Source organism: Carassius auratus, chromosome 2 (assembly GCF_003368295.1).
Source record: "Carassius auratus strain Wakin chromosome 2, ASM336829v1, whole genome shotgun sequence".
NCBI classification, from domain to species: Eukaryota; Metazoa; Chordata; class Actinopteri; order Cypriniformes; family Cyprinidae; genus Carassius; species Carassius auratus.
This window is the reverse complement of record NC_039244.1, coordinates 27,815,429-28,042,490: the sequence shown is the minus strand read 5'-3', so window position 1 is coordinate 28,042,490 and position 227,062 is coordinate 27,815,429. Positions and strand designations below refer to the sequence as shown.

The 227,062-nt window shown below is 37.6% G+C and overlaps 5 protein-coding genes across 7 annotated transcripts; 2 read left to right on the top strand and 3 right to left on the bottom strand.

The window, feature by feature from the left end:
• Positions 1 to 3,517: 3,517 nt before the first annotated feature.
• LOC113039173 (GPI-anchor transamidase-like) lies at positions 3,518 to 41,809 on the bottom strand. The gene is made up of 11 exons (XM_026197068.1): positions 41,648 to 41,809; positions 39,574 to 39,627; positions 38,612 to 38,703; positions 38,191 to 38,326; positions 37,594 to 37,705; positions 37,415 to 37,511; positions 35,024 to 35,141; positions 33,140 to 33,250; positions 31,022 to 31,194; positions 15,831 to 15,906; positions 3,518 to 4,936 (listed from the first exon to the last, which is right to left on the bottom strand). The coding sequence occupies exons 1-11, from the start codon at positions 41,729 to 41,731 to the stop codon at positions 4,820 to 4,822; spliced, it is 1,170 nt and encodes a 389-aa protein (XP_026052853.1). The 5' UTR covers positions 41,732 to 41,809; the 3' UTR covers positions 3,518 to 4,819.
• Positions 41,810 to 42,764: 955 nt separating this feature from the next.
• Positions 42,765 to 135,267, top strand: LOC113039154 (adenylate kinase isoenzyme 5). 2 transcript variants are annotated; one of them, XM_026197062.1, is made up of 14 exons: positions 42,765 to 43,150; positions 44,190 to 44,343; positions 44,757 to 44,924; positions 47,422 to 47,594; positions 52,597 to 52,710; positions 76,477 to 76,668; positions 103,033 to 103,123; positions 110,445 to 110,521; positions 118,625 to 118,667; positions 119,875 to 119,919; positions 130,111 to 130,274; positions 131,214 to 131,330; positions 133,011 to 133,205; positions 134,587 to 135,267. In XM_026197062.1, the coding sequence occupies exons 1-14, from the start codon at positions 43,091 to 43,093 to the stop codon at positions 134,650 to 134,652; spliced, it is 1,659 nt and encodes a 552-aa protein (XP_026052847.1). In that variant the 5' UTR covers positions 42,765 to 43,090; the 3' UTR covers positions 134,653 to 135,267. The 2 variants fall into 2 exon arrangements, with proteins under 2 accessions (XP_026052847.1, XP_026052841.1); XM_026197056.1 differs by having other exon boundaries at positions 44,190 to 44,376.
• A 1,658-nt stretch (positions 135,268 to 136,925) lies between these two features.
• On the bottom strand, positions 136,926 to 177,495 carry LOC113039076 (ZZ-type zinc finger-containing protein 3-like). Of its 2 annotated transcripts, XM_026196976.1 has the most exons (12): positions 177,243 to 177,495; positions 166,612 to 168,073; positions 158,424 to 158,562; positions 158,170 to 158,317; positions 155,108 to 155,235; positions 147,963 to 148,034; positions 147,604 to 147,705; positions 147,238 to 147,333; positions 146,602 to 146,751; positions 145,141 to 145,275; positions 141,630 to 141,730; positions 136,926 to 138,499 (listed from the first exon to the last, which is right to left on the bottom strand). In XM_026196976.1, exons 2-12 carry the CDS (start codon positions 168,006 to 168,008, stop codon positions 138,355 to 138,357), a joined length of 2,613 nt encoding a protein of 870 aa, XP_026052761.1. In that variant the 5' UTR covers positions 168,009 to 168,073; positions 177,243 to 177,495; the 3' UTR covers positions 136,926 to 138,354. The 2 variants fall into 2 exon arrangements, with proteins under 2 accessions (XP_026052761.1, XP_026052768.1); XM_026196983.1 differs by lacking the exons at positions 166,612 to 168,073; positions 177,243 to 177,495 and adding an exon at positions 159,052 to 159,591.
• Positions 177,496 to 177,982: 487 nt separating this feature from the next.
• LOC113039068 (ubiquitin carboxyl-terminal hydrolase 33-like) lies at positions 177,983 to 214,805 on the bottom strand. Its single transcript, XM_026196964.1, has 24 exons — positions 214,521 to 214,805; positions 211,029 to 211,119; positions 208,234 to 208,287; positions 207,924 to 207,986; positions 205,649 to 205,798; positions 205,127 to 205,232; positions 204,968 to 205,037; positions 204,743 to 204,856; positions 204,574 to 204,652; positions 193,104 to 193,506; positions 192,799 to 192,936; positions 191,623 to 191,735; positions 188,946 to 189,118; positions 186,493 to 186,563; positions 186,290 to 186,323; positions 186,154 to 186,199; positions 185,416 to 185,596; positions 184,847 to 184,973; positions 182,781 to 182,950; positions 182,264 to 182,345; positions 182,083 to 182,191; positions 180,419 to 180,521; positions 180,156 to 180,224; positions 177,983 to 179,124 (listed from the first exon to the last, which is right to left on the bottom strand). Exons 2-24 carry the CDS (start codon positions 211,110 to 211,112, stop codon positions 178,967 to 178,969), a joined length of 2,697 nt encoding a protein of 898 aa, XP_026052749.1. The 5' UTR covers positions 211,113 to 211,119; positions 214,521 to 214,805; the 3' UTR covers positions 177,983 to 178,966.
• Positions 214,806 to 217,449: 2,644 nt separating this feature from the next.
• LOC113111193 (mitoguardin 1-like) lies at positions 217,450 to 220,565 on the top strand. Its single transcript, XM_026275722.1, has 4 exons — positions 217,450 to 217,553; positions 217,910 to 218,069; positions 220,051 to 220,219; positions 220,420 to 220,565. Exons 2-4 carry the CDS (start codon positions 217,968 to 217,970, stop codon positions 220,563 to 220,565), a joined length of 417 nt encoding a protein of 138 aa, XP_026131507.1. The 5' UTR covers positions 217,450 to 217,553; positions 217,910 to 217,967.
• The last annotated feature ends 6,497 nt before the right edge of the window (positions 220,566 to 227,062 follow it).

Sequence of the window (227,062 nt, the reverse complement as noted above, 5' to 3'; positions counted from 1 at the left end):
GCCGGCTTTTGTTTCTTTTGTTATTGTCCCCGCCCTCCTAGCGAAGCGTGGCTACTTAGTATGCAGCGCTCTGGCCGGCTGAAAATGGACGCCGCAAAGATGAACGCAGACGAGCTGAACTGTGCCTACAACGACAATGTTTCGAAGTACTTGTTCAACAAGCCGGATGCTTATAAACAAGCGCTCACTGATTCTGAAGACGATCTGAGCGACGTTGAAAGCGGCATAATAAGACTGTAATATCCCTAATCTACAACTGAGCGAAGATGATGACGAGGAAGAATGTATTGGACTGGCGTCAGACGAGTTGGACCTTAAGATATCAGAGGCATAATCGTTTCTTATGGGGTGATCCATAAACATCAAAAGTTTGTCGTTTTGTGTTCATTCTAAGAACACGTACACGTTATCTCATGTTTAGTCCATGTTTAGACCTTCCCATATCTACCTATTGTGATATCCTCATCGGATATCACAGAATCTTGTTAAAAAAGTCTTAATGCTACACAATGAAATCAATTCACCAAGTTTTATGTAGAAAACCAGCAAATAACAAATAAAATTAGCATTCAAATTTAGCGGCTGGATGGTTGGTTTCTCGATGCAGAGCGCGGCTCACAACCTTGTTCTGCCCCGGTTCCTTTTTCCCGGAGGTGCATGAAGAGGTGACGAAGTTGTGGACTGCCCCTTTCGTGGCCAGAAGCCGCTCGTCTCCCTTATCCATCCTCACCACCCTCGACTTTGCCCAGCAGTTCTCGGTGGTGGAAAAGCAGACTGAGGCCATCCAGCACATCTTGCCCCGACGTGATCCTCCGGTTGCCACCATTCCTTCGTGGGCAGCGCCTCAGCCTGCTCGTCGCCACCAGTTCCGCCCTGTGCTGAGAGTTCTTCGAGGCCGATGCGTCTAGCCCCGTGCAGGAGAGCGGCGCCCCCCCAACTTGGAAATTTCCCTTGAGAGCAGTTGTGCGATCACAGGGACTTGGTGCTCTGGCACCTCAGTCAGTTGGGGCTTCAGGTCAACCGAGAGAAAAGCAAGCTCTCCCCTGTGCAGAGAATCTCTTATCTAGGTATGAGTTAGACTCGGTGAGTATGACGGCATGGCTCACCAGTGAGCATGCCCAGTCAGTGCTAAACTGCCTGAGTTCCTTCAGAGGCAGGACAGTGGTACCACTGAAACACTTTCAGAGTCTCCTGGGGCATATGGCATCTGCAGCTGCAGTCAAGCCACTCAGGTTGCTCCATATGAGGCCACTTCAGCACTGGTTGTACTCCCGAGGCCCGAGATGGGCATGCGCCGCGGTACACATTGTGTCACCATCACACTGATATGTCACCGCTGATTCAGGGTGGCGTTTTCCTGGCCCCTTGTCAATCGCATGTAGTGACCGATGATAACACGGGTACGAACCCTCGTTCGCTGATGGAGGGAACGGAGACGTTATGTCCCCATGCCACAACCTTGAACCGGTCGCTGTGTCAGGACACGTTCTCGGCTCCTCAGCGTAAAACTAATGAGTGGATGCACCTGTTGCCCTATTTATACCCGTTGGCATGTGGAGTGGCTCAGGTATGTTAAATCCACTAGCCAATTTTCATTTTTGAAAAATGAGGCCGTCAGAATTAGCATAAACCATACCAAACTTTAGCATATTTTGCAAAAATCCTTAGATCTCTTTACCACTAGTGGCACTGTGTTCAAACTTCTCAGGTACCTTTGGAACATGAGCTGTGCATTCCAAACTGGATTTATATTGCCCTCAATTGGGCACTTCAGAGTGAAAACAATCATTGCCGCCATATTAAAGGAACACGCCAACGTTTTTCCATATTCCACTATGTTCTTCCCCAACATAAACGAGTTGATACGTACCTCTCCCGTCTCTGTAATCGCTGTAGGGTGCATCGCCACTATGCTAGCATTTAGCTTAGTACTATTCATTCCTTAACGATCTAAACAGCACACACCAAAACGCTTTCCCTTTCTACCAAACACTTTCCCTGTTTTCCGTTTTAAAGACGGTTACATGAGTAGTTACAAGAGTAAGTATGGTGGCACAAAATAAACCGTGGCGATATTCTAAGACGATAAAAAATTATAACTATATTGAATGGTGGAAGAGCACTTCGCAGCGCTTCAACCTCGATGCAGTAATATCATCACTGTGCATGTTCCCTCACAAAAAAAACAAACAAACATATATTTTAAATAAACCCCAAAAAACACAACCTGGGATAATTTCACACAGCTTTACAAAAATAGAAGCCCAAAATCGTGTATAACACGCAGACTTGTTCCTTGAATTCATCAGTTTTTGAACAAATCAAAGTGATCGAGTGATTCAAGTTGGACACTTTCCCTGCGTCCCAATGTGCATACTATCCACCTTATCTGCCCAAAATAGTAATATCACATAGAATTTAGGATTGAAAGTACACAATGCACATTGGAACACAGGTTTGTTTAATTTTTAATTGTATCAGCCGTTTTGAATGAATCGTTTGATTTGAACGATTTAATGAATTATTTACCAAAACAGGAGATTGCTTGCCACCTATTGCCGGTTTTATTGTTATCATTATTTATCCAGGACAGCCCTAAAACCAGCCAAGGTTTCCCCACTTACTTTCTTTTTTTCTTTTCTTTTAAAGTCCATATCAGATTCTAAGGCTATATTAATGGCGAGAATAAAGTGCAATCAATCAAAAGGTTTCACCACAAAAGCACATTTAGCAAAATATTATTTAATTATCAATATTGACCAATATTCATCCATTTCAAGCCGAAAAAGGAAAAAAGCAGCTTATAAATAAAAGTTAATTTAATAAGACTCATTCAATAAAAACCTTTAAAAAAAATGTTTAATCATTTAACATTAGCTACAGGACCCAGATACATAGATATAATTATTATATAATAATTTTAACCCTTATCAAAGAAAATATCTCAAAACATGGTCGCATCTGGTACTCACAAACAAAATTATGGGTGCACGTGCACCAGAAGAGGAACAAAATCCTGTTAAAGAACAAGAAAATCCACGTCCAGGCCCTCAAACACAATTAGAAAGTTAAAAAAGCCTTTATTATAAGACATGAACTTTCACCATGTATAATAGTGTTCCGATCAGTGCGTTTCCTACAGAGGTACAAAAATTCCCATGTGCAATGTGAAATTAGCATAATCAATAATAATTTATGAGTTGAGAGATCTGGCATCCTGTAATTTATATTTTAATAAGACTGTATTTCATAGCCTAATAAATATGTGTGAATATGTAATAGGTAGATATTTTAATACAACCTAACCAGCAACTGCTGGTGTTTAACTATTCACAGCTCCCTTATAACTCAACATTTTGTTATTAGAATTAATTTTCATAATGCTTCTCCATTGTAAAATGTGAGTTCGTTGTTCTTTCATTTCACACAGAAAAAGAGCTCCACTATTTTCTGCTGCTTTTCCACTTTATTACTTTCCTTCAAGTTTAAAAGGAACAGAACATGAAAAGCTTTCAGAGTCTTTTCACTCGAGGCTTTATTCAAAATGTCACCTTTAGCCAGTTTTATAATAGAAACATAAAGAAAAATGCTAGAGAACATAAATGGGAAAAAGACATAATGGCACTGTAGAAATTCTCATAATGCATTTACTCCGTGAGATCCAGTGAATATTTTGTGGGTTGCTGTCCTAAAGAATCATTGATGTCTTACCTACCAACAGTTAATGATGCATTAGACAGAGAGAATTGTTTTTTATTAAAGAGTGAAATTTGTCAATCTCTCATTCACACTTGCTGTGTCTGGGGCTGAACACAGTTCAAGTGCAGCAGAGACGCTAATGGACAGCTGTTGTGAGCTGATTGGTTGATGTACATTGAAATGTTGTTTGTTGTCCATTAATTCCACATATTTATTGTTGGGTCTTTCATGAAAACATCTAGGCAACAGAAGAAAAAACCCAAAGAGCTTAGGTGTTGCTTAAAAACAAAGCCTATTTTAGGACCAATGAGATATTTCATGACATGTTCTACTCACTTCATGTCAGTTAATTGTCAGCAGTTTAATGATGTGTGGAAAACAAGTGTTATATTATTTAAACTAAGGACAATATTGATATGTTATCATTTCTTGTACTTGATTTATGCGGATTTAAAAAGAAAGAAAAAACATCACTGTTTTACATTTACGACAAGAGATTTTTCTTTTCATTATGACAATTTGGGATTAAAATATGCTTGAAATACAAAAACAAAACATAATGATCCTAAAATAGGCTTTATTTTCTTTATGCAAAAAAGAACTCATTGTTTCAATCGTGGTAAAATGGGACCATACATTATTTGTGCTACACCCAAAAGTAGTTTCATTTTCCACTTCAAATAACCATTAAATAACAAAAATGCTAATTATAAAGTGCAATTGAAACAACAGATCAGCAATTGCATATACACATTTAGATAATCTCTTTAAAACAAATCTCATCCCACTGAGAACAAATGGAGAAATAAAGAACAAACAAACCAACAAACAAGCTTCTTCCCTGCAAGCTGTCTGTGTGTTTAGTTCAATAGAAAGTCCCTGTGTGAAATTCAAATGCTTTCCCCACTGAGCAACAAACAACAAAGAATGTTTCAACGTAAGAAGTCAGTGCATGTCACTTTCAAAAAAAATTATACACGGCAAAACCCAAAGAAAACAAACTTGCATCAAAAAATAAATAAAAACCTATTCCTGACCAAATCAATCATGAACAAAGTTAGGGTGGGCTCTTTTATGGAGCGATGGGTTCTTTGACCTCTGTGGTGCTGGGAGGGATGAATCAGAAGATGTGTTTGAGATGCTTGATGCCATAGGTCTGGAAGAACACCAGCAAGATCAGAGTCCAGAGCCCCAGAATGAAGCCATCAGGTGGGTGCCAGTCTTTCTGCTTGGGTTTCTGTGAAGAAAGGTCAGCAACAACTCAGAGAAGTCTGTTCCATGTGATGAACAACTGAATTTCATTGGCTCTTGATGTATGATGTAAAATTACGGTAAATTTTCAAACAATGTCCTCTCCAGTTCAAACGGGTTTTCTGAACACATCACAAGGTAACACTGGCTTTACAGAGAAGCTGTTACTGAAGGATAGGCAGGGCCGGCGCGTGCCTATAGGCGAACTAGGCAGCCGCCTGGGGCGGCAGCTCAGCCAGAGTGGCAAGAGAGAGAGAAGGCGAGAGAGAGAGAGAAGGAGAGAGAGAGCGAAAAGGCGAGAGAGAGAGAGAGAGAGAGAGAAGGCGAGAGAGAGAGAGATAATTATTAATTTATTTGTTTGTTTCACATAGGTTACAATTATGGCACTTAAACAGATTTTTTAATATCTATATAAAAAAATAAAAAAAACTTTACATTTCGGAAAAAAAATCCCGCCCGGCAGCGCCCTAATAGGTCTATATATGCATGCAAAATACTTTAATGTATATTCAAAAATGTCAAAACTAATAAAATTATCTGGTCATGAGTAATCGCCTCCATGGAAGAGCGCTTTTCGCTGCTTAGAGACCATGGCGCCCATGGTATTTGGATTTTTATATGACATCGCATCTCTCAAAGAAAAGGAGAATACAATAGTTCTTCAGGATTGCTTAGGACTGGAAAAGGCCCTGACTCATGGAGACTCGTGGGATGTTGATGGCATGAATTGTTTGATGAGCTGACTGCTTTGGGCAGACACCTGGTTGCTGGATCTAAACCACTGGATGCGCTTAAATTCATCTGTGAAAAAGGGATGGAAAACAATTTTCCAAATGTTTTGTAGCATTGAGAGTGCTTCTCACTCATAGATAAAAAAAAGTTTTTTACATGCATCTTAAGGATCCCTAATTGTGAATGTGAGGTGGGGGTGGCACGATTGTGCTCTGCCTAGAGCGGCATTTGAGCTTGCGCCGGCCCTGAGGATAGGGAAGCACAAAACTGCCAACAGGAAATATTATTACCAACCATAAACCTTTTCAACACTTTAGAAAGTGCTAACAGGAATGCACTGTGAAGAAACAGAATTTGGGCAAGAAAGTGAATCAAAAAAAGAGAAACAAGCAAGTAAAGAAAGAAAAAAGAAAAAGGGAAAACAAAAAGATGAAACCTGAAAATTTAAGAATTGATTCAAAGGAAAGAGAGACTGTTCAAACATGGACCAAAGAATGTGCGAATGAGCAAACGAGTCAAGAGAAAAAAATAATGAACAGAAAGAAAGAATGAAGGAAAGAAAGAAAGAATGAAAGAAAGAAATGGTCAGAGATGAAGGTAAGGATGATCAAGTAAACAAAGAACATGCAAGCAAATAAATAATTGAATGGAACATTGCACAAACTAAAAATTAGCAAAAAAACTGAATGAAATAAATAATCATTGAATTCAGAAAAAAATGTAAATAACAGAAAAACACAATAACGGAAGAGTAAAAAAAATCAAGAAAGAAAGAAAAAGACAAAGATAGATATGCATACTCGCGTATGCACAAACACACACTCATCCGCCTCACTCAGTGTTTGCACATTTATAGCTACATCATCACTATGTGTATGAATATTATACATTTAAATCAGCCACCATTAAACATGCATCACCAGACGTGCATTTATATGCTAATGCAGACTGAATATTTTACTGAGAAGAAAGATTTAATCTCTAAAAAGAAAGTGCTCATAACTTTTCCAACTCTAACAGAGGGGCTTGTGAAGGCCTGTGCTGCACTGTAGGTGAACACAAGTGTGTGTTTAACAGAAAACCCGAATACAGCTACAGCCTTTGGCCCGACTCAACAGTGACCTACAAATCAGACGGATGTTCCTATACAGCTGACCACATAACCTGACTCACGGATGCCTCCAACCACTGGAACACTGGAAAAAAGGTCTTTGCATTTCCCAGATGCATCGCTAGCTAATTATGGTTGCAAGTTCCATCGTTATCAGCATAGTTTAACTATGTCTGTGTATTTCATTTTTCAATTTTCGTTTAGTTTATAATAATAATAATAATAATAATAATAATAATAATAATAATAATAATAATAATAATAGTATATATATATATATATATATATATATATATATATATATATATATATATATCAATACTATTATTATTATTAACTTTCTTTCTTTATTTTTTTTTTAACCATTTCATTCTTTAAATGCGATTTTCTTTTTCATTATGACCTCAGGACAGCTGTACCTTGCTAATATTTTATTTACTTTTCACATATTTTTTTATGCTAAGCACATTCATATGGTGCAAGATGATGTCTCTTTCTGCACCGGATTGTAAGATAGCAATAATGAGTGGCTGTCATCTGCATAATACATTGCATCTGAGTGGAGGACAGCGGAAGAGACGTCCTGAGTGCTGAGGTAGTTAAACTCCACAGCTAAGAGGGACATGGGGGGTGACGACTTTACATAAGGGGGCTTCTCACATGGCTGAACACAGACTGATGGATTGACTCTGACGGGTTGCTCAGTCTACCCCCGGGAGCAGTCGAGGAACTGAGCTGCCGTTAACAGGAGCCACGCTAATGAGGAAGAGGAGATTATTCCGAGATTATTTGCAATCGAAAAGTCAGGCTGAAAATTGTTAAGATCATAATGTTGGCACGTTGGAAGGCAAAGTCTTTTGATAGTCAGACATTTTCACTTGACCAATGATGGAATGGGTGAACATTTTCAGACACTGCAGGAGGAATGCAAGAGATTAGAATAAGTCCCCAAGTCTTGGGGATGGACTCTTTTGATTTGTACAAGGAAGTAACCATACGGCCACCTCAGAACAACATGCTAAAATCACCTGAACGGCATAGCATCGGCCAGATGTCGGGCTAGACATTATTGCAAAATAAACCTGGAAAGCATAATTAATTTGTCAAAACTCTATTTCAGGTAACCCCAAACTTTTTTTGTGAATTGAACTGATTAGATGTAAAATATATCATTTACCCCATTGTAAGATTTTAAGTTAATATTTCAATAATTTACTGCCACTTTAGCATTTTCGTGAATCTCTGACATTGGTTAATCGTCAAATGCAATTAAATAGATATTTCAAAACATTTAATCTCTTTTTAGTAAATGCTTTAATTTATTATTGTTGTTGTAGTAACTTATTACAAAAATAAATACAGAAGTAAATGATTGCTGTAAATCACCACTGTGAACTAAACATGAATATTTGATAATTATAATAATTTTATTTTACAGAGTGACAATAATAATATTTGTATCTTAAATTCTTCACTTCAAACGTTCAAGCCCTCAAGCTCTGAATATTTCGATTCTTCATCCTTTTACTTTGGTGGAATACTGTGGAAATGCTGTAGACTTCTGTCCCCCCAAAAATGTGAAAATTATGCAAATGTGTAAATAAAGGGGACCTAGCGCATGTTGCATTCCCAAATACATGATAAACTTGCAACATTAGCAGCAATTTCTGTGAGCCGAGTACACCAGATTATCAGCTGCTTGCATGAACAAAGTACCGTATCAGACTGAGCAACTGTCTAATTCAATCACACTCTTTGATTTGATAATTGCACTAAGCTATATGGTGATTACTGTGCAATTATTGTGAAGTATTTCCAGATTTGGGCTGCATTTCAGCAGCTCCATTTTACTTTGCCAAATAATATCTGATATTTCAAAGAACTGTATACTCTACCACAGCTAAAGACACAAGAAAAACTATGATTTTAGCCAAGGCAAGCTCACAAACAACATAGAACCTTGTTGTCAGTAACACACCCTTCTGCTTAATCACATGCTCATATTATATTATGAATAATTCAATCATCTGTTGTCAATTATTTCACAGAGTGCAGCGGTTGACCAATTAGAATCGAGACTTGAGAACTGAGAATCAGAGACCTAAGGAATGTGAAGTGACTATTGCAAAAAATGCTAACATACTGCATAAGATTGGTAATATAATCTTTTTTTTTTTTAAACAACAAAATACAGCTGTTTGTTTCTGTAGCAGTATTTAAATGTTTTAATTTATACAAAAATATTCTACTTATTTCAATAACAAATAATCACTAATTATGCCAATCAATATGATGTGCTTGTTCTGAGGGCGAGGAAGACAATTTTCACCATTATATGTTCATATACTAGACTTCTAATCTATTAAGATTATTGTGACTACAACGTGAGATACATACTGGTTTCCATGGAGATTAAGACCTTTGTATCCATATCTGGGGAATCTTTATTTTACTTGAGGTCTGTTAAAACTGAATACTTTTTACTCTGTTGCAAATTTCATGTGAACTCCAAAGTACACTTTAACTATGACATCATAACTTTCCTCAATGATTTAAAAATATAAATTTTCTTTTTCTTAATCCTAATGTGACTAACAATCCAATTATTCAGGCTGACATATGTTCATTTTTGGGTGAACTAACAGACTTAAAACATGTTTTTACTATATATAACACACATACACACATATACATATACATATACATATATATATATATATATATATATATATATATATATATATATATATATATATATATATATATATATATATATATATATATATATACAAATGTTTATGATATCTAGATGTTAAGTAGAACACAATAGAAGCTTGAAAGTTTTGGATCATAAACAGAGGAAAAATTTAGAAAAAAACATATTTCGATGTAAGACAGAAAGTCATTCAAGGTTAGAATGCCATGAGGGTTTGTAAATTACACAATTTCTGGATGAACTATCACTTTAGGTTCTCTGATAAATCATACTTTTTGCAATGAAATTGCACTGCATTCTGTTGGAATGGAAAAATCTCAACTCATGCTATTCACTGAGGAAATTATTTTCAGTTCGACTGGTTCACAACCCAGCCAGAAAAGGACAAAAGGAGTACAGCCATGCATCCTCCTCCTTCAGCTTTGATTCCCTAAAGCCATAGCTCTGAAGCATCAAACTGTCAAGCCAACAAAAGCTGAAGACAAGCCTTCTCAGAGCAAAATCATCACAACAAGCAGAGTAATTGAGTCTGGAGAAAAGCACCTTCAGCGGAGTGCTCTGTGATTAGTCTCTGACATTTAAAGTCTGATTTAGAAGCAAGAACGATCATTGCACAAAGGGGATAACCTCATCCTCAGCCGGAGATACACGGCTTGACGCAGGAGACAGCACAACTAACAAGTGCTCTTGGAGGAAAAGACGAGGTTATGCTCCAGTGTTCCCACTGCTATGACCTCAGGCACTGACTAGATTTGTTAAATACATTAAACATGGGGGATTTCACTAAGAATTAATTGTGGCCGCTGATGGAACGGTTTATTTGCATTTGCAGTCTGCACTGTTTTAGCAGCCAATTCATGAAAATAATTACACTTATGGGGTTTGGAATAATCTTTTTTTTTTTTTTTTTTTTTAAGTCTTTTTTAAGAAGTCTGTTATGCCCACCAAGGCAAGTCACCAAGTTTGAGAATATATTTATAAATAAATATATATATATATATATTTATAAATATATATATATATATATATATATATATATATATATATACATATATTATATCATTACTCCAGTCTTCAGTGTCACTTGATTCTTCAGAAATTATTCTAATTTGCTGAGTTGTTGCTTGAAAACATTTCTTTTTATTGTCAATGTTGAAAACAGCATGGCTGCTTAATATTTTCATGGAAACCATAATACACTTAAAAGTTCAAAACTTCAAAAGTTTGGTGCAAAAAACAAAAAACAAAAAACATTTAAAACATTTAAAACATAATCAGCAAGGACACAATCAATTAATCAAAAGTGACACTAAAGACAATAATGCTACAAGATTACTTTTATTTTTATAAATATTATATTATATTATATTATAAATCCAAAAACAAACAAACAAAAAGAAACAAAACAAAACAAAAAAGCAGAAACAATGAAAATGGCTTAAATGAACTATGTCTGGTGAAATGTGTCCGTCTTAAGAGTTATTTAACTGAACTTTGATCATTAAACGTATTTTTATTTATTTTTTTTATCTAAGAAACGATCTTAAACTAATATAGGAAAGCTTTAAAACGATGTGGCTTGCAGAGAATTACTTTGAAGTATCAGACATCACATTTTAACTGATCTATAGCTACACTGCATCAAACATTGAAATCAGTTCTGATTTTTCTAGGTTAGAAAAATTATTTCCATTTCAGTCTACACAAAATGTGATGAATAACTGATCAGGGAAAGTACAAAACAATATCCCTTTGGCCAGCAGAAAGCATGATTAAAAATACCAATTAAAGAAATTAAATAACGTTTTAAATTGCAGTAATTAAGGTGAGACACTGCAGGCAAAAACACTTGTTTTTTCAAGCATCTGTCAATTTTGAGATTTTGGGCTTTTTGGTTTTTCATAAAGTGCTTTTTCAAACTAGTGGAAGGAAAACAGACACTGTTAAGTGTTTCTTTTATAGCACTTTATCTGTTTGTGTCAATAGATTTCAATTACAATACATATTTTTAAAGGCCGTTTTCTCAAAATGAGTTTTTTCTTCAACACTGACCCATAAATCTCCACTTCAGTAGCACTTACACACACCAAACTTGACATTTTTATTCCTGTCTATATTCTGAAGGTTTTCACTGAGGGATTTGTTAATATATATTTTCCTTGATTATATACAACATTTTATTCCCCCCAAAATTGTGAAAATATTTTGTTTTCTGGCTGTTCAAAGTATTTTCTGAATTATGGAGTGACAAAAAAAGATAACCAGAATTCCCTCTGTAAAAACATTTGACTCTAATATGTCAATAAAAATTAAAAAATTTTTTTGAAACTGACTTCATCTAGTGTTCAGATTTTTGTACTAGACATTTATGCTAATTAGCACATATTTCATTAAATAATGCCTCATTTGCATATTTAAACATAACATTTTTGAAAACTTGTAATACAAATTTTTTTTACAATAATCAATGTAATCAATCAACTGGTTAAGTAAGGTGATAACTATTAGTTATTTATTTTTTTGCCCTATTCACCTGCAGTGTCTCGCCTTAAGTGTTTCTAAATTTACATTAGCCAATAACTTTTTTTTTTCAAATAAGTAATTGTTTTATAATTATTTACAAATATAACTGAAAAACATCCCCATTTAAAGTAGTCATAGTGAGAGAAAAAAAAAAGTATTGTTATATTATGTTTAGAATTACTAAAATTCAACAATACTGTTTAAAGGTAACACTACCCATTAGTGGATGAATAAACTTTCAAGGGCTCTTGAAAGTCTTTATACCACGTGACACGAAGTAACGAGTCTTTGGCTTGATGAAAAAGATGTCCATTCAGCATGCTCCTAAAACACTAAAACACTTTCTCTCTGAAACAGAGCAAGAAAAACACCTTCATTATCTGTGACACGTGGCCACAAGAGAATCTGACCTGAAAACCACATGCTTATTTTTTGAGCATTACATTCTTTCACAAAACAGTCCCTGCATCACACCACAGCACATTTGCATTAAAATCTGCTATCATAGAGTCTCTATGACTTCCTGATCCCTATTAATGGCTTAGACTAAAACTGCTAAGTTAATGACAGATATCATGTCTTATCTGTAACAATGTAAATGTTGACAAAATGACAGCCAATCAAAAAATATTTAATGTTTAATATTCAATTGTGGGTCATGATTTTGAGTGATTCTCCTTATAAAAACAGCACATTCATTGATTTACCATGTTTTCCACCAAATCCATGTGTGATTTTAAGATTTTCACATAAGTGTCATTTTCATGTTAAAAATTCATGAAAATCATGTAGTTCTTTTGTAAAGGTGTACACACAACACCACAGAAACGAAGTAACAAAATGTACTGTTACTTGCTGTTTCTCACGGTTGCAGCTGGATAGGACAAAAAGTAGCTTATGTTGCATCATGCCTGGTTACAACACTGTGTTAGGTGTATGAGCACAGTGAGGTTTACCTTAGCCAGAATCACTAATAACATGTAACAGAGCAGAACTGGCCCAGAACTTTTTTAATTTAGTTTAAATTTTATACATTTTACATTTAAATATAGCTTGAATTGTACTATATCTGGCAACTCATAATACATAGCACCCTATGAAGGACTAAATTGCTTCCCCAGTTCAAGAATCTGCTGCACTATTTGAAAATTGTGGCAGAGAGTCAACATCCGACTGAAGCAAATCTGTCATGAAGAATGGGCCAAAATCACACCTGCACAGCTTTTTGTCTGCCTGATAAGAATACTGTGGATTTGGGTTAAAAAGCAAGCAGAGAAAATATAAGTGTTTGAACATAATGGGAATGGCAAATAACCAAACGCAATTCCTTTATTAAAATATGACTTCTGGACAAAATGTCCAAGCATTTGAAATTATCCCATCTGAAGACCAAAAGCAATGATCTCATATGAACCTACTGATTAAATACACACACACATATATATTTCAACAGTAGGTCACATGAGATCATTACGTTTGATCTTCAGATGGAATCATTTCAAATGCTTGGACATTTTGTCCAGAAGTCATATTTTAATAAAGGAATCAGTAAAGAGACTCTCAGCTCAACATTCTCGCTAACAGAAATGGATGAAGAGAAAGAAAGAGATGGATATAGAGAGATCAAAGGTTCTGATGTAGTCTGCATGAGTCCAGCACGCAGTGGGAGGGAATGTCCAATCATCAGATTCCAGACTGAACGAATGCTAGAGGAACGACTCCTCCAGTTCCATATCGCCTGCATTACCCCCCTGAATAGAGCATTCACATATTTATGAACATCATTAGCAAATCTCTGTTGTGACAGTTCGATATCATCAATCATGGCAGCCCTGAATCCATAGCAATATCCTGTAGTCCTCCAGATGATTTCTTAAACCCACTGGGGTTTGGACAGCAAAATCACTGTATCAAAAAGTGACAGGTGTTCCTTCAACCACATTTGGATATGACAATCCCTGGATCACACTCAGGAAAATATTCAGGAATATAAAAGAAATTCTGAAATATGTCTTAGATTTACACAGAAATTTAGGAGTCAGTGTCCACCTCTAACATTTGGTTCATTCCGAGGTAGTTTGCAAGGATTTGGGCTGATATGTAAATGCTGGAAATTAATTCGAAACCTCTCTAAGGCCAGAAACATGAAACAAATGCCAGAACAAGAATACGTTGATTAAATAAATCTTATGTTCTATGCAAATAACTCTAAAAAGTTAACTACAGTATAGTAGGCAGAGCACAGCAAATATCATTTTTGCATTCATATTTATTTCCATTCCTCTCTAATATATATATATATATAGAGAGAGAGAGAGAGAGAGAAAGAGAGAGAAAGAGAGAGAAAGAGAGAGAAAGAGAGAGAGAGAGAGAGAGAGAGAGAGAAAGAGAGAGATTATGGCAGCAGAAGTCAAAATTACACTCATTCCCTTTAAAGCTCTTATTAGAAACCACATTGCAGCTGTAGTTTCCTGTAATGTAATGCAAAGGTACAATAACACAAAAATAAAGTGATGTAAATATACATTCATACAAAAAAAGAAAGTTTCATTTGGATTATTTTACAAATTAAGTACTGCAGGTTTGTATAAATGAATATCTGTTCTCATAAAAATGACATGAGTAATTCAGTAGTGTTGCAGCAAACACATCTCTCTGGTGTCTATATTTCACCATTCTTAAAATGACTGACTACAGTAAAACAAGTTATCACTATTATTTCAATCTTCCGATTAGTTTTATTTAACAGCAACAAGAGCAACAACAACAACAACGACAACAAAAAGTAATTTAATGAAGAAATGTAATGTGAAAAACTGTTACTTAGGTGAGTCATTTGTTTAGGGCATGTTACAGTATAATAATAATTGTTCTTATGTGGATTTTAACAGTTACACACCAAAACAATTCACGGCATAAACATCTGTCCAAATGAAAGGAGCTCAGGAATAATGATTGAACTCTGGTCATTAACAAACCTTGATCACCCTGACCCTCTCTCAGATCCCATGTTTCCACTGCTTTGAGAGCTGTACAACACACAGCTGACTGTTACCAATTACGGTGCATTGCTGTCATTGTTTAAAAGTCTCAAAGTCATTGCACACCGAGTCCGAAAGTTTTGTCCTAAATTTTCAAACATAAAAACATAAATACGGCCTCACGTTATGTCAATCACATTTACACACTGCCTCCAAAATATTCGTCCATCATAAAAAAATTGGGATCGGGTTCGATTCCGTTTTTCACATTCGTAGCAGGCATTTTGAGCGGTGCTTTGGCAGTTCAGAGCCACCGTACAAGCAAACGCCAAAATCCAGAATGGCAATTGTTAAGTTCATCCACTTCGTCTCGCAGCACAAAGCACTGTACATAGATCCTTGCACACTGTGCTCACAGAAATTGATGGTCTTCTTTTTAATATGTGGCTCTAGTATCGCTAGCAAAAACATCAAACTGAGCCACTGACATCCTGAAGTAAACTCTGAATGCTCCTGAGGGGGAACTCTCCCTCCTCTCTATATCTCATGATTGGATGAACCCAATATTTCATTTCTTTTTCTTTTTTTTTTTAAAGAAGCGAATTTTCAGGTCTTATTTGTACAAGCCCTAAATGTTTCCTCTATGATGCTACATGAATCTTTGCAGTACAACAGTGCAAATTGGTGCACCTCCTTTGAATCAAATACATAGTTCAGCTGGTAATGGGTTTCAGTAAGAAAGCTGTTAAACCCTCAGCCTGCTGTTTTCCGAACATTTCCTTATTTACACTTTCCAGCAACATTGAACTGGTCTTACCTGATGAATAATTTCAGCCACTGGGAGTTGATCCGCATATGTCAACGATTCGATTTGTATATCACTGCTTACGGACCTGAGGAAAAAAAAAACATGAAGAGATAACAGTCTTTACAGCAGACAAATCAGGTCATTTTAAATGTAATGTTATCAAATTTTGCCTAAGGTGAAAACTAAAAAAAATTACTTGTTATGTGTTCTGTAACATTGAAGCACCTTCTAATCCAGCTACAATACTATGCAGTGGACAGAAGAACCAAATGTGCAGCCATCCCCCTCATGGCCCTTTGGCCCTCATGTAGACCAGTAAAGCTCAGGAAAAGACAAAAAGAGTCGGCTTCAGCCCGTCTGTCAGGGACTTCATACATGAGAGGCTGCTGAAAATAAATTCAGTATGCAGCTCTCAATACTGCACAATAACTGACTGAGATCGAGTGTGATCGGGAGTGGAAGGTATCAAAACAAAAACAATTTTCCTCGATTTCCTTGACGAAAAGAGGAAATGGTAGAGCTGTATGAAATGTATCTGTATATTTCGCTCAAGGAATACATGCATCCAGAGTTAGCTGGAGCAACACTATTACACAGCTTGTAGGACAAATAAAATGAATCAAGCAGTTTAAATATTCATTGGGTGACGTGGTGGTGGTGATTGACAGGTAATTTTAGAGGTGTCTTTGCAATTCACTGAACAAACAGCAAACAAACTGAAAAGTGTTTGCCTGAAGAATAATACTGGAGGTTAACAAAACGACTGTAGCACAGCTATGTGTTTGAGACCGGAGGCAATTGGTAATCTATAGTTGGGCACAGCATTTCACATGACAAAACATTCCTGTATTTCAATAAGTGGCCTGCGCAGCCAATTCACGGCCCACGGGGATGAGGCTTTTTCTGTTAGCTGACAAAATGGCCTGTCAGTCTAGCCATGTATAGCCTTGGTTTCAGTTCAAATGGCTAGACTGCTAGACTTGAATTACTGCAAAACGGAAAAGCAACAAGAACACAACTAGATTATTTACTGTCGGCTACAACATCTGCACTCGAGCAATGGAACAGCAATGAAAACACTGCAGTAGCAATGAAACAAATCGTTTTTCACTGTTTCATACTGACAAGTAGTAACAAACTAAATTTTTTTATTAACGTTTTCAGAAGAAATCGCACTCTCCACAAAACTCCACATTGCCAGCAATGAGCTTGCTAATATGTTCTGAATTGGTTGTATCATTTCTGCTATGTGGCAGATGGGATATTTTTGTTGGTTGTTTTGTAGTTTCTTGGCAAAGTCAAAAGAGCACACCTTTTTATATAATAATCTGATCCCATGATTTATATGCATCTCATATGGGGTGGTGTTAGCGCAGTGGATAAGACACATGCCTTTGGTGTGAGAGACCCAGTTCGAAACCACTGTGAGACACCATTGTGTCCCTGAACAAGACACTTAACCCCTAGTTGCTCCAGAGGCGTGCAACCTCTAACATATATAGCAAATGTAAGTCGCTTTGGATAAAAGCGCCAGCTAAATGAATAAATGTAAATGTAAATCCCAATATCTCACAATCAGCCTTCAAATCTTTGTTGAGAATCTCCTCTACAAGCTGCACAGTTCAAGGTTCAATTCATGTATGTAATACAAATGACACAGGAAAAGTAATGCAACAAAATTTAATACTTAAGCCTAATTACACAGACACCAATTAACATCACTGGAGGTGATCCGTTGGTTTTCTACTTGACTCCATTATCCGACTGTGATACTTCCATTGGTTGTTGCTACATTACACTGCATTTGCATAAAGGCCCAGACACATCAAACAGATAAAAAAAGAACATCACCTCACATTTCCTGCGTTTTGGTCAGAAGGTTGTGCTTTAACATACCGCAAAGACTACAGTCCTCGGCCAACAAGCACATATGTTTTTGGCCTGTGTGAGCGAAAATTACTATTTTACTAAATTACCGAATATATAGTATTGGAAAACAAATACCGGGATGACCTACTACTTCCACCTGGATTCTGAAGTGCACATGCGGTGGACACTTTACTATCCCATGAGGCCACGGCAGAGGTTTTTTGAATAACAGTGAATTGACACAACTGACACTGGTATAGGGCTGTAGCTATCAAATATTTTAGTAATCGAGTATTCTACCAAAATTCCATCGATTAATCGAGTAATCAGATAAAATTAGTTTTTGCTTAATTAAAGTGCAATATTAATTATGCAAGAGAAAATAAGACTCCAGGGTCTCTTAAAATGAACAACTTTTTCATTATTTTTTTTTTAAATGCATAGAATGCAATGCATACATCAAAAATAAGCATTTAATTATTACCCATTGTTTCTCTGTCTTTACTTGTACTGTGAACAATGACAATAAAGTTGACAGATGAATTAAGTACATTTAAGTGCCATTCAGTTGGGGTTTTAAATAAAGCATTTTCTGAGATGCACATTAAACACATAAAACATTAATTTATCTTTTAATTATTTAAAATTTACTTAACTTTTTGGTAAACAAAGGGGATTTACTATAAAAAATAAAACATGGAAGAAATGTTGTGTGATTAAAACTTAAAAAAAAAAAAGTAAGATTTTTTTTTTTTAGTAGTAGGCTATGTACATTCTGTTTTTATGACTGGATTCCGCGATTCCCTCCGCGTTTTCTGCATCGCGGAAATCATAGGGCCCTAGTTGTGGTATGCCAGCTCTATCTTGCAATGGACAGATGCCACGACAAACTTTAAGTTGGCTTGAGAAAGCCTGGCCAGAAATTTTAAAGTTTAAAATTACATTTTAAGTTAAGTTAAAAAGTTTGTTAATTGCTATGCAGTTGCTAGGGTACCCATAGTGGTTGCTATGGTGTTTCCATGCGGTTGCTAGGGTACCCAGAGTGGTTGCTAAGGTGTTGCTATGCGGTTGCTACAGATAGATAGATAGATAGATAGATAGATAGATAGATAGATAGATAGAAACAGTCAGAAGAAAGACAGATATAGATAGATAGGTAGGTAGGTAGGTAGGTAGGTAGATAGATAGATAGATAGATAGATAGATAGAGTCTGAATGAGTTTGAATTGGTTTGAATGGGTTAGTAATAGTACATAGAAGGTAAGTCTGACGTTCTCTTTACGTTTGCCCGCGCCCTCAAATCAAAACACTGCTGACTCCTTGCAGTATGCAACTCAAAGAGTATAGAAGTTACTTCTATTTAAAATAAATTAAAAGAGGCTTCGAGGCAGAGGAATTTGCCTTGATAATTTTTTGTAATCGAGTTACTCTAGGAATCGTTTCAGCCCTACACTGGTAGGTCATGTGATGTGTAACAGCATGGCGGATGTAGTACTGTACTGTAGAATTTAGTAGACTAAATCTACAGTAAATTCAGTCGGCTTAAATCGAATGTGCAGTGTAGTGCATTTATTAAGCATTTCTCTAAAATTTCTGAACTCATGATATATGTTTCATGTTAAGGTTTTATCATGATAGACACTGATTTAACTGCAGTGACACACAACATGCCTTTATGTTAAAATTAAATAAAACCACTTCTCATTAAGAACAAGAACATGGTCTTATTAATGAAATACCAATGGTTATATAGACTATTCATGCATTCTTTATAGCAACTTTTTCCATATTCTTTATTCTTTAAAGCAGACATACAGGCGCATCTCAGTAAATTAGAATGTTGCGCAAAAGTTCATTTATTTCAGTAAATCAACTCAAATTGTGAAACTTGTGTATTAAATAAATTCAGTGCACACAGACTGAAGTAGTTTAAGTCTTCGGTTCTTTTAATTGTGTTGATTTTGGCTCACATTAAACTAAAACCCAACAATTCACTATCTCAAAAAATTTGAATATGACGGCATGCCAATCAGCTAATCAACTTAAAACACCTACAAAGGTTTACTGAGCCTTCATAATGGTCTCTCAGTTTGGTTCAGTAGGCAACACAATCATGGGGAATACTGCTGATCTGGCAGTTGTCCAGAAGACAATCACTGACACCCTTCACAAGGAGGACACGCCATAAACATTCATTGCCAAAGAAGCTGGCTGTTCAAAGAGTCCTGTATCCAAGCATGTTAACAGAAAGTTGAGTGGAAGTAAAAGTGTAGAAGTAAAAGATGCACAAAAACCGAGAGAACCGCAGCCTTATGAGGATTGTCAAGCAAAATTGATGAAAGAATTTGAGTGAACTTCACAAGGAATGGACTGAGGGTGGGGTCAAGGCATACAGATGTGTCAAGGAATTGGTCTACAGTTGTCGTATTCCTCTTGTTAAGCCACTCCTAAACCACAAACAATGTCAGAGGCGTCTTACCTGGGCTAAGGAGAAGAAGAATTGGATGTTGCCCGGTGGTCCAAAGTCCTCTTTTCAGATGAGAGCAAGTTTTGTATTTCATTTGGAAACCAAGGTCCTAGAGTCTGGAGGAAGGGTGGAGGAAGCTCATAGTACAAGTTGCTTAAAGTTAAGTTTCCATAGTCTGTGATGATTTGTGGTGCAATGTCATCTGCTGGTGTTGGTCCATGCAAGCCACTACACCCGTTTACCAAGAACTCTTGGAGCACTTCATGCTTCCTTCTGCTGTCCAGCTTTCTGAGCATGCTGATTTTATTTTCCAGCAGGATTTGGCACCTGCCCACACTGCCAAAAGCACCAAAAGTTGGTTAAATGACCATGATGTTGGTGTGCTTGACTGGCCAGCAAACTCACCAGACCTGAACCCCAGAGAGAATCTATGGGCTATTGTCAAGAGGAAGATGAGAAACAAGAGACCAAACAATGCAGATGAGCTAAAGGCCACTGTCAAAGAAACCTTGACTTCCATACTACCTCAGCAGTGCCACAAACTGATCACCTCCATGCCATGCCGAATTGAGGGAGTAATTAAAGCAAAAGGAGCCCGTACCAAGTATTGAGTACATGCAGTAAATAAACATACTTTTCTAGCAGGCCAACAATTCACTAACACATTTTTTTTTATTGTTCTTATGAAGTATTATAATTTGTTGAGATTGAACAAATTAGCGGTTGAATTGGTGGGGTTTTGTTAAATGTGAGCCAAAATCATCACAATTAAAATAACCAAAGACTTAAATGTGTGTACTGAATTTATTTAGTACATAGTTTCACAAATTGAGTTGAGTAACTGAAATGAACTTTTCCAGGACATTCCAATTTATTGACCTGCACCTGTTTTTATTTCTATAAATAAATTTAGATGAATCTTTACGGCTACTAAAGTCAAGAGCAGTGAGTGATTTTCTTTTGTTGCTTAATTAACATCAATGACTCAATTGCAACTAAATGAGTCCCTTTAAACCGAATGCACAGTTGCAATGGATGCAATGTTCTGATACGTTCTCTCTACTGTTCATGTTCACTTAAGAAGTTATCAACTGTGTTTACATGAAGACTTGTCAAAAGAGACAATTCAACATAATTTTGTCTGTAATTCTTTATTCATCTGACACGAAAGAGGCCACTCCCACACTGTGAGTGTATTCTTTAGTGTCAGCGCCCTGAAAACTGGACCGAATTAAGTTCTCTCTTGAGTCGTCAGATTTATCCATATGTCTGCTCTTCTCTTACTCCCACATATTGGAATTTTTGACCATTTTATGAGACATGTAGCAAGCGTATTTTAGCTTATGTCCTGCCAGTTCAAATGTACGCATCTTAGCTCATAACTATGAAGTAGATTCCTTCTGAATGAATCCCTTTCCAAATCGTCCCTCCCTAACATTTTTGACTCTTTTTTTTTATTCTTTGATAAAAATGTCAATAGATTTTCATCATAGTTTTTGTCATTCAAAAGTAGTTTTGGTTCGTTATTGTCTTATTGATATGGGTGGGAAAAAAATGTAGTTGACAAAAATGATTCGCCAACGAAATGAACACAGCTTTTGCAAACACCACTAAGTCAGGAAATATGTCTCAATGCAGCAAATAAACCATTTAAAGAGACTCAAAATGATTCATCATTCATAACTGCAATTTCGCAGCTGTTATACAGGATAAACTTTTAATCTAAGAGTTATGGTAAATTCATAAGAAAAACCATCAGAAGGTTTCTAGAGAGGGTGAGTGTGTACTGAAAGTACACTTCCATTTCTTTTACGCCCACACCATACCTCCTGATTTATTTTTCATCTCGTAACATCACCTGACATTTAATTACTTTGAGACTTGAGATCTGCGCTAGGCAGTCAACATCATCACCCTCGGCAAACCTGAATCACAATATAGTCTGGTAAAGAGTGGGCATGTATTATAAAGACGAGTGGGGAATCTATTAAACCGTCCTCCTCTGTAAACTTAATTTACCTAATGGAAGCCCTCTGATAAAGCAGCAGTGAATGCGGAGGAAAAGAGGCAGAAAACAGGATGGCTAGAATGATTTAGTGTTGTAACACCTCTACTGTCATGCTCAGAGAGACATCTTATGGAGGGAGAGAATAAGAGCCGTGTTGTTTTAAACACACTAGAGAACATGATGTTCTGCTATGCTGGAAACCTAAAGGGGTAATTCACCCAAAAATGAATATTCATCATTTTCTCACCCTCATGTTGTTCCAATCTAGTAGGACCTTTTTTCATTTGAAAGAGTACACCTGCTATTTAACTAATTTGATGTGGGGGTTCAACTGAATTGACTGGAAATCAATAATGACACTATTGTCTTGTGTAGTTGAACTATAGTTGAACTGAACTTGTTTCACAATTGATGAACTCTGATGAACTCTTCACAACATTGACCCTGTTATTGAACTAAACTGAATCAGCACTGGACTAAATTGAGCTGAATGACACTATTGTCTTCCATAGAGCTGCTTTTCAGCTGAAACTGAATTGGTTCCATAATTTCCTGTTTTTTATACTGTGAAGTTGCTTTGAAACTATGTGTATCATATGAAACCCTTTATACAGTGTAGGGAAACACAGATACAACTTTTTCCAGTACTCACCTGATACCGATACTTTCATTTCTGGTACTTGCCGATACAGAGTACAGATAACAATATTTTTATTGCATTTGTACATTTTGAAAAAATTGGGTAAAGAAACCAAAAGAGTATTAATTTATTAAATAGATACAGTCAAACCAAAATGTATTCAGATGCCTTCAACATTTCACATAATCAAGGTTCATTGCTCCATTTCAGTGGCTTAGTGCTGTAATCATGCGCTTTGCTGTAATGATGCAGGGTACCACTCATTATACATTTTCTAACTGTGACATTTTCACAAATAGAAGTCGCTTTTTTTTTATCTGAAACTCGCTGCGATTTATATTCCAAAGCCACTCATATAATGCAGAAAAACTCAAGCGAGCAAAGCGCAAAACATCATGCATGTACGTATCTGCACTGGTGCTGGACAAGTATAACGCACTGCCTAGTGCATTACACGCAGCCTGCTAGATTCACTTTCACCAGACAGTCATGCATGCCTAAGGTTGAAAATAAATTATGTTTGTAGCGAATGTCCCTATAAATGGTCTTATTTTTACAATTTAGTTTTAATCTAAATGTGTTTGCTAAGTGAGTGAACATCAAAGATCACAGAAGTGCGCAAGCTCTCTCTCTCCCTCCCTCTCCCAACCTATAAGTAACTTGTTGCATTGTTTTACTTACTTGTTTTTTACCTATCCGACCAAACCACAAACTTTCCAGTGGTTAAATGTATTCACTCGACAAGCTCAAGCATCTCTGCCGCCGCACGCTCAATCGACTCAGCTCGCACATGTCAGATATACATGCGTTAATAATAACTCAATTCTCCTGTCTGTTGTTCTGTTGGCTATGTTTCTTTGTCTGAATGTGGCACTTACCACATTCTGTGTGGTATCGGCATTTGGTATCAGGGCATGTACGAGAACAGGTGCCCAGTATCTGTATCGGAGCATCCCTAATGGGGTACAGAAAATAATCACACCCCTTGATAATAATTATATTTTGTTGCACTACGAAGGACTGAAATGCTCCAGGAAAGCTCTTTTCATGCTGAGCCAATCAAAATGACACAGATGATCACAGTTGGAAGTCAAATGGCTTTGTGTGTCATTGAGAAGGTGATTAGATACACCTAACTGAGTTTACAAGTCATTTTTAGGAGGGGGTGATTATTTTCCCAACTCAGCGATTCTGTTTTTTTTTATTTCTTACATGTTGGTATATTTTTCACTTGAATGTTATAAGTTGCACTGAAATGCACCTGGATAAAAAACAAATGCTGTGTCCATCTTCATTTCAGGCTGATTGGGGTGATTATTTTCTATATCCACTGTAAATACCGTATTTTTCGGACTATGAGTCGCATCAGTCCAAAAATACATCATGATGAGGAAAAAAAACATATATAAGTCACACTGGACTATAAGTCGCATTTATTTAGAACCAAGAGAAAACATTACCGTCTACAGCCGCGAGAGGGCGCTCTATGTTTTCAGTGTATGCTACAAGAGCACTGAGCAGCACAGAGCGCCCTCTCGCGGCTGGAGACGGTAATGTTTTCTCTTGGTTAATTTCTCTTTGTTCATGTCAAATTAATTTTAATAAATAAATCACACCTGACTATAAGTCCCAGGACCAGCCAAACTATGAAAAAAAAAGTGTGACTTATAGTAATTGTGTAATTGTGACTTGACTATAAGAAGTGAACCTGTACATTTTTTTTTTTTTTATCTGAAGCCATACAATAGCTTTGTGTGAGGAAAAGACTGAAATTATCTATTAAGATATTATTAACACTTTACAATAAGGTTCAATAGTTAACATTAATCAATTACTCTAGTTAACATGAACTTAAAATGAACAATACTTCTACAGCATTTATTAATCTTAGTTCATGTTAATTTCAAAATAACACAAAACTGTTAAATATTTCAAATGTTTTTGAAAAGACTCTCATGCTCAACAAGACTTGATTTATTTTGTCAGAAATACAGTAAAACTTTAATATTGTGAAATATTATTTCAATTTACAATTAAAATTTAAAAGAACAGTTTTTGATTTGTATATATTTCAGAATTTAATTTATTCCTGTGATGCAAAGCTGATTTTTCAGCAACCATTTCATCACTTTAGTTTCACATTTTCCTTTAGAAATCAATAAAAAATTATGATTTGGTGTTCAGATCTTATCAATTATTATTGTTGCTTATTTATTAACAATGGCTCTTATTATCATCAATATTGAAAACAGTTTTTGCTGATTAATATTTTTTGTGGAAACTATGAAATGCTTTCAGGATACTTTGATGAACAGAAAGTTCAATGAACAGCATTTATTAGAAATAGAAATCTTTTGTAACATTATAAATGGCTTTACTGATTATCAATTTAATGCATTTTTTCTTCTTTTCCTTTTTTTTTCTTTTTTAACTTTCAAGTTATGACACTCTTTGGAAACCTGAAATCTGGGTTCCATAGAAGACAGAAAGTCAAAGCTGTTAACCAAAGAAGGTTAAGTGAAAGCTGTCCACCCCTAATGGCTTGTGGGCATGTTGTTTCCACATGACAGACATGTGTTGCTCCAGATGTGACACAACTAGTCCATAATGTCAGAGGCCCAGACAGAGTGAGCAAGGTGACCGGGCCTTTGAGACTGGACTCATGTCCTTGTCAAGGCAGTCTGATGGTAAAAGACAGCAGGGACATCAGCCATGCATGACAGCTGTAAGACAGCGAGAGACAGGGGACAGAGACCTCCCCTCAGGTGCATATGCTGCCGTTTCAGCCACAGATGTGCCAGTAAAGTGAGTCATGACAGCCTGTGACCGTGGGGAAAGAGAGAATACTTCCACTTCCCAAAGCAACAGTCACTGTTAGAAACTAGCACTGGTTGACAGCTTGTTCAGAGCATAGGCTGATGAACCGGTGACCTAACCTACTTCGGTATGCTTGAAATGTCAGTTATTAAGAACAAAACTAAAACGATCACCATCATTTAGTATTATTTTATTATTTTTTCTGTTATGATTGTGAACTTTTTTCATTTTCATTTCAATATACTCACCTGCCAATTTTTTTAGACCTGTGTGAATTTATTTGCTTTTGTTGAACAGAAAAGAAGATATTCTGAAGAATGTAAACGGTGGAATTCAATGCCTCCCATCATTCTTTAGAATATTTTCATTTGTACTCAACAGAAGAAAGACACTCAGTAAAAACTTTAGGGACCAGTTCTCACTATTAACCATTTGCTTATTAGCATGCAAAATAATAGCATATTGGCTGTTTAGATAATTACAAAGTACATATTAAAGGGACAGTTCACACAAAAATGAAAATTACCTCATGATTTACTTTCCCATTTCTGAAGCAAAGTATTCTGAAGCAAACCATTATTTGTATAAGAAAATATCCATATTTAAAACTTTATAAACAGTAATCTCTGGCTTCCGCTAACTGCCTACACATATTCACAAGAGTGGCATTCCGGACGAATGCAGACGACTTAGGACGTAGACGATTTAGGAAGTCTCACGAGAACCAAATTTGGTTTACAGCAAAGGAAAATCAGTCTACTGTACTCTTGGCTTATACTGGAATCCTCCGACATTTGTCTTTACAAATCCTCATTTTGTACTTCTAATTTGTGACCAGTGTATTTTGTTTTCTTACGGTACACCTACATCTACGTCATCCGCTGAAGCGCTACTCTCTCATGTACGTGTGTGTGACAGTGGATTATGGTTTACAAAGGTTTAAATATGGATATTTTTCTTACACAAACGCATAGCTTCACTTCAGATGGTCTTTATTAACCCCTTGGAGCCATGTGAGGCACATTTTATGATAGATGGATGCACTTTTTTGGGCTTTAAAATCTCGACCACTATTCACTGCCATCATAAAACCTGGAAGGGACAGGACATTTTTTTTTTTTTTTAAGTATGAAGTTATGTACACCTAGGATGGCTTGAAAGTGAGTAAATCATGGGGTAATTTATTTTATTTTTGGGTGAATCACTTCTTTAATGCCTTATTCTGCATGACCATATTTTAGATGATCCCTTATCATCAGATGGTCATTATTTTGTATATTTGGTGAAATTAAATGTGTATATGCAGTTTAAGGTATATATATATATATATAAAATGTATTTTCCACATACTGTACATTATTGTTTCTCCTCTATGCCCCTCCTTTCTGAAAGGTCTCGATTTTTACAAAGCTCATCAGTTTGAAAAGTGAAGTGTGCTCTGATTGGCCAGTTATCCAGTTTATTGTGATTAGCCTCAAGCCTCAAGCGTGTGACAGAAATGTTAAACCCCTTAACATACTGTGATGCATGCCCCAGTCAGAACACCGGCGCGACAAGACAATAACAATAAAACCCATTACAAACAAGCCATTTGTTGCATCCAGTGGGGACATAATTAAGGATTATAATGACCAGTTCTGCAATTGTGATTAGAGATCAGATTAGGGGGGCACGGACGAGTCTTGACTTTTATAAAGAATATCTCTTTGAGTTGAAAACTTTAGTCTTTGCAACTTTAGGGATTTAATCAATTCACAAACAGTGTGTAACATTTCAAAGAGAAAGGAAAATTTTAAATCGCATCATATGACTCCTTTAAACCTACTCCATACACTCTCAGGAAAAAGGTACAAAAGTTGTCACTGGAGTGGTACCTTTTCAAAAGGCACATCTTTGTACCTAAAGAGTCCATATTAGTCCTGTACCTTAAAGGTACATATTAAAGTGAACATGTTTGTACCTAAAATGTACAAATGTGTACCCTTTGAAAGGATACCACCCCATTGACAGCTTTTGTACATTTATTTCTGAGAGCGAACATTAACTTAACAACTACCTTTGCTGAGGGGAAACTGAATATACGTTCCCTAATGTGTTCCCTAATCCTAAATGATTACTGCAATATGCCTTTAATCATGTGATGTAGACAATAGGTACAGCCTCATTTGACTGGTTTATCCTAAAGAACTAAGAATCTAACTTCCATTAGATTTAGGAAAATTTTGTAGAATTCTTTTTTCCCCTTCCAGCCAAAAGAAAAAAATAAATGCAAAAAGGACACTGGATGGGATCCAAGAAATTCAGCTTCAAGATGATAAGGGACGTGTGTAATCACTTATCTAATTGTGTATGCCTGCAGCAGACTTAAATAAATAAACAAGATAATTCATTCATTTACGTGAACACTGCAGAATGCACTGAAATAGTATTATTATTATTCAAAAAGTTTCCATGGTCCATAGTTCAGTATAACTTGGTTTTCAATTAGAAATGTTTTTTTTTTTTTTTCAGTAACCAACAATATTAATAAAAAGAATAATAATAATAAATCAGAAAGCATGGAAGACTTAAACGATTTAGCTAAGTGAGCTGTACATGTTAATTAGTTATAAATTATCTTTGAAGATTAAAAAAAGGTATAATGTTGTTTACATAATCTGACTTTTAACCCTGAGTAAATAATGAAATAATGTAGTAATGCAAGCTTTCTGGTCAAAAGCACTGTAGTTTCAGATGAATTAGGATTCAGATAGGTCCAAATTTAATTTAATTTTAATGATATATGCTGCTATTCAAATACAGCTACAGTAAGTCAAATTAATTCACTACAAAATGATGCTAAGGAATCTAATATGTGATTATCTAGTCTTATCCACACACTGACTGCATTACAGAATAGTCTGACAGCAGAGAAAACCTGTAATATATATATATATATATATATATATATATATATATATATATATATATATATATATATGATTTTCTTTTCAGATTAGTAAACCAAGAAATACTACTGCCATCTTGTGGCCTACATGTTTCATGGCACAATGCTGCCAATGCTGTTAGTTTTTTAGTCTCTAGCACCCATTTATCATTACATGGATCACTTTTTTGAAACTCTTCTCACAGTAAGCTCAACAGCAGTCTTCACGGGTCAAACTGTGGCTCATTGCTTTGGCACAAAATGCATTTAATGACTCCATCAAACTGAATTATTTTCTCACTAAGACAACCACCACCAAAATTCCTACAAAATGTACATACATGCCATTTGCATGTTGGCATACACTTTTCAAAATGGATAAAAATTATGTTCAAAACTTAACATAATACAAAACTGAATAAGACTGTAATGTAAAATCACACATATTTGGAGTAACTTTTGTTACAGTACTGTAGCTGTGGTCATGCTCTCCAAACTTTCCTGCTCCTATTTGGATTTGATATTCTTTCCAGCCCCTTCACCAAAGGTCAACTGCAGTCGCACAGATCCCATCTGAGACTAGGCCTTCCTTCTTTTTGTCTTCCGCCCTCTTGGACATTTTCCTCTTGTTTTATTTGAGCACTTTGTTTTGACCTGAAGCCAAAGGACCCTTTTGTAGCTACTGTACTTTATTCACAGTAAGGTTCTGAATAATGGTGTTTAAATAATTCAGCTCGCTCAAGTTCACATAGCGAGGACTGTCTGCTAAATGTGTTTTGAAGAGAAGGTTTAACAGATCTTTCTATTAGAAAAGTCATATTTATCATACTGGATGCTTCTAATGCTTCATTAAATTAGACTGCTTGCTCTGGAACATTTCAAACGGGTTAATAAGGCCTGTCGCTCATTAAAAAAAAATTGGCTCAACGCCAAACACTCATTAAAAAAAAATATATTAATTAAGCCAGACCAAAGAAAATATATAAATATTATTATTACATATATTTTAAATTTTCACATTAAAAGGGACATTCAATTATGAAAGCCAGTTTCAGCCACAATATAAAAAAAAAAAAATCAATGAATGAATAAATGAAAGTGACTTTTTTCTAGCAATTCAGAGAAAATAAATTTATAAGAATAAAAATTGTGAGATATAAACAAAAAAAAATAAATAATGAGATAAAAAGCCAAGATTATTTTCATTATTTTTTTTTTAATCAGTGGTGGAAACAATCTTAAATATTAAATGGCCAGTCCACCCAAAAATACAATGTTGGTTACCAAAATTCATCCAAATATTTTATATTACGTTCCACAGAAGAAAGAAAATCATACGTTTTGAATATCATCCCTTTAAGAGCATGCCTATAAGCAGGGATGCACATCATTTTTTTCCGCCTGGTTCTCATAAGAGAACCTTGAGATTCCTCACACTGCATATAGCGTGACCCATTAAAGGCAACTATAAAAAATTAATTAATAATAGTTATTATACTTTATTTTTTTTATTTTTTTTATTAAATAATAGTAAATAAACTAAATAATAGTGTGTGATATTATTACAAATAAAAAGCAGTCCTAGTATTAAATACAAATGCATTTATTTTATAGTAAATAAACTTAAAAATAAAATGCTAATATTTCCTACTACATTGTTTGCCTCTTTAAGAAGAATCGCTTTATGTATTCCCCAATTTTAAGTCGCTTTGGATAATAGCGTCTAAAAATAAATAAATAAAAGCGTTTTCATCATATCCAAACTTAAAATCAGCAGGCTTTTATTTTGGCAGGTTGCCGCCAAGTAAGTATACGCGCTTCCGGATTTAGCACTGCTGCTGATTAAAGAGCGTCAGTGGATGCTAGAAAAAACTGCTAGAAAAAATGTCAGAATTGTGAGATAAGTCACTTTCATTTATTCATTCATTGATTTTTTTGTTATACTGTGGCTGAAACTGGCTTTCATAATTGAATGTCCATAAAGCGATATATACCGTATTTTTCGGACTATAAGTCGCACCTGAGTATAAGTCGAATCAGTCCAAAAATACATCATGATGAGGAAAAAACATATATAAGTCGCACTGGACTATAAGTCGCATTTATTTAGAACCAAGAACCAAGAGAAAACATTACCGTCTACAGCCGCGAGAGGGCGCTCTATGTCTTCAGTGTAGACTACAGGAGCACGGAGCGGCATAGAGCGCCCTCTCGCGGCTGGAGACGGTAATGTTTTCTCTTGGCTCATTTCTCTGGGTTCATGTCAAATTAATTTTGATAAATACGTCGCACCTGACTATAAGTCGCAGGACCAGCCAAACTTTGAAAAAAAGTGTGACTTATAGTCCGGAAAATACGGTACATATATATATAAACACCAAAAGGGCTAATTAACTCTATTTACTACAGAAGATTCACTGCATTTTCCAAGGAAAGTCAAGATCATTTAGAGACTAACAGCTTCTTTACTTGCCTCTTTATTGGCGGTTCTACAGGGGACGTCAGATTGATAGTATCCTTGGTGATCTCCACTTTGCGGACACTTCCGAAAAAGTCAGTGATGAGGACGCTCCCCGGATCCCTCTGGAACAGGTCAGTTCGGTGACCCGGAGTGGACACACACTGACTCTGCGGGCACACCTTAAACTGAAACAAACACACAACTATCAGTCAAATGAGACTGAGACACACAAACAAAGAGATTAATTATGGGTTGCCAAGTTCTAAGAGCGCATTCATTCCCAAATGGATTTGCAGTTTAATAGAACTGCAAGCTGTCAGAAATGAACACAAAAGAAAAAAGAACAAGAATTACCATTTAAATAACATCTGTTCCCACACATCCAGATATGGAAAGTGCAGGAAAGTGTCATTAAACTTGTGAATTCTTATGAAAACGGACTCTGAAAATTAATGAAAATCGGTTTGAAAATGAAACATGGACATGAAAATGTAATCAGTAACAGCTGTTTAAACTGGGATGATCATTCATAGAGGTTTTCAAAAAAACATGAAACCAATGAAATTAAAATGTTGCATACATTCCATCCTAAACAATTAAACATTTGTTTATTTATGTACAGAGTTACGGTTAGGTTTAGGTCATTATCTAAACATTTAATAAATCTAAATTTGGGACTTTTGACTCTTAATCCACCCTACGCTCTAAATCATCCTTTTTACTATGACCTCAGGATGCAATATTTTAAGAACCAATCCTGTCCAGCTGGAATGAGGTGTGTGTGGGGGGAAGGAGGGGGTCGACATTAAATTGCATTCACAGTTCATTTTTTTTTCTTCCCCAATGTGATATATTTCAATGAATATTCCAAAACTGAACATTGAATGAGATTCAATAATGTCTGATTTTATTCTCTGGGAAATGATTGGATTGTGAAAAGTGGACTTTCTGTATCAGAATGGATCCAGACTTGAATGCGGGTTTGCAGTTGATTGCGGAAAGAATGGACATTTTTTGACCTGCTGGGAGCTGAGATCATGACTGGGGAATGGAGACATATTTTCCCCCTCTGGAATAGAGTGAACATATGAATAATGCACAATAAGACCAATAATGTGGACTAAGATTTTTGATTTAACAGGAACATGTGCAGACGTATATCAGCTAACAATAACGACCGCAATATAAAATAATAGAAAACACAGAAATATAAAACAGTTTTAAAATGATACAAACCTACCTAATCAGGATCATTTAATACAATTAACAAAAACATCAAGAAGAGCTCGTTTGAAAATGTTTGATGAATGAAAGCATTTGAGAATAAAAGCAACAACTAAATGGTAATAAAAAAACAAAAAAAAAAACAACAACATTTGGATTAAAGACCAAGTAGTTTTGTAAATTACTGACTATTTGAATGTTAATGAAAAGAAAAAGCAGCTTTTAATGAAAACATCACCATCCAGCAATTCTAATTAACATCAACAGTTTAATAATATTAATAATAATGATAATAATGATAATAAAAACATAAACATTTAACATCTAACCCTTTAAAATTTAGTAGCACAGTGAAAGCCAGAAAGAAATTTCACAATCTCTCTGACGACAGTGAAAGAGAGATCATTCATGAGAGTTCAAGTGCTCCTTTTCCATCAACATTAAAACCTCTCTCTTTCTCCCGCGGGAAATCAATAATAACGTTGCTAATCCAGTAGAATGGAGAGAGAGCGAGAGAAGAGCATGGGGAACAAAACAGCACCAGAAAAAGAGGCTGTTGTTGGACCCGTTTGATCTAGGAAGCACTGTGCCAAGCAGAGAGGATGTGGAGGGCAGGAGAGATCAAAATGGATTGTGGGAGTTGGTGGGACTCCAACCACACAGATGAATGGAAGAGAAACTCAAGCTCAGCCAGGTCTTCAGAGAAAAGGTCTCCCTCCTGACTGTTTCAAAGCTGTCTGACCTACACCTGTATTAGCCACTCTGTTTAAAGTGACCTGTGGTCCACTAAGGCTGTTCTTTTCATCTGAGGCGACAGGACGTCTTTGTGATGGATGCTTTTTAAGTTCAGTTCGTACCAGTGGAATTATAAACAGGCACCAAACACACACACACACCCACTCTTACCAGATCGTTCATGTTGGCCTGGCTAGCGGGGTGGACTTCCTCCAGGAACTCCAGTAAGTAGAAGGTGTACTTGTCCATCAAATGCACTCCTATTCCCAAGTCTGGCTGATGCTGTATGGATAAAACAAAACAGGAGAACCAACTCCAATTTCATATCCTCTCCTAATAATTTAAAATCTTTATTAACTATAACAGTTCAGGGCTTTCAAGGGAGTCATGGTGTACAGATTTAGAGTCTAGTTAAGTGTACTGTAGCGTGTTCACCAAGTCCAATGTAACTAGATAAAACTATATAAAATATTTGCAATAAATTTTTTTAAATGTAATTTAAATGTATTTTAAATGTATATTTTGTCATTTTTATATACATACACAGTACAGACCAAAAGTTTGGAAACATTACTATTTTTAATGTTTTTGAAATAAGTTTCTTCTGCTCATCAAGCCTGCATTTATTTGATCAAAAATACAGAAAAAATAATTGTTTTTTTTTATTTATTATACTTTAAATTATCATTTATTTATGTGATGCAAAGCTGAATTTTTAGGATCATTATCACATGATCCTTTAGAAATTATTCTAATATGATGATTCATTGTCAAAGTTGGAAACAGTTCTGCTGCTTAATATGTTTTCAGAACGCGTGATACTTTCTTAGGATACTTTGATGAATAAAAAGTAAAAAAAAAAAAAGTTTTTAAAATATAAATATTTTGTAATAACAATATACACTACTTGTCAGTAATTTGGGGTCAGTAATTTTTTTTCTTGTTAATAAAATCAATACTTTTATTCAGCAAGGATGTGTTAAATTGATAAAACGTTTTTTTTTCTTTTTGAATAAATGCAGTTCTTTTTAACCTTTTATTCATCAAATATATTAGACAGCAGAACTGTTTCCAACACTCATAATGAATCAGAATATGATTGACACTGAAGGCTGGAGTAATGATGCGGAAAATGATGCTTTATATATTTATATATATATAATTTTATCTCGTCAAAGTTTATTCTTTTTCACATATTTTGTCAAATTTTGAAACATTCAAAAATGTGTAAACATGTATTAAAGCATGTATTAAACATAAATATGTATTAAAAAAAATACTGTACATATTGTTCTGCCTCATTTTATTACACTAGACCAAATAGTAATAAACCATTCAGAATAAGTTTTGACAAGATTAAGAATCCTTAACAAGATTATCAATGCTCACATAGCTGGTCAGATTAAACATTTTAGACACACTTCCATTCAAAGGTTTGAGGTCGGTAAAATTTGTATTTTTTTGTTTTTGAATGACTGCATTTATTTGAGCAAAAATACAGTAAAAACTGTAATATTGTGAAATATTACTACAATTTAATTTCATTCTAATTGACTTTAAATGTGATATCTTCCAGTCTTCAGTGACACATGATCCGTCAGAAATCATTCTGATCCTAATTCTAATATGTTGATTTGGTGATCAAGATACAGTTATTATTGTCAGTGCTGAAAAAGGCTGAGATGCTGAATATTTCTGTGGGAACGGAGATATTTTTTTCAGCATTCTTTGACAAACAAAAAGTTCAAAGGAACTGCATTTATTTTTTCTCCATTATAAATGCCTTTACAGTCACTTTTTATTAATTTAATGCATCCTTGCTTAACAAAAGTATTCATTCATTTATTTTATAAAGATCCTTAATTATTCAAAGCAGTCAGCACTCGTTACACATTATACTCGATGCTTGTTTGGTTTGTTCCCAGACCTCATCATGGTCTATTTAAACTCCAAAAACCTTGTTATCTATGATTTTTATGTCAATGATTTTCAAAGGTTTTGCAGAACAGCTTCAGCTAAATGTTAACTGTCAGGTGTGCAGAAGGTTAAACTCACAGAGAGCGAGTCCTCTCCCACTTGGCTGCTGGCCAGGGCCATGAGGTTGGGCGAGTAAAACCTCTCGTACATGGAGGCCCCCTGGCACGTGTCTATGATGAACAACAACTCGTTGTACCTGCAAAGAAAGGAGGCCGTTTTAGAGCCGGTGGATACTTGGCAGTTTGAAATGATTTTCCTTCTATAACATTGCAATCTAATGTTGTTTAGAATTAAAGCCGGTGGTGAAGTAAGAATAGCCAGATCTGACCTCCAGCACAGGGAACAAGGCTCTGTGAGCAACGTTCACTACACGACCAACACAGCGCTCACTGCAAGCCGTTGCCACGGTAACAAAGAACTCAAAGAATGCTCCATTCACAAAATAAAATATATAATAAAAAATAGAAACCATTTCTGGCCATCTCTGACTAGCGAGAGAGAGAGAGAATGAGAATGAGAAGGCTTGGAATCACACGAGAACATAAGATGTAATGAGGGGAGCAATCACGCACAATAGGGGCTTTACTAATTTATTGGATCAAGCCTGGAATTACCACATTGACAGGCACAAAACATCCTTTGCTGTAGTCCTCGACAGGAAGAGAAGAAGCTCTCATTGCACCTAACTCTAGCCTCCCACAATATTTACACAGTGCTCAAACCTAAACAGCTTATTAGAGCATTTATAACACACAATTAATACGTTAGGCAGCTGCAGCACTTCAGCCGTGTGCTGTACATCAACACTGTGTCCAGGAGCCACACGATGAAGGCGAAACTGCAGATTTTATGTTGTGCTTTGATGTCATTTGAAGTGCGTTTTGGGATTTGTTTTGGTCAGTTTCTGCAATGCGCTCTCTGCAGTAAGTAAGTATTAAACTGAATGAATACATTTGCTGATATGACAGGAACTGTGACATTGCTTATATTCAGCGGTTGAATAAGCATTCAATGAACATTTATACAGAGTAACTTAAGTACTTTTATTTTTCCTCCTCCAATGAAAAGAGTTTCAAATGAAACCAAGCCGCTACTAAATGAATCTGTCTGTTGAGTGCTAATAAAGATAGTTGTTGTTTTATTCCTGAATAAATCAGGGATGAACCTACAGTGCATGAGGATATAGGGAAAAATTCAAACTAGATCCTGTATGTGTGTGCGTGTGTGTGTGTGTGTATACAGTACAGACCAAAAGTTTGGAAACATTACTATTTTTAATGTTTTTGAAACAGGTTTCTTCTGTTCATCAAGCCTGCATTTATTTGATCAAAAATACGGAAAAACTGTAAAATTGTGAAATATTATTACAACTTAAAATAATAGTTTTCTATTTGAATATATTTGAGAAAAAAAAATTTATTCCTGTGATGCAAAGCTGAATTTTCAGCATCATTACTCCATTCAGTGTCACATGTAACATCCAGTCTATCACATGATCATTTAGAAATCATTCTAATATTCTGATTTATTATGAGTGTTGGAAACAGTTCTGTGGTCTAATATATTTGATGAATAAAAGGTTAAAAAGAACTGCATTTATTCAAAAAAAAAAAAATTCTAATAATATATTTTCTTTACTATCGCTTTTTATCAATTTAACACATCCTTGCTGAATAAAAGTATTGATTTTATTTAAAAAGAAGAAAGAAAAACAATTACTGATCCAAAATTACTGACCAGTAGTGTATATTGTTATTACAAAATATTTATATTTTAAAAACATAGCTTCTTTTTTTTTCACATGTTCTGAAAAAAAAAATTAAGCAGCAGAACTGTTTCAAACTTTGACAATGAATCATCATAGAATAATTTCTAAAGGATCATGTGATAATGATCCTAAAAATGTAGCTTTGCATTACAGAAATAAATGAAATATAATAAATTTAAAAACAATTATTTTAAATTGTAATAATATATCACAACATTAAAAAATGTTCTGTATTTTTGATCAAATAAATGCAGGCTTGATGAGCAGAAGAAACTTCTTTCAAAAACATAAAAAATAGTAATGTTTCCAAACTTTTGGTCTGTACTGTATATATATTATTATTATTTTATTTTTATTTTTTTTTACTAACTTAATTATTGTTATTGGTAATAATTTTTTAAAATCATACTAACAATTAATATTATTATTTAGTAATAATAACAACAACACATTTTCATCCAAATCATTTTACAGTACACTTGTTATAGTGGCAGTCTCCCTGTAACAACCCAAAGTTAAGTGGCTCTGTCAAGGGTATAACAGTGATATCGATGGATAGAGGGTGGGATTCAAACCTATAACCATTCGTTCACCAGGACAGATCTTTTACCACAACACTGAGATTGTCATAAATCAAACTTATGTGATAAATCATGATGCTACAGTTACTGTGTGTCCACTGCATCTCTTTCAATAATTACCTTCTCTTTTGCCACATCTGCTCAAAAGCATCAGCCAGCTCCATGTTGCTGATCTCCTCAGAGTCCTGAAACTTCAGGAAGCCGTTTCCACCGTGACCTGTGGAAACAGAGACCCACAGATTCAGAAAAAAGAAGAAGAAATGCAGAAAAGCCAGTAATGAGGCTGTTACCGGTCTGACCTGTCAGGTAGATGAGAATGTTGCTGCGGTCGTCGGAAAGCAGACGTTTGGATCGAGGGGTGCTGAGGGGGAGACGCCCTGTCAGGACTCGCAGGAAATTCTCTACTGTGACCTGGAAAACAAGAAGACATGCTTTTAAAATAAGACCTGCCACAGTAAGTGTATAGTCTTGATTTGGGTCTCAAAAATAATTCTGAATAAATAAATAATTCAGTAGTTCCTGTGGCTCAAGTGGTAGAGCGTTGCGTTTGCAGCGCAAGGTTGTTGGTTCGATTCCCAGGGAACAATGGTTAGGTACAAAATGTTAGCCTGAATGCACTGTAAGTCACTTTGGATAAAAGCGTCTGCTAAATGCATACATTTAAAAATGTGCAGGCATTAAGTGACTAATTGGTTCTTTAAAAAAAAAATAAGAAAACAATCATTCAGGACACATCACTATTGTGTGCTGCTCAGAGACAAGAAATCGTTGATTCTGCTTTGACTGCGTTTAGAAATATCTTAATTAAGTTGAAACTTTTTCTTGTGCTGAAACAGGACAAGCCTTACTAGCATCTAATATTAGTGATATTAGTTTAAAACCAAAAGCCGCTTCACCTCATATCCGCGGTAATCCACCTCCACGTCATCTCCATACACGTTCAGCTCCATGTTCTTATGACTGAACACAGTGGCTGGCTTGGGGTTTCTATAGTTACAGGCCATATCATCGGCTAGCATCAGCACAATGTGACTGGGAAAGAAGGGCAAACACATCTAATCAGAGCAGACAGGAACACAAATATCACTGCCTCGTTGAGACAAAAGAACAGCTATCTCTGGAGAAAACAGATATTTTCTCAATTTTTCTCCACATTTAAACAATATGTCACTGTGTAATGAGGATGCCAGGAGGAAAAAATTGTTGATATACAACAGTTTGGTCCAATGGTATATTATCATTCAACAGGCCACTGTTTTTTACAAGTGTCTAGAGAAGATGCTTTAGAGCATAATTGAAGTAAATGAGTAAGTTTACCTGTCTGGAATGCCTAGTCTCTTTACACTTCTGTAAACCGACAGCGTGTTCGCCACATGCCGATAATTAAACCAGAATCTAGACGTGCAGACCTAGACATGAACATGTTTATTAACTCCAAAAAACAGGGGGAAAGCAGCATTTAAGAAAACATGTTGGCAAGTTAGAATTCAAAAAACATTATGAAACCATGTTATACCTCTAAATTACCTTTTCTTCTTCTTTTCTATTATTGCTATTATATGCAAGTACAATATATATCTATATGTAACCTTAATTACATTAAAGCTAATCAGCAATAAATGCCTGCGTTAACTTAACAACTAAACAGCATTAACCAAACGTCTGAGCCGTACTCTTCTCCTATTTAGACTGAATCTATTTTTATTTTACCTTTTGTTTAGTAATAGTAGTAGTGATGTTATGACTTCAACTTTTACGTTTAAGTAAATTAATATAATGTGTATATTTTATTCAGCTTTATCTTAATTATCAAAAATAATAATATAGTTTTAATTAACAATGGCAATGCTGATTGCAACACAGTGGTTCTTAAACAGTGGGTTAGAGCCCACTAGGGGGCCTCAGCAAACTTCTAAGGGGGACACAAGATAAAATAAAACATGCATTTAAATAGGTGAAGAAGAAAAACTATACTCCTACTATAAACTATACAACTGTTTCAAATAAAAATGGAGTCTGATTTTAAAAATGTGATTTCTAAACCTGGAAAACTCATCATGTTTATGAATAAATTCACATATTTTTATACATTTTATAAAAATATGCTTCTTACTAGTTATGCCAAGCTCTACTTTAAAATGGATTCTACGTTGTCACAGGATAAATCTAGTTTACCATGTTGAGCATGTACCATGTCTTGTTATGTTTTAGCAACAAAAGTACACGTTTAGGAATTTATTCATTATGAATCCTTATAAATTCTCAAAATTCAAACTTACCAGGACTGCCCAGTTGTTGGTGTGGCCACTGCTGAAAAACTGTCCAGCTTTGCTCTAAAAAAAAAAAAAACACAATTCTATAATAATGGTGTACAAAAACCATTTGAAACATTTGATACCAATTCTATTTCAGACATTGTGGGTCCTTAATGCAGACTAATAATGCATTCATAATTTAATCAAACTCTCTAAAGAAGTACAAAATGTGAAAATTGTCTCTTTCAGATAAATCCATGGGCAAAAGAAAAGTAAATGGAGACCATACATTCAGTCTTTGTCCATTTTAGCTACCGTATGGAAGCTTATGAAAGCCACTTACATTAAGTAATATGATGGCAAAGTGTTAACAGCACAAATTGCCTTCACGTGTACTGAATGAATGCTGTATGCACTTTATAGAGAAAAATTACAAGTAATGAAATGACTGCTTTGAGATGCATTTGCACATAAAACTTCATGCCCAGGTTTTGAACCAGTGAAGCTTTAAAACTAGTTAGACAAAGAAAACAAAAATTAAAACATTAACATAAGAAAACATATAATTTTACATCCTTTAAAAAAAGAGTTCTTACTATGAAAATATTTAAAATAATATATCCAAGTGGGAAATTAATTTAACAATGAAATGTGTCATAGTTTAAATTGATATAAAATGTTAATAGTTGAACTTAAAGGGTTATTTCACCCAAAATTGGAAATTAGGCTGCGTTTTACTCACCCTCAAGTAATCCTAGGTGTACATGACTTTCTTCTTTCAGACGAATCCAGACGGAGTTATATTAAAAATTGTCTTCGATCTTTCAAGCTCTTTCATTGCAGTCAGCGGGTGTTGCATTGCTTCAGTCCAAAAGAAGTTAAATAAAAAACACCCTTTCATAAAAAAAAAAAGTGTCTCACTTGGCTCCGGGGAGTGAACAAAGGCCTCCTTTAGCTACTGCGTTTTTGTAAGAAAAATATCCATATTCAAAACGTAATTATCACATGAATCTAGTTTGCGCTCACTGTTGTAAACGAAGCACGTTTAGAAGTGACGCAAACAGAAACACAACAGAGAGATCAAAACAAAACAATGGTCACTAATTAGAAATACAAAACTAGGATTTATAAAGAAGAATGACGGAGGATTTCATTCCAAACAAGAGGAGACTGGTTTTCCCCTGCTAAAGTAAGGAAAAGCTTCTTTTGATGGAGCTTTGAATAGCCAGGACAATTTTTAATATAACTCCGACTGGATTCATCTGAAAGAAGGAAGTCATATACATCTAGGATGCCTCAGGGGTGAGCAAAACACAGCCTTATTTCCATTTTTGGGTATATTATTCCTTTAAGTCATTTCATAATTATTTCTACTGTCTCTGAAATGGGTTAAAGTGTACTGTTGTATCTATTGATGATTTACACATTTTACAGTATTTTACATATTATATCAATATATTTGTTTCAATTAAGAACATTTAAAATATATAATAAAGAATATACAGGTATGATAGCAGGAAATTGGCGAAACAGATTTGGTAAACGCCCCAGTGTATATTTGTGTTTCCGCTCTGGAGAACATCTCTGCAGACATCGCACTTTAACTCGATGTAAATTAGTGGTTCATTGATTACAAAGAAACTTTGTGAGTTCGCTATGAAGTAAGTGACAAATTATTGTAGATTATAATGGAAGGGCTTTATGTGCACTTTCTAGATGAAATATAATCTGTTCAGATTTCAAATAAAAGGTTTGTTTTCTCTTTTCATCTGAACAGAAAACTGTGAGACGAGATAATGAGTACTGAAAATGCCTAAAGAAATACATTTGATCTGATCACATGTGATGTTTAGAACATACTGGCCACCATAATGTAACACACAGGCTGTGATTCAAAAACCTAGCAAGCTCCCTAATGTTACTGTTTTTGGCCATCACAGGCGTTACATGTATGTGCGTGCTTATATATAAAAAATCGGAATGAACACAGCCATAAAATAACATAACAGACATTTTAACATCAGCTACTACTGAAAGCTTAATTCCATTCAATGAAACAAAGAAACGTTTTACAACAGCTATGAATAAAGACACTTACCTCAACATAATTACTGTATCCATGTGGTATGAAAACAAGCAAATTAATAAGTGCAAATACTGCAATTAAATTGTAATAATCCATTTTGTTTTGTCATCGGTTTAGTGACAGGCTAGATTTGCAACTGCAACCAGGAAGCGTTTAACTTCCGGTTTGATTAAAAGTCCCATTTTCCGAAATAAAAGTCATATCTCTGCTCAGATATTTACATGTAGCAAATAAAACGGAGGACATGAATATATGATGATGCATTACATTTTTATAAATAACTGTTTTCTCAGAAACCCATAAATTTATGGGTATCCAACAACTGTGGTACCGTTTACTGTTTTTTTTACTGAGTTATTATGAACTTTTAATAGGGAACAGACCTTAAGCAGATTGTTTTCTGTATTATTCTCTTTTCCCCTACCAACAAATTAATCAGATAAATTCCGTGAGTATTCCAACAAAGGCTTATGCAGATTAATCTGAAACTGGCTCTTTGTTTATATTTAAGACTTTTCAGATGGACAGATGGAAGGCTAAAAATGTCAAAATCCAGCATGAAACATTTGGTGCCTTTGTGACACTTACTGTGAAAATGATGTCAGGGGTTACTCCACACACACACTAGTTATATAGGCCAGTGTAGGTTTTTATTAGTCTCACTGATGAAATATTAAACTCATCAATGATTCATTAAATTATTATTACTATTTTATTTTTATTATTATTATTTTTTATCTGCAGTGAGCATATTTTGTCGTTATTTTTTTAAAAAGCATTGTATTTAGGACAATGATTATTTTTTCAGCTCTATTAATTCATTCATAAATTATTTTGATAATTAGATTTAAGATACTAGATTTAAGAGATTTTAATACAAAACGAATAATTAAAAGGCTGCAATTCCATTAGTAGTTTTTTGTTGTTGTTGTTGTTGTTGTATTAATTCATAATAAAATATTATTATCTGACAACATTTTGTCTTCCAAATCAATACATAGGATAACGTTACCAACATCTTATCTTGTTGTCATGTGGCAGTTGTAACATAAATCAGGAAATTATGTCATATAAATAATAAAATCGTTAATATAAATCGTTTCCTCCTGAACTCCAGAGACGCGCATCAGTCTTCTGGACGCGCGCATCCGCCGCACTAACACACACTTGAGTCACTCCATCAGCGCGCGGGCAGCGTACAGGTGTATCGCGCTGTGTTGGCGGTTTCAAACACTGAAGAGAGCTACTAGACCAAGACCAAAACTAGAGGAGAGCTTAGAAGCAGCATGTAACAGGCTCAGCAGTTTACTGAGAGCGTCGCTGTCTCCGTCCACCTAGTTTAGTAGGCACTTGGAGAATGCGTTAAGATCGCAACAACATCGCGGATTCGTGAAGCTGCAACAGAATACCTTCTACGCTCAACGCAAAAGGATCGATAGTTTTCCAAAAACAGATATGAACACCAACGATGCGAAGGAATATCTCTCCAGGAGAGAGATACCTCAACTGTTTGAGGTGAGCATTTGCGTGTGTGAACTTTTTGTTCGAGTGAATCCTAAAGAAGATGTTTCCACATCAGCTGTTACAAATGAAGAATAACATGAAGTTAGGCTACTTGCATAGAAACATAATCAGTAAACCAATGTTGGTTCGGTATATTTACAGTTATGAAAAGGTTATGGATATGATTAAAGTTGATTCATAATTAAAAAAAAAAGGTAATGATTCATTTAAAGGTACGTGTATGTGGGGTACTGAGGGTTGTAAATAATGCAAACTTGAGTTGCTGAGTGTTGCATCAGATTAGATTATATGGAAATGATCGAGGTTTATGTATGTGTTTATAGTCGGTAGTGTATGCGCGTCTTTACGCACAAAGCTGAAAATGACCGTCGATCGTGTCTGAAATGCGGGTCAACATTGCTGATTGTCCGTCGTTGTTTGTTATGGTAGGCGAGCTGTCAGTAACCTACACATGCTTATCAGAGTCAAGTCTGATAAGAAATAACAGGATATAATAAGATAATTTAATGACTGTTTTCAGTCACCTATATTATTGTTTCGTAAACAACATCATTTTGGAGTCAATACCTCTTTTTAAACTGTTGGTACTTATAGGAGCGCAATGGCAAAAATTCCCTTTTACTCAGAGTTTGGGCCGGCTTGGGTTGGAATATCCTGGGCATATGATGAGGGTAATGATTTCCAGTAGGGTATTTGCATTAAATATATAGGAAAGTGTATATTTTAGGTGCTTTCACTCTGCACAGTTTGTTTATAACCATTTTAATCACCCTTTGCCTTCTCTAGTTCATTTTAAACAACCCTTATGTGTAAAAAAAAAATGTTTTCAATGTGTAGTCGCTAAAGGGTGTCATGCATAACAATTATAAAATAATGAGCAAAAAATCTGTTAAAGCTTAAAAGTAATTTAAAATGGTTTCACACTGCAATATACCAGCTTCCCATTAAATGCTGGATTCATTTATTGCTACTATCGTAGTTATGTTATTCTACTGACTGATTCTATTCTGATTTGTCACTTGTTTCTCAGAGTCTGCTGACTGGTCTGATGTACTACCGACCGGATGACCCCGTAGACTACCTAGAGACCTGCCTTAAGAAGGTGAGGGAGCTCGGCGGGACTGACCAAGTTCGGTGGGACACGTTCGTTGGACAGGAGAAGAAGTCGTTACCGCCTCTCAATGGTGGGCAGTCACGTCGATCTTTTTTCCGCAATGGTGAGTAGGAGGTGTTGTCATCAGCCAGTGCAGCTCCAAATTGTAGGCAATGCTGAAATTCATGCAAACTAGAACAGGCCACTGCTGTGTAGTGGTGTATTGCACAGCAGGCTCATGATTCATTATTTGGGTGTTGTTAGAGCATGGCAACCATCGGTAGAGGTTTTCATTTCTTTGTGCTGGGCAACATTGTTCTACCCACCTCGAGGCAATACAAAAAGGCAAATGAATGCAAAGTACCTTTACAGTAAAACAATGAGTTTGTCATTTAATCAGAGCATGTTTTTTCAATGATATACTATCATGGGATTTCCTTTTGCAATATATTGTTGCGGATATCAGAAGCTCTTATGATTAACTATTTGCATTCTTCCATACAGTTCTCCCGGACAGTCCCAATTTCCCCTATCGGAGATATGAGCGCCTCCCACCCATCAACCAGTTTTCCATTGAGAGTGACTCAGACTTGTCTGAGACAGCTGAGCTCATAGAGGAATATGAAGTGTTTGACCCATCTAGACCCAGACCCAAAGTCATCCTCATTATAGGTAAGCCCAAAGACTGGGTACTTCATCACAGATGCCAGGCTAATGGAGAGGAACGGGCTGGTGTTTGTGTGCGTGCACTTTTTATGTTGGAATTTGTATGAAAATACACTGCCATTCAATATTTTTTTCCCTTCAAGTATTAAGCAATCAATGCTTTATTTCAGTAAGAATGCATTAAATTGATCAAAAGTAATAGAAAATTGTAATCTTAAAAAATGTATTTACATTTAAATAAATGCATTTTAATGAATGCTTCATTTAATGAATGATTCAAAGAATCCTAAAAGTTTTATAATTTTGATAATGCTAATAATAAGAGACCAAATATGCATATTAGGATGATTTCTGTTACTTTAAATTGTTATAACAATATTTTACAATATGACAGTTTTTACTGTACCTTTGATCAAATAAATGCAGCCTTCGTGAGCATAAGAGACTAAAAAAAAAATCTTACATTCCAATCTTTTGATTCTATAGTGTGTGATAAAACAATAGATGACAAAGTGACATAAGTAACTCCCACTCACTTGTTTATTATTATTATATAAAAAAAAATTGTGACTAAAAGAAGATGACCATCTGATCAGCCCAAAGTGGTTCAGTTATGCCATTTGCAGTGATCATGAATAAAGTGATACAAAAATTAATTGTCTATTAAATGTCCGATATTGTCTAAGAATATTTAATTATGCATGCTTACTTATATTTTTGCTTTTAGATTGCCATTTTCATTATTTTATTCTAACTTATAGTTGCAGTTAATAAAGTAGGATAAAGACAATACATTTTGAAAATCCAACTTTATTTAAATGTTATGCTTAAATTATCTTGTAAAGGTTACAAAGCTTTATTTATTTTTTTATTTTATTTTTTTGCCATTTTAATATTGGCCATAACATGAAATTACAATTTTAATATTATTAAACTAATATTCCACAGGTACAGCATTGGACTAAAGTAACTGAGTGTTCGTTTCAAATGGTTGTGTTTGTGGTTAAATTAAAATTCAAGTAAGGTATATTTAAGAGCAACACTATTGACTTTCCTGTTATGCATGCAGTAACACACTGATGTAATAAATGATGTTATCATGAAATCAGAGACCATCCCCTCATCAAAATCCAATTACATGTGTTCACTGGGGTTGTCTTTGAGATGGCTACCTGCTGTAAACAGGATCGCTGAGTGCTAGGGATGCTATAGTTCAGACAGAGCTATCGTTGTACACTTCCCTCCTGCCTTATCAGACTTCCCTGAACAGCATGCAAGTCTCTTTAAGTTGACTGATGTAATTTGTGAGGGAAACGTTATCTGTGCAGAATGTAACCAACAAGCAAATCTTATTGAGATATTGGCTCTAGCTCAGTAAATGTTTCCCAATGCTGCACGGCTTGCTATTTTGTTTACCGTATTTTCCGGACTATAAGTCACACTTTTTTCAAGGTTGGCTGTTCCTGCGACCTATAGTCAGGTGCGACCTATTTATAAAAATTAAATTAATTTTACATGAACAGAGAGAAATGAACCAATAGAAAACATTACCGTCTCCAGCCACGAGAGGGCGCTCTGTGCTTCTCAGTGCTCCTGTAGTCTACCACTGAAAACATAGAGTGCCCTCTGGCAGCTGTAGATGGTAATGTTTTCTCTTGGTGCTTGGTTCTAAATAAATGCGACTTATAGTCCAGTGTGACTTATATATGTTTTTTCCTCATCATGACGTATTTTTAGACTGATGCGACTTATACTTAGGTGTGACTTATAGTCCGAAAAATACGGTATGTGTTTTAATACTGTTTCTTATAGTGGTCAACTAATATTGATAACCAATGCCTGTAGTTTGTTGGGCATTCAGTCCATAATATGCATTGGTGTAGGTAGAATTTTTTTATTATGTGATGTTTATTAATATTATTTATTGTTGTACAGCAATTACTTCTATTCCTAGAATTTCCTGGTGTTTAGTCCAACAGCAATCGGGCTGCTTATTGTTTTGTTCACTCCGATTGTCTGTGTTGGAACAGACAGACCATCAGTCTGTATATTAGTGGTGTGGATGTTTCAGTGACTCTTTCTGCAGGGTACATTGTTTCGCCTATAGTAGCTGTCTATAAGTCAATGAATTATTCATTCAACAGATTTATGAAAACTTTGTTCAGAAGCAAAACAATGGACTGTCTGTATGAGGGAGTCATTGAATTATTCACTTAATCAATCCGTTTAAACCACTGATTCATTCTGGAGCATAACAAGTGGAAACTGTTTTCTTTGACAGAGCAAAAATAGATGAGCTGTCTAAAATTACTCAACATTAACTTCTTTACTGAAATGGTATATAAAAGCAATATGGAATTACGTTATGTGTCTGAATATCACAGCATCTTGCATATGGCTACATTTATTTAAAATATGCTTTTCTGGAGTGTCTGCATATATGTGGGTGTCTGTGAGTGAGTCAGTATGGGTTCATAAGTCTCATCACTATCTTCTCTAACAGGTGGCCCGGGCAGCGGTAAAGGTACACAGTGTCTGAAGATTGCTGAGCGTTACGGCTTTGAATATGTCTCAGTGGGTGAGCTGCTCAGGAAGAAGATGATCCATAATGCCACCAGCAACAGGAAATGGAGTCTGATTGCCAGGATCATTACCAATGGAGAACTGGCACCACAGGTATGTACATGAAGTCAGAATGTCAGAGAATATAAAGGTCAAAAACACATGCCAGTAATTAAATATGTCAATAAATAGGACGTAGCTGGACTAACACACACACACCTAGAATTTGGTTTACTAGAAATCAACAGTGGTCAAAATAGGAATTGTTGAACTGTCAAAACTAGAATGTTATGTTTCTAAGTTTGTTTCTAAGTTTGTTTGATTCTTATTTTTGAAGTCTTCCTATTTATCATTAACGCATCAAAGACTGACCCATTTTTAGAATCACAAATGCAAGTTTATCTATGCGAAGACAGTGATCAAATGCACATAACATTTATTTTTACTTTAACATTCAACACTGTGAAGAGTTGGGGGGGGGGGCTGTGGGAACGGAGCGAGGCCTGTGGAGTGATAGGGAAATGAGCAACACCTGCTCCACTCACCGGTCTCGAATCCCACGGAGGAGATTGGAAGGATACAAAAGAGGAGCGATGACAGTGAAGACAAAATAAAGCCCTCTGTCGTCGCTCCTCTTTTGTATCCTGGCTTGTAGCTCTTTTGACATGGCTCCCAACTAGCTATTTCCAGAGTTCATTTCTTACTTTTACGACTGAAGTGTCTGTTATTGAAGTGACAATCTCAGTTTGGTGAAAGTAACTCAAGGACTTGCTGCATTTCTTTGGTCTGTATATATTACCAGATCTAACAATAAGACCACTTCCTAACTTCCGTCTCTATAACAACATACCCACACTCCCTTTCCTGCGTATTAACTTTCCATTTGGGAACTGAGCACAGAAGTGTGGAGCTGGAAATGAGGGCACCACATTTAAGCGAGGAGGCTTTTGAAAGAGAAACAGAAGATAAGAGCTCCTACTGGGTGATGATTCCCAGAAGAACTCCACAAATACTTTGTACATTTCTAGGAGAGGCAGTGTATCTGCAAAGATTATTAACTAGAGGATAAAATGGTCAACCCTTGTCATTTAATCCTTAACTGCATTAAATACAGCATTGTACTGAGACAAAAGTCGAGTTGAGCTTCTGTCAGGGAAATAAAGCCACCTTCCACTAATGACTTCCTGGATTAGAGACGCAAAGGAGAGTAGGAGACTTTTCCCAGACTATAAAAGGGAATGTATAAGAGTAAATGTTTCAGTGTCATAAGATACACCTGTACAAATCAGACATGGATTGTATCATGAGAAATCTTTATTTCAAAACTCAAAATGTTCTCACTATTCCAAAACTTGGTTGAAAGTAAGGTACCGAATCATCTGACCAAAGACATTTACACAATGCCCATTCAGCGTTCAGCAACTTTGCCCATCCACTCTCAGTAAAGTAATAAGCAGGAAGCAATTATAGATGCTATCAGACGTTGCACTACAAATAATTCTCATCCATCATTTTGATGGACTGGGTTGTAAATTTTCTTTGACGTTGTATTTTTATTCGTCAGTGAAATATAATGTGTTGTTTATATCAGTCTTGCCAAGCACTGTGTCGCTGGTTCTTGCATGTTTTTTTTTTATTCTTCTCTCACATTGTGAATAAGACAACAATGACATGTCTCTCTAGGGCATTTATTTTCCACCCTTTTGTTCATTTCTATACACATCTCAGTAACACTTCTCAGTAAGATTGCATTAGTTGATGCAATAGTTAATATTTTACTGAATATGTCTAAACCAGAGAAAACAATATATCAGATATTGTATAGCTTCTTACAGAATAATAGAAAATGTTTTTGCATTTGCCTTTGTAAATTGACAGCTAACTTCAGCTAATTCAACTTTTTCAAACACTATACATTTTTGGTTCCCAGAAAAGACCAGGAACCTTTTTTATGTGAGTAAAATATTCCCTTCAGGTTTGGAGAATGTTTCCGTAATGTAAGAGTTAATTTAAGGTCATATAAATAAAACTTAAAAAAAAAAAAACTTAAAAAAAATGTTTCATATCAGTTATTAGTCTGTCACACAAAAATTAAGCTGAAGGTGGAAACTGTTGATCCTAATCAATATTAATGTTTTGGAACATGCTTGACTTAAACTATAAGTGTAAAAAGTATAATATAATCCATTTAAAGGTTTCAGATTTTAAATAATTACATTTGTCTTGATCTTTTGAGTAGAACCCCAACTCTATGCCATCATTGCGTTATAGGCCAGTTATGGATACATTTTAACATTCAGAGCAATTTGTGTAAATGGTGCATGTACAAAGCAGTAAATATACTGTATGTTTACCTTTGATGCCACACAGACTTACATTATGCACTTGAATGTTGATTGCTGATACATGTACACAACAGGCAGAATAGAAAACTTTGCCAGTCTAACTGATTTCTTGTGATGTAAATTAAACTTTTTGGAGATCCAACTCTTTTTGCCCATACATTAAAAGTCAGTGGGGTTAAAAATAGCAGTGGACAGCACTGACCTTCATTATATGAACAAATAACTCAAAGGCATTTTTCAAAATACTTCTTCATTCTCTCATCTCTTTGCATTCTAAAAACGTACTCTTCCTTGAACTGTGTCTGGATGACTTCAGATAGCGGTAAAAACAGTAAAAGAGCATTTGGTCATACAAATTATATAGTGGGCCACAAATTATGCCTGATGTAAGAGTTATTTTTAGAGCAATCTGGTACTGACGCTAGATCTCCTTTGTAAATGATGCCATCCACATCATTAGATTTGCTACGCTTGAATATATTCTCCCTCCAGCGGTTGGCAACATTGGCGCTGCGAAAATGCTGCTGCACTCCTCAATTACACCAGAAATCACCTATATGGAGTCAATTAGTGTGGGTTTTTAATTATACAGTATAGTTTAATTGTAATGTTCATTACAACTTCCATTAGAAAAAAAGAGTAATAATATGTTTTAAAAATAATTACCTGTACTGTCGTACAGATGCTTTAAGAAATTCATGGAATGTTCTGAAACGCTCTTGTGAATAATGGAATTATTTCCCTTGAAGTCCAACTCATCTGAGACATCATGTCACCAAATTTCATCCGAACCGATTCAGTATGCTTTTTAAAATAGTGCATAATTACGAAGCACATTTTATCCGCAGGTACTTGACCTATGAGGACCAAATTGCTACAAAAATTAGTTTCCTGTATTTGGAAAGCTGCTTGTTAAAAAAGCAGAGATGTCTGCAACTGCAATAATTAGAGGATGACTTGTATGTACTGATTTCATAATTGTGATCATAATTGTAATCTAAACCTACCTGTCTCCTCCTCCTGGATCCTACTTCACCCCTAAACCTACCCGTCTCCTCCCCCTGGATCCTACTTCACCCCTAAACCTACCCGTCTCCTCCCCCTGGATCCTACTTCACCCCTAAACCTACCCGTCTCCTCCCCCTGGATCCTACTTCACCCCTAAACCTACCCGTCTCCACCCCCTGGATCCTACTTCACCCCTAAACCTACCCATCTCCTCCCCCTGGATCCTACTTCACCCCTAAACCTACCTGTCTCCTCCCCCTGGATCCTACTTCACCCCTAAACCTACATGTCTCCACCCCCTGGATCCTACTTCACCCCTAAACCTACCCGTCTCCTCCCCCTGGATCCTACTTCACCCCTAAACCTACCCGTCTCCTCCCCCTGGATCCTACTTCACCCCTAAACCTACCCGTCTCCTCCCCCTGGATCCTACTTCACCCCTAAACCTACCCGTCTCCACCCCCTGGATCCTACTTCACCCCTAAACCTACCCGTCTCCTCCCCCTGGATCCTACTTCACCCCTAAACCTACCCGTCTCCTCCCCCTGGATCCTACTTCACCCCTAAACCTACATGTCTCCACCCCCTGGATCCTACTTCACCCCTAAACCTACCCGTCTCCTCCCCCTGGATCCTACTTCACCCCTAAATCTACCCGTCTCCTCCCCCTGGATCCTACTTCACCCCTAAACCTACCCGTCTCCACTCCCTGGATCCTACTTCACCCTTAAACCTACCCGTCTCCTCCCCCTGGATCCTACTTCACCCCTAAACCTACCCGTCTCCACTCCCTGGATCCTACTTCACCTCTAAATCTACCCGTCTCCTCCCCCTGGATCCTACTTCACCCCTAAACCTACCCGTCTCCACCCCCTGGATCCTACTTCACCCCTAAACCTACCCGTCTCCTCCCCCTGGATCCTACTTCACCCCTAAACCTACCCGTCTCCACTCCCTGGATCCTACTTCACCCCTAAATCTACCCGTCTCCTCCCCCTGGATCCTACTTCACCCCTAAACCTACATGTCTCCACCCCCTGGATCCTACTTCACCTCTAAATCTACCCGTCTCCTCCCCCTGGATCCTACTTCACCTCTAAATCTACCCGTCTCCTCCCCCTGGATCCTACTTCACCTCTAAATCTACCCGTCTCCTCCCCCTGGATCCTACTTCACCCCTAAACCTACCCGTCTCCACTCCCTGGATCCTACTTCACCTCTAAATCTACCCGTCTCCTCCCCCTGGATCCTACTTCACCTCTAAATCTAACCGTCTCCTCCCCCTGGATCCTACTTCACCTCTAAACCTACCCATCTCCACCCCCTGGCTCAAATGGTTCCATTTACTCTTATACATATTTTTGTTACAAAATGTAGTTAAATATTTCCTGTTACAAATTAGTACTTACACAAACCATCCTGAGGGTTCTTATGTATGTGTAGTTACAGAAATATTACAGCTGTGGATACTATGCACCAATGTACACTGTGGTTACATACTACATACACATTTAGTTACTATGCAAGTAAACAGGTATTAGGGACACTTAATATAAAGTGGGACTAAAAGAACAAATAATTTACAATTTACAGTAAAAAACACACACACACACACAAAATACTGATAATTGACATCTCAGATTTGAACGTTTTTTTTCAATGAAATCTTAGTTTCTTCTTACTAATGTACATTTGGGTGTTATGTTATTTCTTATGTTATATATCTCATATTTTGACCTGAATATGTCATCCATGCCCATTAGGAAACAACCATAACTGAGATCAAGCAGAAGATCATGAAGATTCCAGACGCCAGTGGTATAGTTATAGATGGCTTCCCTCGAGATGTGGGACAAGCACTTTCTTTTGAGGACCAGGTGAGTGCTTTATAATACTGGTTCTTGCCAGAACAAGACTGTTACCTTGTGGATCCTCAAATGTGAAAAAAAGCATACAGTTATAAACTTCAGCTATAGATCCGAATTGAATATAGTAGTATGCAATGCAATTATGTGACTGCTTTTGACAAACCTGTGAAATGCTTATGAGAACCTCACTGCCTTCACAGTATTGATTTGGCTTCCACCAGTTTTTTGCCTCCAATTTGCATGAAGTTGAACTTTTCTCACATTTTTGACACATTTGTGTCATCACTCTCCTTCACTGTCATTTCCACAATCCCTTGTGTGAGATCTGCTATTCAGTTTATCTCCAGTGCTGGGTAGATTACTTATACATGTTAGTCAATTACTGATTCCAAATTGTGTGACAAAAAATTGAGTTAGTAACATAATCCATTACATTAGATAATATAGTAAAATTACTTTTTGATTACTTTTAGATTACCTTTAACCTAAATCATCACATTGATTTAAATAGGATAGTCTTGTAACATATTGATATAAAATACAAAGTGAAAGAAAATATATTCCATTGCTTGTTATTAGCAATATGAAGTTTATTAAACATTGCATTACATCGAGGTTTCCCAAACCGGGGATTGTGAAGGGACTGCAAGAGGTTTGTGAGTTTGATGAAAAGCTAATATTTATCTTAATCAAAACATTTGAAAATAATAAAAAATAACCTAAATCAAAATAAAACACTTACTAAAAATATATATTTGTTTGTTTGACTGAATGTCATGTGACCATTAACCAATGCCAGAGAACAGTGAACATGCAAGTGTGTTACTTACCTTAAAATCTCAGGGGTACTTCAAGTGAATATAATAATGAATAATGAAAAAGGGTTCAGTTCACAAAAAAAGGAATCCCTGCATTACACGTAAATAAGAAATAACAAGAATTTTGACACAGTTGTTGGCAGGTTTATTTGGTGAATTTAAATATGAAATTTAATTGTAAGCTTAGTGAACAGTTTTGAAGAATTTGATTTTTCATTTATTCATTCATTTACATTTATTCATTTAGCAGACGCTTTTATCCAAAGCGACTTACAGATGAAGACAGTGGAAGCAATCAAAAGCAACAAAAAGAGCAATGATATATAAGTACTATAACAAGTCTCAGTTAGGTTAACACAGTACACGTAGGATGGGTTTTTAACTAATATAATAAATAAAAAGAAAACAGATAGAATAAAATAAAATAAAATAATAGAGCAAGCTAGTTAGAGGTCTTTACACATACACACACACACATACATATACAATTGCATAATAAATGAAAAGAAAATAGAATACAAAAAGATTAGAAAGGTAGTTAGATTTTTTAAAGAATAGAATTAGAATAGTGAGTGTTAAAGTTAGAGGGTCAAATAAAGATGGAAGAGATGTGTTTTAAGCCGATTCTTGAAGATGGCTAAGGAATCAGCTGCTCGGATTGAGTTGGGGAGTTCATTCCACCAGAAGGGAACATTTAATTTAAAAGTCCGTAAAAGTGACTTTGTGCTTCTTTGGGATGGCACAATCAAGCGACGTTCACTTGCAGAACGCAAGCTTCTAGAGGGCACATAAGTCTGAAGTAACGAATTTAGGTAAATGGGTGCAGAGCCAGTGGTAGTTTTGTAGGCAAACATCAATGCCTTGAATTTTATGCGAGCAGCTATTGGAAGCCAGTGCAAATTGATAAACAGAGGTGTGACGTGTATTCCTTTTGGCTCATTAAAAATGAATCTTGCTGCCACGTTCTGAATTAATTGTAAAGGTTTGATAGAATTGGCTGGAAGACCTGCCAAGAGGGCATTGCAATAGTCCAGCCTGGACAGAACAAGAGCTTGAACAAGGAGTTGTGCAGCATGTTCCGAAAGAAAGGGCTTTATCTTCTTGATGTTGAATAAAGCAAATCTGCAGGATTGGACAGTTTTATCAATATGGTCTGAGAAAGTCAGCTGATCATCGATCATAACTCCAAGGCTTCTAGCTGTTTTTGAAGGAGTTATGGTTGATGAGCCTAACTAGATGGTGAAATTGTGATGGAACGATGAGTTTGCTGGAATCACAAGCAGTTCTGTCTTGGCAAGGTTGAGTTGAAGGTGATGATCCATCATCCAGGAAGAAATGTCAGTTAGACAAGCTGAGATGCGAATAGCTACCGTCGGATCATCAGGATGGAATGAGAGGTAGAGTTGAGTGTCATCAGCATAGCAGTGGTATGAAAAGCCATGTTTTTGAAAGACAGAACCTAATGATGCCATGTAGACAGAAAAGAGAAGTGGTCCAAGAACTGAGCCCTGAGGCACCCCAGTAGTTAGATGTTGAGACTTGGACACCTCACCTCTCCAAGATACTTTGAAGGACCTATCTGATAGGTAAGACTCAAACCATTGAAGTGTTGTTCCTGAGATGCCTTTCGCCAGTAGCGTTCATAGGAGGATCTGGTGGTTAACCGTGTCAAAAGCAGCGGACAGATCAAGCAAGATAAGTACTGAAGATTTGGATTCTGCTCTTGCCAGTCTTAGAGCTTCAACAACTGAGAGCAAGGCCGTCTCAGTTGAATGTCCACTTCTGAAGCCAGATTGGTTGCTGTCAAGGAGATTGTTGTGTGTGAGAAATGTAGAGACTTGTTTGAACACAGCTCGTTCAAGTGTTTTTGCAATAAAAGGAAGAAGGGAAACTGGTCTGTAGTTCTCTAAAAGAGATGGGTTGAGGTTGGGTTTCTTAAGTAGTGGAGTTATACGTGCCTGTCTAAATGATGAGGGAAAAACACCAGTGTGGAGGGAAGTGTTGATGATGTGAGTGAGTGCAGGTACAACTTCAGGAGAAATGCCTTGAAGGAGATGAGATGGAATTGGATCAAGTGGGCAAGTTGTAGGGTGATTAGAAAGGATGAGTTTTGACACTTCTGCCTCAGAGAGTGAAGATAAGGATGTAAATGAGTGTAAGTTTGCTGGTGATATGAGCTTGACTGATTGTGGTGTGGAAAATTGTGCACTAATGTGTCTAATTTTATTAATGAAAAACGTTGCAAAGTCGTCAGCTATTAGAGATGAAGCAGGAGGAGGAGGAGGAGGACAAAGAAGTGAGGAAAATGTTTTAAAAAGCATGCGAGAGTTAGATGAATTGTTAATTTTGTTATGGTAGTATGTCCTTTTAGCAGAGGAGACATTAGCAGAGAAAGAAGATAGGAGTGACTGATACACAATAAGATCAGTAGTATTTTTGGACTTGCGCCACACCCTTTCAGAAGCTCTAAGCTTAGAACGGTGTTCGCGTAGAAAAAGATGTAAGAGTGGAGCAGAAAGTATCAGTAGCACTGTATGCATCTTTGGATAGGGGAAGGAAGTGAAGATGAAACCATTGCAGATAGCCGGGAGGGTGAAAGTGTGCGTAGTTTACGTCGAAAGATGACATGTGGAGGGGTAAGTGATGTGTCAGGGCTCATGTTGAGGTTAAGAGTGAGGAGGAAGTGATCCGACGTGTGCAGTGGAGTAACCAGAACATGATCAGTAGAGCAGTTTCGTGTATAAATAAGGTCCAGTTGGTTGCCTGATTTGTTAGTAGCAGTAGTTGACACTCGGTTGAGATCAAAAGAGGCAAGCAGAGTGTGGAAATCGGCAAATAGAGGTTTATCTAGATGAATGTTAAAATCTCCAAGAATAACTAGGGGAGTACCATCCTCAGAAAAGGTTGAGAGCAACACATCTAATTCATCCAAAAAGTTACCCAGTGGTCCTGGGGGTCGATAGACAACTAAAAAAATTATTTTAAAAGGGTAGGTAACAGTAACTGAATGAGATTCAAAGGAGCTGTTGATACCCAAAGATGGTAAAGGATTAAATTTCCAATCATTAGAGATGAGCAGACCAGTACCTCCACCTCTTCCAGTCAAACGGGGAGAGTGGGAAAATTAGAAATTATTGGAGAGTGCTGCAGGTGTAGCAGTGTCCTCTGGTTTGATCCAGGTCTATGTTAGGGCCATGAGATTAAGCTTTGAATGACTAATAATAGAAGTAATGAAATCGGCTTTGTTTACAGCAGACTGGCAATTCCAGAGACCAATAGGAAAAGAAAGTAGTGTATTAGCAGACATAGGCAAAGTATGCAGGTTGTTAAGATTGCGCTGTCTACATTGTTGCATGGTTGTGTGTTGCAGTGGTAATGATAGTAGGGATCTGGAAACACATAGTAAGATTTGGTTATAAACAAAAAACAACTGAAACAGAAATGAAACAAGGAAAAGGAAAAAGAGTAATCAAAAAAATACTTATATCCCCTGCCGGTGTCCTTGCCCGGTGGAGTCGCATGGTAGAGTCGATGGTCTTTACACTCTTTGGTCTTCACACGAGGAGGGCTTAACTGGAGGGCTGCCGCGGTATACTAATCTTTTTTTTTTTTTAACCCGACAAAACGGAAATTGAATTCAGCTGAACGTACTTTACTGTTTATCACAACAAAGGTCTAAGCAAGCGCACAACACTGACAACGTATGCGATAGAGTACGAGACCAAACGCAGCACGTCTCAACACAGTAAACAAACAAGTGTTTCCCAGCAACGACAACTGTTCTAAACACTAATGAGACAAGAAATAAATACACTTACGATCTGCTTTTAACTCCCGCTGATTTAACTGCTTCTCACAAAGGGTATTTCTTTACACTTTCTTGGCTGGTGCTTGAACACACTTTACTGTTTATCCCCATTCAAAGAGATAGGAGCTTCATTTGGATGCCCGAGAGGGGTTTTAAAGATGGCCGCCGAGTGACATGACTTGTCTTAAAATGACTTTGGCAGTATTTAGGTGACTGTGATCGCGTTGGATTGGGGATTGGGTCTGACGAAGCAGTTTTTTTCCATGACAGTGATTGGTCCTTGTGTGAATGTCCACAATAATGGAAGATTTTCTGAATGTATATAAGCTGAAGGCTATTAAGATGACAAAGAAGAATTTGTGAGAATCAATAAATTCTGAAAAAACTATTGGTATTGTGTGAATATGTAATCAAGTAATCAATAAAAAAATAACTGTAGTCTGATTACAAATATTTTTTTTAATGTAATATAATTAAATTACAAGTACTTAATATTTGGAATCAGAGTACGTAATCCAGATAACATGCAATCATTTACTTCTGAGCACTATCTCCACTTAAAGTTCACCCTTTTTAGTTCACCCAGATAGCAAAATTATGTAATTAATAACTTACCCTCATGTTGTTTCAAATCCGTGAGACCTCCGTTTATCTTTGGAACACAGTTTATGGTATTTCAGATTTAGTCCGAGAGCTCTCAGTCCCTCCATCGAAGCTTTGTGTACGGTATACTGTCCATGTCCAGAAAGGTATGAAAAACATCATCAAAGTAGTCCATGTGACATTAAAGGGTCAGACGACTTTATTCAGCATTGTCTTCTCTTCCGTGTCTGTTGTGAGAGAGAGTTCAAAACAGCAGTCTAGATATATGGTTCGAGAACGAATCATTCAGTTCACCAAATTGAACTGAATCGTTTTAAACGGTTCGCATCTCTAATACACATTGATCCACAAATGACTTAAGCTGTTAACTTTTTTAATGTGGCTGACACTCCCTCTGAGTTCAAACAAAACAATATCCCGGAGTAATTCATTTACTCAAACTGTACACTGACTGAACTGCTGTAAAGAGAGAACTGAAGATGAACACCGGGCCGAGCCAGATAACGAACAATAGACTGACTCGTTCACGAGTCAAGAACCGTTTCTGTCAGACGCGTCCGATTCGAGAACTGCGGAGCTGATGATACTGAGCATGTGTGATTCAGTGTGAAGCAGACTGACACACAGAGCGCCTGAACCGAACTGATTCTTTTGGTGATTGATTCTGAACTGATTCTGTGCTAGTGTTATGAGCGCGGGTAAACCGAAGGCTTGAATCAAGGGGCAGTCATCGCAAATGACGCCATTACGTCGAGCGCAAAAGAACCGGTGAAACCGTTTTCTTCAACCGGTTTATTGAACTACTGGTGATCCGAACACCGATGCGACCGGTTCTTCACTCGTGAACGAGTCAGTCTATTGTTCGTTATCTGGCTCGGCTCGGTGTTCATCTTCACAGCAGTTCAGTCAGTGTACTGTTTGAGTGCATGCATTACTCCGGGATATTGGTTTGTTTGAACTTAGAGGGAGTGTCAGCCACATTAAAAAAGTTAGGTCATTTGTGGATTAATGCGTATTAGAGATGCGAACCGTTTAAAACGATTCAGTTCGATTTGGTGAACTGAATGATTAGTTTGCGAACCGGATATCCAGACTGCTTTGTTTTGAACTCTCTCTCACAACAGACCGGAAGAGAAGACAATGCTGAATAAAGTCGTCGTTTTTGCTATCTTTGGATGTTGCTATTTGATGATGTTTTTCTTACCTTCCTGGACATGGACAGTATACCATACACACAGCTTCAATGGAGGGACTGAGATCTCTCGGACTAAATCTAAAATATCTTAAACTGTGTTCCAAAGATAAACAGAAGTTTTAAAGGTTTGAAACAACATGAGGGTAAGTTATCAATTACATAATTTTGCTATCTGGGTGAACTAACCCTTTAAGACTGAAATACATTACGTTGCCCCGAATTTCTGCCAATTTACTTTCTGGAGAAGTTGACGCTAATTGCCAAAAGTTAGAACCAATCTGCAGATTTGAGCTGACGGATATCATAAAAAAACATGTTGTCTATGATGGTCATGGTTTTAGCTTGAGACAATGATTCCTTCCAATCTGAAAATATCAAACATGTTTGTTATTTTCAGACAATTTTAGAACACACATTGTTTTTATTTATCATGTTTCTGCTAACAACAAGGCACACATTTCTGCTTGATTTTATTGTGATTGGAATGACTTTAAAGTCTTCTAGTGTACGATCCTCAGTCATTTAGTGTATGATGCCAAGTTTTTCCTTTGTGACCGTTTACAAAGTCGGTAAGTGTGTGATGTCTAGCATTTAAAATCTGTTCAGATTAAAAAAATTGTATAATGTATTCAGGGGCGTAGCACCAAATTTTGGGCCCTGGGTACAAACCATCTTGATGGGCCCCCGTACCAAATACCATAGTGATACCAATGGGTGGGATATTTTGAAGAAGGTCGGTAACCAAACGACTGATGGACCCCACTGACTTCCATAGTAGGAAAAAAAATACTATGGAAGTCAATGAGGACCAGCAACTGTTTAATTGCCAACCTTCTTTAAATTATCTTCTTTTGTGTTTAGCAGGAGAAAGGAAACCATACAGGTTTGGAACAACTTGAGGGAGAGTAAATGACATAATTTTCATTTTTGGGTGAACTGCCCCTTTAAAGTTTAAATGTGTACAAATTGCTTGTTTCCTCTTAACACTTAATTACTAATTAGTAAGTTTTAAAACAGGCAATTCCGCTAAAAGCTCACCTTGTCTCACTGTCACATCCACCTCACTGTCACTGCTTTCCCCTGGCCATGATGAGGGGCCTGCTGCTGTAGGGTCTGAAACTGAAATTATACTTCAATTGGTTGCTAAAATATCCTTTATTGGCATAATACCTTTTTTAAAGTGTAGGCTAAGTACAAGTTAATTGCTGATTATTTGTCCGTTTAAAATAAATGCAGACTATAGAATCACAGGGTACACTAACCACCAAACTAGACATTCAGTCTTTACGTTTTAAAATAAGTAATTTTCAATCATTAAGATGTGCATTAAACTGATAACAATCCTGAGCGTGCGCGAGCTAATTTGCATAACAATGCATTAAAACAGGCGCTAACGATCTGTGTTTTCGCGGGTGTTAGATTTTGACAATGGAGGGAAATATACAGTGTTTTCATGTAAACTTCTGACTCTGGGGAGAACTCCTCCAAGAGTAGATATTTATGTTAAAACAATGGCAAATCTTCGATTATGCATTTGGAGCTCACCTTTCTTTTAAAAAAACTGAGTGAGCAACTGCTTGCCCTCATTTGCCTTTCTCTCTTTAATCTTCGTTTCTTTTCGTTTTTGAGCCCCTGATTTTCCTTTCTTAAGGAAAGACATGACTCTTCCCTTGTCTTCCTAGTTCATATCACGGCCAACTCCAGCTCCCGTCTTATTTTACCGTCTATGCTCCTGTCCTGTCTCATTAAAGGGGGGGTGAAATGCTATTTCATGCATACTGAGTTTTTTACACTGTTAAAGAGTTGGATTTCGAGTATGGCTCTGTGTGACGTTAGATGGAGCGGAATTTCCTTATATGGGTCCTGAGGGCGCGTCTGCCGGAAGAGCGCTCGCTCCCGTATAGCAGAGCAGAGAGAGGCTGTGCACAGACAATCACTGATCATAGCGAGAGCGTCGCCAAATGTCACAAAAGGAGTGTGTTTTTGGTTGCCAGGGCAAGACAACCCTGCACAGATTACCTAAAGAGAAACAGCATTAAGGGACCAGTGGATGGAGTTTATTTTTACAGAGCATCAACGGAGTTGTGCAAGTGTTTGTGTTTGTTCCCTGCATTTCGAAGATGCAAAACAAACAAGGCCCAGTTTGACGCCGGATTTGCACATCGTTTATTTCTTAAGGATAATGCAGTCCCAACGAAAAAGGGTCACAATCGTGTGTTGGAACCGCAGGCGGTGAGTAAAACTGCTTCAAATATCTCTGTGTTGTTAACTTAGCTATCGGCGCGTAAGCACATCAAGTAAACAACATGCGATGTTGTCATCAAACTGCACTTTCCACATGTACAGCTTAAAAAAAAAACGACAAAATGGAACTTAATCATTTTCCAAAACCGCTAAGCAAATATATACAGATTCAGTACATACCACATAGAGCCGCTGTTGTTGCTGCTGCTCTTGTTAAATTTCAGCCTCTGGATCATAAATATACGCTGAATCTGACTGTTAGCCATGGTTTGTTTTTGGTTGGTTTTGTCCTCAAGCTTCCAAACGCTATCAGCGCAAAAGCCTACTGGCGCTCGTGATTCTTTAGCTCCGCCCACACGTCACGCCTACAGACGCTCGTGTTTTTCCGGAAAAAATCGGTACAGACTATCTTTCTCTTATGAATATAATAAAACTAAAGACTTTTTGGAGTTATGAAGGATGCAGTACTACTCTATAGGTACTCAAGATTAACAGGATATTGAGTGAAAATGAGCATTTCACCCCCCCTTTAACTGATTCCTCGCTGGTCCGCAGCTGAAGCACCTGAACTGCGGGTCGTACCATTTACATTGATTCGAGAGGGGTGGTGGGGCCCTGCACAGAATGAAAATGACTTTGTTATACCAAACCAGTGCCTAACTACAAGTTTAGTTTTGCACAGGAACTTTTTTATTTGTACATAAATGCTATACAAATGTTAGTGCATGTATATGTATGTATAGAAAACTGACTTTTAAGGCCCCCCCCCCTGCCTCGGGCCCTGGGTACTCGGTACCCTTTACCCCCCCAGTCCGACGCCCCTGAATGTATTCAAGCTTTTGCCCTGAGCGAGCAGACACATACGGTTATTATTGCTCATACCTGTTGTAGAGGATTTGAACAAACCCCTGAGGTGGCTTTCACCGCTTCTCTGAGAAATCACTTTTGAAGACTTGAGGTTTTGATGCCAGAAGATAGACTTTATTATCAAAAGATAATGAAGCCGAGAGACTCTGCCGAGGATCTCTTGAGTCTGTGCCTGCATAGTCTTTATATAGGTTTCCATAAACAATACATATCATTCAGGCCATCATGGCTAGTCTTAATACTAGTCATGACTGCATATTAGAAACAGAAAGAGGTCTTAGATGGTCACATGTTTTTTTTTATCTTAATAGCTCATCATATTTGAACACACACAGCCAAACACATGACTACAATAGTAGAATAAGAATATGCAAACAGCCATATTCACACTGACCACACCTGACACATCTTGACCTACAAAATCCTCTACACCACTAACCTTAAGTATTAAAGTTATGTGTGTAACTTGTCTTGTACCACTTGTGCTATGAATGATTCATGTAGTTTCTTTAGTTGTGGTGTTACTGTACTTCTCTAGATTTGTGCATCTTGCAGACCATAAAGTTACCACCAAAAAAAAAAAAAAAAAAATACAAAAAGCATACTTGCAGGAGAGACTAGGAACCAGGATATCACTGGACTTGAGCTCATTGGACTTGAAGCACTGTGGTCATAGTTTTGACTCTGCCTAGTGAAGTAATGCCTAGCAGCCACCTTGAACACCCTAGCATTGCCCAAGCAATCACCCATAACACCCTAGCAAAACACTATAAACCACTCATAATTCAGTAGCAATGCAGCAACCATTCAGAACTCCCTTACAATTGGCAAGTAAGTAGCGACCACTCTAGTAACTACCTAATACACCCTAGCGATGCCATGGCAACCACCCATAACATTCTAGCAATACTACAACATCCCCACAAAACACCCTAACAACACACTAGTGTTCACATTTGTCACTTTAGCAACTAACTATAAATCCCTACTCATGACACTACTACCATACTTATGTCACCAAGTCAGTGGCTACCTGTTTTTGAGAATAAAAAAATATCAACACAAAATAAATACCCATGGCTCATGGCAATATATTGAGGACTTATGCATAAAAATAGTAGAGTAGAGTACTTCACAGATCTACCCGAGCCCGAGTACTCGAGTCAACCCCAGTTAGGTACAGGCAAGAAGGCTACTAATGTAACATTAGGTAAGAAACAAAGTTCATTTTCACTATTTGTAAATTAATTTGTAAGTTTCTTCTGAAAATGTAAATGCATCCTAGAAATTAAAGCTTGGTCACATACTGTACTATATATAAATAAAAACACCTGAAACTTGATCTATGAGGACAAAATTGCTACAGAAATGATTTTCATCTATTTGGAAATGCGCTTGTTAAAAGAGAAACCAAGCAACCAATCGACTGCTATTGAAGTACATTAATCTTTGAAGGACTTGTATGTGCTGATTTTAATCATGGTATCAAACATACACACAATGTACAAAAAAAGTGTCATATTTTAAAAGTAAAGACTATAAAAAGCTGTTAATTTATTAACAATACAAAACCTGTATAGACCTAAGGGGACATTTAATATTTTATTACAAAATGCAGTTAAATGTAGATTTTTTGGGAAGTGAAAAGTCATCTTCATGTTAATTACAATTAAATAAATAATATTTATTGTTCAATTTGATATTATATTCAATAAATTTTTAACCCACCTAAGTAGGACTTCAGTCAATTCAAGTCACCTTTATTTGTATAGCACTTTGTACAATACTGATTGTGTCAAAGCAGCTTTACAGTGTCAAACAGGAAAATAGATTGTCAATAATGCAAGATGACAAAAACAAAGAGTCTTTTTTTCAGTTAAAGTCAGTTTATTGATGATTCAGTGATGTTTCAGTCAGCACACAGTGTCTGTGTAGTCAGCCAAGCATCCAAACCTAAGTAAGCCAAAGGCAACAGTTTTTTAATTAAGACCCATCTGTGACGAGTGGGGCGGGGCCGAGAGACGTGGAAACAAGGAGTGAGGCCAGGTGAAGTGATTGGAGATGAGCTACACCTGCGCCCCACCACCTGTCTCGAGTCCCACGTAGGAGATGGAAGGATATAAAACTGGAGCGACGACCATGAAGGATGAGAGAGAGGAACAGGCCTGGGCCATATTTTATGTGTGTGCTTTTTATTTATGCGCACCAGTCGTCCGTGAGGGGCAGGTGTGCTGTTTTGTGTTAATTTGTGATTATTAAAGTTTCATTTTTGATTGTGCGCCGATTCCCGCCTCCTTTTTCCTGATGACTACGCAGGATTTATCATTACACCATCTATTTGAAAGTTGGACCTGGACACATGAAGAACTGAGACATGTCATAAACCTACTACTCGGAACCGACCTGGACCCAGCCGGGAGACACAGACCCATATGGACCAGATCTGCACAGATTCTACATCTAATTACTATTTACAAGTTAATTTACAAATAGTGAAAATGAACTTTGTTTCTTACCTTATGTTACATTAGTAGCCTTCTTGCCTGTACTTAACTGTGATGCGGGGTTGACTCGAGTACTCTGGTTCGGGTGGATCTGTGTACTATAGTACTATACTCTGGATTACAGGTAATAAAGTTGTAAATAATGTTCCGTTTCTTGCACAGACTGACTATTTTGATGCAGAAGTCCTCAATATATTGCCATGATCCAGGGGTATTTATTTTGTGTTGATATTTTTTTTATTCTCAAAAACAGGAACACTAGTGTATTTCTAAGGTGTTTTGTGGGGATGCTGTAGTATTGCTAAAAATGTTATGGGTGGTTGCCATGGCATCGCTAGGGTGTATTAGGCAGTTACCAGAGTGGTCACTACTTACTTGCCAATTGTAAGGGAGTTCTGAATGGTTGCTGCATTGCTACTGTGTTATGAGTGGTTTATGGTGTTTTGCTAGGGTGTTATGGGTGATTGCTTGGGCAATGCTAGGGTGTTCAAGGTGGCTGCTAGGCATTACTTCACTAGGCAGAGTCAAAACTATGACCACAGTGCTTCAAGTCCAATGACCTCAAGTCCAGTGATATCCTGGTTCCTAGTCTCTCCTGCAAGTATGTTTTTATTTATTTATTTTTGGTAACTTTATGGTCTGCAAGATGCACATATCTAGAGAAGTACAGTAACACCACAACTAAATAAACTACATGAATTACAGTTGTGGGTTCAGTTCACCTCTGGCCTGATGAAACCAGCATGGTGTGGTTTAATTCCAGACTGCAACACAGGTATAGAGGACTTGTCTGGTTCCCATGGTCTTGTGCCGATGGTCTTCGAGGTGAAAAGGTCTCTGCAGGGGATCTGTCCCTAGGGCGCATCTAGTTGACCTTTAGGGCTGTAGAGGTCGTCTCTAGGTGCTAATCCACAATCTGGTTTGGATATAGGGCAGAAACGATTCCTCGAGTAACTCGATTGAAAAAAATTATCGAGGCAAATTCCTCTGCCTCGAAGCCTCTTTTAATTTATTTTAGATCTCACGTCAGGTTCTTTTGCAATTATTTTTTTTAAATGTGACACAACTCGTTTACATCACCCACAAAGCGGAAGGAGACACAAGTGCTGAGTCCGAAATCGCATACTGCAAGGAGTCAGCAGTGTTTTGTATGGAATGTTTTGATTTGAGGGCGCGGGCAAACGTAAAGAGAACGTTGTGGCGTGTGTCCATTGCAAGATAGAGCTGGCATACCACAACTAGGGCCTTATGTTTTCCGCGATGCAGGAAACGCAGAGGGAATCGCCGAATCCAGTCATAAAAACGGAATTTACATTTTAACGTGGAATGGCACGAAATTTGCCAAATTTCGAATGAATTAATTAAAAATAGGTAATTGCACTTACATGAAATCACGATATGGACTAATATCTGTAAATATTAAGCCGGAACAGTCTGTTTAAATATGAATCCTGCATGTTCTGTGTGTCTCTGTTAATGAATGGAGCAGAAGTGCAACTTCCTTTATTAACACACACTGAAGCGCGCATGACGCTCGCGGTGATTTCCGCTTCTGTCCTCTCACTAAGTAAGGATGTGAACACATGAACAACATCTCCGGAACTGCTCTGACAGTCACTTTAGGAGCATTTGACCATTTGATTTGAGTAAAACTAGCGTCACATCACATACACAGAACTGTAAAGGTACGTAAACCCGTCAAAATAAAAGTCCGGTTAAATATTATAGTTCAGCAGAATGTTAATAGCCTACTACTACTAAAAAAAAAAAAAAATCTAACTTTTTTTTTAAGGTTTAATCAAACAACATGTCTTCCATGTTCTATTTTTTTTTATAGTAAATCCCCTTTGTTTACCAAAAAGTTAAGTAAATTTTCAATAATTAAAAGATCAATTTATGTTTAATGTACATCTCAGAAAATGCTTTATTCACAACCCCAACTGAATGGCACTTAAATGAGCTTAATTCATGTGTCAACTTTATTGTCATTATTAACAGTACAAGTACAGACAGAGAAACAATGGGTAATAATTAAATGTTTATTTTTGATGTATGCACTGCATTCAATGCATTTAAAAAATAAAAATAAAACATTTTCTAAAAAAGGAAACTTAGTTGTTCATTTTAAGAGACCCAGGAGTCTTATTTTCTCTTGCATAATTAATATTGCACTTTAATTAAGAAAAAACACATTTTATCCGATTACTCGATTAATCGATGGAATTTTTGGTAGAATACTCTATTACTAAAATATTCGATAGCTACAGCCCTATCTGGATACAAATAATAATAATATTAGTGTTGATGCCATTCATCTTAGCGAGTACATTGGGTGTTTTTATGGGAAGTGTTCCTGGTTCCAGTTGACCTAATTAATGCAGCCTAAGAATAATTTAACAGATTTAAATTATAGAAATGCAATGATGTATTAAGTGTATGCCAAGTAAAAGAGACTAGGTATTTAATCTAGATTTAAACTGACAGTGTGGCTGCCTACCGAACAACACAAGTTAGATTTTTCCAGCGTTTGGTTGCTAAATAGGAAAAGAATCTGCCAGGCACTGTTGATTTTGATATTCTAGGTATTATCTAATTACCAGAGTTTTGAGATCGCAACGAACATGAAGGACTTTAATGTGTTATGAGCTCGCTCAAGTATTGAGGAGCTAACCTATTCAGGGCTTTATAAATAATTAGCAACATTTTAAAATGTATTCAATGTTCAATAAGGAGCCAGTGCAGAGTTGACAGAACCAGGCTAATATGGTCATACTTCCTGAGCTCTAGCTGCTGAATTTTGGACCAGCTGGAGATGCGCAGAGCAACCACCCAATAAAGCATTACAATAATCTAACCTTGAGGTCATGAACGCATACATTAACGTTTCTGCATTTAACTTCGAGAGTACAGATTGTAGTTTAGATATATATTTAAGATGGAAAAATGTGGTTTTACAAATGCTACAACATGGCTTTCAAAGGAAAGATTGCTATCAAAAAGCACACCTAGGTTTATAACTGATGACGAGGAATTAACAAAGCAACCATCAAGTGTTAGACAGTGTTTTAGGTTGTTACATGCAGAGTTTTTCCTTTTTCAGAATTATTTTCAAATTAAGATTACTTAAGTATACCTTTTAAAAATATATAATTACTACTGTTGTCTTTGAGATATGGTTGATTATGATTATTTTATATTATCACCAACAAAATAATGGTTTTAAGCCAGTTATTTATATATTTTGCTATAGTGTGTCAGTAAGAACTGTGGCAACATATCTAAGACACTTGAAAAAACATTCCTACAGAAAACCTATTTGTACAGTTGCTTTTTAGGAAATATGCTTTTAAGATTTGAAGTACCCTGCAAGTGTACATTCAATACAATTAAGCACACTTCTTTTCACAAGTGGTTGCTTTAATGGGGAATGATCAGACAAATCTATCTCTGACAAAACACTGAGACAGTTCTGGCAACCTGTGATAAGAAGAATGGGTTGTGAACTGATATCTTGCACCCTGTTGATTCACATCTGAATGAGTGACTTGTCTGTGTAATACACACCAGAATTCAAACCTATACTTGAAACTCTTTATTCCCTGTGTTTTTGACAGGAACCATTTGACTCACATGAGACTTATGCAATGGCAGGTGTATATTAATGTCCATAAATCTGTCTAAAAGGAGCTAATGTCAGCCTCACAATAAGAGGAAATCATGTGACATTTCTCAATTGCAGGTGTCAATGCACATTCATTTCTAAATGACAGCCTTTCCTTCAAGTTTCATCATGGCTAATTAGCTTACAGTATTCTCACACTTTTTTATATTTCCTGTAAGACAGCAGGTTAGGAATTAGTATGTTAGCTATTATGGATAACTCAAAGCTTGGCTGCCCCTTACCCTTCATCGCACTTGATGTTGGTCTCGAATTAAACTTTACGTTTTACATAAACACAATATTGCCAGTCTGGATCTGAAATTGGTAGAAGTCACCAGCTGCAAATGTCACATAGTGTGGTTCACAGGCTGTGAATGATGTGATCACCCAGTTCAGTCTGTCTACATAAGCAGTACAATGGATACCAATAATCAGGTATGCTTCTGTATCGCTCTCTGTCTCTTTCCATCCCTCACACTTGTTTCCAGCCTTCCTCATTTCACACCAGTTATCTTAGAGGTGCTTTAACATAGGCATAGAGCTGTGAGGAAAGCACTTGTTGATGCCAGAAAATAGATTTGCAACACTGTCTGCTTTTCTCAGAAATGAACTCATGATGTCACATTATCTGCTTGACTTTCGTTTACAGGTATGGCATGTAATGGCATGCAAGTATTTTTGTTCAGTGTTGGGTAATTTTGATTATGTACCAGTCACACTGGTGGACAAAATGTTACACCGTGTCCTAATCAAACTCGACTGCATCATTTTCACACTGACACATCACAATCACCAGCCTCTATCTATCTATCTGTCTTTCTGTCTGTCTGTCTGTCTGTCTGTGTGTGTGTGTGTGTGTGTGTGTGTGTGTGTATGTATGTGTACGTACGTATCCGCTGAGTTATTAGGTCATGTTTTCTCCCTTTTTTTCCACACAGCGACAAACCTCAATATCCTTTCTCTACAGAACACGTTATATCCGCTAAACCAATCACAGTGCACGATTCCACAAACTATAAACGGTAAACAACCAATCACAGTGCACCATTCCACACACTATAAACTGGTAACAACCAATCACAGTGCAACATTCTACGCACTGTAATCCTTATATTTAAGTTCATAATTACTTCTTTGTCTTTAAAATATGGTTACAGTGTACTGTCAAATATACTTTCATTTCTATTGAAAATATATTTCAATATATTTGTAATTACAAATTTGTAAAGATGAAGATGCAATTTAGTACAATTAAAATGAATGTTAAATGTAATATTAAACAACACGTTAAAATGTAAAGTAAATATTAAGAACTTAAAATGTGCGTTAGTATGTTAATCAACACATCGAAATAAGTGCACTTCTTCACAGCAATGGATAAGATGATTAAAACATAATTATTTAAAATGTACTTTCAAGTAAAACCTTTAATCTGACGTTATTACAATGAAATATTCACATACACACGCCCTCATTTAATGCATTCCAAGTGCACATTCCATACAGTTAAACACACTTTTATAAGCTGGACAGGTTTTTAGCTTCAAGACCGGAGCAAGTTAGCTTTTCTCCGATCATGTTCAGGGCTTGTCACAATGCTCTCATCTGTCCTGTGTTCAAAAGCAAAGCAGCACTGAAGACGCAATATAACATATCAGAATTGGCGTAGCTAATGGACTTGATTCCAACAGTCGAGTGGGTAATTACGCATATGGATGATACAGTTGCAAAGAAGTAGACATGCCTAGTCAAAAATATTTAATTTTACTGAATCAACCTGATTATGCTGGTTACACTATTGATTTTAATTTTAATAGGATTTGTTTCAGTCCAGTCAGATCAGGTAGAAATGGGTCCTTCAGCTAAAATTGCACAAATTTAAGTAATAAAATTATAAAATTCCAGGCTCTATAGCCACCATGGGTGTTGGTGATTGAGCTAATTTCTCATCCTTTTCAGAGAAGAAATTTCACCAAACCTTCGGATGCCCTCAAAAATCCAAGGTATGGGTGCACAAAATGCCCCTGTATGAAATCCTTTTTTTTTTTTCCATAAAATTTATAACATGATATAGTAGACAGTAAACAAGAAGTTAATATAACTTAGATTTAGACATTAAACATAGGCAACACACTAATGTTCTGTTACTGTATTATTATTTTTTGTTTTATTAATGTAAATGCATTAACTTCACCTCTGAACCGCATTTAACAGTCTTATTAAGTACAGACAAAATGCCACTTCAAATGCATCTTCTGTGTCTCTTCTGCAGTGCAAAGATAGATTTTGTATTTAATTTGACTGGTAAAAGTGCTGTAGTAATTGCATTTATTGATTCAGTTCAATAATTGCATGCATTTAATAGGGTTAGAATAAAACTACTCCTGGAAATCAATTTAAGTAGGGCAAATATCTCCCCTTAATGGAAAAGTTCATTTCTGTACTTGGCCATTTTATATTAAGATCCTGTATATTACAAAAGTAAACGTTCAGTGAGGGCTGGTTTTACTGTTGCATTAATTCGTTTACTTTCTGCCTGCTGGCTGTCACGGTTTAATGGGGACCCAGATTCAGGCACTGATTCCCTTATGTGCATCCTTATTCTCCCTACCTCCGCCTTTTCTGGAGGTGCCAGCACAGTCACTGAGAGGATTTATGAGTAAAGGCATGCCAGAAAAAAAAAATCCCAGCCTGCAACTTGCAGATCTTCTAGGGAGCAAACAGCAGTCGACCAGCACCACAGCCTTTCAGCTTTTCTCACCACCATGTTTAATTAAATAGGCTAATCATGTACTTCTTGTACTTTAATTAACTTTTTATTTAAAGCCACTTTAATATGAAAGAGTCTGCTTCACACATACAGTATGTTACACTATTGTACATTATTTTTAATAGTCAAATCGGGTCAAAAATTTCTGTAATCCTCTATGGCCCTCTTCCTCAAATCTTGCCCTGGAGGTCCAATGCACGGCAGAGTTTAGCTCCAACCCTGATCAAAGTCACCTGCCTGTGATTTTCTAATGATCCCAAAGACATTGGCTACTTCCGAAAACTTAGGCAGGTGACTTGCTGCCTTGCTGTCTTAACAGGCGGAGTAATGGTTTAATGATCTACAGCAAAATATAGAGAGCTTTGGTGATAACTAAGTGGATATTTCATTACTGCAATATTAACTTCTCGCTAGAAATGACATAAAATTGGAAAACGTTGTTCAGAAACATACATTTACACACAAACTGACCACCGACCGCAACTTTCAGACGCCATCTTTATTTTTTGGATTAACGGTCACAGAATGGAACGCACAGGATTGTGGGATATCAAAGGCAGCGAAGGATACATTTATGCTGCCTTCAAAAACCGACCAGATGAAGGCATCACAGGAGACAGGAAATTAAGCTGACATTGATTTCGGACGTGCCTTGATGTCTTCCTATCTTGGAATGCGTCCTCCAAAGGCAGCATTTTTCAGTTTTCGGATGCAGCCATTGATTGGCATTGATTAGCATGCTAAGGTGTGTTTGATTAGGGTTAGGAAAACTCTGCAGGAAAGTGGATCTCGAGGTCCAGATTTGAGGAACCCTGCTCTATGGTATAGTATCAAACGGCAGTGTCTATTTTTTACTTTCATGCTATTTGAGACCTAAAACAAAACAAATTGCAAAAATTAGAATGTCAGTCCTTAAAGAAACCAATAATGTGCTGGAATTCTGCTGTTACTTTGCCCTCAAATCATGCTATTAGATTATAAAATTTAGCTGGAGACGAAGAGTGTTGTTGAAGAGGATCTATAGCAGTAGTTTATTAAGAATGTAAAGCAAAAACAACAAACAAAACCAATACATCAGTACTAAAAACAAAGAAAAAGTACACACATAACTGTGTAGGAACACAGTAAATTGAGAAAATATGAATGTTTCCATATGGCAACTCTGCTCACTGTGGAACTTGGTACCACCATCAAAATAATGTATTTATTTAGAATTTAGTTAAAACAAAATGCACACAGTAACTGTGATGGGGTTTGACTGTAAAAGCGAGGATTGTTGAAAAAATAATAAAGATGTATGATAATGATTAACTTGTATTTGATGGTTAAATGGAATAGGTAAATTCTATCATTGTGTACGCATTTATGTTGTTCCAAACCTGAATGATTTTCTTCAGTGGAACACAAACAAAGATCTTTTTGAAAACCAATCCTTACAACACTGGACTTTCATTGCAGGGACATTTCGAAATATCAAGGTATCTTTTTTTTGTGTGACATATTTCTTTTTTGGATGAACTATTCCCTTAAGAAACCATCCAAATCTTGTTATTCCCAAGAAGCCCTCCACTGAACATATTAAAAAGAAAAATTAAAAAAGTGAAAGAAAAAAAGATTCTGATATGGCTGAAATCTTTAAAGAATACTTATAGAACAAATATGGAGAGTAGGAGATCAGCTTAGATGTAATGAAAGGAGTGGATACAATGAAACCTGATCAGTGAAGACGACAACACGCTTGCCAGTGCACTAGATGATATGAATAGCAATGTCTTTCTTATTATCTGTCTTTTTGTGGGATGGAGAAATGGTTGAACAGACCCTAAACTGCATGTTGTGTGACAGTGTGTTCGGTGACCAGGCAAACAATAATAGTGTCACCACAACTAACCTCAGTAACTGAATTAACTTTGACTCTCACAGAATAGAGATAAGCAGCAGCAATGAAGGGATTTAAAACCCAATTATGAGAGGAGCACAGAACGAGAGGTGATCAGAAGACAGCTTTAACAGCGATCATTTCAGGATTACCAAATACCTCCGCTCTGAGCAAAGCCGAGAGACACTGTCTCCCCAGCCTGTTCAAATGTCAGCTAAATATTATTCCAGTATGTCAGTCCCGGAGAAGGTGGCATGAGCTGACTCAGCGAAATTCATACATCCATTATCGTTATTGACTCACCATAAGTGGTGGACAAAATACATGATTCAAGTACTTGAGTAAAAGTACAGAAATCCTAATAACGTATTACTCCAGTAAAAGTACTTGTTTTGTTTATTTATTTTATACATTTTATAAAAAAGTAAAAAGTACTGTTCAACATACCATGCATATTTATTTTGAAATTTTATTTACTCCATCATACACTAATTAAAAAAAAAAAATCTGTGACTGGGGGCACCTTTTCAAAAGGCACACCTTTGTATTGTTTTTACCCCTAAAGGGTGCATTTTGGAATCTTAAAGATACATTTTAGAACCTAAAGTATACATATTGTTACCTTAATGGCATATCTTTGTACCTTTTAGAAGGGTTCCATCCCAGTGACTGATTTGATAGAACTGGCTGACAGAGGTGATAGAACTGGATTTGGTAAAGCTCAGTCTAACTTTATTAGGAGTTGTTATGAATTTTCAGCCAGAATGTGTTAATAAGAAAGATTAATGGATATTTAGATATTTAATATATATGGATCTTTTTTTTCAATAGTACAAATTCAGGCGTACTACATTTGCCATTGTGTCATCATCACATAACCTATCAGCATCAGTTGCATCACACACTGCTATTCACAAATCACCACATGCGCTAGTAAAGTATCTGTTGGATGCACACTTCAGATTGACGCCTGAAGAAGTAGGGCATCTGAGTGAATTAACATACCACTCTTTACACATACTGTTTTTCCCTTAACATATATGTTTTAGTGGCCTTTACTGTTAAATTAATAAAATATTGTGTCATCAAGCCATTTTCTTTGTGTAGTTAGCATGCAGCACTATGTAAGCCTGTTTCGTATACTGAATAAAAAATGAAACAAGGTAATTGTGACTTTTTATCTTTTTTTTTTTATAAAGTCAAAATTGCATGTTATAAAGACTTTTTTTCACAAAAATTTTGAGTTTATGTCTTGCAATTCTGATTTTATAACTTGAATTTTGACTTAATACTTGCAATTGTTAATTTATGTAATGCAATTATGACTTTATAACTCACAATTGCAATTATTAAAAAAAGTCAGAATTGCAAGATAAAAAGTCGCGATTAAATTGTATTATTTTTTATTTAACAATACAGTTCAGACCAAAATAAGTTTGGTCATGCTGAACTCCCCATCCCTGCCTTTTTTTAGGGAACTGTTCCTTTCAATAGGTGTATTTAACACAAAACTAAAAAAGGAAGGGAATTCACTGACTGGAATGATTGAGGTAACAAGTGGAAACTAAAAGATAAAAACAGAACACTATTAATAGATTTTGAAGATTATCATAAGGCAAATTCCACAGTGAGAAGAGTGGGACAGGAGCATTTCTCAGAGGGTTACCATCACGTTTAAGTAGATTGGCAATCTGTCATGTGTATTACACATGGGGAGGTAAAAATGGCAGGGCTCTGACAATCCTCTGAGGCACATTTATCCTCAATGCACGCCGTCCCACAGGAATTTATCCAGCATCTTTCTATTAAGCTTGCCCTTTAGCTTTATGCATTTCTTCAGGATGAAACGTGTGCTTCTATGGAAACCAGAACATCTGATCTTTTGTATAAAATTTGTATAAATATGTTTTGTACAAAGAGTTCACATGGTCAGTGTCACAAATGTACTTTTTGAAAAATGACCTAAAAATAGTGCAGAGTGTTAAATAATTCTCATTAATTTTAAAAGCCATAATAAGAATCGTGGCAGGATCGTTATTAGCTTTAGTTGTATGGAAAAGAACAACCTAGATGTTCTGCTACGAGGTTCCATGAAAGCAAACACAGTTTACCTGAATATTAACATATGATATAGCATAGCATTTTAGCTGTGATAACATAGCTTTTTTTATAAATTAAAATGTATTCTGTTTGATAAATACAAAACTCTTTAGAGATTGATTTGTATATAATATATATAATATATATATAATATATATTTTTTTTTTAGATATTGGACGAAAAAATACAGTTGCACCAGTAAATAATGTTAATTTATTTTTGTGATGTCAAAGTTGAATTTTCATCAGCCATTATTCTTCTGTGTCACTTGTGTAATACATATATACAGATAGATAGATAGATAGATAGATAGATAGATAGATAGATAGATAGATAGATAGATAGATAGATAGATAGATAGATAGATAGATAGATAGATAAGTAGAGGAAAGGATAGAGGAAAGTTTTCATACCTTTTGTTGATTTCAAAAACTATTGGGCAGTTTTCCCACCTTAGTTATCTTTGACTTTTCTAATGATTTTTCTTTCTATATCCAGATACAGTTTTACAGAGAAGTTTTGATGGAATGGCAGGATTCTATTCTAATTTCAGTGTTTTAGCTTCCACTGACAATTCACCTACAATGCTTCTGTGAAATAATCGGCCTGCTTTTCTGTTTTGTGACAGGCTTTCAGGCTTTTATGAACTGACATTTGTAGTCTTTTTTTTTTTTTTCTCCAACTAAGTGCACATTCCCAAAAAGCTTTCCAGCAGACAACTTGTTAAGAGGATGACAGTGCATTTCAGATCAAATATCTGTCCTTTGAGGTCATTATTTTGTTAGCACTTAATGCACATTATGTCACTTCAGGCCTTCTGCCAGTATGACAGATAGACAAAAGACAAAATCAGTGTATTGTATTTTAATGTTCCCACTTTTCAGTTAGTTAAACAACAAGCAAAGAATTAACAACACAGCTGACATGCTATTCGAGCAGATACAATTAAGACCTTTTACGTGTTGTGCTTGATAAAGAGGTTGCGACAGGCAAGCATTGTTGAAATGGCCAATATGTGTATTTTGAGTGCCAAAGCAGCTAGCTATGTTATTACACGTTACAAATAAGACAACTGATGTATGCTTGTTTGCCTTTGGTCCACATCCGATCTCATTCATTACAGTATGTCCAAAACTCATCTTAGACTGGCAAACTTACTCGAAGATGTGTTAGACATATAACCTCAGAGTGGTTCTCAATAGCTACATCTTCTCAGATCACTGAGACCACAAATCACTTTGATCTTGACTGCCAGAGGGTGACTATACCCATCAATATCAGCTTGAATTGACTACTAGTTAACAGACACTCCTTTTCTCTCTGTAGATCTGTACTCCAGACCTGGTGGTGTTTCTGGCCTGCTCTAACCAGCGTCTGAAGGAGCGTCTGGAAAAGCGTGCGGAGCAGCAGGGTCGCCCAGATGACAACCCTAAAGCTATCGACCGTCGCTTGACTAATTTCAAACAGAACACCATCCCTCTGGTCAAATACTTCCAGGAAAAAGGCCTCATCGTCACGGTGAGGAACATTTTTGAGTATATTGCTCATAAGTCAGTGCAACTTCAAATGGAAATAACAAATGGAAAACTTTTAATCAAGTAGTTCATAGAATTATTATTATTTTATTATTTATTTACTTGGAAGGAACCATGTCCAATATTAAATGTAAATTTTTACATTTAATGCAATGTACAACACAATCTCTTATGGAGGGTAATCTAGTGGATTTATTTAGTGGATTTATTTAGAATGAAAATTACCAAAATTCTGAAATACAGGAGGGTCCAGCCTATTTAAGTATATATATATATATATATATATATATATATATATATATATATATATATATATATATATATATTAAAGCTCAAGGAATTATGTTTCTTAAAAAAAAGAATCTATCATAAGACAAATGTAATTAAAGCAAGAGACTATGTCAATATTTTCACCATTAATAAAAGTCAACTCTGAAAGACTGAAATCAATAGGGATAGTTTACCCAAAAATTTTAATTCTGTCATCATTTTCTCAAACTTGTGTCTCAAACCCATAAGGTTTTAGTTCATATTTGGAACATAAATGAGGATCATTTTTAAAGAAACCGGAGAGATTTTTGTCCCTTTATTTCAAGTATTGTCCCTTTATTTCGAGTAATCCATGTGAATAAAGCGTTTTAATTAAAATCTTCTAAAAAGGGCCAGGTGCTTTATATAATGAATAGATTTAACTTAAATTCACATATTAACATTGATCAATCTTATGGGTTTGGAATAACATGAGGTTGAGTAATCGATGAAAGAAGATGGGATAGGATAGGATAGGATAGGATAGGATAGGATAGGATAGGATAGGATAGGATAGGATAGGAAAGGATAGGATAGGATCTGAACAACCAAACCTGTTTTTAACCAATTAAACTATTTTTCAATGAAGGATATACAAAGAAGTAACAGCAAATAAAGCTATAAATTATACCTTATAAACAGTAGACAACATTAAAAGTGGATTATATCAGGCTACAGTGTAGATAATGACATGCATCATGTGGATCTTGTGCATTTATCTTACATAATTAACTGGTATAATGTTCACACATTTATGATTAAAAGGTAAGTGGCAGTATATTACACCTGCGCTCATTTCAAGATTAATTTCTGGAAATCTCAACGGCATACACTGAGTGCTGGACTGGGCACTGACCAGGTGCACTTCCACCACACAGTCCCAGTGCTGTCAGTTTCATTAAAATATGCTCTTTATCACTCTGAGTAATTAATACAGACATATAGGGTGATCTAGGACAGCCGGAAATTAAAAGGCAGTTAAATCCAGCATGTGACAGGATCCCAGTGGAGCCACTTATTCAGCAAGCTAGAGAACTGTTTTCAATTACTAAACAAAGGTAATAAGGATATGTCATTAGAAACTGTGTACATTAATCAGAAGTTAAACCTGAAATTTACAGGAAACATACAATTTAAGAGACATCTATAAAAATACAAGGAGCAAGGGAATTTAGAAAGAAGAAAGCAATAAATGTCAAATCAAAGTTTACGATCCAAAGGTTAAATTGGGAAATACCAAGCACGGCATACTTCATTCTTCATTATTTTCTGTCTTAAACTGGTTGCAGTGTAAAGTTCTTGCAAAAAAAAAAAAAAAAAGGAAACCAAAATACTACATACAAAATGAAAATGGATAGGGACTGGGGCCGTCAAAGTCCAAAAAAAAAAAAAAAATGAGGCCTGTGTTGACAACATTGGTTGATCAATTTTAGTTGAATATTAATTTTGATGATTATGAACCAATATTGATTTTTAAATTCCAAGATCAATCTTTGTGTTTTCTGTTGATGCGCTAACAAAACATTAAATCATTTGTAGTGCACATCTCATGCAATAATTGAAATAAGCCTTGTATTGAATTACTTTTTATATGACTCAGATTCAGTCTATTTTATTATCAAATTCAAACAATACATTTTGCTCTTTAATGTGGCATGACTGCTGAAGTTGCCTCAACATGAAGCAGCAACATGAAGCACATTGAACTGATCATCTCTTCCTCTTTATTGCTAGTTATAGCATGAAAGAAATTTGAATGAACATCAGAAGGTTTTTTGAAAGAAACAGTCAAATTTACTGAAATGTATTATGTCTCATGTAATCGCTCAATCATTGTTACAACTACAGAAAGACATCAATAAAACAGCTGGTAACACTTCATTATAAGGACCAGTTCTCACTATTAACTAGTTGCTTATTAGCATGCCTATAATTTACACAGTGGCTGTTTATTAATACTTATAAAGCATTTACTGTACATGACCATATTCTAAATTCCTTATCTTACTCAATACCTAAATTAACGACAGCATGACCGGATCTGAACCACGTGTGTAATCAGTCTAATTGATGGGCAAGACGTCACGGGTGGGGTGACGTAGTGACCAGGAAGGTTAAATGCGGTGAAAACAGGCGTCAGCTTCTAAGAATGAAGCAAGTGCCTGCAGGGATGTTGGAAGTATGGCCCCAAGACACAGCATCTCATTCCCTTGAGGAACCATGGTTACATGCGTAACCTGAAACGTTCCTCTTCAGGAAATATAGCTGCGTTGGAGGATGCTTTGGAAACGAATATGCCCAGACTTTTAAATCTCTGCCTAGTGTGGAAGTGCACAGCTAAAGCAAGAGAAAGAGCCAGGAGCCAGACAAGTAATCAGGAATATCCCAATGGCCAACTTCAGACGGAGTGAATCTTGAGCTCCAAGAGAGTGGAGATCAGTAGACTTGAGTCTTTAGGATAGCATCCTGATCCACTGCTTAGCATAAGCTTCTTCTGGCCAGAGGCCTCAGCCTCAGTGCACCATGGAGGAAACATGTAACCAGAGGGTGTCTGCCCACTGACTAGCCACGAGAAGGGTGCAGTAGGCTGCAATGGCCACCATGTAGATCTTCAGGGTGAAGTGGGTCAACCTGCTCGGGGCCCACCAGGGTGGTAAAGGCCCTGTTGAATTTAAGCGGCAGAGAATCGAACTTCTGTGGCCTCTTACTACAATGTGCAGGACCCACTGAGACATGTTTGGCAGTAGTTTTCATGCTGCCAAATAATCTACTAAGGGAATCAGCCTCTCAAGACTGATCTCTGGTGTCATCAGAGGAGTTAGCTCGGGGCCCTGAAGCGACGCACTGGCAGGAGAAGGCCGAACTAGCCGCTCTGGTAACCTCAATGGAGGTCGCAAGCCTTTACTTAGCCTCTTAGTTTCTGGGCGGTAACTAAGAGAAGTGCTCGTCGGAGACCGCTGTGCCCTGGACCAATGGCAGGGTTGGCAGATCGATCTACTGAGAGCACTGTGGAGAGATGGCCTCCATGTAATGCGGTGTACACCGCTCTTCCCCAGAGGGGCCTGCCCTACGAGACCCTGAGCCACAGCATACACAGAACTCTCATAGCTGAAGTCTCCTATTAAAAACGACAGTCCTCAGACCCACTTCGTCTGCTAGGAAGACTAGACCAGTGCCTGCTCGGGGCAGGACCCAATTAAGCACACTTAACAGGGGCTCCCACACTGCCATGTTACCTCCGGGGAACTGATCTCCTGAGGGCACTGAGGAGAGATGGGCACCATTTAATGCAGTGTTCACCACTCTTCCCCAGAGGGAGCTAGCCTAAGCTTGGACTATCCAGTGAGAATGACGGTCTGCAGAACCACCTTCCGCTAGAAGCCTTCGACCTGGGAGTGCCACTCTGACTCTAGACTCTGTGGAATATGATAAGTGACACCCCCAGCATGAGGGGCTGGATCACAATAGGGTTGGGACTGCTCCCACCCAGCAGCCCTTGCTGACAGCTTCAACCTCCTCAGAGTAAAAGAGGTAAACACGTGCTGTACTCAACAAATTTTTATCCCAAGAGTCCCTGTATATCTAAATTCTCATAGTCAGATAAATATTTTATTTTTATTCCTCAGAATTGGAGTGAAGTGAAGTGACATTCAGCCAAGTATGGTGGTGAACCATACTCAGAATTTGTGCTCTGCATTTAACCCATCCGAAATGCACACACACAGAGCAGTGAACACACACACACACTGTGAGCACACACCCAGAGCAGTGGGCAGCCATTTATGCTGCGGTGCCCGGGGAGCAGTTGGGGGTTCGGTGCCTTGCTCAAGGGCACCTAAGTCGTGGTATTGAAGGTGGAGAGAGAGCTGTTCATGCACTACCCCCACCCACAATTCCGTCCGGCCCGAGACTAGAACTCACAACCCTTCGATCGGGAGTCCAACCCTCTAACCATTAGGCCACGACTTCCCCACAAAAGAATTAAATGTAGTCAATCCAACAGATGAGTAAGGGCAGCTGGCGGGTACGCCTAGGACGTGGGGAGAACACATCAGAGAATTGACCGACCAGATGTTGGAGCTCCGTCCTCTGGGCGGCCGACAGTTGGGGGCTGATGTCAACAACCACGGGAGAGTCCTCGTCCCCTCCCAGCACTTCAGGAGATTAATGTGGTATAGTTGACTTTCCTTCCTTCGTCCAGGCTGACGTACTCTGTAAGTCACGGGCTCCACTTTCTCGATATACGGGCCTTGCCATTTAGCGAGGAATTTACATGCTGCCGTTGGGACGAGGACTAAAACGTAATCACCTGGCTGGAATTCCCGTGGTTGGGCCGCCAGGTCGTATCGTCGACGTTGGGCTTCTTGAGCTGCTGCCAGGTGTTCCCGGACGAGGGGCATGACGCGGTCGATCCTTTCCCTCATCTCCCTCACGTGCTCAATTGTGGTCAAAGGGCACCTCGATGATGGGCAGCGGAATTAGCGTAGCTGGGGGAGGGGTATGTGGCGACGTCCGTTGGCAGTCCGGACAAGCCTGACAAAATCGTTTGATCTGCGGCTTCATGCCGGGCCAATGGAATCTGTCTTGGATCCGTTGGGTAGTATTCTGCGCCCCCAGGTGGCCACCCATCGGATGGGAATGGGCGAGCTCAATGACCATCTGTGTCCTTGTATGTGGGACTACCAGCAGTTTCACCTCCTCCCCTCTCCGCTGCGTGACACAGTACAGCAGGCCATTCTGGACCACGAAGTGTGGGGTTGGGTGCGGTGGTGGTTGGACCTCTTTCCCTCAACCACCCTTACTTGCTTCCAGCAGTTCTTCAGCCGATCGTCCCCGAGTTGCACAAATTTTCCCCCACCCCTTACCTGCTGGAAGACATCATAAAAAAGGTTAGAACTTTGGGGGGGGGGGGGAGCTCACCATCTCGGGCGCTGTCCGATGCTAGGAGGGCAGGGGACCGTCGGGGAGCTCGGCTGAGTGTTTTTTTCTACGGGCGGTTCCCGGCAGGGCTGACAGGCTGGGTAAGTCGGGTGAGTAGTTGGTCAAAGCATGGTCAGTCTTTCCCCAGCAGCACGGGTACAGGCAGGTCCTTGACCACACCCACTTCCAGGGGCAGGTGCTGGTTTTCGCGGAGATGGTCACCAGTCGGGTAGGTACGCTCTGGGTGTCACCATGGACGCATGTGATGGAAAGGCGGGCCTTGGTTCCCACCTGTGGGGGAAACATAGAAGACTGGACCAGGCTTACCGCGCTCCCGGAGTCCAACAGAGCTGTAAACGGACGGCCATTGATAAAAACCTCGGTCTGGGGTGCCCCTCGCTGCAGTTCCAGATGGACTGCACAGCCTGCCAGCCAGGCACGGGCTGGCAACCGACTGTTGTATTCCCATGTTCTGAACAATTGGGCCGCGGCGATGGGAGACAGACCAACGCGGGCCAGGATTTCCTTCCGTAGTTCGTTGTATCGTCGTGGTGCCAATGATTCTTCAGCAGTTTGCCCGCATTCTTCATCAGTTTCGTGGGCTGAAGAATCACACGACAGGCTGCATTGAAAGTTTAAAGCCCTGGAGGGTGTATTTATTTGGGGTTGTGACCGTGAGGGTGCCAATGGTGTCCGGTGCTCGTCCTCGGTGCTGCGTGATCCTGTTCGCCAGCCGGCTGAGTGCAAGGGAAATCGGTGTCCGGTGCTCAGGTGGCGGGCTGGTCGGTCAATCGCTTTCTGGAGGGACAAGGGACACAACATTAATTGGCTGTCTTCTGGAGAACTTTCTCACCCATGTCTTCTCGGGTACAGCTTTTGCAGTCCTCTCTTCAGCGTCTTCAGCTGGGAACGATCAGCCCCCGGTGATTGTGTGCAGGTGGATCTCTTTCGTTGCCAGGGGGACGGCTCAGCAACTAGCTCCCCATCTAAGAGGGTTTTTAGTTTCAGTAGGAACATAGTTTCATGCCACAGAGCTTCTCTTAACTCCGTTGACAGACTTGTGTTATTAGCTTAAAAAACTTGTAAAAAAAAAAAAAAAAAATAAATTAGGGCCGGGACTCGATTAAAAAAAATAATCTAATTAATTAGAGGCTTTGTAATTAATTAATCAAAATCGCATTTTAATCGCATATAAATATTTGACCTGAGAACAGTGAGAAGTAATTTTTTTTCACATGGATTTATAGTATACCATTGAATAATGACTGAATACATAAGCTTAAGCAACAAAATATTGTTTATCTTTGTTCAACCAAGTCTAGCAGACCAGTGCAATTTTTGCCATGAAGTGTAGCAATAGCATATTTAGAAACAATTTAGAAATAGTACATTTCAGAAATTCAGGAAGCTTATAGGTGCTGGAACCTTCTGTAAAGTGTTTTTTAAGGAAAACACAATACTGTCAATTAAATTCAGAACATTGGAAAGACTATTAGAAAACATCTCTCTGTTGCTACAGAGGCCATAACATACTACGTCCAACTCTCAATAACCTTGGCCAAAACAATAAAGAGTTCAATAAAGAATAATACATAGTTCAACATAAAGTGTAAAGTCCACGCTAGCTGCTATATGTTTTGCGTTGAGGTGATCCTTGAGGCTCAATGTGCTGCGGTGATATGCGAAGTTTGCGAACGCTAGTTGGTGCTCCAGTATAATCGGTCCGCTGAAACTCATCCAGTGAGAAACGTTCCGCGGTGCAAAAATAAGTTATAAAAAATGAGGGAATTTTCTTTTCCTGTAATTAATTAATCTTAGTTAACGTGTTATTTTTTTGTGTAATTAATTAATCTCAATTAACGCGTTAAAGTCCCGGCCCTAAAATGAATAAATAAAATACTTATCCCAGTTTAGTTATTTCTTCCAGTTGCATAGTTTAAATTGTGAATTGCATGCACTAAAAATGTTGACAGAATGTACTTTACGTACTTGTTTTGCTCTACTTCAGTTAGACATATGTGTTCATTTAATAAAAAGCAGTAAGTGATCACTTAGTCTAGATTATTGGTGGAGAGGAGACAGAGTGATGAACCCAATCAGTAGATATGGGGATTATTAGGAGGCTATGATGGTCAGAGGCCAATGGGCACATTTGGCCAGGGTGCCGAGGTCACACCTCTACTCTTTTTCAAAGGCCTGGGATTTTTAATGACCACAGAGGGACTTCGGTTTAACTTCTCAAACCCATGGAGGGTTTTTTTTTTTTTACAGTATGCTGGGGCACTTGGACCCACACAAATCCCCCTGCTTTCCTCACTAACACCTCTTCCAGCAGCCACCTAGTTTTCCCAGAAGGTCTCGCATCCAGGTACTGACAAGGCTCAACCCTGCTTAGCTTCAGTGGGCAACCATTCTTAGGCTACAGGGTGATATGGCTGCTAACCACGAACTACATAAAAACATGACGTGATAATCTTTGATCAGTTTAAAACATTTAGTTTAGTCTAAGCGTAAGAACTTTATTTTACCTTGTAAATAGCGTAAACATTTAATGAATACTGTATGTGGAGGCTGTCATGAGGTACATTTTTAATAAAATGTGTTATGTGTCTGGTGTAAAATGAGGAGGTTTGTGTTAAATCTGCTGGCATTATAATGGCTAGATGTGATTCAGACACGACGCAGGTGAGATGACTTAATTTAATCTCTCCCATCTGCGGCACACTAAACATGCACACTAAATAATCAGGTGGAATAAGCTGTACGCCATTTCTTATTAATGTGAATATATTCCCTCATCATCCAAGGAAAGCATAACAGTTAATATCCTAACAGTTTGGATAGTTCGGCTTTTTTATTCAACTCCCATGAGGCTTTAGACTTCAAGATTGAATATGAAATGGCACTGCCACCTTGGTGGAACGACACTATTATGGGGCTTCAGGGATGGTCATTTACTAGTTTCTGACAAAACAGAAGCTAAACATATAATTCACAAATATAAAAGAGGGCTTCCTCCTCTCCTCTCTGTCACAGTTTCACTATACATATGACATTTGCATTTTTTTATGTTCCAGTCACAAAGATGTACATCTGCAGTGGCATTGTTTCTGTGGTGTGATGTATAGCAACTTTTTTTTTTAAAAGATGTGGAATGGTGTTCTCATCAGTTCATGCATGAGCGTAAATGAGGATGTGTTGATTTCTACTTCGCTGAATGGGAGTAGAGGGGAGATACGTTTTTTCAAGATAGTGTGACGAGTCAGCTGCCTCCTCCCTGATTGTCACCGGCACCCCGTCCTAAATCGCCGCCCTTCACCAGGCTCCCGACTGGAGTGGGTGTGTGAGAGGAGGGGCGCTGGACGAGTCAGGGCTGGCGGCGTGTGATGGGGCACACCTGAAGGAAGTGGAGCCTCATTACCGCCGCTGTTTAAAAGCCCAACGCGCCTCTCCTCAGGAGACCGGTCTCTTCCCCGTGCATGCACACTGGTGTCCTCGTGGGTCCAGGAAGGGTGCGTTGAGGGACTCCCGCGCCACCAAGACGTGAGCTGCCGGACCCGCGATCCGGATGGGAACCGCACCCGTTTACACGGCCGACGGGCCAGGATGCCGGGCCGTCCATCCCCTACCAGCGCCGCGGCCAACGAGAGAGACGCGGCCGCTAGGAGAAGCCGCCGCCCCTCGCGCCCCGGACCTAGGAGGGGAGCGCGTGCGGCCGCCGGACTCCGCCCCTTGCCTGGACCCTTCCTTGATGAACACTGCCCGACCTACACAAATCCCGCAGCACGACGAGGACACCAGATCCCCTGTTATTTTGGACACTTTCCCCCTTTGGCCACTTTTATTCCCTTTGTTTTATGATTTCTGTTAATAAAAGCCTCTCCGAGGCCTGACGCCACGCCCACTGTGTCTGTCTTGTGCTCCTCCCGTGACACTGGTGGAGAATGCGGGCAGGCGGAGCCTAGACAGCGCAGTTGGGAAACGTCTGGTGACGTCACCCCCTCTCGCTTGCAAAACGTTCGTGAGAACCCAGACTGGGACGGAGGAAAACTGGGGACAGCCTCCCAGCCACACAAGGGGTAAGTGACTTTTCCATTGTCATTTTACCCTGTGGTTGGTTGAGGCTGTCACTAAAACCCGGTTTCTCTGTCCCTGTTCTGGTGCGCTGCGAGAGGGAGGACCGCCCGGAGAGGAAGCCCCGCCCACTCCGACCGTTTGGAGCCTGGTTGAGGATGGTAGCACTCCCGTGTGGGTGGCGCCCTGGGGACGGGGATGTCGCTTGGGAGGGGGAATGTGACGAGTCAGCTGCCTCCTCCCTGATTGTCACCGGCACCCCGTCCTAAATCGCCGCCCTTCACCAGGCTCCCGACTGGAGTGGGTGTGTGAGAGGAGGGGCGCTGGACGAGTCAGGGCTGGCGGCGTGTGATGGGGCACACCTGAAGGAAGTGGAGCCTCATTACCGCCGCTGTTTAAAAGCCCAACGCGCCTCTCCTCAGGAGACCGGTCTCTTCCCCGTGCATGCACACTGGTGTCCTCGTGGGTCCAGGAAGGGTGCGTTGAGGGACTCCCGCGCCACCAAGACGTGAGCTGCCGGACCCGCGATCCGGATGGGAACCGCACCCGTTTACACGGCCGACGGGCCAGGATGCCGGGCCGTCCATCCCCTACCAGCGCCGCGGCCAACGAGAGAGACGCGGCCGCTAGGAGAAGCCGCCGCCCCTCGCGCCCCGGACCTAGGAGGGGAGCGCGTGCGGCCGCCGGACTCCGCCCCTTGCCTGGACCCTTCCTTGATGAACACTGCCCGACCTACACAAATCCCGCAGCACGACGAGGACACCAGATCCCCTGTTATTTTGGACACTTTCCCCCTTTGGCCACTTTTATTCCCTTTGTTTTATGATTTCTGTTAATAAAAGCCTCTCCGAGGCCTGACGCCACGCCCACTGTGTCTGTCTTGTGCTCCTCCCGTGACAATAGATTTTCATGAAAATAAGTGTACTTCTTTAAAGCACAACAAGCTTATGAAAACATAATGATTTCAATTGTACTTTAAAGAAAAACTTTAAATTTGACTATTATAATGTGGCTGAAAATCAATTTTACAGTGAACAGTTAATTATTACAGCTGAATCTTCTTAAAAGCTTTGTACTTTTTTTAAATACTGGTGCCACCTGAAGACGGGATTCGAAAAGTTCCCTTTTCATTTCCCTCTATGTGAATATGCCAAAGGAAACTATTTTCGCATACCATGAGATAGAAAATCATATTTTAAGCAAGTAAGAAGTGAGAAAGTGACTTACCAGGTCATTGGCGTGTCAGACCATTAACCTCACATCAATCGTAGATGTCAGAGAACTGTACCATCAAAGCTCAGCCAAATTACATGGCAGCGGAGGACAAGAAGAAATCACACCAGGGCAGGAACACAGGGAAATAGAAGATGGCTAATGGAGTGTGTCATCCTCAACTCCAAGTGCTGTCAATTCAAACTGAGTTCACCCAAAAATAAAAATCTAAAAATCACCCTCATGTTGTTCCAGACCCATTAACAAATGTCTCAGTGTTTGTTTTTGGTTTTTCCATGGACAAAATACAGTTGAAAATGAAAACATTCTTCAGAATATCTTTTGTATTTTACAAAAGAAAGTTATGTGAGGGTGAGTAAAAATGACAGAATTTCCATTTCTGAGTAAACTCTTCTTTTGAACTCAAATGACAATTGTCATTTAAATGACATTTTCAGCTTTCTTTCCCTTCAGACTCTGACAAGTTAATATGTCACTGTAGAACAATCACATTTATTCTCATAAACATTCTCTTTGATGAAGACTCAAACACGCCTGTTCTTCTGTATAATTAGACTGTCAAAGTTAAAGGAATAGTTTGTCCAGAAAAAATCATGCCATAGTTTACTCATTCTCAAGCACATTTAAAAACAGAAGAAATTAACCAAAGCATAAATTCCAATCTTGGCATCTTTCTCGAATGAATAAATCAATAAATGGATGGATGGACAGTTTGGTTACCAACATGCTTCAAAGTATATTTTTTTGGAAAGAAAGAAAGAAAAGTTTGTCAGGCAGATATTTTTTTCGGGTGGACTATCTGAGTTGCATTACTGCAGGAGAAAATCTGATATATAATAGCTGGTTATTTCAGAATTTTAGAGTGACACCAAAAAAGCATGGTCACCCTCTGATTTTAATTTGATTTCAGCAAATAGCAGGTAAACATCTTTATAACAGCTAATATTAATATAATTTTAGCTGACATTTATGAAAAAAAAAACACTTTTGTGTTAAAATTTCATTATCATTAAAGGTCAGCATATCTGAAACATCACCGTCAAATAAAATACCATTATTGTGAAGGCCACTGGATATCTGCAACAAATAACAGCTTTGAATTATTTTTTTTTATTTTTTTTTGTTTCCTTATAAAAAGGGGAACTATTTAGAGTAAATCTCATTCTATTAACCTTAACAACAATAATAATATATAATAAAACATAAAACAGAAAGAAAGGGATGCGTGAGGTTTCCTCTGTTGTACGGTGTGGAAGGGAAAGCCGATCAGCTGACGTGGTTGACTGCCGCTGGTGTCACACAAAGGGAATTCATGTTACGCTCTCTTCTGAGAAGATATGTTTGCGTTTCAGTGATACTGGGCTGAGGCTGGCATCTCATGAAACACAACTGCCTGTGTTTCAGGTTGGATAAGCCGAAGATGTGAAATCTTTCCCCAGTCACCCCCACAGTTCCCATGGCGACGGGGTCCCTGTGGGTTCCAGGTGAAACTGATATAAATAATGTGGCCTCTTTTAGTTTCTTTGGTGCTTCCTGTATATGCAACAGGTTTAGAAACATACTTATTAATAATAATTATTAATAATAATAATTTGTTACATTTATATAGCGCTTTTCTAGACACTCAAAGCGCTTTACATTGTCAGGGGGTATCTCCTCATGCACCACCAATGTGCAGCATCCACCTGGATGATGCGACGGCAGCCATATTGCGCCAGAATGCCCACCACACACCAGCTTACTGGTGGAGAGGAGACGGAGTGATGAAGCCAATCAGCAGATATGGGGATTGTTAGGAGGCCATGATGGTCAGAGGCCAATGGGCGAATTGAGCCAGGATGCCGAGGTCACACCTCTACTCTTTTCGAAAGACATCCTGGGATTTTTAATGACCACAGAGAGTCAGGACCTCGGTTTAACGTCTCATCCGAAGGACGGTGCTTGTTGACAGTATAGTGTCCCCATCACTACACTGGGGCGCTAGGACCCACACAGACCACAGGGTGAGCACCCCCTGCTGGCCTCACTAGCACCTCTTCCAGCAGCAACCTAGTTTTCTCAGGTGGTCTCCCATCCAGGTACTGACCAGGCTCAGCCCTGCTTAGCTTCAGTGGGGATACTTCTGACTCATTCATTAGAAATGGGAAATTTAAACCAAATTCTAATGCATGCATGAAACTGACACATTCTGCTGGCACCACGAGTATGGAAGACTACTGAATTTGTTTGCAATTAATTGGTTTAGCAACCATCCTCTTGTCACTGGATGTTGCAAATACTGGTGATGTAACATTTTTAGAGATTTAGGAAAGTCATAATGTCATATATAGGAAATATTCAGTTATCCTGAGATTATTGAAGTGTGTCATTTATCTACTTAATGTCAGCCACATGCAGTAGAGTTTGTGCACTGGCTGTCAGAGGGATATCTTCAGCTTGTCAGTGCTACTCTAAACTTTGCTAGTTTGCTGCTTTAGGTTTCTTTCTTCCTGCAAGCACTTTTTATGGCTGAAATTGCTAACTAAACTTGTATAGCTAAAATTACCCTAGGATGTAGCTATACAAAGCCACATTTATTTCATCTAAACTGAGAGCCTGAGTCAAGTTAATAAAACTGATCTGAACAAGAACCACATACAGCACAAGTGAAAGCACTTTTCAGAGTGTTTGTCCAAATATTCATCTTCCTTGCCTTGTTAAGTCTTTTACTGTCACTTTTTTAAGATAAAACTGACTAAAATATTGGACCTTCTTCTTTAAAAGGGATAATTCACCCAAAAAATTAATATTCTGTCATATTTTACTCTCCTGCATGTTGTTCCAAATCTGTTTGGCATCTTCTGTGGAACACAATAGATGACATTTTTTAAAATGTCTGTGTTGAAATCATTAATTTATTAATCATTTCAGTGTCCTGTTAATAGGCATGACATTGTTCCATCTGGGATGCTTTCTTGCCTCGTCAGCTTAGTCAGCTGTTTTCAGTCCTAAAAAATCCTTGATTCAGGACAGGCTACATTTTCATGAACAGCGAAAGTAAGTTGAAAGTCTGTGTTTGTCTTTTGGAGATTCTTCACATTGATTAGAATGTGTGATTATGATTATGGCACCAGCTCATTAACCTGTAGGTTCTGAGACCCCCTCTAAAAAAGTGAAATATATTTGGATGGAAATTGCAATTGTTAAACTTCTCCAATAATAATCTCAATGAAAAAAAGGCTCATACCCAGTGCCTCTAACTATGTTTCTACAAAACTCAAAAACCATACCTATACATAAGAATCACTTGCAGTTTCCATTAGAAATTAACACTAGAGACAGTAAAACTCCCAACAACTTTTATTACTTTTCACACAAAGTTTCAATTAAGAAGGCCTATTTTTCGCACAGTTTTTTGCACAATATTATTTTATGACCTCAAAACATCTTTAAGCTGCTACAAGATTTGAAAACTGATCATTTTGAGCATTAGCATCACATATACAGCTTCACATGGATGGGGTTTCTAAAGCACAAGTGTTGCACTTGTGAAGTTAAAGGGATACTCCACCCCAAAATGAAAGTTTTGTCATTAATCGCATACCCCCATGTCGTTCCAAACCCGTAAAAGCTTTGTTCATCTTCAGAACACAATTTAAGATATTTTGGATGAAAAACGGGAGGCTTTTGACTGTCCCAGTAAATTATACTGTCAAGGTCAAGAAAAGTATGAAAGACATCGTCAGAATAGTCCATCTGCTAACAGTAGTTCAACCGTAATGTTATGAAGCGACGAGAATACTTTATGTATGCAAAGAAAACAAAAATAACAACTTTATTCAACAATTCATCTCCTCTGTGTCTCTCCGCATTGTTACGTCATTTTGGAGAACATTCGCTGAACACTAACCTTGTACGATATTATGTATCAGCCACCAGTGATGGAGTACTCGAGTCCTGGACTCGGACTCGAGTCCGACTCGAGTCACTATTCTTTGGACTCGAGTCCGACTCGAGACTCCATTCTCTGAACTCGTGACTCGACTTGGACTCGTGGACTGATGACTCGTACTTGGACTCGGACTCGGATTTGAGCATTCATCACGTTGTTTTTGACAAAAAATATTATAAAAAATGTTTCGTGCCCAAGACCGGCCGGGATCAGACACTGCTACCGCTCGCTCTCTTTGCTTGACAACACACTCACTGACGTCACTCACTTTGCTTTTTTTTCCAAAGCGCTCGGGCACTTGCGGGAAAGGATGAAGCTGATTGGTTAGTTCTTGTCACATGACCCGCGGTGCGCTTGTGGCATTCTGAAAAGTTGAGATGTTTTTAACTCGTTGCGCGTTGCGGACGCCCCTGGATGCTTCCATTATGAGCGCGCATACCGCGCGCCTACATTGGAAATAACGAACATGAGTGTAACACACACACACACATTCACTTTAACACATACAAACGCACTCACGCTAAATCACTCGTCAATGAGCGTGAGAGAGCGTTTGTGTGTGAGTGATCACTCACACACAAACGCGCTCTCTCTTTCTCTCTCTCTCACACACACACGCACACACACAATCATTGTAATATGCACGTTTCTTTTTTTCGCCGAGTGTATTTCTGTAATACAGTGTTAAAGGATTAGTTCACACAAAAATTTAAAATTTCCTAATCGTTTACTCCTCCCAATGCCATCCAGGATATCTATGGCGTTTTTTCTTAAATTATTTTTTTTAAGGAAAACATTTAATGATGTTTTCTTCATATAATGGACTTCAATGCCTACCAACTCAGTTGGTTGCTATTGTTTCCTCAAAAAACTAAACAAAAAAAAAATCCAATAAGGGACTCGAGACTCGACTCGGACTCGAACTCTGGTAATGGTGACTCGACTTGGACTCGACTCGGACTCTTCTTTGGTGACTCGGACTTGGACTCGGACTCGAACACTGGGACTCGAGACTCGACTTGGACTCGACAGTTGGTGACTCGACTACAACACTGTCAGCCACAAAACTGAAAATAGAGCGACAGCCCCTCACAGACGGCTGCCGCGCACAAAATATAAATGTATTATATTATATTATATTATATTATATTATATTATATTATATTATATTATATTATATTTAGCGGTGTAACGATACGCGTATTCGTATTAAACCGTTCGGTGCGAGGCTTTCGGTTCGGTACGCGGTACGCATTATGTATACCGAACGGTTCGTTGGACTAATTAATTCTATTTGAAAAAAAAAAGAGAAATATAATGATATGCGTTCAACAAGGTAGCCCAATAACCCAAACGACGTAACAGGCAACGCCCCTGACACTCCCGAAGAAGAAAAAAACACCAACTTATAGTTATATGTTTATGTTAGGCTACTCAGCAGGCGCTCGCTCACTCAGTACGTGCTGAAGGCTCATTGCAAAATGGCCAATGCGTTTAACAGACCAGAAATAGAAGATCCTCCAATAACCAACAGGTCTGGTGTTTGGGTGCACTTTGGATTCCCTTTAAGCTATAATGGTGATGGCAAGAGAGTGGTGGATAAAAAAACAACGGTCTGTCGCATCTGCTACATGACAATAGGGTACACCAGCGGGAATAAAAAAAATAAAAAAAACACCAGCTGGAATACTTGAAACATGTCATCTCATTTACGCCGACATCACCTTATTGTGTCAGTATCTGGGAAAAGAAGAAAAAAAAGGAGAAACATACACGCAAAAAACTATCCCTGCAGCATTTAGACACCGGTACACCATTATAGCTTACAGGGAATCCAAAGTGCACCCAAACACCAGACCTGTTGGTTATTGGAGGATCTTCTATTTCTGGTCTGTTAAATGCATTAGACATTTTGGAACGAGCCTTCAGCACGTGCTGAGTGAGCGAGCGCCTTAGGAGCCGTTCACATGTCGCGCCTAAAAACGCATGGAAAACGCTAGTCGCGCCGCTTTCTCCTCCTTTCCAAAGCGCTCGGGCAGAAGCGCTCATGAAGCGTCTGTCTTTGCTAAGCAACAATGACGTGCTCTCTCCATTCGACGCGGAAATTTCAGCAAAGAATAAATGGATTTGCAGCTCTAAAAATCGCTTGCAGTAGCTGTGCTACTAAATTTATTTCAAAATTGCAATCCATATACAACTATGATCAGCTGTTCCTTCATCTTGGCTGAGTTTTCAACGTTGTTACGGGAAAGGATGAAGCTGATTGGTTAGTTCTTGTCACATGACCCGCGGTGCGCTTGCGGCATTCTGAAAAGTTGAGATGTTTTTACATTTTGCTGTATCTAAAACGTACCAAACCAAACCGAACCATGACATCAGTGTATCGTATTGAACCAAACCGTGAATTTTGTGAACCGTTACACCCCTAATTATATTATATTATATCATATTATACTTCATGTTAGCAAAGATAAACTAACCATTTGCAGAAAAAATATAGACTAACTGATATGTGTTTGCTGAATGTTAAATAAATATTGTGTACTGTAAATAGATTAACACAATAATTTATTTAATATGAAACATGGATACTTGTTTAAACCATTTCACAAAAATAAAATGCAATTTTTATTATAAAAATAAATAAAAAGGGAAATGTAAATGCTCATAAAATTTACTTGTATAGTTTTAATAACTTTTGAATTTAGTAATTAATAGCAATTCTTGATTTATTACAGATACACTTAAGTATAATAACGTAATTTATCAGAATAGTTTTTTTTTAATTATGAACTCCAAACCTTACACAAACTATGGTGCAAAGTTGTAAATCATTTGTTGTGACTCACTTTGTCAGTATTTAATCGGCACTATAGGGTGGCATTCTGTTTCCAAGTCTTTATTAACTCTATAAATATTTATCTTTCTTTCTTTCTTTCATAAATTTGTCTCCGAAGCAGTTTAGCATGTTGCGTTTTGTGCTGAACAGCAGGGCACCATAGGTGCTGATAGTGGATGTGTATGTGGCAGAGTATGACACAATGTTAACCTGACTGAGCCCAATCTGTTAAGTTGGCTGGAAATTCGAATCCCTAATTTTTTTTTGACAAGCTCCTTGGGAGGGATGTTGCAGGTACAAATGTCATGTGGAGAAATTTCTACTGGAAAGCTTGTAATTACTTGTTTGTTGGAGTTTAAAGTAAGTTCTGGCTGTGGGTAACCCTCAGTGACGTTCATTTTAAAGGTTTGTGAAATGACAGCAATGTGAAGAATGACTCGGGAAATTATGTTTGGGATCCTTTTGTGTCTTCAGTGATTTCTTCCACTTGTTGCTATGGTGAAGCGACCTTCATTAGGCTGTTTGAAGGGGGAAGAAAGTAGCCTCTGCGATGAATACAGTATGTTATTATTAGTGCTGTTAACTATCTCATTACCCTGTGACAGGAAGATGTTAGCTTCACAAAAACATGATACATCAGTCTGTAGCCTTCGGTCAGATCAAGGGGGAGGTGAAGTGTTCAAGTGTTTCAACCTTTGTAGGATATCAACAATTAAACATTTGCAACTGGCCTGGCATTCATACTTTCATAAAACATTTATTAACACCTTTTTGCTTTATATAATTAATAATCAGAATGTCTCTGCCCAGTTTCAAGTGCTTATCTATTGAAGCTTATTTCCTATTTCAAATATAAAAATGTTTGAAGTGTCGTAATCGTAGCCTTTTTTTTTACTTTTCATATAATTATGACTTAGTATGTAAGTACAACAAAATCCTTTGATTTCAAATGTCAGAGACCTGAATGCATTGAACACTTGCATTTGCAAAAATGTCTGTTTTCATATCAGCAACTTGGTTGATCCAGTTACAGTAAGGCAATGAGCAGGGAAAAATATATATTCTACTATTCCAACATAAGGAAAGACAGACTGATGTTTATTTTACATTTTACATGTGATTAAGACGTTTATATAAATGTCTTAAAGGTGCAGGGTGGGGGGGGGTGCAAATGCTGATAAATTATTTGGTTAAAAATATATACACTATTATTGTGAATAAACTAATATTGTGGAATATTGTTACAATTTAAAATAACAGTTTTTTATTTTTATTTTAGTATGAATAGAAATTAAACCATTTGATATCTAAATAAATAAATGTGACATTATAAACATATTTAACTGTCACTTTTATCGATTAAATGTGTCATTGCTGAATAAAAGTATTAATTATAATAGTGACATTCGGAGTAGACTATGACATTGATCATGTCAGTTACATTAAATGTAAATGAGATGTTTACAAGACCTAAAATGAAGTTTCTCATTAAGTGTCTCAAATGATTCATGCAAACATTTTCAAAATCATTTATAGCCAGTTTCCTTTCCATTCTGCCAAAAATCAATAACTGGACCTGACAAATAAACCCCAGTGAACGGAAATGTACTCAGTATCTAGCTCAGCATCTGGCCTTTGTACAGCAACAAATTTTGATTGATGTCATTTGAGGTCAGTAATTACACAGACCTGACGTACATGCATAAGAGATAAAAATAAGTATCACACACAAACACACAAATTTAGAATCAAACTGCAACAATATTGTTTGTTTCCTGTGCCCTGGATCTCATATATGAGCAATTCCAGCAGAACGCTTTGATGACAGGCTCTGCGTTAACCTTTTTAAGTGTAACTGAAAGCGAGAGAGTATTGATTTATTGTGGATCTTTGATTGAAGTTCATCCCTTCATAGCAAAAAAAATAGACCCATTTAATTAGCTATCTATAATGCTTTGGCGGCGAGTCTCTTTGGTGTCGCCACATGGGGTTTGATGTCATTTCTTTAAAGTCAGAGCCTTTTAACCCCTCTCTGAAATGACCTCTGAACGAAAGCTGTGGTCATTTCAGAGTGGTTAATTTTAGTAAAAGTTAATTTACTAACTATTTTGATATACTTATGTTGAGGCTTGAGTGTATGCAAGATTAATGGTGGAGCACCCCATTTGGGGTGGTGAATATTTCATGTTTATTTTTCTTTTCTTTGTTGTTTATACAGATTTGACAGTAAAGCGCTAAGCTTGAGTTAAGATGCATACAAAACTGTAAAATTCTGACAAAATATGATTTCTTGATGAGTTTATATTTTATAATAGTGATTTTATTTCTAAATATATAGAAAAAGTAGAAATGAATAACTAATAAACCAATAAGTGCTCCTCTGGTGCTGTCTACTGGTTGTAATTGTTATTTGATGTATTTTTTATTTTTATTTTGCATAAGTGTTTGTTTACCATAACGTATATTTTGTTCAACCCATTAAAAATCAAATTAAAACTGGATCATTTTAGAGGTTTAAAGTATGGGAAATAGTTGTGTGAAATGCTTGAAAGTCATTGAAAAGTGCTTGAATTTCTCTCTCAAAAGGAAAGTACAAACCCTGAAATGAATTATGTAATGCAATCGACTATTTATACCACAACACCATGGTTACAGTTAGCATTAACATTTCTGGTTTCCTGATGTACTGTATGCCAGCGCTGTTTATAAAAGATATTTCTGTGCAGAGTTTGAATGATTGTCACTAGATCTTGCATTAAACTTTTAATTGTGTGGCGAATTCAAACGCTTCTCACTGGATCTCACAGCAATGTTGCATCTGTGCAGTAACAGTGTTGAGGAATCAATTTTGATTCCCCTTGAAAATTAGCACGGTTTAGTTTCACTTTAGTTTTGTTTGCTGTTTGATGTTTCCCAAATGCAACAGAAATGGCAACGCAAATGAGTTGGGCAGTGCGGGGATTGCACTAGTGTGACCGCTCACAAAAAATAGTTCCACCGGCAGAAAAAATGGTTTCAAAATGTCACAGTCACAGTCTGGAGCCCTTCATACATGTATATGTGTGTGTGTGTATATATATATATATATATATAGAGAGAGAGAGAGAGAGAGAGAATCAGAATTAGAATGAGCATTATTGCCAGTTATGTTTTCACATACGAGGAATTTGTTTTCATGACAGAAGCTTCCACAGAGCAACAGAATGAAAGCGACATAGCAAAAAGACAGATAATAAAATGCTAATAAAAATAAATAATATGTATATTGACAATTGTATTTTCAGGTATATTACAAAAAACAATTTTGTATATACAGGTATATTATGTGCAAATTTAATGGGTAAGTATGTGTGTTAGATAAACAAGTGTATAAGTGTATAAATAGTGTGTTATTGTCAAGTGTTCATGAAATGGATTGCCTGTGGGTTCCTGTGTCTGGCCGTTCTGGTGATCAGAGCTTTGTAGTGTCAACCAGATGGCAACAGTTCAAAGAGGGAGTGTGCTGATTTGAGGGGTCCAGAGTGATTTTGCTAGCCCTTTTCCTCACTCTGGATGAGAACAGTTCTTGAAGATAAATATATATATGCCTGCCTGCCATAGCGCCCCAGCCTGCTTCCGCACCACATTTGCAGCAGCCTTTAGCCAAGCAGTGCCTTGGAGCAGGGCATTGGCAGGCCAACCCGATTGTCCAGGTCCCCATCAAACCTGGTGGCAAGCGTCCCTGAGACAGGCGACCCAGAGATGAAGGGATCTGCTCTTTGGGAGATGTAAAACTCCCTCCCCCGGAGGAGGGCCAGGTGGAGAATATTTTGTTTTGTTTTACCCCTCCAAAATCTCGACAAAAGAACAGTTTTCTCTATCTCTGGGTCCCAGGAGAGCATGGAGAGTCGCGGATGGCCCTACTCACACACACTCTGCCAACCTGTGGAACCCGGTGCACACTCAGACCCCTCTTCGGTCTGCTCACAAGTTGGGTCCCTGTGTTCCACCTTGCTGCCCACTGCGGGTACGGCGGTGGTTCCATTGGTCCTACTTGCACTGTGTCTGGGTGCCTGGCTAGTGCTACCCATCCCATCTTGCTGGGTTCTGCGGACTGTCAGTGGCATCCACTTCATAACAGTGAAGACGGTCAATGTTCCTGTCTTGCTTGCAGAGATCACAGTTCTTTGTAAGGATGTGATAAAGCTGGTCCCTCCAGTCGATATGACGATGGTGTTTGACAGCCCTTGCTTCATTGAACCCAAGAAAGGTGGTGGGTTACGACCAATCTTGGACCTGTGTTACTTGAACTGGGCCCTTCACTGGTTACCATTCAAGATGTTGATGCAGAAATGCATCTTCGGGTGCATCCATCCCTGAGATTGGTTTCCAGTGATCAGTTTGAAGGAAGCTTACTTTTATGTGTTGATCCTTCCACGGCACAGATAATTTATGCGGTTTGCTTTTGAAGGACATGTATACCAGTATAAGGTCCCACCCTTCAAGCTGTCCCTTTCTCCCCATATCTTCATGAAAGTCTTGGAGGGGCCTCTTGTTTAGAGAGTAGGGTGTTCACATCCTCAACTATCTCGACGATATGTGCTTCTACTAGCACAGTCTCAAGATCAGTTATGGAAGTGTAGGGACCATGTGCTCCAGCAGCTTAGCCTGTTGGGTCTTCGGGTCAACTGGGAAAAGAGCAAACTGTCCCCGACACAGAGGATCTCTTTTCTCGGTATGGAGTTGGATTCGGTTGTGCAAACAGCACACCTCACAGAGGACCATGTGCCGACACTGAGCTGCTTGAATTCATTCAAGGGCAGGACAGCGTTCCCACTGTAACTATTTCAGAGGTTCCTGGGGCTTATGGCAGCTGCAGCGGCAGTTACACCGCTATGGGTATTGCATATGAGACCGCTTAAGCACTGGCTTCATGGCCGAATCCCGAGGTAGGCATGGCAGCACAGCACTCACCAGGTCCAAGTTACACCAGCCTCTCACCAAACCTTCACTGGCATATCAATTGCCTAGAGTTGTTAGCAGTACACCTTGCCTTGAACTGTCTTAAAGAGTGATTACGAGGCAATCACTTGCTGGTCAGAACAAGGTGGTTTGCACACCAGTCCCATGTCACAACTCGCCTGCACCTCCTCTTTTGGAGTCGAAAGGTTGTGAGGTCACTTTGTGCCATTCACATTCAGGGCCTGCTCAACCATACAGCAGATGAGCTGTCTCGAGCTACGTTACCGGGAGAGTGGCATCTCCATTCCCAGGCAGTCCAGCTGATTTGGAAACCTTTTGTAGCCTCTCAGGTAGACCTGTTTGCTTCACCAGAAACCTCTTATTGCCAGTTGTCCTACTCCCTGACAGAGGGAACACTCAGCATGGACACAATGGCACACAGCTGGCCATGGGGTCTGCGCAAGTATGAGTTTCCCCTAGTAAGCCTTCTGGCATGGACACAGTGCAAAGTCAGGGAGGACGAGGAGCAGGTTCTGCTTGTGGGGCCGCATTGGCCCACTCGGACCTGGTTCCTGGACTAGTGCTCCTCGCGACAGCCCCTCCCTGCCAGATTCCGCTGAGGAAGGATCTTTTCACTCAGAGACATGGCACCCTGTGGCGCCTGCGTCCAGACCTCTGGAAACATAATCTCCAGTCCCTGGACGGGACGCAGAGTTTCTTAGTGATCTACCCCTAAGAGTTAGTTGACATCATCACTTTTGACGAGAGCAAGAGCATTTCTATGAGACATGCTTATGCCTTGTAAGGAAACCTGTTCATTGAGTGGTGTTCTTCTTGTTGAGAAGACCCCCAGAAATGCCAGATCAGGGTCGTGCAGAATCCTTTTGCAGAAAGCTTTGGAGCAAAGGCTGTCTCTCTCCACTCTTAAAGTCTATGCCACTGCGATTGCTACTAACATGACCCAGTGGAAGGAAAGTCTTTAGATAAACATGACATGTTCATCCGGTTCCTTATGGGGGGAAGAAAATTAAATCCTCTATGGCCCCCCTCCATACTCTCTTGGGACCTGTCTCTAGTGCTTAAAACACTACAGCAGGGCCCATTTGAGACTTTGCAGTCAGTTGAGCTAAAGTTTCTTGCATTGAAAACTCCTGCTTGCACTGGCTTCAATCAAGAGGGTAGGGGACCTGCATGCATTTTCGACGATTTGTGCCCAGGGTTGGGCTGGGCAACCCCCAACACGTTCGCTAAATTCTATAGCCTTCGTGTGGAGCCAGTATCCTCTTGTGTTCTCACCTCAAATGGGAAGAGGCATTGAGTGGCCATGGTTTAGTGTTGACTTGCTAAAAACTGCACCAGAGTCTCCATACTGTAAGCCCTGTCAAGTTCCTTCATCCCCTCACCAGCCAGAAGTAGGCCATAACGTCCAATGCCAGGCCTTCACTTCACATAGAAAAATGTCAACATTCATCGGCTCAGCTCCTCAGCGAAAACCTGGTATGCATTGCACAGGCTGCCTTTTTATGCTCACTCTGTGATCAGAGGCAGCTGGATGTAATAATTGCATGCCGATGTGCATTGGCTAGTTTAATTACACTCGAAGTATGTAACTAAGGTTACATCGGCAACAAAGACGTTATCGTGACTGTGTTTCCTCTAGTTAGATTTATATCTTAAGCATATTTTTGGAAATAATAATAATTCCAAAATAATGGAATCAGATCAGACTGAATAAAGTTGTGACCCAATTTTAGATTTCATAATGCAAAATTAGAGTAAAATTTTTCTAATCCAATTTCTACTGCATGCATAGGAATGAAGAAAAAAATGCAATGCTTGCTCTGATGTTTACCATGGCATACCATGTTTTCTTAACTTGTACTATGGCAAAATACCAATTTTGTTTTCTTTAAGTACCAAATTTCAGACTGTAGATCTAAAAATAGAATGAGATAGATAAAAATAAATGTGCTTTGGCTAGACATACATTTTGGCTTGCAGTCTTTGAGTCAGAAAATAAAGAAAAAAAATGTAATTTCTAATTTCTTAATTTCCAATAATCAACATCTTTCTATGTGTCTAATGATAATATGACAGGTACACAGTCTTCTGAAGCTCGAGGGACACTCCCACACACTACATGCTACGCTGTGGCCCATTATAGTCTGTTGTCATGGAAACATTCAGACAGGTTGGAGGGGGTTGTTGCTTTGCCTCCCCATTTCTCAAGTAACAGTGCAGTACTTAGGCAAGGTTCCTGTGAAGTGTCTTTTAAATGTGTTTTGGTTCTTTGCATTTTAGTACTAAGCATTAGAACTTAGGTGTATAGGAACACATTCTGTTCCTATCCTTTTGCAATGTGGAAGAAGTGAATAGTACAGGAATAATGAGACTCTGATGAAGCCTGCTTTCATTGATGAATCACATCATGGTTCCAAACAAATCACTTTTTGCCCAAGACTTAAATTGATTTGCTCCTGTTGTCTGTAATCTTGCTTACATGACTGTGTTATGTAAAATATTTACAGAAAATATTATACTAAACCAAAATGTATTGTTTTGATTTCATTCTGAATATCTGTATTTTACAAATATATATTTTATAACGATGATAAGTGGTTGCATAAAATGTGTTTATTTATATATGTTTTAGATGTATTAGATGAACGTTTTCAATTGCAGCCTTCAACCAATCTTTAACCAGATTTCTTCCATGTTTAATATTTATGTTTTTTTAATAGGATGGACATCCTTTATTGAATTCCATTCCCGATTGTTCAGTAAGGGTGAAATATTGAGTATGAGCAATGTTTAGTTAGAAGGAACAATAACAGCATAGATAACACTAATCAGACATGAAAACAACTGCAACTCTTATTCTTTACCAACTGTCCTCATAAACCCCCATTCCTTGATTAAAGGGGTCATATGATGCTTTTTCAAAAATAATTATTTTGTGTATTAAACACATTATTTTTCAAATATCGTACATTATTGTAGATCCTCTATGCCTGGCCTTTCTCAAATGCGTCGTTTTCTACAAATTCCCTGTAACGCGCCTTTTCATAATCGAGAACTTCATCTTTCAAAATAAATGTAAAGACAGTTAATAATGTCCTTAGTCTTTCCATCAGTTCAAACCCAAAAGGGAAACAGAGTGGCGTGACAGTCACAGTGATGAAGCTCATATGTGTTTGACAGCTGACTTCACTGTGATGTGACTGTCTCTCTCTTTCTTTCTCTCTTTCTTTTTCTCTTTAACACACACACACACACACACGGTGCGCAAAATTCCGCATTTGAACAGTCAATAGCAAATACATAAACTAATAACAAAACATATTCACAGTAGCTGATTCAGAAGCATCAGATTGTCATAGCAAAGTCAGAATTACCTCTTCTCCTAGGTTCAAGAAACGGTCGTCCATAAAATGCGTTGCTGTTCTGCTGTAAGTAATCTTAAAGATTCCTAAATGCATCTACTTTCGGAAGGTCAAATAAAGTGCTTTTGCTTTCGTCTAGATACACAAAGCATCTCCCTGACATGGCTGCTTCAACACTAACTGCAGTTACTGAAACCAAGCCTTCTTTCTTTGCGTGAACATTTAGGTGGCATTAAGCAAATATTTACACATTGTGACGTAGATGTGGGGGCATGTTAAAAACAAGCCCTCTTTTATGGGTGCATGGCAGAGTCTTAACTTTGATAGAGAATATCCCCTTGGATTTAAGACTTTTGGCCTTGCAACTTTACAGATCTTCTTTATGCACCAATAGCTAATAACACTCCAAAGAGAAAGGAAAAATTTGAATCACATCATATGGCCCCTTTAAATATTCAGGGGAACATGGCAAAGGACACTCATGCACAGATGTCCTGACAGGACACTGAACATAATATATATTGAAGCATCTTTATTATTATTAAAATTTGTTTAATATGAATTTAAATTTTAAAATGAATTTAAATGTAAAATACATCGAAACGGAACAATATTTGATATAGTAAAATGTATCTAGGGCCAAACCTAGATTTTTGTGTGTGTGTGTGTGTGTGTGTACCCTCAATGCCTGACACAAATGCTCTCTTGTTTATACAGCTTGATGCAGATCGAGATGAAGAGGAAGTCTTCTATGACATCAGCACGACAGTCGACAACAAACTGTACCCCACCAAAGAACCTGTGGCAGGTAAAGATGTGGAGTTACTACTTCATTACTTTATAAGGTCCATCATAAAATCAACATTGATTTTACCTCTTGTTCAAATTCAAGATCTTATGAAAGCAAAATGAAACTTAGTTAATCTTTGAAACATTTTGTTATATTTTAAGCCATCTACAGTATTTGATAGCCTACTCCTAAAAGTGGACAAGATCTTTTTTTTATTTTCTTCAATTTTATACATCATTTTGTTAAATCAAATGTTCACTAGAATATTCTTTAGCCTTTGCCAGGAAATTTATAATACTAGGAAAAGCATTAGCCAGTACTCAAGTACTTTGAAATATTTGAAATATTGTATTTGAGAGGAACCATCTTTGAAATAACAATTTAAACCAAAATGTCCAGCACCAGCTTTCTGTTTCATTAGGAAACCTGTCAAAACAGGAAAGAAATGTGTGTTTATTGTGTTTATACTCATGCCACTTAACGACACCAAAGCATCCAGTCAGGGGCGGACTGGGACCAAAAAGTGGCCCTGGACTTTCTGGCCCACAGCAGCCCACCACATCATAATGCATTCACCCCTATTTGGATGTACTTTATTAATTTAATATTTAAGTATGCAGTTGGGGAATTTTAACCAATAGGGCAACTGATCCCCTGTTAAAAAAAAAAAAAACCTGGGTGCAGCAGCTGTTCATTTAGCGACTCCAACGTTCATGATACATGCTCACCATCACAAACATTCTCCTAGAACTCCCACTTTGCATTCAGTTGACAAATCCATACGAATCATGCATGGAATAGAAGTTTATAAACTCAAACGATAGCTTTATGTGCTTTACAGATGAACTCGAAGTCTTTATTCATTCGAGATGTTCAATAATACATTATCTTTGACCCGGTAATACAAGTTCATGATCCAATTCGTGAACAGATTCTTTTGAATCTGTTTCAATCTTTCAAAATAATCATTTATTTTGTTGAATTGTTCACAAACTGGATAGATCCGAGGTGCAGGGCTTGCAAAATGGCCAGCCGGACATCCTGGGGCTATTGTGTTTTCCAGTCGGGCTCCAAAATAAATCCCGCCCTGTCCGACAGGCTATCTTGAATAGTTATGTAAAAATTTTTAACTTGATTCGCGTTGTTAATTCGCTTGAAAGGGGTGAAACGGATCTTAGTTGATCATTTGTTCCAGCCCATATTGGCCAGCAGCCCACCGGGAAAAGTCCCAGTGCTCCAGATGGCCAGTCCGCCCCTGCATCCAGTGGGAATTTGATCTTCATACTGCAAAAAAGTTTCACATATGAGCTCAAAGTAGACATCCGTTGGTCTCCATGTGTTGCATCATGTATGTGTCGGTTTCCCCTGATGATTCTTTACAAGCGCTGGATGCGCTGCAGAGCGAGGGATTAGAGGATGAATAAGGAGGTCAGGGGATGGGAAAGGTCTGTGTAATAGTGCAGGCATTAATGCTGATGTCAGTCTCTCCGGGATCTGTAACCTTGAGGAAGTGGCAAAGTGCTACATTCAGGTGGAGCTTTCCCTGGTGCTGCCTGGTGTGGCTGAGATCACCCAAAGTATAGGGAGAGTTTGAATGAATTGGCCTGAATGGAGTTTGTGAGTGTTTTTTTCGCTTTTGTCCTTCACTTGCACTTGCTGATTTATTCATGTGAGTGTCAGGGCTCTGCTTGTCTTACACTGAGAGCAGTTGATATTATACATTATGTATCTATATTATGTACATTATCTGCTGTAGCTTAGATAACACAGTCCATTTGAATTCATACAGTAATAACATATAAAACACATTTATGCATAACCAAAACAAATATTTGTATGATTTTATCATTAAATTAAACAATTTTGTAAAAGCAATTTTTAACAGTACACTTTGAATGACATAGAAAAGAATGAAGAAATTATAACACTAATTTATTAACAAATTGTAAATACAAATTATAAATGATTATTAAATTGGACCTAAAGGTCACACTTACAGATACAGTAATTTATTATTATTATTATTATTATTATTATTATTATTATAAATTACTGTTATTATTATTATTATTTGTTTGTTGCTGATTTATTTATATATTTGCATTGATATTGTAAGAAAATGTCAAATTGGAGAGCATTTTAAGGAGCTTTATGTGGTTTCAGATTTGAGACTGAACAGTTAGAACTGTCAATTTACTTTTTTTTTTTTTTTTTTTTTTTTTTTAGGACCTATGTGTCAATACATATGCCAATTTTTTCAAAACTCTTCATACAGTGAGCACAACAGCAGTCTATATGGGTGAAATTGTGGATGATTTTCCATTGCTTTTGCACAAATTACATGTTAGTAATGTGTGCCTATAGGTGGGAGAACAATGTGCGCAGACTATGCTTATTACACACACAGGGATTCGCAGCAGTGAACAAACATGCCAAATATTAAAACTGAAAGGATTAAAGTGTAATAGACTATTATTGTGCCCTGTAGATCAGGGGTCACCAAACTCGGTCCTGGAGGGCCAGTTTCCTGCAGAGTTTAGCTCCAACTTACCTCAACACACTTCCCTGGAAGTTTCAAGTATAGCTAATAAGACCTTGATTAGCTGGTTCAGGTGTGTTTGATTAGGGTTGCAGCTAAACTCTGCAGGACACCGGCCCTCCAGGACCGAGTTTGGTGACCCCTTCTGTAGATGGTCTGCTCATGTGCTTTAACCTTGTGCATGAGCAGAACCTTTACTCTCTGGAATAGCTTTCAGTCTTTGCTCTTGCAAAAATAGTGAATCTGCCATGGCGCGAGTGCAACTTGACTTTAAAAGGAAATGGGAGATGAGACTCTAATTGGTTTATTGCACATTATGCCCAAAACACACCTATGACTCATTAAGAGAATATTTAGGACCATGCGCCCAGTGCGCCGACGTTTTCCCCATTGTTAAAGTAGCAAAAGTGGATTTGGACACACCTTAAGTGCACTTGTGCAATGCACTTTAGACCATGCGCTTAGATCGTTAAATTATGGCCCTTTCAAATTAATTACTATCTTTAAAAAAGTACGCAATTTTGGACTGTAATGTAAACAAGATTTTTTTAATGTTTTTGAATGTAAATCAAGACTGCATTTATTTGATCAAAAAATGCAGTTAAAACAGTATTTTTTTATATTACAATTTATTACAAAAGAACACTTTTTATTCCTATGATGTGATAATTCATTCCTATGATGTGAAAGCTGAATTTCCTGGAGCCATTACTCCAGTCTGACATGATTCTTCATTCTAAGGCTACATTCATATTAATTCAGATATATTTAAAACAGTGTTTTCATTTCAAAACCATCTCTGACTATTGCCATCCACAAGTTCTCACACTATTCTTCTGGCACAATCATTTTTTTAACAAATATCCCACCACTCACTGGTATGTCCAGTGCCCACTGTAAATCACCATTCTGTCTTTGATCTAAAATGCAACTGTCATCATCTTTTGCCACAGTACAGCAACTGCAAATAAATATTGCCATCTTAGCAGGATTAAAATATGATGAAGTCATGTTATGCTGCTGCAGGAAGAACATTTGAGAAACAGAGTATCATTCACAGTCTTTAATGAAGAAAACACGGGATAATCCACAATAAGAGCTGAGCAAACACACATAGAAACAAGTGGACCCGACATACACTACACTCAAAAGCAGAGACTGAAGGGGCGGTCACACTGCACCTTTCATTCCATTGATTTCCATTCGTACTCATACAAATACGTCAGACCGGAAACGCAAGCTCATGTGAAAAATTCCGTATTTCGATGCTTTCCAAAGCTCAAGTTTTGTGAATTTCTCTGTACAGAAATTCATAAATTTAGGAACTGCTAATTTGAGCCGTAGTGCCGCATCCTATTTTACATAATACATCTTTAAAAGATTATAAAATAAAATAAAAAAAGAAGCTGCATGGTTCACAGTGTCAGTGGAACGTTCTCACACGTTCAAAGTCTAGTGTGACCGGCCCTTTAAATACAAAGGATAATTGGGAAAACATAGAATCAGACATGAAACAGGACCAAATAAGGACAAACAGTAACAGAAACAGGCAAATCACGACACAGACAATCCAGAATCCTGACAGATAATTGTACAAAGTAAAAGGTATCTTTAGTAACATCATTAAAGTGAATAGCAAGAACAACAATGTTGGTACAGCCATAGATACAGTATATGGTAAAATTTATGTCACATAATTAAACATTGTTGAGTACCTCCATCATCATCATTTCTGAATTCCCTTCATTTTCACAGCACACACTACATGAAAATGTTGTTTTAAAATGTATCCACTTGGAAAGCTTCAAAAGGCTCAGTTTTCACTGGACAAAACCAGCCATCATTCCATCTCAATGTGGATGGAATCCTAAAAGCAGGGAAATATGCATTTCCAAATTCATCTGGATTAATGTGGATGTAACCTAATATGCTAATTTGGTGCTCAAGTAACCTTTTTTTTATTATTATCCATGTGCTTACATTTTTTAAAGCAAAAATAAAAATATGAATAATAATAATTAAATAATATTTTTATTTACTATCACTTTTAAACGAACTATTGAACAGTAGCATATGTCCAAAAATGTTTACTCATCTAAGTCCCTAAAAAAAGATCATCTTCATGGATACTGTCCATTTTGGTGAAGGCAACAATTTGCCATACATTTACCACATTACACAGACAGTGCATAATTACAGTGGCTGTGTTATTAATTATATGCCACCGTGCTTGTGGGATTCAGTAGGAAACCAGGGCAACTTCTAATTTTATTGCATCAAAGGCTGATGAGGCTCGGTCAAGCTTTAGCCATTTTCTTTGTGGACCGGGTCTGTGGTGTTTGCCGATCAAATTGAGCAGAGGTTAATTACACCTCCATCTCACGCCATGTTAACCCCGCTGCTAAGGATTCTAGTGTCATTATCCATTTCATGCAGACTGATCAGAGTATGTTCCCCATGGCTTATTATTAGTCGAAAATATTTATATAATATTTTATGTGAAAAACCGACCTGAAACCTAATAAATAAATAAATGTTGCTTAACTTATTGAAAATAATTTTGTTGAAGTACTAAAATTACTAATGTAAAACTGAAATAAAAAGTGTCCAATTCTCTAGTTGCTTATTAGCATACCTATTATTAACATATTGGTTGTTTATTAGTATTTATAAACCTTATTCTGCATGACCATATTCAAAATTCCTAATCCTATCCCAAACCTAAACTTAAAAACTTAAAAACCTTACTAATAATAAGCAGCAAATTGGGTTAATGGTTAATAGTTAATGGTTTGTTAATAGCGAGAAATGGACCTTAAAATAAAGTGTGACCAAAATAAGTTAAAGCTAGGAATCATAATCTTTTTTTTTTTCATGTTTCATCAATATATCATTTTCCTTTCTGTAATCTTTGTAATAGACTTTTAAACAACAGCAACAGCAAACAGTTCAGTAGTGACATAATTATGCAGGAAATGACATCAGCAGCATTTCTTGCAAAATATGTTATCGAATCATTAGTTATCTATAGTTTGTTCTATCATGTAAACTAACTCCCAGTTCCTCACTGAGATGTTTTTCTTATCATCAAGTTTCAATATTGCCATAACGGTGGCTGAGAAGGACCAGAGCATATTTCTGTAAGTCTGTTGCCCTTTTATAGAAATACTTCAGGCATGTTCATTTATTAGCAGTGGCAGAGTTCAAAAGGTACTGCATCATAGGAATGACCCTGCCGCCCACTCGCACGCTCCCTCAAATGCTCCTCCAATAATGCCACGTCTGCATCAACAAATAGATTTCTGTGACTCACAATCCTACTGGGGCAAGAAATGTTCCATTACTTCCTGTGGTCTCAGGTGCAAAGCCTCTTCCTTAATACATAATCCCACCACATCTCCTTCATGGTACGAGCAACAGTTTGTCAGACAGCTGCTCTTCCCAAAAGATTCATTCAGATGACTTCATGGAAGGAAAAACAGTATGAAAAAGGATAAGCTGAAAAGCCTGTTCTTTCTGTAAAAGAAGATGCTGTCACTTTTGGTTTAGGACTGGAGGTGTCAGGGGATGCTACAGCGTAGTGTCTATTATAGAGACGACTGGTGTCAAAAGACATCAGCCTCTTCCAGCCTGTGGTATTGCAATGCAGAGCTGAACAGATGCTTTCATGGGAAACTTTTTTACCACACGACTGAGGTCAGACCTCAAGTCTTCATGTCAAAAAAATCAATGATCTGGCAGGATTTCTATGAAATATTTCTTGCAGTTGAGACCTATTTTCCTCTGGACAGCTGCTATTTTTTCAGCAAAATATCATAAATATTATTATCCAGATCTTTTATGCTATTTAAAAATGGACAAATGTCTATAGATTTGAATAAAAAGAAAAAAACTCATTATTACTCATTATAACACTTCAGTTTTATCAGTTTTAGAACAAAAAACAAAAAAAGAAATGAAGCCAACGGGAATAATTCTATTTCTGTTTTTAATCTTCCCAATAATTTATCCTATGCTCTTGAATAAGTAATAAAAATTTTGTGATGTAAATGTGCTCTTGAATAAGTAATCAAATTTTTGTGATGTAAATGTTATCACTATCAATTGAAGCATCTTTTCAAGTTGTATTTAAGATATTTCAATTTTTCTAAATATATTACTGGCTATATTTCCAAGTAACAAATTTCTAGTAACAACATATGAGAACAGCATAGAATGTTGTACTGAAACTGAATTAGCAATTTCATTTACAACTTCAAAAAACAATTTTACAGTACATTTTGTGTGTCCAAACACTGTGATGTAAAGCTACATGTATTTCAGTGTGATTTTAGTCTTCTCTGTACTAAGTATGGCCACAAAAAGGGCTTCCAGTTTAATGAATCATTGCAAGTATGACTCCACTTTAAAAACATCTAAACAACTGTGTCGACAGCAGCACGTTCAATAGCAGTTTCAATATCTATTCCCTTTCTTAGGAAACATGTACTTGTGCTACGGATAAATGACTCATGAACACATGGGAAACCTTTGTGACACAGAAACCTTGTGATTGTTGCCTACGCTACTGAAAGGACTCCAGAGTTCCTTGTCCAATTACTGGTGCAGAACATTGCAGAAGTCAGTGTACAGCAGCACCTCGTTTCAATGATGGACAGTAGTTTGGACGACCAAGAGTGTCTTTATTTTCACACAAGGCTTTGCTGTAATTGCTGTATCTTTGAATCACAGACATCATGCTTCTCTTTTTTTTAACGTCTTTTCTTACAGCTTGATTATATCTTTTGCTTTTCTCTGTAGGACCCAGTGAGCTCGACCTCAGTCTGCTAACAGACAGCAGCAGCCTGGCAGATGTTCCCACTAAATTTGAGGAACAGGTATGAAAATGTTTTTTTCTAAATCCACACCTGGCCTTTGGTTGAGCACTTCTTTCTTTGCTTTTCTTTGTTGGCTTCACTTAAAATTTTGTGACTGTTGTTTGCTTGCTGCACATTGGTGTACACAATTTTTCTTTTAGAAGAACTCCAAGACTATCTTTCAACATTTAATTTAACGTGTTACTTTCTGTCTCTTTACAATTGATTATGAACTTACTAGCCATTTCTGAGTTAAAATTGTTTCTACAACGCTTTTTTTCAATGTAGGATTTACAATTTTCCCTCAACTTGAAATTGATAGTACATCTCACAAATAATTACAAAGATTAACACATTGAATTAAACGTGACGTAGAAAGACTGAAATCTGTACTTAGAATTCTTAATACAGGAAAACAAAATGGTTTGATCGTATCTTGCATGTATGTAAATCTGAAATCACAATATCACTCAAAAAAATGCTGGGTTGTTTCAACCCAACTTTGGGTCAAATATAGACTAACCCAGCTGTTGGGTTAATTTTTCTAAATACAATTTTAACCCAAAAGTTCGGTTAGTCCATATATGACCCAAAGTTGGGTTAAAACAGCCCAGCATTTTTTAGAGTATAGGATCTAGAGCATAAAAAAACCCATTGTCCCATTATTTTATTAAGAAGTTATTGGAATCTCAGATTAGGCTCAGATGAAGGGCTGTTATAGGCAGACCGAGTGAGTGCGAGATGCTGTATTTAATGGAAATGCTTGCTGAGTGACAGTCCTGCATTAGCGGATGGTCATTATGAATGATTCTTTCTCCTGCATTAGCTTCTATCTGGATGAAGCTTAAGCCAAAGTCCTTGACATTCATTATTAGTCTGCTATTTGAACTATTTTTGGAATAGGCTTTTAAAAAAAGCCAAAGAAGAATGCCCTGTATATTTGTTGGGTATTTCAAAAGCACAAACTCATTATTGCATTAATAACTGGTATATAGTCCCTGACCTTCAATATGGAAACGCAATCAACGTTTCTGAGTCATTGAGTGTGTATGATACAGATATAACGAGACAGCTCGATTGTTTCAGACCATCTTTTTTCTCAAGGTCAGGAAGAATGTGCTATATATTATTTACATAATCCCCACTGTCTCTGAAAAAGCTTGTAAAGAGATGTTATTGTAGTATTGCGTTATCTAATATAGAGCTCAATAAGTACATATTCTTAGATCTCATGTGATGTAATGCATGCAAACTCCGGAATCCATTACAAAAGAGTAAAAAAACTATTTAAATATAAATATAAAATATTATTAATATAATCTCAGTGAAACTTGAAATAACACTGATAGACTCTAGACAGCCTTAAATACATATAGTAACACTGGAAATGTGAAAGGGGAAATCTACAAGTTTTGCAAATACAACACATGTATGCATGTCAGGTTTAACAGCAAACTTATTAAATATATACCTATATAAACCTATGTAAAATATACCCCATGGGTGTTTCTGGAAATATGGATTTTGGCTTAATTTTAACTTGTAGAAAATAAACTCTTAAATGGATAATTCAGTCATCATGTAATACATAATTTACCCGCATAATGTTCCAAACCCGCATGATTTTGTTTCTTTTATAGAACATAAATAAAATATTTGTTTTAAATTCCTGTTTTTTACTGTCGATACAATTAAGGTCAAGTTTGGATCTGTTATCATTGTTATTTTATACATGCTGATCATTATTTTTTTACAATCTCAATATATATAGAAGATCATTACTCTACATTCAGCTTTATAGATTCATGCACAGTTCAAAATAAGCTCAAAACTGTAAGGAACCATCAGTGCTCCTGTCATGGATTGTTTGGATGGCTTTTGCTCTATTTTTGGAAAAGTCTTGTTCTCTTCACTTGCTTTTTCCTTTCGCCTCATTCTCATCTCCAACCACACAGAGTACAAACACACACACACACACACACACTACATAGAGAGACTTGTTATCTTCTATTCAGAGGGTTCTCACTATTTTCCAACAGATACAGCAGGGTAACATGAAGGCAGCCAAGAATTAGACCCTCCCTGTTGCTACATGCCTGTTAAACTAAATCCCTGAATCTGTTGCTTCTCTGTGTATTTCCATGGAGATGTTGTCATGCTTTCTCTATTATATTTGGTTAAAATCATGTCTGTCTGAGACAAAAGCAGTCGCTAGGGCTCCTTCGTGGAGGATGGTGTAAGGAGTGTTTATGGATGTGGATCAACCCACATTCCCACCGTGACCCTTTCATCTGTGTCCATCAGTGGTGCTGCTGTCAGCAAGCTCTCCATGCTGTCAGCATCACACAGGGAAAAACACTTCTGTAGATGAGAACAAATCTCAAAGCAGTCTTCAGCTCAGTGTGCGATGTGTTCAGAAGGATCTTGGCTCAGGCCATGCTGGCTTGGTTCTGTGCTGTGTTTGCCAACCACCTGCAATAAGACGTCCATCTACACTGCAGAAAGGCTTTAGTACAAGACAAAATATTTATGATCTCATTTTGTTCTATACCTTCATATTTTTAGCAACCCTTGACATTTTACTAACATATAGACAGTAATAAATTAATGGAAAATAAAATGTCTTGCCTGTTGAGTTCTCGGGTCACCATGTGCCCATTGATTCTACAAGTCTCTGGAACTCTGCTGGGATGGTTTTGGTGATTGAGGTGGGATGCAGTATTGTGGCACACCATAAAAAAAATGGCATACTTGGTTACTTTTTATGGAAAGTAGTGCATTATGTTACTTTTGCATTGTTTTTGTCTTGTTAATTTGCTTTTAATCAAAAAAAAAAGTTACTTTTGGCAACTGTAAAGGTCCTTTTTACTTTTTAAAAAAAAGTAATCTGAATATGTAACTTGAATTCTTTGTAATACGTTACCCCCAACACTGGCAATGTCTAACACAATGATCCACTTAAGTAGCACTCAAATTAATGTTTATATGTAATTTCACAATCATGTTTCCTTTTAAATGAGGTTAAAGTTCAGAATGTACTGACAGATATGTCATGTATTTAAATATATTTGTAATTACACATACTATAAATCTGATATCATTGCAATGTGCACATTTTAAAAGTTCAAGTGCTTAAGTGACCGTTTATTTCATTAATATGTTATCTTAAAGTACAGTTTTATAAAATGACTTGTAACATTTGAAGTACATTGCAAGATGCACATTAAATACAAGCACTTCTTTTTCACAAAGGATAGAAATGTTTCACCATAGGATAAGAGTGATCAGTCAGAACAATTTAGAATTAATCTAAAGTGACTCTGCCCTCAAAGAAGGGGAACTATGTCAGCAAAAAGCCCCAAGAGCCACTGGATTTTCTTTTAATCTTCTCCCATCTGTTATAACAAGCGGTTATGCACATTCACATAATAATGGTAGAGGTTTGTGTTATGGATGTTTGCACTATAATGTGCAGGCTACATTTGTTGTCATTTTGTAATGCTGTGTAACATGTTAGTTAAATTTTTTGGACATGTAGCATTTAAGTTCTTGGGCTTGTATTATGTTTTGACCATGTTTTCTTAAATTTTTTTAGAGGCAGTACCATATTCAACATGGTAATATTATTACTGGACAGTCACAATGATAGTGTCATGTTTTGGACATGCACTGTACAATGGTAGTGACATTTTTTCCCCCTGCACCTTAGTATTCTTTAAAAGTCCATTTGAGTACCATGACATTTCTTAAGTACATGGTATTAAATTCCAAAGTATTACAGTAATACAGTATTCATTTAGTAGCATACTATATTATTAGGCATATGGTATTTATTACCATCACTTTACCATAGTCCCCTCACAGTAGATTTTATATGGGTTTATTTTTGCTCTTTTACATTTATGATATATTTTTAAATGCAGTTACAAAAGGCAGTGTAGATGAGATGCAGCACAAGAGGACAAGCGCCTCATCCTGCAGCTTGTGCTGTGTTATGAGACAGGGGTGTCTGCTGAAATCATGCATACAGCACTTCCTGCAGCGCCCACGGCTCCTCCACACATAAAACAAGGCGAACATCCACAGCACATCAGACGACCTTCACTGCTGTTCAGTCTGCACAGCTAATGAATGAGAGGCAGACTGATATTCATGAGAAAACATCCTCCATGGCCAGAAAGAGAGAAAAGTAATGGAGTAAGAGTAATAACATGTGATGGAAGGAATTACACTTAAAGGTCTTCACTGCAAAATAATTATGAATGCGAATATTGACTCTTTGATCCTCTTTTGTAATTCACTTTAGTTAAGGGGTTAAAGTGTCTGAAATCTACATATAATATAATATACAAACCTCTAGAATATGGAATTAAGCTGGCAATATTGTCGTGAAGAAGCATTTGTAGTAGAAATAGCCTTCTAGCCAATCAGCTTCATCGTGCGTTCTAGTCACTGCCAGTGTAGCGGTTGAAAAGTAAATGGTAAACAGCAGCTAAAATCTGGCTTTATATGTTGCAATTAGGTAAAAAAAAAAAAATTCTAATAATAATAATTATATATATATATATTAGTGGTGGGCATAGATTATTATTTTTTTAATCTAGATTAATCTCACTATAATCTTTGGAATTAATCTAGATTAAAATGGCTCATTTGAATTCTACCGAAGGCATTCAGAATATGTGTGCTACCCAAATATATAATGACTAAAAGTAAGTCTTTTATAACGGGTTTCTCAAGCCAGGTGGTGGATTAGACCAGGGGCTCATCTCCTGTTTCCAAAATGCATCACAAAGTGCTTGAGAAAGCTGTAAACTAATTCCACATTGCACAAGGTGCAAACAACATTATGCCTGTTTCAGATAGACTCCGTATGCAGTGCGTAGGCGTTTCGTATTTTCTTACGCACCCATGTTAAAGGATTCCAGCGTTCACGCGGTTACGGTCCGTCAGTGCATTCCAGGAGCGGTGGGTCTGCAGCAGTGCAGTGATTGTTTACATACTATTTACGTACAGAGTAGCGGATTGCAAACGCGTCCTATGTGAAAGCACAATAGCCGTGTTTCCTATGTCGAGCTTAAAACGGAAATAGTGCGTGCCAGGGCCAGTCGCATTTCCACTGTCACTCGCCGGGGCTTCCTCGGGGCCAACGGCCAGGGTTTTTTGGCCTGATGAAAACCTTTGGCCAAAGCGGGCCAGCTGGGGTAGAGGAGGGGTTATGAACAAAGGAGGAGTTTCTCCGCATCTGGAGAGCTCAGCTCCACGGATCATTACAGAAAGATAACTCCAGCATTAAAAACTTTTTAAAATAAATCTTAAGGGAGAGAGTTCATAAGAGTTAAAAAAAAAACTCAGAAGCGAGTGTTTAAAATGATGTGCACTATAATCACTAAACAAAGCAGGAATATTTATAAGCGATGTAAAAGACTGTGCATGCTAAACATTAGCGTTACCATAGTAAACATGGTAAATACAACCAGGAGAAATCAGACATCAGCTTCTTATTCTGTATCAAAATTGTGTATTTATCTAGTAACATATGTTATCTGTCATAAGTCTCGTCTCGAGAGTTTAGCTCCGCGTAGTATATTTCATAAAAAATATAATATTGATTTTTGTCTGGGAGCTTTTATAAAAATAGAGAGACGGCGCTGTGGATCATCTTTAGAAAGCTAACAGCTATAACACCAGCATTAACAACTTTTTTTAAAGTAGTTGATCAAAACTCACTTTCACTCAGCAGCGAGTGTTTGAAAAAAACGCGATCCGATCCGATGTGGCTTATAATGACCATACATGGCAGAAATATTTTAAGCGATGTAAAAGACTATGCATGCTAAACATGTTACCATAGTAAACATGGTAAATATGACCCCTTGAAGAAATCAGACGTTAGCTTTCTTATTCTCTATCACAATCGTATTTATTTAGTAACCTATATTATCTGTCATAAGTCATGTCTCGAGAGTTTAGGTGCACATAGTCATAAAAATATAATAATGTTTTTGTTCGGTAGCTTTTATAAAAATAAAGATATTATCATTCATTCTAAATGTGATGTCTAAGCTACTGTGGCTACAAATAAACAGAAACAGACATGAATAAGCAGGTTATTTTCATAAGCGTTAAAAAAAGAATAAATAAAATAGAAATAAGTGTATTTAAGTGTGATTAATTTTGACTCCTAATAAATCAATTCATTATGATCAATGTGTCACTTATTCTATAGTTAAAACATCAATGCTTTTGAATTTGAATATTTAACAAAGCATGTTTAACATCGCTCATGTTCCAGTGATTTATTTCCTATTATTTCTGATAACTTCTCTTTGTTGGTGAAATGATGAGGTTGCATGAAGTTGTTCATGAGAGGCGTGTAAAGGGCGTGTTTTAGTAAATCGCAGCAGAGCTTCAGGCTCGACTGTGGAAACCCTGCGTTATTTTGGCCTCGAAGCTACTGGCCAGAGGCTATTAGCCCCGCCCGGCCTGTTTTAAGCCCTGGCCCGCACTGGCCCGACAGTGGAAATACGGCTGATATGAGTATGAGTCCGTGCTGCTTCAGCACCACATACGAAACGCACATGGACTCATACGCACTGCAGACAGAGTATGTGTTGAACAGGCGTGCGTCTTGTCAAGGTTTCCATTGGGAAGCTTCTTAAAAAAAAAAATCCCTGAAGCAAACCTGGCGGCTTAAGCTGCATCCATGTTAGCACGTCATATTTGATGTGGTAATTTCACAGTAGGCATACACACAAGTTTAAAGACTCATTCTCACCCCCTACAGATTCGGTTAGGTATACATCTGCGCTAAAATTTCAAGGTGAAAGTCATCATAGCTCACCTAGTGTAGACCCAGCTCCCAACCCAACTTTGAGAATAGATTAATGGCGATATTTTTTTTTATCGCCCGATAAGAGTCTCCCATTAACGCAGCACATTAACGCCAATAACGGCCCACCACTAATATATATATTATGTTTATGATGGTACACACACACACAAAAAAACCTACTAAGCTCTCTTTTGATGTGATTTGCATCTAGGGAATATTAAAGACTGGAAGGTCCAAATATAAAAAATATATAACACTCATTTAAAAAAAAGAAATAGTGATCAAACACAAATGGTAATTCTCAGTGTCTATGGCTGGGCTCTGTGGCCTGAAAGGTTCTAGTTAGAGCTTGTTTGCAGGCTTGTGGGTCTGTGTATCGTTTCTCTCTCTCTTTCTGCCAGTGAGTCATCGGACCGGCTGGCCTACCCACATCACAAACACGCTCATCAGTGGTACCCTGCACTCCTCCCACACACACACTCTCTTTTTCATCTCATCTTCTCTAACGCTAAAACAGTGGCAAGTTACTGCCTAAGGTTTTTTCTGTTAAACAGCCCAGAACTCTTTTAATCACAGTAATCACGACACAAACAATCAAGTTTCCAGTTTTCTGCGGTGTGTTTATGTTAAAAAAATTCCCATTTTCACCATCAGGGCAATAATAAAGATGCTAGATTCACCTGGAGTTAGTTTGAGGATAGTTTGAGTGGTCAAAGACTCTCCAGGCATCACGGCTTAATGATCAGAAGACCTCGAAAAAAAAAAAAAAAATATATATATATATATATATATATATATATATATATATATGAAACTAAATTTAAAAAGCACACATAGTGTAGGTTTAAAGGGATCCACAGGAATAAGAAGTACTCCATTTCCATATACTGCCAGATCTTTAAATGATGTCGGCCTATTTTTCTGCTGGATATCTTGTTCAGATCAGAAGTTGCAAAAAGTATTGGAGAAAAAAACATTTGTTTTCAAGATTATAGAAGAGCAAAGTATACATATAGAGATGTTTTGTGAATTCAACCACTTTTGAATAATAAATTCCATCTTTATTGAATGTTTCAATTCAAAATAAGCATTCTTGGGTCAGGTAATATGTGTAAACTCATTGAGGGTCAGATGTGCAGTTCCGGTGCTGGTTTGGATGTCATGTTATTCAGAGAATCTCTGGATGGTATTTATTCATAAAATCATTGTCTTGTGTTATTGTACAGATCCTTGAGCTTTTTAAAAGGAAATGTAATTCCTTTTCTTATGTGTCTTGTTCTCTATGGCAGACCAATGAAGAGGTGGCTGGAAATGCAGAGGCGACTGGAGAAAGTGAGTGCAGTATCTCTCAAGTGACCTTTGTGTACTGTGCTTGTGTGTAGGCTTATTTGTTGTAAGGAAAAACAAATACACTCTTAAAAATAAAGTTGCGTCAAAAGGTTCCGCAAGCGATGCCATAGAAGAACCATTTTTGGTTCCTTTAAAGAACCATCTCTTTCTTACCTTTTTGTAATCTTAAGAACCTTTTTTCGTCACAAAGAACCTTCTGTGAATCGGAAAGGTTCTTCAGATGTTAAAGGTTCCTTATGGAACCATTTAGACAAAAAGTTTCTTCTATGGCATTGTGAAGCACCTTTATTTTTAAGAGTGTATATGCTTATTGATGTAGTTCTGAAAAAAAAAAGTGAAATACACAATTAAGAATATATAAATAGTCTCACCAGACTTAAATTCTTGGTCTGGGGTTGGGGGGTCTTGTTTGATGTTGCTAAATATTTTAGTCATGAAACATCATCTCATTTTTTCCTATTAGTTATATTTTATTTTATTTTATTTTATTTTATTTTGTTCTGTTCTGCATGAGAGATTTTTTTAATGATTTTTTTAAATATAATTCTTTGGTAAGTAACTCAGGAGTGTAAAAAGTTGCATCAAGGGTCAAATTAAATATAAATAGTACATTAAAGTTAAAAGTTGCACACTTGTGCGCTGTACAGATCTGGTATAAAGAATGTTTCTGCTTAGGTGGCTGAAATGTCCGCACAATAGTGACAATTTTTGCTCAACAAAAAAGAGAATTAGAGGGATCATTGCATATTAGTAACTGAAAAGTCAGGGTTGTAAAGTCAGGTCTCAGCATTGAGGTGGCTCTGAACAATAGTACACTGAGTTTGAATTTGCCACTAAAAACTTGAATTTCAAAATGTAGGTTCGTTCGCACAAAATTTTAGCAATTTTTAAGAAATTCAGACTTTTAGTAATAGCAAATTGCAATTTTTTTTTTTTTTTAACAAAACTGGGTATAACCATTCTGATGCATAACCACTGGCACTGAAAATTTCTCTTGGCACTGATAAAAAATAATAAAGATTGTATTTTACTATAATGTATTTGTTATTGGTATCCCTGCATTTAATTTTTTATTTACATTTTTTGTCATTAATTTCCACCATTAATTGTACTGCATGTCATTACAAAGCCATATTTTGACATTCTAAAATTGATTATCTGATTGTAATTTTTTTTTATATGCCACCAGGTTTTCCTGTGGAGACCAAGAAATCAAAGGTCATCTTTGTGATTGGTATGTCAACTGACAATACTGCATTATCACATTATACAATAATTTCATCACACATTGTTTTCATAATAGACAAACACTCAAAGCAATATTTTATTGTGTTTACATTTGCCCCAGAAGAACAGGTCAGGAGCAATGTTGTGATGCAAAGTACATACATCATAGCTTATTTAAAATATATCAGACATAATAACACAAACTACCAAGTTTCTTTTGCAGCACAAACACACAAGCAGAATAATGAACTGTGAAACTGGGGGCAGGTGAAAACTTCTGAAGTTTCCTAATAAGATTTGTAATTAAAAGAGTTGGCAGTCTTTATCTGAAAATTCTGGAAAATGGAAAGCAGGCAGTCAAGATGGTACAAGTCTTTGTGTGCCAGGGGCTTTCCTCCCCTCATGTTTGTTCAAAAGTTCTAGCCAACTGGGATGTAGTGAGCCGAACTAAATGCCAACTTTACATTTCACTTTGGTAGAAAGAGGAGTGAAGAAATCGATTAGGCGGTCCTTTGAAACGGACCTGTTGGAAACGGTCTAAGGTCCTGTCCTCTGTTGCATCAGCGTTGTGGTACAGCAGTTAGGCTTGTAATGTTGGTTTAGATATGATATACAGATCTGAGATTGATAGCTTGAGTGAATTACACTCTCCAATGCACTTGACCACCCTGACACGCTAAAAACTTGTTGAAAGATTTATCAACACTGTATCTGCACGTCGTACCCATCCAGAAAAAGAATTCGATTAGACTTAATAGCCAGACTCAGGACACCTTTAAAAGCATTTCTCTCACTTTTTTTTACTCTGACATGTAGAATAGAATAAAGAGATTCAGAGTAGCTTGACAGAGTAAAAGCACAATTTTCTGGTTTTTGAGCTCACAGGTGTATAAATAAACGTGTCCGAAATGGAGGCGCATGAAGAATAGGATAAACTCAAGCCTTATTGAAGTGCTCACATTTGAAGGATTGAGAAACAAACAGCCAATGGGTAGGATTTCTAGATAATGCATTGTCCAATTTGACAGGAGAAAAATCTGAGAAGCAATACATATGAACAAATATCTCAATTTGTTCTCCATTGTATCTCAGTGCTGTTTAGAAGAAACAGCTTTAGAGAGGCTGAAAAGATTGTTTTATTTTTGTGGGCAAATATCATATAATCCTGATATCAGTATGACATCAAATATTAGTCAAGACTTGATCGAGATGCTGTAACATAATTTTAAACTCGCTATTTCTTCCAGTGATAATTGTTGAAAATAGGAAGTTAATCCCACAATTAAAAAATAATTAAAATTTGTGCACCATCATTTTTACTCCACTTCCTGTGTCTAGTGCTGTTTGGTTATGCTGTATTTGTTTGCCCATTACACTCCTGATAATGGTGGCGGTTTTAGAAAGAGCAAAATGCAGGATCCAGTTGCAATAAAAAAAAATATTTAAAGAAAACCCAAGCAAAAAGAAATGATTAGAAATCAGGGAAAAACAGAACCAAAATAAACATGCACACACAAAACATCCAGGAAGGACAAAGCAACACTTGAAACTTGAACTCTGAGTTGACTTACCCTGAGATTGGAAACTCATAATATCAAAGGTAAAAAGTGTCAAAGTGGTAGGTATTATGAATTTTCATAGTATCATACAGACAAAAGAAAAAAGAACAAAGCAGCTAAACATGAAGTATAAAAACAATTAAATCAAGGTAAAGCTTTAAGCATAAGAATGGAAAAAAAATCTTGTTTCCATTTGCATTAGTATTATTTTTCTTTTTTTAAGTGAAATGCACTTGCAGTGGAGAAAATATAAAAAAAAAAAATATTTCACTCACTGAAATGCAAATCAATCGCTAACCTTTATTTAATGTGTTTTTTTCCATTCAAATAAACTTACCATAAAAATGACAGACCTTTAATTTCTTTTTAAGTGGGCAAACTTACAAAATCAGTAGAAAATCAAATAAATATTTTCCCCACTGTAAATTAGGTTCCAAAATACTCACTAAGAAATTAATTTTTGCATTTGCAATTTTTTTTTTTTTTTTTTTTTTTTGCAGTGGGAATGAATCAATGAGGTATTTAAACATTACTTACACTTTAAAAAGGAGGAGGAGATTAAAATAAACTCTGGGTTTAATGAAGAAAGTCAACATGGTAACTGACTCTTTCAGAAACGGCTTGACTTACCCTGCTTTCTTGGGTTTGACAAGCCTTTCATTCTGAATGGAAAACCCAGTTTCCCTCATTTCAGGGTTAACATACTCAGGGTTTTCACTTAAACCTTGTGCGCTGTTCAAATTCACTACCCTTTCATTATGTTCGGGATTTTTTGCATAAATCTATTAATCAACCTCAGTCCTGATTTTTTTCTCCATCACTTACTGTTTGTAGCTGATTTTGCTCCATGGACTTCCTTCCATTAATACAACATTTTTTGATTGCAAAGCCATGACACCATAAAATCATGCATTCTTAATGGTTGGTGGTTTTTAGGGGTGCTCCGATCACGATCGGCCGATCGTTATGCGCATCTCGTCAGTAAAGCCGGTTCTCTAATCAGCGCTTAATTCCATCAGGTGCGTGATTTCACATAGAGCAGCTGTTAATACACAGCGCCGTTGTTAATAGAGAAGATGCGCAAATCCACTTCATTTTCAGCGTTTTTTGGCGCATCTTCTCAGTTAACAACGGCTCTGTGTAGTAACAGCTGCTCTATGTGAAATCACGTACCTGATGGAATTAACCGCTGATTAGATAACCGGCTTTACTGACGAGATGCGCATTAACGATCGGCCGATCGTGATCGGAGCACCCCTAGTGGTTTTCCCTGTTGGGGAGAGGTAAAGTTTGTAATTTTTATGGTTGATCATTAGGTGGGACCATTAACCCTTTAGATAGGCCTGTGCAAAAAAAAAAAAAAGAAGCTTAGTTTCTGGCTAAGTTGTGGCCAAAATAGGACACAACTTTACTCAATAGTGGACGAAAACATCCCCAACACTGCATAAGGGTTAACCTCCTTTCTTAAATGGGCCTCTGACCAAGAACAAGGGAAAACGTCTAGGTTACGTATGTAACCCTCGTTCCCTGAAAGAGGGAACGGAGACGTTACATCAGAAAGAGACTGATGGATGGGGTCTCGCCCAAGAGCCCAATCACCTTCGAGTGGGAACAAAATGAGCCAGAGTACACAGAGTACCTTGGCTCTGTGGAATTTACAACTCGCACAAGTCTTCACTTCACGTAACGTCTCCATTCCCTCCTTTAGGGAACGAGGGTTACATACATAACCTAGACGTTCCCTTTCAGTCGGTCACGTTCTACGTTACGTCAGAAAGAGACTAACAAATGGGTTCCCGTACAAAACGCCACATGGCTGTCAGAATACACTGAGTAGCATATTCCAGCTGGACATATGCTAGCAGGCTGCCTGCTCGTAGGAGGACATACAAAAACAGGTATCAACCGAAAGCTGGTAATACTCATTAACTCTGTGGTACCAGCCCGCAGGGTAAGTTTCAATGACAGAGCTGGCAAGGTGCTTGCCAAGGGAAAGACACATGCTACGAAGAGACTCACTGTGGAAATACACACGTGGGATTGCCCAAAATGGGAATCTTAACACATGGAGGCACCTAGTCCCACACAGGGCTGATCAATAGGGCATGCATGCAAGTGCTGGACATCAACAGTACTGGAGGAACCCAGGGTTCTGAATTGAGGAACTCACCTGAGGGGAATAGCGCAGCAAGGTGCAGCAAGCAGATTGACACTGAGCAGGTCCTTACTGGCCGAAGGGGCGAGTACCCGGGAGGACACGGGCTCTGCACAGAGATTATAAAATCTTGCAGATGTGTGAGTGTCGCCCAGCTCGCAACTCTACAGATGTCTGTTAGCGAGGCGCCATGCGCCAGCACCCAGGAGGAGGCTATACTCCTAGTTGAGTGAGCTCTCACCCTAGGGGGCATGGCAGGTCTTGAGCCTGATAACCCAGGATAATAACATCCACTATCCAGTGGGATTACCTCTGCTTGGAGACAGCCTTTCCCTTCTGCTGGCCTCCGTAACAAACAAAGAGCTGGTCTGAGGTCCTAAGGCACTGAGTTCTGTCCACTTAAGTGTGGAGCGTACGTACTGGACAGAGCAGTGCCAGGGCTGGGTCTGCCTCCTCCAGGGGCAGTACTTGCAAGTTCACCACCTGATCTCTAAAGGGAGTAGTGGGAACTTTGGGAATGTACCCAGGCCGGGGTCTCAGGATAACATGAGAGTTGGCCGGCCCGAATTCCAGGCACGCTCTGTCAACTGAAAATCCCTGCAGGTCCCCGACCCTCTTCACCAAAGCCAAAGCTGTCAGGAGCGCATTTTTCATTGATAGAAACTTTAGCTCTACTGAGAGCAAGGGTTCGGAGGGAGCCCTCTGCAGTGCCGATAGAACCACTGCGAGGTCCCAAGAGGGAACTTGCTGAGGGTGAGGCGGATTGAGCCTCCTGGCCTCTCTCAGGAACCTGATGATCAGATCAAGTGACGAAAAGGTTCCACTTCAAAGCATAGGCATGTCTGATAGACAAGGCTCTAGCTGAAGTGATGGTAGCAACCACCTGAGGTGGCAAGGTACCTAAACCTTCCGTGACTAGGGCTGGGACAACGCGTCGAGGTCATCGATGACGTCGACGCAAAAAATACGTAGACGCAAAACATGCGCATCGATTCGTCGACCTGTTTTTATTTCTCTAAAAAACGTTTGCAAAACGTTTACCTTATGTGCGCTGAATATACGCAATGGCCGGATCAACATTCTGCCCAACGTTATATAACCAATCCAGGGGTTTTTCTGCATTGGTCTTTTTTTTGGCGGCTGTCAAAGCCTTTTTGATCGGTGAGTGATGTAGAATGTGACAGGGCGCGTACGAAAGAGAGCCCCGGCTGCGCACACTCACAGTCTTCAAACAACACGAGCGCTTCTTTCTCTCTCTCTCCCTTGTGCATATTAATCAAAATCATTAAACATGATAGAAAAAGGGCGAAACACCAAAGTTTCACGCGTGCTCGTGCACTCACAGTCTTCAAACTACACGAGCACTGTCTTGCTCTCTCTCTCTCTCTCTCTCTCTCTCCCTTGTGCATATTAACCAAAATCATTAGACACGATAGAAAAAGGGTGGAACACCAAAGTTTCACATGGAGCATTCAGAGTTTTTTTTTTCTCCATGACAGGCTGTTGGCTCCCACTCTTAATTTTGTATTTTTATTTTTTTGGAAAAGCACTCTCTGTATTAGATTAAAGCTCTCAATTTTACATTGGTTACTGTATTCTTTCAGTTGCTCTAAACAAGTATTTTGGGTGAACTTTTTTACTGAATGCTAGTTGTTATTTTCGGCTGAAAGAAGAATTTTTTTTCAGTAAGCTAGGCCCTATGTGTTCAGTAAGCTTGTTTCAGTAAGCTATGTGTTTTCAAGGCTTCAAGGTTTTATTGAATGCTATCTTTATACAACTGCAAAGTAATGCATTCTTAGTCAGTCTTTTATTTTGTAATTTTAAGAGCAATAAACATATATTGCAATGTTAAGGAATTCATATTTTTTTCATTCAGATATGTAAATCAACATGTATAAATTGTTAGTAGTCAATTAATGGGGAGATAATCAAAATCAAATCGGTCAGAAAAAAATTAATCGTTAGATTAATCGATGCATCGAAAAAATAATCGCTAGATTAATCGTAAAAAAAATAATCGTTTATCCCAGCCCTATCCGTGACCCATCCAGAACCCACACATGTAGGTTCCAAAGAACGGGAAGCGGGTGCCAGAGGGTGCCCAGTCTCTGAGAAAGAAGGTCTTTCCTCTGAGGAATTGGCCAGGGAGGGGCTGTTGCGAGGAGTACAAGTTCGGAGAACTAGGTCCGGCTGAGCCAAAAAGGCGCAACCATGAGGATCTGCTCCTCATCCTCCCTGATCTTGCACAACATCTGTGCAAGGAGGCTCACTGGGGGAAACGCATACTTGCGAAAGGTGCCCTCGGTCAGGGAGTAAAACAACTGGCAGTGGGAATTTTCTGGAGAGGCAAACATGTCTACCTGAGCGCTCCCAAATCAGCTGAACCAACTGGGGGTGGAGTCTCCATTCCCCGGGGCGAGACTGCTGCCATGAAAGCTCGTCGGCTGCACGATTGAGCTTGCCCGGGATGTGAATCCAACCACGAGGTGAAGGTTCGGAGGCAGGCTGGAGTGACTGTCACTCAGAGTGTGCCCTGTTGCCATGCCCATCTCGGGACTCAGTCGTGAAGCCAGTGCTGAAGCGGTCTCATATGGAGCTGGCCGAGTGGTATGACTGCCGCTGCAAAATCGAGGTCCCCTACCCTCTTGATGGAGGCCAATGCAAACAAGAGCTGAGTCTTTATTGAAAGAAACTTTAGCTTGACTGCAAAGGCTCAAATGGGACCCGCTGTAGTGCTTCAAGCAGTAGAGACAGGTCCCAAGAAGGTATAGAGGGAGTTCAAAAAGGGTTCAACCTTCTTGTCCTCCTAAGAAACCTGATGAGCAGGTCGTGCTTCCCCACCATTCTCCCTTCCACAGGGGGCATGGTTAGTGGAAATAGCAGCGATGTAAATTAAGGGGGGAGGGAGACAGCCTTTGCTCCAACCCTTGCCGTGAGAAGGAGACCAAGACTCTGATCAAACATCTTCGGGGGTCCTCTCAATGAGAGTAACACCACTCGCAGAATAGGTTCAACTTCAAGGAGTAAGCGTGTCTCGTAGATGGTGTTCATGCTAAAGTGATGGTGGCCACTACCTCTTGGGGTAGTACACCTAGAAACACAGCATCCCATCCAGGGACCAGACATGAAGTTTCCAGATGTCTAGATGTGGGTACTGCAGCGTGCCCTGTCTCTGAGTCAGTAGATCCCTCTTCAGAGGAATCTGCCAGGGAGGGGCTGTCACAAGAAGCATCAGTTCAGCCAGGTCTGAGTTAGCCAGTAAGGCGAGTAGCAGCACAAGCAGGACCTTATCCTCCCTGACTTTGCAAAGTTTCTGTGTGAGAACTACATGCCTGCCTTGTGAGCATCCTTTGCGATGGATCAAGGCAAGGGGCACTGCTAACAAGGCAATTGATATGACACTGCAGTTGTGGGCCCTCCACACCCCCAAGACTTCTAGCTCATTGTACAAGGCACTGCAGCCAGTGGTGGAGGCATCTGTGTTTACCACAGTATGCCTTGATATCTGTTATAGGGGCACTCCTGCCAGAAAAAATGCAATGGCTGACCATGGGGTGAAGGTTTGGTTGCAGGCCGGTGTTACTTGTAGCCGATTAATGCCACGCTGCCACGGCCACCTCAGGTCTGGCCATGGAGCCAGTGCTGAAGAGGTCTCATATGAAGCAGCCCTTGCAGTGTGACTGCCGCAGCAGCTTTCATATGTCACAGTAGCCTCTGAAATTGTTTCAGTGGGTCTGCTTGAAGACCCAAAGATAGAGGAAATTGTTTTTTTGTTGAGATTTTGGGATTTTGGGTTGCCCGTCACAGGGCCTCCTGCTCTTCTGCTTGCTGCCAGGTTTGGCGGGGGCCTGGACAGGAGGGGTGGCTGCCCTGCAACCAGTTCCACAGGGCCACTTAGCTGTAGACTGCTGCTGTAGCATGGGTGAGGGGCTGGACGCAGGGGTCGCAGAGCACTTTCAGAACTTCAGAAGCAGGTTCTTCAGTGCTTGAGCCTGATGGACCTGCAGTAATGCCATGGCCTGTAGGGCGGAGGCAGTCTCTCCGCAGGCCGCATAAACAGTGCTGGTCAGACCAGACAAGTACCGACAGGCCCAGAAGGTAAGGGATGGTTTGCCCTGCAGTACAGGCAGTACTAGGACACAACTGCATCGCTAATTACTGCTCAACCCGGGGGATTTCTGTATCCCCTGGCTGCTCCTTTGTCGAGGGTGGTGAGGGAAGAGGAATTACCAGGCCGGTTACTGGCAGTAAAAGGTGCCATCCACAACCTGGTGAGCTCTTCATACACCTCCAGGAAGAATGGCACTGGAGTGGGGTGCTGAGAACCAGCGCAGGCCACCCCAAGAGACCAGTCATCCAACGTTGGGGGCTCAGGACGTGGTGGAGGTCTCCAATCGAGCCCTACCCTCTAAGTGATACAGGTTGCGGAACACTACAGAAGTGACTGTACCTGGGAGGTTGGTTCCTGTCCCTGGCAGGTTGGTTCCTGCCCGAGCTACAGCCTGAAGTAGTCCTCCCCTTCCGCCTGGAAGTGAACTATATCAAGGTAGATATAGTTCACTTCCAGGCAGAAGGGGAGGATCACAATATTAGTGTTTTACTATATGTATAATCAAATAAATGCAGTCTTTGTCAGCAAAAGAGGCTTCTTTTCATGTTTTGCCTTTTTATTTATTTTGCACTGTTCTCTGAGGTCCACTCATAATGTTATCAAAGATTTAGAAGTAATAGGCTTCTGTCCTGTTGTGTAGTTTAAGTTACTATGGCAACGAACACTGCTAAAAGCCAAGCCACTTACATGGTACCTAAAACCCAGGATTGGTGCAAACTAAACTGAAACTTACTTGGCTAGCCAGCTAATCCAGCTTTATGGTACATGCCATTGCATTTTGCTCTCTTGTTATTTACACCATATGTGCAAATCAGTGGGCAGGGCTAAACAGGCAGTGATGTAGAAGTAGGCATTGATCTTCTTCTGCAGAGATGGGTTTTAGCCTCACTATAACGTTAAAAAATGGCACATTCCACAACCTGTCGTTTTGGCAGATTGGCTTCAATAAAAGCTGTTTTTAGACTAACAAGAAAGTTTTGAGTTTTAAAACTTACAGGAGGTTTTTATTTATTTTTTCATAGTACAATTACCTCTTATATGTCAAAAGATCAAGGGATTGTTATGGCTTATCACTGCCAGTTGTTAATTTCTCAATTCATGACCTCTTTAATATTATAAAAATTCTTACCGACTTAAAAAATCTTTAACAGAAGCACAAGATAAATAAAAAGAGATAAGGCTTATTTAATGTTTAAAAAAATGGCTTTTAAATATAATGGTTAAAGCTGCAGTAGGGAACTTTTGATGCTCTAGTGGTTAATAAACAGAACTGCTAGTGTCTTGCGGAAGAACATTGTAGCCGGAGCTACTTCTCTCTGTTTATGTCTATGAAGAATCACAAAGGTACTGGGTTACTCCGCCGCGGTACCCCCGAAGCAATCTAAAATAGTCTGAATATAAACACTTATTATAGGTGTACCCTAGTGATTCAGGACAAGCTAAAAACACGGTTTGGAAAATGGATTCATGATGTACTCGCTTATTATGTACATTTTTCTACATTTTGAACACAAACAAAGTTAAGGACCGCAGCTCTGATTGGTTGTTTTTTACCGGGAGCGGATGACTTTCTGCAAATGGCAATAGGACCACTGGGAGGAGCCAGAGGAGCTTGATTTTTTTTTATCTGTCTCATATTCTACTGTCAGGACATAAGGACAGGTTTAAAAAAAATGTAAAAAATATGTTTTTACAAAAGTTCCCTACTGCAGCTTTAATGGATAAAAATTATAATTTTGTCCTTAGACAATGAAAAAGTTTTAAACTACAGAGGTATTAGTAACATTGAAACATGATTTGTCACCCTCCACTAAAAGTGAAAACAGAAACAATAGTAACATTTAATCATATAGCAATGCAACTATAAAGCATTGATTTTAAACCAATGATATTTATCCAGTAAACAGAGCCCAAGCAATTAGTGAAGTATGCCTCCACTCACTGATTTTTGTTTGCTTTGATGCTTGATGATTGTTATTTTTGTTTTTTCATTAGCATTCTTACAAGTTTGAAATATGCTTACCACATCATCATCATCAGTGTTATAGACAACAGCTGCTGGCAGAGTAGAAGACGTTAACTAGGGATGTCTGCCTGTGGACTGTTTGGATAGATAAGGGCTGCCCTTAGCTGTGTGCAGAATCTTAATGAAAGCCTTTGGGAGTTCAGTCAGATGGCAGGGTTGGGGTGGGCCAGCACACCATGTGAGGTACAGACCATAAGATATCTGCTGATAATTCATCCCACATCTCCCAAGACAGCCAATTACTGAGGATCTGGCCCTTGTCCCCCACTATTTAGAACAATCTTTCCCATCCATTTTATTTACAGCTTTTCATTATAAGCTGTTCTCAACTTTCTCATTCTGACCAGGTGGGCCAGGATCAGGGAAAGCTCTCCAATCGGAAAAGATAGAGGAGCGGTACAGTTTGAAGCGCCTTTGTCCTGGGGACATCCTGTGCAGCGAGTTGCAGTCTCACAGCGAGAGAGGGCGGTTTCTCCGAGACCTTTTGGAAAGAGGAGAGCAGCTTCCCGAGGTGAACAATCTTCTAAAAGTCCTTTGTGGAAAATTACAATGATCAGCTTCACCTTCCCTGGATTTAACACTTATTTTTAGTCACTTCCTTATTGGCCTCACGAGAGAGAGCGGGAGGTTGGCGCTTGGTGCGTACGCAATGTTAATAAATGAGACCCCAGGTCAGGACAGAAATAGATAGGAAAGAGAGATCAATTGTCTACCCTGCAACTTTAGAAGAATCAAACCAGTGTTCTGACGAATTGTGCTAACCTGTCAGATTTTGCTACCTCCCATTGAAACAGTAGATAGCACAATGCGACAACAAAAAATGCTATCCATTAGATTATGCTTTATTAACATACACCTACCCCAACCCTTAACCTACCCTTACAATAATGCAAATACAGTTGTTATGTGTTGTTCTGCGTGAGAAAATTGACTCAAATATGTGCACACGCAGAATAAGCCCTGGTAGGACAATCTGATGGGTATGAAGTGTTAGGACACCAGTGTCAGCTACGCAGAAGAGTTAGATGACTGAGTTATGCAGGTATAACAGGTTAAGGCTGGGTTAAGGAAATGACCTGCAGTGTTTAGCTCCATCAGTAATCAAACACACTTAAATCTTCAGGGTTATTGTAAAAATTACAAGCAGGTGTGTTTGATTAGGAATGGATCTGAAATAGGCAGACAGGCCCTCCAGCCACTAACTTAGGCTCTCGTTGTTGTGTTTATTTCCTAAGGTTTGGCATGTTGCTCAGTGTAATTCAGACTTAATCAGATGATTTATGTTACAGTGGTGTTGCCTAGCAACATGACTGTCATTAACATTTGCTGTGAACTACTTTTAGTTGTCCCAGACTTCTCACTTCTAATCTAATGAGCGTGTTTGTGTCTGTGTTCTAATGAATCTGTATGTGAGTGGTCATCTGTTTTTCCTCTTCTGTGTGTGGTTAAGGACACGCTGCTGGATCTGTTGTGCGAGGCTATGACTTCTACTGTGCGTCAGGGGAAGGGCTTCCTGGTCACTGACTTCCCAAAGAATGTGAAGCAGGCACAAGAGTATGAAACCAAGGTCAGTGCTTTTCAGAAAAAGACAAAATCACAATACAGTCCCAAATGACAAACACTGTAGCACTGCCGTTGAAATCTGTTGGGAAGTAATGGACTTAAGTTTTAGGGAGTACGTCTCTCAAAAATGAAAACTGACATTTTTACTCACTCTCACGTTGTTTCAAAGCCATATGATTCTTTGTTTTGTAAAACACAAAAAGAGCCATTTTCAAGAGTGTTTATGCCCACAATACAGATTTCAGGTCTTAAAAAGCAATGTGATGGCATTCTTTGACATACAGGTGGAAAATATTTTGTCATTTGCTGAAAATCATTTGCTCAAATGTCATTTGCATATGAGTATTTGTAAATGTAGTGTGAGAATGGTTGTTTTTTATTTAAATATTTTTTCACTAGATTAAAATAAGAAAATACTGAAGAGTTTAAGATTGGATCATTATTGCAGTGATTAACATGTTTCTTTCAACAATGTCGGAAGACTTACCTATGTGTAAATTCCAGGATGGCAATACCAAGATTCACCAGGTTTAATTTGTGAAATAGTGACTCAGTGAGCGTGAGGAATCATTTTCATGTATGAATTGGCCACCACAGTGTCCTGAGCTGAACCCTATTGACAATCTTAAGGATGTGCTGGAGTTGACTTAACAGAGTGGTTCAACTCTACCATTGTCAATACAAGATCTCAGACAAAGATTTGTAGAAGGAATAATGCTTTGATGTTGCATGAGTTTTTTGGGGAAGTTGTGGCCTTGTGGCTAGAGAGTTTAACTCCTAACCCTAGGGTTGTGGGTTTGAATCTCAGGCCAGCAGTGTGTGTTCACTGGTGTGTGTGTGCACTTTGGAAGGGTTAAATGCAGAGCACGAATTCTGAGTAGGGGGCATTTTAAAGTTACCTCTAGCACATCCCAAAGACTTTAAGTGGGGTTAAGATCAGGACTCTGTGGTTGTCTTTCACAAATTGAACCTGGTGAATCTTGGTATTGTCATCCTAGTATATGGACATGGGTATGTCTTCTGACATTGTTGTTTGAAAAATAAAAAGCTATGCACTGCATAAGTTAGTAATAAAAGTATTGTTGCCAAACATACATCATGTAAGAAACATAAATCACTGCTATGATTCAATCTTAAGATTTTACATTATTTACTTTTACTTTTTTTTTTTTTTTTTTTTTTTTGGCAGGTAGTGTAAATGTGAGTAAAAAAACTAAATTGATCATGTTGAACCAGTATTTCTGACCCTGGACCACAAAACTAGTCATAATGGTCAAATTTTTGAAATCGAGATTTATATATGCTGAATAAGTAAGCTTTCCACTGATGTATGGTTTGTTGCGATAGAACAATATTTGCATAAATAAATAAATAAATACAACTATTTGAAAATCTGGTATCTGAATATTGAAAAATCACCTTTAAAATTGTCAAAATGATGTCCTCAGCAATTCATATTTAAGATATCAATGTTTATTTATAATGAATGTAAATAATTACAATTATGTATAATAAAATATATAATTATGTTATTAAGGAATTAAACAGGACAAGAGCACAACATATTTGAAATGCTAATGATAGATATCACTGCCTGCATCAACACCCCCTCACCCCCCCACCCCCGGCACTCAGCACTCGTTCGCTTTCGCTCCCTTTCTTGAAATATATGCTTGTGTTACAGATGGGGCAGCCCGACATAGTTCTGTTCCTGGAATGTTCCGCAGACATCATGAGTCGACGGCTGCAGCAGAGGGCCACCTGCAGCCTGCACACTAAAGAAGCCCGAGACCGAGACACTCGCCGTAGGGTGGAGGGATTCTGCAGCCTGGTCAATCCCCTGGTCAGTCACTATGAACACAGAGAAGTTCTGCACAAGGTGGGTATGGATAAGCCAAGCTACAATTAATCCGAGCAGTGATGTTTCAGTGTAATTTGGCCATTGAATGGAACGTTTTGACTGGTTACACTGACCTCAAACTCAGGAGAACATCTTAGGATCAGCACAGAGTAGCTTATTAATGATTTTAGTCTGTTGTTGACAGTCTGTTGGTGCCTCTGATTTACCAGCAAACACATCCTCTGATCTCTGAGGAAGAGAAGCAGTCTTTTAAAGAGATAGTTCAACCAAAAATGCAAATTCTGTTATTTACTCACCCTCATGTTCCAAATGGCTTTCTGTGGAACATAAAATATATTTTCAGAAATGTCTTTTTTTTTGGTCCATCTATACAATGGAAGTCAATGCTCGACAAAAATATTTGGTTACCATCATTCACTAAAATATCCTGCAGAAAAAAGACAGTAATACAGTTTTGGAATGACATGATGGTGGATAAGTGATAGAATTTAAATTTTTACTGACTCATTACCATGGTTCACAAAGGTGCTTTAAAGAATACATTGATTCTGCTGTGGTACATGTACAAAAGAACACAGTAAAACATTTTAGTATCTGGATTTTATAGTGATTTGCAAACCTGGAATTTTTTGGGGGAGATATTATAATTTTACATTCATGCATTTAGTAGATGCGTTAAAAGCAACTTACAGTGCTTTCAGCCTATGCATTTATTAATTTTTTTTACCAGTATGTGTGTTCCCTGGGAATTGAACCCACAACATTTTGCACTAACGCAAAGCTCTACCAGTGAGCCACAGGAACTCTTTAATAATCTTAAAAGGCAAACAAGATTACAAGATACAAGAGTGCTGTAAAATATTTAATTTGGTAGATATTGCTCTTTGATCAGTACACCCACTAAGCCATTTAGATATAATAATCATTTAAATCTGTTTATTCAGAGTAACAGACACGCACATGTAAATCCACCCCAATATCTATAAAATGATATTTATAGCTCAAAAGCTAGGCAGCTGTTAGTGCATGAGTGTAATACAAAATAATTGCTTGCCATGAATTTATATAGAGAGAGAGAGAGATCGCAAAGGAAAATTCAATACTGTTAATGGTTTAGTCTCAGAGCATTTGTAATTGTAACCTCTTTATCAGTTAGAAAACACTTTTATTAGAACAGAATGGAATAGTTAACACTGTATTCATATTGATCGAGTGATGGTGATGACAACATGAAGCAGACAGTTTAAATTGTCTCTATATATGTTAAGAGATAAACACATTCAGAGCAGCTGCATGTTTGTTGGATTTATTAGTGCTGTATGACAGTTCTTTTGTGGGTTGATGCCCTACTTTTCAGCTTATGGTTTCTAACAGCTGTGTTATGTGTGCGTGTATGTAGATTGACGCCGAGCAGCCCCCAGAAGATGTCTTTGAGCAGATCTGCCTCGTCTTGGACTCCTGCTAGAGAGCTTGGACTCGCACTGCCCCCTGGAGGACAAAACCATCACCTATAGCTGCACTGCAGACTGACTCGTGTCACACACCACACAGTTCATCACATACACACACACACACACCTGCGATTACAGCTTCTGTATGGCACAAACACTGGGAAACTACCAACCAGCAACTGGCACCTGTTCATTTCACCCCATCGTCGTTCACTGTAAATACTAGCTCATAAATCAACAGTGTTTATCTCTTGGTATTGAACCTGTATGCTTAAGCTAGCTATCAGCTCCATAAAACACAGACAGGGTTATTTACGACAGTCTGGTGCCGTTTTTGTTGTTTTTGGACTGTCGTTCAGTCAGTATCCTCGAGCACTGAAATCAGTAAAACTGATAAGCATGACAGGCTGGCCACTGAAGAGCCTTTTTATATTTTAACGTCATGCCTTGTATCTCGCTAAACATGTCAGAATAGTGATTCATTGTATAGTTGAAGCAGAAATAAATGGAGCTGGAGAGAGAAGTCTGGCTTTCACGAGTGCAATGAACGGAGGATTTTCACAATGAGGTCTGATAACTGTATTCTTCCTTATCAAACAGAGTGAAATAAAGACATTTCATATGTTTAATGGTTTTATTTTTACTTTTCTCATAGCTACTGCTTTTAATGTTTTCATTGTGGTTAAAGGAAAAGTTAACCTGAAAAAGAATATGTGCTTAAAAATGTACTTACCCTTGAGCCAACAAAGATGAGATCGTTTCTTCACTGGAACGGATTTGGAGAAATGTAGCATTATTACTTACTCACCGAGTCGTCTCCAGTGAATGGGTGCCGTAAGACCGAGAACTGATAAAAACATCACAGCAATCCACAAAACTCCAGTTCATAAACTAATAAGGCCATCATTAAGATGTTAACTTCAGACTAAAATATGGCTCCTATCCATAGTACTGTTTTCTCAAGTGAAAAAGTTGTATTGTTTAAATAAGAAATATATACTGATCAAGCGCCATTTACAAGCAAACAGTTCATAACAAATATGTGGGTAGATTTTGATGTGAGAGGATAACGGGGTGAACTTTTTCAGTGGAGGAAATGTTATTTTGGCCAGAAGTGATGCTTTAAAATGATGGATTTGTTCAGTACAAACATGCATCTTTGGACTGGAGTTGTGTGAATTACTTGTGGATTACTGTGGCTTTTATCAGCTGTTTGGACTCTCATTCTGATGGCACCCATTCACTGCAGAAGAGCTATTGGCCTGAGGCCGAGTACATTTTCAGCAAATTTTCATTTTTGGTTTAACTCTTCCTTTAATAGTATGTGTGGGTATGAAGGTGAAAAAAGGTGTTACAAGCAGTTTTTTCTAGCAACACCATAATTAGCATTATATGTGGTGGAGCATGTCATATGAAAACGGATACTAGACAGGGTATTTACTCTTTCCTCACTAAAGTACATATTGGCTTCATCACGGTCTCCTCTCCACCAGTAAGCTGGTGTGTGTTGGGTGTTCTGGCAGACTGTGACTACTGTCGGATCCAGGTGGATGCTGGACACTGGTGGTGGACGAGGAGATACCCCCTCACAATACACCATGCTTTGATTGCTTAGAAAAGCGCTATATAAATGTAATGAATTATTATATTTTTCTTCCAACAACCTGTCACTCACATAAGATCCAACTATTCAATCAGTTCCCAATGGAAAATTCGCACCTACATTATTTTCAGTTCTAGAAGCCGTTTAACAGCATATCGACGGAGGTGGCAGCACTTTTAGTGAAACCTCATTTCAATATGGTAAAATTCAGCTCAACCCACAACCATGTATTACAAAAAATTTTTAAATAGAAAAAGCTTTTGAGTACAGTATTCATCTCATGTCAGTGTACACCATTCAGATGACTCTTCACAAGTCAATACATTTAAGGGGTCGTATGATGTGATTTCAAGTTTTCCTTTCTCTTTGGAGTGTTACAAGCTGTTCGTGCATAGATAAGATCCCTAAAGACGCAAATCCTGCTTTCTAAGATATGAGTAGACCACTATCAGAGAACAGATATTTCCTATGGCTGAAGGATTTAAATTTTCTAATATACATTTATTAGGTACAACTTAATAACCATTTAATACAATGACATTGTACCACCCTCTGGTGGCTGAAGTGTGACAGAATCTCAACCCTAAAAATAACATTCAAACCTAATTAGTCTTCTCTTAAATCGTACTTTTAAGCTTAAAAACTGAAGTGAACCTGAAAGCAAATCATAATACCAAAGTCATGTGGTGTAGAAAGACTTTTCACATACTTTTATTTCCACAGTTCTCCTCTAACTTTTTTTTCTTTTATTTTTTTACATTATTTAAGAACAGACTGTTATACACAGATACTGAAGCGGGTCAAGGGAGGGGGAGGTGAACAGAACAGAACCCAATACAAAATGGTCTACTCAAAGCACAACAAAAATGCGTGTGTATAAAACAACATGGGAGTGTGGCGCATGTGCGACGACTACCACCAACTCTTGATTTCTTGTTATTCTTTAGCTTTTAAATAGATTAATAAAAATACAATCTTTTCATGGACCGTGAGGAAACTGCAAAAATTAGAGTGATCTAAAGGCGTGATGATGGTTGGGAAGTTTTTCACAGATGGCAAACGTGCCACAAGTTCTTCATTTTCTTCTTCTAAAACAAGTGGCCAGGTTGGAATCAACTGGACAGGGAAGAAAAAAAAAATGGCACACGGCAACTACCACTGGCTACTTTTCACCATATATTTGAATACTTCACATGATCAACAACAGTACACATTGAGAAAAGAAAAGAATGCCCTCCACAAGCGCAGAGAGTGCTATAACGCCTTCTGGATCTCAGCTGGTCTTCTCCGTGCTGTAGTGCTTCGAGGTTTGAGAACCTATAGGGTTAAGTGGAGTGGCTTAAGTTGGCGTACTTTAAAAAAAAAACTAATGAACGTAAATAAAGTGACAACATCATGAAGCGGTCGTAAGAGGAAACAAAGAGCAGCTTCTAGTGAAAATGGTAGTCCATGGCAAGAGACATATTGGGTCTGTCAGTCGGGATTTTTTTTTTTACCCGTTTAGAACGTTGGAGTTGTGAGCAAACCTCCTCGATTGGTTAAAAACCTGGTATGAATCAAAGACGACAGTCTCAGCACCAAATTCCATTCCTTGTACTCCCCCCCCCTCACGAAAAGAGCTCACACACGAAGCCTCACTTATAAATAATTCAACTACAGACAACATTTTGCACTTTAACGCGAGCCCAACCCCACTCCCGCTGGTGAATCCAGAGTCGCGCGCTCCTCTGAGAGGTGCGTCACTGACACCCGTCACTCAAACAGCGGAACAAAGGGAGGCGTCGTGTTGCCTTCTAAATGTCCAGGGATTGGGAATGTCGGTGTGCCTTTTCTTTTGTTCATTCTTTCCTCTCATTTCTTTTGATTTGAGATAGTGTTACTTGACGAGACCTGGTAAGGTTTGACAACCACGGCAGGGTGTTGCCCCCTCCCTCCCCCGAACCCTCCCCCACCCCACCCCCCTCCAGCAGCAGGTCGGGGCGAGGTGCGGACCATCTGCAGTTCCCTCTCGCCCAAACGTAAGCATTTCTTTGACTTGGATGATGGAGCCATGCACAGAATGCCCTGGGAGCTGTGACCCAGCCCTGGATACTAGCGCTGGAGCTCGTCCCTGTCATCTGTTGGCAGGGAAGTAGTTGGGGTCCAGGTAGTTATAGCCTGTGCTCTGCGGTAAGCAGTAGTCTTTGTCCAGGAAGGTTTCCACCTGGCAGACTGGCTCTAGTCTGTGTGTGGGCTTGTGGGTCTCCGTTTTGAAAAAACTGAAGGGGCAAACAGAAAGATGACTGGTTAGGATGAGACTGCCGTGCCAACTGACCATACATGCACTTTATTATGTTTGAAGTCAACACAGAATAGGAACTTGTGGATATTTTGTAGACAAACCATATGATTTATCCACATCAGACCTCATTTATTTAAGGTTTAATAGTGTGAGCAAATCCATGTGTGAGATGACTAAAATAAAAATATCTAATATAATACATATTAGAATAAATAAATCTGGTTATAAAAGTGCTTTATAATTAATATATCAATAGAACTTAAATATTACCTTACATATCACATATAGTAGCGCTTTTTTTATATATATATATATATATATATATATATATATATACACACACATACACACACACACACAGTGTTGCTTGAAAGTTTGTGAACTTTCATATCAGCCGATAATATCGGTCGCACAAAGTTATCCAATATTACATATCTGTGAAAAAAAGTACGTTTATCTCTAAGATTAGCTGTTAATTTGAAGGTGAAATTAGTCCATCTGTTTAGAGGTGTTTTTAATCAGTGAGATGACTATCATGTGTCAGTGTGTGCCCGGTTTTATTTAAAGAACAGGGATCTATAAAAGTTTGGTTATGTTTGTGGAAGTGTATCATGGCACAAACAAATGAGATCTCCGAGGACCTCAGAAAAATAACTGGTGTTAAGGCAAGAAAAGTTTACAAAGCCAGCTCTAAAGAGTTTTGAACTCCACCAATCCACAGTCAGACAGACGGTGTACAAAAGGAGGAAATTGAAGACCAAAGTTACCCTCCCCAGGAGAGGTTCACCAACAAAGAACACTCTAAAAGCAAGACATGTGAAAGTCCACTAGGTTTGAAAAAGGACTGCAGGCTAACTTCTAAGTAACTAAAGGCTTTTCGCACATTGGCTAATGTTAATTTTTATGAGCCCATCACCAGGAGAACACTGAACAACCATGGTGTCCATGGCAGAGTCGCAAGAAGAAAGCCACAGCTCTCCAAAAAAGAACATTGCTGCCCATCTGCCGTTTGCCAAAGATCATGTGGACAAGCCAGAGGAACACTATAGAAATGTTTTGTGAATCGATAAGATCAAAATAAAACATTGTGGTTTAAATGGGCAGTGTTGTTTGGAGAAGGAAATCACTGTATCCCAGCATAAGAGCCTTATCCCATCTGTGAAACATGGTGGATGTAGTATCATGGTTTGAGCCTGTTTTGCTGCATCTGGTCCAGGGTGGCTTGCCATCATTGATGGAACAATTATAATATATAATTATACCAGCAAATTCTGAAGGAAATGCCAGGATATCTGTCTGAGAACTAAATCTCAACAGAAAGTGGATCATGCAGCAAGAAACGACCCCAAGCACACAAGTCATTCTACCAAAGAATGGTTAATGTTTTGGAATGACTGAGTCAAATTTCAAACCTTATCCAATTTACATTTTGTGGAAGGACCTGAAGCAAGCAGGTCATGGGAGGAGACCCACCAATATCACTGAGTTGAAGTGGTTCTGTAATGAGGAATGGGCTAAAATTCCTACAAGCAGTTGTGCAGGACTGATAAGCAGTTACAAGAAACATTACTTGCAGTTATAGCTGCAAAAGGGGGTCACACAAGATACTGAAAGTAAAGATTCATATACTTTTTCCACTCATAAATATTTAACACAGCTTTTCTTTCTCAATAAATAAATGACGAAGTATATATTTGTGTCTCCTTTGTTTGATTGGATTCTCTTTGCCTACTTTCAGGATTTGTGTGAAACTATGTTTTGGGTCATATTTATTCAAAAATACAAAACATTCTAAAGGGTTCACAAACTTTCAAGCAGCACTACATATAAATATAAAAACTATAATATTGTATATTATAACCATGTTGTAATAATATATAATATTGTGCGCCATCTGTCACACCCACTGGAGTCTCGTAAATAGGTCACGCATGCGCTAATAGCTCTGAAGTAAACTAACCCTGGAACATAACCTACTCTGGAGCATAGCCACTCTGCTATGGCTCCTTGCATACCCTGAAAGTTAGCTCAGTATTTAAAACCAAATGCTGGGTTTATCCGCTAACCCTTAAAAATACCTGGATATGTCATAACCTGTAGGGCAATCAAAAAAAAAATTCCAATTTTGCAAAAACATTGCATTCGAATTGTAGGTGTGCGTTAAGAAGGCAGCCTTATCAGTGGCCCATGAGATGCAAGGATGATGTAAGTATCGTTGCATTATAATGTTTCTGTTAGCCTATCCAGTTGAAACCACTAGATGCGGCGCTTCTGCGTTGTTCATTAAAATACTGTGGAAATAGAGAACATCAATACGGAGAAGATCTTGTTTACATCAAAACTGAAACCAAGCCATTCACACAGAATGCATATTTCGCAATTTTTTTTAGACAGACATCTATAACCGTTGCACTCGCATCTTGCACAAAGGAGCTGCATGTTTAGAAAGCCATGAAAAATAAAAAAATTAAAAAATTAATTAAAAAAATACACCCTCTGCATTTAACTATGCATCCATACATACATGATGCTGTTTTGTTTATAGTTGTTTAAGCAACTTTATCATAATTTGCTTATGAACATTATTTTAAACATCATCACTTTTTGCACAGATAGTTATCTTTGAATAAACATGCATTAGTAATATTTTGCTCGATAATCCCTCTTGTGGCCTCAGAAGAGAAGCCAAAAGCTTTTCTTCACCCTAGCTGAAATTCTGCATTTAAAATTTTAATATAATTAGAATTTTAATTATATTTAAGTACAAATGTTGAATTTAGTTTTTCAGCCATTTTGACAGCCCTAATAACCTGCTTTCTGGGATACCCCCCCAAGTCTTAAGTTTTTATGAAATTTAAGGTCATTAAAATTTGTCTTAAATATCTTCAGTGGTAAAACAAACTTCCTATTTTCGGGGATTTGAAACCCATGAATTGTAATGCAAACTAATCTGATTATTAAACCTCAAAGGCTATGATTTCATTAAATTAAATCATGTTTCAAATGGTGCACCTGAACTCATGTCAAAAAGATGGTATTTATGAGTTAACTGTACAATTACACCACAATGTTGTAATTACGAGTGGGAAAAGCCTAGCTCCACTCACCAGTTGGAGCAGGAACTGCAGAAGTCCATGGCGTTGTCCTGTGGACAGTCCTGACAATGCCACCGTACACCCTGGATGGGCTCCATGCCACATATGTCACACTGAGTCAGAATTACATGAAAACATGAAGAATGAAAAAAAAAAAAAAAATGCTGATTATGAAAAAGAGACACATTATATTATACAGTTGTCTAAGTACTCCTTCATGGAAGAGATGGATTTATCACTTATCAACTTTGTTGTGATGTGTCTGGTTAAGCCAAAATATTAAAGGGGACATAACACACACTGTTTCTGCAAATATCATGTTAATCTTGAGGACCTACAGAGAAGTATTGCATCTAGGGATGCACGATATTGGATTTTTGCGGATTTTTGATATGCCAATATTTTTCAACTAATTTTGGCCAATACGGATTGATTTCCTTTTGTTTGGAAACAACACCAAGTCTCTCCTGTGCAGAAATTATAAGTAATTTATTTTTTAATTTTGGTTCCTATTCAACTAGAACTTATTTATTAGAATTAAATAAACAATAATGAAGGTTTTTCGACAGCACATTGGAGTTCTGAATATAACAATAAATAAACTATATATCAATTGCTGCATTTTTTTTCTCCAGAAAGATGCAAGGTTAACCCTAACATTTTATTTTAAGATTTAACATTTGTAGATGGTCTAAAGCAAAAGAGTTGTAAAAATATTGAAAATATTTTAGAGCTTTTATATATATATATATATATATATATATATATATATATATATATATATATATATATATATATATATATATATATATATATATAAAAAACATTACACATTAATTAATCAGTTTATATAAAATGATTTAATTTACAAGCTATAGCTTCTGACCTTTAAATCAAAACATACTCATTTAATGATATCAATTACTTAAAAATAGTCTAAATGTTATTTGTGTAAGATATTTTACTTTTTAATTTAATTAGAAGTAGGCCTAAAGCGCCCCCTACAGATTAAATGCATTGCTCTTATCTGCAAGACATATCGGTAAAATTATTCATTTAAGGGTCAATGCCGATATTTACCTTTAAAGCCATTATTGGCCTATTCCGATATTAGTCCGATAATATTGTGCATCCCTAATTGCATTCTTCAAATCTCTGAAAAATGGTTAGTTTTATCAGATTTATGAAATACAGGTACTGCTTTACGCTTCTCTCCTGGAGGCGTGCCGTGGTCGAAGCTACAGAGTCACGAGTACATCAAGCTATCAGGTGTGTTCGACTTGAAGCAGCGCTGCATAGATCGATCAGTGTATGACATCAAAGTACCGTCCTTTGATGTCAAACACCGATCAATCTGCACAATGCCGCTTCAAGTCGAACACATCTTTTGCGTTATGATCGTGTGCAAGATTCGACATTGACATAAAACGGGAACAAAAACTTTACTGACTTAAATTTTATTTGTTTATAAAACATTCATCACTGAAATGCATCTACTGTTCCCTTAACGCTGGGCTTTATACTCTCTTAAACTTATATGAAACCTGAAGAAGTGTAATTTGCACAGAAATACTCGGTTATACATCCAACTCATGTGCTTTTTTTTTTTTTTTTTACTTTGGCCATGTTTAGCATGAGGATCCAACTCTTAAACAGCATAAATAAGTCAGAATGCATGAAATAGCATAAGACCATATACTTAAACTTAGAAGTTAAAGGGATAGTTCATTCAAAAAAAAATTTTGTCATCATTCACAGTCATGCCCAAAAATATGGACAAAAATATGGACGATATGGTAAATATGATCAAAGGCGGTTGTGAAAATTAATCTGCATTGTTAATCCTTTTGATCGTTTATTTAAAAGAATTCACAAAAGTATAACCTTTCAATCAATGGATAATAAGAATTTAAAATGGGGGGAAATATCATTATGAAATTTTTTTTTTTCTCTAATACGCATTGGGCACAATTAAGGACACCCCTAGAAATTCTTATGAGTAAAATAACTCCGAAGTATATTCCCATTCATATTCACAATTTTGAGTACTCCAGGGTGATTATGAACATGAAATTATCCAGCCATCGCTTCCTGTTTCACAGAAATATAAATATGGGGGAAAACCAACCCCAAATTCCCTTAATCATGGGAGAGAGTGAGAGAAACCAAAGAATATATTTCTGATGTGCAGCAAAAGATAATTGAGCTTCACAAATTAGTGAAGTGGCTATAAGAAAAGAGCTAGAGCAGTGAAAATTCACATTTCCACCATCAGGGCAATAATTAAGAATTTCCAATCAACAGAAAATGTTACAAAATTGCCTTGAAGAGGACGTGTGTCTATATCGCCCTAATTCATGGTGAGAAGGAGAGTTTGAGTAGCTAAAGACTCTCCAAGGACCACAGCTGGAGAATTGCAGAAAATAGTTGAGTCTTGGGGTCAAACAGCACCTACATCACCACATGTTGTTTGGGAGGGTTTCAAGAAATATTCTCCTAGCTCATCCAAAAACAAACTCCAGCATATTCATTTATCAGACACGACTGGAGCTTCAAATGGGACTGGCTTCTATGCTGAGATGAAACAAAAAAAAATATATAGCTTTTTAGCAGCAAACACTCAAGATGGGTTTCTGTGAAAACAGGGATAAAAAGTACCCCATGTGTACAATGAAATATACAGCTGTATTTTTGATGTTGTGGGCCTATATTTCTGCTGGAGGTCCTGGACATCTTCTTTAGATACATGGCATCTTTGATTCTATCAAATGCCAACAGATAAAAAAAAAATCTAAATGTGACTGACTCTGTAAGAAATCTTATAATGGACCATGTTTGGATCATCCAACCGTACAATAATACAGACACAAACCTCAAAAACAACACAGAAATGGGTCACTGAGCTCAAAACCAAGCTTCTGCTAAAGCCATTCCAGTCCTCTGACCTGAACCCTACAGAAAATGAGAGGAGTGAACTGAAGAGGAGAAGCTGGGAATCTGAAGGGTCTGGAGTGATTCTGGATGAAGGAATGGTCTCCGATCTCTTGTCAGGTGTTCTCTAACATTATATGAGAAAATTTAGAACTGCTAAACTGGCAAACGGAGGTTTCAAAAATAATTCAATAAAAGGGTGTATCAATTAATTGTGGCCAATGTGTATTAGAGAAAAAACATTTCATAATGATGTTTCCCCCCATTTTAAATTCTTATTATCCAATGAAAGGTTAGATTTTTGTGATTTTTTTAATAAAAGATCAAAAGGATTAACGATGCAGATAAATTTTCACAGCTGCCTTTGATCATATTTACCAATGGTGTCCATATTTTTGGGCATGACTGTACTCACTCATGTTGTTTCCAAATCTATTGGATTTTCTTCTGTGGAACATGATATTTTTAAAATATCAGTAAAGTCAGTCATACAGGTTTGGAACAACAAGAGGGGGATTAAGTGATGACCCAGTTTACATTTTCAGTAATCAAGGAGACATCTCAGTGGAAATATTCAGGTAAAAGTGTGTACCTTATAGCCAACATGCTGCGTGACAGCGCTCTCAGCCTGGATCTCCTGTAGTTTCTGTTTCTTGAGCTTCTTCAGCTCCAGCAGCTCCTTATACTCCGGCAGGTGCCTCAGCTCCACCGGAACCCCGTCCTCATCCTGAAACATCACAGCAGGGTCAGAACAGTACAACACTCTCCACCTCATCAGCTGACACTGCTACAAAGGCTTATTTATACTTTTAATTTTTAGTGCAAAATCTAAACTAATCCGTAATGAGTCTGAAATATTAAACTTCAATGACCCATTGTTTTTGTTAGGGTAGGATGAGGCTTTATTTCCTGACCCTGTTCTCCCATTATTTCTTGTCACAACATAAACAATAATGTAGGCATAAATTAAAAAAAAAAATACAAATTTGACAATTAATTGTAATATAATCAGACACATTTTTCCAAAATAATTATATTTTTTGACATGACAGATCATTTAAAAATAGTTATGTTACTGTCAGGTAGTAACGGAAATCGTTCTATTTTGTTGATTTGCTGCTCAAGAAATATTTCTGACAATTACCAAAGTAATTTTTGTAGAACTCATGATATATATATTTTTTTTCAGGTTTCTTTGATGAATATAGAGTTCAAAAGAACAGTATTTGAAATTAAAACCTTTCGTGACATTATAAATGTCAATTTTGATCAACTGAATGCATCCATTCTGAATAAAAACATATGTTGTCATTTTATTACTGCATGCAGTTTTATGAATGATCACCACAATATTGCAATGGGATAATTATAATTAAATTGGGTTTAGATTACTGACAGGAAACGCTCAATTTCTAATATTTACATGCAGGCTTTACATACGGCTTGTGATGTCATGATCTGAAGTAACTCTATATTTGGTGCATGTAAGGTTCACTGATGCTTGGCAATGCGTGACTGGTTATGTTCTCTGCAGGGTCCGCTGACCGGTGTCGCATAAAGGTTACATATCAGAAGCAAAGAAAATGTCAAGCCACTGCAGTCAGTTCACAGTCGCTCAACACACAGTTCAGCTGAGGAGACTCAAACATAGTCGTCTCTAATGATTTTGGCAGCGGTGTCTGTCAAAAGGCAGCTCATCATTATCAAATGATCATACATCAAGCAAATCCCAACTGTGGAAATGCCAGTTTGCAGTCTTTAATGGATTTTCTGTTTGAGAAAGGCCGTCAAATGTTTGCTAGAGGGGAATAAAGGAAGTCGCTATGATGAAACAAAATGGCTTTCAAGAAGCAGTAAGAATTTTTCATCAGTTGCTTTCAGGTATTTTTTTTTTTTTTTTTTCAGTTTTCAGCTTCTAAATCATTTTGCTTGAATATGATCTGATATGATATCTTGTTCAATCATTTATGCATTTCTCTGATGATTAGTGACCCGATCAATAACAGCCCAGATTTAACTGAAACTGAACTGTGAGATCTCAACCAGGACTGACCGAATCATCTGCCCCATTATCCTGAAAGCTGTTGAAGAAGTGTGAACGTTCGTCTTCGTCATCCATGTAGACGGGCGGCTCGTATGAGGTGAGGAACGTCGAGGGCCTGTACAGGTGTTTATTGAGGTGGTGCTGTCGCTTACTGGAGGCCTGCAATTACAAACAACATACTCGGTCAATAAATATGCACCGATGAAGCATTTTAGTGATGCCTTAACATATTCATTCATACATATACAATACAGTTCAAAACTGTAAAAAAAAATTTATTTAGCACAAATTCAATAAATTGATTAAAAGAGACAATAAAGACATTTCTACAAAGCCTGAAATAAAATGGATCATGTTTCCACCAAATTATTGCACAACTGTTATCAACTGTGACAATAACAAAAAATGTTACTTGAGGAGCAAATCAGCATTATAATGATTTCTGAAGGATCAGTAATGATTTTCAGCTTTGCATTTCGGAAATAAATTACATTTGAAAAATATATCAAAACAGAAAAAAGATGTTTTAAATGTCTGTTTGTTTTTTTTGACTGCCCTACAGGTTATATGTATATTTAAAAGTAGTGTATGGTTATAATATATATTATATTACATTATATTATACATTTAAAAAGACCAATTTACCTTTTTACTGTACATGCACACATTGGGTGTCCTCCCCGGTACTGGAATACCAGCTTTTGTCAGTTTAATGAAATATTTCTGTACCCTGCTAGCAACCTGTGAAGTAGAGGAACAAAATCTTAGTATACATAAAAAAAAAGCTGGCTCTAAAATCAGTGAGTAATCTTTCCTACCACAGATTTTAGATGTGTTTCCCATTAGTGAAGAAACATCTTTAAATAATAGAAAGCCTCCATTAAAAGAGGCTGTGAGGATGTTAATTGCCTGACTGGTTTAGTGAGCAGTGAAAAGTGACTAGAGATCTCAATGCCCATCAATGTGGAAAGAAGATCAGCTTCAGGTGTAGAGCAGGGCCTGAAGATGCACCTGTTTGGCAGTCCTGTTGCCAAGTTCATCAGCGATCTTCTGCCAGCGTTTAGACTCAACCTCCTCTGGTGGAAACTTCAAGAGCAGCTGCTCCAACTTTTTCTAAAAGTTTCACATACAAGCTGTGATGAGCAGACAGCCAAACCTTACAGATCAAGAGCTACACAAAATAGTCAAGTGTACATTCTATTTAGGTCATAAATGAGCTTATATCAACAATTAGCTTCATGGCACTAATTTTAATGGAGAAGTAGCTTTTTAAGAGTGGTACAAGTGTTCGCTATTAAACTTTTTTCAGATGTTTGTTCATAAAAGGCTCCAAGCTCATGGCCTCTAAGAGCTCTTGTGTAACTTCATACCTGCTCCTCAATGGTCCACAGCTGGTTGAAGGTGTCAGGTTTGTTCTGGTCGCACAACCTCCCTCTGATCATCTGCACAAACATCATTCAGGAAGCGTTAGCATCAGCACACAGTTCAAAAACATACATGGACATTAACTTTTGAGTGTTCAGTGCACCGGCGTCCAGGTGTGGGTTAACAGGTTCAATGTGAAAAAGGAAAATCTAGAAGCTTTTACAAAATATAGGGGTACATGATAAATATCGGCTGATAATTAATGTGTATGTCATCAGTAAAGCCGGGTTCTCTAATCAGCGGTAAATTCCATCAGCTGGGTGATTTCACATAGAGCAACTGTTACTACACAGAGCCGTTGTTAACTGACAAGCTGCGCAAATTCACGTTCATTATCAGAGTGGAATTGCGCAGCTTGTAGCTTTTAGCACAATAGCTTACACAAAGCACAAGCCTGAGCTGTATGTGAGGTGGCCTCACGCCAGGTTCACACATAAGCCTACTCCATTTGCAGTGCTTAAGTGGTAAAGAAGCATAGACTGTAAAAAAAAAACATGGACGTAGTGTCTGTGACATCACCCATAGATTTCTGAAGAGCATTTTTGAAGCCTAAAGTGGGCAGAGCCGGCCGTCACCATCTTGGAAACATGTCACCGCGTGTCATTCCTAAATAATCGAAAATGGTCAAAGAGGCGGGACGTGGGTGGAGCTGGTAGCTAAACCACGCTCGCCTAGTTTGACGGCAGTAAAAGCAGCTGTAAACCACCTGTCACTGAAGTGGCGACACTCTTAATTATGCAGAAGTTTATAATTTAAATGGATGAATTCAAAAAATGTTTATATATAAAAATTTACCCCCCTCAATCATGCGATCATGAAGGGCGAAATTAGCTATATAGACCAAAAACAACTTTTTGTTGTAGGTTGTAAATGTATTTATTTTTTGCCTGCTGTTAAGTTGGGCATTTTAACATGGGGGATGTGATGTAGAGACTTAGAAATTCTCTTCAGTTTTTTTTTTTTTTTTTTTTTTACTGTTAATGCTGTATGCTGGTTTGTATTTCTTTGTCTAACTAAGTGGGCGTGGCAATAGGGAGTGCAAACTGAGGGAAAAAAAATGCTCCACTCAACCAGTGTTTCTTTTTTATAAAAAAAAAAATGGTAATCTCCAATTTGGAAAGAGCGAGAACAAAATATGTATTTAAGATGTCCGCCATTAGTAGTAGGGGGGAAGGAGAGAGTGCTTGATACAAGATTGTGGTGCTGTGTAGCATGTGAAACTCCAGCCTCAATCGTAGAGGGGAGTTTGTACAATCTTGTTTTTAGTACAATCTTTGTTTTAAACTCTTAAACCTATTTATTTGCACATAATGCACATTTGCTCTAAATAAACAACCCTTTAGACCCCAACTTCGCTAGTGATCCTCATCGTTATCACAGGGGGTCTATGGGATTGACTTCTTTTTGGAGCCAGTCTCTAGCGGCAAGTTGATGAATTGCAGTTTCAGTCACTTCCTTGCTGGTTTTAAGAGAGAGACTGGAAGGTTACCGCTTGTTTCACACAGAGGTCTGCTAATTTTGTTTATTACAACAAACACAACATTTATCCATTTCGATTTTAAATCCAAATGTTGTTTCCGAAGATGCTATTTGAGCATTGTGATTCTCTTTTTACGCTCTACAGTAATACAATCTTTCATAGACGTGTTTAAACTTAGCTTTAACTTATATAAGCAAGAAAATGTGTGAACCTGGCGTCATGTGTGCACGCTTTATTATGCATGAGCACACCGTCTCTAGGAGAGTGCGCAGGTGCTGAATGGTTTAAACATGGGCAAGAATGAAAAATAAATGAAAATGATAAACTATTGACTTTTTTACAATTAATAATGAAAGTGGATCTGCCTAGATTTCCTAATCTGGAAATTCTTTATTCCTTTATTTATCAATTTAACATATATACACACACACACACACACACACACCCACACATATATATATATATCAGGGTTCGACATTAACGCTTGCCCACTTGTCCAGGACAAGTGGATTTTGTGAATGGACAAGTGAAAGAGAACTTTACTTCCCGACTGAACGAGTAATTTGATTAAAATTTTAACAACAAGCAAGATCTAGGGCAGCACTGAAACTGTGCGGGGAATGATGTAAATTTTCAATGTAAATGGTGACTAATAACGGACAATGTATTGACAGTATCAAGGTCACGTCAGTTGAGGCTCCTGTAGCCGGTCTGTCTTGCGGAGAAATCAAAACTAAAGTGCAACAGCACACACAAAGAAACAAACATGAACAAACATACTGTGGTAGAAAAAAAGATAAATATTCTCTATAATATATGCAACATCACACGAACAAGAGTGATGTTTTCCAGACTTTCAGCATGATTGCAAATGTGATACTGATTTTATACAACTTTAGTTCAATAAACAATTAGTAATAACTTACAGTTTAGACACATTATTGATTTTTTGCTCCATTAATTCTAAGCAAAGCCACAACAGAACAGTCATGCATCTCCGAGCAACACACAACTCTCTTTTGAATAAGTCAATGATTCAGTGAGACATTCTAAAAGACTTGCTTCATTTATTGAATGAATCAGCTGTTTGAACAAATTGACTGAGTCAATGGTTCACTCATTAAGACAGTGACTTTCAACAACCTACTGGTGGTCCAATTTCATATTTAAAAGTAGCATTGCATTTTTTTACATTTCATATTTGTATGTCAAAAAACAACATTAATAACATTATGCATTTGCAATTTTGAGTAAATGAATTTATGGAACCTCTTATCTTCATTAAACAGTCTGGGTAAATACATTTAAATGGCAGTTTTGATGCAGCTTCTGTGTTTCCTCTGCAGTGGAAGGATTGAGTTTGTTACTCATTTCAACTGAATAATAACAACCATTCAGAGTCTTCTTAATCACAAAACTAAAGTATTAAAAGTATTTATCAAATTTCAGAATTTGACGTAAATGGAGACATGTACATTTAATCAGGTTAGGAAAATATTGTTCTTCATAAAATTCTAAAGTGTAACAGCAATCAATTTAAGGCAAATATCACAAATATGCTGATTAAAGTAATACCTGATAGAGCACTGATGAGACCATTGCTTCAGAATAAATTACATTTGCGCAAAAATTTCCCCCGGACATGTAATTTTTTTTAATCAGGCAAGTGAATGGCTGATTAACTCGAAGGACAAGCACATGTTAAAGCTTAATGTCAAGCCTGTATATATATACACACACACACACACACACACACACACACACACACACACACACACACTCTATTTTAAAAGGAGGGCAAGGTTTCTCTCACTAGTTTCCATAGATACCATCTTTTCACTACATGTGCTGCATACATGAACATACTGAACAAGAGAGATGGGATGAACTGACTGGTGTGAAACTGCAGGTAAAAAGATATATTGTCTGAACACAGCACCTCTATAAAACGGGGGCCAAGAGACACACTGTTTTTTAATAGTTATTTGTGTTCAGCAAAATTCAGCATGCTTGCAGTGCATTTTTCTGTTGAAATGTTACAGCAGAATGAATATGGATGGAGAAATTGTGCTCTCAGGGAAGATGTTGTGTATGCAGAGCACATCCGAGTTCATGTCCTAGGGCTCAAGCACATATATAACAAGAAACAATGTCAATTTAAGTGCTAGGTCTTGATCTCATTATGTATCGGATGCAGTGGTGTGTGATGAAACATGGTGAAATCATAGGTCATAGGGAAAAAATGAGCAAAGCATAAAGGAGAATCAGTAACCCTATGTTTTCCTCCAACTACAACATGCAGGTTCATACTATGTGATATGTGATATAACTTTATCGTCAGACAAGGTCTGAAATTTGTCTTGTGTTACAGCAGGTTCACTCACAATTACAAAACTTTATAACATGGACAAAAGACAGACAAGCCTTTTAGTCACAAAAAAAAAAAGAAAAAAAAAATTATAAAATAAAAATACAAATAAAAATATATATTAAAAAAATAAAAAAATAAAAATATATATTAGTGCCGGGCAATGATTATTATTATTTATTTATCGTAATTTAAATCGCATGATTGTCTGCGATTAATCGCAATTAATCACATTGTTATGCACACAACTAATAATGGATTCAAAATTAGTGTATTGTGCAGTTTTTTTTTCATTTAAAGAGCCACACAGATGGGAAATCAAAAATTACGTGTATTACAGTGTATGATGTAGTTGTCCATCAGTGAAAACAATGTGCAAAGTAATTAAACCAAAAAGTACAAGATTTATAAAGTTATTGGCTTCTAAAGTAAGGAGTCGACTCTGAATCGCTGAAACGAGTCGTTATAGATTTCAAATCTTTGCCCATCTCTATGTACGTCACAAGGAACACTTTGCATAATAATCTCCTCCTACCGTCTTGGGAGAAACGGAACTCTGAACTGCCCCATACACACACACACACAGACGCTCTGGTTGGTGTAAGAGCATCATGTCGAGGAGACAGTGTGTTTTTAATTGTAAAGGCAAGTTTATTTTAACTGCCAAAGAATGAAAATCAGAAGAACCAATGGCTAAAATTCATTTTTACCACAATACCAGAGCAGTACAACAAATCCCTTTTGTTGTGTCCACAACATTTCACTGATGACTGCTTTTCTAATCTCGGTGAGTACAGCGGGATTTTCAAAGCGTTTGGCCATAAAAGATGGTTCATAACCAACTTTATTTAGAACAACGAGCATCTCCGAATCACAACGCGAAGTATGATTATGAAGTTATGTGTTTGTTTTCTCCCGAGCGTCTTATCAGTATGTGTGCTGTCTGCAGCCTGTCTGCGCTGATCGTCATGTACAAACATGTCATTAAAATGAAGTGTAACTCTGTGAATACTCAACGAAGAGACATGAGAGAGATATCTATAGAAAGCTTGACATGTCTACTTTAAAACTAAACAAGTGCTGCCGAAAACAGATATTCTGTGATAAAGTAATCCTTATGAAAACAACGCGATGTCTGCTTTTCATGTCTCCCTTCGTGACCACGCCCCCGCGCTGAACGTGCTATTCAGATTCAAACTGAAGCGCCTGGCTTGAATACACCCACACAGAAGAAAAAGCACGGAGACTGTTCAAGTTTTTTATTTCAAGTTTTTTATTTTAAACGCATAGTTTACCATGGAGGTGTGTGCGGAACAACCAATCAAAACTATGTCAGTTGACCAATCAGACCACAGTATGCTACCGAAAGGTGGGGTTTAAGGAAACTGAATCTTTTGAACAGCTTCACGCGAACCGTTTGGGGATCTCTGAGAATTGAGGTAATTTTAAAATGATATTTTGACAAAATGACAATGTTTTTTAACCTTGGATGGATTTAAACCTAATGTACAGGACTTGTAAACAGTGATAGGAAGCTTAGAATTTTCATCTTACTGGCTCTTTAAAAGTACGACTATATGAACAAAAGTTCAATAACATTTGTAACCCTGGACCACAAAACCAGTCTTAAGTCACTGAGGTATATTTTTAGCAATAGCCATACACTGTATGTGTTAATGTCAAAAATCATTAGGATATTAAAAGTAAAGATCATGCTCCATGAAGATATTTAGTAAATTTCCTACTGTATATATATAAAAAAAAAAAAAATTCTTGGGTTATTTCAAATTAATTGTTATATTTAAGCAATTCAACAACAGCTACATATAATGCATAGTAGGACTAGGGATGTGCACAAGTTTTCTGAAGGAACAGCGATGACTGTTAATGTAAACATGATCGCTCATGATTAGCCTGTGTGTGACTGTGACGCTGCTTTTTGCTGACTTCAAAACTCATTAGCAACTCTAAAACCAGTCAGATGGGAGCTTTAATTGAACGCCATTAATTTTAGCTTATAAATGCATAATCTTTGGCAGTATTCAGCGCATATGAATGCGCAGGACGCATTTGCTGTAGAAGCGGACTCACATACCGGAAGCGTTCACTCAGATGAGAGCACAAAAACATGGCACAAAAATTAATGAAACATATCACTGCAGCTTGAGACAGGCTTTTTTAAAAGTAACTGTTCAAAAACAGGCCACATTAAAACGTGAAGCTGAGTGCCAGTCAAAGTCATAATGAGTCTATGGTGAGGGCTTATTATGATTACCATATTTTCCGGACTATAAGTCACACTTTTTTTCATAATTTGGCTGTTCCTGCGACTTATAGTCAGGTGCGAATTATTTATCAAAACTAATTTGACATGAACCGAGAGAAATGAACTAACAGAAAACATTACCGTCTACAGCCTTGAGAGGGCGATCTAAGCTGCTCAGTGCTCCTGTAGTCTACACTGAAGATATATAGAGCGCCCTCTCGAGGCTGTAGACAGTAATGTTTTCTCCTGGTCCTTGGGTGTAAATAAATGTGACATAGTCCGGTGCGACTTATATATGTTTCTTTTCCTCGTCATGACGTATTTTTGGACTGATGCGACTTACTCAGGTGCGACTTATAGCCCGAAAAATACGGTATTAGGGTAATCTACAGGAAGTGCAAAAATACAATAGTGTGAGTTTAGCAGTGTGTCATGTATTCGTTCAGATAACGGCTGTTATTTTATTCTTAAGATTTGTTCTTAAGATTGTTCTTAAGACTATATTTAAGAACTTAAGAATTTTTCAAGAAATGCACATAAGAACATTCTTACAAACTTCATGGAATTTTTCCTAAGAAGTTTCTTAATTTATTTGTTAAGAAGATTTTCATGAATCTGGCCCCAGGTCTTTATAAATTGAGATATTTGAGATAAGGTCATTTTTTTATTATTATTTTTTTATGTATATTTTTAAACATACTTAAGCATGAACATTTTGTTAGAACCACTAGTAATTTGTAGATTATTTCGTTTAGTTTTCTAATCTTTTTTTTCTCCAGAATCGTGATCTCCAATTTTTATACATTTTCAAAGCTCCATTTTATTTTGTGTAACTTGTTCTGCTCTAGTACAGCTTGGTCTACAAAGGAGTATTTTAACCTAATTCTAGTCTAATTCTAATAATACTAGTCAAGACGTCTGTAAATGGTGACAAAATACAAATGATGGTAAGTACAAAGACTTAATCGGAGTTTACCTGAGTTCTGCTACTGGACATGCTGTGTTCTGGACCATCACTTGATGGCAGGGAGGAGGAGTAGATGGATGAGCAGTCACCCTCCTTCTTGGAATCCACAGGACTTTTTGGTCGAGCAGGCAACCCCACTACAGACAGACAATAAGTGTTTTAATTTTGACATATGTCTGGTCTATGAACTTGCCACTGAATACACATACATAAGGAACACTGTCCTGTAACAAAAGGGTCCAGTATTTTTTATTAAATATACCATTTATTAAATTATAAGCATTTATTTGTGGTATTACGAAGGAGTAACGCAATTTCAATTCTCTGTATGTATGTGCTGTACATGTGGAAGAACTGACAATAAAGCAGACTTGACTTGAACTGTAAAATTATAATATTCATACTTTCTTTTATATATTTCTTTTCAAACAATAAACCATCAAACTTATTTTACCAATTGCTTTTGATTTGATAATCGCATATTATGACCCATATTCAGAGGTGTCAAGTAACGAAGTACAAATACTTCGTTACTGTACTTAAGTAGAAATTTCGGGTATCTTTACTTTACTCGAGTAATTATTTTTCAGCCGACTTTTTACTTCTACTCCTTACATTTTCACGCAAGTATCTGTACTTTCTACTCCTTACATTTTAAAAATAGCTTCGTTACTGCTATTTCATTTCGGCTTGTTTTCATTCCGGCTTGTCATCATTCAAAAAAAAAAAAAAAAAAACTATCCAGATAAATCGCGCCATCCGGATGGAGTGAATTTGATTGTGGTTGGATGAGAAGTATAAACATATACCATTCCGACACCCTATTGGTCTGTACGCGATCCATCACACCTGCACGTGACACAAATCACATCACACTCCAGCAAAGGCATAGCCAGTTTTGGGTTCGTTTATCAAAAAATATATTTCTTAAAAGAAGGGTTGGGTATGGAACCGGTATCCGATCGCCTCAGAGTCAGTCCGCTTAAATTTCACATGAAACCGGCGTCAGACCGGTCTCCTCCCCGTCTTTAAGCGCGCTCTACAATCTGCAGACCACGGAGGAGCAGTGCGAGCTCAAGTGTGTGTTTATCGATAGATTGTTAGAATCTGTATCTGTGCAGTTATTTGTCATAAAAGTTTACAAAAGGTCACGAAGAAGCTGTCGCGTTCTCATATACTGTAAAGTTTTCGCTTGTCACAGCCGTTTCCTCCAGCGAAAATCTAGCCCTTAACACATATGAACGAACACATACTTTAATTACACTTATTTAAATATACTTAATATACTAAATATACTTATTAATTTAATCATACGTACTTTATACATACACTAACTACTGTACAAAAGTCTTAGGCACGTTAGTATTTTCACTTAAAAGAATGGTGTTCGGCTATTTATATATTTTGCTGTAGTGTGTCGGTAGAAAATATCTGTTTATATTTCCAAACATTCATTTGGTTGTCACACTGCTTGTGCATTCAAAATCGCTCTAGATTATTATTAAAATTAATGACAAACTGATATTTCCTACTGACACACTACAGCAAAAGATATAAATAACTGTCTTAAAACCCTTTTTGGGGGTGAAAATACTAATGTGCCTAAGACTTTTGCACAGTACTGTACTTTACAAACGACACTGTTGCTACTTTATAAAGATTAAAGAATGAGCATACAGTCATTCACAGAACTGATTAAAGACAGTGACAGACAGCACTCATCTTAACTAAATATCAGAGTGATTGACAGAGATACATTAGAAACATGTGTGGTTTTGTTTTAAATAATGACCCAGATTGTGAAATACATTTATTAGCCTTAGATTAAGGGAAGCACAACTTGGGAAATGAGCGCATCCGAGGTGAAAGCTATGGATTTATTTAAAATATTTGTAATGTTCTTTAAAGTTATCCATAGTTTTTTTTTTAAAGTATCGTTTCAGGCACAGTTTAGGCGCCTGTACTGTTTTAAAAGTATCGAAAAGACACTGGACCCTATACTTAAAAGTTATTATTTCTCACTGGCTCATTTACCAAATGAGTGCTTTCTCTTCGTCCTCCACAAATAAAGCTTCTGTAGGTAGTTCGGTAGCGAGACGTTTTAATAAATTATCGTTTGCGATTGACGACGCGATTGACAATGTTGTGATATCTAGGCTTTACCAGCTTTGTAACTCGTTACCCCTCAAACTCGACATAGCAGACGTATGTACCGAATACAGGAAGCTATCAATCAAGAAGGTATCAGGATTAGGAGTTATCTTTCATTCTTAGTTTTTGATTAATCACTTGGATTAATCATTAATTTTGACAGCACTATAATGTTTATTGTAAATAGACAACGTTACAAGAGTAATTGTTACTAAGCCTGTACCAATGTTCTTATCCATTTCCCTCAGATTCCTGCAGCTAAGCTTGGATGTACAGTACATTTACATTCCATTAAATGTTATTGATGACATGCCTCTAAAGTTTGACTTTTTGCACCATAACAATAGTTACTGGTAACTAGTCATCATATCTCTAGTCCTTTAATGTATTTGCATTGTACTAAAATGCGTTCATTTTCAATGGGCATATATGATGCTGAAACATGTAGCCTAATGCATCCCAAATTTTTCAACATGAACATTTTAATATAACATTATAGTCATTATGGCATTTAGAAAAAAAAAAAATTAGGATGGGGGGGGGGGGGTAGTTCACAATAGGCCCCTGTGGTGCGGCCCAAGCTTTTGTTCTTAATGGCATTTTTTCCCTTACATTACTTTTACTTTTATACTTTAAGTAGTTTTTTAAACCAGTACTTTTACACTTTTACTTGAGTAAAAAGCTTGAGTTGATACTTCAACTTCTACAAAAGTCTTTTTAAGCCCTGGTATCTATACTTCTACTTGAGTAATGAAAGCCAATACTTTTGACACCACTGCCCATATTATGATTTCTGCTGATTAATCACGCACCCCTGATACAAGTATTTTTAAGCCCACTAAAGTACATCTTAGTTATTGGACCTGAGGCCCTTCCATGAAAATACACACACATACTCTAAAAAAAAAAAAAAAATTCACCTTTGTCAAAGATTAACTGCAACTGCCGTGTTTTGCGCTTCTTGTCACAGAACTCCCTTTCGAAGTTGCCACAGCCTGAGGTGTATTGGTCCCATGCAATGTCCGGGAGCTGGACTACTCTCTGGGGACGAGGCAGACCCATCTCCATCTGTGATGAAAGCAGATGATCAAAAACCTTCTTAAACCAGAATGCAGGACAAAGTAATAGGCATTTCAGACAACAGCAATGGACATCCCAGAGGAAGCTTCTGCACCTGTTTCTGTAGCTGGTCCACAAAGGAGATGGGGTCGGACAGGGCTTCCTTCTGATGCCGTGCCAGTGTCTCCAGGTCCAGGATAGCTTGGGCTCGCTGGGCCTCCAGTACACTGATGGTCTGGAGCAACCTCTGATAACTAATGTGGAGGACAGAGGAGAGGGAAGGGCAGAGATGCTTGGTACATTATGAACAGCTGATGCTATGCGTTTATCCATTAAACTTTCAGCAGTTATTTGCGATTTAAATTTTAGTGCAGCACAAGCACACACTTTACTAAAGAAAGTCCCAAACGTTCCTATAGAAATATATGGTAACAGTTTATTTTAAGGTCCAATTCTCATTATTAATTAGTTACTTATTAGCATGCATATTACTATCATATTGGTAATTTATTATAAGCACATGTTAATGCCTTATACTGCATGAGCATGTTGTAGATCCCTTAACATGACCCAATAACTAAAACTTAGTACTTAGTTTAATTAGTGCACTGCAAAATAAAGAGTAGCCAAAATCACTATATAGGTTCGTGTTACATAATCAACAGTTCTCACAAAAGAGAGAGACAGAGAAAGAGAAACAGGATTTCATGCCACAAATCATTTTATGGGATTCAGAAGCTCACATTTGAAAAAGCTTTTCTAGAGTCATCTTGTTAGCTACGAAGAGATGACGTTCGCTGAGCGCTACAGAGCTTTGACCTTTTCCCTGCAAACCCTCAGGAAAAAGAATCCACAAATAGGAACACAGAAAAAAAAAATTAGACAAAGATGCTCTTCTAAGCAGGAGATTCGGCCTACTGCTAAGTAGTAATCTTATTCAGAAGCTCAACAGACCTTGTATAATCAATCTAGCCTAACATGCCATGAATGAAAACCAACTGATGACAGCAAGCATCCAATCTCAACAAGAATTCATTTAGATGACTTGCTCCATTTGATTTGTCTTACTTGAGGGCAACTGACTAGTTTTTCTTCAATTTCCTTGCCATTTAATAACTTAGACCCCAGAAGAGCTGCTAACAGCTTCTCGATTTAGATGCACAATGAAAATAGGCATGTAGCACCTCAGGCTGGGGGAACAGCCAATGAGCCCAAAACTGACATTTGGCTGGCAATGCACTGCCACCTATGGGTCACCCATCTGAAAAGCAGACTAGAGCATTGACTATAAAACAGACCAAAAAAATAATAATAATAATAATAATAATTATTATATATATATATATATATATATATATACACATATATATATATATATATATATATATATATATATTTTTTTTTTTTTTTTTCATATATATATATAAAATCGCTCATATATATATATAGGGCTTTAGGCCAATTTAGCCTATACTGCGTGATTTAACCTGTACTGAATACCCACTGGGATGCCATACAACAACTGCTCATAATAACCTCCATAAATATTTTCAAATTAGTAGCCAATGTGAGTACGTTTACTGTGTGATGCCTTCCTTGTTTATTGAATGAAAGGCAGACGGGGCCAAAAGTCTTTAAACTAAAAGTCTGAAATTTATCCACAAATTTGAATGTCTATCGCAATACGCACACTTTTGAGCCATGTTCGAATACGTAATACTAGTTTCGGTTCTCGGGCCAAGTGCATCCAGAATTTTAGGTTTCAGCCCAGAATTTTCATTTCAGTGGATCCCTAATATTAACCCTTTCTTTTGTTCACTGTGGAACTCCTTTACTGAAATATACTGCAATAAATTAAGACTTTTCTAAAGAACATGAACTACATTTAAAAGGGCATGACAAATCACGACATACGGCTAACAGAAAAAACAACAACGTATCGATGCATTATCCCTCATGAACAAATATATATCAGGTGATGTTTGCATATGTGCATACCAGACTACCACCACTTAATAATTCATTAATAAACATGATGTCTGATGTTTGCAAGCAAATTTTGTCTCAAATACAGTAATTTCATTGGCTGCTATGCATGCTGTCACATTAATGTGAACTAAGAACAAGTTGACATGGTCGAATTTTAATGCGTTACATTTAAAGACGTTTGGTTCTGTCTGCCTTCCGTATTAGTTTGCTTTTTACAGGCAACCATCACTATAATGTCATATCAACAAACTTCTTACCCCAATCCTCCACATTAATGGAGACCTCAAATCTGAGGCTTGTTGATGAATACTAATCTAAATGATCTGAAGATCATTACAAGATCACTACATAACAACCTTAGAGAATGTGCTAGCAAAGTCTTATGGACCAACCAACAATGCTTTCAAAAAGATCCTCAACACTAGCATCACCCTAGTGACTACAATCCCATTGGCACTGTGATGACCAGTTTTGCACAGAAAAGCACCCCTTGTTTGCTTCTCCAAAGAAAGTAATCTGCATGGATATATCTATAATTAAAATCAAACATACAACAAATCCAAATGAAAATGCAGGAGAAATACTGTCCCAGATTAGAAATGAGAACGATTTAACATAACAACAAAAGATAAATAATTCAGACAGGCCTCATAAACTGACGTGACTGCAATCTCCTTTCATTTCTATTGACCGAGCCAATCCAGTTGGCAGCTCCTAATCCCTGCACTCACACTGTGAGATGGGCACACGCTGAATGAGCACGACCCAGGACAACCTGTCCACCAGCAGCAGGCCTTCCCTCGCTTATTACCTACCACCGTTCTGGAGACAACAGCAGCTGTTGCTCTGCAAGCACAGTTGACTATTACACTCCAGAGAACAAGTATGCAGAGTTAAGCAGAAAACACCGAGATGTTTATCTAGGCCAACCTCTTCAAATTACAAAAGCACAAACACTATGAAAGCTAAAAAGACAAAACAAGACTCTAAACAAGAGCAGGGCAGACAAAACAAACCCTGAAATGCTGAGTTTTGACAACCAAATAAGTTTCCTACTACTTTTAAAGCAAACCTTTATAATATCATAAAAATAAATTTGATTTATGAATCTAGAGAAAACTGAAATATTAACACCTGAAAAATACTAGTGGTACTTGCCCCTGCTAAGAAAAAGTTATGCGGTTGCTACTAGGGCAGGGCTATTCAATTATCTTCATTTAAGGACCGGATTATCGAATCGAATATTTGGAGAGGGTGAGGGCTGTCCCGATCTCTATCTGGGGGGCCTATAAAATTAGAAATTAAATTGAAATGCATACTCAGCAGTAAATTAACTAACAAATGAATATTACCAACACCAACATCTATAAAAGGTAAAAAGAGCCGTCTGTCAACTAGTGTTGGGCGATTTTTCTGATTTTATTGATTAATTCGTATTTAATGATTTGCCACAATTTAATTTTATTATTTATTTAAATTTTTTTATAAATAGAGGAATCACGATTTTGAATAGAAATATTACCAAACGTTACAATTAGACACTTTTAAAATATGACAATGTTAACAGTAAAAAGAAAATAATGATTTAACGGTATGTTATTAACTGCCCACATGTGACGTGCTCTGTGAAGGACCAGAAGTAGAATATATCATCAGGTGCCATTCACACAGAATGCACTTTTGTGCTGACAAAGATGCGACACGGGCAGTGGAATCAGAAAAAAAAGGAGGAGGATCAGGGTTGAACTTCATTTAACTCGAGCACCGCATTGTTAGAATGCCATTTCATGCATGAGATGCTGCAAGAGACATGAGCGCAACAGTCAAACGCGTCCATGTTTACACAGAAAAACAATGGAAAAGCAGCGCAATAGAAAGAAAACCTGTAAAGAACTACTACTGTATTTATGATAGTTCATGTTTGCATCATGGTAATATCAGGCTAAAAGTTGCTGTTCATTGTTTTTACAAAACATTTATAGTTAGTAATAGTCTATAGTTTTAGACGTTCAGTCATTTTGAAATTGAATTACCGTGACATTTTTTTCCTTGTATAATTTCTGTTCATATGTATAAGACACTGTTGTACAAGATGTAACTGTAATACATGCATCTTTTAGCAAAGATATTTAGCACTAACAAGTTATTTGTTTTACATTGTTGACAACTTCATGTGTGGTGCACTTGGAATATAATTGTTTTTTTAGTTAACTAATAATTTTTTTTATTTTATATTTATATATTTATATTGTCATTAGGGATGCTCATTTCGATTAATTTTCCCAACCGACAACCGCCGCTCGTTAATCGATTATTAACCGTTAACTGATAAGAGTATAATATTGAATTGGCATTAAATAAAAAAAAAAAATTGACGCGTATCTGTGACCCTTTAAAAAAATACAAACAATTTTTTTTTTTCATCAAAGGGTTTATTTTAACGTGCAAAGTGCAAACAGCAGCATACAGAACAGATCAACAACAGAATCTGGATTCAGTTTAAATTTCCACGCACCTGCAGCATTTCTGACAGTGAGAGAAAAATAGAATAAAATAATACAAATTAAATACAAAATAGGCCTACACTAAATATATATATATTTAACTTAATTAACAAATTAAGTTGACAAAAAGAAAACACTGAATCCGTTTGAACGAAGCTTTCAAACCGGATTTTTTTCCCGTTAGATTAAGATTTTTCGTTAAATAAAAATAGCAGCCCTACCTCAAAACCTTGTCTAATTTTTATGTAAAAAAGCAACATATCAACGTGATGTGGGGTCAGTCTGGAGCGCAACCTGTTGACAGTTAGACCCGCGGCAGAAAACACCCTCTCCGATGGGACAGATGTTTCGGGAATACACAGGTAACGTCTCGCTAGAGTGGCCAGCTTCGGGAAGCGCCTTTCATTTGCTTTCCACCAGTCAAGAGGATTAATATCCAGAGAAGGAGGATCGTCTCTCATGTAGATGTCAACATCTGCTTCTGGATAATCAGTGCATTATCTCCTCAGATCGCCGTGCATCGCATCATCTACTTGATAAAATGGAGGGCAGAGTTTGTTGCCCTTCATCACTCGAAGCTTGTGGGTGTTTGCTTCGTAAATGGTACTGCATCGTACTTGTGCTACTGCTGTATTTTAATACGGCGCCGCATAATTTACAGGTAACTTCGTCGCCCTTTCTGTTAAAATAATCCCACACAGTGCTCCTTTTCGCTCGCTTCATTTTGCTTCCCTTGCTCAGAAAAAAAAAAAAAATCTGCAGGCATGTGTCACGGGTGTGGTTGAGTGAGTAAATAAATAAGCTATATAGTAGCCTAGGCTATTCTATTTTCTAAACCATGCAGCAAACTAAACAAAAATAACCTAAAAAAAAAAAACGTTTAAACCGTTTAACTGATAGTATTAATCGGTCAAAATATTTACTTTCGGTTAACGGTTAAACGGTCAATATGAGCATCCCTAATTGTCATAATATATTAATGTCATAATTTAACACTGAACCTCCAAATTAATGTAGAAACAACAAAGATGGTATATTTTAAATGTGTTTAATGGCATCTTTTTACGAAGTAGCCTGTTATTAATAAAAGCCAGTGTCATTGGTACAATACTGCTACTAATGTCTCTATTAAATGCATTTTCTCCCCAAATTAAGCTATTCATTTTAGCCATTCTTCTTCCCTTTTAATAGGCTCTAAAATATATAACTTTTACTTGAAGTGAACTTAAGACAATCTTCATAAACTATTAATTGAATATACAAATTATATAGATATTTTTATATTCAAGCCACAAAAGTTACTCAGCGAGCAGAGCAGTAAGTGATTTTTTTTTCTTTTGCTCTTTGATTTACATCAGTGACAGACTGCAGCAGGTTTCACTTTAAAAGCAGCACTGTCACTTTAAATTCTGATGACATTTTCTCCCAACTCTTTACGGTCATTTAGAACTTCATTACTCATTTCAGACTATGTTTACGAAGTCACTCGCCAAGACCATGCATTTTGACATACTCGTGTGTGTTTGCCTCTTGAAGCACTACTAGAGCACTTGTCTGAAGCAGCTCAGTGTACGAGCAGACTTTACAACTATATGCCATTTGACAATCATCTTTGTCCAGTGTCTGCGCTATTTCACACCATAATTATGACCGATAACACTGTCTTCATTCTCGTTTAAACTTGTGGATATCTCATGGATAGCTCGTCAACTCTGTCTTCTATTGATGTTGCTGTCTCCAGTAGATTGTTGTTGTTCCGTCTCTTGCTTTTCTTTTATGGCTGGCATGGGCCAGTGTGGACAAACTAATTAGTGCAAAAACAATTCAAGGAATATGTACGACCCGTCCGGCCCGCGGGCCACCAATTGAATATCCCTGTACTAGGGATGTAACGAATAATGTTACATGAGTCGGTTGAAAATCGATGCAAATATGTGACGATTCAAATCGGTTGAGATGCTAAATAAATCAAGATTCAATAAGGGGTAGAGGAGTTTATATGAATGTATGTCTGAAGGGAAATTGCTGTCTTTAGAAAAGTATAGACGGTATTTTTTCCTTTTAATCTTACCTCTGTATAATGCACATTACTGTCTGCATTAAATCAAAATATACTTTTTACTTTACTAGCTCACATATTGCTAGTCTTGATGTGAACAATTAATCCAATAAATGAATGTTAATCCACTGAAAAAAATATATAAGTGAGACAGAGAGGAGGAGCGCAAAAATAAAACCAAGCCCTCTCTTCAATATTCCGTTTTAGCTGGAAATACGTCACTACACTGAAAATAAAAACAGCAGCAACCTCCGGTTCACGCGGACTTCACACAGACTGCTGGCAGAAAGTGAATATGCGTTTCATTCAGCTCTTCTGCTATTTCGGTTTCATGCTGATATGTTTCTATGTATAGTTTCAGAAAACAGATGTCAAATCATTCTGTTTTTGCTTCAACTTTCGAAATTACATAATTTAATATAGATTAAAAACTGCTCATATTGCATGTAAACAGCATCTTTGTTTGGATCAAGACTGAAATGCAGTGGTTGCCTGATTCTAATTTTAAATGGAAAGAGCACAGAAAACGCTTATATTTATTTATTCGTGCTATTTATTTGATTTGGGGCTTGTTTTAAAATTTCTATTTAGTTTTGCTATTTACATTCATATTATATTTAAATTGTGCTATTTATCATAGAGCTGAAGATCTTTGCCTGAACCCGATGGGACCCGACGGGTTCGGGCTTCATTTATATCATCTTATGTGGTCTCGGGCTTGCGCTCCGGTTTGCGAGGTAAACGAGCGGTCATGTGATGTGTTTGTTTCGATTAGCGTGAGAAAGCTGCGAAAATTTTATCCAAAGCGACTTACAAATGAGCACAACAGAAGCAATTACAACCAACAAAATAGCAATAATATGCGAGTGCTATATTCGTATATTGTTAAATTGTTATTTCAGTTTCACAAAGAAACATGCAGCATTTTGTCCAAGCAATAATAAAAGGATACAAAATTATCTTATACCTAATTTTGTAAAAAAAAGAAAAAAAAGAAAAGAAAGAAAAGTGAATCGAATCGAATAGTAAAATTAAAATTGTGAATTGAATTTAACTGATTTGTGAGTTGAGTGAATCGAAAATCTCTACCTTGTACAAGGGCAGGGTTCCTCAAATCTGGACCTCAAGATACACTTTCCTGCAGAGTTTAGCTCTAACCCTACTCAAACAAACCTGAGCATGCTAATAAATGCCAATCAATAAAATCACAGGTAGGTAACTTTGATCAGGGTTGGAGCTAAACTCTGAAGCACATTGGACCTCCAGGGCAAGATTTGAGGAAGGGAGTAAACAGGGCTTTCTAGGATATCTGTTTTGGGCAAAAGTTAAAATAATAAACCACACCAACTAAAGATACATGATGCCCCTTTTTTTTTTTTTTTTTTTTAGCTCGGGTCTACTGGAGATCCAATATCCTGCAAGGTTTAGCTCCAACCCTGATCAAAACCAACTGAGCCAGCTAAGTAATCTCTTAGCAGCACTCGATAATTACAGACAGGTGTGTTGGAGCAGGGCTGAGACTGAAGTCTGCAGGTAAGTAGATCTCCAGGAACAGGATTGGGCACCTCCTTGTGTAGTTTAACGCTTTTAAAAGTTTAATACTTTGGGTTTGGGGTTTTTCATAGAAAACGCATCAAATTAATAAATACAAAAGGGCACATTAATAAACAGGAAATGGGTTAAATGACAATGCATATCTTGGTTTACCAGAACTGATGACTTCAGACAGGACAGCATAAACCTGAACATACTCTTTGTTGTGTTTGAGAGCCAAGTGGTCAGACTCAAAATAGTAGACATCCTCCTCTTCCTCCTCATCTTCCTCAGCCTGAGCGGCCAGCAGCTCTTTGGTGGATCGTGACACTCTATCTGACACTCCAAACTCTCCACTGACCCCTGCTTTCTCTGAGAGTTCATTGTCTGCCTCGCTAGAAAGCCCCAGTGCATCATGGGGAAGGTCTTTATGGCTGGTGTCCTCAGAGGAAAGAGGAACTGGCATGGAATCCTCCTTCAGTGAACCATTGTCTATGTGTGGGGAACTGGGTTTGGGGGAGCTGGCTTTGAGCCCACTACCAAAGGCAGCACGGCGCGGTGAAGTCCTCAGGGTGTATCTGTGTTCTTGAGGCTCTGTGAAGGAGGGGGGCTCTGCAGGCAGCTGGGAGGCAGTCAGCACCACCGTTTCTCCTGAGATATTCAAGCAGTTGTCAGAAGGGTCCTGCGGCTCAGCCTGAAAGCCGCCGTTGGTGCTCTCCTCTCTTGCGATCTCATCCTGAGCCTGGCCGGCATCCCCTATGACATCCACTTCTACCTCCATTTCTGGTTCCCGGGATAACACGACCTCGGCAGCTTCCTCGGGGGTAGAGTTCCACTCACAGTCAATCTGAGTGCTGTCAGACTCATTGGCTTGCTTGGGGTGAGGGGATCTACAAGGCACAATAGGGTCGGGGGATGAGGGTGCAGCCTGGCTGCCGTTTAACAGTGAAGGATTGTTGTTAAGCGTGGCAAGAGAGGCACAGAGCTCTGGGGATAAGGCTGCAACTTCTGAGTCCTCCTTATGGAGGTCAGTGAGGCCATTGGTGGCCTTGATGTTCTCGCCGACCTTCGGCGGAGGGGCAACCTCCTCCACTGGGCCGTTCTCTTTCTGCTCTGTCTCTTTGTTGAGACTGAGCGGAGGGTCCAAGGACAAGTTCGATTTGGCGCCCTCGTCATTTTCCTTCGGTGCAGCACAATCAGGGCTCTCTGGTTTGAGAGAAGGCTCCTCCTCTACCCCCTGCGATTCACTTGAGCGAGGGCAACGTTTGGCCTTCTTCAGGGCGGGGGATGCTTCCGGCCCACCTCCAGCCCTAGGACGCTCGCAGTTGTCCGATTTGTCTGACTCGTCCTTCTCGGAGCTTGGCAAGCCTCGCTTTCCGTAGGCTGGCAAGGGCTCACCCTCCGCCTTGCTCTCGGCTACCTTTCCGACCTGTGCTCCGGTCTGCTGGTAGTCCTGCTTCTTCTTGGGTGAGCGGGCTCTGGGCACAGGAGGCAGAGAGCTCTCTTCTGGTTGGGCGATGCTGCGGTTCCTGAGGGTTCGACCACAAAAATTTTCATCCAATCCATTAATCCCCACTGATGATCTTGTGACGCGCGAAGAGCGGGATGCGGCCATACTATGGTGGGTGCCTACTGTCTCCTCATTGTGGTGCTCTCTCCTCAGCAGCAGAATGTGGGCACCTGAGGGACATTATGAGAGAGAAATTACATTTAATTGAGATTCAAAGTTCCATTTACTACACTGAGCCGTTGTTCACTGACAAGCTGAGCAAAACATGAGCAAAATATGATTGTGTTTTGCAGAGATTGTCAATGATTAATGGCCCCGTGTAGTAAATGATGCTGCATGTTAAAGAGTGCAGGTGATGGAAATTTACCGCTGATTACAGAACCGAACTGACAAGATGCTTATTAAATATTGCATGTGATTTATCGTGCAGCCTTAACGTTCAGTATACTAAACATCGCACATCCCACGATGTGACTATCGTGGATATGTACATCAAGATATCGATGCTCAAACTATCTATCGTGCAGCCCTAATTCCTACAGTGTACAATAAAAAAATCCAACATAAAGACTTTTTCTGCAAAAATTGCTAGAAAAATAGCTAAAAATCAGACCGCTATAAATTCATAAACACCTTAATGCTGGACACATTAACAAAGGGATGCGTTTATTATTTTTAGCTCATTCTAACTAGGGATGCACTGAATTTTTGGCAACCGATATAACTAATAAGGTTTCCTTCTGAATTTCAGTGATATACAAACACCTGTGGCGGTTTTTAATTTTTAAACGTGCAGTGCTCATGTTTATTCAACAAAGTCAGAACCTTGAAACTTATGAAAATCTGGCCCGCCACAAATAAATCAATATATAGGAAACCCTGAATAATTCTTACATGGACTGGATAATAACAGACAATTAGCCTACAACAGCTCTGTTGATACATATAATATTCACACATAGTGTTAAAATTGGGATCTCTAATATATTCTAAAGTTTTAAAACAATTCTCTTCTACTCAGCAAGGCAGCTATTATTTGTACCGTAAAAAAAACATGCCTGATTCAAGACTCAAAAATGGCCAAAATATTATTTTACTAACTTACTAAATTTAAGTTAAATTGTGCTTTGTTTGTATAATGTCTGCTAGAATGTAAAAAAAAAAAAAAAAGTTCAGTGTTCAGTAAAGTGTTTAAAGTTAGGTGTTCCTGTAGCTCAAGTGGTAGAGCATTGCGTTATCGAGCACAATATTGGGGGTTCGATTCATAAAAATTGATAGCCTGAATGCACTGTAAGTCACTTTGGATAAAAGCGTCTGCTAAATGCATACATTTAATTAAAAATTTTAATTTAAGTAAATATAAAAAAAAAAAACACATTTTGGCAATTTAATTAAATGCAATGGTGAAAAATGGGTGGGAACCATGTTTGGTATTCGGCCTTGGGCCTAGTGTTTCATTTTGTTTGACTTCGGCCAAGAATTTTCATTAGACAACTTTTTGTGTGTGTCATGTTAAAAAAAAAACAAGAAGATGATTTATAAAAAAGATAAACACATGATGGTCCAAAGAACCAAATATGGAAAAATTAAGTAAAAGAAACATTTTAGCTAAAGTTTAAAAAAGTGACAATCTGTTTGCTGGATGTTCCTTCACAGTGGATCGATGAGAAAATAACTTGTATGTCAAGAATGAGAGTGCATTCGTGGAATATCTGGAATATTTCTAAGGAGAGGAAAGGAAGGAGAGAGGGATCTTTATTTATAGCTTTTCATACTAATGAAAAACATTAACTAGATTTCTGAAGAAAATGTGATGCCTGCCTGTGCAAAAGTTGCAACCACAATGCCAAGATCCTGCTATGAAACAATTTTCTTGTTCAAGACAGTAGAGCCAAGGTCTCAGATCTTTCCTTCAAAGCAAACCTGTAAGAATATTTTGCTTGCTTAAAAAAACCTAATAGTACAACCCTTCTTAAAAAGCTGCACAATTGGAGATAATATTAATGTCAATAGCACAAACATGATCTCCAGTTTATTACTATGTGCATTAGTAAAAGTGATGACGCATGAGCAAACAACAAGATTCCCACAATAAATCTTTAAAATGTACACAATTTCAGAGGAAAATCTTTATCGCTCAATAGAGAAGTCTTTGGGTTTGGTAAAACAGAGTCAAACATACACCACTGGAGAAATAACAACCTACGGGCAGGCTATGATCTACTGTTATCTAATATTCTATAAATACGTTTGATATTCCGACGTTATCTGAGAGTTTCCCACAAGCTATCAATCTACTTATCACACATGTGATCGTTAGGCTTTCCCTGGTGCATTTCTAACAGTTGGTAAAGCTGCAGATGTGAAGGGGGATGGTCTGTATTTAAGCTCTTTCAAATCTGAGCTATAAAAGAGCTTTTCAACAACAGCCACTACACCACAGACCTTCAGTCTTGAAAAAGTTATCATGGGTGTCTCTAATGAAGCAGTAAGTGCACCGCAAAATTAACATCTATAAAACAGATCGTTCCTCCGCTTTGTGTCATGCCTAACAATACCCCTTAGTGGTTATAAATTCACTGTAAACCATGGCTTCTTGAGGCTTATTGCTTTATTATGAAGCTCCAAAAATTTGTGTTGGCTGGTAACACTAGGTACTGCAAATTTACGTGATGTAAACTTAAATGATAACAATCTAAACCTCACTGATGTGTAAAGCCAAAGTACACTGGGTGCTTTCAAGTAAAATTTTACATCCATGTTCCATTCTGGCTTGAAGACATTTTCATTTTCAAAAACAGTCTGCTGGTTTCAGCTCATCCATGTACATGAAGACTTTCAAGTTATTTTAATGCTTAGAAAAGAAAAAAAAAAAAAAGGTTGAAGCTACAAACAGCCATCCACACTCATGGTTAATGGAGTACACTTTGAAAGGCTTGACCACTCAACTGTTCAAGATGGAGCAGAATGCAAAAAATGTGATATACCCGGGTCCTCAGAGTCACATCAGATTTAAATCAAATGGCCAACTAAGGAAAAACTTCCAATCAAAAGTCTTGTGAGTCGTGACCGCCCCTTTACGGATTTGGAATGACGAGGGTGCTAAAAGAATTTAAATTTTTGGGTCAAGTATCCATTTAAATGTTTTAAATGTCCCATTATTAATAAAAAAAAAAACTAGCCCTAAATAACATTTAATGGTAAGTTTTCTCCAGCTATGGAGGAACTTCACAAGGCATCGGCATGTGTGGCAAAAAGCTAATTTTGGACCCCGAGTATGACAAATGAAGCAGTCAGCCCAAAGTTCATGGGAATGGTAAAAATTGACAAAATCTACAACTCAGCAGCAAAAAGGCACCACATTTGAACTGCCTCACAGGAGTCTGAAAGGAACACTGGGCTGGTCCTGTCGTCTGCATTACTCAATAATTAGTGTGGTACTAAAGTCAAACAGAAGCTTGAAGTGAGACAAATAAGATTACACCATATCGAATTCCTCAATTGCCTCTATTCTGCTAAGGCTGTGCAAGAGGATACATCTAGGACATAAGCAGTAGGAAAAAAGGGATAATTTTAGGTTTTATTACCAGAACACTTCCATAAAGCCTGTCCTTGAAGAGAGAGAGAGAGACTGTTTTTATGAAACCATGGCTCTAGATATTTCACTAAAGACCACATCACTTTCTGCAGTCCACACAATCACTGCCATGTACCATTAGTGTGATCCGAATGAAGAGAGGCTTCGAATAAGATTTTGTACTGCTGACATTAGTTTTGCTTGAGAAATGAGAGGCACCTGAGGACAGTCTTACACGCATCCCTTATTCACACTCCACTGAAGCCTCCTGGTGGGTGTCTAATGTGATTTGACCATGCATATAAAAAACGAGACAGAAAACAGACAGAAGGCGTGGTGTCAGGCCTGAATACTAAAAGCACTAAAGCGGTTAGAAAGCATGATTTTCCATTACTATCCATGTCTGTTTAACTACTAGAATCGATTTTCCTCTCTCTAGAAATACTATTAAAGAACTGATTTTTCCATACAGCAAGTCCAAACCTGTGGTCTGAGCTGAAACAAACACATACAGGCTGATAGACCAAGTTCAAATATAAAGGAAACCTTTGTCTTCGTTTCCCATTCTCTCGTTTATATCAATTTACTCTGATCTAAAAAAAAAAAAAAAAGAAAGAAAAAGGACAACTATAGTCATCACGATCATAAAACGAGCTTTTGCTAATGGAGGAGTCACCACTAATCATCACACACACTACAACCATTCTGACATGAGTCATTTGTGCATAATGAGGTTATCTGGAAACTCAAATATGAGTAAGTGAAGGTTAGGTTGTTTGTCTTGATATCTGGAGTAAAGCTTTAAATAACAGAGCACAATGGGTGATGTAACATGCTGAAATCAATTCATGCTATAAACATCTGAGAATTCACTAGAACCGACTTTATTAAAGCAGTGGTTCTCAAGCAGGGGCCTCTGTAAACCTAGAGGTCCACATGACTTAAAATTAATTATATTGAAAAAAATATAGAGATGCACCGATTGCAATTTTCTTGGCCGATTTCGATACCCAATATTTTGCTGTGATCTGCCGATACTGATTTTTGCCGATCCCGATTTTTTTCTCTTAGATATATAATTGACAGATTATACAAACAAAAGTCAACTTTTTTTCAATGCAATTCAGTTCTTCTTCTTCGCTGATGGAGAGGAGAAGCTAAATAGCTACTATAGCATTTTATTTTGTGAAAATTAGATAAAGACGTTTTCACACTGAAAGAAGTGATCTCGCTCTCATAGACGTGCCAGGCTTTATCGCAGCTAAACTGAATAAAAGCAGAATGAACTGATGAAACATAAAAAAAAAAAAAAATGTATGAATGATGCAGTGCTAATTGACATATCATTTATTGCAGTACAGAAACTATAAAAGTATATTTTCTACCTTATTCTGTGCAGAATAATTGAGAATTAAATGTAGCTTAATATATCAAACAATAATAAAGTAACCATTAGGAAAAAAATATTGATTACAAATAATTGATTATTGTCCAGCAGTGTATTTGATTTCTTAAAGCTAATTAAAAGTAATAAATAAAGAAGAGAATTCCTTTAAAAAAAATAAATAAAAAAAATAATAATAATAATAATAATAATTATTATTATTATAATGCATAGGCTACATACATAAAATGATTGTATTTGACATTTTATGTCACTTCTGAAATGATGGCTACGCCCCTGGTGTGACAAAATGTTAGCCTATACATAATACTCTTAAAGCTGTTTTTTTTTTTTAATCTTGGCTTACATACAGTTGTACGTATGCCATGTCGCATCATTAAACTAGCATTTAACAATGGACAACAACCTATGGTTCTCTAACCATGAAGGCTGCTGTAATTTGCCCCCTGACTAAGCATTTAAAGAATTTAAGGGAAACGTTTAAATAATCCTGTGAATGCACTTAAAGAATGCAGAATCGAAACGTTACAATCGAATCGAATCAAATTTAATCGTTCTAAACTGGCAAAAATCGTTCTTGAATCGAATCGAAAACCTATGAATCATGAATCGAATCGCTGCCTTCTCAAAAATTCACAGCCCTAGCATTTTGACATCATTTTGTATGTTTTTGAACGTTTTATGGCAGTTAGCCAGTAATTTTGGTATTTGTGGCTCACAAGCTGTTTGAGATTGAGCACGACTTGTGTGCTCCACTAATATAGGTCAGTGGAGGTGCGAGCGCTTTTGGTGTAAGCGCGAAACCTGCGGGAATTACTAAAATAATGTGCAATACAAGCAGTATTTAAGCGGAAAGAAAGAAAGAAGTGAGAATTAACGGCTAGTTACCAATCCGGTCTGATCATAAGGAAAATCGGTCGAATCCCTGGCTGATCGATTGATGCATCTCTAGAAAAAAAAAAAAAAGTAATACTACCAAATTTTGCTATAAGTTTGATCGCATCATATAATAATTGCTGTTAAAGGTTTTCATCGTCTGTTTAATAACATCTTTAATAGTTTTTTTCCCATACATTTCTGCCATATTGTAGAAACTTAATTTTCTGTAAAGTTGCTTTGCAACGATTTGTATTGTGAAAATTGCTGTACAAATAAACTTGCTAAAACACATGCAAATAACACGCACACACACAAATCAAGATAGATGTAAAATTAATGTTAATCATTGAATCTTCTGGTTTCACAAAATTGTTTAATTATTTTTAATATATGGACACTCACAGTTAGAAAAGCAAACTTTTCTGACTGATATTTTTTATTTATTTTTTATTTGAAAGCTTAATGTATTTTTTATTTGAAAGCTTAATGACTGTGACACTGAAGTCACATGATCGTGGTGTAGATTGTTTGCATTTTATGTTTGGATTTTCACTTCTGGCGATTGTATTTATCCTGTATTATTCTTACTGGGTTTTTGTTAAAGAAACAATGGTGATGTTAAGTTTTGTGTTGGACTACAAAAATACAGCATCACTACAGCACTCTATCAGAATCAGAAGTTATTGCCAAGTGTGAATTTGTCTTAGTGACAGGAGCTTCCAGTGCAGTTTTATTAAAGACAGTTCAACAACATTACAGATGTACATGCATATTCAAGGCCTTTGAATTTGTATCAGTGTCAAATATAATTCTTCATGTCATTCTTGACCAATCACAACACAGTACATTTAAATGTGGAGGCACAAATGAAATTTAGGAGGCTGCTGCACAAGACAACATTTTGAGGAATAACAACGTGCAATATAGCTACTGATTTATATGGCCCTTTAATTAAAATTCTGCATGCACAGAAGAAAGTCATGTGTTTGGAGCATGAAGATGACTAAATTATTAACGTAGTCCCTTTAAATAGCATTATCAGCTAAACAACAGCAGTCTTTTTGGAATAAAATCAGCAAAAAATTAACATTACAAAATAATGAATTAAAAATGAAGATGTCAATTTTGGCCTTGTTTAGTTTTAACAGAACCAGAATCTTTGGATTTACAGCCTGCTTTAGTGAACACTAAACACACAATTAGAGGAATCGCTCAGACCCCAGCAGCCCATCTGTGCAGCGGCTCTTATTGTTCCTATGACAGCCAATGGAGACACTTCATGTCGTCTGGCATCATTCACAGACAAAACTGCACAATTAAAAGCAGAAAGAGTCATTCCCACATTATGTACCCATCCTCATATTGTTCCAATTCAGTGTGCTGTTCATCTTTTGGATTGGGATACTAAAAAAAGCATCAACAAAGTAGTCTATATGACTTGTGCTCTATATTCCAGGTCTTCCCTATTTAGACTGAAATTGAAGTCAGGATCCGATGGCTTGTCTCTTTTGTTTACGGCACATCAATGAGGTCAATGCTGGCACAGCACATAAATGCACCAATTTTGAATGTGAACATAAAAGTAAATGAGATTTAAGCTAAGGTCTTTAGTCTAAATATCAGAATTAACTGCTTTTATATCGTTATAAGCCTGCAGATGGACATTAACTATTACTTAGTAAGACATGGGTGACCCATGATGCTTAACCAGGAGGAAATGTACAATAAAGTCTAGATGGAAACACACTGCAATTCAATTGAGAAATCATTTATTTTTAGGGCAACAACAACTGATTAATAAAATCGAAAAACTGATAATTTTTTGTCAATTATTTTTATTAATCAACTCTACACACTATGCAAAGAAAACATCTGCCACTTGAGTCACTTCAGAACATTGACTTAGAATGAACTGTTGCGAGAAAAGTGCACATCTTGCGCTTTCAGGCGAGGTGTGTGCTGTTTAATGCTCACACTGCATACTGTTTTGAGAACAACATTTGACAGGATGTGAAATTTTGGAAGCAGTAGATTAAAATGTATTATTAAATTGTTGTTTTGGGATTTTTTTCCCCCATCCAATTAATCCAAGAAACTACTGAAAGATTATAAATGACAGGTTCTGTCCTACATCACACCTTGTGTAAGAAGCCCCAGAACAGACACTTCTACCTCAGCCACTGGCAGGTGCCAACAGAAGCTCATCCCAGAATGGTGGATCACCGCCAGCTGCTCTCAAACTGGCGCAGACTGTTTTTATAGACCTGTAATATGACGTTGCTATTATGCACGCGCCGCATTAAAACTTCCTGAATAATCGTAGAACTCGCGCGCGTGGCGAAGAACTTTAAATTGACACGTGCTCACCAATGAACTATCAGAAAACACTCCAGCACAGTCCAAATGACCACGCAGGAAAACACTTGCCCCTCTGCATGTTCTCTAAATTGCTCGTCGCAGTGGGTGCAGTGAACCCAGTTTGTCTCCGTGCTTGAAAAATGAAAAGCCTTATTAAAACACATGTTCATGTTTTCCCCTGAAACGGGTTCGTCTTCATAAAGCTGACACACTGACAAACAAACGGTGTCTTAAGCACTATTATTAGCAATTATTAACTCGTCGTTATTTATCTAGCACAGTCGACATTAGTAACATTTTCTCCTACGATTGCATTTAACGGGCCTCTCCGGCAGCAGCGCCCCGCGGTTCGGCATGATGTGCAGCCCGGCTGCCTCCCGAAACCCCGGGGCAAGTTTCTCCAGCTCCCGCGACTTCTGAGCGAACTTCTGAATTAGTATCTAATGCAACACGTCTGCTTCATGCATTTCATAAAATGTGTTGAAATACATATCTACTTTTAAGACACAACGAACCGTTTAACGGAACAAAATAAATATGTAGACAGGGTTTTAATAGTTCACCTGCTAACTGCTGCATTCACAGGATACGCAATTGCACCAATTTTGTGCTACAATTAATACAAAATATGAATCGTGTAGATGGCCACGCAACAACGAGAAAAAACAACAATTACGTTTCTTTTTGCCACTAATTAGCATTTTGGCTAAGAGCGCTAATAACGATGATAGACTCACTTTAGCATGCTAATGCTAACGAATTTGGCGCACCCTATTTTACGCACATTCATAACACTTGTTAACGAACGGAAAAAAAAAATTTCCCCGTGACAAATAAATGCAATTAGTAGAGCAAGTGAGTAAATCACTTTTGAAGATAAAAGGGCCTAAATGTGGAAGCTAACCGGCTAGCGTGGAACAGTGCAGAGGAGCGGTGGCAGTGAACATACACTACTGATCAGCCGCAACAACTTTGCCCATCAAATCCGCGTGAACCGCTACAATCAGAGCGGTTCCTGAATCAGAGTCTGCTTTAACTGCGAGATAAAGTCGGGGAATTGGACTTTCGTGACGGATAATTCAATGTAAAATGGTTTATGTAGCTACAGAATTACACTTACCTCACTTCCGCAAATCGTTTGCTGCACATTCGGCAGCCGCCATGTTTTTTTTTCTCCCTCGTAGTCGGTGCTGCTGTGAATGTGATTCCCACAATCCTCAATCCCGCTCACTGCGAGACTGTACAGGACAGCAGCCGCGGCCCACACGCGCGCGCTTCTCATAATGACCGGCTCTCACGAGCTCTGCTGTCAGCCCTGATCCGTCTGACCATTTCAGCTGATGATGAGCAGCATATTGTACTGAAGAATGCACTATTGTGTCCTATTGATCGGTCTACGAATGGAAACTAAACGGCTAGACTGCACCAGTGCTATTTAGGGCTCAGTAAACAACTTTAATTGTATTTCATGTTAAGGTCGGTGAATTAAGTTCAACAGTCAAAAGAATGCCTTGAAATATGGTGATGACAGACACTGACAGACACTGTCTTACATGTCAAGCATTTTCCTCAGGGAGTGCTAAATGTTACAGAAATAAATAAAAATTAGTTTATATTTGGTAGTAATTTTTATTATAATAGCTTCATGCTAATTTGAAAGCCACAGAAAAAAAAATATCTACATGCATTACTGTAATGCGAACTTGGGTGGAAATGTGCTCAACTGTCCTGAAAATAACATCACAAAATGTCCTACAAATGTCTTGTATTATTTTCTCATTTGATTGTGTGTGTTCGTGAAGTATATCAATTCACGGAGCAATTTCTTAACTTCTTTAGATCAAAGAATGATGACAGATATCGACAGCATAAGATTAGGATTTAATAGTAGCAACTCAGATACAGCTTTCATCTCTGCGGACAATTAATATTGACAAATGACTTCACATCCTTCTATACATTAAATAATGCCTTGAATGTACATTACTGATTTCCTTTTACATAGCATTTTTAAACAAGACAGCCATTGATGTTCAAATGTGCACCTTATTGTTTGCATCTCCATGCAACTAAGCGGCACAGCTATGCAGCAAAAAAAAAACAAACAAAAAAAGGAATCGATTTTCTTGCCAGCATAATGTGCCACATCATTCCTATTAGCGTGTTTTCTGCTTAGATTTAGCTCCCCGAATCATTTTCAAACAAAGAAAACGTTCATGAATGCCAGGATAATCATCCCCCTCTGGAATAAATAACATTTAGTGCAGGAACTTGTTCTTTAAGTACTAGTACATTCAAATACATAATGAACATCAGAGCTGAAGCATGCTTGCTTTTGAATCTACAGTACAGTTCTTTCCTGAGACTACGCAGCATTTAGTATCCCTTCATACCCAAAACATGAAGATTTTATCCACTAAGACAACATGTTCTTTCATTTTCTTGATTGAAGCAGTGCCTCAAAAATATCTAGATGCAGTGGAATTCATTTTCAGTGTACACATATCATGTTCTATTTGGCCTGGGCAAAATCTGTCGTGAACGCAGCTGCACAGAAATCAAATGCATTAATGGACTGTGAATATGTGCCTTAAGTCTACTTGGTTTCTAGTGTCAAGAGGAAGTGGATGTGTATGATATATACAAAGAAAGCACAGTAGAGGATGTTTAATCCATCCATCTGATCCATAAAGAAGAGTCATAAAGGGTATAGAAAGTGTGGCAGAGGTGAGTATGCTGAGGTGAAGCTGTAGGTCCTTTACTTGAACACTTGAAATCAGAAGTGAAGTACAAAATAATAAGTGTTTCTAGGTCCCCTTGTGGTCTAGCAGCATCTTGGCACAACTACACGGAGCGCGTCTCCACTTCGATCTTCTCCTCTGCTTGAGAAGTTTCGGCGTCCTGATGGCTGACACTGGGCCGCACGGTCACCACTGGCCCTCCTCCGTAGATGGAATGGAGGAAGTTCCAGGTCTCTTCAGATATCTGACCTGAATCAGCACCTGTTGAAGCGGAGAAGCAGCAAAACGCATTAGTTGTTAATCATAGTACTTGAAAGAAGTACACTACTTAATTTAGGGCTGCATGATTAATCATTTTAATCATGATCTCTGCTTTTCTTGATTAAGTATAAAAACAATATTGGCAAGCTTTTTTTTATTATTATTATTATTATTTTTTAATTTATCTGGTCTCCACAAGCATTTAAATATTAAGAGCTTAATACCCAATCAGAACTTGGATTTTGAAGAATGTTGGTAACCAAACAGCTGACGGTACCCATTGACTTCCATAGTATGGAAAAAATTCTATGAAAGTCAATAACTACTATCAACTGTTTGTTTACCAACGTTCTTCAAAATATGAGACAAAGAAACTTGAGTTGATGACAATTTTCATTTTTAGGTCAATTATCCCTTTAAAAGGATTTTGAATTACTTTAATACTAAGAATTTTACAGTTTTAGCTTTTTTGAGAAGCTTTTCAAGATTTTGTACAGAGTGTGTTAAAGCAGCTATTATGTAAGTTTTTTTTTTTTTCTTGCAATATTCATGTCAAAATCATTCTGATAGTACACTAAAATGTAATAATACAAATGGCATTTGGTTCTTTCATACAATATACAAAACTACATACATGTATGATGGATATAATAAATCAGGAAACTAGATGTGGTAAAATAAACCCTGCATATTAATGAACATGCCCTTGATTTGTGCTTATGTGAAAGTGCAATAAATCTGATTAAATGTAAAAGGAAATTTCTCAGAAAAATCCATTGTGATTAATTAATCACAGTTTAAAATGTTAGCAAAATAATCATGATGAATTTAACCATTTTGAAAACAAAAAGCTAATATTGACCTAATTTACTTTCCTAAAAGGACAAAGATTACTTAAATGTACAGTATGTTATTTAACTTTACAAATATTTTAAAGATTCAACTTCAGATGGTAATATTGAAGAAGTAAAATGGGTTATGATTTCTGTTTTATGGTAACTGTAAACATAAAAATGTAAACATAAAAATACCTGGCTTTAATGTGATGTGTCCGTTTTTATTTACAGCTATCTTGGAGTTATCAATTGGTCCTGGTGGGTCTGGAAAACACAAGACCATCCATCAATAAAAACACACCAAATCTCCCAAACAACCTTGAGAAGCAAACAAAATCTATAATGAAATTCTTCAAGAACTCCTTAGTCATCAATAACTGCAGGACATAATGCTGATATTCAATTTCAAACTTTCAGATAGTTTCGAAGTACAGCAGCAGGGATGAGAAATGACTTACCAATGTCCTTGCCTTTGACAAAGCCTTCCCATTCCCGGAACCAGTGCATGCTGATACAGTATATCACCACAGGAGACTCCTCCTCCTGAAACGCCTTATTGAGCTACACGAAGGACAGAAGAGATGGGGAAAGAGAAAAAACACATGAAGACAGAGAAAGATACCACTACCTGAGTGTTTCTTCGTAAAATATCATCCTACCTCACTAAAGCCAAACAAACAATTACATGAAAAACTGAGACAGAAGCTATGTTCCAAGTCTTAGTGAGCTACATTGCTGTACACAACTGAATTTAGGCCTCACAGTTATATAATGTACAGTATGAAAATGTTATAATAATTTTGAGAAGACACTGAACAGGCTGGTTCAAAACTTAAAATGAATAAATAAAAGTCATACTGTAAAAAAAAAAAATCAATTGATTTTAGCTTTTCATTTTAATATCAGCCAATTAGACATTATTAATCGTAACAAGAAAATAATTATCAGCAAATTGATAATAACATGAGTTAGAAATAGTGGACGACAAATTTGATTGATTAATCGTGTTTGTGCGCTGCGAAGTGAAAACATTCACCAATCACAGCTCTTTACACCAGGGAATAATGCATTTTTATGAAGAAAATGCATATGAAAACCAGGTCACGGTGTGAGCTGGTGTGGGAAAGTGTGCAATCCAAGAAGGATTTATATCAAACTCTTCTTATCCGATTAATCAAAGTAATAATCAGACTAATGAATGATCAAAATACTTGTTAGTTGCAACCCTAAACGGCTTATTGGTACACTTAAAATTCCATATTATCAGTGACTTGGCCTTAACTTGAACTAAGCAAAACATCTCTGGCTGAAATCAAGTACTTTTGTCCTCATGCATTAATAATGAGCACAATTTGGGAGGGGGGCAGGGGTCACACTTCTGATCTCATTCTGAGAGGGTGTTTTTGGTGGTGTTGATGGAGGGGGTGGGTGTGTTTCTGTGCACACATTAAGAGGCCAGATAACAGTGCAGGCGTTAGACCAACCCAAAACAATGAGATGCTTTTCGATTTAGATGTCCCTTTAGGGGCTGTTTACACGGCAATATTTTTGTCCAAAAACTGGAAAGTTTTTATACATTTTGACTGTTCGCTTACACAACAACGGCATTTTGGGGACTGAGAACGCATGTTTATGAAAACGAGCTTCAAAGTGTTTTTTTTTTTTTTACGGCACCCTTATCGTTTCCATGTAAACACCCAATATAGGAATCTTTGAAAACGGTGACGGCATGTTCGTGCATAAGGTATGTAGACATGCGCAATACATGTCAATTTTAAAGGCTAGCGCAAACAAACATACACAACAATGGCGAAGTACATGGTACTGTTGTTGCTGCTCAAGAGTTTGCTAACGCTAATTCAGCAAAGTGTGTATTTACTTTACCAATATTGCAACCAACAGTAGTTACTAACAAGGCGACTGCACCAACTACTTGCCTGGCATATGTGATGCAGTGTTTTTGGCCGTTTTCATGAAATTGTATAAATGCGAATTGTTTTGAAAACGTTTTCGTGTGTATGTGAAACCATTTAAAAACACGAAAGGAAAAAGTTTTCAGTTTTTGACTACATCATTGTCGTGTAAACGTTTCCTTAATCTACAATGCCATTCTGGCTCCTACCCGAACAAACATGTCCAGCTCATTCTTGTGGCGTTTCTCCAGCTTCTCAATCTCGTTCTGGCAGGTGTGGCAGACATATAAGTGATTGACAGCGGGACCGCCTCCGTACCTATTCAACAATGAGCCAACAATTAGCATTTAATAAGAAGCTCAACTTCCAAAGAGCAGTGACAACTCTTACCTGCTATACAGATGATCCCATACATTTTGGGGAAGCATCATAACCAGATCGTCAATAAATGAGGCTTTATTTGGAGGAACACCTGTTTGAGAAGAAGAAAGACAAGAGGTCAAAATTTCTAACCACCAACTAATTTATTTTCTACTCAAAATAGGCATCTGTACCCAGAAAGTCATCATGAAACGGTGTGCAAGAAGATTTATAAATAATAAATAGGAAACTTTTCCTTCAAATTCATTAGACTCAGTTCAAACAAATCAGATCAAGGGGACAAAAATGCTTTGAAATGCTTTCTTAAGAGATTTGTGTTAACCTCATATTGCACTTTTTAAGTGGAGAGGAAGAGAATAAAAAAAAAAAAAAAAAAACAATCAAAAAGGATGCGGCGGCATTCGACCTCTGTAATGCCGGTAGAATCTGCAATTCTATCTGGAGTGGAGTTATATCTGTGGTGTATAAAATACTTTCTAATGAGTCAAGTGGGAAAGGCCTAGATCTTAATAAGAGTGGTCCTCACCTCCGTGGGCACACAGGAAGTCATGGTTGGAAATGGGTCCTGGCTCAGCGAAGGTTCTGAACTTGTTCAGCCACTGGCGGGAAATGTAGAACTGCAGGAGGCTTGGCTCCATCATGTTGAGCAGACTGGTTACCTTCCGCCTCTCCTTGTGAGTCTCATCGTTACTCTTCCTGTTGCACACACACACACACAAATGACATCAATGCCATTTAGCAACTGTCAACACACATACTTCACCACAGCACTGAGATTTACAGTCATAATCGAGGCCATTTGTCCTGCTCAACATAACCTTGCGCTTTTCTGCCTAAAAGAACAGATGCATCTTAAATCATTGTTTGTTTATCACCAATTCAGTGAAGATCCCAAGATAACAGCTCTGAGTGTTTGTTTGGATCATTGTCCTGATGGGGGATCCAACCAAGGCCCATTGTAAGATTTCTAAGAGGCAGTCATGTTTAGATTTTTTTATCTCTTGGTAATTGAAAGAATCCATGATGCCATGTATCTGAACAAGACGCCCAGGACCTCTGGCAGAAAAACAGGCCCACAACTTTAGAGGGGACCTATTATGCCCCTTTTTACAAGATGTAAAATAAGTCTCTGATGTCCACAAAGTATGTATGTGAGGGGTTAGCTCAAAATACCCCGCAGATCATTTTTATAGCTTCTTGAAATGAGCCAAAATGTGCTTTAAATGCAAAAGAGCTGGTGCTCCCACCTCCCTTTTCATAAGAGGGCGGAGCTTCAAGATCTCATGCTCCAGCATACCAATGCTGCCCAAATAAACATTATTATAAATATTAGTATAAGCTTGTTATCTGCTCAGAAAATATACTCAGTTTAAAAGTCAGTCATCTGCTCAAACTCAAGTGATTGCATCAGCGCCACATGCGCGCAAACTGTGACAATGCAGCCTATTTATTTTCATAATAAATTACAGTCAGTCAAACAAGAAAAATACAACAATACACTGCTCAATTTAAATATGTTTTAAAATATGTGCAGTTAAGTGTCTACATACCGTGATGTTATGCAAAACATTTTGTTTGAAATGGATCATGGAACATGAGTGAAGTACATAATAATAATTTGGCATTCAAATACACTTGATTTTGTGTCAATTGAGAGACCCAACGTTAGTTTCATTTTAGCCTGAATGACTTTGTTTTGGCTTGTCGTTTATATTGCTATAGCTTCTTATATTTTTAATTCTCGTTCTTTTCTAAATACTGTTAATTGAAATGATTTGTTACGGAGTGAGGGGAACTAAAATAGCCTAGCTATGTTTAAAGTGTTTGTTATATAATGTAAACATTTTGCATCTGCATTAGGCCTAATTCTGAATTAAATAATAAAACGTGACTTATGTTTTTTATGTTTTTTTCTCTCTCTGAATTTTTTTTTTTTAATACACACAGCATATTTTAACCATGCAGCAAAGCTTTTTAAATATCTTGATAAGTTACAGAAAAAAATAAAAATAAATGACTTTTTAAAACGTTTAACTGATTGTATTAATCAGTCCAAATTCTTAACGGTCGGTTAACGGTTAACCGATTAAAATGAACATCCTTAGTAGGGGCTGTTTGATTTATAATTTTTTATTTTTTTTTTGGCCTTTCAGACCCCAAGACACAACTAATCTCTGTGGTTCTCCAGCAGTGATCATTCGAGAGTCTTTGGCCACTCAAACTCTCCTCCTCACTGTGTATAAGGTCGATATAGACACACATCCTGTTCCAGGCAGATTTGTAACATTCTGAACGTAACACAGTTAGCACAACTGTTTTTTTGTTTTGTTTTTTGAAAGAGTATTGTCATGAGTTATTAATAATATTTAATTGTAATTAATTGTAATACAATTTTGAAAATGTGCTGCTTTTTACATGTATTAGAAGTAACATCAATTTATTGTTACTTAATATATGGTAATATTTATGTGGTTATAGGTTTCTAGGTTGTATTTGTAAGGTTATATGTCAGGGAGGTTAATAGCATTAGGGTTAGGAATAATACATAGACATTGGTTCTTTATATCGGTTTATGTTTGTGTATGTTCTTACTTGTAAAAGAGCACATATGCCTCAGCGTTTTGAACACAGGACTCCGACACCTCAGTAACGCTCTGGTCATCAAACTCATACCACAGCTGGTTCTGCTCGTTCCGACAATAGGCAATATAGTGGCCACCTTGAACAAAGCAAAAATCACATTAAATATTTACGTTTTGTTGGAGACGTAACCAGACGCTAGGACACAATAGCTGTGGCGGGCAAGTATGCAATGTCAGCTGGAGTCAGAATTTATAATTTTCCTGATCCTACTGCCACATCTTAGTTTTTTCCTGTTTTTTTGCTGTATCACTGAATTAATATTAGTGGCACAAAAAGAATACAACTTCACCACCTGAAACGACTAACACACCTCTAAATTAAAACAAATCACATTGATTTATCATACTATGCATTAAAGTATTTATAAACAATACTTTAAAATAATATGAATAATCTTTTTTTTATATTATATAATAATATGAACAATAATAATTTCTATTATAATGTGTAACTGCTGTAAATGATATATGAGGTACCGTAATACTTTTATAACCGTATCCCTTGTCTAAAAGACTTACTGCTGGCAGTGCCGTGGTGACAGATGACTGACAGTAGGTCATACGAGGTGATGTGGGCGGAGCAGTCCTTGGCCAGGAAGGGCTGCATTTCGAGGCCTTCCAAAGGGAAGGACACATGAGTGCTGATTTTGGTGGAGAACATAAGTTCATGTCTGAAGCGCTTGAGGTGAATGCACAAAATCTGTTTGAGAGACAGAGAATTTGAACAAAGCATAAAATCTAAGTTCGCTGTCAGATTCCAACAATAAAAATAGCAAAAACCTGCCATATCTGTTCATATAAGAACATAACTACTTGGGCAATTTTTACAGCATGGCTGTATGTGTAGTACTACCATCATGGTGGTCCAGTAAAATACTTTTGTCCATTTTACAGATGTCCTGAACAATCATCAGATCTAACAACCCCCATAGGATGGCTGCTCTTGCCATTACAGGTCTCAGATCAAATTTACCAGATAGCAGCAGATATTATATTTGAAGGCATTCTTAGTCTCTCTCCAACCATAAATCCACTGGATGTAGAAAACAGATGACTCAACAGAACCTATTACCCATTATATTACTAAGGGTCTTAGTTTTGTTTTCCTTTCAGGCAGACTACAGAACAGACCAAGACATTGTGGACCTCATTTATGGTGTTTTTATTATTTTGTGTACTTCCCTTAAGCTAATGTAAAGCTGATGTTTTTCAAAATCTGGAAATATAACAACCGTAATAGCTCATCAGTGTTCTTACCTCTGGCAAACTCTGAACTTTGCAGAATTTGACTCCATTCCGTAACCTGAAAAAAAAAAATCAAAGAGTCAACAATAACACTTTAATTTCTGCAACCCATCATCTTCAATACATTCTCCAACAAGTTCATACTCACTTCTTGCATTTTTCACAGCTGTACATGTTGTCTCCTGAAAAAAAGCACAACCCGTAAGAATTACAGCACTTTATGAACACAGAATTCCATAAAGATTTCCATATTCATCTTCTTTGATGCACAATCAGCAATTGATTAGTTTCGTTTCAGAGCAAAATTTCAATTTTGAGAGAGAGGGGGATAAAAATAAAAATAAATCAAACCTTTTAGTTCATCTCTTGCAAAAAAGGCTGCCAAGCAGTCCTGCAGCGTGACCACAGGCCCCCAGAACCAACTAAAAATCAATGAGCAGAAACAAACAGTAAGGGTCATTCAAAAGAAACATATCAAAGCTTCTTCCACACAGAGATTCCAGAAAATACTCATATAATGTGTCCTGGGATCGTTTGATTTTGGTTCATTCACACTGCCAAACACTTTCCCTAAAGATCTCTTAACCTGTTAACTGTCACTCACGTTTTTGAAGATAGACTTAAATGTGCATGATACAAACCTAAATTTGTATAATTCATGACTGAAAACATTTTGTAACATGATTTTGATGTGCCATTTACATGGTAATGCAATGTCTGATTTTAAAATGGGTTTTAAAAGGATGAATTTTGAGATTTTATGTTTTCAAGAGATATATAACTTCTGATGATTTCTAAAATGTGAACAAGGAAGTCTTTTTTTTAAACAAAGGTCAAAACTCCTTTTGTAATGTAGATTTCTGAGGGTGCACTCTTGTCATAAATTAATCTATTACTTTTCCTACATAATTTTTTATAAAAAATATTGGTAAAATATATATTTGGGAGTCTTTCCAACGATATATAGTTTGTCAAGATTAGATTAGATTTGATTGTAATATAGTATAGTCAACGTGACAGTTAACAGGTTAAAAACGTGACGTTTGGATATGACATGTGATGTCACGAGTACCGTTTCACTAAGTTTGCGAACAATCTCAGCTTGAGCACGGACACCAACAAGGATGTGCTGTTTCTATGTGTATTTAGCTATGATTTGAAAGAAAACAGTGCATCCTTGTGACGCGGATGATACAGAAAAGCATACGCAGCATGCAGTGATATGGAGAGACACAGATGACAGCTGACAAAGGACTTGTTGAATAAAGTAGTTATTTTTGTTTTCTTCACTTACAAAAAGTGTTCCCGTCGCTTCATATAACCCAGATTGCATATCTGATGGCAGATGGAGTATTCTGACTACATCCTTTCATACATTTCTGGACCTTGACACTGTTATTTACTTGGCAGTCTATGGGACAGTCTCAAGCCTCCTGGATTTCATCCAAAATATATTTTTGTGTACATTGTGTTCCAAAAATGAACGGAGCTTTTACAGGTTTACAACGACATGGGGGTTAGGGCTGTGCAAGAAATCGAAGGCGATTTTCATGCGCATCTAGACAGTAAAGACTCCTAGTATATCTCCAGCACATGCGTTCAGATCAGGATTGCCAAGTTTTCAAAACAAAACCTGTCCAATTGCTTCTCAAAACTATCCCAATTGCATTTCGTTCCAGGCGATAAAATAAATTTTTTTTCCTTGGTAAAATTCGTATTTTAGGGGCTAAACATCACGTTACTGGGATTGGGGTCGCTTTGACCCGCAGACATGAAAAACAACCGCAGACTTGGCAACAATGGTTGGACTTTACTATACAGAGCCGTAGTTCACTGACAATCTACACAAAATCGATTTCGAAATCGCAGGCGGTTCATTGCCAATTTTGAAAGCAATTTTGTGTATCTTGTCTGTGAACTACGGCTCTGTGTAGTAAATGCTGCTCCACCTGAACCAGTGTTGCCAAGTCCGCGGTTGTTTTTCATGTCCGCGGGTTAAAGCGACACCAATCCCAATAACGTGATATTTAGCCCCTAAAATGCAAATTTAACCAAGTCAACCCTGCAAAAAAACGTGCATTTTTACCCCAGGACGCAATTTTTTATCGGGGAACCCCCTGCAAATGCGATTGGTCTAGTTTTGGACCAGTTTTGAGAACCGACTGGGCGGGCTTTGTTGTGAAAACCTGGCAACCCTGATCTAAATGCACGTGCTGGAGATATACTACTCATAAAAGGAGCGCCTTTACTGATGAGATGCGCATGAAAATCAAATTCGATTTTTTTGCACAGCCCTAGTGGGGATTAGTGATTAATGACAGAAGTTTCATTTTGAGGTGGAGTATCTATTTAAAAGTTTCACTTAAATAACATTTTAAATAATTTTAATAACCTTGTCAGACTTTAAATTACATACTAACATAGTAAAGCACATTTGTAACTGTGGTTTGTAATTTAATATTACAATGAAAGTTAACATTTTAAATATTGAAAATGTGTCATTACAAATAAATTAACATACAAAGAATTGACTTCAAGTGTAGTTTACCATAAATGCTTGTCAATACTTTTTGCATACTTCAACCATATTTCAAATATAATTTTATATAGTGGGTCAAAAACACACTCTCAAGTTAAAACTAACTGCAATTAATCTTAATGTAAACTATAATACATTTTAATTTGCTTGCAATAAACATTCAGTTCAAACTTATTTCCAGAATAAGTACTCTTTTTACAAGTATGCTTAACTGTACTTTTTTTTGCTCACAAGGGTACACATAAGACAAATGTCAACATAATACCTCTTGATATATTCCATGACGAAAGCAATCCAGCCTTGAGCGGCGTAGGCTTCTCCACACGAACCAGCCTTGACTAGAGCCGTCTGGTGAGAGGAAGAGTGCAGCTTGGCAAGGTCCTCTTTCCCTGGGATGGGCAGAGAGATGTCCTGGAAGTTCTCCAAAGTCACTGAAACCTGAGAAAGGAAGGACAAGTAACAGAGGAGCTTAATTTAAAATGTTAATCTGTAAGTGCAAGTACTGTCTAAAACAAATACATTAAAACAACAGCAAAATAGCATCATCATGATGACAAGTTTTGTTCATTTTTTCTTCTATTATCACTGATCGTTTTTTTATATGCAAGCGATGTTGATTTAAAATGACTTATGTTTGTGATTGAACTACCAAAGTGAAAAGACAACTAAAACAACTAAACTTAACTGAACCATTTTGAACCAATGGGTTAATTAGTACTGAAATGTGCTGTGTACAAATTTATATCTGATTAATTACCTATATCCATTACATCAACATAATATTAGAACATGAACATGCAATGACAATGAAGTAAACATAAAAATTTGTATCAAGTTTTCAAATAATTATCAAACCATTTAAAATAATTTTGAACATGATCATAAAAAAAATATATATTATATACACAATATACACTTGTGTTAGGCTTTTTCGGTTTTAAATGTTTTTATGGGTTTTTTTAAGTCCTTTGGTGGAGGGTTGAATGCAACACTCTCAGATGTCTCAGTCACCAGTGAGAAACTATTACAGTACAAAGCGCATAACATTCAGTGTTGTGGGTAATGCGTTACAAAGTAACGCGTTAGAGTACTCTAATTACTTTTTTCCTGAAATGTGTAACTTAACGCGTTAGTTTCGTGCGGAAGTAATCAGTAACTTCGTTATTTTTTAAAAAAAGTAATCCGTTATTTTAAGGAAAGGAAAATCCCGACTGCAGCCTGCTTTTTGTCAGACAGTAGTCCTAGGTCTACTGTGCCACCTGCGGATGTATCAGCGGAGCCAATGTCAATGGCTGTAATACGTCTGTGCCCTGCGCCCCTCTCTGTGTGTTTTTTTTTGTTTTTTTTTCGAACTCCCATCTAGATGGCAGAGAGGACAGCGTTTGGTTTATGGAAGTATGCACATTATTTTCAATTTGTCAACGAAAAAGAAAAGAACATAACGGTAAAATGCACACTCTGTGAGTGACACTTTAATAATAATTAGTTCGGCTATTAAGCGATTTGTCATTTGCATGTGTGGCAGTGAAGGATTTAATTCGGTCGGTTTGTTATCATTTTTGTTTGACAGGCAGCTGTTAATTTCTGTTAGATCGTTGGCTGGCTGGTTGTTTATCATTTCTAAATGGATTTAAATCTGCAAGCCTGTTTAAGGTTGTGTTTACAAGTAAGCATACTTGTACTTTGATAACTGCATTATTTAAAGTTTAAGAAAAATCAGGAGTTATCTTGTGGTGCTCATAATATACAGTAGCCTAGGCTACCCGGGCTGGGTAGGTGCGAATTTTGATTAATAATATGTTCTGTGATAATAAATAAATAAAACGCCATGTGGAATAGCCGATTGCTGACTGTCTTTCCTGTTATTGTTATCCTGCAGTGTTAATTAAGTCGGATGACTGACGTTATTCATTGTCTGGAGTCACGACTTTTAGGTGCATTTAAAGGGGCCGGGGGCTGTGTCTGTCATGTGTGAGCCACTGCAAACAGCTTTTAATTTTTGGTAACGCATGAGAACTCTAACGCGTTACTTTTATGAAGAGGTAACGCTGTATCATAACTGATTACTTTTAATTGATGGTAACGTTGTAACCTAACTAACTACTTTCCAAAGTAACTATACCCAACACTGATAACATTACAATAATAATGCCTCCCATTCTCGCTCTCTCTGTCTGCAATAGTGTAACAGAAAGTGCTGATGAAGTGTAATACCTGCATAAACAGGGTGCGCGGAGGTATGCAAATACATACATTAACACACAGTCTGAGGGAAATGATCGGACAAACATTTTATGGTCCTACCTTCCACAGATGATATAAATACATATAAATAAATCTAGACCATGATTGCGATCGGGATGTGGAGAGACTTTCAACCAGCATAACAAAAAATGTTTTGAACCAAATCACCTTGTTGCCTTTAATACCTTTTAAAATGCAATCTATTCCTGTAATGGATCTTCAGCATCCTCCCATTTTCACAAGAATCTCCAGAAACCATTTTGATATGCTGATTTGGGGCTCACGAAACATCTCTTACAGTAACCAGTCAAAAAAAAATACCTTGTACTACTTAATAGTTTTGTGGAACCCATAATAATTTTTTTTTCTGTATTCTTTGATGATCAGAAAAGTTCAAAAGAACTGCATTTATTTGAAATGGAAATCTTTTCTAACGTTAAATCTCTTAATGGCCAATTCTGATCTTTTTTTTTCTACTTGATAAATAAAAGTATTAGTCACAAATAAATAAATAAAAACATTTATAAGCTAATTTAGTCAAAAGTAAAACTGCCAAAACGTTCCTTTGAAGGCTTCATTTGATACTTACAGGAGCTCTCACTCTTCAAACTAAAGAATCCAATGCTTGTGTTCACTTAGTTTATTAAAGTGAGGTTATCTGGGGGCATGTCTGGGTGAAGAACACACAGATCACTCACCCTGTCACAGGTCAGGCACTGAACTGAGCTGACAATGGTGCCGTCGAACACTTCAGAGATGATGCTTCGATATTTCCTCTGCCGCTTACTCTTTTGTGGGGTGAACGAGGGTACTGTCAACACATCACAACCATTTCGAATCAATGTCAAATCTGTTTCAGTTCAGGTGATGTTCACAACAGTTAAATGGTACTAATGATGCACTGAAATTTCTTCAACCACAGATAGTTTTCGAATATTCCGCTTTAATGCGTCATTGTGACAGATCACTGTAGTGCCTTAATTCAAGCAGCACATGAACTGATCATCTCTTCCTCTTTAGTAGTTACAACTTAAAATAAACATGAATGAACATCAGAAGGTTTAGGACTTACTAAAATGTACTGTGTCTAATGTAATCACTCAGTCAGGGTCTCAAATGCAGAAATATGTTAATAAAAGAGCTTGCAAACTGTCACATAACATAACATTACATTTGCCTCTTAAGCCATTCAAACTTCTATTACTTAAGCTGTCTTCTTGTTGCATTATTCAATATTTGATTGAATAAATATGTCATGAGAACCACCATTTACAGCCACCATTCAAATGTTTATATTTCAACAACAGATTGAAGTAGAAACCTAAATCTGTTATTAAAAAGATGACATAAAAACTGCTGGTGACACGTTTAGGGACTAGCATATTGCGCTGTTTTAGTTCAAATCGAAGTGGAAATACATGTAGAAAACATATCCTTGAGTCGTGGTTGACAGAATAGCGTATGCAGTTTGCATTCAGTGGATGCTCTCCAAAATGGTGCTAAGGTGATGCGGAGGAACAGAGGAGACAAACTATAGAATAAAGTTGCTATTTTTGTATTCTTTGCGTACAATTTTTTTTCGCTGCTACATTTAATTTAAATTGAACCATTGATGGATGGACTTTTCTGATGATGTCTTTCATGCTTTTCTGGACCTTGACAGTGCAATTTACTTGGCAGTCAATGGGACAATCACAAGCCTCGCGGTTTTCATCCAAAATATCTAAAATTGTGTTTCCGAAGACGGAACAAAGCTTTTACGGGTTTGGAACGACATGGGGGAAAGTGATTGATGACAAACTTTTCAAACCTTTAATTAAACAAAACACAACCCCCAAACTGTCCCAAGGAGAATTCAACAAAAATTCTGGTACCTTTCTTGTGAGTAGAGCTCAGGCTTGGCCACATTAAGGATTTGGGAAGACTGCTGGACAGTCTAGACGTGACACCCTCATTTCCACTGGGACTCTGTGGTCTGTTGGTACTGCTGACCTGGATTTCAGTGTTTGAATCTGAATGGTGGAAACAAACAAGCCAGTCAATAAAAGCAAGCAAACCACTAATAAAAGCAAACGAAAACTGCCCACAATGGATTTCAACTTTGGCCATGATATCCTTCAAACAAAATGTGTGATGTCATTTTAAACAAAATCTGGCCTTGCGATGGCCTTGTATTTACCAGAATTTCGGCCCTGAGCTTTAATGGCTCCTTGGCTGCTGATGATTGGCCTCAACTCACTGGAGGTGTCCACGTCTTTATCCAGGTCACCATGGGAGCCTGCACGGTACAGGTTGTTGATGAGATTCTTCTCTTTCTGCCAATCTCGGTTGTTTTGGTTCTGCTCTGAAATCAGCATCTCAGCTTCGTTAATGTCTTCTGGGACTCTGAGGCCTTCGTTATCAGCACGATCGCTGCTGCCGCAAGACTCGCATGTCTGGAAGTCGTCTGATTGGCTGTGGTTGTCCTCGTCGGGACTGTCATCCATGGCCACAGCCTGATTTGGGTCCTCCGGTTCAGGAATGGGCTCCTTGAGCTCTTCATGGAGTTGGTCCATCAGACAACGCAGGAACTCTTGAGAGTCCTTAGGACAGAGACAGATTTGAATTAATGTTAATTAAGAATGTTTAATAAACTCTCCAAAAAACTAATCTAAGTTCACACCACAACTAGAGAAATAAAGACACAAAGAAACAATATAATTGGAATCACATTCAGATATTACTTTATTTTCCAGCTGAATGCTAAAAAGCCTGTTAGCCTATCAGAATCTAATTGACTTTAAAGCGCTTCAGCATTTAAAGAGCAGACAAACTTTACAGATATCATTACAGTTATCATTTTAGTATTGTTCTTGGTGGAAAGGGGCCTTTAAAGTTATACTTTAAAGGTAATGTTTATGTTACACTAGTCAATATTGCAGTATCTTGGACACTGCCACCTAGTGGTGTGGATACAGCATCACACAACATCAAACATTTCTAGCTCCTGGAACACATTATTTTTTGATGCCCCCCAAAAATGACATGTTTGAAAAAAATAGATACAGTAGCCACTAATACATTCCCATGATTTATTTATTGGTGGCTCAATTTTTTTCTCTCTTAGTTTTATCTTAAAACCATAATTGAATTCAAATGATGGAACAAATGATTGCATTTTGGGAGCAAATTCTTAATTCAGGGGTATAAGATAGTTTAGGTGAACATTTTTTTAGGTGAACTTTGCCTTGATATTTTGCCTTACATCTATCTGTCTTGTTGACTTGTCCATAAACTCTGCATATGCTACAGAACAACAGCAGTTGTGCCAAGCGGTGCCGGCTCGAGTTATTTTCTGTTTATTGCCAGTTCATTGAATAAAGACAGTTTACAATCTAGCTTCTAAATATTAAGTTATTAACCTTAACAATAGCGGGGTCAGTTAATTTTTTGCCACGCTAACATATGTGTTTGGTTGTGTGGGCCGCGAGTTGAAAAAGGTTGGGAACCACTTCTCTAGATACTGGAGGAATAACATAAATATTGAATTTATTAATGTGTTTCGAAGGAGAACAGTCTTTAGAAAAGTTTCGATGGCATTTCTTCCCCTCTTACCTCCATAATATATATATTAATATTAGATTGACACAATGACAATCACACACTTTTTGTCCAAATGTTTCAAGGCATTATAAAAAAAAAATGTAACGTGCATGGAGGCTCATGTTGTATACTGCAGATTAGCCGGTAAATCGCAGGGACCCCATCAACATAGAAACAGCTGAAGCTTATCAGAACAACATTCAAAATTACAGAATTACTACAGAAATGGGCACAGGGTCTTGTACAATCAGGCCAGGAACACACTGAACAAAGAGATCAGAGCGGCTAAAAAGACCTACGCTAAAAAGTTGGAAGACCAGTTTACTTCCAACGACTCAACTTCAGTGTGGAGAGGACTGAGAGCCATCACGAACTACAAGACACCATCCCCTTGCACTGAGGCTAATCAACGACTTGCTAACGACCTGAATGAGTTTTATTGCAGATTTGAAACCCCCAATACCCATTCTGACCATCTCCCTGCACAACCATTAACACCTCCTGCAATCCCCCGTTCCACACCTACTGCTCTTCAAATCTGTGAAGATGATGTGCGCCAGGTCTTCAAGAAGAACAAAAGAAGAAAAGCACCAGGCCCAGATGGTGTTACACCAGCCTGTCTGAAAATCTGTGCTGACCAGCTGGCCCCCATCTTTTCACAGATCTTCAACAGATCCCTGGAGTTGTGTGAAGTGCCTTCCTGCTTCAAACACTCCACCATCATCCCCATCCCAAAGAAACCCAAGATAGCAGAACTTAACGACTACAGACCTGTGGCTCTAACGTCTGTCGTCATGAAGTCGTTTGAAAAACTGGTTCTGGCTTATCTGAAGGACATCACTGGACCCTTACTGGACCCCCTGCAGTTTGCTTACTGAGCAAACAGGTCCGTGGATGATGCAATCAACATGGGATTGCACTTCATACTGCAACATCTGGACAAAACAGGGACTTATGTGAGGATCCTATTTGTGGACTTTAGTTCGGCATTCAACACCATCATCCCAACAGCCCTTCAGACCAAACTGACCCAGCTCTCTGTTCCTAGCTCTATCTGTCAGTGTATCAGCAGCTTTCTGACAGATAGGCAACAGTTAGTGAGACTGGGGAAATTCAAATCAAACAGCTGCTCCACCAACACTGGCGCCCCTCAGGGATGTGTTCTCTCCCCTCTGCTCTTCTCCCTGTACACCAACGACTGCACCTCTAAAGACCCCTCTGTCAAGCTCCTGAAGTTTGCAGACGACACTACAGTCATCGGCCTCATCCAGGACGGTGATGAGTCTGCTTACAGACAAGAGGTTGAGCAGCTGGCTGTCTGGTGCAGTCTTAACAACCTGGAGCTGAACACGCTCAAAACAGTGGAGATGATCGTGGACTTTAGGAGAAACCCACCTGCACTTTCCCCACTCACCATCATGAATAGCACTGTGACTGCAGTGGAGTCATTCAGATTCCTGGGAACCACCATCTCTTAGGACCTGAAGTGGGACAATTACATTGACTCCATTGTAAAAAAAGCCCAGCAAAGGTTGTATTTCCTTCGCCAGCTGAGGAAGTTTAACTTGCCACAGGAGCTGCTGAAACGGTGCTACTCAGCCGTCATTGAGTCTGTCCTCTGTACTTCAATAACTGTCTGGTTTGGTTCAGCAACAAAATCAGACATCAGAAGACTACAGAGAACTGTTCGGACTGCTGAAAGGATTATTGGTGCTCCCTTGCCCACCCTTCAAGAAATGTATACATCCAGAGTGAGGAAAAGGGCTAAGAAAATCACTCTGGATCCCTCACATCCAAGTCACCCCATCTTTGAACTTTTGCCATCTGGCAACAAGGCACAAGAACAGTTTCTTCCCCCAGGCAATCTACCTCATGAACAGTTAAATGTTCCCTACTTATGCTTATAAACGTGCAATATCCTTATATTTATTTGTTAACCCTCCATCCTAGAACATTCCTGCATCTCACTCAATCCTATTCCATTATCATTTATAGCACAATTGTTTATACACTTATTTATTTGCCGATTTGTAATACATATATATATACAAGCAACATTTAAATTGTAAAGTAAAAAAATAAAACCGACATTGTAATTAGGTGTGGATCGTTGACACTCCTAATTGAGATTGTAGATAGGTCAATTTTAGAGATAGGTGGTGGTAATGTGGTAATGCAAAGTCTGCGATCCGCCATAATGCAAGAAGAAGTAGAATGCCTCACGTGCTTGTTTCTGTGAAGCGCATTCACAAGAGTTTTAACAGTTCAGACATTCCGTGAATAATAAATACTATTCAGTTTCTCGCACAGACCAGGCACGTTCACAGGTAATGCTCAACCTGTGCCGAGCACATGCCCTTTTTGCCCTTACACTCCGAAGTGCCCTTTTTTTAGTGGTGTTTTTTTTTCTTTTCTTTTTTTTCAGTGCTATTGGTAACCCTTTACGTCTGTCTGTTTTACTAATATTTCGCAAATGAAAGTTCTTAAAACGAGCTTGTGTAAATCTTATTCGATCCTCAAGCTGTCAGTAAGCTGATAACTCCGCCCCTCTATATTCATTGAATCAAAAGTTCCACAGCAGCCGCACAGTAGAAAACAGCTGAGCTGAACAAAGTTTTGCGAAGGGTAAATAAATATCTTGTTGTTTGAATAAGTACTACTAAACACTATGTCTATAAAGGCTCATATTTTATTTATTGAATATGACTATTTATGGAGTACTCGTCGCCTGAGAGAGAGGGCTAGCATTTGCCATCTAGTCATAGCCAATATATAGCCAACACCTACATAGCCTGTGCATACAGTAGCATTTCATCTTTTATAAAATGCGATTTTGGCCAACTGCATTTTACCACAGGAAAAACTGAGCGCTCCGTCTATACAGCTACAAAAACTAGTTTGTAACCTGTAGCTGAAAATGTAATGTGATGCCGGCAGGCGCGTCGCCGTTTTAATGACAAAAAAAAAACAAAAAAAAAAACACATTTGCACACATTTGCTGGTCAAAAACTATATATTGATAAGTAATAAAACAACATATAATTTGTTTTTACCATCGGAGAATCATAACAGGTGCACCCCCGCTGTTTCGTACTGGCACTTACACAAAGCGACGAGTGATCCTCGTCACTTATAACATATTTCTAAGAAATTTCTTCTTTGATTTATGATTGCTGATACACTTAATTTATTAACATTTAGGCTAATCATGTTATAGTATAATCTCCGCTCGTCCTCACATGTATAAAATGTAGTAAAACATGGTTTAAACAGTATAAAATTTTTGCCAGGTAGGCAGATACATGTTGGATATGTTATAGTAACGGGATGGCTATAGTTTTTTATAATCTGGAATTGAGTTGGACATAATTACTTAAATTATATTTCAAAAAAGTTTGTCAAAAATACTTGACTCATTGCTCACCTTCCCCTCTTCTCAATGTCATTCATAATCATGTTAACCAAATAATACAAATTAGCTTATAAAACCAAACAGAATAGCTAAAAAGAGAATATATATAATTTTTTTCTTTGCAAAGTTCATAAAAAAGTGCATAAAGTTCAATAAAAAAAGATTTTGGTTTCTGTTTGGTTTTATAAGCTAATTTGTATTATTTGGTACACATGTTTATGTATGAGCCAAGTATTTTTTTCTCTATAAATGCAATTTAAAAAAAATTGGGAGTACACAAGAGCAATTCACAAACACAGGACCCTACAAATATTTATGTTTATCTATATTATCGAATTATCTAATATTATTGTTATTGTTGTTATTAATCGTGAATAAATCTAAAGTTTTTGAGACTATTATTTTGTGTTATTGAATTTGTCATGAAGATTTGACCATTTCTTCCTTTTATGCAGGCTTACTAAATAATCTTGATATAAAAAAGGGAGGGGGGTGCCCCTTTTCAGTTTCAGCACATGCCCCTCAAAAGGTCTGTGCACAGCCCTGGCACAGACCAATCGTTTTGTGTCTTTACACATCTATGTATCATCACGAGCCACAGGGTTTAATTTGGTTTCGTCTGCGCATGTTTTTTTTTTTACTCTCAGAGATTCTGTTACCATTTGCCATGCATCGTACAGCTGAGAGACTGCAAGGACAGTAGCTAAAAATCATTATTTGATTTCATTTTTTTTCTACTGGAGAAATTATGTGACCTACATCTTGGATGCACTGGGATAAACATCTAATTTTCATTTTAGGGTGAACTATCCCTTTAAACAATAAAATAACCTTTTTTTTCAGGAAAGTGATACGATCCGTGACTCAAAATCCGGAATATGTGAATTTTGTGATCCGTTCATCTCTACCACTTGTCTTGGTATCTAAAGACAAAAATACAATCACTAGTTTTCGATCATACTGATTTTGTCCACAGTGAACTTCAGTCAATGTCTTTTTTATTCAGTCTAATTAAATTCATTTGGGCTACCAATATCTAAAGAATGCCTGCCTGAAGGGCTTCTAGGTATTTTGAAATTTTGCAAGCCCTGAGAACATCAGCCATTACTGGATGAGCAACTGGCAACATGGCCAACTGGCATTCTAACATCCTGGTATTAGGAATCCTGGTAGGCAAACAAGTTTCCAACAACAGGACACAGCACATTAGATCAGAAGGTCATCGCTGTATTATGTAAATGCAGTACAAGGACAAAAGGTTTCCTCTTTTTAATACAGCAAGGGTTTTAAACAATGCCCAATTGCCTTTATACTTAGTAGAGGAAATGACTTTAAAACGAGGCATTAATTGGCTTTGACTGAATGTGCCCTCTACAGGAGTCCCCAGTCTATCGGAGCTTCATGAAAGTGAGCTTGAAAATTAGATTAATGTTTAATACGGTCTCTGAACAGCCTATGATGGCTCATTCTTGTCAACGCTAATTCTCCAAACGGCCTTCCTCTCCAGCCAGGCATGACAATAGATATATTCCACTGGCTGAAGGTGATCAAACATCTAGAGAGACTCTGAAGATTGGGCTCCATACAAGAGAACAAAATCTTTCAGAACGAGAATAAAAATGGTTCTTTTCAAAAATGCAGCTAAAAGGACAATGTATCAAAAGAGAAAGTTTTTTATAACCAATGAGAATGAGGCTCTATCAGATGAAATTCCCACAGCAAGCAGGGTAATTTGAGTTTGACCTCATCTGCCACTGGGCAAACTCACACCATTGGTTGACTATGTTGGGCTAGTCAGGATGAGCCTATACAAAAATATATCAAAATAATTCTAGGGCCCTATGAAATCAATTATATTTTTCCCCTAATTCTGTGTTTTACATTTGAATGATTCTGGATACCACTTCAAGAGTTTCATTCCATTTGAATCATCAGAAACATGTCTAAATTAACTAATATTAACTAATATTTTTAGTTTTTTCTATAATGGTAATATTGCCTTAGGAAATCTTGTTTTTAAAATTAGTTTCAATACTAGGTGTGTACCAGACAATATTGAATATTACAGGACGGATTAACATTTCTCCTTTTTTACATTCAATTTACTAATTGACATCATCTAATCAATACAATCATGAATAATTATATTTCTATTGTACATTATAATGATGTAATGCCTAAAGTCACTTGTAGCACTTTTTTTTTTTCAGATCGAGACAAAATCTTTTAAAATACAATAACATTCAAAGGTTTGGCGTCAAATTTATTTTTTGAAAGAAGACTGTTATACTCAACAAAGCTGCATTTATTTGATTTAGTAATAATAATAAAGTAAATTTGTAACCTTTATTTTTACAGGCAAGTCATTAAGAACAGGTTCTTATTTACAATGGTGGCCTGACAAGTGGAATAACCATTTAGGGAAAGGGAAGTAGGGCTAAAATAAATACAGACACACTGATGATGGCTTAGGCCGAAATGCATCTGTGTAAGACATGGTACGAATAAATTTATAAAAGGCTATCTTGAGAGTGCCCTTTTTTCTCTTATCTCTGGATAACTTAATTACTCACACCAATTAAACGACTTGGGAGTTGAGCGTGCCTTCTCCACTATAAAATAAATACAGAACATTAGAAATACATACAGGTTAGCAATTATATAAATACAATTTAAAACATCAATCATCATTATCAATCTATTTGCTGTTTAAAAACAAAAAACAAGTATGATATAATAGTTTTGAAGGATGAAATTTTATCCAGTTTGAGAATATTTTGCAGAGCATTCCAGTTGCGAGCGGCAGCAGATTGAAAAGATTCAAGACCAAATGCAGAGTTGGTTTGTGGAATGCTTAGTTAAAGATGAAGTGAGGACCAGGTGTTATATGTGACGGACTTTGGCTGCAGCAGGTGACCTAAGTAAGGAGGTGAGTGGCTGAGAAGGGTCTTGTAAATGAAGGTGAACCAGTGAATTTTAAGGCGATTGTAAAGGGAGGGCCAGTTAACAGATGAATATAGAGCGCAGTTGTTGTGTAGTGAAGGGAGCATTTGTGGCAAACCTGATAGCGGAATAATAAAGAGCATAAAGTTCTGATAGAGTGGACTTGCAAGCAACCCTGCATATAGTGTGTCCATTGTCTAACATGGGTAGAATGTTCATTAGAATAAGTTTGGCAGAAGTGGAGAAGGAAGCCAAGCTTGGCTTTTGACCTTAGATTGCAGCTTTGATATGTGAAGAGAAAAAAAAGTTACGTTTCCAACCAGATGCCCAAGTAGTTATATGCAGTGACTTGTTCTAGAATAGCCACCTTGCAGGTGGTGATGTTAAGGGCAGGAGGCGGCGTAGTACCCTTACGGTAAAACCACATTATTTTTGTTTTGGAGGTATTGAGAGTGAGTTTGAGTTGTGTAAAAGGCTAATGTAGTTGGTAAACGCTATCTTGCAGGCAGTGTTGGGTATAGTTACTTTGGAAAGTAGTTAGTTAAGTTACAACGTTACCATCAATTAAAAGTAATCAGTTATGATACAGCGTTACCTATTCATAAAAGTAACGCGTTAGAGTACTCATGCGTTACCAAAAATTAAAAGCCGTTTGCAGCGGCTCACACATGACAGACACAGCCCCCGGCCCCTTTAAATGCACCTAGGAGTCGTGACTCCCGACAAAGAAAAACGTCAGTCATCCGACTAAATTAACACTGCAGGATAACAATAACAGGAAAGTCAGTCAGCAATCAGCTATTCCACATGGCGTTTTATTTATTTATTATCACAGAACATATTATTAATCAAAATTCGCACCTAACGTTACCCAGCCCGGGTAGCCTAGGCTACTGTATATTATGAGCACCACAAGATAACTCCTGATTTTTCTTTAACTTTACATAATGCAGTTATCAAAGTACAAGTATGCTTACTTGTAAACACAACCTTAAACAGGTTTGCAGATTTAAATCCATTTAGAAATGATGAACAACCAGCCAGCCAACGATCTAACAGAAATTAACAGCTGCCTGTCAGACAAAAATGATAACAAACCGAATTAAATCCTTCACTGCCACACAGGCAAATGACAAATCGCTTAATAGCCGAACTAATTATTATTAAAGTGTCACTCACAGTCACAAGCCTAAATTCGCTGTAACACAGTCCTCTTACATTTACTCCTCAAAGTATTGATTAAAACGTAGCAGAAGCAGATTTTCGAAACGTTTGTCCGACAGTCGATTTCTTTTTCGTTGACAAATTGAAAATAATGTGCGTACTTCCATAAACCAAACGCTGTCCTCTCTGCCATCTTGCCGGGAGTTCGAAAAAAAAAACCCACACACACACAGGGTCAGGCGCAGGGCACAGACGTATCACAGCCATTAACTTTATGATCACAGAGCTTCGGCTCCGCTGATACATCCGCAGGTGGCACAGTAGACCTAGGCATACTGTCTGACAAAAAGCAGGCTGCAGTCGGGATTTTCCTTTCCTTAAAATAACGGTTTACTTTTGTAAAAAAATAACGAAGTTACTGATTACTTACGCACGAAACTAACGCGTTAAGTTACACATTTCAGGAAAAAAGTAATTAGAGTACTCTAACGCGTTACTTTGTAACGCGTTACCCACAACACTGCTTGCAGGGTAGCTTGAACAGCATCAGGGGAGGAACCTGTGGCATAAAGGATTGTATCATCAGCATCTAAGTGAATTAGTGAATTACCAACTGCCTGGGGAATGTTATTAATATAAATTGAGAAAAGTGTAGGGCCAAGGATGGAGCCTTGGGGGACACCCCTGGTGACCGGGAGAGAATGGGAGAAAAGGTTTTCAAATCTTACATGTTGAACCCTGTGAGAGAGATCATTTATGAACCAAACCAGTGAGTGATAGGTGACACCAATGCTGTGGAGTCTGTGGATGAGTTTATTGTGGTCCACAGTGTCAAAAGTTTTGCAAGGTCAATGAAAATAGCAGCGGCGTGTTGTTTGTTATCTAACACAGATGTAATTTAATTGAGCACTTTAGTTGTAGCTGTAACACAACCATTCCCTAATCGGAAGCCAGACTGTGCCCCGGAGATGATACAGTTCACATTAAGATGCTTGAGTAGTTGTTTGTTGACAAGTTTTTGGCAAGATGGAGATTGGCCTGTAATTGTTTAGGTCAGCCTGATCACCACCCTTATACAGGGGAAGCACAACTACTGCTTTCCAAGCAGGTGTAATCTCGGCTGTATGGAGGGAGAGATTAATGAGGACTGTTAGAGGAGCTGCAATGACGAAGGCAGCAATTTTAATGAAAAAAGTGTCAAGATCATCTGACCCAGCTGCTATATCAGGGTCCAGAGCGGTCAATTCTTCCAGGACTTCCCCCACTAAAACAGCCCGCATGGAAAAACTGTGAGGAGGTGCTAAAAGGCTGCAGGTATTAGAGGCTGCAGGGGCTGTAGCAATAGGGTTTAATGCCTTGGAACAAAGACAGAATTTATGAAGGGGGGACTGAATGCTTTAGCCATTGAGTTTTTATTAGTGACGACTATGTCATCCACTTTTAGGGACAATGGTATGGTCCTCGGTTTTTTTTTTTTGTTTTTTTACCATATTCCAAAATGCTTTTGGATTCGGACAACAAAGTGTGAACTGTTTTTTTTTTTAAAGAAGCCAGCTTTAGCCTCTCTCACAGCTTGTGTGGCCTTGTTCCTTATTTGAAGAAATAAAAGGTTTTCTTTGACAGAATGTGTCTTGCATGCTTTGCGCCAGGCTGTATTTTTTTTTTTGCTGAAGCAGAACAGCTAGATCACGATTAATTAATGGGCTTAACTGATTTTTATGCGTATCTTTTTGTTTGGGGCATGTTTGTTGATCACAGCAGTAAGAAGATCTTTAAACAACAACCATGCAGTGATTATGGCTTTTTGACATAAGGTTGTTTTCTAAAACAGGCAATAAAACAGTGGTTGCTGAGGTCATTGCAAAAAACACCCGATATGAGTAGGGCATTTGTAAACACAACATCTATCAATGTGGCCTTGTCACAATTTTTTGGGTTGTCTCTAATGGGTAGGTTTATGATTTGGTGAAGGTTTAGGCAGTCAAATTGTTGTACAACTTTCTCAGGGGGCTTAAGCATGTCCCAGTTTAGATTGCCAATTATTATCAACTCAGACCCATGCATTGCTTAAGGCCTCTAGGGTTCATGCTGGTCCTGATGGAGGGTGATAGCAGCCAGCCACAGATAAAGAAAAACCATTTGATAATTACATGTTAAGAACAAGAAGATCATACTCTTTGGCTATAGACTTTGCCTGGGCTATACTACATTGAAGATATTCTTTGGTGAAAATTGCCACCCCCCAACCCTAAGATGACCTATCCTGCTGAAACATGTTGTAACCAGATAAATACAGGTCAGGGTAGGGAATAGAGTTACGCAACCATGTCTCAGTGATTACTAAAACATCAGGGTTAGAACTCTCAACCCATACTTTAAGCTGGTTTGGTTTAGGTAATATGCTTCTTACGTTTACATGCAAAAACCCAAGATTATTGAGGTTACAGAAATCATCAAAACATATTATTTAAGGCCAGAAAACTGAAGCCATATTTTTTATATTGGGGCATCCCCAATGTTTTAAACAAATTAATTTAAGAAAACATACCTGTTGGGAATAACCACGAAACATTGGGTTTACAGCCTTAATGCCTTGAAACAGATTTGTAGGAACAACATAGGAATTCCTGCAATCACACAAAACAAGAGCAAAGAAAGCTATTAAAAAAACATAAAAAAATGACACTGAAATAGGAAACGGCAAAAGAGGAATGTACCTGTTTTTGTGCCACAGGTCTGTGATGAGTTTCTGATAGCTTTTGCTTAGCGCTGGCTTCTTGTCTGTCTTCACCAGACCACCACATTCCAGGAAAAACTGTGTCAGTGGAGGACTAGAAGATAAACAACAAAGTAAGAACTGGATTAAACTTGAGTAAAACCAGACTGAAGGAGAACAATTAGGTCATGGGGATAAACACCATTCTGATTAGTAGGGTTCTTACCAGTTGGAAAGCGCCTGGAGAGCTGCATTCATGTAGCAGGTATTGCCAATGTTCTTCAGTCCAGTCAGACCTGTGAGCAGGAACAGATGAAGAAGATCAGACTAACAGTGTAGAATGCAGAGCACATCCACAGAACACCAGACATGAGAGATGAAGGACCTCTCGTCCTCAGTTCATCCTCTTCCTCGGTCTCCATGTCCACGTCATCACAGGCTCCTGCTGGAGGAACTCTCAGGGAGGTGGGGCTCCCAGGGGCTTTGAAGTCCTGAGAACCAGAAAGACAATGGAAGAAGATCAGCAACAGCACACCTTTAGCAAAGCAAGCAAATAAGTGCATCTAAACAACGTGCAGAAAACCTGCAATCTCAAAATCAATCAGTAGAAGACTTTAAATACATTTATTTAAAACAAAATTCCATCGCTACCGATAGAATGTTCAGCATTCAAAATATAACTGACAAAAATGACATCATATTTACATACTGAATAGTGATTGGTCTTTTGTCTTACATCTGTTTGCATACTGAGACTGTGATTGGACTTGTCTTCTTTGCAAATATGTAGAGTCGTGTTTACATTGCAAAGACGATGTTGTAAATATAAAAGGAGGATTTTTATCGAAGCACAACCAAACTTCTAATCTCTGCTTTGCATTCACAGAAAGTGCTTAAGAGTTCTGACCGGGCTCGGGGTCTGTCCTGGGGAGATGGGCTTGGTAGAGCTGGACGCTGCGTGTGGACCCAGTTTTCTTTCCAGGAAAACCTCTTTGGAACAAGCATAGCACCACACCCTCAAAGTGGTCAGATTCACCGTCAAGTTGTGCCGTGCCTCCTGAAAGAAAAAGGCACATTGCTTAGACATTTAAGTGCAAATAAATTAGTATCTGCAAGTTTAATGTTCAAAATGTAAATTATAAATAATAATAACAAAACAATTTAAATATAAACCATATATTTAATTGTAATTACTAAAGCTGCAAAATACATTTAGGACTACATCAATGTCAGCTTCTATAATAATAATAATAGTAATTAGTAGTAGTAACGTTAGCATTCATCTGAATAGGAAAATATATATTTTTTTTAAATCACCAATTTATCCAGAAAACTCGTTTTTTTTTTTGCCAATTACCCATTTTCAATGACCGATTTCATTTGAAGACAGCGAGTTATGAGTCTTGTGTGTCTAGAAGTGTCATTTTAAATCCTGTTATATAGGTTTTATTTAACCAATGGATATTGCAATTGAAATCAACTAGTGATCGCCCTGCAACTGTTTTGAATAAATAAATAAATAAATAAAAATCACATACTATATTTTGGCCTTTGAATAAATATTGTCATTCAAAATCCATGGTTTTAATGGTTTTGAAGGATTAAAAACATGTCAAATTCTACACTAAAGCTTTTTTGTTAACACATTTTTTATTAAAATCTCAGATTTAAAATATCTGCTGCCAGTTATTAGGCCAAAACTTCTGTTTAAGTGTTTTTTACTTCCTCCATAAAAGGCAGTCAGAATGTCGAGCTCTCTCAACATATGAAACCTACAATGCAACAGAAAGACTCTTCAAAATTTAGGGCAAAACACGTGAAAGTGAAAACGAACCAGGGGAAATGGGGAGTTGCAACGTGAGGGCTGGGCAAGCACACAGCGGTGGCTAGCAGGTCTCTACATTATTCATGTGACTGGATTGGCTTTCGCTGCGGCACTAGAACTGGTTCAACTGCAGCCAGACAGGGCATTAAAACATTAATGAGAACAGTGCCAAAATACGAACGCTGCCAAAATCTGCAACTCTGACCATTTCAGTGATGGATCGGAAGTAATACATGCCCATATCCATTTAAACTCACAGCACAGCAAGGATAATAGAAAACTCATCTACATCGTATGCCCAGTGCACTCATGATCCTGGCAGTTTACACAACTGAAAAAAAGATCAATTAAATAATACTAATAAGACCAGCCTACATAATACTTGCTGAATGATATTCAATACTCGTTTCTTACTAACGTTGGGGTGCTGATTCCAAAAATGCACTATGAAAAGTATCTTTATAAACAAAATGTTTAAGAATCATATACTTTCATTATTCACAAAACTTATTTTCTGCAATAATTCTAAAGCCAATGGAAAAATCCTATTGGGTTTTTGTCGAGGCAACCAGAGTGATGCTACCTTCTGTGTTCACATACAAAAACACATCATCACCGCAGCGCTCTATCCCCACAAGCACTCTGCCTGCTAGAGGAAAACAACTTAGAGGGAGAAAAACAAGGGCTGATTTTCGTTTACTTCAGCATATGCAGGTTATTGTGGCGGAAGTATAGCTGATGGCTCTGTCTTCTCTCAGTCGCTTTAACACAGACACAAGGGTGTTTTGAGAGCATTGTGGGATTTTGGTAATGGCTAATCAGAATGGGCTTTAGTGGGAAGGGAGATCCCCACTAGAGTGCTGATTAATAATGGATGAGTTCAGCCTGCAATTCAAAACACACTTCAGCGATTCAGAGCATAATTCAAGCCTCCAGTCACAATGACAATAACAGAAATCAACACGAAGTGACACATGCGATCAGGGATCAGCTAAACCGGTCTGAATCGGCCAACAAAAGTAATCGTAAAGCTGTAATGCTATAAGGGTCACTAATCCTGTCTGAAATGTACAATGACAGCTCACTGTAGGTGAAAACGTCTTCAAGAGATGCAGCTGCTGCTCCCCATTGACTTACATAGTGTTTTTATCCCCCCATCCCATAAAAATCAATTGGGACCAGCAACAGATGGTGAACTATCCCTTTAAACTGTACGTACACTTATACAAACAAAATATGTATTATTAATATTTCAGTAAAATATAATAGATATACAAAGAGCTGTTGATACACAAAGTGCATTCATTTGAATAATTATTTCACAGAAACAGTAGAAATGAAGAATAAGGAGACTAACCTGAGAGTGGACGGTGCTGTGGTCCGCATGTGATTCCCCACAGCCAACATATGAACAGCCATTCTGATGAGACATAAACATGAAATTAAATGATCCTCTACAGCCTTCATTATAAACTAGCTTTCAATAATTAAGACTTCCTCGTCACCATTCTTTTTTTTTTTAATACAAATAGCCATTTATCAGTTATAAGGTATAACATCAAAATAATTAGCAGTTAATCGCTATCACCGCAGTATTTTAATATTGGCACATTCCTATCACACACCAAACTTGTTAAAGATCATTACCGAATATAAAGATAACTTACCTCAAGACAGGCCCAAAGGTTTGGTCCCCCAACTTTACAGTCTTGGCACTGACCCTGAAAACCAACACATTTATACTTAGCTAAGTGTCTTACCAAGTCTTTATGCCAGGTACACCACCGTTTCAAAGTATGGGGTCTGAAAGATTATTTTAAATGATTTTAATTAACACGGCGGAATTTGCAAGCGCAAAGACAGAACGTGTCTCCTATTTCTGATACATGCAATGACTATCCATTATGACATGTAGGCATTTTTATATTTATGTAGAATACACAATAATATTCCTTTACATTGTAGTGTATACTGTATATGCAACAGGGGTTGCACGACTACTGATTTCTGCTAGTCAATTTCTTATTTAAAAAAAAAAAAGGAAAAAAAAGAAAAAGTCCCTCAACTACTCGTGGTTCATGCTACTGTATATGAAAATAAATAATCTGATCAATAAACGCTTATTAATTCATTGCCTACTGCAACAATTACAAATGTAAATTGTCAAAACTTTATAATTATGACATTAGATATTAAAATATTTATGTAACAGCCGGTTTTTGTATCTGTATTTGTATCTGTAACAAAATATTTTTTGTGTGCCACACAAACCAGCAAAAGATAAAGATCCCGACATGTAGGCCAAGTAGAAAATGTATCTGTATCTAAGTTGATTGTTAGTCTACTCTTGAGAGAGAGAACTCGTTTGGTTTTTGAGAGACTGAGACTTGCAACGCTTGTTTGATTGGTGAGAGCGCTGCTTATTCCATTCATTCATATCATATCGTAGCCTAAGGTTTAAATCATTGACTTTTAAATATATACAAATATACATGTATGATAGGGCTGTGCGATATGTGGAAAATATCAAATTGCGATTTGTTTTACAGATACTGCGATTGCGATTTGATTTGCGATTTTATATTTGCAAAGTCAAACTTCAGCTCAATACACAATAATGTGCAGCACAGTATGAGTATGAGAAAAATAACAACAACAGAAACAGAAATTATTACAGTTTCCATGAAACCATTAAAAAAATTTTTGTTTTTGTCATTATTCCAATAGAAATTACTGTTGTTCTATCCATTACAATTACCATTACAACCCTGAAATACTTTCAAATTTAAATTGTGTTTTGGGAGGGGTTCTATATATCATATTATATTACATTATATTATATTATATTTTATTTTTCGGACTATAAGTGGCACTGGACTATAAGTCGCATTTATTTAGAAACAAGAGAAAACATTACCGTCTACAGCCGCGACAGGGCATTCTATGTTTTCAGTGTAGACTACAGGAGCACTGAGCAGTATAGAGCACCCTCTCACGGCTGGAGATGGTAATGTTTTATCTTGGTTCAGGTCTCTTAGTTAATTTCTCTTGGTTCATGTCAAACTCTGTGCATGCAATTATTTTAGTTCATGTCGCACTGACTATAAGTCGCAGGACCAGCCAAACTATGAAAAAAAGTGTGACTTACAGTCTGGAAAATACGGTATATTATATTATATTATATTATATTATATATATATATATATATATATATATATATATATATATATATATATATGTTTTTTTTTGTTGTTGTTTTTTTTCAGCAGACAAGATCATGATTAAGATTTGCGCCTCGTAGGGAAGAGAGGAGCGAGTATGAGAGACATTCAAAGACAAGCTGTATGTGTGATCTTCTGAATTGGGAATAGCGAACATGCAATAAGAGATGCTCTTGATATGAGGTGCCCTTACTCTATTGGTAAGACTGTCACTCAAGGCTGCAGTCATGCGTATGTTCTGAAACAGAGTAATATCACGTCCACCTCGCAGGCTTTTGCGATTAGCAAATCGCAACGTCTCAAATTACGATTTCGATTCGATTTCGATTAATCGCACAGCCCTAATGTATGATGTATTGTTATAGGTGATATTTCTCTTGCCAAGCTCTGATTTATGAGAGATGCACGGAATAGCAACAGCAATGTGGTGTTTGATTACGCTCTTTTCATTCATAAATTTTGCATTCATTCACTTCACACTCTATTGCCTGACTTTAGAGGTCTGTGTATAATATTGTGCTGATCCCCTGGCTCAACTGTTATACAGCAAACAACAGACTGTGCCAGCTTCAACCGAATATCCAGGCAGATTTATTTTTTTTCCGTTATTTGTTTTTGAAGCCATTATCTGTGCCATTCCAAATAAGGTATTCGGCTTTGGGCACACCCTTAATTATTACACTACATATTTAAATTTTACATGCAACATAGATAAAGTCATAGAAAGTAACAGCTACACGCATTACTGTAATCCTAAAATTCACGTAGTTGCAAACTCTGTGCATGCATTATGGTTACTGCATGCTCGAGTAGTTGGTTGTTTCTGACTGTGCTGACTAGTGGTTGAAGTAGTGGATTACTCGACTACTCAATTAGTCTATACAAGCCCTAATATGTGACGGAGCCCATATTACACATTATGGAAAAGCTCTTCTGAAAACATGAATTCTATTAAAGGTGCAATCTGGCAAGCAATTATTCGGCAACCGCAAATGCTTTTAAAATACATTAAAGTTTAATGCATCCATAAAAATGCACATTGTTTCCATCACACTCTTATCAACAGCATGCGCGGTTTATAGCCTAAGCTCTTATATTAGTGCCTATGGCAAGTTCGCAAACTCTTTAATAGGGATCATTACTTTGTTAATAGTGCACAGTGCACACTACATTTGGCTTATGAGAAATGGGTGGAAGCAAAGATATAATGAGGGTGCAACTGGGTCTTGGTGGAGACTCACATGGGACTTCTGGATGAGCTCTTCCTTAGTGATCTCTCCCACACAGTCCAAGTGTGGACAATCATTGCTTGACGCTGCAGACATCACTCTTCTGGAAAGAAAGAGTGAGACAGATGAACACATTAGCACACTACTAGCTGGGATCTGATTATTAAAAACACATAATTCATAGTGTGAACACTCAGCCGTTCTGATGAAATTAAGAGACCATCCCCTTAAACTTCAAACACAAGTGGCCAATGGAGACACATTTGAGAGAAATATTTTATATGACAGAACAAATCACATGAACTACTTGTATCACCCTTTTAGGTAATTGTGATGCTTTGCCATTATAATCACTTCCTCTCATCCATCTCCTATTTTGTTCCACAAAAGGAAACAGCTTTGTAACACAAGGTTGAGTAAATGATGAATAATATGCCTTAAGTATGTAATATGCCCAAACAATGCAGATTTTAAACATACATTTTTTTTTATATTTTATATAGTTTTGCAACACAAAGTTCAGTGAAGATTAACCTTACTTTTTAATCTTTAACAGTAACCGACACATCTATAAGAAGAAAGACTTTCAGAGGTTTTGCGCGTCTCCACCCTGATTTGTCATTCTTCTGCATTACAGAGACATCTGTAACAGGGTTAAAACCACTGGACAGATGCCATTTCATCCAAAGGGCCAAAACGAGCACAATGCTTTAGACACACTTGTCTTGGATAGAATAATTATCAGACCAGAAGCAAGTTAGACCAGGGCAATGCTGAGTAAATATCAATAGCAATCCACCAGTCACTCTGACCATGTGACCATCTGTATATGAACACATCTCACTGCTATCATATAAACTATTAATATCATTCACCATGAAAACACGGCAGCACAGTGTTACACTATTGCAGAGCATTAAAAAAAAACATGTTTATGAAGTCTACCCTTGTTAAAAAAATATATATTAGCCAATAATTTTAAAGAATATCAACATTTTAACGTAAAACTTGACATTATTAAAGTGTACTTAAGTTTGTTAAGAAAATAAGTCATGAAACGGTGTTCTCTTTAGATACAATTTAGTAGCCTTTTATTTCATTAATATTACATTACCTGCAAGTACAGTTTTTTTTAAAACAATACTTTTTTAAGAGATTTGAAGTACACTACAAGTGCACGTGTTTTCACAAGGGTAATGAAGCCTTCAGAGCTGTACAGGATGTTCCATTTAATATATATATATATTTTTTTTTTTTTATAAATTGTGTACAAAAGTCTTTGTGGTTACTAAGTGTAATTCAGGACCAAGGTCTAGACCAACAATGCGTAATGACAAACAACAAAAAACAGTGCCGTGTCTTGAACTTTTGACATAAATCTACAATACAGCACTGATCAAAAATGAATGTTGTCCGAGTCTTTAGTACTCAGTCTATAACCTGTAGCCTAATGAAAATTTGTGACAGGACAGCATATGCATGAAAATATGTATGGTGTGCTAGGCTTGCCATGATAGACGGTGCTGACAGTGATACCGATCTTAAGCTGTAACACTGTTTATGTCACTTGCCCACCGCGGCACAAACCCCCACCGTTGTTTTGATTATTTTTCGAATGATTTAGTTTCCAAACAAAATACAAAAAAGCGTGTGTTTGGCCATATTTTGGATTTTTAAAAACCTGTCAACTTTTGCCGTTTACCTGGGTGATTTTGGAAGTTTTCATCAAACATTTATATTTATATATATATATATATATATATATATATATATATATATATATATATATATATATATATATATATATATATATATATATATACATACATATATATATATATATATAAATGGTTCATTGTTCACAAATTTTTATTTTATTTAAATTTTGTGTCATTTATTTATTTTATTTGACTTCAAGGTGTATGTTGTGCCTCCAAGTGTTCTTACACGTTTTGCTAATAAACGTTCTACTCTTCTTTCTTTATTTGGTTATATTACAAAGTCTGCCCTAGCACGGTGCATTTTTATTTGTTTTGTTAATAAAAGTTATATGTTTTTTATATTAGCTAGAGACATTGACATTGTATTTTGTTGTTGCAAAGGAAACAACAAAGGAAAGCGAGGAAAAGAGGGAAAATTTAAACAAACTAAATTACGATTTAATGCCGTAAAAGAGGGAACACCCCCACAGTGATACCGTTATTACCCGTGTCGTCACAGGTCGCTCAACCGGTGGGAAAATTTCCTCACCATCACAAACCTATGGTCTGCACATACTTTACAATCTCTAAGCACTTTAACGTTACATAAACTGAAAACCATAATAACATAATAAAGTTTTATCTTTAAAAACCAGCTTTACAACTGAGACTATTTACAAGACTAATATATATTATTTATGGTGAGGTTTCTCAGACAGGGGTTTATGAGAGAATTGCAGGGGGTTTGTGTGAGTTGATGCAAAGTTAACAAGAAATTAAATAAGAGGTTTTTAATGTTTACCCCCAAATCATCTCATCCTTGTTTGCGAGAACCCATCCCAAAATTCTACAATTTGAGAAAAGCACAAGCCTATATAGTTTCTTGCATAAACAAGTAACTTCTATATTGCATCTATACTCATTATTATTATATTTATTTACTAATTTATATAGTTACTTTGACATATTTTAAATTATTTATTTATTTTACATTTTGATTGTGATTTTCTAAATATGTAAACTTATTTTAATTGTAAATTTAATTGCATTTACTAATTAACTTAATATTGCATATCACTTTTTCTCTAAACATTTCCACAGACCCCTTGCAGCCCTCTTTTTAAATAATAATATAAAAAATATTTCAAAATAAAACTCATAAATAAATATCTATTTTATTTGTTTACCTGCATGTCACCTGGCCATAATCCCACATCAGAAACCATAAAAAAGAAAAAAAAGAGTATTTAAAATAGTGCGGGAATTCCAGATAATAATAATTTGAAGTAATAATTATCCTGGATAATTATTTTTACTAGTAATATATTTATCATGTACATTGTGAGGTAATGTACAATTACATATACAGTAAACGACCGTTATGGGCAGCTACAGCTGCGTGTGACGTCACTCCGGTAACGCGTCAGCATAGCCAGAATCTTCGCTAGGATACTTAGCAACTAGCTTCAGCCTGTCACGCACATATTCCTCCACAGCTTTTCCTACGACTATGAGTCTTTCAGTCATTGCAACCATTATAACAGCTAAAATCCCCGCACAATGTCCCTGGATGAGGTGTTTACGGTGAATGCAGAGCAGACACAAGGCCTGTGAATGCCGCGGGCTAAAGCTAAAGTCAGAGCGCCGCTCATCATCTGACAGCTCTGACTCTGCATCAGCGCACATCACAACACAACACTTACAACAGAACTGTTTCATATGAACTCAGCTGGACGAAAAGCTTTTAATACGCCGTGTTTCAGGGTTCACCCAAGCCAGTGATATAATATTAACGTTAACTCACCTCTAGGGAAATCAACGACGGTTTCAATAGAATATATTATCGCTTCTGATAATCTGATGAAGATACCGGCGGTTTAAAGATGTCTTCCGTCTTATTCGCTACATATCTGTAGTATTCTTCAGTTTGCAGAAAGCGGGTTATCAAACGCCTGGCGTCGGACACTTTAACTTCAGACTGGTGCTACTTGGCATGACCATAGACTGTAAAAGGGTATGACACATTCAAATAGCTTCTTCCGGTTGTTGTGGGGTGCTGAGAGTGAATGTGGGAAACAGGCAGCGGCGGTGCCTCCTAGTGAGGACGCGCGGAACGACTCACAGACGACACCGAGCGGGATCCATCATCCATCCCAGCCCAGACGCCCCCGTGTGGCTATAGAGTCAAGAACATTACGTAAGAAGATGAGCTGTTAGGACTTGGTAAAATTATTTCGTTGATGTAAAATACATTAAAGTAGGTATACTTTATTTATAGCGCATATAACATCACGAGGGCTAACCAAAGTGCTGCATACCAAACATAAGAGGAAATAAAAATACAGTAAATAAAAATTGCTATATTATATATATATATATATATATATATATATATATATATATATATATATATATATATATAGTTTTGAGGGAGCATGCAATTGGGATGCTGACTGCAGGAATGTCCACCAGAGCTATTGCCCATGAATTGAATGTTCATTTCTCTACCATAAGCAATCTTTGGCTGTTCAGAGAATTTGGCGGTTCATCCAACCAGCCTCACAACTGACCACATGTAACCACACCAGCCTAGGACCTCCACATCCAGCATCTTCACCTCAAAGAACATCTGAGACCAGCCACCCAGACAGATGCTGCAACAATCGGTTTACATAACCAAAGAATTTCTGCACAGACTGCCAGAGACCATCTCAGGGAAGCTCATCTGCTGCTTGTCGTACTCATCAGGGTCTTCACCTTACTGCAGTTCTTCATCGTTACCGACTTGAGTGGGCAAATGCTCACATTCGATGGTGTCTGGCACTTTGGAGAGGTGTTCTCTTCACGGATGAATTCTGGTATTCACTGTACAGGGCAGATGGCAGACAGCATGTATGGTGTCGTGTGGGTGAGCCGTTTGCTGATGATCAAGTGGCCCATGGTGGCGGTGGAGTTATGGTATGGGTAGGCGTATGTTATGGACAACTAACACAAGTGCATTTTATTGATGGCATTCTGAATGCACAGAGATACAGTGACGAAATGCCATTCATCCAGGACCATCACCTCATGTTGCAGCATGAAAATGCACAGCCGCATATTTCAAGGATCTTTACACAATTGCTGGAAGCTGAAAACATCCCAGTTCTTGCATGGCCAGCATACTCACCGGACATGTCACCCGTTGAGGATGTTTGGGATGCTCTGGATCAGCGTATACAACAGCGTATTCCAGTTCCTGCCAATATCCAGCAACTTTGCACAGCCATTGAAGAGGAGTGGAACAGCATTCCACTGGCCACAATCAACCACCTGATCAACTCTATGTGAAGGAGATGTGTTGCACTGCATGATGCAAATGGTGGTCACAGCTAATACAGACTGGTTTTCAGACCCCCCCCAGTAGAGTAAAACTGCACATTTTAGAGTGGTCTTTTATTGTGGCCAGCCTAAGGCACACCTGTGCAATAATCATGCTGTCTAATCAGCATCTTGATATGCCACACTTGTGAGGTGGATGGATTATCTCAGCAAAGGAGAAGTGCTCACTAACACAGATTTAGACAGATTTGTGAGCAATATTTGAGAAAAATAGGTCTTTTGTGTTCATAGAAAAAGTCTTAGATCTTTGAGTTTAGCTCATGAAAAATTAAAATCATGAAAAACAAGTGTTGCGTTTATAATTTTGGTCAATGTATATATACTACATTATATATGTGTGTGTGTGTAGTAAATTGTGCCTAAGAAATGTGACAGGGTAAATTGAGGACATCTGCTACAAGAATACAAACAAAAACTTTCTTGTGGTAAATTTCCTCCATTTACCCTATCAACTGCATCAGATATCACATTTCTTAGACCTCTGAATTATCAACAAGATCAAACCTTGCTAAAAAACCTGCTGTACAAAATATTTTTAGCACGAAAAAATACCTTTTAGTATCATCATCCTAAACATGTCAACATTCCACTTTTTGTACAGTAATAGCAAGCATAGCTGTCATATTGTTAGTAATATAGAACTGCTTACATTTATTTAAATATTTAAATTCAAAACATTGAATTATAACACGTATATTATGATCACTTTCTTACATATTATTATTATATTATTACATAACTATATTAATTATTACTATATATAATTTATATGTAATTTAACATATCATAATGTATTTTATCTTAATAAAAACTTTGACTGTAATAAAAATAACCAAAACTCTTAATAAACCTCTCGTTCATACTGCTTATTGCAATAGGCTATGGAAAAAACGTATAGCATCTTTAAAAATTAAACGTAATGCCTTTCTTTTAGTTTCTTTTTTTTTTCCAGTTGAATATTTTGAATGAATTTTTTATTCATTTTTTTTGCTATTAGTTGTTTTGTTATTGTTTTTTATTATTAGTGTGTTTGTAACCTTTTTATGTTGTTCTGTGGTTTGTAATAATAAAGACATAAAAAATAGCACTTTCTTTGCTGCTTTAATGAAAGAAACTATTCTTTAATTCAATAATTTACACCTGAAAGGATTATTAAAACATCTAGTAATTTATAGAATTCTTTGGCGGTAATAACCCCTTTTTTATATATAAACCAAGGAAAACACTCGTTTAAAAAAAGCAAGTAAGTAAAAGATGAGATAAATATCTTTTTTGAATTAACCTGCCGAGTCGCTCCACAAGTTAAAGCAAGTATCCTGAACTTTTATTTTGGAGTCCCAGTGGCACCGGAAGTGAGTTCCAGATTCGCGGAGTCTGTTAGCGGAGTCCACGTGAGCTCAGTTATCGCAGTGAGTGATGGAGGACAAATGGTGTGTCTCGTAGATACAGCGTAAATGTAAGCATTGCAGTACATTTTTTTTTATCTGTTGCCCTCAGTTTATAAATCTCAGTCAGTACCAATACTTCAGTATTTCTGATGATGAGTTTTATAAATTTGTTTAACAGTTTTGAGTTAACGATCGAAACGGGATAAATGGGGGTCATTTTTTCATGGTCCCATTTTTTTTTTTTTTTGGCCATGATCGTTGGGTGTTTTTAACAAAAATTGGATCTCGTCATTAACATGCCACCTGTCTGTCTCTAGCTCCCTCTTAATCAGTGTCAGCTGCTCAATCCTACTGATAGATGCGTAATGTTATGATCCTTAATTCAGCATCTAGATATAACAAATGTAATGTGTGTTTCTTTTAGGTTGGCCTGGTGAAGTGGAGAATGAGCTGCAGTTGAGATCCAGAGGGGTTATGGCATTATGATGACCGAGGACCTGTTTAGAAACACACAGGTGTCCATGAAGCTGGCCGCTCTGCGCTTTATGGACTTGCCACTGTCAGTCTATTCCTCCCTTCCACAGGTAAACTGTGTTCTAAGCTTATCACATCGTCAATATATATATATACAGTACAGACCAAAAGTTTGGAAACATTACTATTTTTTATGTTTTTCAAAGAAGTTTCTTCTGCTCATCAAGCCTGTATTTATTTGATCAAAAATACAGAAAAAACAGTAATATTGTGAAATATTATTACAACTTAAGATAATAGTTTTCTATTTGAATAGACTTAAAAAAAAAATATTCCTGTGATGCAAAGCTGAATTTTCAGTATCATTCCTCCAGCCATCAGTGTCACATGTAACATCCAGTCTATCACATGATCATTTAGAAATCATTCTAATATTCTGATTTATTATGAGTGTTGGAAACAGTTCTGCGGTCTAATATATTTGATGAATAAAAGGTTAAAAAGAACTGCATTTATAAAAAATAAAAAATTCTAATAATATATTTTCTTTACTATCACTTATCAATTGAACAAATCCTTGCTGAATAAAAGTATTGATTTTATTTAAAAAAAGAAAGAAAAAAAATTACTGACCAGTAGTGTATATTTTTATTACAGAATATTTATATTTTAAAAATATAGCTTATTTTTTATTTATTTTTATTTTATTTTTTTACTTTTTATTCATCAAAGTATCCTAAAAAAGTATCACATGTTCTGAAAAAAAATTAAGCAGCAGAACTGTTTCCAACTTTGACAGTGAATCATCATATTAGAATGATTTTTAAAGGATCATGTGATAATGATCCTGAAAATTCAGCTTTGCATCACAGAAATAAATGATAATTTTAAGTATAATACATTTAAAAACAATAATTTTAAATTGTAATAATATGTCACAATATTACATATTTTTCTGTATTTTTGATTAAATAAATGCAGGCTTGATGAGCAGAAGAAACTTCTTACAAAAACATTAAAAATAGTAATGTTTCCAAACTTTTGGTCTGTACTATATATATATAAAACATATGCAAGTCTCTGTAGACCTCAATGTTAAAGACTTATATACAGATACATTTTTAGCTTTGAAGCTGTAAAAAATATTCAATGAATGTATTAATTCTTAAAGTTTTTTTTGTGTGTGTTTTTATTAGTAATACGTTTGAAAATCCACAACCTAGTTTTTGCTTATGGTCTTCTATTCGGCTTTTCACCAAATTCCCATTGTTTTGATCTCCATTTTGAGCAATTTAGTTATGTTTTATGGATTTCACACCTGTGTCTGATTGATCTTTGAATGCTGGGATGTGTGTGTTGCATGCACTGAGCTCACTGCCATGGAGAAGATGGGTTTTAGCCATAGACTGGTATTAGCAGAGCACAGGTGGCATTGCTATTCTCGCCTGCAAGCTTATGTCTTAAAACCGATTCCTTCAAAGAGATCGTTTTCCATTCCTTTTTGGTGTGGCTTTCTACTGGGAAACACAAAAGCTTTGGTACATGTATAGGCAACCAGAAATGGTCAAGCTCTAAAAAAGAAAAAACACGAAAAGTGTTCTCAGTTTCATTATTCGGTGCCAAATTAGGAAAAGCTGTGTCATGTGTAGCTGTGCTTCATGTAGCAGCTAGGATAAATAAGTCGACGCTGTTTGCTAATAATAGGCAGTGTTGTTCTACATGTTACATGGTGTCATGTATAGAGTTCTTCTTGTTTTTTAATGGAGGACATGAATTGAGGAAAGTGTTGCTCATTAACAATGTTTAGGTCATTCTCACAGACACTAGTGGATGGTATTATGTGTCTTCTCATAAATGTTGTGCCTGCGATTAGCTTAAACTTGCTCAGTAGATCAGATCGCTCAAGCCAATCACCGTACGCCCAGCTAAATGCCAGGCTGTCAGTTCCAGTCATGTAATCCCTGCTGTCACCCCGTCTGACTGTCTCACCCTCTCTTAACGGCAGTTCTCACTCCATCTCTGTGCCTTGAGTTGAGCGCTGGATCTACAGTTAAACGTTGTCTTATGTCTCTCCCTTCTCTCACTGAGCAGGTGAGTCTGAGCACCAGCACCAAGAAGCTCTTTGCCGCCACTGCCTTCGGCGCGATCTCCCTTATCTACCTCGCCCGGCGCTTCAGGAGGAGGAAGGGCAAGAAAAAAGCCGGTTCGCCTGTAGAACAGGAAACGTTCGAGTTCCTCAACACTGTCCCACTGAAAAAAGGTAAAAACCGATCGCAAATCACCTTTAAACAACAAGGAGTATTATAAGAGTTGAAATCGTTTTATGAGAAAATGTATAGTGTGCTACTACACTATTCAAACATTTGGGTTCAGTAACATTATTTTAAAAGAAATGAATAAAATGAAATAAAATATAACTACCATTATGTATTGATACACTGGCTTTATTTTTTTTCTCAGGTTTTGAGTGTCAAAATCTCCCTCTGCGCTCAAAGAACGGCTACGCGTGTAATGTGGTGTCCAGTGGTAGCCTGTACAGCAAGCTTTCGGGCTCCCTGCTGAGCCTGGCCTCCGTAAGCAACTTGTTTTATTGTCATCATCTTTAGTTAGTTAGGGCCCGAGCACCGATGGTGTGAGGACCCTCTTGTATCTGCTTTGTTTATTATTATTATTATTATTATTATTAGGGCCCGAGCACCGAGGTGCGAGGACCCTCTTGTATCTGCTTTGTTTTTTATTATTAGGGCCCGAGCACCGAGGTGCGAGGACCCTCTTGTATCTGCTTTGTTTTTTATTAGGGCCCGAGCCAATGGGCGCAGGGCCCTATTGTTCCCCTAAGGATTATTCTTCTTATTATTATTTTTATTTTTTATGAACCTTCCGGGGGTTTTTGGGGGCCTTAACATACTCAAAAACTCTTGAAAATTGGCACACACATTGGAACCTGCGGCCATCAGGACGCCACAGAGGCTGGGACCCGGGCGTGGCACAGGGGCTCTACAGCGCCCCCTGGAACACAGTCAGACACCTTGAACCATAGCTCACACACACTTGCATGTATTTATATGAAACTCAGTACACTTATAGATCTCATTGAGCTGAACAACTTTTGCGCTCTATGTCATAGGCTCCGCCCAACAGGAAGTCAGCTATTCAGGGCTGTTTAAAAAAAGCATGCTCTGGAATTTGAAATACTCCTCTGAGGACTTTCAACCGTTTGCTTCGAAACTCTGTGAACATGATCTCAAGACATTGGGGATGAAAAATTGCGAGGGGATTTTTGATATCTCGAAGGGTTTGCCCGTGGCGTGGCGTTGAATTTAGGGCAAAAAATTAGAAACAGGAAATGCCTAATAACATCCACATACATTACCTGAGTTTGATCAAACTTCATCGGTTTGTTCGAAGTATGATACCGATCGTATATATGTGACTATTAAGAGTCAACGTTATAGCGCCACCAACTGGCAGCAGGAAATTGAGTCATTTTCAAAATGCTTTGAATTCAGCATCTTATTTTTACTCGATTTGCTTCAAACTTCATAAGAATAATGACAAAACATGGCCGATGTGAACCTGTTGTGGGAATATTGATATCTTATATATTGTTGCCATGGCAACGTGTCAAACGTGAATATTCTGTCATGGTGATTTTGAGGCAGATAACAACCTCAGATTTACCTGAAACTCAAAACACATATCAGTATTATTGATAGCTAGACAATGGAAAAAGCTTTTACAAGGGCGTGGAAGAGGCACTCTATAGCGCCACCTTTTGTCAAAAGTGGGGAGGTTAGTTTTAGCTACAGACACCAAACTCGGTACGTATATTGTTCTTATCAAGACGGACAACTTTCTAATTCACAGTTATCAGCTACGACCAACAGGAAGTCGGCTATTTTGATTTGACTATGGATTTTTGAAAAAAAATTGAGCTGTGATTTAATCCATACTCCTCAGAGGAAAAGTTCACTATACTCACCAAACTTTATCTACATGTTGCAAAAACATTGAGGAACTTAAATTGCAAACGGATTTTGGTCAGCTTGAACGGTTTTGTTGTGGTGATTTTTTGAAATGACAGTCAAAAAAGGAATCATTAACTGTCTTGTATTTTTAAATTGCAGCTTCCAAACACTTAAAAGCATTTTCTCATACAGAGATCAAATCATTCTGAGGAAATATGCATAGTTTCATGACTTTACGACACTGTATGATTAAAAGAAAATTAAAAAACTGTCAGACATCTCATCTCACTCTGTCCCTCTGTTTGAGGAATGTATGTGTGCTGACTGAGTGTGTGTGTGTGTGTGAGTGTGAGTGGGGGATTGACATGAGCTGAGTGGCAGACAGACAGGGAGAGAGAGAGGGACTTAAACATCTCTTTAATCACCAGAAAAAAAAATATTATTTTAAATTGTTTTTTTGTTGTTGTTGTTGTTGTTGTTGCTAATTGTGCTGTTTTCATTACAGCTTAAGAAATCTCTTAGGCCTTATCCTTTTCTGACAGTTTCAGTGATTAAAAAAAAAAATTCTAAAAATACTTATTTGTGCTGCAAATAATAATTTTGGTCCCACTTTATATTAGGTGGCCTTAACTACTATGTACTTACATAAAAAAAATAAGTACAATGTACTTATTGTGTTCATATTGTATTTTAAAACACTTTTGCTGCTATTGAGGTGGGATAGGGGTAAGGTTAGGGAGAGGGTTGGAGGTATGGGTAAGTTTAAGGGTGGGTTAAGGTGTAAAGTATGGGTCAACAGTGTATTTATAAATGCAATTACAGAAATTAAATACAGATGTAATTACATGTAGTTTTTTTTTTTTTATATATATATAAGTACAATGTAAAAACATGTATGTACACAATAAGTACATTGTACTAAATTATTAATTAAAATGTAAGTACATAGTAGTTAAGGCCACTTAATATATAGTGGGTCCATAATTTCAAACTCATTTGATACTGACCTCTGACACCCTGTGATTGACATTAATCTGAATTTATATAATCTCATGGATGTAACAGTAAAACTGTTCAGCTCACAGATGACGACCAAGCTGTGATGCAAGCAGAACTATTTCACAAATGCTTATAGGTCAATAAATTTATAACAAAACACTTTTAATTACTTAAGGATTTGGTAACAAATTAAAATAATGTCTAATTTTTTAACATTAGTAAATGCATTGGTAGATACCTACAAAATACCTACCACAAAGTCTCTTGGTAGGAAATCCGAATCCCAACAGGAAGTCGGTTATTTAGAATTTTCTCTGCAAAATTGGTGTTGTTTTTGCCATTTTCTGGGGATGTACTTTAACAAACTCCTCCTGGAGATTTATTCAGATCACCACCAAACTTGGTCAGTTAAATCTAAAGGCCTTTGCGATGTTAAATTGCGAAGATCTTGAGGTTTCGTTAAAGGGCGTGTCCATGGCGACCTGACAGATTTCGATGTTTCGCCATGAAAAAGGAAGTTGCTGTAACTCAGACATACAATGTCCAATCTGCCCCAAACTTCACATGTTAGATAAGACTTCTGCCCTTAACAGAGCTACATGCCCAAATTCAGTTATAGTCATAGAGCCACCTGCTGGCAACAGGAAGTGACATGTTTTACGCTGCGACAAACTACTCCTAGAAATCTTTTGACATTAATGTATTTTTTGTGGTCAGTCTAATCTTAAGGCCTGAGCAATGTTAAATTGTGGAGATCTTGAGTTTTTGTTAAAGGTCGTGTCCATGGCGCCATGACAAAATTTGACGTCTCGCCACAGCAAGAGAAGTTGTTGTAACTGAGGCATAAAATGTTCAATCTTCCCCAAACTTCACATGTTCGATAAGAGTCCTGCCCTGAACACATCTGAAGGCCAATATTCCATTATAATGATAGGGCCACCTGCTGGCAACAGGAAGATTGGCACATATATGGAATAAACATTGATATATTCTACTTATATTTATGAGTTTAAACGCATATTTCTCACCGTTCACCTATTAACTAAAGCCACTCGCTGCCGGTGAGCCCGGGTGCGAGGGCCCGTTCATCGCTGCTTGCAGCTTTAATTAGGGCCCGAGCACCGATGGTGTGAGGACCCTCTTGGAATTGCTCCGTTTATTATTATTAGGGCCCGAGCACCGATGGTGTGAGGACCCTCTTGGAATTGCTCCGTTTATTATTATTATTATTATTATTCTTCTTCTCTAAGATGAATCGCATTTTTGAGGGCCTAAACATGCTCGAAAAGTCATGAAACTTTGCACACACCTCAGAACTGGCGAAAATTTACGTCTGATATGGGTTTCAGAAGTGGGTGTGGCAAAATGGCTCAACAGCGCCACCTATACACGTTCAACGGTGTGCGCCTCGAGCTACGTTTCATGTACATGTATGAAAATCGGTATACACATGTAACTCTCCAATACCTACAAAAAAGTCTCTTGGAGCAAAATCCGAAACCCAACAGGAAGTCGGTTATTTCTAATATTATGAGCAAATTTTGTGTCATTTTTGTCAATTCCATGCGTTGTATTTTAACGAACTCCTCCTAGAGATTAATTCAGATCAACACCAAATTTGGTATGCCTAATCTAAAGGCCTTTGCGATGTTAAATTGCGAAGCTTTTGAGTTTTCGTTGAAGGGCCTGTGTGTGGCGGCCTGGCGAATTTCGATGATTCGCCATGAAACAGGAAGTTGCTATAACTCAGACATACAATGACCAATCTGCCCCAAACTTCACATGTTTGATGAGACTCCTGTCCTGAACGGTTTGACATGACCATATTCAGTTATAGTCATAGCGCCACCTATTGGCAACAGGAAGTGACATATTTTACACTGCGACAAACTACTCCTAGAAATTTTTGACATCAATGTCTTTTTTGTCGTCAGTCTAATCTAAAGGCCTGTACGATGTTAAATTGAGAAGATCTTGAGTTTTCGTTAAAGGGCGTGTCCATGGCGCCATGTCAAAGTTCGATGTCTCGCCATGGGAGTAGAAGTTGTTGTAACTCAGTCATAAAATATCAGATCTTGCCCAAACTTCAAATGTTTGATAAGAGTACTGACCTGAACACATCTGGAGGCTAATATTCCATTGGGTGTGGCAAAATGGCTCGATAGCGCCACCTATACATTTTCAATGGAGTGCGCCTCGAGCTACATGTCATATACATGTACGAAAATCGGTAAACATATGTAACACACCAATAGCTACAAAAAAGTCTCTTGGTACGAAACCCGAATCCCAACAGGAAGTCGGTTATTTTTAATTTTCCCTGCAAAATTGGTGTTGTTTTTGTCATTTTCAGGGGTTGTATTTTAACGAACTCCTCCTAGAGATTTATTCAGATCAACACCAAACTTGGTCAGTGTAATCTAAAGCCCTTTGCCATGTTAAATTGCGAAGGAATTGAGGTTTCGTTAAAGGGCGTGTCCATGGCGGCCTGACAAATTTCGATGATTCGCCATGAAAAATGATGGTGCTATAACTCACACATACAATGTCCAATCCGCCCCAAACTTCACATTTTTGATAAGACTCTACACCTGAACAGATCTACATGCCAATATTCAGTTATAGTCATAGCGCCACCTATTGGCAACTGGAAGTGACATATTTTACACTGTGACAAACTACTCCTAGAAATTTTATGACATCAATGTCTTTTTTGTGGTCAGTCTAATCTAAAGACCTGTGTGATGTTTAGTTGTGAAGATCTTGAGTTTTTGTTAAAAGGCATGTCCATGTCGCCATGACGAAGTTCGATGTCTCGCCATGGGAATAAAAGATGTTATAACTCAGGCATAAAATGTCCGATCTTGCCCAAACTTCACATGTGTGATAAGGGTCCTGGCTTGAACACATCTGAAGGCCAATATTCCATTATAACGATAGCGCCACCTGCTGGCAAAAGGAAGATTGGCACACATATGGAATAAACTTTGATATATTGCACTTATATTTATGAGTTTAAATGCATATTTCTCAACGTTCACCTTTTTACTAAAGCCACACAATGGCGTTGTGCCTGGGTGCGAGGGCCCGTTCATCGCTGCTTGCAGCTTTAATTAGGGCCCGAGCACCGATGGTGTGAGGACCCTATTGTATCTGCTCTGTTTATTATTATTATTCTTATTCTTCCGCTTCTCCAAAATGAATCGCATTTTTGAGGGCTTAAACATGCTCAAAAAGTCATGAAACTTTGCACACGCGTAAAACCAGGTGAAAATTTTCGTCTGATATAGGATTCAGAAGAGGGTGTGGCAAAATGGCTCGACAGCGCCACCTATACGAAGAAAATCAACAGCCTTCGAGCTATGTTTCACGTACATGCACGAAAATTGGCACACATATGTAACACACCAATACCTACAAAAAAGACTCTTGGAGCAAAATTCTAAACCAACAGGAAGTCGGTTATTTGTAATATTATGAGCAAATTTTGTGTAATTTTGGTCATTTCCATATGTTGTATTTTAACGAACTCCTCCTAGAGATTTCTTCAAATCAACACTAAATTTGGTATGCCTAATCTAAAGGCCTTTGCGATGTTAAATTGCGAAGATCTTGAGTTTTCGTTGAAGGGCGTGTCCGTGGCGGCCTGGCGAATTTCGATGATTCGCCATGAAAAATGAAGTTGCTATAACTCAGACATACAATTTCCAATCTGCCCCAAACTTCACATGTTTGATGAGACTCCGAACCTGAACAGATTGACATGCCCATATTCAGTTATAGTCATAGCGCCACCTATTGGCAACAGGAAGTGACATATTTTACGCTGCGACGAACTACTCCTAGAAATTTTATGACATCAATGTCTTTTTTGTGGTCAGTCTGATCTAAAGGCCTGTGCGATGTTCAGTTGTGAAGATCTTGAGTTTTCGTTAGAAGGCGTGTTCATGGCGCCGCGACGAAGTTCGATGTCTCGCCATGGGAATAAAAGATGTTATAACTCAGGAATAAAATGTTCGATCTTCCCCAAACTTCACATGTGTGAAAAGAGTCCTGGCCTGAACAGATCTGAAGGCCAATATTCCACCGGGTGTGGCAGAATGGCTCTATAGCGCCACCTATACACTTTCAACGGA

Excerpts from the sequence above, each read along its gene's own strand:
- LOC113039068 (XM_026196964.1), bottom strand. The coding sequence starts at position 211,112 with ATGTCTGCAGCGTCAAGCAATGATTGTCCACACTTGGACTGTGTGGGA. Across the intron at positions 191,736-192,798 it reads GAGCTCTACTCACAAGAAAG|TACCCTCGTTCACCCCACAA; the intron begins GTACCAGAATTT and ends ATGTGTTGACAG. Across the intron at positions 182,951-184,846 it reads GCATATGTGCTCTTTTACAA|GAAGAGTAACGATGAGACTC; the intron begins GTAAGAACATAC and ends TGTGTGCAACAG.
- LOC113111193 (XM_026275722.1), top strand. The coding sequence starts at position 217,968 with ATGATGACCGAGGACCTGTTTAGAAACACACAGGTGTCCATGAAGCTG. Across the intron at positions 218,070-220,050 it reads TCTATTCCTCCCTTCCACAG|GTGAGTCTGAGCACCAGCAC; the intron begins GTAAACTGTGTT and ends CTCACTGAGCAG. Across the intron at positions 220,220-220,419 it reads CACTGTCCCACTGAAAAAAG|GTTTTGAGTGTCAAAATCTC; the intron begins GTAAAAACCGAT and ends TTTTTTTCTCAG.
- LOC113039173 (XM_026197068.1), bottom strand. The coding sequence starts at position 41,731 with ATGGATTATTACAATTTAATTGCAGTATTTGCACTTATTAATTTGCTT. Across the intron at positions 37,512-37,593 it reads CATTCTCATCTACCTGACAG|GTCACGGTGGAAACGGCTTC; the intron begins GTCAGACCGGTA and ends CTGTTTCCACAG. Across the intron at positions 33,251-35,023 it reads TGGGAGAGGACTCGCTCTCT|CATCAGCCAGACTTGGGAAT; the intron begins GTGAGTTTAACC and ends TTATCCATACAG.
- LOC113039076 (XM_026196976.1), bottom strand. The coding sequence starts at position 168,008 with ATGGCCGCATCCCGCTCTTCGCGCGTCACAAGATCATCAGTGGGGATT. Across the intron at positions 158,318-158,423 it reads TGGACCAGCTACAGAAACAG|ATGGAGATGGGTCTGCCTCG; the intron begins GTGCAGAAGCTT and ends CTTTCATCACAG. Across the intron at positions 155,236-158,169 it reads GCAGTTAATCTTTGACAAAG|TGGGGTTGCCTGCTCGACCA; the intron begins GTGAATTTTTTT and ends GTCTGTCTGTAG.
- LOC113039154 (XM_026197056.1), top strand. The coding sequence starts at position 43,091 with ATGAACACCAACGATGCGAAGGAATATCTCTCCAGGAGAGAGATACCT. Across the intron at positions 43,151-44,189 it reads AGATACCTCAACTGTTTGAG|AGTCTGCTGACTGGTCTGAT; the intron begins GTGAGCATTTGC and ends CTTGTTTCTCAG. Across the intron at positions 44,925-47,421 it reads CAAAGTCATCCTCATTATAG|GTGGCCCGGGCAGCGGTAAA; the intron begins GTAAGCCCAAAG and ends CTTCTCTAACAG.